General features: G+C 34.2%; 3 protein-coding genes across 6 annotated transcripts; 1 reads left to right on the forward strand and 2 right to left on the reverse strand.

Moving 5' to 3' along the window:
- Positions 1-94,234: 94,234 nt before the first annotated feature.
- Positions 94,235-240,939, forward strand: LOC128557686 (chitin synthase chs-2-like). 4 transcript variants are annotated; one of them, XM_053545634.1, is made up of 33 exons: positions 94,244-94,538; positions 124,692-125,094; positions 131,620-131,979; positions 147,807-147,954; positions 161,466-161,564; positions 161,923-162,063; positions 162,408-162,568; positions 168,084-168,236; positions 179,460-179,628; positions 182,119-182,246; positions 184,000-184,078; positions 186,926-186,961; positions 187,131-187,184; positions 187,899-187,961; positions 192,496-192,698; positions 201,701-201,868; positions 202,575-202,725; positions 204,246-204,350; positions 207,125-207,240; positions 210,028-210,139; positions 210,488-210,685; positions 211,051-211,129; positions 212,652-212,762; positions 213,343-213,371; positions 215,056-215,144; positions 227,243-227,339; positions 228,032-228,111; positions 228,534-228,660; positions 228,900-228,953; positions 230,139-230,288; positions 234,907-235,035; positions 235,459-235,609; positions 235,887-240,939. In XM_053545634.1, exons 2-33 carry the CDS (start codon positions 124,693-124,695, stop codon positions 236,008-236,010), a joined length of 4,266 nt encoding a protein of 1,421 aa, XP_053401609.1. In that variant the 5' UTR covers positions 94,244-94,538; position 124,692; the 3' UTR covers positions 236,011-240,939. The 4 variants fall into 4 exon arrangements, with proteins under 4 accessions (XP_053401611.1, XP_053401609.1, XP_053401610.1 ...); XM_053545635.1 differs by having other exon boundaries at positions 161,986-162,063; XM_053545637.1 differs by lacking the exons at positions 94,244-94,538; positions 124,692-125,094; positions 131,620-131,979; positions 147,807-147,954 and adding an exon at positions 155,927-156,538.
- Positions 103,535-104,506, reverse strand: LOC123550662 (tigger transposable element-derived protein 6-like). The gene has a single exon (XM_045339088.2). The coding sequence runs from the start codon at positions 104,504-104,506 to the stop codon at positions 103,535-103,537; it is 972 nt and encodes a 323-aa protein (XP_045195023.2).
- Positions 104,549-104,983, reverse strand: LOC128558016 (tigger transposable element-derived protein 6-like). Its single transcript, XM_053546758.1, has one exon. The coding sequence runs from the start codon at positions 104,981-104,983 to the stop codon at positions 104,549-104,551; it is 435 nt and encodes a 144-aa protein (XP_053402733.1).
- Positions 240,940-243,793: the final 2,854 nt, after the last annotated feature.

Genomic DNA, 243,793 nt, shown 5'->3' on the forward strand with positions numbered 1-243,793 from the left:
ATAATAAAGAGGACAAAAACATAAAAAAATCATAAATTTTAATATTATCACAATTGTCAGACATGCCTAGACGCTGATGGTTTTGAAGTTTCGATAAGGCCATACCATGTCATAAAAAAATTGATTGAATTTTCCTCTTTGCACTCTAAAACATCTGTTAAGGAAGTCATACTGGGTTCCTTAATTCTTCAGAGAATTTTCATACATACATGTACGTTTCAAATTCATTCTTTACTTTCTTTGCCACTTAGCGCCGAAATTCATTCGTATAATTACCATCTGCACAAATAGAGTCTTACATTTTACAGAGGTTAAACACTATTGAGAAAATTAATTTTTGGGAATTTAGCCAGAGCAACCAGAACAGCCAGAGTAGCCAGAAGGGTGAGGGTTAGGGTTAGGGTTAGGGATAGTTCTGGCTAAAGTGGCTACTCTGGCTGCTCTGGCTAAGTTCATGCACGTAGGAATTCAATATTTTTAAGATCTGCTCTGCTTTATGAAACTTAGAAAGACATTAAAACATACCTCGAATCCATTTATCAATTCATTTATATATATCTGTTTCATGTAACATTAACAGCAACATCTGAAATCTGAATTATGATCAGTGTCTTAAATTATATTGATGTTCAGTTGGTTTAGCAGTCGAACAAGCATGCCACTGTAAAATCGACATTATGTCCTATTTGTTGGAAGAAATATAAATAAATAATCTATAAACGCTCGATTTAGAGCGTAGTGATCTTCAGAATGAAAGCTTTCTTGGAAACATGCCAAATTCTAGTGATATTTCTTCTTCAAACTTGCATTCAGCTGTTGTTTGTGCCGTGTTACGGCTGTAAAAAGTCTCGCCGTACTCGGACTCAATGCTTTTTATTTTCTGGTGCATTGGCAGCATAGAATACATTCAGTTTAACTGTTAAGGAATTCTGCGTAAAGCGGTTCTAAAGGGTGTGAGGGGTGTTGCACATTTTATTACCTCTCATGAATAGTCTAAATCAAACCGAGTCTACTATCATTTTGCCCGGTTGCGCACTATGCTTCCCAGTATCTTCTTACAGATTTTATCAACTATCACAACTGTCGTGAAATTGGTCCCTTTTCGTGTTTACATACGTTTCGGTTAATTAATCGAGTACTCTTCAGCTGAATTGTTACAAACAAAAATTAGTAAACATTGAAGGCTGTGACCAGCTAAATCTTGTAAAATGTAAGTTGTTTATTGTTTAAATATGATCAGAAAATAGTAATCTTACTTCGATGTAAATGACAAGGGCCAGTTGTAAGTATATACAGGTAAAATGGTATTCGAAAGTACTGTTATAAGGCAGTCTATGTAAAAGTCAGAGGTATTTCCGTAGGCGAGTGACGTCATACGGCCATATAAATACACACTGCGCCAATCTCCAAGCAGAGTTGTCGTTCGTTCCTCACCATACACCTCTGCAACAGGCTAAATGTCAAGAATCTTGGCAAAACTGGAAATTTGCATTTTATTTAAATGGAAGTTGAATTTTAATTATCCAAATGCAAGGCTTGGCGAATAGTTGAATCCGAGTTATGTTAAATCAGACAAAAAGATGATATTTTTGAAGATAAATATGGAACTATTTTCATGCCTCTTTACACTTAATGCGCATAAATATGTAAACAAAATTGTTATTGTCCCCTAAAACTACATCAAGCTTACTTATAAAATTTTCGTTGGTGGATTTACGACCATTCAGCTTGATTGACCTCGAATTTGCAGTAAAACAAACGAAAAAATCTATCTGTTTTTCTTTCACCGGCGTTCGAGAAGCCATTTTGAATCCACGATCATGTGATCGATTTTATCACGTGATTTGGAACTACTTTCTGAGCCTACTACAGAGGTGAATGCTAATGTAACCGGTGTGCAAGAGAGTGACACTGCGCATCCAGTTTGGACAGATCGTCGACAGAATTTGGAGAGTGCAGATCGAAGATAAATTGGAGAAAAATAATAAATAAGCCATAATTATTACTGGGACTTTGGTAATAAATAATTTAGGTGAGGCACCTTCATATTTGCAGCTTAGGCTCATCCTTGCTGGGTCCTCTTGATAGCTATATTGTTTTAGTGGTCCGGGTCGCAGTATAAGCTGATGGTTTAAGGTTATAGTGCTGAACCTTGGTAGGTCTGAGACAAGGTTTAAAACATAGTTTGAGACAAGGTTTGAAACATAGGTTTAAGCGAAAATTGTTAGTTGTTTGAGACGTTTGGTTTGAAATAGTGTTAAGGTTTGGACCTAGGTGGGTTGTGGAAAGGTCAGTCCCTCATCCTTGCAGCGTATGCTCATACTTGTGGGGTTTCCAATCCATATACTCATTCTAGGTCGAGTGGTTCATGACAGAGTGTTGAAACGTACGGTTTGAAACAGCTGGTTAAAGGTCATAAATTTAGGTTGTTGGAAACCAGCTTGTGTACAATAAGGACCGCATAGTAAATTGATTATCTGCTTGATTTTTAGTTAATTTATGTTTCAAACAATCATTTACAAATCATTGGTCAAACCAATCAGAAGCAAGGCAGCTTAAGTAAAATTCATTATACAAGTTTTATACCAATCAAAAGCAGATAGCTTATGGAAAATTATATATATAAACAGTTTAATAGTTAGTTACGCTCGGTACACGTGACACAACCAAAGTCGACCAAGTATCTTCTTATAGGTTTTATCAACTATCACAACAAAAGTCGACCAAATATCTTCTTATTGATTTTATCAACTATCACAACAAATGTCGACCAAGTATCTTCTTGTAGATTATATCAACTATCACAACAAATGTCGACCAAGTATCTTCTTGTAGATTTTATCAACTATCACAACAAATGTCGACCAAGTATCTTCTTGTAGATTTTATCAACTATCACAACAAAAGTCGACCAAGTATCTTCTTATAGATTTTATCAACTATCACAACAAAAGTCGACCAAGTATCTTCTTATAGATTTTATCAACTATCACAACAAAAGTCGACCAAATATCTTTGTATAAATTTTATTACCTATCACAACAAAAGTCGACCAAATATCTTCTTAAAGATTTTATCAACTATCACAACAAAAGTCGACCAAGTATCTTCTTATAGATTGTATAACCAATCAAAACAAAAGTCGAACAAAAGTCGACCAAGTATCTTCTTATAGATTGTATCAACTATCACAACAAAAGTCGACCAAATATCTTTGTATAGATTTTATCAACTATCACAACAAATGTCGACCAAGTATCTTCTTGTAGATTTTATCAACTATCACAACAAATGTCGACCAAGTATCTTCTTGTAGATTTTATCAACTATCACAACAAGAGTCGACCAAGTATCTTCTTATAGATTTTATGAACTATCACAACAAAAGTCGACCAAAGACCTTCTTATAGATTTTATCAACTATCACAACAAAAGTCGACCAAGTATCTTCTTATAGATTTTATCAAATATCACAACAAAAGTTGACCAAATATCTTCTTATAGATTTTATCAACTATCACAACAAAAGTCGACCAAATATCTTCGTATAGATTTTATTAACAATCACAACAAAAGTCGAACAAAGATCTTCATGTAGATTTTATTAACTTCCTGTAGTTTTTATTAACTATCACAACAAAAGGCGACCAAAGATTTTCTTATAGTTTTTATCAACTATCACAACAAATGTCGACCAAGTATCTTCTTGTAGATTTTATCAACTATCACAACAAATGTCGACCAAGTATCTTCTTGTAGATTTTATCAACTATCACAACAAAAGTCGACCAAGTATCTTCTTATAGATTTTATCAACTATCACAACAAAAGTCGACCAAGTATCTTCTTATAGATTTTATCAACTATCACAACAAAAGTCGACCAAATATCTTTGTATAAATTTTATTACCTATCACAACAAAAGTCGACCAAATATCTTCTTAAAGATTTTATCAACTATCACAACAAAAGTCGACCAAGTATCTTCTTATAGATTGTATAACCAATCAAAACAAAAGTCGAACAAAAGTCGACCAAGTATCTTCTTATAGATTGTATCAACTATCACAACAAAAGTCGACCAAATATCTTTGTATAGATTTTATCAACTATCACAACAAAAGTCGACCAAGTATCTTCTTGTAGATTTTATCAACTATCACAACAAATGTCGACCAAGTATCTTCTTGTAGATTTTATCAACTATCACAACAAGAGTCGACCAAGTATCTTCTTATAGATTTTATGAACTATCACAACAAAAGTCGACCAAAGACCTTCTTATAGATTTTATCAACTATCACAACAAAAGTCGACCAAGTATCTTCTTATAGATTTTATCAAATATCACAACAAAAGTTGACCAAATATCTTCTTATAGATTTTATCAACTATCACAACAAAAGTCGACCAAATATCTTCGTATAGATTGTATTAACAATCACAACAAAAGTCGAACAAAGATCTTCATGTAGATTTTATTAACTTCCTGTAGTTTTTATTAACTATCACAACAAAAGGCGACCAAAGATTTTCTTATAGTTTTTATCAACTATCACAACAAAAGTCGACCAAATATCTTCGTATAGATTTTATTTACAATCACAACAAAAGCAACTATCACAACAAAAGTCGACCAAATATCTTGTTATAGATGTTATCAACTATCACAACAATTGTGGACCAAGTATCTTTTTATATATTTTATTAAGTATCACAACAAAAGCCGACCAAAGATCTTCTCGTAGAGTTTATTTAAATTATGCTTCAAGACAGCGTGTAGGCCACAGGGAAATTGTATTTTGCTACTTTGTTTTTTGACTTTGTTGGAAATAAGCTTGATTAAGAAAGTATTGTGTGGCTTATATATTATATAAACTTAATATTCAGATGAAAACCTGTTTTGTTTTAAACATATTTTATTTTCAAACATGTACATTTTAAATAATTAGATACATACATGAATGTTTGATTGGACTGGAAGCCAGTAGGCTTATTGAAGTCCTCTTTATTATGCGATGCAAAGCAAATACTCATCAAATGTTACTTAATGCAATACTTGGATGTAACTGCCCCAAAGCAGAAAACAATATCGTGTATTATTCTACCAGAAAATCAAAGTAGCATTGTTAGAGTAAACTATTTCCTTTGATCTTGATCATTAAAGCTAAGGATCATAATATATATTTATGTTATGCTGCTGATAATTGTAGCTGGAATATTACAATAAGCATTCAAGTTTAACCTCGTATAGATAAGTGTAAAAATTATTCATTTCAATTGTCTTGCTGCTATATACATGTATATATCGTCGTGTACAAAGCGTATGATATATAAACAGCTGAAGAGACTATCAATCCGTGAATAGTTCTTTTTCCTGTATCAGACAGGTCAAGGTTAATGGGGGAATCTTTTTGATGATGTCTGTGTCAATGTTACTTGTCTGCAATCATACCAATGTAACACGCTTTTCATGATTAACTGCATAATTTATTTAATCACACAAATCCTTAATATGCAATTACAATGTACTACATGCTCTTAAAACAAGACAGGTACTCTCACGTTTCTACTGCTACTGTAAAAGCACATATTTTCGTGGGGTCAAACTTTCGCGAATTTGAAAGTTTGAAAGTATGTTCACGAGGTTTAGTATCGCTAAATTGTCAAAATGATATCCACTTTTAATTTGAATTATACTTACGGTAAATATTTACGCAATGATTAATTTTCGCGAGATGTAGAGCCTCGCGAATGTAGCGAAAATTAAACCCTCGCAAAAATTTCTGCTTTTACAGTATGGAGACGAGACGCATTTTCATAAGCAATTGAAATAATCAACGAATGACAAATGACCCCGACCAACTCGAAGTAACTCAGCAAATAGTTTTCAGGCAATTCAACACAAGTATGATTTGTCTGTGTGATTAAATATAATCTGTATTTAGAGAGTTTTTTGGTCAATTCTCATTATTATAAGAAAAACCTTTTGCTTCTTTTTGCTTCTTAAAACATACGCTCGTCGGTAGCCAGACAAGTTTAACAAAAAGAATCCATTGTTGTAGCTGAAACTCTTCCTTAATATAAAATTCTGAAATGCTGTTGCCCTACAGCATTTATTTGAACATTTGAAAATACTTGTTAAACAATCTATGCGAATAATTATATTCTGACAAAATAGCATTTTGAAGTTTAAGTCAAGTTTTATGAATATGAATTCCGGAGACAACTTCATATACAAATATTCATATGCTAGGTTGGATAATAAGTCATGTCCAATTTACGTCCCATTAAAGAAAATTTCTACTTCAGAACTTTTGCAATTATTTTTAGTTTACACTCATTCATTTTAGCTTGAAGGTGATGAAAACTAGCTTGCAGCTTATTTGAATAACTATAAAGTTCACTCTCTGGAAAAACACTGGTGCCATATGAGATGTGATCGTGACCCCAGTGGGATCAAACCCATAACCTTGGGATTGAGAGTCTTACATGTACTGTATGTCAATGTCTTTTAACATAAACTCAATGTAAAACTAAAATCAGGTAGTATTGTAATTTTCAAATTTCGTTACTCTTTATAATTTAAAGTGCATGCCACTTCATGTTGATCTTTTTCAGCTAAGACTGCCATCAGAGAGTCTATACCTTGATGCCTTTAGCATCGGAAAGAAAACGTTAAAAACAAACGATACGTGTAAAGTACGACATTCGTATTCACATAGATATTGTTCGTGAAAGAATAATTACTAGTTACGATAAATGTATTTTCATAGAGCACTGTTCACTCCACTTCTAGTTATTATATGGTCATATCTGACTTGTTGAAATCCGCATTATTTTAGATTGGTGTGTGAATCGGGATTGGGGTTGGGGCGGGAGGATTGGGGACTGGCTGTGGATATTAGAAAACATCATCAAGACACATGAGATAAAAGAAACTGACAGAATAACAGAATAAAAAATATTTGCTTTTTGTGAGGGGGGAGGGGCGGGGGGCGCTGGAGGAGGAAGCGGGTGCTAAAGCCAAATATAATTACTAGCTGCTCAACTGTACTTGCTGAATGTTTGATAACTCCAGATCAAATATCCTTTGAGATTCGAGCGACATTTTAAAGTCCTTTACGTATATTTTAACCCAAGGGCCCAGACTCTGGTCTTACATAGTGAAATCAAACCTCAAATGTGCAACTTCGTATACTGAATAATATTTCTATGCTAGTTTCATCATTCTATATCAAATTTTTAAAGCTTTTTGAGATATATGCGAAACCCTTTATGCTTACTTATTACCAAGTCAAGCGCCATAGCTCCGATCTGGCTGAGTGCACAACTTCAGATACTATTCAACAATCCTGTATTGTTTAATTACTCTATGTCAAATACTTTTGGAGATACTTGTGACACAAATTTATAGGCCCTTCATGCATTTTTTACTAACTCAAGGGCCTTAACTGTGGTTTTGCTAAGTGAAATCCCAAACAATACCCTAGGTGCACAATTTCACTTGCTATAGAACAATCCACTGATGTGTTATGACTCTAGGTCAAAAAGACTTTCTAACTACTCTGTATACGCCATAAAGATGACTAACTGTTGTTCTAAATTCACAGATTATCTAACTATCTCATTTGTACCTACACGCTCCGTACACACGCTGTCCTTATATAAAACAGAGCAGATGCGATTCTTGGCAAATATACGGCTACCTGCTTAAGTTAATTACAAGTACAAATAACATAAATCAATAAAATACTGGCATAAACTAACCTTGTGTTTACAAATACCAACTGATCGTCAGCATCAGATACAATTTTATAACCTGTTTGATTTGGTAATATACTCGGTTGCCAAATGTTTCACCTGCAGTCTTTTTGTTTTGTTTGTTTACTGTCTGATTGGTAGGAATCAGTTCACACCCTGTACAAGCATTGCAAAATTTGAACCTTGCTACGACGCATATAGTATTCAATACAGCAAGCAACACCAAAACTTGATGAAATGTTTGAAAGTATTTACATTACTTTTATCATTCTATGTTTACATAATAAATAATCAAGGCCTTCGAGTGGTTTGTCGCCTCAGAGTTCAGATTCGCTGGAAGACAAACCACAAGAAAATCTTGATTGTTTTCATTCCTACATGGTCATTTTTTTTTGCTAAGCTTCATTTATCCAAGTACTAATAAACCGGACGTCATGCAGCAATTCGACGTCATAATTGACGCCATAATGCTCTCTAACCGGTCTGCGCGTCAACCGTTGTTTATCGCAGAATACATAGAGCTTATTTTCTTCTTTTTTAACTGGCAATCAAATCCAACCATGTTAGAATGAAAAATCAACATTTCGAAGTGCAGGTTTTTTCGTCATTAATGCAGAACGTGTAAAGCGATCGGAAAAATAATGATCTGCTTGTTGCGATATAACTTGAACAGACAGCAAAAAAATGGACATTTTCATCTTCAACATGAGGCGTTTTTGAGGATCTTTATCATCCTCCTTTCTTGTTCTTTTGAAGGTGTAACGTTTAAATAATTAACTGCGCGCACATTGTGGCTGATTTCATGTTTAACGTAAACATTTGACAAAAACATAAAACTATACTAATCCTTTGAAAAAAAGAGAGAAAAAACTAACACATTTCTAAGAAATAAATATCATCTGATTCAACTTTGTAAACATATGTATCGGATTATATAGGTATTTCCTGAAATAATTGATAGGCCAGTAATTCCGTACATTTCCCATTGCGTTTGACAAGCCTGACTAAGCGAAGTGTTTTATCAGGATTTTTTGTCGGTTATGCTGTATTAAAAATGCATCTTATTATTTTATAGATACAAATAGTCACGTTCAATGCAAAAGCAACAATGTTGTTCTACTCGTGATGCCATCAGATTATTACGGTCTCTCATCGGCTCGAACAATATCAGTCAGTCATATGAAAACTTGTCTTATGATATACATTGGGTCTTCCAAGCTCCAATATTAACAATCCAATTTTCATTGCAAAAGTTCTTTAAAAGCAACAGTAGATTCTTGTCTATATTCATCAAAATAAACGTGTTTGTTACTTACAGCATATAAAGTTTTGCATTGTTATACAATGCATGAATATTTTAATAGTTGATCTTTTGAATTGTCTGCCAGTAAATTTAGATACAGGACGCAAGGATCTTGTAAACGTCATTTCTAATAGCTTTAATTCATCAACGTCAATTTTTAAGTTGTAAATAAGACATTTGACATGGACATGTTATGTCTTAAATCTCAAAAATGAATTACGTTTGATCGTAAACATTGGAACGTTTACGTGTAGTTTTATGATTGCACAGAAACAGTAAATGATTAACTCTTAACATTAATGTTACCAAAATAACATAGGAAGACAATTGTACGTAACCAAGATAAATTGTTTAAATTCAGACTGACATTTTCTTGATTACTTAGTGTAATTAAAAAGTCATTGCTTGTAGTCTTTCCTGAAGAAAAGCAGTTGTTTTGCTGAGGTAAGAAATTGTAAGGTCTAGAACAGGGTTTTTGTTTCCTCTCCATGCTTTTTATGTTGACTTCTTAGATCCGTATGCAGCATAAATAAAGGAATTAAGACGTGTGACTTGATATATTGCCAAAACATTGTTAGGTGACAAAAATGTAATTGTACACAGAATTCTTGTTCGGCGACGCCGTCTAAATTCGTTTTCGTTACCTATGCCACGTGACTTCAGTTTGCAAATCAAACTACTTGATAACGCATTATAGAAGATTTATCAAAATGAAAGATTTATGCAACACTCTACCTGATTGGACGAGAGTGTCAATTTCTTTCACTCTGTTGATTGTGCTACGCTGAGTGAAATGTAGACAAAGCGTTTATCCTAAACGACGCTGTTCACAGTTTTAAAGCTAACTTTGGCTCAGTATATTTAGCAAGTATATTGATATATCTCAAAATGATAAGTTAGTTTAAAAAATATGATAAAAACCTGTTCAAATACCAACATATATCAAATTAAAGAAAGAGCTGAACACGGTCTGCGTATCACATGAATAAGGGTGTGATAAGAGTCTTTTATGTAGAGAAGTGCTTTTTTAAAGATTTTCCTTGTTACAATTGTCGTCTGTATATGAAAAGGTTTCTTGCTTTTGTGACTTATTCAGATTGCATATTAAAATGAGTACTTGTTTGCTTTGATATATTTGTTATAAATTATTTAAGTGATTTATTATATATGAATATTTTTCTTTAGTATTGAATGCAAATATTGAACTCAGTTGAAATTGTTTTATTATATATATGCTATATAATGACTGAATCTCATTACACTGAAATGAAGGTACGCTGCATACAGTTTATCTATGTGATATGACTACGGTCAAACTTTCCTTATGAAACAGAAATATTGAAATAATTACAATTGTATGTTTTGCTTGACCTTCACTTTTTTATAGGTGTGACGTCATTGTCCAAAGATTCATGAATAGCGAATATGCATTTGTTAAAGCGGGATCAGTTGGACTGTTTTAGAAATAAATATAATAAATAAAAAAATCCTTTAATTGATTTTTTCTCATGTATTCTGATCAAACTTGATTTGTAGCATCTTTATTAGGCCCGCAGCCAACTTTGTTCAGCTGGGACATTTAACCCCTTTTAGGGGCTGCTAGAGCTAAAACTAGAAATGCCTTTATACAGCGTCTCATGAACAGCTTGATGGATCTTTGTCATATTTGGTCTGGAGCATCATTATAAGGTCCTCTTCCAAATTTATTTATATAGGAACTTGGGCCCTATTAAGGACCACTATAGCTAAAAGTAGATATGCCTTTCTTCGCATTAACCACTAAAATGTAATGGATTTTTATCAAACTCGATGTGTAACAATATCGTAAGGTCTCCTGCTATTTTGTTACAAATGGGGATAGGGACCAATTTAGCTAAAAATATAAACACGTTTAATGACCTCTTCTCATGAACCGCTTCATGAATCTTCATCAAACTACTGCTGTAATTATTCGTCTAAGGATAAACGAAACAAAATTGCAACCCTACGAAACCTTTGCGAAAAATTAAAAGAGAACCATTTAAATTGTTAAAGTGCGGTGTTTAGTTTTGCAATTTGAAAAATGTCAGATGAAAGATGAATGTTAGACGAAAAATTTATAAACTTCTTTCCTTATTACAATTCGCCGACCATCATTTTAAAGATATTTCTTGTTAAGTAATGTTTTTTTCTAAAACATTCATTAAGTGGATGTAAGGTGTGAAGTTAAATCAGGATTTACACAGGAGTGACCCAAATACATTACTTATGAACAGGAATGAAACAACAGATGATATTACATGAGTGTCTATTGAACGAGTTGAATGAAATAATAAAATGGAAGAATGTGTACAGTTTACGTGAAACTTTAAGAACCTTTCATGAAAAGAAATTCTTGTTCTAAGTGAAAAAAAATCACGATTGTGCCAACTACTGCAAGCGATAATAAATAAATGATTAAGATATTTTTGCGAAACCATGCTTGTTTTCGTGAAAAATGAATTTTCTTGAAAAAACGTCTTTTCTGCATACGATAATCTTGAAAATATCATGAAAATCTTATAAACTTTCAAGAAAAAATAATAGACTATTCTGCATACGATAATCTTGAAAATATCATGAAAATCTTATAAACTTTCAAGAAAAAATAATAGACTATCGCGAAAAATTTAAACTTGATGCGAAAATTATTTACTTTTTAAAGTGTATGCAGAAATATGGCAACAAAACGTTTGTTTTCACGAAAATAAAAGGTTTCCGCGAAACTTTTTTTTCATGAAAACAGAAGTTGTCTTTAAAGTGTTATCTTTATGCAGTACTGGGCACTTTTTTGACATATAGTCTCGATAACCAGATAATATTTTCACGAAGACGTTCTCCTAAATCCATAAAAGTTTATTCATTTTTTCGCGAAAAGTACTGTTTATTCTCAAAAGTTCATAAAATTCCACCATATGATGAATTTTGAAAATTTCTTCTTTCTTTACCTGCAAGAGACAAAATCAATGTGATCAACGTCTTCTGTACTTAAAATAGAAAAAGTGGAAAACCACAGGTCGCCTAACAGGATACAAATGAAAATATGAACGGCAGTGGAAAGCAAAATACTGTCTACGCTCCCTGTCCCCGGTTTGAGCGGAACTCAACATTTACACATGTTAAAAGTACCAAAATATAATTTAGAGACGACCGTTGATGTATTCATACGGCGGTGCATATGGAACCGCCATTCTTGCATAAAAACTACTTTTTTCACTGGATCCGCCCATGTATTAACGGGAGAAAAATCGTGTACAAACAAGGCAATTCACTTGCTGTTAATACCCGATTTTTATTTTTGAAATGCTTTGCCAGGGACATATGTATGTATTTTTGCGCACACTGATATTTGGCATCTGCGTCTTGTTTCTTCCATAAGAACCTCTTCTTGTAGCATTATAGATATAATGTAATCCATAGTATGTTTAGCTGTATCAGTTTCCAACCCCAAACGTACTGCCCCCACCAATGTACGCACTAGCTTCTCTGAGAGTTCTATCCCTTTACAAAGCGTATGTTCAGTTATAATTGTAAATAACTGTGAATAAATAAGTATCGTGTGTAACTTGTGCTATTGCTCGTTTTTAGGTATTATATTTATGTTTTTTTTTCAAATGTGTTCGCACTCAAAATAATTCGAATGTAAATTTATTATTCTTAAAATTGTGTTCCTGTTAATCAAATTTTTTAAGTTATATGCAAAATTATGGGTAATATAACGTTTGTAATAACTAGAAATAAAAATAAGCTGTTCAAAAACCTTCAAATCACGCTTTTGGTAGTGTTGTTGATCTGTGTGCCCTGGTTATGGATATTTAAAACATGTTTACCGTTTCCAAGAACAACAGAATTGTAACTAAAATGTACCGGAATCGTAAAGTCATCACATATGAAAACAATGCATTAAGTCGTCGTGTAATGTTTTTTTATGCAAGAATAGCGGCAATACACGTTTGTTTTATGTATTAACGTCTGCAGAATCCCTTGGGATATGTTTGTGACCTCGACCTCCGCTCTCGGTCACAAACAATCCCGCGGGCTTCTGCAGACGTTAATACACAAAAACACGCGTATTATCCCTACAATGATACACAAAGTGCAATTCAATGAAAAGCCGCGTATGGTCCTCAGTAAATACACGACGTCAGCATAAACATGGTATTGCACTAGTGAAATATCAAATTTATGTAATGGCATTATTTCAGTTACACGACGCAAAACATGCGACAGATGAATATTTGGACAGCATGATATTTGTCAAATACTATTATAAAACGTTTTTCACCAACAGCAGTGATACTTGCTTCGTTGAACTGTCTAAATTTCTCATTCTGCTTTACATGTATTTCATGCAGAATGAAAGATATATGCACAGGTGATGTGTATGTCTAATGGTTCAAATTATTGTGGTAACGTAAACCAATCATACACTGAACAAAACAGTTGAACTGCCATTTGCTATTTTACTAAAAATAACAAAATGTATATATATCGTTTAAATTAAGAGTACACTATGAGCAATATTGTAATCAAAATATTTCAAAGTTTCAAGAATATCAAATTAGGCAAAGATATTATTTTATTTATTTATTTTACAACTAAAGACAATTTTTCACTAAAATACACATAAAAGTTATTTTTAGAAAACGGTAGAAAATGACTAGATAACAAACAAATATCAAATGATCTTTTTCGAAAGAGTATCTCGACGATGTAATTTTGTTTTTGTTTCATGTTTCTTCCGTTATTAGATAGTTGCAAGTTTGTAAAGTGTATTTTGTCACATTTCATAAATGAAGCAAAGTCATAAATGAGTTAATTTACACACCATTGTTTGATTTGTTGAAATTCTGAAATATTATCTACAATATATTGCTCTAAGCTTGCGCCAGATGTCAAGAACTTTCTTTGAGTAATTTTTAAGACGTTGACAAAATTACAAATAGCGTGTCAGTATATCTAGAAAACAGAGAACAACTCTCTGAAACTTTTAACTGCCAAAGCAACATACAATGAAACCTAATTTTACAGAACTTATTTATCTTTAATCAATCCTGAGATAAACTATCAGTAATTTATGATGAAAATTGCGTCATTGACTGATTGTATTGTGGCATTTGAAGGTTCATAGACTTCAAATGCTTCACGTTCATTCTACATAGTCTTGCAAAACAAAACAAAAAAAATACTTTTTGGTTTGGGGTATAGGTCGAAATAGTTTGAGTGTTAGAAGAAACAATCTTTTCTGAAACTACTCAGAACCGACTGACAGGACTTGATACTTTATCTTTTAAGCCTGATATAAAAAAATGGAAATAGTAAAATTAACTTGAAAAGTCATATCTACTTCAGTTAAAAGCATTGATAAAATTCGCAACAAGTTACAAGGTCATTTTAACTGACCTTTTTGCGTTACTGTATTACAATGCATATGTATGAAATATAGAAACTTCTCGCCATTTATCATTTCGGTGCAAATCTTATTTTATAGAAGTTAATTTACTTGATTCTTGCTTGAAACATTAACAAAACTGACATTTCCAGACAAAAGTATATAAAGACTCTTAAGTTATTCATGCTTTTCACAGTTTTAAACCAGAGAATATCTGCTTTATTTAATCTTGTGAAATAGTATTAAGGAAAATATAGAAATACACTTGTTGTTTTTTTATGGTTTAACGTCACATCGATATAATTAAAGGTCAAATGGCGATCTTCCTGTTTTTGATGGTAAAGAAGGCTTACTTATAAAGTTTCGTTGTATTGTGATATATCAATTGTTGACATATTACAAAGACAAACACGTTTGTTTACATTGCATTTTCAAGAGATATGTATGTTCAGATATTGTGTGCAGACCCGAAATATGCACATGTATATCGAAAACATATAAAGCGACACTTTGCTAATCGAAACTCGAAAAGAATAAGAAATGTATAAATTATATTATAATAATTAAAATGGCTGGACGTCTAATATTAGGCTAACGTTTACAGCCGGAAGTACCGAGTTTTAAAATAAATTCGCACAAATTTATGTGTGGAACGTAACTTTATTTATGGCGGTACATGGTGATATTAAAGGTTAGAGAGACATGTTTAATGTCTGCTCAATATCATTTTACAACTTAAATAATTTTAAAATTACCTGGCACAAACTATTGTCATAATAAAATGAAGTGTAACTTATTGCCATTAAAAGGTAATGGTCATACTGTTAGGTTGAATAATAATCGGATAGCATTTCGTTTTCTTGTCAGTTTACCGTTTCGAAAAAAATTCATATAACATTCAACAACTATACACTGCGCAGCATAAGAAAACACCATGCCGAGTCTAACGTTGAAGGTCAATGTCGTATGGTAAAACGAAATGTGTAATAGGCAATGTATCTTACCCGTTCCGAACAATTTTATCCCTTGAAATGTTTTTATACTAGGCACAGATGTTTGCAATAATGAGATTACGTGTAGTCCATGCCCGTTTAAAGCACATGTCTAGGTGTTGTGTCCCGATATAACAAATCAATTAAGAATTACGTTTAAAAGAGGTGGTATGTAGAGACATGCGCTATTTAAAAACAATATCCAGTTTATATTTGCCCTATCTCCAGAATATATTTCCCCGAAGAGCAGCTTTAACAATTTTCATTCGTACTCCGTTTTAACGACTTTAATACCCATCTGATTGTACAATTTACTTTATGATGAACAAAATAGAGACAAAAAGGACCACCGTAGCTTTAAGCACAACGACATAGTTACATGCAACTAGTTTTTGGATAGCATGTGTCATTTCACAGATAAGCCATGTTTAGCCATTGATTACAAAGTCTTCTGTTGACTTGACCTTATACGCTTTCGAAAGATGGACGTTTTTGAGAAAGTGAAAACTTGTTTATTGTAAATACGGATGTTTTGTAAAGACCGATATTTCTGTGACAGTGGAATTTTGGTTGGTCCACGTCAAGAACTGAATCTCAATGTTTTCCTATATCGGTACCGGATCACTAAAATATTCAAAATTGCAGCTAAAATTTCGAAACTGCAACCTTTTCCGAATACTGTGACTATATCAAATATAACATAATTCCAAGATTAGGTGTACACAGGAGAGAAAATAATTGCCGATAAATTGGTTCTGCTTCCTTGGCAGATATTCCTCACTGTTATTTAAAACACAATTAATAACCCAAATATAATAAATGCATTTCATGCCACAGGGTGGTAATAGGATGTGACGATCAATGAAATTTCTTTTATGTTGGATTTCATTAACCAGCATTGTGATGACTTTCGAAACATCAAATAGTAAGATGGCATACATCCAGGCAAAAGTGAAGTAATTTGCGTCTAGCTGCGCTTCTCATTTCTATGATTAAAGTGCGAATTACTATTACTATCTCTTTAAAAGAAAACATAATATTTTCTGACGTTATTCAAGGATTTTGCATTAGTTTTTAATTTCTATTCGGTAATTTCAGTCAAAATGATTGTTTAGACATTAGATTGGTTCTTTTATTTTATCGTTGTCTTATCGTACTAAGTAATTTTCATTGTATCAGGTAAATGACCAATTAGCAGCTCTGTTGATTCCCTACATGTCTGAAAGTAATTATCGTATTGGTCCCTTTAATTAAGTGTATCTTTCATACAACAGCTGTAAGATGTATCGTAATTAAGCAGAAAATTACTTGTACATGTTTCATTACCTGAGAAAACAAAGAACTAAATTACTACCAAAGAGCAAGCTTAACTACAGTTAGATTGTTTACAGATATAAGTTACCAATTTGATTAACTTTTTGCAGCATTTAATGTTACGTGGAAAGGGACAAACACATTTTTTTTTCAAAACTTAGAAAGTACCTTTATTATTAAGTAAGAGTTATTGAAAAGTAGCAACACAATAATTCAGTGTGTTTAGGACTTTATGCAATTAAGCATCGATTACTTTACCTGTGTATTACGTAAATTATCTTGAAAAGCTATACACTCGCAGCAAAAATTACGCCAAGATATTTGACATGATTAGTTTGTATCTTATGCATAAAACATTACAATTTGGAAACATTTTCGTGTCAATCATAATGTCAAAAAGCCGCATGACGTCCTTTACATTACTGCGTAACATAAATGATTTCAGCATATTTTTTATCATTATGTTTAATGAACACACTGGATGAAAAGACATAAGGCCTTCTAATGGTGTATCGTCTGATATACCGCGCCCTCATGGTCCAATTCCTACGATGCTAAAACCCACCAATGCCTTGATTATTTGATAAGTATATTAAACATATCTCTTCATACGTACAACCATTTAAATGGGCACACACATCACAATATGCATTGTAAACAACCTGATCCGTCTCATCTCGTAGCGATGTCCCTTCTTCTTCGGTAGCTCATGGTTACCTATTCGCTTTTCTGGAAACTTATTGTTTGAGAAATCCACAGTCCTGGAGTGTTATCAATTTCGGAGTTGTTGTTGCTGGCCGTTTGTTTCTTATTGTAAAAACATGTAAAGATTGAAGACGACGTAAGTCTTCTAATTTGTCATCATGCTGTTCTGCTGTTACATCAGCTTTAATAACTGTACGCTTATTAAACATACGCTCGTCCGTTTGTGTAGCATTAAATCCAAACTTTGGATTCAGTCCATTACTGTTTACGTCAGTCAACAGTCACTCCAAGTTTGAAATTTCAGCCAGAGGTAAACTATATTTAAGGTAGTTCTGCACGTTTGATAAACCGGAAGTAATGGCGTACCGTCATTTATCCGGAAAACGTAGAATAAAGCCTGGATTAGGCGTACGGAAATGAAAATCATTTTATGAATCATTGGCAACGTGTGAGTAAATTTATTACAATGGCACTTTTACCATCTTTCTAAAGTTAAGATATGATATTAAAACATTTGACAGGTTAAATAATTCAAAATAATGTCTTAAATTTAGCGTGAAATGTGCGGCTCACTTTAATCATGGTCAAATATCTAAAAAAAAAAAGCACATGGACCTTTACATTTTATTTCACCATATTATAGGCCATATGTTTATTTACAACTGTGAGAAGTTTCATTGAAATCTACGATGCAGAAAAATATCTAATCGCGAAAATGTAATGAAAGTTATGATTTTCCCATAGAATCCCATTATGAAAAATTGCGTGAGGTCCAAATTTTTCAAATCAGTCTTGCAAAAAATCAAGCACACGACCCTATCGCTGAATTTTCTAAGTATCTTCTGAAGTTTTGAAAAAGCAGGTTTAAATCAAATTCTACATTGTAGAAAAACTTTCGATCCGAACGTGCAAAACTACCTTAACTTCCATTCTAGGATCCTTCACTGCCACAAAGTCTCACCCTAGGTTGCCTAATGCCATCACTTTCTCTACTGTTCAACATTATATATGTGGTTACGGTCGCTGACTTCAAATCACTTGCCCCTCACCGATGTGGGTTCGAGCCTCACTCGTGGCGTTGAATTCTTCATGTGAGGAAGCCATCCAGCTGGCTCGTGATGAAATAATGCACGGAGAGGCACCTGGGGTCTTCCTCCACCATCAAAGCTGGAAAGTCGCCATATGACTCATAATTGTGTCGGTGTGACGTTAAACCCAACAAACACAAAATGAAATATGTTCAGCGATAATGGTGACAATATCTTTCTAAATTCCTGCATCTATATTCTCTTCAGGGCTGCTTTGCCCCTTTAACTATGTATAAATGATTATATAAATGACTGAGTGTTTAAAAAATGTACTAAATAATCAAGGAATATGTTTAACAATGGACACAAATATAAAATGTCATGAGATATCATTTATCAGACCAATCAGTCTCCATTCCAGGTTACTGCAAATGTTTTACCAATGTTCCTTACATAGCACCACTTTCTGATAACTACACAGACAAAGACACTTCTGTGTCTCATCTTCAGATCTAATATTACACACAAACCAGTGCCTATATTGGCATACGTCGATGGTCTCACAGAAACCACTGTTATCATTCTCTGCTTCGATAACATCTCTATTTATGACATCACAACGACTCTATTATCTACAATATTCGCAGTGATTCTTCCTCCTCGAGTGCCATCAGTTTGGTATCTACCCATATGTCGTACCTCCACCCAGGAGGTCGCCGATTACTGCCGAGTACTTACGTACTTACGAAACCGTTCATACAATTTTATAAGTTTGAAAGACCTCTCATCAAAACTATTAATGGTCTAGTTAACATTAATAAAAATAGATATACAAACATACTGAATTAAATGGGAATTGATGTTTCGGCTAATCATACAATGTATAGCGCTTGCAAATGGGACACTTTATACAATAAATTACAACTTAGATTATGGGGGCAGGGAACAGTAAATTTGAAAAATTCACAAATTTGGGTTGATACCAGTGCGAAGAAAAATCATTAAAAAACAGTTTTGAGAAATGTCAGGGAAGTGTAGAGCGAATGTATTGCATATACTCAGCATTTCATCATGTGACATTTTCAGCCTGCCGATTCCATTGTTTTTATGATAAAAACGAGTAAAACTCAGATCTTAAGACACTAAATTTTGAGGCAAAAATGGTCCATAATGCACACCTTCCGCGACCTATCCCATATTATTTGCAAATGACTAGTCTAAAACAGATGTATATTTTTAAAGCATGTGACCAGACGAAACTAATGGTGGAAAGAAAAGTGTATCATAACCGTTTACTTTTTTCACAAATTTGAGCTGAATTTAAATGGATGGATGACATCTGTTACCAGAGCTAGGAAACTCGATTCAAGCATTCATTTATTTTACACAACAATTACTCGGCCGCAGGAATCCTTAGTTCTATAAACATAATAAATAATTAGTTGAATATAAAGGCCTTTAAAATACGTCCACCTATTTTATAAAAAAGCACAGGCCACAATACGAAACTCGCCCCTGCCACTGAGGTAGTTTCCAGCGTTAGATGCGAATTGGCCTCGGGTCAAAATCATAAAATAAAAGTTAGTGTTAAAACTGAAGGTGCAGTTTTCATTCAAAATGATAATTCAATGCGGATTTTGTGATTTGGTGCTTTGGAATGCACATTTAAAAAACTTCTGACAAGCATTCAGCTGACCTTAACGGAATTAGTGTCCTGAAGTTGGTCAGATACGAAACTGCGAACTGTATGTGCAAATGTCAAAAACAAAAGAGGCCTTATCAGTAAGGAGTACTGAAAAAAGTAATCGATTGACAAATAGTTTTGTTATGCAGAATAGGTGCGGGAGGGGTTTGTGTGCAAGGCACTGTGCACTGTTGGACTCCTGTTTTCCCCCAACTTTTTGCCACCTGGCCAAATATGGTAATATTTTGGAAAATTGGTCCATAAATTTCGCGAACCAATATTTCACTATTACCAACGTATGGACTTCAGAGTCTTATAAATGGGTTTTTTTTTTTTTTGTTGTTTTTTTGTTTTTTTATAAATGGCAAATATTTCTAATGGATTTTATGAAAGCATACAAATACATGATAACTATATGATTTATTTCTTTCAAATCTCTTTGTTTAGTTCATTTTTGTTGAATCGAAGGAAGATGGTCTCCGGCCGGCTTGTGAAAAGTCCAAAAACTGGCATCTGCTACCTAGAATAACAGGAGTGTTAAGGTAGTAGATGTGTAATAGAGTACCTCCTTTTTGAAGAGTATTCAATTCCTACCATAAACCCACATTTACTGCAATTCTCAGGGGGGCGTAGGTTCAAGCCCTACTGGGACCAAATTTTTTTTCCCCTTATTTTCGATTTTTTCTAGTACGTTTTTACTTCTTTCAAGACTTATGATAGATTTATTGTACAAAAATGAAAAAAAAAACATTTGCTAAGCGATTTCTTGCTGTTCAAAGTGAATTTACTACTTAAACAGAAGGGGTAGAGTTACACATCTGTAAAAATATTGAGTTACATGTGGTAAAAGTTCTCTATTTTGCTTCCATTCTTTAGATTACATATTGTGGAAGAAATTTAGGTAGGATTTACATCTGTCCCAAGGTAATTTTTGAATGAAGTAAGCAAAATTCAGAACAGAAACAAGGATTCGACCTTATTTTTTCAACGTTGAAATAAGAATTCTGTATCATTAAATCCGTTTACTTGAGGAACACTATATAAAATGATATCCACATTTTTATTTTGTGTTTAATAATTGTTTAACTATAGTTTGATGATTCTTTTATTAAAATTAATGGTAAAATGAGTTCTCTGCAAACATTTTATATAGCGTCCATCACTTTGAAATTTTTCTCTACTTGAGCTAGAGGAGATACCACAAGTTATACAAAATTTAGAAAAAACGGCATGGTAAAAGTTGTTTAAAATTTGCAATGCAGTGCAAAACACGGTCATCTTTAAGAATATACCATGCAAATGCCATTTTGTAAACATTGCTATTACACCTCTACTACCTTAACTTACAGGTCTAGTTAGGCCTGTAATATATTTACGGCTTTTCATAATCCCGACATCATCTCATTCACGAAGAACCGCTGCGCGATCAATAAGCATACCTATATATATATATATATATATATATATATATATATATATATATATATATATATATATATATATATATATATATATATATACCCATTATCTTAGATTCTGACTAACCTTGAACCAATATCCATCGTTGTTCAATCTAGGAGAAACGTACACAGAATTTGTTCTTACGAGTTAAAAATTTAAAAGACAGATCAAACAAATACAGTTCGATTCATAACAGATAGTTGTGGGTGTCCCTAATTAGCAAAAGTGTTCATTACACTTTGATGAAGCATATTTCTCATCAGTTTCAATAAGAAAAGAAATTACAAAAAAAATCTTTAAACGAAACATTTAAATTACTAAGCGCAGTTATAATTTATGAAAATGATTTTATCCAAAGAAAAAATCACTGCTTGAGATATATTATATTGATAATAACACGATATCAAGGATTATTATCTACATCCTTGACGACATTTGTCAAACATTTCCCTATTTCGTAAGCTTTTCGTTTCAAGCGCGCTATGACGTTTGGCTAATGACGTGATAATTGTGATTGTGATTGTGTTTCATTTAAAATAACACACAGTTGCAGTCTTCTACGTTTTATAGGAAAATAAATCGGAGTGTGTTTGAATTGTATTGTTTCATTTTATTTCGGTTCAGATTCTGATGACTGATGCAGAACCCAGGTGCCTTTCCTGGCATGGACGGACACCTGGGTAGAATCACAAACTTCCGTAAACCAATCCGATGGCTTCCTCACACCGATAACGGTTTTAAATCTAATGGATGAGGGACAAGTGATTGGAAGCCAGAAACACTGACCTATCGGCCACGGCAACCTCTTTACATGGTTAGAACGTGGCAACCTATTTACATAAGGTACATTTAGAACCTGCTGATAGATGCAAAACATTTCGTCAGGTATTGCTTGTATTAATATGTGTTTGGTAGCGTTTTACCAGAAGGAAAGAAGAAGTGATGGTATTAAGTATAAGGTGAATTAACTTTATGAAAATGAAATTGAAAAAATACATTTTTGAATGGCGTCACGTTCAAACCAATGTGATATACTGCTTTGAGGCAGTATTAAAAGCACTGCTTTTGAACAATAAAAAGAATTATGTTTCGAACGTACTGTCTATTCGATGAAAGAAATCACCTTTAGTTTATGTCACAGTAGAGGTACATACGCTATTCATTACTAAACTCCAGGGAAAGGCAGTAATAATTTCTTTTTTTTTAATAATAAAAGCGACACATAAAATAACCTGAAAATTCTGTTAACTGCTTTCCAGAATCCAAAAACATCAGAAACCGACTGCTCGAAGACTGACTTCACTTAACAACCAGAAAACCTTGTGAAGATCATAAGCTAATCACCAGTTGCTAAAAGGTAGAAAAAAATACAGGTAGCTGACAATCAATTTGTTATTTCCTGTAATTAAAGGTTTTCTAGAATTGATAAGTAAGGTTTATTCTAGACAGGAGTGTTCGGTGATTATAACCAGATCTAGATTATTTCCAAGATTACTTCGCGATTTAACTCACATTACATTTTGTTTGTTAGGGATCGTGGGGTCGTGAGTTCGGCCCCATGCAAGATGTATGTTCTCCGTGACGATTTTATAACAAATATTGTGTCTAAAATCATTCGTCCTCCACCTCTGATTCTTGTTGGGAAGTTGACAGTTACTTGCGGAGAACAGGTTTGTACTTTGTACAGAATCCAGGAACACTGGTTATGTTTAACTGTCCGCCGTTACAAAACTGAATTTTTTTTTTTTTTGAAAAACGGAGTTTAACCCAAAACAAACAAACAAAACAAATTAAAGTGTTATACAATATGAAAATATAGAAAGTTTGTCTCAAAATATATGGAGCGAAATGATACATAAATATTATGATCCTAGTTATACACATGTATTTTTCTTTCATATGTCTAGATAATGTAATACATAAGCTATTATATGTTTTGTTGGCACTGAAGGCTTCTATTTAACATCATCTTTTTTTTCAGCATATAATTTGCTATTGATTGCGCTCTGCTGTGAGTAAAGGATAAAGCAAAATGAAACAAATACCTTGCTTTAAATGAATAATCTAATTGCAATATATTCTAAATCTAATAGTTTTGAAAGAAAAGGTAAAAAGGCAAGAGTCTACTAAGAAAAATGGCTATCCTCACCCCAATGCACAGATTACGCACATCTCAATGCAGAAATCATTCGCATTCCGATGCACAGATTACCCGCATCCCTATGCAGACATTATCTGCATCTCGAGGAACAGATATATCCGCATTCTGATCCACAGATTTCCCACATCTGATGCAGACATCACCCGAATCCCAATGCACTGGTCACCCACATCCCGATGCAGAGAACGCCCGCTTCCCGATGCACAGATTTCCCACATCCGAATCATCCGAATCGTGCCTCTGCCTATTGAAGCTGCGATTCTACAGGCTCCCTTGGGCATATTTATCTACCTGCAAAAAACTGAGAAAACACGAGTTCATTTCTTGCTTCTATTATTGATATGGTTATCACGTAACATTAACGATAAAATCTGGAAACTAAGGTAGAGCTCTATTTATTTATTGTTTTGAATTATGTTGATATTAAATTTGTTTTAACAGCCCAACGAGCATACCACTGTGAAATATACATTATGGCGAAATTTAAATACCTTCGGTACAAGTCTGATTGACCTTTAGAGTGAAAGCTTACTTGAATGCATGCCAGATTCCAGTAATTTTCCTACAGCTGATTCTTTATTTGAAAGTGGAAAAAATATAGTAAACAGGCGAGTAACGTTTTAGCACAGGAAAATTGCATTTATTATGTCTTGTTACACAATAACGTCTATATAGAACCTATGCGTAGGTTATATACAAATGTATAAGTATTTAGATGGAACTCTGCTCTAAGCTAGCAAAGAAATGCTAACGTAAAACCTCAAATTCCATAGGTCATCAGAGACTTATTGGTGAATACTACATATCCAACAATATCAATGTGTGATTATGGTATTGAATATTTCCCGATCGGGTATTTTTGTTTCCAATACCCCATAGTATAATTGTTTATTGTATTTATGTACATGTTCTATTCACATGTACACAACAAACGTACATAAATACGTCAATGTAAATATACAAAAGGGAGGTAGGGCAGATCGGGGGTCCTCTTCGATACCCCATACACAGAAGCGTCCTAATTATTTGACCCAGCGTTTTTTAATGACACCTTGTGTTATTCTCTTCCAAAACCCTGCTCCAACAAGCGTTTCAATGATTCCCACCCGCAACTTTAGCATTAGCATCGTATTATAGCAATTTTGTCCCCTTTACCGATCTACATGGCGGAGGTGCGAAGCAACGATGGCCAAAATGGAACACCGTACTTACTCGTACATACAAATTCATATTGCCTGAAGACAGATTTTCCAGAATCTGTAAATCAATTACATAATTTCTTTTTATTCGAGCAGATCTGGGGTTTTGTGACTTGTCTGCCAGTAAATGTAGATGTTAGACGTAAGAATCTTGTAAATGTCATTTCTGATCACTTACTCATTAATCAGTCATTTTATAGGTTGTAAATGAACAGTCTGAGATGAATATATTATGTCTTTAATATAGCCATTAACTCATCTGTGTAGGACTGAATTACTTTTACTGTCGTTCTTACTTGTGTAAATCACACACGGAATAAAGCCCAGAAGGGATTTTATGTTATATGTGTGCGTTAAAAGGCTGGGTTTACATATGCATTAACACCAAGAAAATAATTCTTATAATTCTAAGCAACCATTTTTCTGCTTTCTGATGACTGCTCATAACATCAAAACTGTCGGAATCAACTTTTCATACGCTCGTGAAACGGGACGTATAAGGGATGTTCAATATATGCTCATTCCTTCACATATCATTATAAATCAATAAAATTGTTACATTATCTGGATTAAGGAATTTTAGGTTGATATGTCAAAATTACATCTTCCTTCGACAAATGATTAGTAAATACTAGTCCCGTGGTAACATTATTTGACGTCATCCAGCTTTTCCTATTTTCTACTCGCTAAGAATTACTTGCCACCAACTTGCTTTTTTAAATCGGATGAATATTTACGTAATATGTTAACGTTACATCAATAGCGACAGATTATAAATATAACTCCATTTAAAAGTTTTGTAGGCATACTGTGTTGGTTATCGCCTAAAATTAGTGTTGAACGGAGATGTCCGATAATATTTCGTGCTTTTAATGAGAAATTATGGAAAGTCACAAATTCTATGCTGCAGATTGTGACAATCTGGCTCTTTTGTTATTAAATTTTAAAATCAAAATCATAATCATCGAAAAGGAAATGATCTAACGCTCACGCTTATATGTTTCTTTCAGAAACAAGAAAGTTATCGCAGTTTTTCGAATATTCTATTAGGCATTGATGCAACGCTGAAACACGAACATGTATACAAAATAATAAACAAGGTGTTCTTCAGTGTGTGGACGTCTCGGCAAAACTAGTCAAAACGGTTGAATCAATAGATAAAAGAATTGTAGAACTTGGAGTCTTTTAAAACGCGTAATTTTACAAATATATGGAAAGAAACTATAAACTACTTTACTTGTCAGCAACAACAATTCTTGCAAATCCATTTCTTTTGAATATTAATTTATTACAAATATTGACTTATCAAATAGTGACTCATCATCATTAATGACCTCTCTAGAAAGATCTTAAGCAATGATAATGATAAACAGTTTAAGTTTGTGCTCAACTATTTCGTGGAAATAACAGACGCATGCTTATAAATTTATGCAGATTTATAATTGTCTGCTAAAAATGAGCGAAATTAGTGTTCGTCAGAAAGATTTAAATACAAAATACATTTTATCTGCTGTAACCTTTCTTTATAAACATGTATACGCTCTGAACGGAAGATAAATGGTTTCATCCTTCCGAGATAAGTCTCTGGAGGGCTTCACAACAGAATCATGTAATAAAAGAAAATGTACGTCTGAAATAATAAACAAAGACCGTTTTCTTAATTTTTTCTCGTAATGATAAAAATTCCAAAACCTAACCTATCAAATCCGTCACTTGCTATTTAGCTAAAAGACCATCAATTCTTTTTTTTTTTTTTTTGCCGTTAAGTCATTGGCACCTGAAAGAAACAGTAATTTACAATATGTTACCACTTACATATACAATAAAGTAAAGACAGAAAGAAAAACATTATCATTGAAATATTAGATAAAAAGAAAGAAATCTTCTGTTTTTTCATGTTTGTCTGCTAATTTCCTAAACAGCATCCTGTACTTCCAGATGTTAATACTTACATTTGACAGATTTTAACCATTTAGTTTGTCTGAATACGTAGAACTTGTGTACGGTTGAGAATTTAGCAAACGAAAAGCACTGTTTTGTCTGAAATACTTATTTCAAACCAACTAATTTATGTAGCAGTAAGGGGAATTGCCCGACAGACGTCAGTTGTCTGTGAACATATCGATATATATATCATACTTTTTCATCTGCATATAATCTATGTACATGTAGCCTTGTGATATCACCAGATTATCCTGTTTCCTGCGAACAAATCGACAGACATTAGCTGATCAAATGATCACTAAGCAATTGACCACTATATAATACAGATAAAGTACTGAGAAATAAACAGCGCCAAATAAACAAAATAAAACAAAAATGACTTATAATTAAAGTAAAAAAGCTAATCATTTAACATACACACAATGAACTTGTAGCAAATATCAAAGATCAAAGCGTGCTACTTAGAATTGCGCATTCACCTTTGTCTAACTAGACAGAAATACAACACAGTTTTTTTAACTTTGTGATTCATAAGATTGCTTGACGTCATTCATAAAAACTAAAGACAAAACTAAAATAACTTGCCAATTTGTTTCTTAAAACAACTTTCAGCTGCAGTCAAAACACTTGTGCATATACAAGATCAATTAAGAACTGACAGCACAACGAAAGTTTTGCTTAAGCTATTAATATACATCGTCTATTTATGTGTCAAATTACAATTAGTTTAAATGTTTATCTATCTTTTAAAACATTATTTCGTATGCATGAAAATATCCAGTCACTATAAAGTTTGCAATACATTTAAAGACTTGCAAGTTTATATAGACCCCTTATCGGTGTAGGGTGCCGTCAGAACTACTAAACACTAGAAACATTATTATCATAGTCTGTACTGAAACAATATGTTTTGTTCATAGGAGAACATTTCCACAGTGTTCAAATTTCATACAATGATTTCACTTTTCTCCTCAAAACATATGTAACACGGAATTTATACCGAGACAGTAAAAATGATAAAATAGAAATTAACAGAAAAATAAAAGAAAACATAAAACAATATTATCAGAGAAGGAAAACCCATCGTATGAAAACATTTGTCTGTGAGCGAAACATAATATTCTTATCGATAGAACATTTGTTTTTATTTCGTTCTCAAATAATTTATGCGTCATTTATGAAAGAAATTACGGTATTAGCCAATAACTGCATTGTATCTGAAACTCCACCAACGTGCTAAAGACTGGACACGGGTCGAAATAGTTGGCAAGGATTAGAGGAATTGTTTTTGAAGTTACTCAGAAATGAATGTAGTCGCGCTTAAAAAATTTTTAACGAGAATAGTTTCAATTTTATTGTGGCTTAAGAACAAATTTATATCATTTATAAAACAATCGGAAGTATAGATGCGTATGTAATAAAAAAAAATATTAGATTTGCATCGAGAAATATGCACTCGTTCTTTCGCGGAATAATATTTCCGCTGCAGAACTCATTCATATTTATCGATACAAATCAATTAACCTATAATGATTATCAGCGCGACGTTAAACCCAACAAAATAAATTGCAACTGAATCACGACAGAAGTAAATAAGATCATCAGAGAGTGCAAATCATTCGGAAGAACATTCTACATGCAAACTAACTTATCATATCAAAATAATCTTGAACCACAAATTAAATCGTTAAAAAATTGTCTTAATCAATGGCAACACCAGAAACTAACCTACTTGGTAAAGTAACAGTTATTAAATATTTTCCTCTGTCAAAATTGATATACTGCATTACAGAAAACAATGCACTGGAGATAATTTACTATTGAGAAATATTTTGCTTTTCTCTATCAACTCATCACTGGAAGCCGGAAGAACCTCAATTATGCCGGTTTTTAACTGTCGTTACTTGCAACTTTGTGTAAGGACCGTCTGGAGAGGTAACCAAAGTCATGGACTGGGACTGTCTTTATTGATACCCGAAAATATGATAACACTGAGCCCAAGCACGGGTAGACATTTTACAGCCGCCACACGGCACTTAAAAACTTCTGTTGCAATAGTTTAAACACTTGTTCAGAAGATAATTTTGAAGTACAGAACGGAATATAGTTTGCAAAGTACAGACGCATTTGCAGTACTTTTCGAACACCCATCATATCTCTCGTCTTTGTGTTTGCATGTTTGTAATTGTACTATTTATGACGATGAGCTGTTAGGCTTAAGTCTTAATAAACTATATGTTCTGTACTGTTCAAATCTGTTCTATAAAAAAGAATTTACGCTAAGAATAGTGGCACGTCCCGTCAGTATTTATGTTCGACGACTATGCTGTCAAATAATTTATCAAATGTTTCTATTAATACACTCATCGTTAATCACATGTACTATTTGTTCTTTACGACCGAATCTTGTCTGTAAACGTTTTCATTGTTCGAAAGCCCTACATATCTTTTGTAAGTTTGCCAATGTTTTCGTTGTTTTATTTCTTACCTTGAACTACGCAAGTTGTCTGCACGTATTACGTTATTATGGCACAAATGATAAATGATGATAGATAGGTTAACATAAAATAAAAATAGAAACGACAATAACTCAAACATCATTAAATCATTATCAGACACGGACAACATTAAAATGTTCTAACTACGTCTAACGCGGAAACATTTTTGGCTTTACTCTGTACTTTGTTATTTTGAATAAAACTGTCTACCCATTGTGCAGCAATTATAACCCTGAAACATAAACTGATATACATTTTATTACAATCAAATGCTAACCTCAGTGTCTATATCTGAAATGTGCCGACAGACTCTTAAACTGCTAATTAAAACGTTTTACGTTATTATCTTAGAAATGAAATCTTAAAGTTAACATTTTGCTTTAACCAGAATGTCTTCTTTGAGAAACGTTTTGTAATGCTACCAAGGTGACAAATCGTGTCTCTGGTTTCTTCTTTTTCTATCTGATTCTTAATGATGATTTAATAATCATAATTCTGATGAACAAAGCAACTGGTTATCGCAAGTCGTTTTAATGTTTAATCTGAATGATTAAATATAACTACGCAACATCAGAGGCGGAGGACGAGTGATTTCAGACACAGTGTCTTTTATCAAATCGTCAAGGAGAACATACGGCCCGCCCGAGGATCGAACTCGTGACCCCGCGATCCATTGATCGGCGCTTTCCCTATTGAGCTCAGCGGGCGGGTTAAAGCATTTGAAGATATGATATGCATATGTTTTACTAAAATGTTTTATCTTTAGATATTAGATTAAAATGTAAAATTCATCATAAAAATATCTGACATTCCCTAACTGTGTATGTTACATGTAAGGTGAATTCTCTGTTTAATGTCATGAAAAAATAGTCATCTTTCAAAAAAGGCTGCCAGATTTTAGGTTTAGCACAAATTCATGCTATGGCCGGCCCGTGACTTGTTTATTAAGTGTGCACTATTTTAAACCTAACACGAGCAGTTTACAAAGATAAGTTTATTTATTTATTTTTTTTTTTTTCAAATTTGAGTATAATATAAATTTAAATTTTGTGATTGCATTAGTTAGAATGATATTGTTTTTTGTTTGATAATATTACCACTGACACTTTCCGCATTACAAATTAACTCACTGACACTTTCATTGGATAGTCAGTGTACATGATACTCGTACATAAAAAAGAGTAAACAGTACTATCATGTTTTTCCAAAGTAACTTTCTTGCAATTATTTTATCAAGGAAGGTAATTGGCAATGATGTCATCGCGGCTACCACGTTTCAAGTTATTGTTACTTGACAGAAGTTTGAAAAGTTGGAGAAATATATATTGTGAATGTGCTATACTTAAACAAAGAAGCGGTATATTGAAAAATGTAGACCTGCTGTCACTGTCAGAATTTTCAGCATTTCGACTACACGTTGAAATAAAAAATGAGCCGTGCCATGAGAAAACCAACATAGTGACTTTGCGACCAGCATAGATCCAGACCTGCCTGCGCATCCGCACAGTCTGGTCAGGATCCATGCCGTTCGCTATTGGTTTCTCTAATTGCAATAAGCTTTGAAAGCGAACAGCATGGATGCGCAGTCTGGTCTGGATCTATGCTGGTCGCAAAGCCACTATGTTGGTTTTCTCATGGCACGGCTCAAATAGCTTTTGTTTACAAACTATTTAGGCCATATCTTCGGTTATCATTAAAAAATTTTAAAATATTCATAACGTAAGTTTGAACGTAACGACGTAGAGGTCTGTTTAAATGTCTTACAGTTATAGACTGGGGAAAACATACGCGATGTTTGGAAGGCAACAGGCATCTAACAGGCAATGCCATTTTCTTGTCCAATGCCGTTGCAGAATTTTCAGATTTATTAAAAACTTTAACGTATAAGATTAAGCGGTCAGGCAAAGATTACTAATAGACAATGTCTTACTTCCCAGGTGAAATGAAAAGAGACTGACTAGTGGTTAGATACTTAATACTCTGTTTCACTTTACCTTTATGCTCTTATTTTATAAGAAAAACACCTGCTTTCGTACATTGCTAATTACCCAGAAAATTCTGTGAAGGTATTTATCTACTTTTAAATACATTAAAAGATCAAAAGATAATTACAGATAACTGACCTTTAAATAGGTTTGTAATTTCCCTTCTATGCTACAGTTATCAAGGTGATTAACTCTCGCATTTTAGCCAGAGGGGCTTTAAGATTATTACCAACTTCAGATAATTTCTGAGATTTCCTATTGTTTACAAATAAGTTGTCCAAACTATATCCATATGTATATATTTATAATGCAAAAAAAATACATACAGCACATGAAGAAATCAAATGTTAACAATTGTGCATTTATAATAGCCATTGAGGTACTACTAATTCATGGTCACATTTATAACACGTTAGTATATACTTAGTAAGCAGTATCAAGTGGTACATTGCCTTCTGCAACAATGATTTTAAGCTTCCCTCCATGCTGTTATAAATCATTTATTAACCAGATCATATCAAAATGAAAAATGTAATAACAGAATCCATGGAAGCACTGAAAACAGGAAATAAAACCAGAGTCACTCGTCCCAAAACATGCCACCCACAATTTGACCAGCGAAAGAGCAGTGCTAGTCGAATAGTTATCTACAATTAAGATTTAAAATTGCAATGAAAACGATATCAAACAGGGACGCCAGCATGAGATTGACATGTTTCATTTAAATCATGAAATAGTATCATTATATATCAGATAAAATCAATCAAAATTTAAAGTTTACAAACGACTCCACACAGAAGCAATAAGCATAAAAAAATACAACCAGCATCACTCTGGCAAAATAGACCACCCACAAATTGACCAGAGTGGGAGGAGTACTGATCATATACCTTGCAATAAGATTCTAGGTAATATTGAATAAAAATATAAGATAGGGTACCGGCGGGAAAATGACAGAAATCATTAAACATCATGAAGCGGTTTATATATATTTAATTACTGACAGATAAGCACCACTGGCTTTGCTTGGTAATTTGGACGGGAATATTTCATATAAAGATTGACATTAAATTGGTACGATTCCTCCTTGCATTGCTTTCATTATCATCAAACAATTATGGCAGTCATACTGAAGTCATTGAACAATACCATTCATATGTTAGAATTCATAATAGCAGCCGCGCAGTCTGGTCAGGGTCCATGCTGCTCGCTAACGGTTTCTCTAATTGCAATAGGCTTTGAAAGGATCCATGCTAGGTCGCAAATGCACTATGTTGGTTTTCTCATGGTGCGGCTTATATCATGTTTGTAGTAGGTTAACGACGGAATTGATGCAACGAATATTTACTGCACAAATGGTGCCTTGAAATTTTCACATGCATTCTTTCAGATATATACTAGTATCAAACAGAAGAGATGACAGAAATTGCCTTTCGACATGTGAAAGCCTTTTTTTCTATGTCAAAACTAAATTGTAAAGCATACCACAAGTCTATTTCATGAAAACAATTGATGTACCTCTTGTATAAAATGTTGGTATCATGAAAACTTAAAGAAGTCTTGAATCAATTCGAATTCTGTTGGTATACCACAACCCATCATTTGGCTAATGATACAAACACAGAACTGCAAAAACATATCTGTGAAATCGACATCATTAACTATTTTCAGAGAGATCTACAACCAGATGATACATAATTAACGTTTGGTTTTCATCTAAGTGATCTTTACAGAAAACTTTCACTTGGAACGATGTTACTTGTAGTTCCATAGTAATATACTTCCTTTTAAATCACGCCAGCTGTTTCTTACGTTTGAAAGTTTGAAATGCAGATATTACATGCAAGTAAACTGATGCATCCAAATCAATAATAAAATCTGTAAAAAAAAATCCTTTGGAAGCAAAGAATGCAACCAAGAAGAATAATAGCAGACTCGGTTATTTGAGTCTGTTCATGAGAGGTAATGAAATGCGCAACACCTCTCACGCCCCCTAGCACCGGCTTACACATATGTTGAGTGGACACCATGATCCCAAAGGACCAGAAAATATAACAACACTGAATCCAAGTACGGGGAGACTTTTTACTTGCACAATGTATTTTAAAGTTTGACTTGGCGTATAGTTATTGCTTCATGCTAATATCTAAGAAAATTCATATGATATCCATATCAAAACGGTATATGACAATATTTTTATCACATTTTAAGTAAGAACGTAACAGTTAATATACATATATAATTTTATCAATCGTTTTTAAATTTAACGTCAGGTTTTTACTGGTTTCTTTTCTGTTGAGATGTAGAATTGGCATAGGTTTGAATGTATACTAACAGTCTTAAATAGTGAACAGGTATCGTAGAACATATTTGTTTCATGCAAATAAATGAACAGTCATCGACCATTTTTTTGTTGAGTCTTGAGTGGAAATAAATGTACATCTGTTATTATAACTAAAGTCTGTCCCATCCCATCGGTTAACATCAACTTGGATGCACGGTGACAAAACTGGTGCAGCTATCGGTAAAGTAAATGGCGTTAGTTAAACTACAAAAAAGTCACCCTCGAGAATTTCAAGGATTTTTCTCTAAGTACTCGAATTTCTAAATGAATGCCACATATATTTTTCCAACGGCAGCTCACTGTTGTTAAAAATCGGCCGCCATTGGCGTTTACTCTCTAAAAAGGAGGAGAACATGGAAGTTCACGTGAATTACTTAGGGAGCAGCTCAAAATGGATTTAAAAGTGAATAATCGTCGTTTTATACTGAAAAACCTTGAAAGATCAACAGATTGAACAGTTCGTATATTCAAAAACAAATTTCAAATGCAAGAAAGACAAACTTACTCACATGCAACTTGCAAATTCCAAGTTAACTGTATGCTGTATCCCAAGGTCCGATTTACAAATTATCAATTCCCCATTTATTTTTCCACCGTCCAGTCGGAATACAACTTCATTTTTGTTTTATGTCGAACAACTAGATCTACACACTCTAGATGATATTCAGGCACCAATTGCACCATACATATGAAACAATGCGTTGATTACACCATTTTTCATACGCATGGCTCAAAAACTAACCTGTATTCTACGATTTAAAAATCCTTCCTTCCCATTGAATGTATTTCAAAGATTTATCCTCGATATATCACCCTTTCCAAAATTAATTTCCATAAAACTACTGCTTTGAAAACACACTACACTTTTCTATCGCATCCGATTTGAAAGTGACATCACAAATGACATAAAACTGAATGACGTCACAGTAGACGTGCCTTACTGTTCATCCAACCAGTGGCGTAGCTTCTATAAGGCACTGCAGGCTTGGGCCTCCAGATATCAGAGAAAACGAAAAATTAAAATGCTAAATATGCAATAAAAATGGAATGGTAAGGGGGGGGGGGGGGGGGGGGGGGGGGGTAAGGCTATAGGAGCTTATGGTAATCTAAACATCCGTATTGAACATGTAATTAGAGCTTATTAATTTTATTTCCATGATTGATAAAAACAGATACCAGTAGTTTAACAATTATCTCGCTCGTATACCACGGCCCCGCAAAATATCGCCCTGCAACTTTGTTAATGTCGGAAAATAGACATTGCTTGCAGCTTGTAGTTAACATTTTATAAGCGCTTTTAACCCTGCACTAATTTTTTTGGCACCAAATTTGAAAATGGCATCATCGGTCCGCCTTATCCTGACCAATGAGATAAGAGAGATGATTAGGGCCTAATTACGACGCATATGAACGAAAAAAAGTTGTATTTGCCCACAAAGCACGCAAAACTAAAATCTATTTCCATTGAAGGGATTTCAATCTGGAACCCTTTTTAGGCGTAAATTCACGCATTACCAAAAGTAGGTCATTTTGTGAAACATGTTTAATCAGCAAACACTACACGGTTAAATCCTTCTTTGTTTATAAGTTTATAAAAAGAAAATGTTAAAAATATTTTAGAATGATACTTAAATCACTTAAACTAGATTTTGTATAATTTGATTTGATACAAAGAGGGGCCACACTTGTAAGTCTGCATTATTGTGCAGCTTTAAAAAAAAATACGAATACAATCTCATAATTCTAACATTGAAGTTAAATTGAGAGGGCGCCGGTGCTATAGAAAATTGTGTTAGAGAGGGTTCCCGTGCCGGGTGAAGGGAGTTAAGAGAGATCCTGTGTGACAAAGAGGCAAATTTCGCCGACTGAGAGGGATCCCGTGCATTAGCGAAATCGGAAGAGTTTTTAAGAAACGTGATAAAAAACACACACATAAAGTTAATTTACAAATAAGATCGGATCAACGGCTTCACATCTGAGATACTAGATCGTGACTTAAAGCTATATTCAAGCAAAGTTATCTCCGTCTGCATTCCATCTTCGTTTGAACTTGTGACAACTGATAAAACAAATTTAACGATAAAAAAGCAAAGGTCTATGGCTACGTCTTCCCGTGGTTCAGATTTTTTTATGCACAAACTTTTGTTCAGGATGAAAAAGCCAGCTACGCTCCTGTCAACTATAAATCCGTAATGTTCAGAGCGTGAATCGCGGGTCAAATGTTATAGAGCCAGATCGATTTAGAATGTAGATCTACATCATTTAAACACCTCTAAGGGTTTTGAAAGTTTAAAAGAATTTATAATTTTATAGTTTTAATATAGTCAATTTTTTTTCTTGTGTAAATACCGCTCTAAAATCACAATTTCGAAAAAAAATTATTTTACCAAAATGTTTAAATGGAGCCGAATTTTTGTTTTTATGGTAAAAATGGTAAGCTGAACCATGCGCGCCGCGGATCCAGAGGGGGAGGGTCCGGTAGTCCGGACCTTTGGAAAATCCTAAAAAAAAGGAAATATGAGAAGAAAGAAAGAAAATGATTTTTCGAAAAGGCAACATTAGGGACCGCATTCAAAGTGTATACATGAGGCTGCTGCACGTAGAGCGCTAATTCATATTTATGTTTATTATCTCAAAGATACGAATAAATCTTCCTTTTGATTTAATAGGTGAGCTCATAAATATGTGAAAATAAGGGGTATATTGTATATACAATGGGAATGGAAAAGATGTTATTAAATGCTTCTAAAACGTCCCAGAATGCAGGAAATGAAGCGCTGAATTTCAAAATACTAGTATTCAGGGGGAGTATGCCCCGCTATTTCCTCTTTTAGCATGTTCAACAAATACTTACTGACAACTCTTTATTTGTAAACGGCTAACATCCACATAAATAACCTCAAATTATTCAATATAAACAGACACATGTTTGCCATGGTAAGAGTTCGGTCGGAACACCACTTGAGAAAAATGGCTGGATCCGCGCATGATGTCTACGCACGGTGTTCCGGTAGGGCCATCGTCACATAACGTATGTGAGCTCGAAGCAACGTAAGAACGAGACTACGATGTTTAAAAGTCGAAACCACGAAACTATGATGCTGAAAGTCGAAATCATTTCGTATTATCACCATTGTGGTTTCGCGGTTTCGACTTTTTAGCATCTTAGTTTCGACTTTTCACTATCGTAGTTTCGAATTTTCATCATCGTATTTTCGAGTTTTCACCAGCATACTTTCGACTTTTCATCAATGTATTTTGGACTTTTTATCATCGTAGGTTCGGCTTTTCATCATCAAAGTCTGAACTTATAACATCGTGTACCGCCTTCCTTTTGTTTTGGCCTTTTTTTTTTTAAATATCCCAGTTACGCAAGGGAAAATTAAGCTGGGCATGAGAAAGGGTAAGATATTCTACTTTTTCTGATTTACGGGTAACATTAATCTTAAAATCGACCCAAATTTAGGGAAGCTCTTAAAAAACATTTTGATCTACTAACGATTAATACTCAAACATCAAAAATATGTTTAAATTACTCTGTAACACTGGAAGTTAAGCATTGCCAGTTGTTCCACGTATCATCTTTTATTAATAACATTTATTTGAATTCATAAAACAACAGTGAGACTTTTTTTAGCAATACAGTGTGAACTCGGCCCGAGTTTTATTTTCTAATACATTTAAACGTCGATAATTTTGAGTTGTCCCCTAAAATAAGTATGACAGGGCGCCGCCATATTGTTTATATACAAGAAGCGACACGACGTCATTTAGCATTACGGTCTATGGAGAAAAATACAAAATTGAATATATCAACTTCAAAAAAAATTTTTTTTGAAAAATGAAAAAAGTGCCTAGAGATATGGATCTGCGCTATATAAAAACATATTTTACGGCATCATAACACATATCATAATTTTAAAAATGATGTTAACCAGATAGGTGGGACAGACTTTAGTATAATGCTACATACGTGTTTTTACATTGAGTTTTAACGTCTTCGTCACTTTCGCGCAAAACATTAAATACCCAGGATTAACTTCCAAAGTACATGAAAATTTTAGTGAGTTAACGGTTAAAAAGATTGATTAAACGAACACACCTTGCTTGATATTTTATACGTCTGTCCCTGATTACCGAAGGTGTTCCTTTCATTAATCGTATCTTTTAATACTAGCTTCAAAGGAAATGACTAATATGCAGAAACTCCTTTGAAAAGCTTTGTAAATGTTGCATTATCTGCGAAAGAAGTGTAGAGCCTATTTATAATTAACTGCATTGAATTTATAAGAAACTACAGAACAATTTGCCGCAGTTCGAAGTGCTGCTTAGAAAGAATGCTCATTTTATAAGTTTATGTAAAGTGTTCGTATGATACCAAAAAAGTTTTGAAAGCTAAAAAGGAATTGAAACATAGTATGAAATATGAACATTTTTTGAAAGATGGTAAAATCTGAGTCAATATATAATCATTTGCACACACTGTATTTGATTGGTTTAATTGGAATTTAATTCTTAAATTAACAGGTATACATACGGCCATTTAACTGATATTTTTAATCCGCTCTTATAATTTTCCATAATATATATAAAAGTTTATTAAAGAAATAAATATGCATTTTAGCAATTCAGTTATATCCAAAAGACGTACATAAAGAAAAACATTTTTACTATTAGTATAATAATTGTTACCTTTTCATCTTTGATGATTTAAATTTAGCTTTATAATGCTTACACTAAAACAAAAAAAAATATCTATGAAAAAGACACCAACCGCTCTTGCGCGAAAATGGTAGATTTAGTTTGATTATTTGAAAAGGTACTTATTCCAGGACATTTCCACATACTAAACAGTTCAGTAAAATCTATTTGATACATAAGCATCTCACTTGTATTTCCATGTTTATTCGTTAACAAGCGATGATCTTAGTTCCTTCAGAATGTTTATCCACCTGCTTACATTTACCATAAATTACTTTACGGAATTTTTTTTTCACGTAAACAGATAGGGCGTTTACAATTATTGCACTCTCATAATAAAAACCAGAAACCATCAAAATAGAATACTCGTACAAATTTTGTTTATCTTTAAGATAAACTTAGTCATAAATCGTCGGAATTGCACCATCTTTTATTGAAGTTTATTAAAATGTGCATATATTCCATTTTGGATCATAGATATATCTTGATCAGGCATGTTACGCTAATGTGAAATCCATACAACATTGTAGAAATACATCGTATCAGTAGAGGATGTAAATTATTAAAGTGCACTTACATTGACATGAAAATTTTCATAGAAATTTTGGCAAAAGTTTCTATCATGAGACTACAGAAACAGCAAATGGTCCACTGCGCTTGTGCACTCTTAGGGATGTCGGCAAAACGAAAAGATGGTACGGACATGCCTTAGTAACGGATTTCTGAGCAAAGTGTCACCGCTTTCAGGACTTTCATCTGCAGTTGACCCTGACTGGAATAGCCTTAGCCCAGTATAATGAATTTCATCTGCGAACACTTGTCGAACATGTACTAAACCTCAGAACTATTCGCTAAAAGATTTTATGTTAAGTACAGTCCTACTCAAGGTATACATAAATTGTATCTGGAATACTTAGATAACCTGCTTATACATAATCATAAAAGCAATGAGCATTTATAAATCAATTACTGTTTTGGTTAATAACCATGAATATTTTTTCTCGTCAGCCGGATAAAAAAAAAAGAACTTAATAGTTTTATAGTTTAGTGTAGATATTTAATGTGCTTCTTTTAGTTCGGGTTTGCTAGGGCTCAACCGTTTTTTTTTATATAAATAGCTGCCAACAATGTGGACATGCAACCATGTTTTCTCGTTTGGAGATAAAAGTTTCTATCATCGTATTGGTATAAACCTTTAGGAACAAACGAAAATGAATTCAATACACTACAAGACGCATCGATTCATTCTGATCAGGGTGCAGGAAACCCCGAGCCTTCCAATTTAACATTGTCAGAAATTTATTGAAAAATCATTTGTTAATAAGCCCGCCGTGTTGTTTGAAAATACATTCACCTGTGTAACGCTGTCAACTGTAATATACTTGCATATGTTTGAACAATTTAACGAATTGACGTGTTGATTTATACGTAAACAAACAATTAGACTTATATTGTTGTAATTACAAGTTACTTTTGGGGGAAAAACCTAAATAGCAATCAATCATTCATTATGTTTATTTAACGTTCCTAAATCTATTGAAGAATGTATGCTTTATTCAATCAGCTATGCACAGTTGTCCTCTCTCTTAACGTTAATTTTAACCTAATTTACCAAGTCGTAGGCTATCGTTGAAGGACTCCTAAGGTCTCAGTGTTGTTTCTATTTTTAGGGGTCACGGAATCCATAAAGTGTTAATATCCAATACCGTTCCGCTTAGGAATGTGTAGGGGGTTAGGGCATGCACTAGTCATGATCTCACATGAACATACGCACTTGAATCGGGTGTGCTGCTGTTGTGTTTGGCTGCGTTCGATGAAAATGTTTGAGTATTTAATGCATAATATTACCTGTTTGTGACTATTTTTATGAGACACATTTCTTGCTCTAAAACTCTTGTGCTCATAAAACTGACAATTAGTGCAAAATCTGAAAGTGCCCGACTGGTTCACCTGTTGCAAATCAGGAAAGGTTAAAACTAATTACAGATAATTGACATTTGAGCCGTGCCATGAGAAAACCAACATAATGGGTTTGCGACCAGCATGGATCCAGACCAGCCTGCGCATCCGCGCAGTCTGGTCAGGATCCATGCTGTTCGCTTTCAAAGTCTATTGCAAGTAGAGAAACTGTTAGCGAACAGCATGGATCCTGACCAGACTGCGCGGATGCGCAGGCTGGTCTGGATCCATGCTGGTCGCAAACCCACTATGTTCGTTTTGTCATGGCACGGCTCATTTTATTCATTTTATCACTTTTTGTTTGCATTTATGCTGTTTAAAAAATTATAGCTTAATTTATGTCTTAAGAAGGTGTACATAACTATACCCTTTGTCTGATGAAACTGCGTATCGATGTTGAACCCGTTTTGAATCAATGGAATACTTTAACTTTTTAAATGGCTATAATTTACTCCGTTTAATTGTACTATAATTCTGCATAAACTCAACGAAAAAGATAAAGCAAATATATATTAAATAGAACGACACTCCTACGAATATGCCGAAGAAGAAGGAGATCTGAAAATACTATTAAAATGAAAAAACAAAAATTTAATACATCTCCGTTTATACAATTAATATTTAGTAAAAATAATTAGATATCTATACCCGACTTACACTTAACTTAACGGTATTGTAACAGCTTAATTAAAACCAAAGTTATAAGTAAACATTTCCCCTCGTGAAAAATAAAAATATTTGATATACTAAGTAATCATTTAGTAGGCAATCTGCATCCTCATTTTATTATATATCGAATATGTTAATACCTCATTTTTACCAACACAGACTTTGTTTATACAGAACAGAGCAGTTTCCTGGTAAATATGATGTTACCTGCTCAATATAAACGAAGCTTTCACAAATGCCATCAGATTATCAGTATCAAACCTTATTTCCGAAAAACTATTGATTCATTATATAATCTGTTTAATTTTATATACGGACAGTTGCCAAACATTCAAGTGCTGCTTCGCCTCCCTCGCACAGTCTGTCTGTTTGTTTATTTACTGTTTGAACACGATTGGTATACATTGAGAGGCAATAAAGCAAACCAATATACACCCAGCTTAATCTTAATTTGGCCACTTTTGAACACGTTCGATATAAAACATTGGTGCCCAAGAATTAATCCAATATACGTCTGGCTACGCCAATTATCCCGTTTATTTACCAGAATGTTTCACGGATTGAGCGTTTATTCGATTCACCAATCAACAACATAAATTAAAAAGTTTATGCATCAGTTAATGAATATATAGCGGACACAAAGTATGTCCAGAACTTCACATAACATTTCCCCGTCTTATGAGTTGACTCTTTAAATGGACTCATAGAGAGATAAAGCGAAAAATTGAAGATAATTGTTGACGACAGAAACAGACAAATTTAAGAAGTTTTTCTGATGAAAATTCCAGACGTAACAAAGCCCAGTACAATATACTTGCAGACTAAAGAACCGGAAGGAGCTTCATTTTTTATTTCTATTTTGTTCTTGTTGTTTTGCTATGATAAATAAATAACTTTTCAATGGGAAAGCAAAAGTAAATTATGGGAAGTAAAAGTAATGATGTAATAGACTTTCAAAGAAAACGTGTCTGTTTATTTCAAACAGAGAACGTGGCAGTTTAATAAACTCTTTCATGTGAATACAGGACTTTAGATGAGTTTGAACCATTAACACCGCTTATCTCTTTCACAGCGAAAATATGTATTTCATTTAGAGGTTTGGTGTAAAGACTGAATAGAACACTAGTATATTAACGTAGCTTTTACGGGAAATGCCCGGCAATCGGGAATAACTGTGTGTATATATTACTTTGTTGGGTGTATATATGAGAGCGGTTAAACAGACGCGGCCACCATTTGTTCTTTTATATGCAAAAATTGTGTTGTTTAGTTGTCTTATTCATATTTAGAAATATGCAAACACTATATCATGGAGCTGACTTATGCATATAAAGCCATACAAAGCATTTTGTCATGCGGGTTTCTTATGGACATGTAATAATAAAGAAACACTATGTCGTCAAGTTGTCATTTGCATATATAGTCATATAAAGCACTAAACCGTGGGCTTGTTTCATGCCTATAAAGTCATATGAAAACACTATGACATGGAGTTACATATGTAGTCATATATGAAAACACTATAACGTGGGATTTTATTGTTTTATGCATATAAAGTCATATGAAAACACTATAACATGGAGTTACATATGTAGTCATATATGAAAATACTATACCGTGGGATTGTTTTATGCATATAAAGTCATATGAAAACACTATGACATGGAGTTACATATGTAGTCATACATGAAAAAAACTATAACGTGGGATTGTTTCATGCATATAAAGTCATATGGAAACACTATGACATGGAGTTACATTATGTAGTCATATATAGAAACGCTGTGCCGTGGGGTTGTTTTATGCATATAAAGTCGTATCAAAACACTTTGTCGTGGGGATGCACACATAATCATATATGTAAACACTATGTCCATGGGTTGTTTTATTCTTATAAAGTCATATGAAAACACGATGCCAGCTGCTAATTCATGTCAGTTATATACGGAAAATACATTAAATGCGAAATCGGCAAGGACTATATGAACTACTGAAATATAAAATCCGCAAAACACAGCAAAAAAAATGTTGGATACAATCAAAAGATAAATAGTACACGTTAAGTATTGCCGAATTAACTTTCCCATACATATAACAGATGGTAGACATTTTTCCTTTTTACATATAACATGAAAAGGGTACCACCAAAAAAGAACCTATATATGAAAGCTATGTTTAGATATTAAATATGTATGACTAATGTAATATAAGTACAGCTGCAAGATATTGTATAGCCCAGTTGTGAAAAACAAGCAATCAACTTGCAGTAAAACAAAACTCTCATACCTACTTGAAATGACTCATTCTGTATTGTCTGACTACGAAGAAGTAAAATCATGTTTGGCTGACGTCATAAAAGAGTAAGCACAAGAAATGAAACGACATAAACCCCTTTCAGCTTTTCAAATTCATCATTGCCGTCAAAACACGTGTGGGAATAAAAGAAGCTATTCCGAACTGATAGCTAAGTGATTATATATACATGTGGTATAGCAATAATAATAATAATAGAAATAATGGTAGTTACGAACGCTCCTGATCAAAAGGCCACCTGTCTTTAAATCCTTACTCTCTATCTGCAATTAGACTTGCAGTTGAAGATTTTTACCTGTGAATATAGACTAACTGCAATAAAGACTGCTTCATGGCTCTAAACGTGAACTTTATAGTACGTCACATTAGCAAAAATAGCTATTCTTTATTCAAGTTTTGAGTTAGTTTAAGTGTCTGTCTCTTTGTGAGATATGGCTCTGCAAGATTCAGGAAACACATGAGTTATAGCTTTTAGTATTTATATAATGCTTACTATAAAGGGCATTTCTTTGCAAATTTTAATGTCATTTTAAGGTCTATTTTTGCAATGGGTTATTGTGACAAAGCTTAGTACATCAATAGCTTTCTCAAAAACTGATGTAGTATGCGTTCTGGTCACTGGTTCAATGTCAAGGTCGCTGCTACTAAAATATTGTTTCTGCTCAATAACTTCAGTAAGGAATTTGGTTTGCGCTGAAACTAAATTTAGGAAGCAATAATTTTAGATGTATTTTTGGTTGCTTATGTCAAAGTCAAGATCATCATTACTAAAACTAGAACGATAACTTCAGTTAGGAATGAGGTAAGCAGACTAAACCTAGTAAATTGATAGCTTTCATAGAGACCTTTTTGTTTCATTTTAGGTAATTTGGGTCAAAGTCATTCTTACTATTAGAGATCTTATGGCCATAGATAGTCGAGGCAAATTTCATCAAGATCTCAATATCAATTGTGTAAACAGTAAAACTGTCACAAAACGGACGGACGGACAGACAGCACAGAAGATGTTGAAAAGAATAGCTAACTAATGAGCACTTCAAGAACAGATCAGCAAAAATAATTAATGTTTAAAGTGTTTATAGAAGAAGAAGAAGAAAAAGAAGAAGAAGAAGGAGAAGAAGAATCTTTATTATGCATGAAATCTCACAAGATTTGTCAGCATAGCATGATAAATACATGTATCCAGTTTATCTAAAAATCAAAATCATGGCAAGATGGTAAAACATTTCCGATTTAATAACCTGTAAGTACAAACATCCAAAATCACTAAGTATCAAAAAACGCAGAAACTGCTTTTTGTGGGAGAGACAAAATAACATGAAAATGTTTTGCCTTTTACAATATATAAATGAATTTAGGTCACCATAAATATATCCATGTCAATACATTGTTTGATTTTATTAGCTATAAATGCCAAGGGGGCCTCCGTGGTCGAGTGGTTAAGGTCGCTGACTTCAAATCACTTGCCCCTCATCGATGTGGGTTCGAGCCTCACTCGGGGCGTTGAATTCTTCATGTGAGGAAGCCATCCAGCTGGCTTACGGAAGGTCGGTGGTTCTACCCAGGTGCCCGCTCGTGATGAAATAATGAACGGAGGGGCACCTGGGGTCTTCCTCCACCATCAAAGCTGGAAAGTCGCCATATGACCTATCATGTGTCGGTGCGACATTAAATCCAACCAAAAAAAAAATATATATATATAAATGCCAAACGCCCAGTTTGTGTATACATTCATCAAAAGAAATATAAAATCCAAATCATTCAAACAGGTATAAAATAGGAATGTTAAAAACACCGGCATTCAGATGAAACCGAAAAGCAAACGACCAGACATTGCTTGAAATAAACAGACGTCTTTGTTAAAAGGTTTATTACTCCATTTCTCTTTCCCACGATAAATGTTTACCTCTCATAGTTTACTTTTATTATACCCAATCTAAATTTATAGAGATAAAAAATCATAAACAATCACAGATTTGCTTACACCCTTAGCAGTTATCGGATATAACAAACTAATAATTTTAGAATAAAGTGTATTTCAACTCAAAACACAGCAAGTACCGAAAATTGTTAGATACATTCACACCTAAGATTTTTTAGTTTTCAAGGTAAACTGATCAGCTGATAGATTTGTTTAGCGATTACAACAGCAATAATTAATTCGGTAAATTTCAAATAATCTAAAAAAGGTAATTTAATTTCATCCCTTTAAACTAATGTGCATTCATAAATGTCACGACAATTGCAGGAAAGTATTACATTAACATTCAGCACGACTTGTTCGAGTATGTTCTGATATCTAGCAGTACGTTCTGAATTTGATTATTTTGTTTCGCTTTTTGTGTGTTATGGTACAAGTACGCAGTATGTTTTAAGCCTTCGTGTTCTAGATTTTAGGCCTTTCAACGCTAGATTTTTAACTCTCGCGTGCCAGATTTTCTGATGATAATGACTGATATAAAAAGAAATATTATTTTGTAGAAATGGCATTTGTTTTAATCTAATCAGATCACAAAAAGCATTTGAATAACGAAGCTGGGAGAAAATGAATATTGAGTTTTCAAAATGTATTACGAATGTGCTACTTTTATGTTATAATTGCACTATTCACTCTGTGACTAAGTTGCTGTTTTAGCTTGATCAGTATATGATAAAATGCCACTGGTATGCGATAGGGAGGTGTTTATAACGTTTCATGAGTAGCATCAATTTATTGAATGTTTCTCTTTCATTTACCATTCCTAAAATAATAGTATTTTTGTCAGATCCTCTTCACATATACACCGAAACCGAAAGAAAACTGAGCCGAATTTACAAAATAGGCTGCTGCTTTAAATGAAGTACAATATAAATTCTGCATGTATATGGGCTCGGAGCACGAAGCATTATCTAGGTAAGGTGAGATTGAAAATCTTCGGGACACAATGCTCAAATTAAATACTATAACTCAATTATGAAAACAGCTATTTTGTAGCAAAATATTAGTATACAGGTGCATTAATATCTCCAAGAAAAGCTATTAGAAATATTTAAGCCCGAACTTATATAATAATACTCACAATAGAAAATACATTTATCCGACCTTTAAATTCCTACAGGTTTCGAACACGCAGGTATTTACCCTTATCATCAAATGTTATCTGACTGTGCTTGTAAATTTACCATTGTTTCTACAGACGACCTGCGTTCTGTTCCTACCTCAGGTCCTCATTTCAGATCGTTTGCGAGTAGGGTAATGATAGAATATAAAACATTACGTCAAAACAGACTTGAACTGGACATTATGCCAAGATGTTACAAGAAAAAATGTCTACGAAATTCATGATACATAAATTATGTGAGGAACTGAAATATATACAAAACATTTACTAAGGTATGTCTGCAGGATGGTAAACATTCATTTTCTTGCTATGCAAATTTTAAATAAATATTATGAAAGTATAGTTTTAGGAAAATTATATAAGAGAAGGCTGTCATTACATCTACTGATTGCATTTTTGTGATTTTTTTTTATTTTCCAACAGCCAGAATCAAATACACATTATTCTATAGGCATCAATACTTCAAAGCATATTCCTAGTGTAAAAAGGTTCAAACAACTGTTTTAAATGTGTACATGAACAGGCTGTCTCTAGTTAACCCTTAGCCTGCTAAATTTCTAAAATGGGCTGGTCCATCATTCATTTTGGGCAGTACCATTTATCATTTGAATGGGTGTTCACTGAAAATTAACAGACTAAATAGGGAAAAGTGCAGACCATGATCAGACTGCACGGTTGTGCAGGCTGATCTTGGTCTGCACTGGTCCCAAAGGCACAATCACTTGCCTCCAGCAGGCTAAAGGTTAAAATATTCAGAAAGTTTCATGTGGATCTAGTGACGAATAATCGTACCTGTAATTTCCAAAAAATGCTTTTATTAATGCAGTATAAATTGAAAACTGCTCGAGATATTAATAAAATAGTAATGTTCCTTTGAGGTTCCCAAGAATGATAGGAAATATAAATGGGGTTGTCTACTGTTTTAAGAGAAATCATGTTTAAGAATACAAATAAGATGGTAATGAGTACGCAATTTATAAGCTACACAATTTGCAAAGTGTAGAGTGTCAAACAATAAAACAACAAAAATAATTGAAAAACAATTTTTAGAACAGAAAGAAATTCAGTGTGACATAATAAGAACAATCTGACGTCCTCGAAGCAAAAAGCACGAACTTTGAGTTTCTTATATAACGTTAAACATCTTTTGATGTTCATACAAAACATCTAGGTCTGATAAGTAGCTGTACAAAACAACAAAAACTTGTCGCAATAGCAGAACATTATTACCTACGCTCAACCTTCAACGTTCAGACATTATGTAGGGAGAGGTTTTAGGAGTTGTGAAAATATTTAATAATATTTATCATTGATTTATATCTATAAATATGTACGAGTTCTGAAACGTAAATATGTCGCTACTTTAGGAACATTGAGAGAACGAGTACATACTTCTCAGTTCAAATCTAATAATCTTTTAGTTTGATAAACTTCACCAAATATCACCATTATGAGCTTTTAACGCGACGTCAGACATTAAAATGACGTCACAAATCACGCCACCACCGTTATGTACTGCAACGTCAAAATAGAAAGGTTGAGCCTCAGGGCCTGTTGTAAATAGACCGAGATTAAACTAGCTTGTAATAAGTATGTCGGTATAAAGTTAAATAATTTTCCAGTACAGAATTTAACAAAACACCAAAATATAATACATTAATCTAAGACGAAATAACCCAGGGATAAAATAATCGGTAGAATTAACCAATGCTATATATTCGATTTGTAGGTGCATAAAAATCTAATCTTTATCCTGGTATGTTGTAATGCTTTGAAATAAAATAGAATGAAACAAGACACACAACATTTGTGATCGTCAACTACATTTGGATAGCCAAGTTTATGACTTTTTGCCATTTGATCAAAAAAAAAAAAAACGCTTTAAAGTAAATATTTAGTTCTATATACCAGCTTCATGTTTACCAACTGCTTCAACTGTCATTGGTACACACACTAATTTTATATTCTTCGAGTAAGTCATAAATAAGATACTACCAGTACATGCTGGTTTAAACTCTTAGACTATTTAAAATCAAAACTATGCAAAACTAACAACATCGGGACGTATAAAAGCATTTTTTATAACTGCAAAATATATAGTGATAAAGAATATTGTTATGCAATTAAAGAAGTCTCAAACCTGCATGATATTTGATAATAAACATACTGATCTATCGGTGATGAAAGGCTGAAATGAATTTATCAATATCACATACATAAAACTGAATCCTTTGAATAACAAAGGGCAGCAATTCCATACGTCACCTAATAGCGTGCCTTTTGCTAGTAGTGGGCCTTACCTGATGGTTATGGTAGCAGATGCCGGTTTTTTCTGCTACTTCGGACTTCCGAGCAATGTACCAAAGTCGGACGGCTTCTGATTTCTTACGAGAGGCAGACCTGAAAATAAAAAGATACCTGTTTACATCTTACTTGAAGAAGAAATAAAATACATAGTAAACTTCATACAAAGCATTGATTTTTAAATCCACAAGCCACCTGAAAGATAATTTCAGCCCGCGAAAATATGTGACATTTCAGCCCAAATTAGCCATTTCTATAAGTAGCCTTAAAATGTTAGGGGAAATGATAGAGCCAAATGGCCACATGCATTCTGTACCCAGTTTCAAGTATTACTTGCAGACCTGGACAAAAATACCTGTCAACCGATTACTTTTTTCACTATTTTCAACTGTGTGAGGCTTATATGATATTTGACAGTTCACCAGACGCTCAATGCTGATAGTGGTATATACGCATTTCAAGCAGTTATATGAAAATGATGCCATCAAGCTTACATTCGCATCTGCCAGAATTTTTGCAACATACCATTCTTAAACTTGTTAATCAAAAACTCACATCAACAAATATTTCAAACATCAAAACAGCCTTCACTTCAAGGTTTTACCTTTAATGACAGATTTTGACCTGGCCAATTCGAATCTGTGGCTGGAAACTACCAACTGCTACCTATATGCTGTCTTATACAGGGACAAGTTGTTAAAATAACAAATTTTCCAGTATCGAAAAATTAAAAAAAAAAGAAACATAAATTTATAACTTATTTCTTTGTCCAAAGATAGCTCGATGAAACAGATATTGAAACCCTTATTTTCTAGAAAAAGATTTTGCATATAACATTGTTAAGTTATCATTTGTAAACTTGGAGTGTATAACTGAAGCCAGCTAGGAATCATGAGGGGTTTCGCACATTTTATTATCTGTCATGAACAGACTAAGCCCGACTGTGTCTGCTATTATTGTGCTTGATTGCTTTCAATGCACCCAAACGATCTTGTTAAGTATTGTTTAACAGTCTGTGATACTTGAAATTGTTCTCTGATTATTCAGCATATTAATAAATAGTAATTTATTTGTAATTAATCTAGTTTTCAATCTAATCAAAATAATTTATATCATAATATGAATATTAATATTAAAGGACTTCTCTATGGTTATACCACCAGTAACAATGACCAAAATAAAAATAACCTAATATAATGTTTTCTCCGTTGTGTGTCATTTTTGGTATTGAGTATCAGTAATTTACTATTAATATGCATTTGTTTTTTGCTATGCTCTGTTCATCATTTAACCAAGATAAATATTTATAAATATTTCAATATGAATATGTTGTTTGTACTAAGAACTAATTGGTTGAACGAACAGTAAGGTAGCCGTATGATTTTTTTGCTTGCTGAGAGATGCAAACGGTGCTATTGGACTTCCTCCTCGCTAATGCTCTGCAGGAGAACATCCTCAGACCGTCGTATGTTATTCTGAGTATGTTGTTCTGAGGAACTTTTATAAGTATCTATCTTCTTCTAAAAGCTTTTTTAATATCTAGACATAAGTGTGATAAGACGCTTGGAAACTCATGTGAGCTCTTAAGTATTACCAGTATATCGGTAATACCTCTTAGAGGTTTGCATTATGCTGAACACTTACATGTAAAATGCAGTTAACTAACTTATGACAAATCACATGTTAAAATTGATATCTTACTTAGTTCTGTTTAAATTATTATTGCTAAGCGTCTGTAAAATTTAAATTTAAATGTACATGCGTCCATGGCTCTGTTGTTTATCATCAAAAAGATTTGTCTACAAAACAACCACCACTACATTATATAGACGTTCACTGAACTTGAATCATGAAAAATGTAAGTTCTTTTTATTTTGTAAGTCGATCAGTTTTTGTTCGATAGTTGTGGCAAAATGTAAGAACATATTCTGTATGCACGCAATCAAACAAGGTACTTTTTACGTTTTGAACCGTTAAGTCATGAAAAGTAAAACCTGTTGATAAGGATAACCCTCGTGAGACTCAAATCATATTCTGGTGTATATTTACATGTGGTCTATATTCACACACACACCCTAAAATGCACTGAAAATGTTTAAAATGGAAAAAAACAACAGTGAATTTTGAGTCAGTGATCGTCGTTCATAGGTAGTCGGAACAGGTAAGGAATTGGCCTTTTGTACAAACCAATGTTCTCCATCGCGAATGTAAGTTGTACAGACATTGTTCCTCGTCGCGAATATAAGTTGTCCTCAACCACCATTTCATGTTGGAAAAAATGCTGGTTATCTGATCTTCGTAGCTTAAATGCTGTTGTAACGGAGAGAAGGTTCAGGTAAAGTGTTTGCTTAGCTCCCTTCAAGTGGATTGTTATTGTTTTATAGAATATTTCTGCATTTAATTCAACGTTAAACATCACTCGTCATGACATATGTTAACAAACTTTTTTCGGAACAAAACTTCCTACCGAAATTATTACGTTAGGAAATATAATTTGTTCATATATTTCCAAACATATAAGTTTGACTCTTTATCAAGTATCTCCTTCTTGTTCTGAACAATATGATGTGTTTAAGACGGAGAACTAAAATCTGTGAAGTGTAAACCTCTACAGTAATAACTGGCTTGAGGCGAGGTATTGCAACACCTTGCATTACCCTTAAAGTCAAGAACTAGCATACAGATTATATTATAAAATCTGTAATAAGATCCTTTGGAAGCATAGAAGGCAACCAAGAAAAATGATAGCAGACTCGGTTTGACTGAGTCTGTTCATGAGAGGTAATGGAAAGTGCAACACCACTCACGCCCTCTAGAACCGACTAAAGCGGAATTCTATTACAAAGATATTGAATAGACTCCATGATTCCAAAACTATATATGACATGAAAAATACGATTCGTATTGAAATGTATTGTTCAGTTTCTCGTTTTCGCAAGGCATCGGTGTAATTAAAATCACAAAATGATATGTATATCTTACAAAGTCTTTGGATGTATAACAAGACGGTTATTGTTTGTTGGCAAAAAGATACCTGTGGGAATATTATCCATTCTGGTATCACGCAGTCGTCATAAAAAGCATTAACAGCTGAACAAATGCGCAATTATGCTGCTGTAAAAGCATAAACAGCTGAACAAATGCGCAATCAAGACGCTGTGAAAAAAACAACAACAAAGATCTGAGAAACTTACGTGTAGTTGTGCACTGTGTAATGTCTAACTAGACAGAAATATAGCTAAGCGCATGATAAGTATGATTGGCTTATGTAATATCAGCAACAACCTTATGCCATAAAATAATATTCAACATTTAAAGCGTTTATTGACATCAGGTCCAATTCGGTACCTGCAGATCTAAGTTGGTGTAATGATATTTGTATTTCTTCCATACGCTAGCCGATTAAGTACAATTCCCTTCTATAATTTTGCTTATTGCAGTACGAATTCCGGATTTATTGCGTTAATCCCGAAAAGGGGAGATGCTGTAAACACTTTTTGTCGCAAACAATCCTGTAAATAACTTAATAATTTTCATTCGTGTTTGTGAAAAAAAGACATTATTGATGGAATTCAGAAGATTTTAGATAAATGCTTAAAACCACAACCGACTTTTCTATTGATATCATTTTAAATGTACCACTACATCGTGCTTAAGCATAATGTTTTGGTTTCCGCATGATGGCACTTCTTTTCCTTAATGGGAATAATAAGAACAAATATAAGTATTGTTTTAAACGGATCTTTTTCTAAACATATTACAACAGAGTAACATAGAAATGAGTTAAGATTTCAAAATGCAAAAAGTATAACAAATATTTTATCATAAGTTTTTTTTTAAGAATTTAAGAAATATGACAAAAACCGTATAAAATGTATGTCGATACGATTGAACAGACTAAACTTATCTAAAATGAAATATTAATACATAAACAAGAGCTCGTCGAACACGAAATGCCCCCCTTGATGCATTCAGTAATTGCACAAGGAACAGAAATTATTTGCTCACTGTAAACAAAAATTCTACTGTTCTGGTTCAATGTGAAATTAACCTTTGACCTTTTGACCTCAAAATCAACAGGGGTCATCTGCTGGTCATGATCAACCTCCCTATTAAATTTAGTGATCCTAGGCCCAAGCGTTCTCAATATATCGTCCGGAAAGGGTTTAACTGTTCCGGGTCAATGTGACCTTGATCTTTAGCCAACAGACCTCAAAATCTATGGGGGCCATTTACAGGTCATGACCAACCTCACTATCACGTTTCATGATCCTAGGCCAAAGCGTTCTCAAGTTATTGTCTGGAAACGGTTTAAATGTTCCGGGTCACTGTAACCCTGACCTTTGACCTAATGATCTTAAAATCAAAAGGGGTCATCTACTGGTCATGATAAACCTCTATCATCTTTCATGACCCTTGGCCCAAGCGTTCTCAAGTTATCATCCAGAAACCGTTTTACTGTTCCTGGCCAATCTGACCTTGAACTTTGACCAAATGACCTCAAAATCGATAGAGGTCATCTGCTGGTCATGATCAATCTTCCTCTTCCTATCAATTTTCCTGATCCTAGGCCCAAGCGTTCTTGAGTTATCGCCCGGAAACCGTGTTACTGTTCCTTGTCACTGTGACCTTGATCTTTGATCTACTGACCTCAAAATCAATAGGAGTCATCTGCTGATCATAACCAACCTCCCTATCAACTTTCACGATCCTGGGCCTAAGCAATCTTGAGTTATCATCCGGAAACCGCTTAACTGTTCAGGGTCACTGTAACTTTGACATTTGACCTACAGATCTCAAATTCAATAGGGGTCATCTGCAGATAATGACCAACCTTCCTATCAACTTTCATGATCCTAGGCCTAAGCGTTCTTGAGTTATCATCCGGAAACAGATTGGTCTACATACAGACCGACCGACCGACCGACATCTGCAAAACAATATACCCCTCCTTCTTCGAAGGGGGCATAATAACTATAAAAACAAACTATAAAATGTTGATACAAGCATCCTTATCCGCCTATAAACATTCAAATGTCGAAATGAATTATAACTTACCACTAAAATACAGGCATACGACGGGTGGTCTAGAATTAATGAAACCTTTCTTCTTATAATTTCATTTAGCAATTTAGTGCATTAAAATGCTTTTACGTATTATCTAATCGCTCTTTGTAGGAAACTTTGTCTGCTCATTTCTGGTCGTAATAGTGACAAGTTAACACTCAAAGTAATATAGTTTTATGTTCATGCACTGAACGAGTTTATTCAATAGTTCCGACAGACGGTACATGAGGAATTTCTGCGCAAAGAAGTTATGAAAATGAACATTTCTTATCAAGAATTTAGAAAATAAGACGTCATTATACTGTAAATGGTTACTATTTATGAAAAACCCATGCAAAACATTTACGTAAACATGATTTATATTGTACAATTATCATCGATGTCAAATTTTTTGCAATGGCAGAATTTTACGTAAACTTGTAATTAAAGATACAAGACCAGAACACTTCTAATATCACGAGGACACAATGAATGACATGTCAATAGAAAATTATCAATTTTTCATTATTTTCAAGAATAGTAAAATGAATTTAAAATACTTGGCAAAATATGATGTGCATTGAGTTCTAATGGAATTTTAATGTCAAAAAGAAAATGATATTTTTGATGAAATGGTTTGCAGTCTTAAAATAGTCATTTAAGACAAAAACAATGTGGAAATTAAAACCTCATTAATATGACATTGTCTGTAAGTAACAGGATACCATGTATAACATATGTTATCCTGGTAAGATCATTTTATTAAATAATCAACTTATCTGATCATGTTTTTATTAAAGTCCTTATCTAAACACTTTGGAGTGCGTTACCTGTTTATTAATGTATATTAATTCTGGCAAGAACACACTATTTCATGATCATTAAGGTTTTAGAGGTGTCAAGAATACTTCACGGAATCAGAACTTTTCACGAGAGTTTTTACAGGTACGAAAAATTTACATGTATATTCTATTTCTAAATTTTTTTAGAGATGCTTTGTTTTATATACTTCGTTATACTTCAAGATTTGGTGAAATTGTATTTATTATAATTTCAGTATCTGTGATAAATTCATTTATAAGAATCTGTTAAAGCTAGCTTTTAATATACTATAATTGCTTGTGAATGATAATTAATAAATATTATTTTGTTTTTATAGGTGTTAAAATATTCCACAGTAAGAATGAACAAGGCTTTGCATCTCAAGAGACCATTTCAAGATAGCACAGAAATGTGCATCATTTGTCAGCAGGCGAAATCTGACAAATTTGAAATTAAACAGCCTCAAGGCATAACATCTCGAAAACAGTGTGCTGAATCAAGATTTTTTAAGAGATTATTCTTACTATGAAGCCAATAGTAGAATTGAAACTAACAGATGAAAATGACAAAATACTTTGCCATAGGAAGTGTTATTCTAATTGTTTTCACAAAGAACTAATACAAACTCTTCAGGCCAAGCTAAATGTTAATATAGAACAAGCCTCCGCACAAACATCAAGCTGCATCCTCATCAAACTTATCATATACTCCTACAAGGAGATGGTTAAGCCAATAAATTGGGAAATGTGTATGTTCTGTCAAGACAAAAACATGAAAAACTCTTTAACATAACTACCTTCCAAGTCATTGATAGTATTGTAAAGGATGCTAAAGGATGCTAAACTTGACAACACAATGCGATTGCGACTCTCTGATGTCAACGACCTCATAGCTGCAGAGGTCAAATATCATAACAAATGTTTAAATTCTTTTAGATACAGAGTTCGCAAAACCAAGTCGGACAACTCAAATACAGATCTTGCCATGATCTTTCTTATACATGAACTTGAGTATGCTGCAACGAAATCGCAAATACTGCAACTTTCAGACATTTGGAACAGATATCGCATACTTACTGAAGAGACTTCTTCAACAATTCCTTTGTCATTTAATTCTAGAAGATCATCATTCAAAGAAGCCCTACAACGTAAACTGGGAATTTCAAACCAGTTTCAGTTTGTAACTCCACTACATAGGTCTTTGATGAAAGGAATACACTTCTTGTTCCATGTGAATATGCTGTTTCAATGCTTAGTGATGCTCATTATGATACTACTGGCAATAGTGATGAACGGCTGACAAACCGAAATATAGATCCAGTGACGATTTCTTGTGATTGGTACACGTAGCACTTAAATTAAAGGATGATTTGTTCTGTCTGGAAGGACATTCTTGACTGAGTGTGAGTAAAAATGATGCAATAAACTGTGTTCCGGTGAGTCTGTGCATGTTTCTGAATTTAATGTATGGTGGCCAAGAGCTTCTAGATGAAGAATTTGAATCTGATAGACAAACAAAAATATTAAGTGTTGCACAAGATATTGTTTATGGAGTGAGTGATGGTAAAACATGGACTCCTAAACACATTGGTCTTGCAAGTACATTGCACCATGACTAGGTCAAAACATTTAGTTAACCTATTTCATAGTGCAGGACATACATTAAGCTACAGGGAAATACTACGAGTAGAGACACATCTTAGCTGAAAACAAATCCTGGAATCAATGGATCCTGAAACTGGTCATGTTATTCCGCTGAATCTTACTGAGAATGAGATATCGACACATTAAACACTGTTGTTCAGATGTGTATGCATATATCAGAAAGACTGGGACAGTCACATACAGTTATATCTGTAGACCAGGCTGTTTACTTTAAGGTGAAGAAGGTGTAATGAGCAGGATTTTCAAAAAAAGTTGCATCCTTGATAACATATGTAAATAACAGCAAAAGTTGATCCTCACCCGACGTACAATTATTGAAAAGGTCAAATGCAGACTTTAAACGCAAATGACGTCGAAAATTCACGTTTTAGCCTAGACGGAAATAGTTGTGACGTTGCTGTTTTCGTGGCGATTAATTTAGTTTCGGGGCGTTCATTTTATTCCAGAAGTTTCTTTTTTTCCATTTTATATAATATTCCAGTTGAAACCTACACGGTGATGTAATTTTCAAATATATATTCCCACTATTCGCCGAAGGAATGCTTACTTTATGCAAAAATCATGCCAAAATCTTTCCATGAAATTGTTTTCGTGCGGAATGACTAAGTAGCGTGCAAAAACTGGTCCATAGATTTAAACAAGAAATATCTTTAAAAATGATGGTCGGCGAATTGTAATAAGGAAAGAAGTTTATGAATTTATCATCTAACATTCATCTTTCATCTAACATTTTTCAAATTGCAAAACTAAACACCGCACTTTAACAATTTAAATGGTTCTCTTTTAATATTTCGCAAAGGTTTCGTAGGGTTGCAATTTTGTTTCGTTTATCCTTAGACGGATAATTACAGCAGTAGTTTGATAAAGATTCATGAAGCGGTTCATGAGAAGAGGTCATTAAACGTGTTTATATTTTTAGCTAAATTGGTCGCTATCCCCATTTGTAACAAAATAGCAGGAGACCTTACGATATTGTTACACATCGAGTTTGATAAAAATCCATTACATTTTAGTGGTTAATGCGAAGAAAGGCATATCTACTTTTAGCTATAGTGGTCCCTAATAGGGCCCAAGTTCCTATATAAATAAATTTGGAAGAGGACCTTATAATGATGCTCCAGGCCAAGTATGACAAAGATCTACCAAGCTGTTCATGAGACGCTGTATAAAGGCATTTCTAGTTTTAGCTCTAGCAGCCCCTAAAATGGGTTAAATGTCCCAGCTGAACAAAGTTGGCTGCGGTCCTAATAAAGATGCTACAAATCAAGTTTGATTAGAATACATGAGAAAAAATCAATTAAAGGAATTTTTTATTTATTATTTTTATTTATTTCTAAAATAGGCCAACTGATCCCGCTTTAACAAATGCATATTCGCTATTCATGAATCCTTGGACAATGACGTCACACCTATAAAAAAGTGAAGGTCAAGCAAAACATACAATTGTAATTATTTCAATATTTCTGTTTCATAAGCAAAGTTTGACCGTAGTCATATCACATAGATAAACTGTATGCAGCGTACCTTCATTTCAGTGTAATGAGATTCAGTCATTATATAGCATATATATAATAAAACAGATTTCAACTGAGTTCAATATTTGCATACCATACTAAAGAAAAATATTCATATATAATAAATCAGTTAAATAATTTATAACAAATATATCAAAGCAAACAAGTACTCATTTTAATATGCAATCTGAATAAGTCACAAAAGCAAGAAACCTTTTTTATATACAGACGACAATTGTATCAAGGAAAATCATTTAAAAAGCACTTCTCTACATAAAAGATTCTTATCACACCCTTATTCATGCGATACGCAGACCGTATTCAGCTCGTTCTTTAATTTGATATATGTTGGTATTTGAACAGGTTTTTATCATATTTATTAAACTTGCTTATCATTTTGAGATATATCAATATTCTTGCTAAATATACTGAGCCAAAGTTAGCTTTAAAACTGAACAGCGTCGTTTAGGATAAACGCTTTGTCTACATTTCACTCAGCGTAGCACAATCAACAGAGTGAAAAAAATTGACACTCTCGTCCAATCAGGCAGAGTGTTGCATAAATCTTCCATTTTGATCAATTATCTATTATGCGTTATCAAGTAGTTTGATTTGCAAACTGAAGTCACGTGGCATAGATAACGAAAACGAATTTAGACGGCGTCGCCGAAAAAAAAACTAATACTATCTTATAAATTTATTTTACTGTAAAATGATCAAACAAAAATTCGGGGTCACCGACTTCGTTTTCGCAGTATTGTCATTAAATTCCCCCTACCCCCCTTTTCTCGTGCATTTTTCTGACATAAAAAATCATAAGAAAATCATTTGATAAATCAATGAAATACACTTCTACCAGATAAATGTTAGCCTACAGTGACATTGACTGCACACGGGTTTGTTAAGTGATAAGTTTGAGTCTGATTCTTTTCGAATAAAGAAGTTAGTGTAAAGAGGCGTTTTCTTTGATTTGACATAGTGACATAGTTTTTAATCTCACATTACCCTGGTTAGAATTCGTCTAAGATTTTATAAAAACAAACAGTCTGACCAAGTTTCGTGAAAATTAGAGCAAAACTGACCTCTAGAGTGTAAACAATCTTTTCTTTTGATTTGACTTAGCGATTTGACCTGGTGATCTAGTTTTTTACCCACGTGACCCAGTTAAAACTCATCTGAGATTTCATGGAGACAAACATTCTGACCAAGTTTCATGCACATCAAATGAATGAAAATTGCAGCCCCTATTGCATACAGAAGGTTTCTCTTTGATTTGACAATGTTATCTAGTTTTTGACCCCAAATGACCCATATTCTGTGTTTACTCGAATGCCTTTAAATCTATCGAAAGTATCATGAACGAAGAATATGTTTTGTGTTTCACGTTTAAAACTTACGTATTTCTAGTAAGTTATGGTATGAAATGGTGGCCTCTGAGTCCGGTTCATTTTTGTTGTCTAAATTTTTAGGTATGAGAATGGGTACTGGTCTCATTTTATGGGGGTAAATGCGGTCTTCCCCCTGGAAAATTTTGAAATATGGATAAGAAATGGTAGCCTCAGATGCATTTTGGAGTCTAAATTTTGAGAAAATATTATTCCTATGCCAAAATAGTTCAGTAGATCTACAACTTTGATTATGAGTAAAGGCCATTTCTCAACCAAAACGTGTTATGGGGGTGCACGAGTCCCCTTTGATCCAGCCCTGGAGCCGGGCCTGAAACAAAAGCAAATTTGTGATTTGTATCTGATGAGGACATCTCATGATGTCAGAGGGCATGTATGAAGGTTGCAAGCATTAGATATAATTTCTGAGAAACTTCTTACAGGAAAAACTTTAAACAAACTGTATAAATTTAAAATGGGCATAATTTGGACAAAATAAAAGCTAGAATTACGTAACTTGACCTGGGAGTTCATGTCATGAGTCATGACGCTTTAAAGACAGTCATGTGTTAAGTCTGAATTTGACCCAGATTAAACATTCAGTACAGTATTGAATCCAGTTTTTGATAAACATGTATTTTTTCTCGCTAGTTACGCTCGTATAGGTAATTTATCATTTGTTCTGGGTGAAAACTATAAAATATTTACTTTTTCATCTGCTCGCTACGCTCGCATAGGTAAGTTGTTTTTTTGTTCTGGGTGAACAAATGTAAAATTATTATACATTTTTTTCTCGCTTTCATAGGTAATTTGTCTTTTATTCTGGGTGAAAAATAATGCATTTTTTCTTGCTCGCTATGCTCGCACAATAAAATTCCGACATAGTCTGCACGAGCTTCTATAACGCTCTTTAACATTTCTATGTTAAATAGTCCTTATTAACCCCTCCTCCAAACAAGAGCTGTCGGATGACAGCGCGCTCGACTATTCAAAGAATTGATGGGAGAATGGGGTCAAAATGTTACCACAGATTTTCAGACTTGTAAAAGAAAAAAAAATAGATTAGACAATGTATGTGTGGATTCAGATATGTCTTGCACTAAATGGCAATTAGTGACCATGATGGTTATTAAGTGTTCAAAGTTTCAAAGTCATGTATCAAACAGTTTAGACAAAATATGGAATGGTATGAGAAACTTAACTTATTTCTATGTCAAAAAAGGGCTAAACTGAGTTAATGTCCTTGGCCTACTTATGAAGTCTTGCCTACATAATGTAGGCTGTGATGGTAAACAAGTAGTCAAAGTTTCAAAGCCATATGACAAACAGGTTAGGCAAAATATGAACTGGTATGAAAAATTTAACTGATTTCCAAGTCCAAAAAGGGCAAGAATTCAGCCAAAATATGTTTTCTTGCCTACAGATGGGAATCATGTTGATAAACAAGTGTTCAAAGTTTCAAAGCCACATAGTTTTAAAAAAACGTTTATTTGTACGAAACACTGAACCAATTTCAAAGTCCAAAAAGGGCTATAATTCAGCCAAAATAGTTGTCAGAGTTATATACGCTTGCCTACAGATGGAAATCATTATGATAAGCAAGTGTTCAAAGTTTAAAAGACAGATGTCAAATAGTTTTGACAAAACGTGGACTTGTACGAAAACAGAACCAATTTCCAAGTACAAGAAGGGCCATAATTCAGCCAAAATAATTAACAGAGTTATGTACTCTTGCCTACAGATAGAGACTATTATATTGAACAAGTGATAAAAGTTTCAAAGCTTTACACAAATATGAACTGGTACGAAAAACTTAACCAAGATTTTTAAGTCAAAAGGGGCATAATTCAGCCAAAATCCTTGATGGAGTTGTGTACTCTTGCCTATAACTGGACATAGTGTTGAAAGTTTCAAAGCTTTATCTCAAAAGACTTTGTCAAAATATGTGGACTGGTACGAAAAACTTAACTAAGGTGTGACGCCGACGCCGACACCCTAGGCCGTGGTGTTCAGTTTATTTTTATATACAAACAAATTGGCGTTTTCCGTCACCGAAGAACTGAACTTGATTCAGGTAACATTTCATGGATCTTGCATTAAAAATGAAAATATGACAGCTGAAAATGTTGTAAAATTGTCCGAATCTGGGTCGCCAACCAGTACGTCATGACGTCACGTTACTTTGAGGGGCTGTCGTCCCCACACCCCTGCCTTTTCCCTTAGTGCTACTGACCTAAGCGCTAAGTTATTTTAACAAAAATTTAAATACAACCCTACTAAAATAAATAGTCAAAGTCAGTGGGGACCGCTTAAATTGAAACTACCCGAAAGTCTTCTTCAAGCGGGTGGTAAATTATGATAAGAACCATTTGACCCAGAATGTTGAAACTTCACAGGAGGATTGATCATGCAGATTAAATGACCCCTATTGATTTTGGGGTCACTCTAATAAAGGTCAATGTCACAGTGGCCTGAACATGGAAAAATATTTCCGGTCAGTGACTTAAAAACCACCTGACCCAGAATGTTGAAACTTCACAGGAGGGCTGATTATGCAGAGTAGATGACCCCTATTGATTTTGGGGTCACTCTAATAAAGGTCAAGGTCACAGGGGCCTGAACATGCAAAACCATTTCCGATCAATTACTTGAGAACCACTTGACCAAGAATATTGAAATTTCATAGGATGATTGGACATGCAGAGTAGTTGATCTCTATTGATTTTGGAGTCACTCTATTAAAGGTCAAGGTGGTAGTGGACAGAACATGGAAATCCATTCCCAGTCAATAACTTAAGAACTATTTGGTCTAGAGCCTTCAAATTTCATAGGGTGATAGGACGTGCAAAGTAGATGACCTGTGTTGTTTTTAGGATAACTCCATGAAAGGTCAAGGTCACAGGGGGCTGAACATAGTAAACACTTTTCAATCAATAACTTGAGAACCACTTAACCCAGAATGTTGAAACTTAATAGGATGATTGGACGTGAAGAGTAGATGACCCAATCTGATTTTGGGGCCACTCGATCAAAGGTCAAGGTCACAGGGAAGTGAACATGAAAACCTCGTTTCCAATTCATAACTTGAGAACCACTAGGCCCAGAGTGTTTAAACTAATAGTGAGATGATTGGATATGCCATGTAGATGATCCCTATTGCAGCCAACCATCAGTGTCTCTTTGACGTTTGCTCCTGTCCCATACTGAGTTGGGGGGTGCGCTTTTCTACAAAAGCATCTTCTAGTTTATGTTGCAAATCTGTGCCGACATGTGTCTGTTGTTTCCTTAAAAATTATCACGTGTGGGTGCAGTTGGTATTTGTGTGTATAGTTGGTTATCCGGTTATCCAAAACAACACAGATGAAACGTTCAGGCTATTCTAATTGCTTTGTCTGGAAAATGATTTACAAACAATTGTTTCCCTTTCTATATTATAATAGTATATAGCATAAAAATATGAGCCTATTGATATAATTCCATGTGGATCTGACGTGCATATATTTCTATAGATTCAATGGGCTTCAAATATCTTAATCCAAATAATTGTACTCAAGAGATGAATGTCGTTATATTTTTTACTGGTCGAGTAGACAATATGAAATATCAGAATGTAAAATCGGTCTACCCGATGTCTCATTATTTAGCATACACATTGTGAGCACTTTGATCGGCCAAATCCGTATTAGATATAGGATATTTCATGAATTTCTTTCATGACTTTATAAATACTTTGAATTTTGAACGTTCATGTATTCGCAGTCCAGTTTCTTATGGATGATGTAGGAATTCATTTTCAATATTGAAACGTCTTTTATTGATTGTCCTCGCTGTCTCAGTGACTTACATTTCTGTTGCCCTCGATACCTGGCTCTAAGACTGTTGATGGCATAATTAGATTCTATAATATGACTCTAACCTCCATTCAGCACAATTTCCTCTGTTACCGCCTAAACAGTTACCCTCGTGCCGAATATTCCCATTTTTACCCGCAACCACTGAAAGAATCTTGCCTGTTAAAACGGTCATTGTAGTTACTGACTCTAAGTGTCCAACATTTATGTTATAAACAGATGACCACTATATCCAGATATTTAATCAACATTGTAGGCTTAAATATTATGTACATAAGATGTATAAAAATAAGCAAGCTCTTGATTTATGGTACGCTACAAACCTTTGTTAGAAACTCATACATTGTTATCTTAAATTCCAATAACCCACACGAAACTGTTTCTTTTTCTAAAATATATATTGTCTCCCACTTCCCTCACCTCAGACATTAATATTTTGTCAATGTTAGTTAAGACAACTAACTAACAGGAATTTTATGACAGCAGTACATTATTATCACCTTCAGTTATTATTTTACCAAATGAGCGATTTAGAAAATGCTATACTGTATTTTGCTGACTTTTATAATGTCTGTTGACCGCTTTAGACACTCACATGCAGGGTCAAGCTATATTCTAGTAAAGGGTCATTTTATAGGGAATTCCAACGATGGGACCAGAAGTTGACCGTTCTAAGCAGGATCACGCTATGTACAGGTGAACGCTAATACAGGTTAGACTGTATGCGCAGTGAAATCGTCAATCTCAATATGGTTGCTGAAACTGGGTCTACGTAAAACAAACTTGTGTTTAAGTAATGAACATCTCACAATGACACATATTTAGTTTTAAAGGAACTTCTGTCACGAGTTCTTGTGACGACGGTAAGATAATTAGAAAATCGAAAATGTTACAGATATTTCTCCCAGTTTTTTTAATAACCAAGATGGAAATAGATCAAACCCGTTATTGGATGTAAAATTTGCAGCTGAAAAGTGTGTTATGCTGTGCATTATGGTAAACTTAAATGATTTTTAGTGGCTTAATATGTGGTACTAACTATCTATGGACTGGTCCTACGGATGTGAAACACGATTAGTCGAGCATGGGTCACCGTGTTTGATGATGGAAAATTTCATTTAACTTATTTTTTTTGTTTTGTCAGGTCTTGGCGGACGTTTTGAGCGCACAGAAACAAACACTGGTCTAAGTGTATCAACGCAGGAAGTTACAAGATACATGTACATGTGTATACATTTGCAGACCGGAAAGTGTGCTGAGGTGTGAATGTCTGGCTTGAACAGTGTTCATGGACTCTGTACCAGCACTAAGCTTTTCCCAATTTTCCCGCACGAATCAGAAAAAGATTATGATTGATTTCTGACACAATGTATTTTATCAGTCATCACGGAGCTTGGCGTAAGAACATACACCTTGCCGGAGGATCGAACTAGCGATCCGTATATCGGTTCGCTTCCTACAGTGTTTAGCGGGTGGACTCTATAATAGTATCTTACTAGACAGTATGCAATGTAATAAGTAGAGAATATTACATGAGTGTCTTTTCATATTGAGTTTATTAAACTAATTAAATAAAATAATAAAATACGAGGCTCTGTCGAGCATTTTATCAATTTTATTCAACAAGTTTAATAAATTCAATGTGGAAAGTCACAAAACTTATATTCTTTTTATCACATGTTGGCTTTTCCTGTCGAAACACACAAAAAAATCTACTTTCTTTACTATAATTATATATAAACAAGTCAATTCGACCAACGTCTCCTATACTATAAACGACGTCGACGTCAAAGCTATGTTATACTATATTATTATACCTCACTTTTGTCTACAATGATAAAATCCCATTACCCATAAAAGAGATATTATGACTATCAAACACATTTTCAGACTTTTTGCCACGTGACCGAGCGAAAGTGACTGTCAGGTCATGTGACCGCGCTGATATTTTGAATGTCATATAAGGGCAAATAACTGCTTCAATGTTTTCAGCCAAATCATGAAATGATTGCCTCCCTTGTACACATATAGTAGTGACGTCACTGTTTAATGTGTAAACAGACGATTCAGACAAAAATTAAAACAGTTGAATTAAATGAATTAAAAACTTTTTTTTTTACTTTTTTATGTACTTAATTTTGTTCGGTATAATAAAATAAATATCATATGGCAGCGTGTGTGACATTGATATTGTCAACCCTCGAAACGGAATGTCACCACTCGGCTTTCGCCTCGGGTGACATTCTGCCCTCGGGTTGACAATATCAATGTCACACACGTTGCCATATGATATTTATATAGTGTATTATCATGTTTAAGTTATGGCTTTATTACACTCTCGCGGCATCAAACATGTGATAAATCAAAATAAAGACAAATGTTCAATTCAAATGACATATCATTTTTTATCCATTTTATTGACATGAATAACAAGCAGGGCATAGGATATTATCTGATGTTACAAAATAGAATAAGATGTAACATTTTTTTATAAAAAAATTCGGTAATTGCAAAAAAAAAATGATATCAGGTGAAAACGGCGCCAAGATGTTATATGTTTTTGGTTTGCGCATGATGTAATTAAATTAAAAAATATCGGTGTCTCAAAAATATTGTTCAAGTTGATATTTTTTTCTTGAAGGCTTCAACTGATTCATGAACTTTTTCGAAGTATCATTCAGTCCTCATTTCATTTCAACCTATGTCTGATAAAGTTTTAGATCTCAATTTATTTTCACAGGATGTAAAAAAAAGACATATTTGGGGGAAAATGGAGCAGGAAGACGTTGCCGTTGCATTTCAACAGTAGGTATTTCAGTAACACGGTTTTTATCTACGGGACTCGACCCGTATTGACAATCGGCAATTTCCGTTTATTAACGTTATATTGATATCCGTATGCGATTTCGACATTTTCCGAAGGTACGTAAAGTTATATTTTGCTTCCGACCATCGATGAAAGCCGAAGTAGCGTATGGAGAATACACCGAAAATTGCCGAAAGTTATTATATGTCCGCTATCTTATATCAATCAATTGGTATCGTGACCTTTTTTACAAGTACAATTAGTTCATGTCATGCAGTAACATTCAGTCTGCTTTCAAGTTCCTTTGTTGAGTTAAATGGTTCTAATGAGACATTTTCTAACCTATTACATTACACACTGAGAGTATATTGAATTAAAAACAAAACACACTGTAAGATAATTATGTTTATTGCGCATCTTTAAACTGTCCGAATTATTTTTAACTTAAAAATTGGATGAAGGCAGTAGCAGCCCTAACACCTTTTCTTTCAAAAGAAAAAAATATCGCGAAACCAAACGTTTATGTCCAACTGTTAAAAAATTGAATCGCGAAACCGAATAGATGTTTGTCCAACGTTTGTTTTTTATTTCTTTATTTAGAACGGGAAATGATACAAAGTCAGCTTCAGAATAATAGAGAGGTCAAGTGATTTTTTTATTTTACCTCGTGATATGGACATAATTATCTCGGAAAAACGTCATATTATCTCGTGGCCAAAACATATCTTGTTTTCTAGAGGTATTATCACGCAGCCACGTACGACGTATTTTACTTTCTTTCTCACGACATATTATCTCCTGGCCAAGAGATAACGCAATAAATCAACATGTAAAAAGAGCATAAGCAGACAGTTCACAATACGTGTCTGTTCTTCTGTTTGATTTAACTCGTGACCACGTGATAATATGTCGTGAGAGCATAGTTAATTATGTCTTAGTCACGAGACGACGACTCGATGAGCCTTATACATAATTGATATTGTAACGGTCGCTTACACAAAACCTGCATGTTTAAGGCTATTTTCTGACAACTGTGTCAGGCATTCGACTCTTTTTGCTCCGTGGTTAGAGCATTGGACTAATACCAGAGCGACCCAGAATCGAATCCCGCCACAGGCAGTTTTGACGTTTGGTCATAAAATGATTGCCGTTTAATTTGTTACGCCTAAACCACCGTAGGATGGGACCACGTCCAAGATACGGACTTTATCTCGTGCCGAAAATGACACTTTCTAGGCTAAAACAGATTACACGTCACCATAAAAGAGGCCTTCTTTGAAGATGGGAAGTATTACGGTCGCTTACACATAGCCTGTATGTTTGAAGACAATCTCTGACAATAGTTTAGTCGTGCTAATAACCCACTTAAGGCTCACCATTGACATTTGATATAACTACATTTTATTTGTGTATATTTCTGTTTATGCATAAGCAATGTCATCTTATAAAATACCATTTATCTCCATGTTGTGTTCCAGGCATCCAACTTCTTATTGTATGTTTAATTACATTTTAGTGTCAGGATGCAATAATGCATATTCCAAATGGTTTCTTGTATTAAAATTCTTCTTATATTTGAAAACAGGTACCGCAGTAGATGTTTAAGAAGTGCTGGTAGACGAAGCTATGATTACCTAGTAGAGCAAAAACAGTTCCACAATCCAGAATTCCTGAAACAAATGATGCATCATAGTTGGACTAGTGTAAACGGAATTAATGCAGTGGACTTTTATTTGTTGGACAATCCATATTATTCGTTTGACAATTGATTTATGAAGAAACCTGTCCAAATGTATTAGGCAGGTATAAAACAAAATAAAGGCTTCTTATGGTCAACCTTCATACTATAGTAGCCTGCTGTCAGAAAATTACCTCTTGCATTATTTAGGTAAAAAGTAAAGGTGACAGGTATCTCATTACTGTAGACTATCTAGGATAATGATTTTTCCTCGGACATTTAAACTTAAAGGCTAATTGCAGGTGGCCAGTAGATAAAACCTGTTATTCTAGCGACCAGTAGGTTTAAGGTCAAGATCGGGTGAGCGATTAGGATCGATGAATGTCCGTCGTCCGTCCGTTAACTTTAGTTTGTTTACACTCTAGCATCAACAATTTTAAAGCAATTTTAATCAAAATCAAGGGAAAATCTTGTAAAAGCTCTAGAGGTCAAATTTATGAACCTATCTTTCTGAAGCTTGGTTAGAAAGTTTATCTTGACGATCTTTATGCCAGTTTCGAAACTGGTTCAAGTGAGGTCAAAAACAAGGTCACTTGGCCAGATTAAAGGAAAATCTTGTTAACTCTCTGGAAACCACTTTTAAATTTGAAACTCATGATAATTAGTCAGATTTTTTGTCTTGATAACTTTTAGGTTAAATTTGATTCTGGGTGATGTGGGGACAAAAACTAAGTCACCTGGTCGAATCAAAGGAAAACTGATTTTCATGAAATATGTTCAGAATGTTTGTTTTGATAAAATCTAGGTCAAGTTTGAATATGGATCATCTGGGGTAAAAAATTAGTTCGCCTGGTCAAAACAAAGGAAAACTGTGCGTATGCAATAGAGGCTGCATTTTTCACTGAATATTCGTTGAACTCGATCAGAATGTTTGTCTTGATTATCTTTAGGCTAAGTTTGAAACTGGGTCATGTGGGATCAGAAACTAGGTCGTGAGACCAGATTTAAGGAAAATTTTGTTAACACTCTGGAGAACACATAATAAGTTTAAAACTCATGAGAATTAGTCAGAATGTTTGTCTTGATGACTTCCAGGTGAAATTCGAAAAGTCGGTTACCCGATTTAAAATCAATGACAAACCTATATATGCAATAGGGACAGCATTTAAAACTAGGTCTTCATGAAATTTTATCAGAATGTTCGTCTTGATGAAGTCTAGCTCAAGTATGAATATGGGTCATCTGGGACTAAAACTAAGTCACCCATTCAAATAAAATAACATTGTGTTTGCAATAGGGGCTGCATTTTTCACTTGATCCTTATGATATTGGATCAGTCTGTCTTGATGAAATCTAGGTCAAGTTTGAATATGGGTCAACTGGGTTCGAAAACGTGGTACCTGGTCAAATCAAAGGAAAACTGTGTGTATGCAATAGGGGCTGCATTTTAGCTCACCTGTCGCGTAGTGACAATGTGAGCTTATGTGATCGTCCGTCGTCCGTCCGTCCACAATTGCTTGTGAACACGATAGAGACCACATTTTGCAATCCATTTTGATCAAACTATGCACACAACTTGTATTGGCATAATATCTCGGTTCCTTTCAAAAACTAGAAGATCCCATCATGGGTTCTAGAGTTATGGCTCCTTACAGGGCCAAAATTGGCTATTTTTGGATTGTGAACACGATAAAGACCACATTTTGCAATCAATTTTGATCAAACTATGCACACAACTTGTATTGGCATAATATCTCAGTACCTTTTGAAAACTTGGCAGATTTCATCATGGGTTCTAGAGTTATGGCCCCTTACAGGGCCAAAATTTGTTATTTATAGCTTGTCAACACGATAGAGACCACATTTTGTGACCAACTTTAATCAAACTTACACACAACTTGTATTGGCATAATATCTCGGATCCTTTCGAAAACCGGCTAGATTTTATCAAGGGTTCGAGAGTTGTGGCCCCTTAAAGGGCCAAAATTTGCTATTTATGGCTTGTGAACGCGATATAGACGTTTTGAAATTGATTTTAACTAAACTTGCAAACAATTTGTATTGGCGTTATAACGTGGTTCCTTTCGAAAACTGACCAGATCCCATCATGGGTTCTTGAGTTATGGCCCTTTAAAGGGCCAAAATTTGCTATTTTGGCTTTTGCAGCCATATAGAGACTTCATTTATGGTTTGATTTGATACAAACGTGCAAAATATTTTTAACAACAATATCTCCTGGATTCCATGATGAATCTGTCAGATCCATTCATAGGTTCCTGAGTTACGGCCCCTGATTGACCCCTGAAAATGCCAAAATGTGTTGATTTTTACCTTGTGAACACGAAATAAGTGACATTTTATATTTGATTTTAACCAAACTTACACACAAGTTAAGTCACAATAAGATCTTCCTTTAAAAAACCCGGCTTGATTCCATCACGAGTTCTAGTTACTGCCCCTGAAAGTAGCAAACTTTTCTATTTTGGCCCTTTCAGTCATATAGAGGTTCAATTTATGCTCTGAGTTGATACAAACTTGCTCAGAATATTTAAACACTATTGAGGCCACATGTATCTATCTTCATGAAACTTGGTCAGAATGCTTATCTTGATGATTCAAAGGCCAAGTTTAACAGGTGAGCGATATATGGTCATCATGACCCTCTTGTTTACTGAACATTCGTGGACTTTGATCAGAATGTTTGTCTTGGTAAAATCTAGGTCGTTTAAATATGGGTAATCTGGGTTTAGAAACAACGTCACCCAGTCAAAAATAAAAGAAATACTCTGTGTGTGTGTGCACAATAGGAGCTGCATTTTTCACTGAATATTCGTGAAATTCGATCAGAATGATATTCTAGAAAAATTCTAGATCAAGTTTAAATATAGGTCATCTGTCTTTAAAAACTAGGTCACCTAGTCAAATATGACAAAAACGTTGTATAAGCAATTGGGGCTGCGTTTTCTAACTGGATATTTGTGAAATTTGAACAGATTGTTTGTCTTGATCAATCTAGGTCAAGTTTAAATATAGGTCATATGGGGTCAAAAAGTTGATCACTCTGTCAACTTATAGAAAAACCTGGTGTGTGCAAGAGGGGCTGCGTTTTTATCTGATATGCATGAAACTTGGTCAGAATGTTTGTCTCCATGAAATCTCGAATTTGTTTATCTGGGTTACGTCGGTTCAAAAACTAGGTCACCATGTCAGAAAAAGCTATTTACACTCTAGGGCCACATTTTGATTTAATCTTCATTGAACTTGGCCAGAATGTTTGTTTTCACAAAGTCTTAGAGGTTTTTGAGTCTTGGTTACGTGGGGTCAAACACTAGGTTACTAGGTCAAATCAAAGGAAAGGCTTGTTTACACTGTAGATGCCACTCTTTTGCTCCAGTCTTTACAAATCTTTGTTAGAATATCTGTCTCTATAAAATCTTGGACGAGTTGTAATTTGGGTCTTATGGGTCAACAACTAGGTCACTAGGTATACTTTTGATACACTAAAGTATACATTTATGCTCCAATGTTCATGAAACTTGGGCAGAATGTTTATTTCATGAAAAACTCGGACGAATTTGAAATGGGTGTTTACACTGTTATGGTGTGTTTCTCAGGCGAGCGACCTAAGGCCATCTTTGCCTTCTTGTGTATGATTTTTTTTCTCACTGGTATCGACGCAGATTTGTGGAATTTTCAAATTTACTGTCCCTTGTCCCCATTTTCGTAATAATGTCAATAGAATTTGATGTCCTAAAATAATGGATACTTTAAGAATGGACAGTTAGCAGGTAATGGACATGTATAGTAACAACCTTGTGCGTTGGGAGGTGTGAGTACATCAACCTATGAAACTTAAAAAAATCGAAATATAAACTGCAACGTTTTACAGAAATTATAGCTGCAATAAAAAGTCTGAAGGTGAACATTTGACTTTAGCCAAAATCGGCCCAAATGTTATCAGAAAAAATAAAATCAAAGACTAGGCCAAAAGTAGTTACAGATAATTCATAATACATCTTCAACCTGGTATGGCATTTTCGGCCTAAAACAGCTGAAATTAGGCAAGAACATAATGCACAAAAATATCCTTTTCCTTTGCTGCAGACCTAGCTTTCTCATGCAGTGTGGGCGTAAAATTGGTTAAAGATTTTGCCAGACATTTATCGAAATCCTACCCAGAAATGTGCAATTTCACCTTTCTACTACAAAGTCAAAAAGAAACAACGAAAACAGATTCCCGAAACTTTTACCACACGTTTCGGTATTACGAGAAAATTTGACCTTCATGGTCTCATTAAAACGATACGGCTTTCTTGTAGTAACAATATTATTTATTGTAATAGCGAAATATTTTCTCGTAAAACGAGATAGGAAGTCGTCATAACGAGGAAGATCTTGTAGTTACGTGATACGGGTAATGTTCTTGTAATAATGATAGAAACTCTCGTAATTACGGCATAAGAAGCTCATTTTTTCCAAATGTTGTGGTTTGGAGATTACTGTCACAATTCCATTTTCTGTTTTGGAAAACACCACATGCATTATCACTGTACATGGTTTCATGACTCTAGGTGAAATATTTTTAAGATATATGCAACAAAAACTTTTACGTGTATTTTTCACTAAGTCAACGACCATTACTCTGGCCTGGCTGAGTGACTTCACATGCGATGTGATAATCTTCTGATGTTTTATGACTCTAAGTCAAATACTTGTACATGTGACAGAAATGTGCGTACCCCTTATGTATATTTTTAACTTAATCAATGGCCATAACTCCGGTCTGACCGACAGAAATCCATACCAAAACCCCGGGTGCACAAATTTGCATGCTGAATAATAATCCTGTTATGTTTTGTATGGCCCTAGGTCTAATACGTTTTAAGATACGTGCGAAACAAACTAACATGCACTTTTATGATATAAGTTTGACTAAGTCAAGGTCACAACTGTGGTCTGGCTGAATAAAATCTCTCACAAAGCCCCAGGTGCACAATTCCATGTGCTGAATAATATTCCTGTAATGTTTCATAATCACAGGTCAAATACTTTTTGAGATACATGCAACACAAACTTTAAGGCTATTTTTATGCATGTTTTTTACTAAGTCAAGAGCTAAGTTACTAAGTCACTCTGACCTGGCTGTGTGAGATCCAAATAAAAACACAGGTGCAAAACTTCACATGCTGAATAACGGTCCTGTGAGGTTTGATGACTGTGTCAAATACCTTTTTGAGATATGCATGACGCGAATTCGGACGGACAGACGGACGGACAAGGGCAACTCTAATAACCCGCCACTCAAAAGAAGCTTTTGCAGAAAGTTCAAGTCAAGCAGAAAGATTTTCCTTCCTTACATGATAGTAAAACAGAATTTCAACAGAATACAAATTTATTTCATAAATAAAGCGATTTTTATGGTAAAACATCATTTTCTGGAAATGTCTGTTTCGTGGTTTGATTAAAAATACTGAATAATATTTGAAAAAAATACATACGTTTAAGAATGTGTCCACCTGGACCTGTCATTGTATTAAATTGCTTAATTATATAAAACTCCAAACTCAGCATGGACAAAACATGGGCAACTACTGACACACGTATCATAAGGCCAAGTTAAATTTAAGTTTTGTAAAGGCACTTCATAACATTTAAATGCATCAAAACGAAATTTTTTAAAAAACTTTTCTAAGAATGAGCACTGAATGTCAACAATGTTTGAAAAATCTTTTATTTGCAATTAACCGTTATATGCAATTTAATTTTAGCTCCGTCTGACTTGTTTATAGTTCAGTACAGAGACACAAATCAATAAATTGTCTTTGCCTTAAAGAGGACAATAACACAGAAGTTTTATAATATCACGAAAATATTGACTTTTTAGTGAGGACCATGTTTTAAGTCAGAGAAAAACTGTGTGAAAGAATGGACAATCTCGGCGCGTAGCGCCTCGATTTGTCCATTCTTTCATATAATGGACAGTTTTCGACTTTTCGACTTTACATAGAAAAGCACAGTATACAGGCCATTTGTAACCCGACACCTATATAATGCCATGTAGTTTGATTATTTGTGAATATAAATAATTTAACACATTAGACTTACTTCCACATAATTCAATCCCAACTGATAAACATTTAGGTATAAAACTTAACAAATAAAAAATGTCACAGTAAAATCCGAATTCAGAAAAAATGGCATACCGCCAAATTCTAGCAATGTGAAATGTCACTGAATCACAGAATAGTTTGTACGTCCGAGCAATTAATACTTCGGCTCTCACAACATGCATACACCTCTGCCTCATCGCCAGAAAATAGTTCCGGATGACCCATTGGGGAATATTCCTCCATTACTGCACAAGGCCAAAGACTCGGGCAACCTGTAAAAAAAGTAACTCAATATTAAAATCCACTGATAAATGTACCCTTGTATTATAATTTATTGTGAATAGATTCATTTTGTTAATATTTGCAATTAAAATATCTTTATATAGATAAACTCAATATTAAAAATCCACTGATAAATGTACATTTGTATTATAATGTATTGTGAATAGATTCATTTTGTAAATATTTGCAGTCAAAATATCTTTATATAAATAAAATCCGATTTACTTACATGTCAGAGTGCAACATGCCGACTGCGCAACCTCGCTCTTGGACATTCATCCTAACCACTGCAATTTTAATAACTTTTTTATGCCGAGTTTTTTTTTTCAGGGTGAATAGAATTCTAGAATAACTAAATGAAAATAGAATAATAATAGAATCGATATTTTTACTTACCAACATTTCCTCGTGTAAAGTGTTGAAATCGTGCACGTACCAGGATCGTCATGGTTGAAAGATTTTATAATTTCTGAACAGCTTGTACAGCCAAACAATTTTATCTATAGTTTCAAACTTATACATTGAACCATATTTGAGAAAACGGAATTGAAAAGTGTCAGGTTAAAATTGGCCGTATAAGTGTAAGGGTGTACTACCATTAAAATACTCATCTGGTTGTTCTTTAACAATCATCTGCTATTGTATGACATTTAATAATGAACGTTACTCTATATCCAAACTTAATTCATATATTTAAGTTCATTGGATTTCTTTAACTATTTCAGTAATCTGAAAAGCCAGATGTGTACAGACTTTACCGAACAGTCAACGCTAACTGAGGACGAATGTGGCAGAGTAATATTGCGGAGAGGTAATAACATTCAATTTGTCAAAAAAAAGACTTGAATGCAAGAATGAAAATAGATACAGATGATTAAAATAGTGTATACATAATCATGAAGTTGAAACAAATAACACTTATTACTTATGGAAAACCTTCAGCTTTAAAGTGTTTTAGTTGAATTTAATGAAGTTTTTACGATGTAGTAAATTTCATTTTAAACAATATTATTTGTCCTGGTCCTATTGATTCAAACTTATTAACTATTTATCTCCCATATAAAATTAATAAAAATCAATAAGTTACAAGTAATCAAGTCACGTTTTATTCTGCAATATTTTCAGTATATCTATACCTTAAAATAAGTTTTTCACGTTTTGTAAGGTAATCTAGTTTTCTACAGTTTTTGTTTTAGTTTTGTATTTTTCTTCATACGGCTTTCATCCTTCTTTCTATTTTCTTATATCAAAACATGCATTTGGCCTCGGTGAATATCATCTTGGTCAGGTCTTTAAACTTGGATATTCACCTTATCATTACACAATAACTCTTTAATATCTAAAATTCTATCGGCGCTTCTTTTATGTCACAAATTGTTTTTCCGTTAGGTGATACAAATGAAGAGACGTATTACAGCCAGGATTTAAATCAGTACTTTTGGTGGGACATTTGTGACGATAAGAACGCGGCAGGAGAATGTGAACAAGGGCACTTCATTGACCTAGCTATCAGATCGAACAGATTAGTCGGTGAGTAAAACAAATGAACGTACATAAAATGATTTAAATCTTTTCACACTGTCTAAATTTATTGCAACAACAGACATATCAAAGATGTTTTATTATAATGTCATGAGGAAATTCTGAAATGGTAAGGACTTCTAAGATTTTTATAATCATTTCACCAAATTGATACAATACGAATTATCTTGAAAAAGTAAATTGTGGCTCTGTAATATACTTAAATAGAATATTTTCTGACAATTAAATCCTTATTTACTTTAAACATTAGAAGATAAGTATTCGCTATATTTTTATGATATCACCTATCACTTTGTTTTACTCTGATAGTGCACGGTTACAACCATCACAGATAGGACTGTTCTTCTATGAAGTTCTTGTAACGCTCTCTATTCAGCAGATAGGCGAATTGTCGATATTGGTTCTGCATTACTGATTTACACTGTACCCTTTTAGCTCATATGAACACGAATTGCTCGGGGTGAACTGTTGTGATCACTCACCGTCCGTCGTACGTCGTCCGTCCGTACCTCCAACTGTCCATACTTTTTTTTTCAAATGATTTTTCTTCTAAAAACATTAGATGAAAGTTGATGAAAATTGGCTGGGATGCAACTTGGACAGTTTTCAAAAATATTTCATGCAGAACTAAGGTTGCCATTGCCACGAAATTGGAAAACTTTGAAAATCTTCCACTTAGAACACTCAGTCAGATTTTAAAATTGTCAAGAAATTTTCCTGTTTCATAATAATTTCACAGGAATGATCTTTGTTTGACCAAGATTGATCTTTTTTTCCGATTCGTAAATACACATTGCTGCAAGGGGGCATTTTGGAACAATAGTACTAAATAGGTAATCATGCGGCACTTCCGGACTAGTCGGATAATGGCGGAAAGAAAGAATCCCCAAATTCTTTCCCTGTTAAAGGGGTATTTTCATGTTTTATGTAAGCCACTTTTTGTTTTTATTTCATTGTGGACCTATACTTGACATTTTGGAAGCATTTTAATGAGATATTTTGCATTTATAGAGATGTAAACAAACCTTATTACTCATGTGTTCATACCCACATTTTAGCTGTCAGAATGGAAGATTTTCCATAGTATTGACCTGCCAGACAAGAAATCTCTCTTAGAAGATACATGAAGCCTACTTTTCTTGGTGTTTTTTGTTGTTGTCGTTTAAGAACATAAGGCTATGTGTTACAGCTCTCAGAAGAGCGTTAATTTCATATAGATCAACTGTACAGCCTGTACATTTTTCCTCTTTGTATAGTAAGACATTTAAAAATGTTCTTGTCAGAAACTACTTGTCTGATTTTCATATAATTTCACACAAGTATTTCGTGGGCGACCCAAGATTGTCCAAGTAATTCTGTTTCGTTAAAAACATGGCCGTAAAAGGGCGTGTTCACACTTCACAATATTTATTTAATGGGAATTGTAAATCTAGAGGTCACAGTTTGGGCCCAATCGCTCAGAATATTTGCCTCAATAAAGTCTAGAAAAATTCGAAACTTGATAATCTAGTTTTAAAACCTATGTCATTAGATAAAATCAAAAACACCATAGAAGACACATTTTCTGCTTGATTTTCATAAAACCTTGTTTTGTCTCTATCAGCTCTAAGTCAAGTCTGAGAAAATTTACTTAAGGGTAAAAACGAGATCAATATGTCAAATCATAGAAAAACTTTGATAACACACAGAATGCCACACATTTTACATGATCTTCACAAAAGTTTGTCAGATTGTTTGTCTCTATGAAATCTAGGTATCGAAAATACCTGCCGCCAGAAACGATGTCAAATCATACAAAAATCCTTGTAAACAATCTAGAGGCAACATTTTCTCTTCCTCTTCTTCATAATTATTTGCCAGGATATTTGTCTCCATGGCAGATGAAGTTCGAAACTTAGTTTACTTGATGACAAGCTACAGGGTCACCGGCTGAATCACTGAATAACCTTGTTAACACTCCTTGGATTCTGTGTTATTAATTTTCTGGTCCACTCAATGTTCATGGGTAATAGAGTTCCGCTTGTAATAGAGTTCCACTTAAGCCTGTGATAGGGGGCGTGAAGGGTGTTGCACTTTCCACTACCTCTCATGAAAAGATTCAATTAAACCAAGTCTGCTATTATTTTGCTTGGTTGCATTCTATGCTTCCATAGGGTCTTCTTTCAGATTTTATTCTTCATACAACTTTGCTATAATGTTTGTCTCTATGAATTTGTGCTAAGTTCGAAACTTGGTTATTAAAGATGAAACCTAGGTAACGTTTAGATCATAGATAAACCTTGTTAACATTCTAGAGACCACATTTTCTCCCTTATCTTCATAAAAATTGTTACAAAACTTGTCTCAGTGGAATCTAAGGAACATTCAGGTGAGAGATTAAGGGCCATCTTGGTCCTCTTGTTTATTTCATGATGTAGATACAGAAAATGGCCGTGTTCCTGACTTGACGTCACTACCATGGGATTTGTTTGCTGCAGATCTGAAAAATATTTATGGCAGAGATTTCAGGGATCAAGAAGTACGATATGCTGAACTCGGACAAGGTATAAACAAGTGGTAGTTTGAAACTGGTTCGTTTCATGTAAGAGTTCTGTGCTACAACCTTTCGTTGTTTTCAGTATGTAATCTGTATCGTGGCTGGTAGCATCATATTGAGTTCAACATCCGCTCTGGCCGTTGAACTCTTTTACCAGGTGAAGATATCTAGTTAAATATTAGATTCAGAATGTCTTTGGCACTGTTATGACGCCATTACAGCTAGAAAGACACCATACTATTTCAGTTGTCTTAGCTTGACTAAAATCCATCAAAATTTCATAGCCGTTAGAATTACGTAATTCAAAACAGTTAAGGAATAGAAATCGTCAATTTTGCTTATCTCAAAAGTTACACAATGTCATTTCATTTCTTTCAGAATGTACACCATAGAAAGGTTACTACCTCGTTAAGGTATGCAAGGATATGACTGCGAAGAAGACTTGTTTGGATAAAGTAGCCTGACCTCAATATTCGCGAATAACTAATCACTGTTTGTAATACTTAAACGATTTCCGAAAATGGCTTTTAAAATGAAAAGAATATATATGTCTTTGCTGGAACTACTCTCAGTCTTATTATATGGAACGGTCCCTTGTGCTTTTTGCTTTCTTAAATTTTCAATATTTTGCGATTTTTAAATGCTTCAGTTTTGAAATTGACTCGAGGTTTATATGTTATGGTATCGTTCTAACGTCACACTGTTTAACATTTGAGTAATAACAACCGCGACTTTTAATTTATAAGAACCTTTATTTTGTGAAACCGCCTAGTACTTCTACAATATATTCAACTATAATAAGTTTTAAAAGGAAAGATAATATTTATATTACATGTATATAAGGCTTTTTGGATATCACATCGACGCAAGTTATTCATCGATTTTACTAGGTACACGGTTATTTCGCACGGGCAATGCTCTTTTGAATGTAACAATTTAATTCATTGTGGAAGATAGCAAATTTAATTTTTTTGGGGTTTTCTCAAAATGATTATTTCCAAGTAATTGAAAAAATAAACGGCCAGACAAACTCAAAGGCGAAAATAAAACAACCCTTTCAATGACTATTCTCGAAAAGTAGATTAAAAAGACAAGAACAAACTCAATGCCTAGAAAATGCAGAGATTCTTTAAAATATTTGTATTGCGTCTTTGCGTATATCTATAAAATGTATAACTATTGTACTGTATTTTTCTCAATTCCAAAGTTTTAAGTATAAAAAAGTGTTTACAAATGACTTTTACTTCCCATTATTGTCCTATCAAATCATTTAAACGAAATATTTTATCATTTCTTTATTCACATGCATGCATTACATAAAAGGCAGTTCAAAAAGCATAAATAATTGCCGTAAGTGTTTATGAATTTCGAGCAAATATTGATTTTATCAAGTACCCTACCCATCTGCAGTAACATTTGAATACATTTTTGTTTTACGAATCCCCAATGAACGTTTTTATCTTGTTTCTGACTTTGAGATACACATGTTTGCTGTTGAAACCCTTTTACCTCCAATACCGGAGAATTTTTTTAGAAATATGTATGTGCAAATTTGGATAGAATTCTATGTTCTGATTTTTGACACCCCGGTACTTTTTAGCAAAGATGGTTAAATACTGAACGTAGCCTACCAGTATTTGCTAGAAATCTTAAAATATCTTTTTTCTGATAGTCAAAGAAAACATTTATGCCATATTATACGAGTAGTAGAACAATCCAGCATATGGTCAGAGTAACGGCCACAATATATACTAGAGGTTACTTCAGAATTCCAGATGAAAGATTTTAAAAATGTGCAATGATATCTTGAGGACATTTTTATGTTTCATTTCCTTACATACTACTTATCCCACACCCAAAAGTTTATGTTGGAATTAGTTCAATCCTAAACTTAAAAAGAACAGCCTAATATTTGCTGGCACTATGTTTAAACATAGCCAATTATGATCTCCTCTGTATGGTCCGTCATCGCCTGCTTTACTAAAACCAACGATGGCCCTAACGTATCACCGAACGAAATAGTTTATACATGTACGTCTACTTGTTTTAGCCATCTAGATTTTGAGCGGTTAGAGACAGTGACTCAACTGCAAATTGCTTCAGCATGAAAGTCTTCTTTGTAACTCTTATGTGATGTCATGACAAAGCTTCCTGTCTATGCTGGAGCATCTGAAAAGGTCACATCTCTGCAATTTGATCTGGTTGATGTAAACCTGAAAAAAATATTCTAATTTTTCTATGGTAGAGATTTTACCGATCAAGAAATTCAATATATGAAATTTGCTTTCGGTGATTTTAGAAAATGGTACATTAGGTTTCGCATTATTATAAGATTCTTTCACTGGTGGATGGTAGGTGCAGATGGAAATACCCGGCTCGAGGGTAACTGTTTATGGCGGTAACGAGTCTCTTGCCGAGTTACCGCTTAAACAGTTACCCGAGAGCCGGATATTCCCATCTGCACTTACCACCAGTGATTGAATCTTTTTCTTGCATGCCATATTCAACAAATAATATTAACAATAAATTCAAACAAATGATTTTCTTATAGCACTTGTTTCTTATAGTAGCGTGTTAACAAAGTGCGGGAACTTTAGGTCCGTAAACAGGAAGTACGTCATGACGTTAAAAGATGAAAACAACTTAATAATTCCGGTTTTGTTTTATCGTCTGCAGTAAAACGTTATGTTATATTGAATTTCGTAAAATGACTTTTTTTGAATCGAGAAATATGTTACAAGGAACAAAGAGAAATTATCAAGGTATTTGATTTTTATCCCGTTCTGCGTAAAACATTATAATTACTACACAATTCTTCTGTACAGATGTAGTTCGGTATACGTCGTTTACAGCACGAGAGTCATCTTGCACCCCGGGGTGTAAGATGGAGTTTTCAAGCACCGGTGATATCACCAGAAATCCCAGTCTTGTATGCAAGAAATTGTTATCGTTACACTTGTAAAGAACTACCTATATTTAGATTACATTTGTAATACTATCAATAATGTCAAGTGAGTTACTGTATATTATACATAGTCTTTGAATTGAGGCCCTATGGATATACAGTTCCTAATTTGTGCATCCAGAAACTTTCGTTCAGCAGCCTGTCCATTTTATCATTAACAAAGTCAATATGCATAAAACTAAAATCGGAAATACTATGGCCAGTGCTATTGAAATGAATAGCTACATTATATGAAAAATCTGGATCAACAAAATTGTTGATGTTAAATCTATTGCTATTCATACGGCGAGAAGCTTGCTGGCTAGTTTCACCAATATACTGTACATCACATTTTCTACATGTTATCAAATATATAACATTGTTACTAGTACAGTCTACTTTATGTTTCAGTTTGTAAGTAGTACAATGTTGTGAACTACTAAGAATGTCACTTTCACAAATTGTTAAACAATGTGTACAGTACATCTTGGTCTGTTGCATTTACCAGACCTGAAATGTGTATATTTATTAGTAGACAAATATTTTGTTTTAACTAATGTATCTTTCAGATTTCTAGGACGTCTATCTATAATATGTGATTTATACATTATATTATTGACTTTTCTAACATGGCTCGATTTGATTGCCAGTTAAGCAAAGAAGAAAGTCAAGCTATGCATATTCTTCAACAAACATGGGTTGACGCTCTTAACGGTAAGGGAGCATTATAACGTCAAGTATGACGTCAATTATGACGTCAAATTGTCGTTAAGAGTCCAGATCATTACTTGTCGTATGAATGAAACTAAGAATAGTTTTTATTAATATATTTCAATAAACATGTAAGAATGGAGACAATCAAGGTCTTTAAGTGTTTTTCTTGTCTAATTTACCATACAAATGCTTAGATATTTTTAAAATTGCTCAGACTAACTTGCTTCTGGCTAAATTCCTGTGCATCTAAGCTCTGAACCGTAATAAATTAGACGACAAACAACTCGAAGTCCTTGATTATTTGTTAATTTTACCAGAAATATGCATTAAATATATACTACGAGACAAACGTACATCTATTAGTTGTTCTACTTGAACCTTGAATTTTCGCCGTCGAAAACAGGGCACATCAAAGATCATGGTGTCATACATCTAACCCGACGAAAAAGTGATTTTGTTTAAGTAGCAGATGCCAGTTTTATGGCATTTGCTAGTCATTGAGAAACCGTATTACTTAGATTCAGCAGAAATCACATAAACACAGAGATTTGAAAGAAAAAATATACTGTAATCATGTATTTGTATGTTTTCTTAGATCCATAAACAATATCTGCCATTTATAACACTATGTTGTCCCCATAACGCTGTGAAAATATTGGTCAGTTTTCTTCAAAAATACATCATTTGCGCAAAACTTAAGTATGAATGGACTTGTCGTGATAGACTGACAGCATCTAATTATGGAGATGTTTACAACAAAAAAAGAGCACCAAGCCAAGTTTTCCATAAAATCCTATTTTCGACAAAGTTCTTCAGTTCCACAGCCAAAGAAAAAGAAGACACAGTAAGACAATATTTCACAAGAAAAAAAATGAGCAAATCATGGTGTGACGAAATTGACATGGGACTACAGATCAATGCATTTTGTTCCTTTTTGAGTGCATCACCAGATGGTGAGGTTATAGATAAATCTAGTTATGATCACTGTGGTATGTTAGAAATAAAATGTCCCTATAAATACAGAAACTACACATCAACAGACGCCGCAAACAATGGTGACTTCTGTCTTGAAAACAAAATAGATGTAGAACTTCACTGAAAAAGAAAGCACCACTTAACATCACGTCGGGTAAAACTGTCTACTCTTATATTTGAGTATGGAACGTTTTCACTTCTGGAATGAATTCAGAAAATGCATGGTTTGAAAACTCGACCTTATGAGCTGTTGAATTAAATTTATCTTATATTGTTGATTAGTCTCTGTTCCTGAAACTGGCAAATTGTTATATTTGAAAACAAGCTGTATCACAGGAACGGCATGAAGCGTTTAGTATATACTGCATTGGTCTTAAGAGAAAAACAATTATTACAAGTGCTTGTATTCAAAAATAAATCATGATATTTGTCTTTAAGTTTTAATAAACGAAATTGCTGCTCGGCTCGGTTTAATAGACCGCGTATTTTTTTTGGTGATGTTTTTTTTTTTTTTTTTTTTTTTTTGTTATTGTAAGTTTGCTATTACAATAACAAAATATTTGCTCCATCTCATCAGTTTTCTTAACACTTTGAATTAATCAGGATGCATTACTTCTCGTTTACTGTTTTTTTAATGTTTTATGACATCCTTACAATAATCATAAAATCCGAAACATAGGCTTTAAAACGCCAAAAGAAAAATTTCGGCGTAGCTGTATAAATGGATTTTGACCTACATTCTATGGAACAGGTGCGCCCTGAAAACATAAACCATTTATTAAATTACTGTTTTAAATGACATAGAATATCAGTTTAAATGAATAGAATATCAGAAGGCACATATTAAACAGTGGATATTTAGTAGTTTTGTTACCAAAAACTGAAATGAATTATTTAAATTTAAAGTCTTCAGTAATCTATCATCGTAATAGAAATCGAAAAAAATATCTTCCCCCGTTGTGTACCTCGCTTACAGATGAATCAGTGGTGGTTGATTATAACTGTGGAGTCAGTGTACCCGGATTCGGACTGTACGCGGTTTCACACACCATGCAAATTTATGTTCTTCGTGAAAATAAAGCAGAAAATTAAACAATTCTTTGATATCATTTCACGAAACTGAGTTATTCCCTCCATATTTTGACACCAGGGGTCGCTCCATACTGGAGCCTCGCTCTGGTAAATGTCGACGTAAACAGTAACAACACCAATGGCGCCAGTAGGTCAGCTGCAAAATCTTTAATTTCATGAAAAAAATGACTATGCAAACAACAACAACAATGTGCCAAAAATGATAAGTCACTATGCCATCATATGTAAGTAATTAGAATTGTGGGGTTACTAGTGATTCAAAAGCTTCTAGAGTGTTATATTTATTTCAGATATTCAGCAGCTTAAGCCACTTCTGCTTTTACATGGTTTTAGTACCTAGCTTTCACTTCAGAACTGCTTTGAAATCTCACTTTTAGGTGTTTTTTCCTTGCATATATTTCTCCTACAGGATAAAATGCCTAGACAGTACAGTGAAGACAACATAGATACAGCAGTTGCTAAAGTAAAAACTGTATGCGGGTCGAGATATTGTGCTAGTGGGTTACTTATGGGGATTCTGACCCAACATGAAATTATTTCAGGAACAACAAAAAAACGTCACTATTTTGACCTTCTATCACTGATCATTTAATTTGCTGCTAAGTTGAAATATTTACAACGAATCATGTGTCCATAGATGCATATCCAAATCTTTTCTGTCTGTACATCCTGTCTAATTCTGATTTTTCCATGCGCCAAACGCTATTACCTCTGCGCCGTTTGTCTTTTTAATGACATATCTTATTCTCTATAACTGTAGAATTGTAATACTTCATAGATTGTAATGAAACTTTGCATGAAGTACATTAGGCAGCTATAGACTTCTAAGTGAATTTTTAAAAGAACTGGTGAGTGATAGAGGCCAACCTTGCCTCTTGCATTAATTTGGTTTGAAAGCATTTGAAAATTAGTTAAATCATTTGAACTGGAAAAAATGCTTTAGATTAATCATTTGCAATTAATGGACTGGAATTCAGAATAGATGTTTACATACATGATGCAGTTTTGTAATACTATTTAATCTATTTTCAAAACTTGATTATACATGACTTTTATTTACCATGCAAAGAAACTGAACAAAAGATTAAATCATCTCTGGTATAATAATTTGAATACTTATATGTAGTAATAAAATGTTTAATATACTATTTTTGATCTTGAAACATAATGTTCTGGTTGTTTAAGTCTTGCCATAAATGTCAGCTTTACAGCCAGTATCAAGTTTAATTGTTTGTTGTCTCTCAATCTATCTGCTGCGTACTGTGTTCCAAACATTTATTTTTTACTTTTCTAAATACCATGAGTATTTAGAACAAAACTTTTTGACACTGTTTATAGCTTTACACTGATATTGATATAAGGTAAAATGGGTTTATATTCTGTCAAACAATGAAACATTACAACTTTAAAATCTATACCAATAAATTCATTTTATGTGGACCAGCTTGAAATACTGTAAGTTATAGATAGATGGATAGATTTATTTTGTATCAAATGTTGGACAGAGCATGTCAATAACAAAACGCATGTCAGCATTAATAAAAAAAAATAATAATATACTGTAAATCACCATGTCATGCACACCAATACCAAGGATAGCACAAAAAAGAGAAAACAGATTTTTATTATTTCCATTACATTCCATAATTATGGGAATGTCATGTATTATCAAATATCACATCATATGAGACCACAAATGGACTACAGATACATGTAATTTAGCTACAAATGTACTGATATGACCTTATTTGCGGATAAATAGATTAAATACTGAACAACAGTATTTGTGAAATTGCACAGCGATTTTTATACTATTAATACAAACACACATGAGACCTTAATATCAATAAAAATATCATAAAAGATAAAAGCATCCAATTGTAATAAAAATGACTTAGACTGACTGATTTATTGGAGAAAGTACTTTAGATAAACTGGCGCGTACTTAAATTCAGCAAATGCTACTTCACAATATAAGACTTTACTGACTAAAAGTAGCTTTAACTGGAATGCTAAGGTTAGAAATTACAGTATCTCAAACCTTTGTTACTAGAACAAGGACACTAAGGACTTTATATCAGGCTTATGAGTAGATCTCTCAAGGACTGTGGTAAACTGTATCCTTGTACGCTTTTAGGTTGAAGATCAGTAATTAAAATCCTTTGTTTCATATTAAAAAAAACAACAGCTTCAGGTCATCTTTACTTATCTCTATAGAACATCACTTTCCCTACACCTATTTTTTATGGAAGTTCTATCATAATTTAACGAAAAAATGAAAGGAAAATAGGGAGTTGAATAGTTCCTAGTGAAATGCCACTCAGTTGTGGTCTGCTACCCTAAACTTTATTTCGACTACACCACGGAAACACGTTTTTGACCGAATTATTGACCTTATTCCTTTACATGCAAATGACATCTCCTCAAAACTACGGACTAAAGATTAAGCAAAACGACCCATGTCCTTAAAAATAAAACTAACATCACCTTGTTCATGGTTGAAAATAACTTTCTTACCCTATAGAGAAACTTTTACCTGGAATTAACTTTACTTATAACTGACTTAGCAATAGCTTCACCAGATAAATTATAATCCAGTGTAATATCAAAGTATGTAACAAAACTGGAGGATGAGATACTTATACCCTTCCAAGTAATATTCATCCCAAAAAGTATGGATTCCTTTTCACCCAAGTGTAAAGAAAGCTTGTTATCCGCCAGTCATGATCTAATTAGTTAAAGATCCTCAGACAGCCTATTCTCAATGTCTGATAACCAGTATACCTGAATCAGCACATAAAAGAACTTTATCCTGGATAACTGCTGCCATATCGAAATATGACATGAATTAAGAATAACATGGGGCCAAGAATTGACCCTTCCTTGCGGTACCCCGCAAGTTTCTTGATAGATTCAAACTAAGTCTTTGGAACAAAAATTTAGGACTGATCATTTGAATAAAATTTATGCAAAAACTACAATTCTGTATTTAGATGCAGATTAGAGATTATATTAGAGATTTTCAACTTACTTCGACGCGGACTGAGGACAGCGGACTGCGTACTTACAGTAGGGGTTTTCTCAAAATGTTTAAAGGTTCGCAAGAAAAAAGATACCTATGCTATATATGTTTCTTTTACCTATATGTGTAGTTACTTTTGCCTTCTCAATTAGTGTATTGTGATATAAGTATCTGCTAATACAATACATACGTTTGAAAATATATGGATAGTAAACAGGCTACATTTAACACTCGTAATCGCAATTTTTAGATGTCATACTCTATTATTTTTAGTTCATGTCACATTTAAACGAGTCGGCTACATACATGTCTACATGTAGGATGCCTCTAAATTCAGCTTAATACCGGTACTCTGTCGCATTTTACTTGCCTTTAGCATGTTCTTCAAATACCCGTATGCTTTAACACTTTGTTTTGATATTGAGACATTTCTTCTGCGCGACGCTAACGACTTCGAACCCTAAGTGCAACGATAATACTTCATCTTAATATGTTCATGCATTAAAAAAGTCAACTTGAAACGTGGATTTGAAGATAACGGCGATTCCTATAAAAAACAACAGTTTGGGTTTAATTTGTGTCCGTCCATACGGTTCCTAGACTTGTATTTCCTAGCAACAACATAAGAAAAAAGCAGTACAAAATATTATTGCAAAAAAAATGATACATTTTGAATAAAACAAACGTCCGTTTAATTTTTGTTGCATAGTACATTGTATAAATACCGTGTTCTCGTAGAATTTCTGTACTGAAAAAGTCATTGTTTTTTCATTAATTTTGATAACTGTAGAATGTTACATAAAACCATGAGAAGTTTAATGAAATATCTTAAATGATTTAGTTCAACACTTTGTCAAAACATACGGGAAGTTCTCATACATGCATCTTTCATCCCTGTCGAAACGAGATCCGATATATTACCATAATTTAGCGGCAACATCCTGAATTAGTTATGTATCAGCATGTTTGAAAATTAAAAAGAAAGAATATCCACTTCATATTTACATAATCTGATATCAGATTTTGAAAAATGATCAAGACAAGCTCGATCTTGATTACTGAGATCACGCCAAGACTGAATTCCTGGGTTTCTGTTTTCAAAACATTTTGGGTCTCAGTTGAGTTTGATAATGAAACATTGTCATTGATATCAATATTGCATGTTAAAATTTAAGATTTAAATTCATGACTATTTTCAAGTGGCTATTCAGTATGGATTGTCAGTCTCAACTGGAATTTAATCTTTAAGTATCATCTAAACTAGCTGGTCATCTTTTCAATCTAAAACCCAACTGAGACCGAAAATTGTTTTGTGAAGAAAGGGCCTGAGAAGCGTCCAAGGTCAAAATTCCGATCATATTCCAAAAATGTTTTATGGCCAGTAAATGCATAGAATTGTCAACGAGATTATATTTTTGAATTAGTCAACTCCTATGACGCCATTTGAGCAATTCTGTGTGGTCATTTAATACAACAAGCTTTGAAGTCGAGGCTAGCCTTTTATCATTATTTACAAAGCTTTTTTAGTCGAACACATGCAAAAAAGGGGTATTGGTAGATACTTGTCTTCAGGGAACTTGAACAAAGTTTTAAACTTATGAAAACTCAAGGTCTATATTGGTTTAAAAATCAGCCATCACGTATATCATTGTAGGGTGACAGGGAATACTGAATGAATTCAGTATCGTATAAAACTGAATTTGTAGGGTTTGAAATGGTTAAGAATATAATAATACCACGCGTGGCATATTTTTACCGCGATGTATTACAATGTCACGCATCGTACTGTGCATATTCAAAATTGTGCGTCGTACAATAGCATTTCAGCGTCGCGCGTGCTATAATACGAGCCAATGCTCCATATACACTATATACATTTTTGATAACAAAACTGTTGTTGTGATCCCCTACCGTAAGGGTCGGTGAACCTCTTGCGGCGTAGAGGAAGAGTGTCTTTCTCCTCACCAGAAGGTCATTGGTTCAAATTCTGGTTTATAGGGTATATTGATCGTTCAATCAACAGCCGTTTTCACTGCTAGCGAATACTAGCTAGAACCTCACGAAATTGACAGTAAGCATATAAATAAGTTGCAGCACTTCAAATAAAAAAGAAGTTTGCGATACAGATCCTCTAGCTTCTTGTTCATAAATACGGTAGTCGAAAGATTTGAATATACATTAATCAAAAAGCGATATAAAAGGTAAAAGGGTGAAATTTTTTGAAAATGCCCCCACATTGTTAAGAAAATATACTGGTAATTCATATACAATAAAACGGATATTGATAAATCTTATAGCTGTCTTTTCTCAGATATTTTAAATGAAAACAATATTACGGCATTCGAACCGGATGCTAAATATGCAACTGTTCATTTATGCATAACTTCCTCATATACAGTTTGAGAAAACCCCTATAGTAAGTCCGTAGTCCGTGGTCCGCAGTACGCGTCGAAGTAAGCTGAAAATCTCTATTAGAATGCAACGAATTGTAATAAGTGACTTTTTTACTTTAAGTACTGTTGGGGGCTGTTTTAGCCGCTAACAGAGTTGTCAGAATAATTCTTAAAATTATAATATATGTATTATAAACTACACCTAAACATTTAAACGCTACAGAAAAAATTTCCATTCATGATCATCGTGGATTAATTATCACTGAAAAATGTTGCTGCAACCCATGGTGACATCACTGCCTGCATCAGGCTGACTAGTTAGGTCAGGTAAGTAAAGTTCTCCAAGCAGACAGATTAACTGACAATTTTGTTTTATTTTTATCTTTACTTTTGTACATATAATATTATAATAATACAATTATTACTTGATGCAAATCATCTTAAAAATTCCAAATTAAGGGGGTAGTATACCTTGTTAACACGGTAAATTCAAATAAGTTGAACCGTAGCTATTTATTTATTTCGTGTAAATTAATGTGTTAGCAGCTACAATTTCATGTTCGTTTATCTACAATTTCCAAATACAATTTTGATCCAGGTTTAAGGAACATGACCCTATAAATGTATTTTATATTGAGAGAATAGGATAATAATGATATTTAACACTGTGTATCACGGTTCACTGTTATCCGTCTGTCTAGCTGATAATTTTACTAGTATGCACGTATTAAGCTTAAAATGTGTATGTCGCTGGGCTCATTTTGTTAATTTGTTTTCTGTTTAACGCCGTTTTTCAACAGTTGTTCAGTTATTTAACGGCAGACAGTTAACCTAACCAGTGTTCCTGGATTCTGTACCAGTACAGACCTGTTCTTCGCAAGTAACTGCCAAGTTCCCCGCATGAATCAAAGGTGGAGGATAAATTATTTCAGACAAACTGTCTTTGATTAAATCATCACGGAGAACATAGGCTCCAACTCTCTAACCCGAGATCCGTAGATCTGCGCTCTCCTTTTTGAGCTAAGCGGGCAGGCCACGTGGCTCGTGGTAACGCACTTTTTCTCCTTTTAAAACAACCATGTATGATAACGAGTTTTTCGACGGCTCATCCTGTTAAAGACCAACATTGAATATTAGGGTAATTGTGTTAGCAGAATACCAAACACTTTAATCCCGCCCGCTTAGCTCAATGGGGAGAGCGTTGGTCTACGGATCGCGGGGTCGCGAGTTCGATATCCGGGCGAGGCGTATGTTCTCCTTGACGATTTGATAAAAAAACATTGTGTCTGAAATCATTCGTCCTCCACCTCTGATAATTCATATGGGGAAGTTGGCAGTTACTTGCGGAGAACAGGTTTGTACTGGTACAGAATCCAGGAACACTGGTTAGGTTAACTGCCCGCCGTTACATGACTGAAATACTGTTGAAAAACGGCGTTAAACCCAAAACAAACAAACAAACCAAACACATTTAATGATACCCTATTTACCTAAACGTGACAACAGATATGTTTTAAATCTCTTATATCTTGCTTTTATCGTAATTTCTTAGAAATTTATTTAATAAAATTAATTTTCTCGTTTAATGTAGCTTTAAAACATTTTATTTCTGGATTAAGTAATACGTTCGCGTTAATTGCATTTATTCAGGTTAGAATTCTTACAGTAGTAGCTCGTCTGACATTTTTATTGAAAAATAATTGTGCTTATATGGATAGTGTTGAAACACAGCTAAAGCTGTGTTCCTTAAATAGATCAGTGGCAACACCTCTGCATTTTCTATTTAGATATATAGGGTTACGGGTCTCGTTTCCATTGTAACATTAATTTAATTCAAGAAATTACACTATTTTCGACAGAAATATGAACATTTTAGAGCATAGTTTAGTATTTAAGTACCGTATTATCAATGAAAACGGAAAGATAGGTATTACATAAGTTGCCATCGTCTATTTTCTTACATTCCGCAAAACATTTCAATATAACTATAAAAAAGTCATAAAAATAATATAATGTTATTAATCAAGCAATTTCATATTGGCCTTGTTATTTGTCCAAGGGTTGTCGTATTGGCCCGAGGCCGTAGGCCGAGGGCCAATACGACTGCCCGAGGACAAATAACTAGGCCAATATGAAATCGCTTGATTAATGATAATATTATTATTCAACTTTCAACTGTTGGCGGTAACAGTATAAGAACTCTGTGAGTTACCTTATGACAGCTATGCACGTTCAGGCGAAAAATCTTGACAAGTTGTTTAGACGTATTTTAGAAATCATGATCATTTTCACCAGTAAAACAGAATGAGTTGTATGTAGGTACATGAGAATAATTTTAAGAGATATTTTTAATGCGACAAAATCAAGAGTAATTAGAACTTACCTTATTTTTTGGAATTCCTATTTATTTTCTTTAGGGAGTATCTTATCATTTGAACTGTGATTAAAACTGCTTTAAAAGTCATTTCCTTTTAGGCTGCAAGCAACGAGACACAAAAGTATACACATATGTGTTGATTAAGATAAAACAACCAACCAAGCACATATTATATAGTCCCATGCCTCGTTTAATTCTTATCCGAAATTGTTTGCAGTTCACAACTGACACTCTTGGTCGCCAATTTATTCATCCACTTTTCAGCACTTGAATCGCTATTTATCATTGCACAAATAGTCAACACTATCAAAATGTCTGTTAAAGATAAGTCTCATCCTTTTAATTAATCTGAGTTTCCATATTTTCTTATTATTTTCCTTGACAACTGTCAGAATTTCTGACAGGAAACACTTGCATTTTACACACTACCGAATAAGCGAAAGTACCGTTGTAATCTCTGAAGACGTACATCCCGCTCAGTCATACTCGGTTATTAAATGAACATGTTGGATGATTTTTTTTTGTCAAAATGTGAAAAAAAAATGTAATCTATAACTCTGATGTAAAACAAAATGGCGTCATTTAAAAATTTAACGGAAGTGGCTTCTCCGTATTGGCCCTCTCTTTTGAACCAATCAAAATGCTTGAATTCCGTATTGGCCCTGTTTTTCTCGTATTGGCCCTGTTTTTCTCATATTGGCTCAGTTACGTTTTGTATTAGCTCTGTCTGTTTCATATGATGTTTGCAATTGATCTAATACAGTGTGTAATATTGTGAAGTTGAATAATAATGATCATTATTCGGGGTGAAAGAATCATACAAATACTTCGGAAAGTAATGGCTGCTTGATAGATAGTTCAAACGAAGATATTTGAAGACATCCACCAAATGGTTGCCTGTTTTATTGTTTTCTTTCCACCGCGCCGGTATGACCTTTGACGCTGTGATGTTATTATTGTAACGTACAAATGGTGAATTGTTATATATTCTAACACGATCCGATTCATTTTCCTATTAAACAAAAAAGGCTGGAAACAGTGAATTATTAAACAACAATTCACTGTTCTGACGTCACAACTATTACGTCATAGCGTCAAGCGGCGTAGCGGCGCGTTGGAAAAGAACCCGATTGAAAACGGGCAAATATTTAATGCATGCCGACAAGGGTGTACTTTAAAGTCCTTGATAACGTGTTAGAATCGAAATAATATATTTCATTTAGTGATTTGCTCTTGAAAAAATCACTGTTTGCCGTTCAGATGCGTAGCATTATATCTGCGCCCTCGTGATATAATTCCTTCGCATCTGAACTCCAAACAGTGATTTATTCAGCGACAAATCACCAATGAGATATATTATTTCTTAAACAATATAAGTTAAGGTCGGCGAAGTTTGCGCGTGGCTCGTAGCTCGTAGGTCGTAGATCGACATATAAAATTTTGTTTACTGGGCTCGTAGCTTTCAGATCAACCATCTGGCGTGCGTTCAAAATTGACTGACCTGGGTAGTAGTTAGCAGATAAACCATATAAATTCTGTAGAAAATTGGTTGACCTAACGTCGCTTGTATATCGTAGATCAACCATCTAAGATACGTTTTAGAATTGGGTGACTCGGCCCTCGTAGTTAACCATCTAAAATGCCCTCAGAATTGAATGACACGGGTCGAAGTTCGTAAATCAGCCATATTATATTTTACATACATTTTTAAACAAATAATACAAAATCGTATGTATATCTAAATATATTTTCCTGCCAGCAGTCTTCTGCAAAGCTGGTCTGGCCGTTGCATAATTACAAGTTATCCGTACTGTATGTCAACTCCTTTTCATTGCAACATTTATTTCAGCTGCATGTAAACTTTGCAATATTACGAATCTTACCTTGTAAAAAATGTTGATCAAACTTGATAATATATTGCAACTGCAAAGTATCATATCAGGTTGCTGATAAACGCCGAAAACCCCATGTAGAAAAAAAAATGGATGAAGGTAACACAGTGAAAATGAATGAACTTCTTGGTTTATACATAATTTATTTTAGGTCGATTGCGAAGGAAGTTTTACAACTTATATTAATCACTCTCGGCACCTCATTCCTGATAGAATTCATCGCCACGAGGGTATGAGAGAAGAGGTCAGTTTCCCTTTTTAATACTGAGCGCCAAGCAAGTGAGCCACTAGTACCATTTTTCACGTCTTTGGTATGATGCGGCCGGGGATCGCACCCACGGCCTCCCGCACACGAAGCGGACGTTCTACCACTAGGCTATTGAGGGAATTTCTTGTTTATTTACCACAACAGAACCAGGCAAAATACTTCTTGTGACCAAACTAATGTAGTTGTATGTTTAATTGCATGTACCCGCTTAACTTGTCATGTAGTATTTTGAAGTAAATAACAAATTTTCTTCTTTTTTAATGTATGACTTTTTCTCAACGTGTACTTGGCAACTTCACACGTTACAATGCTTATATTGAAAACTAATTGTCAAACAATTTCTTTGAGCTTATTTATATTTCTTTTACATATTGATACGGTGTTAGCATTAATAATCAATGAATTTTAAATTCAGCTGCAAGAAAAGAAGAAAGACATTAAGACTGTAACGTTTAATATAAATGACGGTCATTCTGTTTCAAGGGCAACGTGACACAAAATGACGGACTAATTGTTGGTAGATATTCATTTTATACAAAGTTTTGGATCAACAAAGAAAGTGTTACTCGAAGGATGAAATTACAATTTACAGTCGAATTTAGTATTCAGTACTACTGTTAACAAAAGTACGAGGTATTCAAATATTAAGTTTCATCCGTGCATACTTGATGAACAAAACCTAAACATCTGGGTGATGAATAGATGTGTTTGTTGTTGCATCGTATATTCTGATTTAAAGAGTGCTAGAATGAGGATTTAACGAAATATAGCATAAAATGGTTAAAGGTATGTTGACTTTTACATTTAAAACATGTGTGATGAGAAAATCAAGAATTGCAATATATATATTGTTGATAGGAGATTGCAAGATATGCAGCACGATATGTTACACAAATTCATTGAAGTTAAGTAAAATGGTATTGAACAGTGAAATAAAATTCCCAAGATGTAATTCATCTTTCAAAAGAATGGATTTTTTGTTCCTGAAACCAATTATTTACTCATTTTCATTGTACATCGTGACCAGTCATTACTTTGAATAACCAGGTCAGTAATTAACTTATGGTCTTAGGCCGAATTGGGTAGTTTTGGTGATTTGAGATAACAAAATCCCATTTCTGTTTTTTAGAAATTATTGTCAAGGATGAAATACAGCGCTAGATGTGTTCCCAACATTGTACAAACGCCTTGTTTTTTTAGCCCACCTGAGCACAAAGTGCGCATGGTAAGGTATTGTGATCACGCTGTGTCCGTCGTGCGTCCGTGCGTCAAGTCGTCCGTCGTCAACATTTGTTTTTAAACGACATCTCCTCCAAAACCACTAAATGGATTTTTATTAAACTTGGCCATGTTCTTTGGGTGGTCCTCTACCAAAGTTATTCAAATGGTTCCGCTTAGTTGCAAAAGCTAAAAATAGAAAAAATGTCAAACGACATCTCCTCATAAACCGATGGTCTGATTTTGAAATAATTTCTCACAAATGGTCCTTATGCTACCCTCTACCAAGATTGTTCAAATTATGCCGATCCGTCAAAAAACATGGCCGTCAGAGGGCGTGGTCAATTTTCCCTATATGTATATAATGGAAACTTTAAAAATCTTCTTGTAAGAAACTGCTTGTCGGATTTTAAATAATTTCACATAAATGGTCCTTGTGTGACCTTCTACCAAGATTGTTCAAACTATTTTGATATGTCAAAAAACATGGCCGCCAGGGGTCCGTCACTTTTACCTATATGTATATAATGGAAACTTTAAAAACTCTCTTGTGTGAAACTGCTTGCTCGATTTTAAAATATTTTTACACAAATGGTCCTTGTGTGATTCTCTACCAAGATTGTTCAAATTATTTTGATTCGTCAAATAACATGGCCGCCAGAGGACGTGGTCACTTTTCCCTGTATGTATATAGTGGAAACTTTTAAAGAAATTTTTGTGTGAAACTGCTGGCCCGATTTTAAAATAATTTTGCACAAATTGTTCTTGTGTGACCCTCTACCAAAATGGTTCAAATTGTTCCGATTCGTCATGGCTGCCAGGGGGTGTGGTCTCTTTTTCTCTCTGAATCAATAATAGCTAGAGCCTTGATATTTTGCGTGTGATATTAGATTTGTAATGTGTACCATAATTGTTCAAATTATTGCCCTAGGTTCAAAAGTGTGTGTGACATGTATATGATATAGGCTAACATAGAAGAAATCTAATTCTGTACTTATACAAACACACTTGAAGCCTTGTACACAGGTGAGCGCTTTAGGGTCAATGACCCTCTTGTTAAATTTTCACGTAATGTAGAGCATTTTTCTCAACCATTTCCGAAACTTTTAGGAATGTAGCAGGTAAAAACGCAATGAAAGTCACTCTTGCAAAGTTGTATTGCCGATTATATAAAGGTACATGGTGAACAGGTATTTATTTAACGTCGCATATAACCGACAGACAACATGACCTATAAAATTATTGTGCGTGTAACCAGGTATCTAGTAACAGATACTTACCTGGGCTGATGTATTTCAGACTATTGTATTTGACACATCCCCATCTAAATTGAGAAAAAATGTCTAGTAAATCTGATTACTTATGGAGATATGTTAATCCCAAGCGATGCAGTATGGTTAGTTTCATTTAATAACTGCACATCCCCGGTATAAAAATATTAACTATTTGAGCAACAACTGAGTGTCCGTATTTGAAAACATCATCAAGAATGCGTGAATTGTTGTTAATATAGTGAGCTCATTTGACTATGTTTAACGTTTTCTAAGTCATACGAAAAATCTGCGACTAGAAGTATTCTCATAATACTAATAACCTCTTGAAAACTGCAATTTCCCTAACCGGACATCAATGCTGTTCAATAAGAAGGAGAGGTTTCCAAACAGCCTCACAGGTTCACATTGAAAAATTGTTAAGCATTTTAGCTAAAAGCAGGAAAGGCTCATCTGAAATGAAATGCACAAAAAGTGCGTTTAATCAAAGTACTTCCTTTGTCATCCATTAGATTATTTGATAAATAGGTATAAAGAGTAAAAAATGAAATATCAACTGAGCAAAAAACCTTATAATTGTTGGATTTTAATTCGTGTAAGATTTTGCAAGATTTTATACTGTCTTCGAATGTTTCATATACTTTGTAGCAATATCTTTTTACGTGGGATAAAATAGCAGTTTTACATGAAGTTTGACATGAAGTTATACGTTTAAATGAATTAGTAGTGGAACATGTAAGAGGTTAGATTATCTATGAAACGGGTTTAAAGTGATTGTATAAGCAATTAAGGAATCCAACATAACCTTGATCATCTTTGCAAACTTTGAAAATACAAACTTCTGGGGTATGATAAGTGACAAAATTGGAAGGACTCTAGGTGCATGTTTTAGTACTATAAAGTTCCTTATGTAAAGTAGGCGTTAAACGATGACGACATCATAGACCACCTAGTATGCTGGACTAAAACATACATAGTAGAAACTTCTGATGATTCCTTTCGGAGATGTCTTTAACTCAGGTTTAAATAAGGGAAGTATGTTTTTATGGATTTATCAATTTAAATAGGAGATTGAATCGACACTATAAAAGAGTTAACATTTTTAGGCTGTTTATGCATTTGAAACAGCATTCTCAAGATTGCACTATCTAAGAGATCTTTTTCTATTGATGTTGCGTTCTGACCACAGTGTCGGGGCATCATCCTGACCTGACATACTCATACAGATAACAAGGGTGTATAGATATATATAATTATGCCATTTGACTATAAAAGTGATAGATAATCAGACTATTTCTATTTTTAATCGGACATACTGCGCCATTAATCTGCTCACTTAATATCGTTATTAAGTCATTTTCTGACATTTATGGATATTTGTTTATTTTAAGCATAATAAATTCCATCTTCTTTTTCATAAAAGTGTTTTACCTGCTAGAATAAACATTACTTTCACTAAATATATCATTTTTTACAATTATAGCATAGTTTTCAAGGACGTTGTTCGCCTGTAATTATTCAGCAGTCACACATTTTCTGCCTTTCTTATTTTCTTTTTAGCCGCAATATTTATGAGGTCACAACTTTTTCCAGTCGCGTGCCCGGAAAGAGAATAGGAAATTACAGTAAAATTCCTACTTACGACCGCACCGCTAATACGACCGATTTTGCAAAGAACGGAATATTTCCTTCTTAAAACCAATGGTCGTTTGTCCGAAAATGCGACCAAACCGCTAATCCACTAACGCGACCACCAATTTCAGAACTGTTTGATTTTTGGGGGCAATGACCCCGGAGTTAACAAACCGTCTTTCAACTTTCTTGTCGAGCTTATGACCAACCTGACAACACAGAAAACAAGTTCCAAAGTATTTACCAAACATAACTTTCATATTGCATTTTGCCATTATATTTTGATCCAGACATGATTAAATAGATCTACACATTTTATATTAACAACAGTATGTGAAGAAAACTAAACTGCATTATAAATATAAATTAAAATAGCTCTTCTTATGCGTAAGAATAATAAAGACGCTTGATTTGATCACGTGATCGATTCAAAAACCGACACTTGTTTTGATCATGTGACCTATTCTGAAATCCAATAACAGTTTCAATACGCTCAAAAAAAATGTGTTCATGATTCTGCGTGAAAATAGCAACTACTATGACATTGCAACGCCACTGATAAGCCGGCAGATTATTGATTTTTTTTCATGGCCGTGCCTCGACACTGCTGTGGATGTGTATTGAGAAACTTTATTAGTCTGCGGCGGTCAGTACCGTTTATCAGTAGGCGAATCTATAAATATGCGGCAACACCCTATAGATCCCGATTCGCAATCTGTTAAAATATCTCTTCTGTGCAGGTGTTTTTTCTAAACTATTATTTCAGAAAATACAGTGCTGAAATGAAATACTTTTCGCATGTCTAAGAAAATATTTTCAAGAGATATGTTATTTATAAAAATTAATACTATATAAAAGGTAGTAATAAAAAATAAGATAGTGTTTTACTTGAAATAGAATAGGTAGAAAAATCAATACTTATTCGTCAGTTTGAATTTATGACTTATTTGGTTCGGGGGAAGATGGAGGGGTAATTAATTTGACAGTTTGATTTTTTGTAATTATTATCTAATCTAATAATCGTCAGTAGATTTTTCTCTCATTGTTCGAATTCGTAAAAATAACTATGAACAGATTACTTCTGTTTTACACCAACTATTAAGAACATTTTTAAAGCTTAAAGGCATATTTATGTACTTGGTCGGCCCGTCCTTATTCGTGATTTTATATTATGTATAATTATATAGATTTTGATCTCGAAATCAACTGTAAATCGTTAATCAAAATGTCTTGTCCACAGAAGTTGCATAAAAATGAATTGAATTTCAAATAGTTACTAAAATTTAATACACAATTGCACGGTGCATATCCATATCGGCGGACCCTTTGCGAAATATGCTTTATCGGCGGTTTCTTGCGTCGGCACCGGCGATTCTTTGCTATGCTTATAAACAGGTTGGCAGTTATAAAAAGTCAGATAAGCACACCAAATTAATTAAGCTATAATGTTTCCAAAAAGCCATTAGCCCTAGAGCTTCTCTGTGCGTAATGCAGAGAGCCTGCCTGTGCAAAAAAAAAAGAAGAAAAAAAACTGGTATGCAGGGGGACTGCCGGTGCCACGACAAAACCGAAAGTAAGTGGTTTTCATTCTCGCATACCAGAGATCTACCGTGGTTCCCTGGGTGAACGTTCGTCTCGGTATTTTGACGAACATCTGATGGATGAGATTGGTGGTTTTAGAAAAGATCCATTTACATTTCGGCCTATTTGTCTTTATTATTTGGAAGAATATTGATAAGTGAATACAAATAGTGTGCTTGATATGTATGATATCAAAGCAAAAACTGGTTAAAGACTGTGGAAAAAGTCGGGCTAGTGTTCCATGTCAGTACACCATCAACAAATTTCATCGAGTTGCGAGCAAAATCGCTGATAATTAAAAAGTAAAGGCACTACAAAACATAGAAAAGACAATCTTATGTTCCGTGCTCTATTTATTTTTGAGCAGCATTCCTATGATCATGGATGGCAGCTCGATATCTCGCATCCCATACCTACCTGGGCACTGTTTATAGCAAAAAATAGCCGGTGCCGACGCAAAGAAACCGCCGATATAGCAGATTTCGCAGAGTGCGTCGATATGGATATGTACTGTGAATTGGAGAGCGCTTCCTGAATATACGCTGATCAAACTGGTATTTATCTGCAGGAAAATTATCGTTAAACGTAAAAAGTGCGCTAAATACTGTTATAACTGCGCGTACATATACGTTACATCATTTTTCAGACCGAGTAATTTTTGCTATGGGAGGTAATCCACCATTCCGCGATGATAACTTGCCACAGGTGCCCGTTATATTTTGGCCTTATTTTGTTGGTAATCATCCCTGCAGATGTACATTTATGTTACCAGTTTAATGTATTTCATCTGTCTGAGGGTGCAAATATTTTCTGATGGTGATATTCGAAGGCAGAACCACCTGGAAAATCTTGTTCTTTTTCCACGGGTGTTTCGTATCCTAATTTACTGGAACCTAACTGTATACGCTAGTTCGGTAGGTTAATTGATATGACGAATCACCGTTTTCATAGTGTTTAATGTATTTCTTATATTATGATAATGATAGTTTGAAATACAAGTGTATATTAAATAACCTAAAATTGAAACAATGTTATTTTGGTCAACAAATATAACAAACAATATGGATAATAATATTATCATATATCATGTGTATTTTTTAAGAAAACAGTTAATGAATTTTAGCAATAGCTGGAATGGGAAAAAAATCTATAAAAATATTTTTACAGGTGTTTGTGTATTAACTAATGACGACTCCGTATTAAAATGATGCTTATTAGTAACAAAAAAACATTCCTGACTTTTTTAATTGATAAGTATTGTACACATTAGAAAATATAGTCTAGATTTTTTCAATGTCAGTTCAAGGAAATCATGTTCCTTTAAACTTTTACATATTGGAATATTTTGACTTTCTTTCCAAACTTTCATGAAGTGTTACAAAGTTTGCCTGTTTCTGTTAGACTGTCAATAACACATGATGTCAGGACATAGAGTGCAAACAGAAGTATTGAAGAGATTGAAATACATTGTCTTGCTTTATCTTTTTCATTTTATCAAACCTGGCAATGAAAGGTTTTTGTTTGTCGATGAACAACTGCTATTGGATAAGACTAGATTTTTTATCTTTACCTTTTGAACAAAATATAGAAGTGTATTGAACACAAAGTTAATAATTTTTATTGTTGTGCACTGTTAAAGTTGTGATCACTCCATTTCTTGCCACACACAAGTGCATTACATAATGCCTGTATGTTCTTCCCTGACATGAATGGGTTACATCAAGTCTTGAAACTGCAAAGCATTGCCCCCATCAGTCCTCTCAGTACTTTGATTTCACACTTAATTAATCACCGCAATTACGACCACTCAAATTTTTCTGTATGTTACCGCGAATCGCCGCGGGAATTTACACGTGCGACATCGTGTTAACACGTTAAGCGTGTACATTGTGTATTTATCCGTTAATTGCTAGTCTTTTAAACGTCATCAAAACAACGTATCAAACTGTTTGATTGTCTGAAATTGTTATTTAAAGATGTTTGGTGTTTTACATCGCTATTTTAACATAAGAAATTGTTGAAATAATTAATTTGTTTGTAATTAGACGAATGCCCGCTGATCGAATTGACTGGATTAAAACGGATTTAATTACATCTAAACGGTGTTTGTTTGTTATTATTAATGTAAATACGTTTGGGATTTCAGCGGAGAATGAAGTTTGAAAAGGTTTAATATTGTTGTAACTGTCTTTAATTGAACAAAATTCAAATCATTATCAGTTAAGTGCGTCCTTAATTAATACACAGTTTGATCCGTAATTCTTTGATTAACACAGTGATCAAGTATTTAAGGCTAATGAAATGCTTATCTTTAACAGGTCTAAACACAAAGCGGCTACCGTTCTCATCAATCAGAGATTCGTTCAACAAGGGAACCATGGTAGACCTCTGGTATTCGAGAATGACCGGCTACATACTCTATACAGAACATACAAATCATAATTTGAGAGGCTCGAATCTTAATTTCAGGAATGAATTTATGTTAATAATGGCTAACTGTATAAAACAGCTTCACAGCCTTTTACTTCAACAAGACCTGTCTGTCGCATTTAATTTAATTTAAATCCTCCGAGCCCTTATGGACATCGTGTTAACATTTTGGTAGAACCACCGATCTTCAATAAGATATGTGGAGTAACTTTCTCAATAATTCTATATCCAAAATGGAGTTTCGGTCCAACAGTGTTGACCTTTAAGCCGAAGATTTGAAACTAAAAAGTCCACGGAAAAATTACTATTACGATGGACAAGTAATACTAACAAAAGGTAAGGGTAGATTTCCCTTCAGCACAGAGCACCCCAAACCTAGACATAAAGTCATGCATCGAAAAAATAGGCCCAAATAAAAAAGAAGCTGTAACGGAAAAAATATTGCAGACTGGTTGTTTCAAAAACCGAACAAGTACATTTTACAAAATACGGAAAACAGGGGGAGGGTAAGGGGTAGAAAAAAGGGGTCAAGCGTAGGGGAAAAGTGGAGCAAGTATGAATAATCAAAACGGAAAGCCACGTTACTTAAACGCAGTAACCCTACAACGTGAACCACAGCAGCGCAGACACCCCCACCCACACACACGAACGCACACAGACAACTAACACACACAGATAAACAGACAGACAAGTAAGATTAAACAACACTGTGGAGCACCGCCCAAGACACACACACACACACGCACACACGCAAGCAGGAAGAAACAACAGTCGGCAGCCAAAATTATGGTGGACACGATAACTGACTTAAAGTAAAATGTGAGGGGGTGTAAATGCAAGGGAGCGTAGAATTGGAAGTGGCGATGGGGGTAGTGAGGAGAAAGAGGAAAGAAACGCCAACAATAAACAAGGAAACATTCGCAACACAAAATACGAGACCGACAGAAAGCAAGTTGAAAATATACACGTTTACAGTTCCACGCCGCTCAGGCCTATCTATTGCATTCTTGCATGAAGTTTTCTTGTTGTTTTTTACCTATTTTTGGCATGCACAATGAGGGAAAATGATTTCAAACAAGGAGATTCTCGTGAACGCACGCAGTAGTACATGGCGATTTGCGGGGAAATGGGCCGCCGTGAAAAGAATATTGAGAAATATAGACACTTATACCACATTGTAATTTAGGTGAGTTATCGTACAGTGGAATTCCGCTATTAAGACCACCCATGGTTCTTTGTAAAACTGCTCTTATTAGCGGTCTGGTCTGATTAGTGGACAAGGCTATACGGGGAAGGTCTGGCAGATAATAACACATTGGAATACAATCAAGACGCAATAATGGCAAACACAGTGTTCAATTTATATGTAGCTTTATTTTCTTTAATTTCTATATATACTATTTTTTTATAACCAATAATAATACATGATTTTTTCTATGAAAGTCATCCTTTTTAATATCACAATTATCATTTGTATACATGCACATGTAATAAGCATTAATGTAATGCAGTTATAAAATTAATATCCAACATTTTATATATTAATCATACAAAACATACACAAGTTTTTCACACATTTTCCATGTCAAGATCACATTTGTATCAGTCACTTTAATTTCACTTTAATTTTAACCTTTCACTCATTTTGGTTTAAAGAAAGAGTGTTGAACACAAAGCATCAACTGACAACTTTTCAAGTTCCTCTCCAGCACGACTGAACATGGCGGAAACTGAACCCAAGTCTTTATTCATACAATAAACTTTCAACTGGTCAATACACTTTAAAGCATCCTGGTGAGTTTTTAGGTCACATATTGGTTCTGGCGTGGGCGCTACTCCACTACATTCATCATCACTATCACTATCGACAGGCTCAGACTCAGTATTCTTGTGAGTTTGTAACAAGTCACTTTCCCAGTTCTCACTTAAATCCTCACCATTGGGGATGTTACTGTCCACATCAAGATATTCCTTCACGGTCATTGTATCACCTAAAGAGATCTTTTTGTTAGCTACACGCATCAGTTCCACGAGTTCTTGTATCGGCACATTATCATCCTCATCATCATCATCATCATCATCATCAACCACAACACTGTCACTCGCGAACAAGGATTCTTTGAACCCGGCCTTCCTAAAGCACTTCGTCACTGTGTCGGCCTTAACGTCCTTTATAGAAGAATTTACCCACTGCACAGCGTCCAACACGTTCAAACTCTTAGACACGGATTCAGCACTTACAACACTCTCGTCATCGATTTTCGCGAGAACTGATCTCAACAAACGTTTTCTGTAGAACTGTTTCATGTCCTGAATAATCCCTTGGTCCAGAGGCTGTAACTTCGCGGTGGTGTTAGCTGGTAGAAACAACAACTTAACATTTGATAAGTTCAAGTCAACTGGGTGAGACGGAGCATTATCCAGTAGGAGAAGCACATTACGACCTGCTCTTTTCATTTTAGAATTTAAGTCCTTGACCCACTCGGTGAACAAAGCACTAGTCATCCACGCCTTCTTGTTAAAACGCCAAGTCACTGGGAGGCTCTTAACATTAATGTTCCGAAAACACCGAGGCACTGCTGTCTTTCCTATGACGAGTGGGTTTTCGAACTGACCTTCCATGTTAACACATAACGACACCGTAAATCTTTCTTTCGAGCGCTTTCACCCCTTACATTCATCACCACTAACACTTAATGATTTATCTGATAAGGCTCTGAAGAACAATCCCGTCTCGTCCATATTGTAGATGTCGCGCGGTTTATTTCCCCTCACTAACTCTGGAATACGTTCGCACCAACTGTCAACAGTCTCTTGAGATACGCTCGCACTTTCCCCACAAACCGACATGAAACTTATGTTGTGACGTTGACGAAACCTGTTGAGCCAACCGGTGGACGCTTTAAAATCGGCCTCTGGTACATTCAATTCACGGGTGAACTGTAGAGCTTTCTCTCGTAACATAGGGCCAGAAACTGGAAATCCATTTGATCGCGCCTTTTGGAACCAATCCCACATCAGCGAGTTGACTTGATCTACAGGTGATCGGGTACATAGACGTTTTTTGTCCCCGCCGGCGTTGTTTTCATAACCCTCCATGATTTCAGTTTTTCTCTTAAGTATCGTCTGCACCTGAAAATAGACAATAGAATGCGATAAATAAATTGTTCACGGTTCATGAAAAAAATCGACCATTACAAGGCAACAATTCAAAAAGCAACAATAGTTTTGTCATTTCATTTTTCTGTAAAACAATGTTGAATTTAAATTACCTGTGTTTTACCAATGCCGAACTGTTCGGCCAACTGACGTTGACTTCGACCATTACTATGGTTAATTAGTTACCTTTTCCTTTCAAACTTAATTCTTTCCTTTTTCGTTTTTCCATGGCTATCAGATACGAAAGAAGACTGATAAAGACCTGACAATAACTGGCTCTGAAGGCAAAATTATTCAAAAGATATAACGTTCTTGAGAAAAATTATTATTACTGATACTGTTTATAATAGGGCTCTTTGTTGTTTTTCAATAAAAGCACAGTCTAAGTTTAATATAGGATATAACCAGATTATTTTGCAAAAAAAAACAGAACTGTCTAAACACCTTTGAATTTAAAATATTTTAATATGACGGCTTTAAACGACACCATTAAAATAGTGACATTTGATCTTGAATTTTTAGCGCTTGTAAGCGATTACTGGCGTATAGAATTCTTCCTTAATGTTAAATGACACAAAAGCCTATTCTTTCCTAAACACGATACAAGGTTTACATTTATAAAAACTCAAAAGTAGTACGTCATATGCAAACAATCTGCTTATATTGCACGATGGGGATTATCAATACAGGGTAGCAAAAGGAGATGCGTGTCTTGGTAGTATACATTCTGAATGGCCTTTTAACGTATGTTAGAATTTTGTAAATAAAGAAAAGCATGACCAGTTGCAATCTCAGATTTATGGTCGTACCACTTATAAAACAGTCGTATACGAGTCATAGCTTGACTATCTGGTCATATGCTTCTTTCCAAGACACATTCATTGATATATACTTTTTATACTTTTTTTAATAAGAAACCCGAAAATTTTAAGTATTTTGAATGAACCTAAAGGTGATCAGGACTGATATTATGACTATTCAAACTTTTTTAGCAAATTAAGGTATCACTTTGAAAAGAGCTTGGTGTGTTTAGTCAGTTTTAGTCGAACGTTACTGAAACATTTAAAGAGAGTATTTTGAGAGAAAAAGAGGCCCGTCTGCCGGTGCCAATGCTGGTCTGCAAATACTGGACAATATGTTAAAAGCGAGTTATGGTTCTTGGCCTTCTTACTCATCTTAACTTATGACAAAACAAATTATGAGGTTTAAAAGCTATTGTAAGTATTCAAGAAAAGTAAACTTAAACAAATATCGACAAAGAAATACTGATGTTCTTAGTTAAAAAGGCCCATAGTTCTGACAATGCAAGAAAAAGGTCAGGTTCTTGACGTACTAATCTAATGATAATAAATGAGTGTACAAAGTCTCAAAGCTGTAGCTGTTATAGAAATAAAGAAAAGTAACCTTAAAAAAAGTAATTCAAACTTGTCTAAGTACATAAAGGGCCGTAATTCAGGCAAACTGCATATCAGACCTTTTGCTCTTGGCCTACTTACTCACATAATGATGATAAACAAATCTGCAAAGTTTCAAAGCTAGTGTTTTGAGAGTATTCTAGTGAAGTGGGCCTAAACAAAAAAATTTAATCAAAGAAATTCAAATTTTCTAAGTACAAAAAGGGCCGCAATTCTTACAAAATGCATAGTAGTTAAAATGTTATATTTCTTGGGCTACATAGTCACCTAATGATGATAAACAAGCTAACAAAGTTTTAAAGTTGTAACTCTAAAATATTTGAGAAAATGTTGACCTAAAGGAAACGTCTAACCAACGCCGACGACGGCACCGAGATCAAGTTATGATAATTTCTCGTATATTTTTTAAAAATATTTTTCTGAAATTAAAGTTCTGCAAGATCTGCTAGTAAGTAAAAATAAACGTGTTGCTGTCAATACTACATCTCGACCGAACGTACCTCAATGATTAGTTATCCCTTGTTTTTTTTTTGTTTTTTTTTTTCAAATAATAGACCAAACAATGATATTTTAATATTTACTGCGGAAAATGTTCGAGATTAGCTTACATATTCTCGTATACAATTTTGAAAGTAACGAGAAAGAACATTTGCATTACCATCTGTATAATATAAAAAATATATATGTAACAGATCAGCGATGATACCGCACAATAGACCAAAACAATTACATGCATGCTTTTTATCATTACTGTTACAGTTCGACAATACATTCCGAATTCATTACTGATATATTGTGTATTTAAACTGATTTTACAAAATAAACAAGATATGTATGTATACAGATAAAGTAACAGCTAACCTCTACAAAATAATACTTAAGAAATAATAAATCTGTTCCGATATTTTATCAGTTAATAAAATATTGGCAAGAGTTTGGATGCGCAATCATTAAATCACGAGTGCATAGCACGAGTGATTTAATTAATTCGCATCCAAACGACTATTGGTTTGTCACTTTGAAAATATACGCTTACATTTTTTGCCAAATGATTTAATGTACTATTTGAGCATACAATTATACCACCCAGAAAGAAAGTTATTGAATTACAATCTTAGAACGCCGAACTTTCCATTACTTTTGTATGTCAATATATTTATTCCGAATATTCAACAATCTGCTATTGATGCAAGAAAAATATGTGATGTGAACATGTCCCTGCATTTTAACATTTTAAGACGCTTCGAGTCCAAGGTGGAGACTGGCCTTTATACATATTTCAAAAAAGGTTTACCGAACGTAACAAGTCGTGGCACCTATTATTTCTCGAGCAATCGCGTAAAGACCACTGCGCGATGATGTCATTACAAACAGACAAAGTACATGTTCATGAAATACACGTAGCCTTTTCTCGCCAAACAAAAAAACAAAAAAAAAAACATCTTAATTAGCAATCGCATGCACAAACCTAAATATTTGCAAGTAATCAGTACGTTTTGATATATAACCACTATTAACAAACCCAATTTAAATGTTAAGCTTCATAAGATATCAAATATGTCTAGATTTCATTGTTTTTTGCAATTTATATGTATATCAGTTTATCAGCTATATAGCGCTCAACACCGCCTTCACAGGGTTGTACAATGTAAGGCGGGGGATAAATTGGACTCAATAATGTACATCCACAAAAGGTCAGTTGAGTTAAAGTCATGCTTTAAAGTCAGGATAAATGTATTATTAGTAATATAATCATTACAAATACTTTATCCATTTACCACAAAACGTTCTCAATGGCTTTAGTGGGCTTTATCCAACAGAAAGAAAAGCAAAACAATTTTGGACGCGACGGGACGGCCACAATCAAAATTGATCACGCTGTCCGTAAATGTCCTATTATTGAATATGAATGGTTTCATGTGTTCGAACAGTGAAAATATCTTTTTTATTTTTCACTGGTACGGACCTAAAGGCTACTTGAATGCGAAATTGAATATGAATTATACAAAATCGTAAATCCCTTGCAAAATATACTTCAATAAAGATATAGATGTATATAAATACTAACAGGATCATAGAGATATATACGTTTCATCGAAATAAAATCTAAAAGAACTCTGGGAATGTCATAGATCTATTCTGCAGTTTTCTACATACGTGTTGGAAACGTGTAGTTTCTGGACAGGACCAGTTTCCGGACACCTGTAATATACGCTTTATTTCGTTGTTATTCATGTAATCGTTTCATCTAGATCATTTAGATGTTTGTTCTTCATGTCTGGAACAAACCACTATTTTACAAAGCTGTATAAAAATTAGGTTTTATGATGATAACTGACCTATGTTTACAATTCAACTTTCTATCTTAACGGGGCATGAAGATAGCATTGCGCATGCGCAGTAGTTCACTCTTGCAGAGGTATCAAGTGTGGAAGAAATAACCAAATTGCATATTGATTGTCTGCTGGTAACATGTGCTACTTATACTTTCATGGTAATAGTTATATAAAATGCAGGGCTGTCGATTTTTGCACTAATTTTATTCTATATCTATTGGAATTATCAAGAATTCGTGTTAGACGAAATTTGAGATTTTTATTGTCAACTTCTGTTTGCTTTCGTAGCTGCTTTTGAACGTCGGTTTATGTTTCATGTGTATTTTTGAAGAGATGAATGATAAAGAAATGTGTAAAAATAGTTTTATTACTTATTTCGATATCAAATTAACAGCAAAACACCGTCAAAATATTTGTCCAGCTACTGGTTTACCTCACGGGGAAAATAACTTCTTTTGGTGACCCTATCTGAGGCCCCATGGAACCCATATTTTACGTCACAACGCGATGCTAATTATAACATCGGCTGCGGAAGAAGCTGAAGTGTGTGCAGTGTGGGCTTCACTTATGTCAAATAATGTTTTAGGGAATAATGGAGCCGAAATATGAAATCGTGTCCGGAAAATGGGTCCCAACCAGTAGATATCATCACGTCATGAAATTATGACGTCATGGTAGGATGCACGTGATGCTGCGCGCGTAAAAATGGACATAAACCATTGAAATACATAAAATAAAAAGAAATTTATTTGTTTCAATGTAAAGATTAAAATATATATTACAGAGTGAACACTATAACTAATCTGAAAATGTAAGTGATGATGATAACGAACATTGAAACACACAAATATTCTTTATATCATTGTAAGGTAAGAGAACCAATAACCTCGCTTTCATTTTGTCAGAATAACAACTTTTTCTGACTTAGAAAATTAGATTTTGTTGTTCTAAGACCAACAAAATAAGGTCCACCTTATTTAAATTCTCCAAGAGCAAATATTTGAAACTATCGTCGTTAATTGAGTAATTAGGTTAAGAACCATAACTCTCTCTTGGACTTTGTTAGAATTATGGCACTTTTTAACTTGGGTTATTTCTTGGTATAGGGTCACTTTTCTTGAATGTTACAGCTTTCAAACTTTATGGATTTTTGTCATCAACAGGTAAGTGGAAAGTCAATAACCAGACTCTTCCCTTGCATTTATTGCCTGACGATAAGTACTTAAAGATGAGCGTTGGCACCTGTAGGCGGTGCTCTTGCTTATGCATAGAAATTCCTGGAAATCCACGTCGCCTCTTTGGTCTAATATGTGTTAAATGTGTTTAAAAACTATCTTCATGATTTCATGAATTTCTTATCTATGATTACTGGCTATAATTATTTGGAATGATGCATTTTTGATATGGGATATATGCATAGAACAAAAATATATAAAAGGTTTGCCGGGATATGAGTAACCGAGTTCAAAGAGGAAAAAGAACGCCAATCTAGTAGTTTCATTATAGATCTTGGATAGCTGTTTTATCCTTAGTAGTTAAAATGTGTTTAAACTTTGCATAATAATATTTTTCATTAGTACAGTTAAGACACATATATTTTAATTTACTGTTTGATTTTATGTTATTCAGTCTCCCTTTTTGAGGTAGTAAAATAGTAAAGCAATCAACAATGATAATTTCATTTAAGGCGGAAATAACAGACCCTTTTGTTCACAAATAGTTCAGTTAAATATAGGTATAAAACCTGCTGATACATTCCTTTTAAAGCGGGATGAAGCTCTGAATATTTATATCTTGTTAAAATTGTAAATGGCAGCTCAAGTTACAGGCTCCTAAAACCTACCCTATATCAATTCGCACGTTTTTGTTTTCTTAGGCAAATCAAACCACATTACATTTTAGTCAAAGATATTGGTTACACACACTTGTCAAGATTAGTTAACAAAATCTCAAATGTTGACTGACATAATTTACGCACGGCTGTTATAAGTTAACAATATATTTAACATTTCATGCGTATTATATCCTTTTTAAATTGTTTAAGCTGGCCCACAGGCGCGGAATATTTGTGATGGCTTTTTGTGAGTGCAATGTAGTAAATGATGATTTGGTCCTTTCAATTTGCAATTTTTTTAATTTTATTGTCTGGCCTGGCCAAAGAAAGGCATTAGATTAACAACACAAACGCGAAAAATACGTTTTATAAGAAAAAAAAGAAGCAATACAGAAATCAAAGAGAAGAAAAGGACAAGTTTTGTCGGACATCTCGTAGAAAATTCCTTCCCTTCTCAATTTGATGAATGCGCTAGAACGAAATAGTTTTCATGAGCGTGCTTTCTTAAAAAAACTCTAAAACATGTAAAGGTGCATTTCTTAGGCACATATTGATGGATTTTGTTCAGTGGATTTTGTTCGGTGTGTTGCAATAATTACCGTTTGTGTAATAATATTGGTACTAGCTGCACAAATGTTACGCGCAAATAACCAATTAGAGTTACTTATCGTCATCCTAGGTGTATATCATAAGCACTTAATTCTTGACTTCTTATTCAAATTTTCATCTGCATTTTTCAATCAGTAAATCTCTATTTAGTGAAGTAGATTTAATTAACAAATGATACCCTTGAAGTTTTATATTATCAAGCATATCCGATATATTTAATTTGAAATAGAGTTATATTGAACAGATTATTCTTATATGGCTAGATAAGAATGACAGTTTAAAGTAGGCCAAGCAGTGATAAACAACGGTTAACGCTGGGAGAGCAATATGGCGTCAAGTATGACGTCAAATTGCCGCATAACATCTGGTCCATTACTACTAACATTAATCAAGTCCAGCATGAGTTTTATCAAAGCATTTCAATTAGCGTGAAAGGATGGAAACAATCAAGGCTTTTTGTGTTTAATGTCAAATAAACCACAGTTGATCGTTCAAATGCAAGATTTTCAACTTCTGCGTATTTTCGTGGGCAAATTTTGTTGTCTCCACGTCAGAAGTCATGACTGTATGTCACCAAATTGATAATATGACAATTAGATATTTCTATATCCAATAATTTCTATATCAGCTGATAAGATATTCTATAAACTAAGTAAATGTACACAATGTCAGTGTAAAATTAAAGTTAATGTCATCTCAGAAGAATTGCATTTTGTGACTCATTCCTTCTTCATAAGCCTTTAACAAGTCATTTCAATAAGAATATGGTATCCTCTGTTCAGTTCTTTCCTATAGGCAATAACTTAGATATAGTCCACCTCAAACTTGTCTCCAAATTGTGTCTCCATACATGCATACATATGAGAATATAAATTATACGAGTTGCAAGGTGATTAGAATGCGATTATGGCCCTTGCATCTATTCATCCTTTTAGTTTCTTTACATTTTATCGTCACTTTTGTCGAGCCCACTGGCGGTGAGCTCGACATAGTTGTCACAATGGCGGCTCAGTGCATTTGCTTGCGTACGTCCGTGCATGCGTCCGTCTGAGTTTGTCCGGGCTGTATTCATAGTTCATAGTTCAAGGGATTCTTAAATAACTTGGCACATATATTTGCCTTAATGGCACGGTGTGTTGCGTGCAAGAACCAGATTGGTAGCTTAAAGGTCAAGGTCATACTTTGAGATAAAAGGTCAACATTCGGTGCTGTTTTGCTTGTCCGGGCGGTAACTCAGCCTTGGATTGAGATATTCTTAAATACTTTTGCCCAAATACTTGCCAAAGATGATGTGTCATGTGCAACAACCAAATTGGTTACTTAAAGGTCAAATGTCAAAACTTGGTGCAGTTTTCCTTGTACGGGCTGTAACTCGGTCATGGATTGAGGGTTTCTTAAATAATTTGACATAATTGTTTGCCTTAACGAGACAGTCTGACAGGCGTAAGTAGTTGAAAGTTCAAGGTCAAACTAAGGAATCAAAGGTCAAACGTTGAGCAGTTTCCCTTGTCTGGGCTGTAACTTAGCCATGGATGGAGATGTTCTTAAATACCTTGGCAGAAACGTTTGCCGCAATCAGTTTTGTCACCGTCAAATAGTGTCATATAATTTAGGCCTTTCGACATCTTGTCCGTGGGTATGTAGGTTTATTTAGTTGATGTTTGGAGTGCAAGTATGCAATGAGGATATATAGATCAATACTAGTATTAGATTAAGCTTCGTTGAGACATTGGGGTAGCAATGACAGGAAAATAAGATGACATTGTCCTCATGCTATTATCCTTCTTTTGATATGATTGCTTGTTGCTCTGGTCTGTCAAAAAGACAGTTATTGGCAGGACTTTCAATCAACATTATATGAAACTTACAACACAACAAAAGAAACATAGAACGCAACACAAGGAAACATTTAATTTAATGTTTGACAGAGAGTTTTAAGAGAAGGTCCTCAGGGACTGATCGAGAATTGAGATTTACGGAAACATGAATGCACTTTCACACAAGTGATAGATTTTAAAACTTTCACTGGAGGCTAACAAGGCAAAAAAGTGTTTTCTCCGAAGTGAAGAGAAAATGTCATGCGATTGCTCAAATTTTGTTAACTCTTCATAAATCCCTAAGGAGAGGTTTCCAGGAAGTTGGGAAAAAGGATTATATACTTTTCAATTTTTTCAACTTTTTTACATAAGCCATTAATATTTTTAAGTAAACGCGGCAAATAGCAAATGGCGTCACGGTGTAATCGTATCCTCGGTAAATTATTACATGCGCTCTAATACATATGATAACACGAAATTTTAACTTCTAAATTTTCTGTCACTGTATACTGATATGGACTATTCTCGAGTGGACCATAGATGCCCGTTCGATGAATTACTACCTTCATAACTATAAAAAATGTCGAAGGTTTCAAAATCATTTGGTTGCAATATATTATTGTACATAAGTCAAATTGTAAATTTAAGTTTTATAGAATGTTTATTGTCTTAGTTTTCGTATTTTTGTTAATAGTCTTCAAGAGACAGCTTTAATTTCTCGAAAAGTCTCTGTTATTTATATCTAAAATGATGTCCCTGATACGAAATTATATTTTAAGTGTAAACCTTAAAATCAAGATTTGGCCGACTTTACCGAGAAATCTCAATTGTGCCCTAAACATGCAAAAGATAACCAAGTTTCTCTTAAAATGATGCTTCTCATTAAAATTTGATAACAAAATATCAGTTTTACCTGGGTTGAAACAATTTTTATTCAAAGTGCGAACTCTTTAGTATAGATTAGAATCTACGCTACGAGTTTCAATGTAAAAATACAATATCAATAACATATCTTATCCGTACTTCTGCTTTGAGGCTTTACCTGATTTCAAATTCATTTCAAATTGTTTATCATTAGCGTGAAATTTCAGCTAAAAGTTTTCAGTAGATTATACTTATTTAAACGTTGATATTTTGTCCACATTTGTAGTCAGTAATAATTTGCATTGCTTCAAGCTTTTCTTAACAAAGTTTTTTTTACAAAATAAGTTAATATTTACATTTTAACATGCAAATTTATTTGAAAGACAAATGTTTAGCTCACCTCAGCACGAAGTGCTAAGGTGAGCTATTGTGACCGGTCATTGTCCGGCGTCCGTTGTCGTGCGACGTGCGGCGTGCGTCAGCATTTGCCTTGTGAACATTCTAGAGGCCACTGTTGTGACCCAATCTCTATGAAACTTGGTCAGAAGTTTTATCTTGATGATCTCTAGGCCAAATCAAAGGAAAAGCTCGTGAACACTCTATAGACCACAGTTGTGACTTAATCTTCATAAAACTAAGAAATAATGTTTCTCTTGATAATCTCTAGGTCAAGTCTGAATCTGAGTTACATGGAGTAAAAAACCAGGTCACCCAGTCAAATCAATGGAAAAGCTTGTGAACACTCTAGAAGCCACAGTTGTAACTAATCTCTTTGAAACTTGGCCAGAATGTTTGTCTTGATGATCTCTATGTCAAGTTTGAAACTGGGTTATGTGGGATTAAACAGTAGGTCACTAGGCCAGATCAAAAGAAAAGCTTGAGAACACTCTAGAGGTCACAGTTGTGACTCAATGTTTACGAAGCTTAGTCAGAATATTTGTCTTGATTATCTCTAGATCAAGATTGAAACTGGGTAATGTGTGGTCAAAACTAGGTCACTAGGCCTGATAAAAAATGCTTATTGACACTCTAGAGGCCATGTTTATGACCATATCTTCATGAAACTTGTTGACAAATAATTGATAACGACAGAATGATTTTGAAACTGTTGACAGTACAATGGTATTACTTCGTCAAAAGTGCCTCCATGATCAACTCGGATATAGTTTTTATCAGTAAATTGTATCATTTTCCCTCAAGGAAATAAAGTCTACGTCAGTATTTAAAACTGTTAACGATATAACCAAATATGTGTTGAAATGTAGATTATTTGTTTGTTATTCCTATAGTGTAGGCTATAAGGCTGAAAATATGGCCGAATTGTGCACTTTTTAGAAGATTTTTGATCTTTATCTAATACAATACTACTATCTATAACGGAACACTTTAGATGTAGAACCCACCTCTACCAAGCCTTTTATGGTAAAGGTTATGCCCCTTGAAATCATTTATAAAAGGTATTAGTATACAACACCCACCATATTCATTTTATGAAATACAAATTCCCAACATTTTATGCGAAATAAATGTCGGAGAAAATTATTAATCAGTCTTGGGGCTAAACATTGAAATAGATATGCATATATGAGAGTTACGGCCCTTGAATTTGTAAAATTATGGAAAAATTGGACAACACTTATAATGGTACATTTAAAGTTTAATATTTGAATAGTTTTGTTAGGCTATCTTTCAGAAAACGATATTGTAAGTAGTAAATGACATGTTAATTAGTTGTGAATCCCTATTTTTTATTCCCCCGTTCTAAGAGGGAGGAGTATAAATTTTATTCAGAAGTCGGTCTTTTAATATGTTGAACAATCGGTTTCCGGATAATAACTCAGAACGCTTAAATCTAGGATCATGAAATTTGATAGGGAAGTTGATCATAACCAGCAAATTTATTTTTATTGATTTTGAGGTCAGTAGGTCAAAGGTCAAGGTCACAGTGACCGGGAATAATTAAACAGTTTCTTGATGATAATTTGGAAACGCTTGGTCCTAGAATCACGAAACTTAAAAGAAAAGTCGATCATGACTAGCGGATGACTTTTGTTGATTTTGAGGTCAGTAGGTCAAAGGGCAAGGTCACATTGACGAAGAACAGGTCTACAGTTTCCAGATGATAACTCAAGAATGCTTGTGCATTGGATTATGAAAGTCGATAAGAAGGTTGGTCATGACCAGCAAATGATCTCTATCGATTTTTAGGTCACTTTGTCAATGGTTAAAGTCACAGTGACCCGGAACATTGAAACAGTTTCTGGACAATAACTTGGAAACGCTTAGACCTAGAATCACGAAACTTACTAGAAAGGTTGATCATGGCCAGCAGATGACCACTACTGATACTAAGGTCAGTAGGTCAAAGGTCAAGGTCAAATTGACGAAGAACAGGTATACCGTTTCCAGATGATATCTCAAGGATGTTTTGGCATAGGATTTTAAAAGTTGATAAGGAGACTGGCACGACCAGCAGATGATCTCTGTCGATGTTGAGATCAGTAGGTCAAGAACACAGGGATCCAGAACAGTTAAACAGTTTCTGGACGATGACTTGAGAACCCTTAGGCCTAGAATCACGAAAATTTATCGGGTGGTTGATCATGACCAATAGATAACTCCTATCCATTTTGGACAAAGGTCAATTTCACAGCGATCCGGAACAGTTGAAGCGTTTCCGAATGATACTTTACCCTTGTCGCAGATTTGTTTTTATATTGTTATGAAAGAGACTTTATGTTGAGCCTTTCTCCAGATACGCAGGCAGATATTATAACTGCATTTAATAATACATCACGCTATCTGGATGATATTCTTAATATGGATAATCCGTTTTTGTTGTTTTTTTTTTGGTCAGTTGGTGGGTACTATTTATCCTAGGGAGCTTCAGTTAATTAAAACTAACAATTCGGATACTGAAGCTTCGTTTTTAGATTTACATCTTTCTATTTATGACAATATTATACATACCAAACTTTATGACAAGAGGGATGATTTTAACTTGAGTATTGTAAATTTTCCCAATTTTGGATGGGGATGTACCTCAGGCTACATTTTATGGGGTATATATTTCTCAATTAATTCGGTTTGCCAGAGCGTGTGTAGTCATGTCAGGCATTTCAATGAACGTAATCTATATATTAAAAGTAAACTTCTTCAGCAAGGCTACCGTTATTACAAATTGCGTAAATATTTTGCTAAATTTTACTACCGTAATTCTGATTTAGTTTTAAAATTCAATAGTAATTTAAAGACACTTCTGCGAGAAGGTATTTCTAAACCTGTTTTTTATGGGGATGTGGTTTACAAACTTCGTAAGATCTTGGGTCATGGTAATTTTCCAAATGTATTTGGTAAAATTATAAAACGTTTTATTAAAAGAGGTTACGACCCAACTGTTTTGAGACATACCGCATGTTTAGTGTTCAACCCATTTACAGTTGGACACTACGCTTCCCTCTTTGATTGTGTCTGACGGAAGAGGGGGAGGACTCTATGATAAGCAGTTTTTAAATCCTACCAGAACTGAACTGTTTTGATATCTGTCTTCTGGCCTGTTTCGTCGGGCCCTTAAGGGTGTTTCTCTTGTTGCTCTGCCTTCTAAAAAGGCATTGAGTACATACGTTTTTGGTTCTAAAGGTTTGCTTTTTATATTTTTATACACGAGCATTTTTGTGTTTTACATGCCATGCCTTTTTGTTTTCATTACGTGTGTTAGAGATTCACCTGGAGGGGATTACTTTTATTTACACTGTCCCCCGTGTCTTTGGAACATGGTGGGGGTAAGGGTAAGGTTGGGTGCGCACCATAAACCGGTTAAGCTCCCCAGTGGTGTTTTTGCCACTGATCGTTCCAAGGCGGTGCCCGACTGTGTTCCTTTGTTTGTTCGTTTTGTCCTCTTGTGTAGGCTTTGTGTGTGCGCGCGTTTATGTGTGTGTGTTCCTTTGTTTGTTCGTTTTGTCCTCGTGTATTGGCTTTGTGTGTGTGCACGTGTATGTGTATGTGTGTGTGTTTGTGGTGTGCACGTCTGCGTGCTGTAGGTTATGTTTTGGGGAGGCTGCGATTTTGGTACGTGACATTCCCTGTTTGATATTTGTCTTTGTTTTTTAGAAAGCTTAGGATTAGAATCATGAAATTAACGAAACTTGATAGGGTGGTTGATCATGACCAGCAGATGACCCCTGTTGATTTTGAGATCAGTAGATCAAAGGTAAAACATTGACCCAGAACAGTTAAAATATTTTGTCAGATAACAAGAGAATGCTTTGGTCTAAAATCAGATTTGATCTAGAGGTCATTTATGACTGGTAAATGACTCTTTATTTTGATTTGATGTCAGAACGTCACATGTTCAGTGCAAAATGACCCAATAGGTTCTGTTCTTTGTGCAGTTACTGAATGCATCAAGGGGTGGAGGGGGGCATTTCGTGTTCTACGAGCTTTTTTCAAGTTTTCAATCTGTGTGTCTGTCCGTCTCTATACACTGTCTTTGGCTGTCAATGTCCGACACATATCAGATTCTTGCCTTAAGCACCGTTATTTCAGTTTTCTTTCCTTCAGAAATATCCAACAATTTGTTCTCAGGGTAAAGAACAAGTTTAAACCTTCAGATCAAGGTCAGATGTCATAAACAAACAAAAAACCTTTTAGTATCCGCAACGCAAAGTATAAAATGTTTTGTTATAAATAAACATGTCAAAACCTTGTCTTCATACATGCATATATTGAGCTTACTATGAAAACGATTGTCATTGGAAATCTACAAAACGAGTCGTCAGGTGATAAGAGGGGGCGGGGGGGGGGGGGGGGGGGGGGCGGCGAGTTGGCCCTTGTATTTATTCACATTTCCATGTTCTTTATACCGACACTTACCGGTGACCGTGGCATAGTGGTTAAGGCGTCCTCTTCGAGATCAGGAGGTCGAAGGGAGATGTTTGTCATTAGACTCGTTCCAAAAAGGCCGGTTCGTGAGCCACGAGCATGTTAGATGAACGGTTATCGACTTCTATCCGCCCGGCCCTTCGCAAAGTGCTAGGAGTTGGGAGGCAATCGGTACGCACAATAAATGTGTCTCATAAATCAAATTGGCTAGCCCTTTTAAAAGGGGTGACACGATAATAAGCAAGACCTTTACCCTTACCTTTTATTATTCCTTCTCTTGAGAATATTATAGTCCAACAAGTCACACTTGACTGAGCTACTGATACCGAAAGCTGTTGTCATTACAAGCTGGCAAATAAAACTCCGTGACCTCAGAAATAACCTTAGACGTTAGACTATTCTTTCCTAATTGAGGCGACTCTTTGACTGAACGCGTTCCGTGGATTACATATTACTAAACCCGAAGATGTTATTTCCTCCATTCTTAAGGAACATAACATACATTCAGTCGACCAGATAGACATATATCAGCAAATTTAAATGAAAACAATTAAATATTATCGTTACCTTGAAATGCATAGTTAATATATGAAAACAAACCCCATTGCGACCCTCTAATTATGCGCAACAAATTTACGCATCGAATCGTAAATGATTAACCGAGTCAATGTCTTATTGCCGTATTTACTCTACTGAAAGTGGTAACAGATTTAATTTGTTGTTGGATTTAACAACTTAAAGTTAAATAACTAGCGTAAATACTTACTTGAAATTTTTTGGCAGTATAAAACAGACATTGCAACCAAAATTTTACAAGATGATCATTTTATATTTATAGATATGCCCTAGAAGGAACTTAAAGAATTTGCTATGCTTTAATTTGTAAAATAGACATGAATAAAAATCAGTGCCATGACCAGCCCTGAAAAAACACGGAGGCCAAATTCTTTCGGATAAAGGGTTGTAACATAGTTACATATTTGTATTATAATGTGTGTATGAATTATTGTTTTGTAATTGATTTTATTTACTTTTAATGTCCATTCAATGTGTAAGTATTACATGTATATTGCATTTCAATTTTGTCTTAAAGATAAACATTTAACCGGCAATTTACCGGGACACGAATTCTTTTTGCAATGTTGTAAACAACAGATGTTATATGTGTGCTACATCACGTTCCTTATTAACAGTATCCTTGTATTTTTCATGCTTTATTACGTGCGTTTAAATTCATAATTCGTAACTTTAGTAATATGTTAATTCAGACGTGGCATATATGATGTCTATCTAATCAATATTCCAGCTAGTGCGTGATGTGTAATATCTGCCATGCCACCAAAGTAGATAAAAATTATAACTTAAATGCCAATCAAAGATGTTTTACTGTAAGTCCTTTGGACGAGATCTAATTGTGAGACCCCAAGATACAATTTGTGTACTATAAAAATTTGTGTTCTAAGATTCGTTATCCTTTTGTTTTTATATGAGTAAACATGAAGTAAGAATATAAGTTGTAGTAAATCTTGTAATTGAACTTGTTGTTAGCAAATATACAATTACGGGTCTGACTACGCTATAGTGTTTCATATATGGGCTTAGGTACAAACTACGATTTTACATCAGTTAATTTAAACATTTTTCCTTCTTCAACCATAGAAATCACGTGGAGTAGTAGCATGGTTACAGGGGCCCATCCTGAGATTTTGTTTGAAATTCTGCAAGACAAAATGGTGTATATTTAGTTATTTCAGATAAAAAAATCTCGACAAAACATTTTAGTAATGTACACACAACTCGTCTGCAATACTGGAGCTAAGATGAGGTCTTGAAAAGTTTTGAAACTATACAATACAACTGTGTTAGTTTCAAGCGATTTCAGACAAAAATCTGAGCAAAATGTTACACTACTTGCTTACATAATTGGAGTTCACGTAGAGGGCTGTGTTCGGGGTCAAAGCTGTGCATTTTAAACAACCTTCGAAAAACAATATGAGGAAATAAGGTTAAAATGTTTGCACTAGTCGCCTGCATAATTGGTATACAAGTAAAGATGGGATTTCAAGGGTCCTCCTCAAGAGAATATTGATATTATAAAAGACAAAATGGTGCATTTTAAGACATCGCTGATAAAGAATTTGAGTTGAAAATGTTGAAGGTTGAAATGTAAATTTCCCGGCTGCATAACTAGAGTAGAAAATAGAGATGGGGTCCAGGGTCCTCCCCGCGAAATTTTAAATTGATAGAAGATTGATAGAAGATAAATGGGACATTTAACCATCCCTGACAAAAAACCTTAGCAAATCAGGTTAAAGTGTACGCATACGACTACTCGTCTGTGTAATTTGAGTAAAAGTAGAAGTGGGGTTCGGGACCCTTTTAGAGAAATGTGGAAAATTCAACTGTACTGGTTTCTCAAGGAAAGACGGCTTTGTGTGTATCGTAGCTATACACCGAACAAGTTTAAAGAACCAGATTTTCTATTCGCAAAGAACTAAGCTAAGTTAACCGGACAAGCTTGTATCTAAGAGGGATTTCTCTCTCTCTCTTTTTATTATTATTATTATTATTATTATCATTATTATTATTATATACCATATTTATATAGCACTCTTTTCATATAAAAATACGTTCAAAAGAGCTGTACATAAACAACATCTATATAATGTTCAATACAAATGGTAATTGAACTATTATAGAAAACAATTTAAAACTAGAAAATGCTTTTGTAAAAAAGCGCATGTCTCCCCCAATGCAAAGTCCTATAGGCAAGAAGTCAATAGGGGTCAGGAGCGAAAGTCGAAGAGACACTGATGGTTGGCTGCAATAGGGATCATCTACTTGGCATGTCCAGTCATCCCGCTAAATTTCAACACTCTTGGCCTAGTGGTTCTCAAGTCACTGGTCAGGCTCCTGTGACCTTGACCTTTGATCAAGTGACCTCAAAATAAATAGGGGTCATCTACTCTGCATGTCCAATTATCCTATTAAGTTTCAACATTATAGGTCAAGTGGTTCTCAAGTTATTTCCAAAAAATGATTTTACATGAACAGGCCACTGTGACCTTGACCTTTAATAGACTGACCCCAAAATCAATAGGGGTCATCTACTCTGCATGTTCGATCATCCTATGAAGTTTCAACATTCTGGGTCAAGTGGTTCTCAAGTTATTGATCGGAACTGGTTATCAATGTTCAGGCCCCTGTGACCTTGACCTTTAACGGAGTGACCCCAAAAACAATAGGGGTCATTTACTCTGCATGAACAATCATCCTATCAAGTTTCAACATTCTGGGTCGAGAGGTTCTCAAGTTATTGATTGGAAATGGTTTTCCATGTTCAGAACTCCGTGGCCTTGACCTTTAACACTGGTAAGTACATTTTTCATCTAGGTTTTGGTCACAATTTCAAATAGAATACTGCTTGTGTGTAGTAGCTATCGATTTTGAAAAAATATGACCTCCTAAAATATTTTTATCTGTCCGGATTTTCAGGTAAAAGTTGACATTTATTTTTCAAGACATATACTTCAAAAGAGAGCTTATTAATAATCAGTTTCAATAGGCGTTTTATTCATCAACTTGTGTAATTCTTCAGTAAATACTCGCAAAATGGTAGTAAAGAAAAAGCACCAAAATATCGATACTTTGGCTATAGAATGAACCTTAAGTGATCGAAATGTCTCACTGTAACAAAAATGGCCGAATTTTGAACAGAAATTACATGTGTTAAAGGAATTTTAGACTACTAAGTGGGTTTTTGCATTACATTTCACAAAATAAATGTGACAGTGTTGCGGCACAAGGTCTATTCTTTAGCAACATTTATTTTGTAGCTGAAAAACTGTAAAGACAAAAACGTTTCATTGAAGGTTTTAAGATCGGGTGCAATGTTTACAAATAATTGTCTTGATTCTTACATGACTTTGCCACTTTCCATTGCAAAGATGACACTTTTAGGTATGCTATATAAAAGGCTTTCGTGTAGATATGCCAATTTACCAAACATGATGGCTCTTCTTCATCTGCGGTTTTCTTTTAAGGTAATCCCTTTTTGGCATATTGAAAACACATTAAGCACATTTAGTTTGTCAAAGCGGTTAGATTTTTTTTTTGTGTTCTTCTTCCATTTCCAATGATGAGTATTGATCATTTACCATTCCATTTCTTATTAACTACTAGTACACGCCAATCTGTAGTGCCCGCAAAGTAACGTTTGAAACTTGTTTTTCATTTCGTTTTGTAAAACGAAATGTTATTTCGTAAAAACGAAATGATATTTCGTAAAAACGAAAGATTATTTCCTAGATCGAAACTTATTTCGTAATAACGTAAGAATGAAATGTATTTTCGTAGAAACATTTAATATTTCGTAAAAACGAAATGTCATTTCGTAAAAACGAAATAATATTTCGTAAAAACGAAAGATTATTTCGTAAATCGAAACTTATTTCGTAATAACGACATGTAACGAACTCTTATTTCGATTTTTACGAAATAACAGTTCGTAAAAATCGAATTTCGTTTTTACGAAATAACATTTCGTTTTTACAAAATATATTTCGTATCTACGAAATACATTTCGTTTTAACGAAATCAGATTTCGTTTTTACGAAATACATTCTTTTTTACGCAATAACATTTCGTTTATACGAAATAACGTCTCGTTTTTAGTAAAAACGAAACATCATTTCGTAACAACGAAATTAAAAAAGATTCACATGTCATTTTGCGGGCACCGTACCAATCCTATTTTTATGCCCCCGAAGGGAGGCATATTAGTTTTCAACTGTCTGTCCGTCCGTTCGTTAGGTCGTTCGTTCGTTAGTTCGTTCGTTCGTTACAACGTTAATTAAAAAAATAAAAGTCAGAGCAAAGTAAAATTAAATTTTTACTTGTTAACTGTTTCAAAATTTAGGGACATCTATTCTTTTATCATGAGAAATTTAAATAGTGACAAAAATATAGGATTTTATTAACGTCATATTGTTTACAGAGTTAATATTTTTGTTAACATTTAGCCCTACACACAGTACACAATTGTGATATGCTGCTGGTCATGAATATTAAAAACATGTCTAATTAGTGATAATTAAAGGAATTACTTCAGGTAAGGAAAATATTGAAGGGCACATAAAATAGATCGTACACATTATACTAAACACCTAAGATTCATTCATTCTCCAGGCATATTCAATTCAAAATCAAAAATAAGTATCCGGTAAAACAGATAATAAATACACATAACTTGCCACTAAGGGTCAGAAATTAAAAATTGCTCCAAGGTAGAGATGCTGCGTGGTAGATCTAGTCAATTGTGTTACGTTCGTATTAATTTTTTGGTATTATTGTAAGATTAAGGTGTCACAGAGTGTTGGACTTTTCATAAATGACTCCATCTGTATAAGATAGATTTGAAAGCAATAAAAAATAAATGTTTTAACTAGGACTCATTCATATATATTCGTTTCCGATATAAAATTTGCCATTTTGAATAATTATGAAGGAATGGACAAACGTATAGATGAGCTGATAATGTAAGGTCACACAATCACCAAGAGCAGTATGTGAGCTCTTAAATAAAGATGAATGCACATTTAACAAAATGTCATTGCCATTTAATTATAAAACTAAATGTTAAATATCAATGTTGATAAAATAGAAGACCTAGCCATTACAGTTATGACACCTCAAAAACATAAATGGTCGATATTCTTTGCTGGATTGACAGGAATTAAAGAAATCGGCAGACATTGTGAACAGTGTAAGTAGAGTCATCAGTTTTTGTAAAGTTCTGATGTCCTGAAACAAAATACACATTGAATGGCTTATCGGTCATTTGTCAAAATTACACAGACGCAACAATAACAAAAGTAATAATTATCTTTTCAGAATGGCAGAGAATGACATTGAAATTCTTGGTATGACAAATGAACGTAACAATGATACCTTGGAACACGACGAAACAGATTCAAAGAATAAGGAAAATGAGACCGGGATTCAAGATGATGAATCATATGACGAAGAGAATGAATCAAATGGATGTCTGCTTAAATGGGTTTTCATTTTCTTATCCGGTGTCATCCTGTTGGGATTGCTAGTATGGGGAAAATTGTCGTTCTTGTCGTTGGCTGAGGCTATGCACGACGATGACGACTTCGGATTACAATCAAGATGCAGGATTTTTGTGATGTTGCAGATAATACTTTGTCTTCCGCAAGCATTGAACCTTATCCGTGGCGTTTGGTACGGATGTATTAGAACACATGTGCATGTACCAAAGAAAACTATAGGGGTATGGATTTTCATTACAATAAGCAAACTCGATCATTCTCTTGCTTTATTAAAGTTGTGTATGTGTGTGTTTGTGGCCAGGGTAGGGGCGCAAAGGGCCTTTAACTTCTTTTTTAGCTCGCCTTTTTTGTCACAAGAACTATTTTGATACCCTTGATATCATTTTTGTACCATTCCTGACATAGCCTCAAATACACACATATGTTTTACTTTTTAAAGTTTCTTGCATTGCCTCACAGTATCATTTTACTTGTTTTGGTTTCAGCTTCATAAGGGTATTGAATGAGTCCCTTTATCTATTCTACTTTGATATACTTCCTTTATTTTCAAAATGCTTTGTTTTTAGTATTGTTTTCATTCAACTAATCTACATCCGAAAAACATTCCACACTAAGATAAACTCCGTTCTGAATGCGGTCTTGTTTAACTTTTCACCTTTTGCGGCGAGCTTCGTTGTCTGCTGACGACTTTTGTTAATAAACGGTAATGAAGTTGAGATATATCAAATAATTACAAAACACATATTCATTATAGCTATTTCTCACATTTAGTGTAAGAAGTCTTTTTGGTTCTTTTTTCATTCGTTTCATTACAGAAGAGCTCCTTTTTCCGTCTGCTTATATGACTTGGTTATTAATATTAAAACATTCTCTTTATCAACAAATAATGACTAACCTTACCCTAAGTATGTAAAATGGGATACGTATATTTCTTGAATATGATAGGTCCCATAGCAGCAAAGCGATGCACGCGGTATAAGTGTAAATTTCATTTATATATCACATGTCAAATAAAAAAGTATTACATGAACGAGGAGTTACTTTCTAGCAATTTAAGGCTAAAGTGGCTGCTTCTCTAAATTAAGAATGTGCTTTCATTTGCTAGCAATAAATGGCTGCTTCTCTAGATTTAGAATGTTCTTTCATTTGCTAGCAATTAATGGCTGCTTCTCTAAATTAAGAGTGTGCTTTCATTTGCTAGCAATAAATGGCTGCTTCTCTAGATTTAAAATGTGCTTTCATTTGCTAGCAATTAATAGCTGCTTCTCTAGATTTTGAATGCTTTCATTTGCTAGCAAATAATGGCTGTTTCTCTAGATTAAGAATGTGCTTTCATTTGCTAGCAATTAATGGCTGCTTCTCCAGATTAAGAACATGTTTCATTTGCTAGCAGTTAATGGCTGCTTCTCTAGATTTAGAATGTGCTTTCATTTGCTAGAAATTAATGGCTGCTTCTCAATATTAAGAATCTGTTTCATTTGCTAGCAATTAATGGCTGCTTCTCTAGATTTAGAATGTGCTTTCATTTGCGAGAAATTAATGAGTGCTTCTCTAGATTTAGAATGTGTTTTCATTTGCTAGCAATTAATGGGTGCTTCTCTAGATTTAGAATGTGTTTTCATTTGCTAGCAATTAATGGGTGCTTCTCTAGATTTAGAATGTGTTTTCATTTGCTAGCAGTTAATGGGTGTTTCTCTAGATTTAGAATGTGTTTTCATTTACTAGCAGTTAATGGGTTCTTCTCTAGACTTGGAATGTGCTTTCATTTGCTAGCAGTTAATGGGTGCTTCTCTGGACTTGGAATGTGTTTTCATTTGCTAGCAGTTAATGGGTGCTACTCTGGACTTGGAATGTGTTTTCATTTGCTAGCAATTAATGGGTGCTTCTCTAGACTTGGAATGTGTTTTCATTTGCTAGCAGTAAATGGTGCTTCTCAAGACTTTGAATGTGTTTTCATTTGCTAACAATTAATGGGTGCTTCTCTAGACTTGGAATGTGTTTTCATTTGCTAGCAGTTAATGGTACTTCTCAAGACTTGGAATGTGTTTTCATTTGCTAGCAATTAATGGGTGCTTCTCTAGACTTGGAATGTGTTTTCATTTGCTAGCTATTAATGGGTGCTTCTCTAGATTTAGAATGTGTTTTCATTTGCGAGCAATTAATGGGAGCTTCTCTAGATTTAGAATGTGTTTTCATTTGCTAGCAATTAATGGATGCTTCCCTAGATTTAGAATATGCTTTCATTTGCTAGCAGTTAATTGGTGCTTCTCTAGATTTAGAATGTGCTTTTATTTCCTAGCAATTAATGGGTGCTTCTCTAGATTTAGAATGTGCTTTCATTTGCTAGCAGTTAATGGGTGCTTCTCTAGATTTAGAATGTGTTTTCATTTGCTAGCAGTTAATAGGTACTTCTCTAGATTTAGAATGTGTTTTCATTTGCTAGCAATTAATGGGTGTTTCTCTAGATTAAGAATGTGCTTTCATTTGCTAGCAATTAATGGGTGCTTCTCTAGATTTAGAATATGTTTTCATTTGCTAGCAATTAATGGCTGCATCTCTTATCAAGAAAGTGTTTTCATTTGCTAGCAGTTAATGGTTCCTTTTTAGATTTAGAATGTGCTTTCATTTGCTAGCAATTAATGGCTGCTTCTTTAATAAAAAAATGCTTTCAATTGCTAGCAGTTAATTGTTGCTTCTCTATGTTTAGAATGTGCTTTCATTTGCCAGCAATTAATGGCTGCTTCTCTAATCAAGAAAATTCTTTCATTTGCTAGCAGTTAATGGTTGCTTCTCTAGATTTAGAATATCTTTTCATTTGCTAGCAATTAATGCCTGCTTCTCTAATCAAGAAAGTGCTTTCATTTGCTAGCAGTTAATTGGTGCTTCTCTAGATTTAGAATGTGCTTTCATTTGCTAGCAATTATTGGCTGCTTCTCTAATCAAGAAAGTGTTTTCATTTGTTAGCAATTAACGGCTGCTTCTCTAATCAAGAAAGTGCTTTCATTTGCTAGCAGTTAATGGGTGCTTCTCTAGAATTAGAATGTGCTTTCATTTGCTAGCAATTAATGGCAGCTTCTCTAATCAAGAAAGTGCTTTCATTTGCTAGCAGTTAATGGGTTCTTCTCTAGATTTAGAATGTGTTTTCATTCGCTAGCAATTAATGACTGCTTCTCTAGATTGAGAATGTGCTTTCATTTGCTAGCAATTAATGGCTGCTTCTCTAATTAAGAATGTGCTTTCATTTGCTAGCAGTTAATGGGTGCTTCTCTAGATTTAGAATGTGTTTTCATTTGCTAGCAATACATGGCTGCTTCTCTAATCAAGAAAGTGCTTTCATTTGCTAGCAATTAATGGCTGCTTCTCTAATCAAGAAAGTGCTTTCATTTTGTAGCAGTTAGTGGTTGCTTCTCTAGATTTAGAATGTGTTTCCATTTGCTAGCAATTGAAAATAAAGTGTTTAAATAAGGACTACTCAGTAGTTTGGAGAAGTAGACACGTTGTCTGCAGAATATGTAGACAAATCCATTACAGTATCAGACAAAAATAGAAATGTAAGAAAAATGTGAGGAAATTTAGTTGTACTTTTATCATGCTCATAACGTATCTATTTTGATTCATGTATGTTTTGTATTTAGTACATTGTATTTGTTTTTGCAATCACAAAAATAACAAATAATATATATTGGCAATACAGGAAGATAACAGCTTTTGGTCATGATGTGCTTTACAAAGCTCTATATGAACGTCTGGACCAGATATCTATCAAATCAGTATGGTGTCACAATACCACAGTTATTGATATTTCCGGTCTATTCCACGGATAACCAAACGATTTAAGGGTGTTATGAAGGCATGGAGCCGGGTATTAGTAATGTAATTAGCGGGTCAATTCCAGAGTCAATATCATCAGTATTTCAGTCCATTACCATGATCAGAGACATATTTCAGCATTCCTTATCTGTTCTAAACCTCGTTTCCTACAACTTCCCCATATCATTCAAAATGAAAACAGATGGCATTTGTTGCAGTATCTATAGTCAGAATTAAATGAGAACATACATATTGTCCGAACATGTAAGAACTCCTAGTTGGTACAACTTTTCTTTCACAATACTGTTTTGTTTATATCCTACCGTAGCCCATCGCATAATAATTAAAGCACGATGGTATGATACTAGGATGACAGAATGGTACGATAATAGGATGGAAGGATATGAGATGGTAGGATAGTAAGAGAGTGATATTAGTATGGTGGGTTAGCGATGACAGGGATTCATTCTGTCGCTATCCTATCATCAGACTATCCTAATAATATCCTATTATCCTACCATCTTACTAACCTACCATCCTGTCATCCTTTTATCTTTCCATCCTACCATAGCATTTTAGTCCATTTCTCCCGCCATGTAATGTTAAGAGGACATTACCATGTTCGTATGCCTACAAGAATCAACGCTAATCAAAAAAGTGCACACTTAGAACACAGTAAGAAAATGGTCGCCCCAGTTCATATATGCACTAAATATCATAACAATTGGAGAAAAGTATGAAAGGTGATAGTAGGATGGTAGAAGGATACTAAGATACAATATTTTCAGGAGTGGCATAGCCACGAGTGAAAATATAAGATATGGTGATCATTAGTTTATTATATAATTATATTGTGTGACCTTACATGTAAAACAAACAAAGTTTTATTTTTATGTCATGTTTTTGATAAATTTATAGTTTCTTACAAGTGAAAAAGGTTTTATGCAGCATAAAACGCTTGAAAGCTTGATTATATATAATAATTGGAAATACGGTTTCAAACTTTATTTATTCCATTTACTACTTTTTTCACGGTCAAATGTTATTATATCACACAAAACATTGTTTTATAAAGCGGAAGTACTTCAGAACAAGTTATTATCGGCATACAATGCTTTATTTATATTTTCAATGCACCCTATTAAATATAAGGTCATCAGTAAGATATACACCAAAAATTTAAAAATGAGTTGGTAAAGTTAAGTTTTTACTACTGTTGCACATAGGATTCAGCTAGCTTAGAAAAGAAGAAACTGTAATTTAAGCATATCAAATGTTTTGATAAAAGCATCTTTAAGCATATATGAACAAAAAGGTGATACAGTTTATGAAAGATATCCACGCATCTTGGTATAATTTTCAGCTAGAACTGTCACAGGAGTGACTCATACCCCCACCTTACGGTCTTGTCACAGAAGAATGGCAACCATAAGAAATCGTAAAAATACTAAGTCTTTGGAGTACTTTATCCTGGGCTTCCACATATAAGTAATACTAGTATAATACTAGTATAGTAATACTAGTAAATATAAAAAATATCTAATATTAGAGAAACACTAAAAATGAATACAAAAAAAGTGTCTTACCGACCCATCTTACCACAGAAAAATGTATTTACTTTTTACATAGGACTTATAATAAAAAAGTTAGAAAAATACCTAAAATGTTAAAAATCTAAAAATAGGATTTCTAAAAATAGACTAATTCCTGGAATTTAAGGGGAAGAAACTCAGTACCAAAGTTAAAAAAGGTTACTTCCATTTGGCTCTAAGCCAATCAGAATGAGATATAGTGAAAATACTTCAAAATTAACCTTAAATTCTAGGTAAAAGGGGACACAATTCAAGAAAAATTGGTGTCAGAGTTATGCACCTTGTGTCACATGATGTGGGCGATGAGGTGGAACATCTATTTTAAGTCTGAATCAAATCCATTCAGTAGTAACTGAGATATAGTGAAAATACATCAAAATTAACCTTAAATTCTAAGTAAAAAGGGGCATAATTCATGAAAAATTGGCGTCAGAGTTATGCACCTTATGTCACATGATGTGGGTGATGAGGTGGAACATCTATTTTAAGTTTGAATCAAATCCATTTTGTAATAACTGAGATTTAGTGAAAATACATCAAAATCAACCTTAAATTTAAAGTAAAAGGGGACATAATTCATAAAGAAAATTATGTCAGAGTTAAGCACCTTATGTCACATGATCTGGGTGATGAGATGGTTTAAGTATATTTTAAGTTTGAATCAAATCCATTTGGTAATAACTGAGATATAGTGAAAATACAACAAAGTTAACCTTAAATTCTAAGTAAAAGGGGTCATAATTCATGAAAACTTGGTGTCAGAGTTATGCACCTTGTGTCACATGATGTGGGCACATGATGTGGGTGATGAGGTGGAACATTTATTTTAAGTTTGAATCAAATCCATTCAGTAGTAACTGAGATATAGTGAAAATACATAAAAATCAACCTTAAATTCTAAGCAAAAGGGGACATAATTCATGAAAACTTGGTGTCATAGTTATGCACCTTGTGTCACATGATGTAGGTGATAAGATGGAACATGTATTTTAAGTTTGAATCAAATCCATTTGGTAATAACTGAGATAATAGATTTCGGGACGCGACGCGACCCGACGGGACGGGGAGGGACGCGACAAAACTGACTCCTATATACCCCCCTCAAACATGTTTGGTGGGGGTATAATGAAGCGTCAAAATGATGATATTAAACATGACACTATGTAGTAAAATTTTGAAACCGACCTATGCGACAAATTTTGGAAAATCACTTATATATACATTTGCACAGAAAGAGAGAGAGGGAGAGAGGGAGAGAACATTTCACGGAATATTTTACAAGTATCTTTTGTTAAATTAAAGACCTGTTATTACATTAATTGTTCTGCATAATTTCTGTTTCAGGTAGTTATACTAGTTATAATCCTCAGTGGCATAGAGGCGGCTGGGACGTGTGCCTACACCTTTTTAATCCCTGGCTTAACCAAGACACACCATATTGTCTTACTAATGAGTTGTATATTCACACTGCCAGCATGTTCAAATATTATCATCTTTTTAAAAAGGACAAGAAATTGTTGTAGTAAGGACTTGCTTTTGTCAATTAGTTTGATAGTTGCCGAATTGGCTGCGATAGCATTGACATTTGTATGGTTAGACTATGCGGATTTGAAGAAGACAGTTATAACATTTCTTGCAATATCATTCTTATCGCTGTCGTGGATGCCCTGGCTAAGGAGATGGTTACTAGACCAGTTTATAAAGGTGAGAAGAAAGTATATCGTAACATTTTCGATCTAAGTACCCTTGATAGCTAGCATTCTTTATTATATATAAAACTTATAAGCGTTCAGTGCTGATTAAAGCCAAAAGACTTTTATGTTTGTAGGAAGGATCATGTTTAATGTTTAAGCTTTAGGGCTCGCAAAAAGCAAGAGAACGATCTTAGCTTAATAAACATACTATTATCCGATCTATATTTTTTGTCATGTCAGAAACGGTAAAATATTTTCTTATTATCTAAGTGATATCTTTATAAACAACTAATGACTAACCTTACCCTAAGTATGGAAAATGGGATACGTATGTAACCTGAATATGGTAGGTATTTACGCAGTATACATGTAAAGGTTATTTATGTAAGTATGACAAGAACGATGAGTTACTTTACTTCCTAGCAATTTAAGGCTTAAATGGTTGCTGCTTGAGATCTAGAATGTGCATTCATTTGTTAGCAATTGGAAATTAAGTCAAAATTTCCCTCTCTTTGACATAGTTATTCTGGCTGGAGCAAAATGTCACTTGTAACACTGTATAGCATTTTGTTGAAGGTAGAAAATAAAGTGAGCACTGTTTTAATGAATATACGCATGAAATAGGTTCCAATAATATCATCACAAAAGTAACATTAGGACTGCTGTTCCTTTCCGTTTAATTAAATTCGGTATTTGAAATCAGTCGCGGTTTTCTTTTCTATGGAAGTTATCGAAGTATGGTATATCTCGAGGAGCTAGCTAATGACCAGAGACGTTTAGAATCCGTCATAATTCGAAAATAATCTTGCGTTATTTAAGCATTCGGAAAAATAATAAAACAAAATACAAAGCGATTTATCATTATTATTCAAAATTAGTTATATAGTAAACATCACAACATACGATAATATTGTAAGGGGTAACAAGTAACGCAAACTTGTATCTTTAATACAAATTTGACGATTGATTTCCACTTCAAGATTGGACAGGTGTGCCGGAGCAACTGTCCAAACGCAGTTGACCGACAGAAGAACCAGCGAGCCTAGTAGAACAGGGAGTGCCAATCGAAGCAACTGTCCATAAAAGCGAGCGAACCTCCAATAGTATGACAGGGAATGCCGAATCAACGTTCCGAACCTGCAAAAGGAAAAATAAGCAAATGGCAAAACCTGTTGCGAATAAGGCAAACTATTATTGTAATCCACGGGCAAACTCGCAACTTGACTTGAAACCAGTCAAGTCAAAAACTTGGCAAGTGCAACAATAAACTACGCAAAGTAGGCAAATATGGCAAGCAACAGTAAACTAAGCAAGCTAGAATTGCCAGATCACTTGATCACTTGGGCAAAACAGAAACGCAAACAGAATTGCAGGCTTACAGATAAAGATATATCTAACCACGATTTAAATTACGCTGTGTATAATTACTATAAATACACCAGTCGTAAATGCCCCTAACTCGACTGGAATGAGTCCAGGGCCTCAACATCAATACAGGAAAAATACGACATGCAGATATAATACAGGACTAAATAATGAAATAATTTTGTGTATAAGCAGTTAAGTTTTATGGCTCGCGTGTTCAACTCTCTACCGACCGAATTTTTCCGCCACAATAAATTTATATAAATTTATCCCCCAACAGTTCTTAAGGACGCTCGCTACAGTTTCGTTTTTTTTCTCAATAATAGATTTTGATGAAATGTTTTGTATTAAAAGATCATGTGGTGATGCATTGAAAAATGAAATAAAAATACTAGGTCACCAGCTTTGTTTCAATTTAATTTGCCCCTAGATATGGTGCTATTTTAAACATTTTTCAAAATTTCTGTAATCCTAAAATATCTGTCAGTAAAGTACAATAATCAGCATAAATTTGATTATCTAAGCATTTTTATAACGGAAAACAATATATCTATTTGAAACATGCTCAGAGAAATCAAAAGAACATGATTTTGTAAAGAAAGGAATACTTGTTCAGCAGATCCAAGGGATTTTTGCATATTTGTGTCAGTTTTAAGTTGGTACTTCTGCTATTTTATCGAGTTTCACATAATAGAATTTAATCAAACTCTGCACATACCTTTGGTTATGTCTACCTAATCTAAAACAAAAAGAAAATTGATAGGTCACCATATTAGATTTCGCTTAAATCAAATTACAACGAGGTGGGGTGTGGCAGGCATTTATACAACGCAGGTTGGTACGAAATACTATTTCAGTGTTTGAGCAAATGACTTAGAAATATATATATAAAATTATCAAACGGCAGATTTCTTAATAAGTGGATTTTAAGGTGTTTCTGAAGCATTTTGATGGCATAGAACGATGAAAGTTTCTGCTCCTTTTTTTAACAAAACCTATAGTTTACGAATGTACGGTACGGGTACGGTACGGGATTAGAAACAGCTGTGGCTCAATGCAGAGTTTGATCGCTGGTATATATAACAGACTCCAGTATATGTCAGATTGAAGCAATTTGAACTAAAAGTACTTTAAATGTATATATTTTGTAACCATGGTGATACTTACCCTAACCTTTAGTCTGTATATACAATAATTTGCTAATTTTGCCGTACGCGACATTAGATAATCACTTCCGGGCATGCGCAGAAGTCCAACCACCAAGTCTGCAGTGAGCTACATCGATCCAAATTTGCACGGTGTTGGGGTAAATATCGACCCGTACGGAAAAACTGTAGCGAGTGCCTTTAAAAGTCATAATTGCAAACTAAAGTTTCAATAGAAAAAAACTAACGATTTTATCATAATATTGTTATATATGAAAATAAACGTCTAAGGTTGTCGAATGTCATGATGCATTTATATTTTAAAAATATGAAAAGTAATTAAAAGAGAGTCGTCATTATTCGTATCGATCGGTCAAAATTTCAATGTCCCATGTTACATTTGCATACGTCTGTGTTTCCGCCTAAGGCAGTTCTGCACGCTTGGATCTAACTTTTTTCTACAATGTAGAATTTGATTTGGTTGAGGTATTATGGGTAATGGACATGGCGGTCATGTATTTGATTCACTCCAACTGAAAATTCTAAAAATTGGACTTATATAGTTTATTTTGGACTCTTGGAACAGTGTTTTGTATTTCAAAATGTTTTCTGGACAGTACGATGGTAAATATGCCAATCTGACTTAAGAACTTCTAAACGAAGATCTGAGGACGACCTATTCACATACGTCTTCTGTATATTTTGGATTTCCAGTATTTTTATTTTCACAAATCTATTTTTATTTGAACCAGTCAGACGACTTGTTCGAATGTCAAATAGTAAGAAAAACTTGCAGTCAGTCCAGGGCTCGAACCCGGGACCCCTCGCTCACAGAGCAAGTGTCCTACCGACCTGAGCTAGCCGGCTATCTGACATCGTTGGACATAAGAACTGTAGATATCAAAAACCAAGGCTTTTTTAAGCTTGCAGAATGTTGTAAGATAGCTTTTGATTGGCCAGCGGAAGGGTCGTCAGAACGAGGCTATCAATAGGTCGTGTTCAGATCCTAAGCGTAGCGTAATAGGAGATGTATTTAAGTCAGATTGGTAAATATGCTCCACTGAGCGATGAATTTGGGGCACAACATTCGAGAAAGAGAGCTCGTCCTCATCTAGCGCCACGTCATCACCGGACTTACCCCACCCACATGGAGAACAGTTGTGTTTTGCACCGTCAAAAGAACAATTTATAAATATGTCAATGGATGAGAAAATGACTAGTTTATTTGATATGATTGTGCATCTTGGACCAATTACTCAAAAATTTGATTTGATAAATAGAAATCTGTATTATTCGTCAGCTGTTCAGGATGTAAACGAGACTAGGATACGTCTGCTTGAATACAAGGGTATTGACAATGAGGCCCGTATGCTGAAAAACAATTTGCTGTTCACTGGTCACCCCGAAATGATTGGAGACGATTGCATGTCGATTGTGAGTAATTTATTGAAAAATCGCCTCAAGCTGGATACCAGTGATATACATATAACCAAGGCCTATCGTGTAGGTAAAAAACAGACTGGTCGTTTCCGTGCAGGGGTCAAGCCCTACCACCGGGCAATCTTAGTATCGTTCAGCGACCCATTTGTTACCGATGCTATCATTGAAAAAGTATTCCTCTTGAAGAACACGACGTTTGGTATCTCACAGGATTATCCCAGAGAAATTCGGGAGGCCAGGCAGGAACTTTGGTCGGACTTTAAAAGTGTCAGGGACAAGTACGGCAAAGGAAACGTTAAGCTAAAATTCCCAGCGGCATTGGTAGTAAATGGTAAAACGGTGAGGGACCTCTTTCCTAATTGGTTAAAAGTATTGCGTGGTTCTCGCAAGCCCGATGTCAAGGCACGCATCCATGAGAAATTTAAGCGATCTGTAGAGGTTGCATCGCTTGCGAGCTCATTTTCTCACGAACCTGACATCCCTGAGGAGGATTTAAACGACAGCGAACCGGAGCCTAGTAAGGAGACGGCTTCGAATCCTAAAACAGGTCTGTCGTCACCAAACTCAGCCAATTCACGGCAAAATGCTGAAGCACTTTGCGAGGACATCCCACCTTCGCAAGTAGGTTACCTGTTGAATGTACACCCTCCTCTTAACCAACTTGAAACGTCTGCTCTCAATCAGGACGAGCCGGCGCCGATGGATAGTTGTAAATAGGGAGGTATTGTGTACTTATGTGACGAATGCCTAAACTTACCAAGTTGTTCTTCGTATACTGTTTGTAAACATATAAATTTAAAAGTAATTGCCAGAATAAACAAAAATGTCGAAAACAGTCGAGTGGATTTAGAAAGTGGCGAGAATCTGAACCTAAATGTGGATTTAAAAGATGGTGACAATTCAAATATTGTTCAAAACTTCAATATGGATTTAAAAAGTAGTGCCAATTTGAATACTGTTAAAAACGTTAATGTGGATTTAAAAACTAGTGATTATTTGAATACTGTTCAAAACGCTAATGTGGATATAAGAAATAGTGAAAATTTGAATAAAGTTGAAAATTTTAATGTGGATTTAAAAGTTGGTGGCAATTTGAATACTTCCCAAAACTGTGTTAAGGATTTAAAAGACAGTGACAATTTGAATATTGCTCGAACCCAAACTAGTCTAAGAATTGGTAGTTTAAATGTCTGTGGGCTAAAATCTAGGGTTAAATATCCCGAATTTGTAACATTAGTCAAACAGTACTCAAGTTTGTGTTTATCTGAGACTAAGGTCGATGAACATGATATGTTTAATATCCCTAATTATACATTTTTGTCAAAACCAAGGTCAAAAAAGTTTAAACGTAAATCAGGCGGTATTTGTTTTTTCATACATGACTCGTTAATTCATAAAGTTCAAGTTCTAGAACCGAACTGTGAATACATTTTTTGGATAAAAGTTGGTAATTATATTCGGAACAGTGATTTTGAAATCGGTTCTATGTACGTTCCTCCAGAGCAGTCTAGATATTTTACGGAGGACGAATTCTTTGAACTTGAATATGACATATCAGTAAAGCGTAGCCAATATGACTATTTGTTGGTCACGGGCGACGCGAACGCTCATACGTCTAATTTACCAGATTTTGCCGAGTTCGATGACTTTTTGTCTGATTTTCTTGACGTTGATGAGGAAACGCTCAGTTCTTTTTAACGAAATCAGTAGTCTTCAAAATATTATTAATATTCCCCGCTATCGTACGCCGAAGTGTAATAATGTGAATAAAAAAAAGTCGAAAATTACTGGATATATGTAAAAATAACAATATATTTATCGTGAATGGGAGAGTTGGAAATGACATTCAGGGATAGCTCAGTAATTGATTACTCTCTTTGTTCATTAAATGTATTGCCTTTGATATCTAATTTTGTAGTTATAGAAGTAGACCCACTTTTTTCTGATGGTCACTCTCTTTTATCAATGACAGTAACATGCACTCAGTGCTTACCAAAGCCCGTCGAGCAAAATGAACCTATTCAGTTCTAGCCGTACAATAAACCCCCAAAATGGCGCGAACCTAATAAAGAAACCTTTATAAATAATTTGAACATGCAAATGGTAAATAACATTGATACAATGCTTAGAAATCCACCAGATTCTGATTTGAAGTCATATATTAATGATGTAACTAAAAAAAATTCTGAAGTCTTCTCTGAATCGGCTAATATGAGTTTCCAGGTTCGCAAAGACGTCCCCCATTGAAGCCCAGCACCACAAACGGAAAGTTACCCTGGTATGGGCCTCAATGCAAGAAAGCCCGTAACAGGTATAATACTGCTCGTTCATTGATTTTTCTTCAGCTTTCGACTCCTTATGGCGTGTGGGTCTCTGGAGAAAATTGTTCGAAATCGGCGTCACTGGTAAATTTTTTAATGTCATTCAAAGTATGTACTCTGATATCAAATCTTGTGTAACAGTGAATGGACAAACATCAGCTTTTTTCCAAGCTTCAAAGGGGTACGTCAAAGGGAAAATTTGTCTCCTGTACTTTTTATGCCTCTGAAGGGAGGCATGTTAGTTTTCAACTGTCCGTCCGTTCGTTCGTTAGTTAGTTAGTTAGTTCGTTAGTCACAACGTTAACTTTTTGCATGAAGGCACTTTACTCGCGAACCACTGCATCCAGAACCTTCAAACTTCACATGCTGATAGTACTTATTAAGTATACCACTTCTACTGACCTTGGGGTCACCATGTCAAAGATCAAGGTCATAGGGGCCAACGTTATCTTTTTGCATGAAGGCCTTTTACTTGCGACCCACTGCACCCAGGACCTTCAAACTTCACATGCTGATAGTACTTATTGAGTACATTATCCTTACTGACTTTGTGGTCACCAGGTCAAAGGTCAAGGTCACAGGGGCCAACGTTTACTTTTTGCATGAAGGCACTTTACTCGAGAACCACTGCACCCAGGACCTTCAAACTTCACTTGTTGATAGTACTTATTGAGTACACCTATCCTACTGACTTTGGGGTCACCAGATTAAAGGTCAAGGTCACAAGGGCCAACGTTAACATTTTGCATGAAGGCACTTTACTCGCGAAATATAGCACCAGGACCTTCAAACTTCACATGCTGATAGAACTTATTGAGTACACCTATCCTACTGACTTTGGGGTCACTAGGGCAAAGGTCAATGTCACAAGGGCCAACGTTAACTTTTTGCATGAAGGCACTTAACTCGCAAACCACTTCACCCAGGACCTTCAAACTTTACATGCTGATAGTACTTTATAAGTACACCTACCCTGCTGACTTTGGGGTCACCAGGTCAAAGGTCAAGGTCACAGGGGCCAATGTTAACTTTTTGCATGAAGGCACTTTACATGCGAACCACTTCACCCAGGACCTTCAAACTTCACACGTTGATAGTACTTATTGAGTACACCACCCCTACTGACTTTGGGGTCACCATGTCAAAGGTCAATGTGATTCGGGGGCATTTGTCACCATTAGTGACAGCTCTTGTTTCCATTTATTTAAACGATTTGGAATCTTTTCTCTTAAGACCTAACAATGGTATCTTCATTGATATACACGAAAACGACGCCGTCCGTTTTCTTAAAATTCTTATTTTGCTGTATGCAGACGATACAGTCATTTTGGGCGGGGAAGAAGTTTCTTTCCAATGGTCTTGATAATTTTTACCTGTACTGCCAAACTTGGAAACTTAATATAAATTTTCAAAGACAAAGATAATAGTTTTCGGTACAAATAAACCTAGCAGATATTTTTTTAGCATAAATGGTCAAACTATAGAGGTAGTTAAGGAATACAAATATTTAGGGGTAGTTTTTTCTGCTTCTGGGAGAGTTTTTTGTCTTACAAAAAACATATTGTCACACAGGCAAATAAGGCTATGCACCTGTTATACATGAGAATAAACAACCTTGACCTCCCCATTGATCTCCAAATAAAGCTTTTAGATCATACTGCCCTACCAATTCTTACATACGGAAGTGAAATTTGGGGCTATGAGAACATAGACTAAATTGAGCAAATACACGTTAATTTTTAACGTAAAATTACAAAAACGAGAAGAAGTACTCCCCGGTGTATGTTATATGCCGAGCTAGGTCGTTACCCCGTAGATATCATTATTAAGTCCCGAATGGTTAAATTCAGGAATGAGTTAATCTTGTCTAATGAAACAAAGATATAAAATATGTGTTATAGATATATGATACAGTCTGGCCATGTTTTTGAGGTAGAATGCGCCCCAATTTTTTTTACCAAATTTCGTCCTGAAATTTATACTGTATAAAATTCAAGATATATGCGTTTGAGCTCCGGTTTTACTTTGTCGCCATATTGTTCGTGTTTTTTTTTTTTTGCTATTGTGTCACAAACATGGCCCCTGACGTCACTTTTCGTGCAACGCCCAGTTCCGGATGCTTTCGGTATTTTTCCTTTCCCGCGCTCTGAATGTCATATCAATGAAAAATACAAAATAATTGTCACTTTGCATTCAGAAAATGCTACATAATGGTATAAAATTCAGCGAATTAAGATTTACGCCTAGGATGTCAGAGACGATTTTGTGACGTCAGAACGGTAAAACTCACATCAAGTTTTGCTACAAATTTTGCCCTAAAATCCAGTTTATAAAAAATCGACTCGATAAAAAACCGTAAAATTTTGGTATGTTGTTTTGCAGTGTATATACTGTAGACACATAAATACTTAGGCATCACCGGCTTTATTTTTTCAATATCTGACGATTTTTTACCCCTACCCCATTAAGACATGACACGTTTAATCGTCATTTTTTAACAAAATAATCTAAAAAATATGCGAAGCTGCATGTATTAACGGTAAATTCGGAATGAATTTATGAAATGAATTCGTTGACATGGAAGTATTGAGAGACATATAATGAGATTTGCTAAGAAAGTGTTAAAGAAAAAAGACGATTTTTTAAACATGTAATAACATTCAAATGATTACGGACCTGAAATATCTTAACGAGATATTTGATAAAGGGTTTAAATTATGTAAATGACATTTCGCATCTAAGGATATTATCGAAAAAGACTTTTGATCATTGGTTAATCAACATGAATTATGTGTGTTGATTCCTTGAAATGACTTATAATTATTTAGATTTAAGTGTTCAGATTGTGAACACGAAACTACAGTTTCTACATCTATATCCCGGGCATCCGGAGAAACAGAAACGGCTTTTTCTTTTTCCGTACTTCTTAAATTTGAAAGCTGCAACTGGTGAGGATTTTATGAAATATTTTCTAGCATTCGTTATCAAGAGCTTGTAACTGCACTTGATCAGAAGTTTCCCACCAAGAAATAAATTATTTGCATCGGACCAGCATTTGTGCCTGATTTTAAGAAAAAGACACCGTCTAAAGAATAAATTCTCTGCGTCTGACCAGCTGCAATACTTTATAGTCATTTGAAGATCTTTTTTAAGAGTAAAATCTGTTCGCTGGACTAGCTACTCTGCGTCTTACTATGACCTCACTGTCTTTGTCTCTTTGTCTCTCTCGTGCGGAAGGTCAGGGCTTTGATCGATAGTCGTTTACCAAGGATATAAAAATGATACCAGTTGCTCAGCATTATGTGTATAGGACAGACTCTTCTCTCAACTCGTAATCTCGTGGAGATTGTTGTCTAAATTGGCAGAATTTGTTTCAAGATTTACTATAAATTAAGCCGTGTAAAAAATAGTAATTTTATATCAGATATAGGATCTGGTATACTGTTTTCGTGCTGATAATACATGTGAAATGGAGCAAAAGTCCGACATGCGTCGATGAATATTTCTGGTAAAATCAGGCAAACCGTCATATCGTAAAATTACATAAGAACGAAAATTCTAAATGTTTAAAACATGTTTAAGCACCTATTTTCACGAAATTAAATCATCAACTGACCGCATACTAGCTTTTTTACAAAGCAAAGTTAGCATTTTGCCTTAGACTGAGAAGATTAGTAACATCTATTCTTCAAGCTTTGTATCTGCATATTGAAACCATCAATAGGAATAACAAATGGATGATAAAAGTGGATATATTGTCCATAAGTATTAACCTGACCCTCAGTAGAGAAATAACTACTGCATAAGTATTCTTTACAGGATTTAAAAATATCGCACGTGCAAGTAGCTGCGGGGACAAAACGATTAGCCATCAATCTCGGAGTTGTGGGTTGTAGTCCTCAGTCTAACATCTTTTTTTCAAATTTTTATCTCCAAAATTTACAGGACGGAAAATTAATACACTTATCTATTTCTTTTTTATGGTTCATTTATTGAAAGAAATATACTTGTATTCAATGTATTTTGTAGTAAGTGTCGAGTAAAGTATCTAAGATAAAAAGACAAATTACTCCCGAAAATAGAAACTACAAGAAAAATCAATTAGAATTCGTGAAAATTGTCGCAAAAGATATTGTAAGAATAAAAGCAAATATGGTGACTCTTCATTATATTGAATTTAGAAAATGGTCTGCGGTAATTTCGTACCCGTGGTAACCTGCATGGAAGTCAGACGGTTAACTATAAAGGTTATTTGTGTAATTTTAGATCTTTTCGGGATACAATATTGCGTAAAGGAACAAAAACGTCCGAAAATATTAGCGAAGATTGATGACTGTCAGGTCAAATACTTACGGACAATTGTACAAGATATACATTTTGTCAAAGGTGTTTCCTTTCACTAGTACATGGCATCTGAAGTTGAGATCGAATATATCGTGAAACTTTCTTATAATAGATACATCTCGTTTTTAAACACGAACGTGAGTTGTGTAAGTTGAAACACATTCTGTTTTACTCTAACGTCATATAGCCACAAACCATGTGGGGGTGAGGGTAAAGTTATGTTATATTGCAAAAAAATTAAAGTCGGTGACCCCTAACTATTTATGTGTCTACTAGATGTACACACATTGCGAAACAACATACCAAAATTATACGGTTTTTTTATCGAGCCGGTTTTTTATAAACTGAATTTTAAGGCAAAAGTAACAAATTGCGTTAACTCACGTTCTTTTTAAATCCATTATCCATAGTAAATGTGTATCACATTTTCATGAATTAAATCATTCTGAAATAGTATTTTAGCCAATCAAATCGCGCGACTGTAATTCATTCATATAAGTAGATCGTCTAATTCAAAGATGTACTTCTGTAGTCACTCTGTATTGAACTTAAGAAAACATTGTAAATGGTATAACTCTCTTCTCTTTTGTTAAAGGATTAATTTTCTACAACAATACCCATGATACCCATATGACATGTTCAGCGATAAAGTGAAAATGTTTTTATCACGTACTATTTAGATATTCCACAACCGATTGTTCATATCCATAATATATATTGTTTTTCGATTATACTTATTTGCTCACATGTTATTGCAGAATACTTGTATTTTGTAATCTGTGTCTTAAAAATAAAGAAAATGTTCTGTTCTGTTCTGATTAAACTCTGATTTTACAGAACTTCAGAATATACTTAGCAAATAAAAAAGAAAGGGTCGTGTGCTTGGTGTTTTTTTTCCTTCTCTTCTTCTTCTTCTTCTTCTTCTTCTTCTTCTTTTCTTGCTAGACTGATTTGAAAAATTTGAACCTCATGCAATTTTTAATAATGGGAGTCTATTGGAAAACCACAACTATCATAACCGCCTCGGTAGCCTAGTGGTAGAGCGAGTTTCGAGTGCGGGAGGTCGTGGGTTCGATCCCCGGCCGCGTCATACCAAAGACTTAAAAAGTGGTACTAGTAGCTTCCTCGCTTGGCGTTCAGCATTAAGAGGATAGTGCTAGGACTGGTCAGCCCGGTGTCAGTATAATGTGACTGGGTGGGGTATTATGCCACGTATCTACGGCGTGATATTCCAGTGAGGCAGCACTATAAAGTTGGGCATTGTGCTCACTGCTACAAGTAGACAAAATGACTGAAAAATTGTTAAAAAAGACGTTAAGGTTTAGGAGTATATCACCAAAACACAGAAATATTTTATAAACGAATAACATCGTTACCAATATTTTACTTAACCATTGCATGTTCTGCCGTACTGTCTCGTACTGAAAATATTCTGAAAAAGTTGTCCCTCTTTGAAAATGAATGCCATTTGTAAAGAAATAAAAATAAACAATTGCTGAAAATTGTGTTCCACTTAATTATGTGAAATTTCAACACTCGCATGCTATTGCAAATGAATCAAAACTAACATGTGTAACAGTTCTTTGAAAATGGTGAGTTTTTGAAGGCGTTTGACTGCCCGGAAGTGGGTCCCATTTAGACAGTCCTTTTTTCGGAATTCAATGTTTATATTAGTATACTGACACTTGTTTTGTTGTTTTTGTAATGATAGCGTGTATATTACTTATATTACTCTACAAAACAAGTGTCAGTATACTGATATAAGCATTGAATTCCGAAAAAAGAACTGTTTAAACAGGCCCCACTTCCAGACAGTCAAGCGCTTTTAAAAACTCACCATTTTCAAGGAACTGTTACACATGTTTGTTTTGATGCATTTGTAATAGCGTGCGAGTGTTGAAATTTCACATAACTAGGTGGAACACAGTTTTCAACGATTGTTTATTTTTATTTCTTTACAAATGGTATTCATTTTCAAAGGGGGACAACTTTTTCAGAATATTTTCAGTACGGGACAGTACGGCAGAACATGTAATGGTCAGGTAAAATATTGGTAACGATGTTGTTCGTTAATAAAATATTTCTGTGTTTTGGTGATATACTCCTAAACCTTAAACCCGAACAAATTCAAAACTTTCATAACGTTTTCGCGAGAAGAAATTTTTCTATAATGTAGATGTTGGTGAAACTTCTCACAGTTGTAAATAAACATACGGCCTATAACATGGCGAATAACATGTATAGGTCCGTGCGCTTATTTTTAGCTCATCTGATCTTTTGGAAAAAAATGATGAGTTATTGTCATCACTTGATCGGCGTCGGCGTCGGCGTCAGTGTCGGCGTCGGCGCATGGTTAAGTTTTATGTTTAGGTCAGCTTTTCTCCTAAACTATCAAAGCTATTGCTTTGAAACTTGGAACACTTGTTAACCATCATAAGCTGACCGTGTACAACAAGAAACATAACTCCATCCAGCTTTTTGCAAGATTTATGGCCCAATTTGTACTTAGAAAATATCAGATTTCTTGGTTAAGTTTTATGTTTAGGTCAACTTTTTCTCTTAAACTATCAAAGCTATTGCTTTGAAACTTGCAACACTTGTTCACCATCATAAGCTGACCCTGTACATCAAGAAACCTAACTCCATCCTGCTTTTTTTTTCAAGAATTACTGCCCCTTTTGGACTTAGAAAATCAGTTTTCTTGGTTAAGTTTTATGTTTAGGTCAGCTTTTCTTCTAAACTATCAAAGCTATTGCTTTAAAACTTGCAACCTTGTTCACCATCATAAGCTGACCCTATACAGCAAGAAACATAACTCAGTCCTGCTTTTTGCAAGATTTATGGCCCCTTTTGGACTTAGAAAATATCAGATTTCTTGGTTAAGTTTTATGTTTAGGTCAACTTTTTCTCTTAAACTATCAAAGCTATTGCTTTGAAACTTGTAACACTTGTTCACCATCATAAGCTGACCCTGTACAGCAAGAAACATAACTCAATCCTGCTTTTTTAAAAAAGAGATAACAAGAGCTGTCTCCATAGGATGACACATGCCCCCGATGGCACTTTGAATGAATAGTTATGGCCGATGTTAGAGTTTAGGACCTTTGACCTGCGGACCTGGGTCTTGCACGCGACACGTCGTCTTACTGTGGTACACATTCATACCCAATAATTTTAAAATCCATGCCTGAATGACAAAATATGGACCGGACACGCCCATCAATGCACTATCATGAAAAATGACCTTTAACGTCTAAGTGTGACCTTGACCTTTGAGCTACGGACCTGGGTCTTGCGCGCGACACGTCGTCTTACTGTGGTAGACATTCATGCCAAGTTATTTGAAAATCCATCCATCGATGACAAAGATATGGACCGGACACGAATGCACTATCATGAAAATGACCTTTAACGTCTAAGTGTGACCTTGACCTTTGAGCTACGGACCTGGGTCTTGCGCGCGACACGTCGTCTTACTGTGGTAGACATTCATGCCAAGTTATTTGAAAATTCATCCATCGATGACAAAGATATGGACCGGACACGAATGCACTATCATGAAAATGACCTTTAACGTCTAAGTGTGACCTTGACCTTTGAGCTACGGACCTGGGTCTTGCGCGCGACACGTCGTCTTACTGTGGTTCACATTCATGCCAAGTTATTTGAAAATCCATCCATGGATGACAAAGATATGGACCGGACACGAATGCACTATCATTAAAAATGACCTTTAACGTCTAAGTGACCTTTGAGCTACGGACCAGGGTCTTGCGCGCGACACATCGTCTTACTGTGGTACACATTCACGCCAAGGTATTTGAAAATCCATCCATCGATGACAAAGATATGGACCGGACACGAAAATTGCGGACAGACTGACAGACCGACACACTGACAGACTGACAGACCGACAGACTGATTGACGGTTCAAAAACTATATGCCTCCCTTCGGGGGCATAAAAATAAAAGAAAAAAATAGTTGTAAAAATACAATAGAGGAAATATTGGATAAAAATGTACATGTACTAAGTGTTTGTGAAAAAAAAAATAAAGACACTACTCGGTTTCGATCTTATGACCCCGTAGTTTCAAGCTTTTGACAGCGACCACTGAGCTACTGTGACTTTCGTACTTCCGTATATACCCTTTAAATATAAACCATTTTAATTGCAGGTTACTTTCCGTACACTGAACGGAATGTACCGAAAATCAACCGAAGATTAAAATATTCTGTGCATCGACCATGTAATAAATATGCATTTTGACAGGTCAATATAATAGTACAATAAACATGGACAAGGATCAATGCTCAAAAATAATGATAAAATACAATACATATCGCATATCCGTAGCCCTGACCAACCTATAAACCGGGCACGTCTATTTTCTAAGTACAACAACATTTCTGACCCATTTAAACGTATACACCTATCTTATTTATAAATACACGCCTCGTTTAATATGCCATATATTCTTTAACCGTTCTAAGTATGTTTGACCATGCCGTTTCACTCACACAAGGTTTTAAATTGCTGCCATTTTTTAATTATTAAATAATTTTCTATTCTGTTTGTTGTATTTTCTTGCCTACCTAGCATAGGCATTTAGACCGACTTTAGACCGACTGCGCCTTGTAGCCTTAGCCCCATAGCAGCACGAGTCCTCCTCCGTACACCGCGACCACGTGGTATAATAAACTTCTTTTTTTTGGCAGCGACTAAAAATTTAATTTTCAGCAGAGCAGTTTTATCTCCGGTGTTGAATCGAGAAAGAGAAATTGACACGGATTTTTCCTGCTTAAATACAGTTAGTTGAACCGATATCCGGCTTAATGATAAGATGCAGACCAGAAACCATGCATAATGGACGATAATACCCGAAGGTCATCGATTGCTTAGTGATTGTGACGTAACTGACTAGGAACGGTGTATACAGCTTTTCCTTGCAAAATAAAGTAAATTATTTGTAGGAGAAAATAATTTCTATTATTTGGCTATTTAGCGTTTGTACATACTTTCCCTTTTTCTTTTAGATCTAAATTTCAAAAAGGAATTCATTACTTTGTTTCAGAGTAAATGTTAAGAAAAAATCTTTTTTAATACAGTTGATACATTTAGTATAAATTACATTATCTCCCTTTATACAATCATTTACTTACACTTTAAAAACATTAACATTGATACATTTTTATTGTAATACATCATTTTGTTCTTTTACAGACAGTTCCTACAAAGTTGACAAGTGCTTCAATTTGGAAGTTTACGGCAATCATGTCGCTGTCTAACCTTGTATCTACAATTGTGGCATCATTTGGAATATTTTTCGGTTTTAATTTGAATCCGTACATGTCAAACCAGACAACAACAGGTAACATTTTAATAAAAATAAACCTCGAAACTTAGGAAGCTATTGTCGAAATATCAGCTTCATATTATATCCGTTTTGCAACAAGCATATTTGAACAAGGTACATCTAAACAAGAAACTTCTTGACAGACTTACAATTATTATATTAAACTAGTGAAATTGTTTTCTTGACTCTTTTTAAATTCCAGTGACGCGATACTATAATAATGACATTTACTGTTTAATGTAAAAGATTTTTCGTTTACGTGAATCCCGGATTTATCATCCAAAACACCGATATGGGTTTTGCATCATGATCAAATTAAATAGGGAAGGGTAGATTTCCTGGAATCATACGACACAGCAAACACTATCAGAGTCAAACATTGCAAAAATAACCAGCTACAAAAAGAACCTGAAGATACAGGGTTGTTTCAATATCTATCGAAATATACATTTCAAATATATGAAAGATATATAAATGAGGATGGGGATAAAAGAACTAGTTTAAATTCTCAATAAGCTATATTACGAGCATCTTGTTGTTTAATCCATATCTATATTTTAAGTGTAAAATGAAATGAATTAAATCAGGAGTTTACTAAACTTTTGCAAAACAATATTGCTTCTTTATTAAATATATCCTGCAAGTTTGAAACAAATCGTTTTTTGACGATCCGTTGGCAACAAATGAAGATATTTTGAAAAGTTATAAAGTTTATATTACCACCTGTAGAGTTTTTGAGGTTAACGGGTAAGGTAAATGGTATTGTCTATCGAAGTGATGCATACGGCTGTCCAAGCCACAATAACGAGATCGTTATGAAATATCAAATTTATAAATTATCTCTTTATTGCTTTATGTTTGTCAAAAAGGATAAAGACGTCATTTTTCGTAAGAATAAAAACTTTGTCCTGGTTTATATAATACAATACAATATACAATAATTTTATTTAGCTTTAAACAATGTTTCTAGCTACAAAGTCGAAGAGAACACAAAGAGAACATGGAATTTCCAAGACAAAGTATATCTTACATATATTCATTGATAATCATATTCAGTTATTTCGAAGAAATACCTGATAAGTGACATCTATAAAAATGAGGTTTAGCTTAATATAAAAAAAGGGCAAACTAACAGAAAGTGATACTCGTTTTCAATTTGGTTCATGTTACAAAATCTACAGAGCCTCGCCTCCCTATCTATATTTTCATATCTACCAGTTTCTATGAACAGATTATGCGAAGACGTTCTAAATCTGGCAAAAGCTATTCTGTATTTTGGTTCCGAGATCACTTTTAAATACTTTTCTAATTCGAAATCATACTTAAAAATTGCATAGGACTGAAGACGTCTTGAATTATTTATATCACTATACCACGTTTGCATGTAAGTATCATAAATTCTTTTTTAATAACGTCAAATGGTATATCAATGAGACTGATAATCCTAAACATAACTAAATCCATGGTCATCATGAATGCGTTTTATTTGGTACGCCCAATTATTTCCATTGTATGGCCTATTATTTTCAGCATCTTGCTTTAACATTTTAAATGTATGTTTAACAAGAGAGTCATCATTTTGTGATAGCATTTTTAACCAATATTTGAGCATGTTGACTTTTCGAATAACTGATAGTTAGACTCGACCCGTCTTGCCATAAAGTGCAGTTATGTTTGTTGACCTCTTTACACCCAGAATGTACCGAATAAATTTTGTGTGCAGTTTTTCAATATCTGGAGCGTTATGATAACCCCAGATTTCTGAGCAAAAATTAAGAATAGAGCTAACTAATGTGTCGAAAAGTTTGGATTTCTGCATTATAGAGATTCAGCATTTCTAAATAAACGAAACAAATTAAACAAGGCAAAAGATGCGTGTTGAGATATAACTTTCTGACTTCTAAACCAATTACCATTTTTAAATAATGTCATTCCTAAGTATTTAAAGCTCTCCACAACTTCAATTTGTGTACCATTAATATAGAAATCGAAATTCGTGTGCCTTCCTTTTTCAAATATCATAGCTTTCGTTTTCTTAGTATTTATTTTCAAACCCCATACGTTACAGTATCGTACAACATCATTTAACATTGATAGCAAAAAGGACTTGATCATCTGCATAAAGAATAAGAAATAGTTTCATTTCGCCTATTGTAAAAATATTATCTAGGTCTGAATTAATATTCTGTATTAGGTCGTTCACGAACAGCATAAAAGTAACGGCGAACTCGGATCCCCCTGTTTCAAGCCGATATCACAATTGAAAAATTCTGAACATCTGCCTTTATAACGTACGCAAGATTTGACAGTACTGTACATGGACTTAATTGCGCGGACTAATTTAGAGCTAACGTTTTTATCAAAACACTGTTGGTAATCGATGAAAATGCAAAAAAGTTTATGCACCGAATTAAGCACTTTTGAGATTACCGAGTGTAATATGAAAATGCAGTCACTAATTGATTTCCCCTTTTGAAATCCGAACTGATTATCAGAAATTTTATCGTATTTTTTTTACCATAAAGTTAGTCTATTTAGGAGTAATTGTGAATATACCTTTGACATTGTATTAATTAGTGTAATCCCTCTATAATTTTTTGCTTCATGGATATTACCCTTTTTGAAGACTGGTGCAATCATTCCCTCTCCCCATGATAATGGGTAGTCTCCCGTATCAAATAATCTGTTATACAGTTTAAGCAAAAAAGGGGAGATAATATCAAATGACGCTTTTAACATATAGTCATAATCACTTTTAAGATACAGTACTCAAAGAGAAAACTAAAACAAACCGAAAATATGCGAAAGTCAATCTTGATAAAGCCCGCCCGCTTAGCTCAGTAGGTAGAGCGTCGGTCTACGGATCGCGGGGTCGTGAGTTCGATCCTCGGGCGGAGCGTATGTTCTCCGTGACTATTTGATAAACGACATTGTGTCTGAAATCATTAGTCCTCCACCTCTGATTCATGTGGGGAAGTTGGCAGTTACTTGCGGAGAACAGGTTTGTACTGGTACAGAATCCAGGAACACTGGTTAGGTTAACTGCCCGCCGTTACATGACTGAAATACTGTTGAAAAACGGCGTTAAACCCAAAACAAACAAACAAACAATCTTGATAAATTCCAAATATCACCGCCCCTCTTTATTTCTATAGTTTGTAATTGATTGATTGGGTTTTATTTCCTCTAGTGATGTATTTCCGACTAGCTATTACTTCTTGAATAAGTCCAGGAGGAATATTTCTGTATTGTTCTTTGAATGGCGTATTGTCACTAAGGTATATTTCATGTTCAAGCAAATCTGTAGTTCCTAAATCAGTAGGTCCTTTAGAAAATATGTGCTCCCATTTAGTGAATACTTTGTTAACTTCATTCTTTTGATCTTCTGTTAGGTTTATGTTGTTTATTTTGAATGTTGTTTCTGGCGTTTGTTCTGTTGGTTCATTGTCGTCTACGTTCTGCTTGTTAAATGTCGCGTTTTTGTGTATCTGTCCTTCTTCCAATATTGGTGCTTGTCTTAACACTTTTACTTCTTGTAGTTGACATAAGTTTGATTTTGGTGGTAAAGAAATCGCTTTTGCTGAAAGATTGAAAATTCTCACAGGAACTCTCGCCGAATTACCAGCCTTGTTAAGTGTAACAACCCTTGGACAGACATTAACTCGACTTGAACAATGCTGATCTTCACATGGTTCTGTAACTGCACTTTCAACTGAAGCAGATTTTCTAACAAAACCAGTTACTGTCCTTGTTTCAAAAGGTTTAAGGTTGATTCTCTGCGTTGACTTTACAATACCAACTGAATCACTTGTAAGACTTTGGAAAGCTAGATTCCATTCCTCCGGTATGTTTTCATCTGACGATTCTGAATGACACAAACGAATAAAGTTGGTTTGGCAATACCAAAATAGGTAAGTCGAAAAACTTTTGTTTTAGGAATGGCACTGAAATTCTAGCTTCGATGTAACCAAGGTATGGAACCTTTTGACCATTAGCAGCACTGATGTGTAAATCAAAATCATTCAAGGAATGTAAAGGTGGTTTCGGTTGTAGGTTATTGTAAAAATCTATGTTCACTGTTGTAACCATTGAACCAGTATCAATAATACATTTAGTTTTCTTGCCTTCTATTATAACGTCACCGGTATTGTTGCTTCCTACAATTCTGTTATAAAGGTTTTTAGGGCTTTCATTAAATACTTTGTCTCTCATCTGCCCCTTGACAGAGACATCTACCGGTTTAAATTCTTGATGAAGTTTGCTTTGTTCATCGTATCCGGTTTCTGTTGTTGTTGTTGCTTTAATGGTTGTTTGTTGTCTTGTTTTGGTGTACTGTTTCTGTCATTCTCCTCTTTTCTCATTTCTGTTCTATTCTCTGTCGTATCATTGTCTCTATCTTCTCTCTTCATATACCAATCTCTGTCTGTATCACGTTCTTCTCTGTCTTTAAATCTAGTATCTATTCGGTCACTGAATCTTCTTTCTCTGTCGAACCCATATCGTTCTTCTCTTCGATGATTTCCATCTGTGAAGTCTCTTCTTCCATACCGTTCACTTGTGTCTCTAAATCTATCACTTTTGTCGCTAACTTTCCTTTCTCTGTCATAAAACCTCCTTCCGTATCTATCAGTTCCTTCTCTGTTTTTATCATATCTGTCAAATCTATTTGAGTAGTCTTTTTCATGTCCTCGATTTCTATACTCATAATCCTTATATCTGTCTGTGTAATTTCTTCTATTCCGTCGATCATACCTGTCATATCTATCTCGTTCTCGACCTCTATCATCATATCTACTCATCCTAGGTTGTCTATCTAAATATCTATCTTCTTCTCTTTCAGGTCTATCAGTGCCTTCTTTATCTTTTTCTTGAAGCCTAAGAAGTTGTTCTTCTAAACTTTTCATTCGTTCCAAAATCATCTTCATTACTGTAGATTGGTCATCTTCTTCTAAATGCTGATTAACTGTGACTTTATCTGTGGATTCTATTTTTGTTTCTCTTGCTGTTGACATTTCATTTTCCTCTATTCTGACTTTCCTTCTTAACTCTTCAAATGACTTTGCGGTTTCAAAGCACAATCTTGTCGCATTTTTCAAGTCATCGCTGTATAAATGCCTCCAGAATCTCACTTTCAACATTTCATCTTTCTGGTCTTCTTTAACATGACCCTTTACTATCGCTCTTTGTAAAATTCCTTCTAATCTTAATGCCCATTCTGAAATGGTTTCACTTCGTTTCTGTCGTGACATATAAAACTCTGACAAGACTGATTCTCCTGATCTGACGTTGCCAAAAATACTATCTAGCTTATCTATGATTTCTCTTGCTGTAGCATCTGAACTCATTGTCAATAGTATTTTCCGTGTTTGTCCACAAAGTGAATTTCTAACTGCCTGTCTCAATATATGTTCTTCATATAACCCTGACTTAAGAATAATCTCTACTTCGATTTTCTATCCTCGAAGGTTGTTTCTGTTAAGGATTGAATGTTAGGTTTGTGTAATTTTCCTTTCCAACTTTCTGATTTATAACTTTTAGCTGATTTTCTTTCGCTTAATTCGTCATCACTATTTCTTTTTTCATCACTTTCTTCATTTGTTTATAAAGCCGTTTCTTTCGCTTTAATTCCCCTCTTTAACTTTCTTTCTTCTTCCTTTAGTTTTCTTATTTGTTCTTCTTTCACTTGTGTTATTTCTCTTTGTCTTTTAATTTCTTTCTTACGTTGATTTCTTTTTTCTATTTCCTCAGCTTGTCTCTTTTTCAGTAATCTATTCTTTTCTATAACATCATTCACTTTCTTTTCTCTTATTTTTAACTGTTTAATTTTCTCTATTAGTTTACGTTCTTCGTCCCTACGTTCATTGTCATTTTCACATTTATCACTTTTGATATTTCTTTTCTTCCTCTTTTCTTCAGATCCATTTCTATTTGGTCTATTTCTCGTAGTATCATTGCTAATCCTTTCCTCACTCTGTATTTGTTTTATGTCTGTTTCCAACTGAATGTTTTCATTTTCATACTTTCGCCATTTTTCATCTAACCATTTCATTTCTTCCTCTAATTGTTTATCGTCATCAGCATTGTCTTCTATTTCCGTACTGCTATCTTCAGTATTTCTAATATAATCTGCATCGCCTGTTTGATCAACAGTTTTATAGTCATCGTCTGACTCTTCAGTATCAGCACTATCATCGTAATTATATACCTCTTTCATCCTCCCACTTTGTAAACTTTCTGTATTTCTATAAACACTATGTCTTTCTGGAATTATTTCTATGTCTTCAATACTATCACTATCTGATTTTTCACTTTCGTTATATAAGTCTTCGTTATGCACATATTCTCTGTGACTTTCTATTTTATTTTCGGTGTATCTTTCACTATACTTCTCTTCATCTTTATATGCACCTGTTTTATCCGTTTTATTATCACTTTCATTACTTTTCCCATTTATATCTTCATCACTAACGTTTTCTTTATGTACCATTGCATGTACAACGTGCTCATTATACTTTTCACCCGTATCACTATAGTCATCATCATACACCATACTTTCATTTAATGATACATCTTTCATTTCTTTTTCTAACTTTTCTCTTTCCTTTCTATTCTTATCCATATCTAACATTAACTGACGTTTCTCCTTATATTTACGCCTTTTCTCTAACAACTTTTGTCTCTGCTTTTGTAATTCTATCATTTTACTTTCTCTTTCATCCATTAAACGTTTATGTTCGTCTTCCTTTTTCTGACGTCTTTAATCTTTCTCCATTTGTACTCTATCTTCTTCCTTTCGCCTTTCTCTGTCGATCCTTCTTAATTCTCTTTCAGGCAATTTCAATGCCATTATTGAGTATGTGTAATGTTTTCACTGTCTCTTACTTCACTTTCAATTTCAAAGTCTCTTCACATTTGCTCGATATTTCGTGGCCGTTCTTTCCTACTTTATTTCAATTAAATAATAATCAAATTCTCAATGTGTATATCCTATCAATTCCTCCACTCCGGTCAATATAAAACAATGTTTATGTCTTTTAATTAATCCGTGTGCGGTGCGTGTCTCTTTTTTTTTACGCCGTACGTTTACAACTTTGCAGAATTTATATATATTTTCAGTATTTATGTATATTTTCAGTCTTTTATTAACACTGAAATTTTCACTACTTTCGTTTTATTTCTATATACTGATGTTCCTTCTTGTGTTCCGTAGTTTCTGTACAAGTATTTTCTTGTTTCATTCAATATACTAATTCAAATTTTCAATAATTTCAGTCTTTCCCTGTATTGTTTTCATATTTCAATTCACATATACTACTTCTATGCATATGAACTATTTCTTACAATATGTATTCACTATATACATGTACGTGTTTTCAATGTGTTCAAGATTTCATTTAATTCACTTTCATGATTTTTTTTCTGTGTTGTGAAATATTGTATGTGTATGTGATGTCTGTAAAGTATTACGGAAAATGTATGTGTTTCGCGCGACCCGTTAAAACGACACGATATCAAGTAAATTTTGCAATAGTTATATTGCAACTATTTACTTTGATCACAAAAAACACGCGAAAAAAATCTTAATTTACCTTGCAAGGATTTATTTTTCACTGATAGAAAAACTTTTTCTTTCCGATTTGGAAAAAAAATTTACTCCGTCCGAGACTCAATCCGTGATCTTTGAGATCTGATTGGGGTTCGGACCCCCACCCACCCCCACTCTCCTCCGCCCTTGGTTAAGTTTAGCCAATAGTTTTTAGCATTTTACCAGCTTAGCTTAGATGACGATCATAAAACGCATTTTATAACATTTCAGCGTGTTTTAAAAAAATGTATTTTTACCATCAATGCTCTCAATACTACAAGATATGAAAGCTAGGACGAACAATGGGAACACTTGCTTGCGCTGGACCCCCTCTTTGTTTAGCGCATGTCATAAACCGGGTACCAAAATTAATACGCTTACGACTATGTCAAACCAGATAATCACTACTTAATGTCGCCGATAGTCCAATTTTGTGTACGACGATAAACGGGCAGAAAATATGGAAAGCACGAAACTGCATATCTTGGTAAGTACTTTATAATGTGTTAAAAATCTTAATCGTTCTCCTATTCATAAAATATATATTGCTTCATATTTGTGCAATTAAGCTGTACTTTTTCGTTGCACAGGCCTTGAGGTTTATGTATACATGGAGATGCCTGTCCTGTCGTACCGTTTAACCCTTTTCAGAGACTTAACATAATTGACAACTTTTAAAAATACGTTTTTACTTACTCTGGAGTGCTCCGATAGAAATACCTGTCAAAGGTGCAAACAAACCAGTTTTTCCGCTATGTAAACACACCTCGTGTAACACTTGATGAACCGATAATCCGCTATAATGTAGTCGTAACGGTATTAATTTTGGTACCCGGTAACGATATGCGCTGTACAAAGCAGGGATCAATTCGCAAGGAAGTGTTCCATAAAATTTAGATGAATTGATTTATAGTATTTATTGATTTCTCGTCAGAATACAAATGATATTTGTCAGGACCGGTGTCATTTGACAGAATGGTAACACACACTTCGAATGATACCACTTATTCATTGGTAGGGGTTTATTTAAAAGTTTAATTAGCTATTGTTTCCACAGTGTCTGTGCGATGTTTCATATCTTGTAGTATTGAGAGCATTGATGGTAAAAAATACACTTTTTTAAAACACGCTGAAATGTTACAAAATGCGTTTTATGATCGTCATCTAAGCTCAATACATGGTAAAATGCTAAAAACTATTGGCTTAACTTAACCAAGGGCGGAGGAGAGTGGGGGTGGGTGGGGGTCCGAACCCCAAGTGTCTGTGACAGGGACGACTGACTAGAACAGTATATCTTATCGGGTCATTACTAATCCGAGAAGTATCGGAAATTAAAGCGGGGTATTTCAACAATATCAATGGTGTTAGCTCCAGAAACTAAGTCCTGTTTTCAATGAAAAAAAATCAATATGGCCTGGCAATAATGTAAGAATTCACTTCAACGTAGATTCACAGAAAGAAAATAGTAGGGGGATTTGCATGCAATTAGTATGCAAAATATTCAGCTTCTTTATGAAAAGTATGGCTTACTAAAAAATCAGAAATCAACTGATACAAAAATAATTTACCGCACAACAAAAATAATACATATAAAGAAAATTCAACTCACATATTCATCGTCACACAATCCAAAATTATTCCAAATAATAATAATTAAACACTGCGTTATCAAAACACCACAAAAGTACAACACTTCCTTTCTCTGAAACACAGAATGTCACTGTTCCTAAATCCCAGAATTCCTCCTAATACTCCAGTCTTTTCCATCGTGGTAGGCCTAAGATCCTGAATGTAGATTCCTGCCGGTATCCGTATAAAAGTTTCCATTTATTTGTTAGTCCAACAGTCTCAAAATGCTCTTGTACAATTTAATGGAATATGAAATTCCATATAGTCATCTCAGTTACGTGCACTATTATGTACAGTCTGCTGAAAATGTTGGGCGCCATTATCACCGCCCCTCTTTATTTCTGTAGTTTGTAATTGATTGATTGGGTTTTATTTCCTCTAGTGATGTATTTCCGACTAGCTATTTAGATGTTATATGGTGTGGGTTCCTTTAAGGACGATGACAAAATTTTGTTTGCAGACTTTAATATGTGTCATCATAATCATGTATCAAGATAAGTATCATCATATTGGCATCATAAGGACATCATAGTTACATCATCCTAAAAATAAAGTTATGACAATTTATAATAATGATTTAACAATTACATTGTATATCAAATATTCAACGCGAATGACAGATGACAGCTGTCAAAATTGTAAACAAGTAATTTACCGAAGGTAAAATCAATGATGTTTGACATCCAATAGATTACACAGGTAATTAAATAAATCGTTTACATAGTTTATCAAATTTCATACATACATAGAGAACAATATAAGATAAGGCATATTTACCTGGAAAATGTATAATTTCCAGTCCAAAAATATATATATATGCACAAGTATAAATGAGGTACCTATGTAAACAAAGCCATTTTGAAATTTTGACCAAGAAGTAACCAGTGCTGTGATTGGGTGTTATAGATCACGTGCAGATACTTATTTATAAAGTATGGAAGGCCGGGAATGTCAAATGTTACTATTATAGGAAAATCAAAAACAAACGAAGTATTTTCATGATTGTACTATATCATTTATTTGTGCTCTACGACACAAACATGTTTAACACCTGTACGAAATTTTACAACTGTAAAATACCTGTATTTCTGTTCAAAATTGCAGTCATGATTATTTCAAATTAACACCTGGAGATTTTATGTAACAACATTGATTTTACAGCTGTAGATTTCAATTTACAGCTGTAAAACGACTGTAAAACAGGTCGAATTATGCAAATGAGATACAGCTGTAAAAAATTACAGTTATAAAAATGAAAAAGTTATAGCTGTAAATATGCCTAAAAGTTACAGCCGTAGAAATAAAATTTATTTTAAGGGACGAAAGCAGATGTACACAAAGTTTTAGGATGAATTGTAATTCTCTAGAAAAGGTATTAATTACTATACAAATGGCAAAATAAATGATCTAGTAAGTAAAGAACAATATGAAATATGTTTCTAGTAATTACTATAGCAATTGCAAAATTAAAGAGTAGGATATAAAGTAGAAGCTATGCATTATTTCTTGTTTATAAAACTCGCTATGTCATGAAAACATATGACAGTCTTGTAATTATTTCCTTTATATTTATCGGTTTCAAATAAAGAGTAAGTTGTTAATGCATGTGCTTACACAGGTCCTTTTACAACTGGGTTAGATAATGAAACCATTACACTTACTCCAGAATGGCCAAAATTCCAGTATTTTTGATGATGTGGTGTCTGTGTGAATTTCAGTTATATCCCGCCAAAATGCATTAAAGATGGCTGACAGTACTCATATTTTCCTCCAAAAACAATGTTACAGCTGTAATTTTGAGACATTACTATTTTACAGCTGTAAATTTCAACAAAATTGTTTACAGCTGTATTTTTGAGACCTGCAATTGTTTTACACCTGTAAATTTCAATTGTATTTCTGGTAAGTCTCCACTTACAGGTCTTTTACAGCTGTAATTTCAAAATACAGGTCCTTTACAGACGTTTTACAGCTGTAAAACAGGTCCTATTTTCGTACAGGAATATTATTCAACTTCCGTTACATTGTACATCATAATCAGCGTTTAGGACAGATGTATATGGCGTACCATGTGTATTGACCTGTTGAGCCTTTTGTAAAAATCTGTCCATGCAGATACAATTTATAAACGTGCTTTTGTTGAAATACTACCACGAGCCTTCTTGTACATGACTTACATCAAAATTGCTGTATACGTCAGACAACTTCCAGGAAGAAAACAATATCCGATATTTAGAGCTGGGACTTTTTACATTATTTGTTTTTGATAACTGTCCGGTTTGAAAAATTCGGCGTTTTTATGTAATTCGAATATACAAGAGACAATCATGGGAATTTTAAAACAGTTTTGTTTATTGTGGGGGCGGGGGGGGGGGCGGGGAGTAGAGAAAATAATTGATGCTTTAACTACTCATCCGCGTCTTTTTCATCCACACATGACAGCGCCGTACAAAGTATGTAAACAATATTTAGATATTTGTGCATAAGATTTAGTTCGCTCTGCCAAACAGACTGTATAGAACAATGAAAATGATGAAATTTCACATTTCCGTCAATGATCATGGAATACAACTGGCAAATAATGAAAAGGTCATGTTATGAAATGTTTTTCATTTGTAAATTTTCTTTTTTTTTACCAGGCGGCAAAATGTCCGTGTGTTTAACATTAGGTATTTGTCTATGGTGGGCGAAGCTGGATTCATGTCACAATTTTGACAAAATATCACGTGAAAGCATTGCTGTTACACGTTTTGTAATAAACATTACAATATACAGTCGCTGGTGTTCTGAATTTACATTCGTAACATGTTTTACGTTTGCGTATTTCATTCCAAGCTTTTGTTCTTCATGTTATCAGGATAAATTGTTTTAACCCATGGTATCCGGCGTTACAGTAACTAACCGTACTGAAGTACTAAATTTAAACACAGCTCTTAAAATAGAATTATTCTATTGAATACATTTACCATGTCGTATTAATAGATACTTGACGGATGTGTCATTCTAATGTGAAATATACACATAATTTCATTTAATACATAAAATTGATCAGTTAAAGTTATATTTTAGTAAATCATTTGCTCACTGAGGCAGTAGCCAGTATCTAAAAATCAGATTTTGTACCATGTATTTATTGATAATTGAAACTTGTCTTGCCTGGGCTGTGAAATAAGCACCAACTGATTAGTTGACGCGAATGGTGCGGACTTTCAAAGAACCATAACAGGGACTACTACAATTATTGAAATATGTCTATTTAAAACGAATAAAGTATTTCTCTGTAATAATATAAATATATTAAAGGTAATTAATGTTCAGATTATCTTTGCTTTTTCAAAATTTTGCTCAAGATGATGAAATATACTATATTAAGATTATGTGTTTCGTTCGATTTTAAACATTCGTCTTTTCACGAGAAGTACGTAAACGACTTAGTGCATTAAATTCTAAATGATATTTTTGCAATGTTAGATAGCACCTTTTCCACCAGTCTGACTTACGTACATCTCCAATTAACACCACTCTTTGGATCTGGAGACGTGCTATTGATAGACTCGTTCTGACGACCCTTCCGCTAGCCAATCAGAGCCTTGCTTTCAACATTTTGAAAGTGAAAGAAGAAGTTTTAAAAAATCTATATTTAGCCTGGGGTTTTCATATTTATATTTATAATTCTTATGACCGCACCTTGTGTTTTGAGAGGTATCATAAGTCACGGTACGGACTTGGGCACGTAAGGGGAGAATATGTGTGAGGCAGCCAGTTAGCTCACTGACAGTCGGTACAGCACTCGCCCTGTAAGCGAGGGGTCCCGGGTTCGAGCCCCGGACTGACTGCACATTTTTCTCACCCTGTGACATTCGACGCTGTTATGATAGCTCAGCCAAATGCTTGTTGAAACGAGTCGTCATATCAAAATAGATTTCCAAAAATAAAAATAGCAATATCAAAAATCCAAATTTAGAGAAAAATGAATGTGAATAGTCATCCTGAGAGCTTCGTTTAGAAAATCAAGTATGCTCAGTACATCTAGAAACGCAACGTTTTTTACCCTCGATTTTTTATACTTTCCTTGTACATATGTATTTGAATTTTGTTTGGTATTGTAAAATCGTGTAGAAACCTCACCATCATCGAAAATCAAAACCAAAAAAAAAATCATGTTAGTGCAGTTTTTTTGTCATTTATCAGGTTAAAAGATATTGACTGTAGATCAAGTGTTGCGTTTCTAGTTGTACTCAGTATATTTTAGTCAGATTGCTTTTCCACATACAGCATAATTTGTTAATATTCCGTTATGTTTTATACCTAGTTCTTTGGAAGGACTATGTGAGCGGTTGGAAGGAATGGCAACAAGCCTCTCAACACGAAATTTTACTTTTCGTTACACATATTTTCAGCGGAATCTTAGGTAAATACAATTTTCCTAATTGATTATCGACAATGCTTATGGACAACGTAAATATTCAAAACAATTTCACGCAATAAAGTCTTGAGAGAATTCAATTTATCTGCTATGTATACCCATGAATTTACACCAGTTTGATGTTCAATCTTTCTAACATATAAAATGTATTTGTATTTAAAGTTCTAGAAACTGCTACGCTAACTTTATGTCAGTTTAGAAGTCGGAAAATACCGTTCATGACATTGCTGTTACCCGAAAGCTCAACAACTTGAAATTTAAATACATATATCTTTAAATAGATAAATGTCAATAGTTGCAAGCAGCTATAATCTTTTGAAATGTGTTCTGTTCTTTATTTTAGGTTATATGGTTGCCTACATAACATGTAAAGCGCGTCTACATAGATCTGCGTTTCTACTTCCAGTGACGTTTTCTACCCCTATTATATTCGCCATTTTGGTCTTTCCAGAATCATGCAAATGGGTGCTGTCTCGGAATAGAAGTATGTCGTTCACACCTACTTATTCAAATTTCACAAGCACACTTCTTCAGTTGCTTAAAGTTGTCAAATCTGTTTTTCTTTTCTGTTTTATCTATTTATTTATAAATCTCGGTACGTTGATATACACGGATTAATGTTACCAACTTACCTGTTATAGAAGAATTATATAAAAGAACTATTCTATTTCGATAAATGTCTTCATTTCAGTCGATAAGTATGTTATCAATTTACATCTGTTATGGTAATTTTCAAACAATATCAGAATAAATTTGAAATGTAATGGTCCCAAAGGAACGTTTTATGAACCTATTTAGCATTTTTAACCTTCAATTACCTTTCATCAGTGGCGAACCACTTTGAAGACTGTACAATTGGGGAAAGCAACCAAGGTTGGGACATTGTTCGCGAGATAATTGCTATAGTTTGTTTGATATTAGCACAAACATTCTCATCGGGATGGAAGTTTTGCTCGACGGAATATCTTCAGCACCTTTCAGAAGAACAGGTGAATTCTACACTTTTTATTTTACATAAAACTTTTCTTTTCTTAAGGACGCTCGCTACAGTTTCGTAATTTTTTTCTCAATAATAGATTTTGATGAAATGTTTTGTATTAAAAGATCATGTTATGATGTATTGAAAAATGCAATGAAAAACTAGGTCACCAGCTTTGTTTTAATTTAATTTGCCCCTAGATATGGTGATATTTTTAACATTTTTCAAAATTTCCATAATCCTAAAATATATTTCAGTAAAGTACAATAATCAGCATAAATTTGGTATCTAAGCATTTTTATAACGGAAGACAATATATATATTTGAAACATGCTCAGAGAAATCAAAAGAAAATGATTTTGTAAAGAAAGGAATACTTGTTCAGCAGACGCAAGGGCTATTTTTGCATATTTTTGTCAATTGTAAGTTGGTACTTCTGCTATTTTATCGAGTTTCACATAATAGAATTTAATCAAACTCTGCACAAACCTTTGGTAATGTCTTCGTAATCTGAAAAATTGATAGGTCACCATATTAGATTTCGCTTAAATCAAATTACAACGAGGTGGGATGTGGCGGGCATTTATACAACGCAGGTTGTACGAAATACTCTTTCAGTGTTTGAGCAAATGACTTAGAGATATATCAAATTATCAAACGGCAGATTTCTTAATAAGCGGATTTTAAGGTGTTTCTGAAGCATTTTGATGTCATAGAACGGTGAAAGTTTCCGCCTTTCTCCGAACAAAACATATAGTTTACGAATACGAATGATTGTACGGTATGGGTACGGTACGGGATTAGAAACAGCTGTGACTCAATGCAGAGTTGGAGCGCCGGTATAAATTACAGACTCCAGTATATGTCGGATTGAAGCAATTTGAACTAAATGTACTTTAAATATATATATTTTGTAACCATGGTGATACTTACCGTAACATTTAGTCAGTATATTATACATATTTTACATGAAATGCATGCGAACATACAATAATTTGCGCATTTTTGCCGTACGCGACATTAGATAATCACTTCCGGGCATGCGCAGAAAACCGCTCCAACTCTGTAGTAGAAATACAACCAAATTGGCACGGTGTTGGGGTAATTATCGACCCGTCCGGAAAAACTGTAGCGAGTGCCTTTAAAATATCTTTGAAATTGTCGGAACGAATCGTCCTCAAAGATATTAAATTTGGATTTGACTGCTGCGCCAAGTAGGACCTGTTGCAAATAATATTTGCACTGACGCAAATTATGCCCCGAGTGTTTTAACAAAACAAAAAGAAATTTCAAGTAATTGATAAATATTGTATACTATATGCTAAGTTTTAGCTTCCTTTGTCGCAATGTTAACAAAACAAAATGATACTTACATAATTTGCCTTTTAAGGTCTTCTTATGATGACGAAGACTTATAGGGAGTATGAAAGCGTTAGGTCTAGTAGATTGTGATAGACTTACTGACATGCTAACTTTAGTTAAACTACATTAAGTTAAGAAGGATGGTAATTTGGACAAAATACAAACTAACGGGGCTATCTACCTTGTATTGTGAGATCTTCTAATTATGCTAAATAAGTGTGCGCAGTTTGAAAACATTGAGCTCAGTAGTTTCTGAGGAATCTGCTTACATGCAAAACTTTAACCGAACGTGAATGCCTTGAATTTATAAAAAAAAAAACTATAACTCTTATAGTATCAAAACACAGGACCTAACCAAGAAATTCAAATGTTCTAACGAAGAAATGGTCATAATTGTGACAAAATGTTTGCGAGTAACAGTTTTTGGCATAGGTACTCAATTAATAAAGTCTGCACAAAGCAATACATATTAGTATTCAAGAAAAGTTGACCTCTTTACAAAATACCAACTTTCGATGAACAAGAAGGGTCATTTTTCTGACAAAATGAATATAAGAGTTGTGGTTTTTGACTTTGTCTACTTACCATGTGATTATAAGCAAGTGCACAAAGGGGAAGCATATATAGTCGCCGCTTCTTCCGTCCGTCCATCAGTCCCGCAATTCTTGTCCAGAGTATTTATCAGCAACCACTGGTTGGAATTTAGCAGAACTTCATAGGAAGCTTCACTATTAATAGGAGGTGCGCATATTGTCTTCAAGTTCTAGTCAGATTATGATTTTTCACCGAGATGTTGCCCTTTGATTATTCAACATTAGAAGACTATACACAGTAATTCTAAACAACCAATAGTTGGAATTTTAGCTACACTTCATAGGAAGCTTTACTATTAGCAGGAAATGGGCATATTAACTTCGTGTTCTGGTCGGATGATTTTTCACCGAATTATTGGCCTTTGATTATTCAACATTAATATACTATAGTACAATTCTTGTTTGGAATATTTCTCAGCAACCATTCTTTGGAATTTATCAAAACTTCATAGAAAGCTTCTTCACTATCAAGAAGAGATGGGCATATATTGTCTTCGTATTCCGGTGGGATGATTTTTCACAGTTTAATTGCACTTTGATTTTTCAACATTAGTATACAACAGTACTATTTATTGCCTTGAGTATTTCTCAGTAACCATTGGCGCTGGAATTTATCGAAACGTTATAGGAAGCTTCACGTCCAAAAGGAAATGCATATATTGTCTTCACGGATGATTTTTAAGGTATTGCCCTTTTTGCATTCAACATAGTATACTATAGTACCATTTCTTGTATTCCTCATCAGTCAATAGCTAGAATACATCAAAACTTCAAAGGAAGCTTTACTCTCAAAAGGAAATGCGCATATTTTCTTCATGTTCCGATCGCATAATTTTTCACTGACTCATTGCCCTTGATTATTCAACAAATGTATACTTTTGTACCATTTCTTGTCCGGAGTATTCCTCAGTAACCACTGGATAGAATTCATCGAAACATCATAGGAAGCTTTACTCCCAAACGAGGATGTGCACGTTGTCTTCATGTTCCGGTCGGACGACTTTTCATTGAGTTATTCTCCTTTGATTATTCAACATTAGTATACAATTGTACCATTTCGTGTCCGGAGTGATTCTCAGCAACCACTGGCTGGAATTTATCGAAACTTCACAGGAAGCTTCCCACCCAATGGGAGATGCGCATATTATCTTCATGTTCCGTTCACTGATTGCCCTTCGATTATTCAACATTAGTATGCAGAAAGCGCTAACATAGTCAGGAGTATTTCTCAGCAAACTCTGGCTTGGATTCTGCGAAAATTCAAAGGATGTTTCACATTCAAAAAGAGGGCATATATTATTTTTATGTTCCGGTAGAATTATTTTTCATTTTAACACGACCAGCTATTAACCTACATACGTGTAGAGCAAAATCTGTCTCGGTTTATTCTGCAATAAACCGACCTTAAACTATGCTGCGCGCGCACCGTATTTTGGTTAAATGCTGCGGCCTATCACGCAGTTGTAAATTACTTTTGATGAAAATACTCCTCTTATTTTCGTCTAACGTTATTTGAAGTAGGTCGTGTTTGAATCGAAATAATAAGTATCTAAGGCCTGAGTGATATGTTCATACGCATAAGAACTCCAATCTTGGGTTATTCTACGATAAACCTAATTTTGATACTTATTTTTCTAAAAGGTGGTCAATCACATTTAAACAACATTTAATGACATTTTTTACTTTTTGTATATTCTGGTAGAGAATTATTTAAGGAACAAAAATACCGATTACATAGAGTTAGATTCCAATTTGAAATGTATATTTTATTATTTTTATAAAATTTTGTAATTACTCCCCTTTAATATGAAAGTATATAAAAAGCTGGGTATTTCTTTTTATTTCGATACAATATCTAGTTTTACATTTGCATTTGATAGACATATCAACTATTGAACAATCTGAACCAAAATGCAAGTTTTAAAGCTGTGTGTAGCTTCTGAATTCATTTATTTCCAATCTGTCTTGGTTACGCAACCAAGATAGACAAAGGGAGGTAATAATAATTTTTCAAACTTGCGTTTCTAATGAATTCCATCTAAATACATAATTTTTAATGCAAATATATTACAATATGTCTAATATTTATACATTTCCTTAGGCAAAGTATGTTTATCAAATTTATACTTATGATAAAATAACTCTATCTTGGTTGGGCAACCAGGATAGGAAAATGAAATTTTAAAAATACCTCCAGTGAAAATCTAATTTGTATTAAGTGTTAAGTGAACATAAATGAGTGTAAATGATCAGATGCTAAAGTTTCGAACAAATCCGTTACATGGCCAAAATCTGATTATCCACCTTTAAATGAGATATTGCCCTTTGATTATTCCACATTAGTAAATTATATGTGCCCAGTCAGTGAATTCGACTTTTGTTCTTTTAATATGCAAAAATCATATTTCAGGGAGCATCCATCGGTTTTACTGGTATTTTCTTGTTCGGCAACTGATAATGGCTAACAGTCTTTGCAAATAAGATCGAAATGGACACCTACACAGGTGCAAAGATGCAAATCTATCTTCATCACTGCAGGTTTAGAGCATAGGCACATATTTAGCTGTTGTGCATGCTCGGTTTATTTCATCAATCCTTACTGTAATTTTCAATTCTAACTCATGGGCACCACCATGCTTGATAGTCTATATTACTTAAAGTAAATACTAACTAACTTTAATACAGACTAGGAAGGCGTTGCACCAAGTAAGCTGTCCACTGAGGTCAGGTTTGATTTGAAGTTATATCTACATATATATGGGAAAAAAAAGTTTGCGGATCAGTTCTCATTTTCGTATGATTTTGTGTGAAAAATGCCTAAGATTGTTTACCCTTATTTCAGATGCATTGTAATATAATAATGCTTTTATTATGTTTGCCTTCTAAACGGATTCTATATTCGTTTACATTATTTACATTTTACTCACTTTCTCAAAATGTCAATTGTTTATGATTGCTGCAATAGAATATCAAAAACGATTCGTAGCAATTTTTTACTGTAAAAGAGTACCAAGGATTTAAATACCGGAAAGTAATAGAAGTGAGGTTCTATAAACGCAGAACACAGGGATATATTCCCCTTAATTGTCCATGGTCAAAAAAAAATGGAGAAATAAGTGATTTTTTTTCAAAATGCTGTCACAATTCGATAATGTTAATCCAAGCAGGCATAAATATATAAGTCAAAGTGTTCAGCACCTTGGCACCGTTAAGAAATAATTGTGAATAATTTGTTTGTTGCACATGAGCTTTATAGCTCATGAGGCGTGTTAATGGCTGATTTCTCGCGACGTCAAATGTACCTTTTGTATCGAAGACAAAATTTATTGTACGGATGTTGTTATTGACCTGCTGTTCCTGTGAACGTTTGTTGATATTTAGGAAAACCGACGAAGATACTTGTATCCCAAATTTCATCTAGATCCTCAGAGAGAGAATATATGTTTTTAAGAATACCTCGCATTGCACTGTCATACTGGCCAAGTATGCTTTTGGTATTTTGATTTAATTGAATGTAGTGAAAATAACGATTGAACCAATTATCGATAAAATGCAATTGTCACATTTCAGATCTTTAGAATACCTGCATATAATTCAGTTTTCCTTGACCAGTGGTTATTGTTAAACGGACAGAACAAAGAAGATGATAGCAAAGACCACATGGATCCAAAGACGACTGCTAAAAGATCAAAGATTTATATTTGTACAACAATGTACAGGGAGGTATAGAAACCTTGATACATAATTATATAACTCTTATATAAATCAAGAACAAATTTAATCTCTGTTAGGTCAATTCAAATTTTACCTATAATGGTAAGGAACAGGCAAAACTATAAAAAGTACAATGATTCTAAACCTAACAAGAACATAAAAGTAAGAAAACCATGGTAAATCAATGGGAAATTTGTTTCTTTTAATCGAATCGAAAGAAATATGAGAAATAACTTTAATATTCATATTAATTGTTAATCAATTGTTAATTGCAATTATAAGCGTTGTAAAACTTAAATATTTTCTGTTTTAGTTCTTAAACCAAGCACGTGAAAAGTGACCAGTCTGATTGCTTCATATAACCTTAAATACGATTGAAATCAAGAGACCGTTGTTACATAAATACACTTCATATTGTATGTCGATGCAACCTGAGTCATTTTCAGTTTCAGCTGAAGAAGTTACAAGTTTTAAAATAGAAATAAGTATAGAATGTCCTTTCACACTTCAAAGTCACTCAGAGTATTGTTTACAATAAATAGCGTCACAATTTAAGAGACTCTGTCTGGTTTACCCTAGTCTGCTAATAAACTGAGTAAAAACTACTTTGTGACAAACTTCTGAAAGTGTACTAGTATCCGGATATTAACTTTAGATATACATGTAGTTGTTTTACAGAATACTATAGCACTTTAATTTTCACGAAGTGCTCTTGAAAAACATTCATTTTTGTATAGCTAAATCGACACTTAAATAAGTATTTTACATTTCCTAATTTCTGCAACCAATCAAAACTTGAGTTTTGATGAATATTAGTTTACAATGTTTGCTGAGACGAGCATTGGAAGCGGCTAAAGGCCAATTTTGAATTGCTCGGCAAAAACATATTCCAACATCGAAAACTGAAAAACGCCTCTTTTTCACCTTTCTTTCTGTCACTGTGTATAAATATTCATTGTTTACGTCTTTAAGATGCACTCCTTTGTAACATTCTTTTGGAATGTATCATTACTTCATTATTGCTATTTTATTGTATGTGTCTGTTTTAATAATTAAATAGGATCATTTTCCGAAGTGATGCAAAGATGATTTATACCGATGCATTATCCCTAATGTGAAATACGTCTGTCTGTCTGTCTGTCTGTCTGTTTGAATCTCTTCTTTAGGACTATTTTGGAATTTCAACAACACTTTGTACAAAGATTCAGTACAATGGCTTTCTTTGCATATCATCGCCATGTTTTGTGGAATAATTGTCCTTAAATTCCTTTTTGATAGACATTTTCTGTACTTCTATACTACCAATATAAAACGCTATATTTCATTTTGTTTACACTAGCACAATTATCTCTTCATAAAGCCGTTTAACATTTGTACAGGATGCGCATATCTGTAAGATTTTGCTTAATTTTTAAGATGGGATAGAGCAAAGTAATAAGTAAAATTTGATTTATTAAAACGTCAATGCTTGAGCATCTTGATCATTAGGTAATATGTCCTTAAAAATGTCATATTTACTGTTTACACTCGAGCACCTTCGTACCTGAAGAAATCCTTATCCTACACATACATATACCAAATTTAGTATGTGAATGTATACTGCTGCAAACAAGTCCACCTTCTTGAAAAGAAGGTGGTCTACGAATGTGCACATCGCAAACTATTTACCAATATGTTTGTAAGACCCTACAGTTTTCAGAACTAATTGATGTCAGATTACACGTGGTTGGCAAATACGTCAAATGCAAGATGGCCGCCAATACTACCAAATCCTAGCATACACACTGAAATCACTAAATTTTTAGCTCATCTGTTATGTAGTGACAGGGTGAGCTTTTGTGATCACTGTTCGTCCGTTGTCCGTCCCTCGTCCGTCCGTCCACAATTTCCTTGTGAATATGATAGAGACAACATTTTGTATTTGATTTTTATTAAACTTGCACATAACTTGTATGGGAATAATATCTCATTTCCTATCGAAAACTGGTCAGATCCCATAATGGGTTGCAGAGTTATAGCCCCTTAAAGGGCCAACATTTGCTTTTTATGGCTTCTGAACACGATAAAGACAACATTTTGCAATCGACTAAAATCAAACTTGCATATAATTTGTATTTGCATATTATCTCGGTTCCTTTCGAAAACTCGCCAGATCCCATCACGAGTTCAAGAGTTATGGCCCCTTAAAGGGCCAAAATATGCTTTTTATTTGGCTTTTGCAGCCATTTAGAGGCTTCATTTACGGTTTGATTTGATACAAACTTGCAATAAATCTTGGATTCCATGATGAATTTGTCAGATCCAATCATAGGTTCTGATTGACCCCTGAAAGAACCAAAATTTGGTAATTTTTCCCTTGTGAACACGATAAAAGTGACATTTATATCTTATTTTAACCACATTTACAAACAACTTAAGTCACAATAAAATCTCAGTTCCTTTCGCAAACTGGCTAGATTCCATCATGGGTTCTAGAGTAACTGCCCCTGAAAGCGGCACAATTTTCTATTTTGGCCATTTCAGCTGTAACGATGTTTCATTTATTTTTTGATTTGATACAAACTTGCACTGAATAATTATCATGATGATTCTCAAGGCCTGGATCGAAACTGGGTCATGTCAGGTCAAAAACTAGGTTGTCAGGTCAAATCAAAAGGAAAATCTTGTTAAGAAAATAGAGGCCACATTAATCTCAATGAAGTTTGGTAAGAATGTTTATCTTGATGATATTTAGGCCAAGTTTGAAACTGTATCATATGGGTCAAAAGCTAGATCATCCAGGCAAAGGAAAAGCTTGTTAACACCCCTGTTTATTTGATTGCATGAAAATTGGTCAGTCTGTCATAAGGTCAAATCAAAGGAAAAGCTTGTTAACATTCTTAAGGCCACATTTATGACCCTATCTTCATAAAACTTGGTCAGAATGTTAATCTTGATATTTCCTAGACCAAGTTTGAAACTAGGTCATATGGGTCAAAAACTAGGTCACCCAGTAAAATAAAAGGAAAAGCTTTTTAACACTCCTGTTCATTTGATTGCATGAAAATTGGTCAGAATGTTTTTCGGCATGAAATATCGTGGGTCATATGGGTTCAAAATCCAGGACACTAGGTCAAATCAAAGAATGAGCTTGTTTACACCTTAGGGGCACATTTTATCTTCATAAAATTTTGTCAGAATGTTTGTTATCATGAAGTCTTTGGAGATTCCAGATCTAAGTCATGTGGGGTCAAAAACTAGGTCACTAGGTCAAATATATGAAAAGCTTGAATACACTGTAGTGGCCACTTTTTTCTCAAATCTTCCCGAAACTTTGTCAGAATGTTAATCTTGATGATTCCTAGGCCATGTTTGAAACTGGGTCATATTGGTCAAAAACTAGGTCACCCAGTCAAATCAAAGGAAAAGCTTGTTAACAGTCCTGTTCATATGATTGCAGGAAAATTGGTCAGAATGTTTTTCTGCATGAAATATCGCATGAATTTTAAATGGGGTCAAAAATAGGACACCAGGTAAAATCAAAGTTAGCTGGTTTACACCCTAGGGAAGTCTTGGGAGATTGCATATCTCTGTGTGTGTGCGTGTGCGTGTGCATGTGCGTGTGCGTGTGCGCGTGCATGTGCGTGTGGATTATACAGAGCATTTGTGCAAAAGTAATGTTAAACGTTAAAAAATGTGGACTTGGGGCGTTCTTTTTAAGACCATCTCCTTTCTATTAAGATATTTTTCAGGTTCGTTTTTCGACAGATTATTGGTATTCCTATAATATTGCTATGAATGACTTTATTTTAATCTTATCGGCAGATACGAAGGCAGATGTCATTAATGCCTTTAACAACACGCACACTGGAAAATGTTTTTAATCATAAACAATCCGTACTTTGCTCCTATGGAGCGGTTGTGTAGTTGTTAAGGTCAAGGCCGCTCAACCCGGGGTCGTATGTATAGCCAAACTGGGATCTAGACCACGCCTTCTCATATGACACCACTGCGAATTTTTCCAGAAAGTTGACTCGACTGGTTCAAATAAGCTTGAAAATTTATTCACAATCAACCTGAAATAAATAAGTATACTATATAATCTAAACTTATATATCCTGGAGAGCCGTAGTTAAAACGGCTGTCATTTCTTCTTTTTTAGATTTACATCTCTCCCTTAAAAATGGTATTATACATTCGAAAATATATCGTAAGAGAGTTTACTTTAATTATGATATTGTCAACGTCTTTATCCCGTGTCATACTGTATCTTATGGGCTTTACATTTAACATTTGATAAGATTTGCCAGAGACTGTTTTCATTTGAAGACTTTAATGTACATGATGTCTATTTATCCCCCCGCCAAAGGCGAAGGGAATATTAGAAATGCTCTCCGTCCGTGCATCCGTCCGTCCGTCCGTGCGTCCGCAACGATCTTTGTCCGGAGCATAACTCCAAAAGTACTGGAGGGATTTTCTTCAAACTTCATACACTGATAGAACACATTGGGAGGAAGTGCAGTGTGCAAGAACAATAACTCTACCTTGCCTATTTTTTGAGTTATTCCCCTTTATCTTATTTTCTTAAAAAAAATTGTCCGGAGCATAACTCCAAAAGTACTGGAGGGATTTTTTTCAAACTTCATACACTGATAGAACACATTGGGAGGAAGTGCAGTGTGCAAGAACAATAACTCTGCCTTGCCAATTTTTTTAGTTATTCCCCGTTATCTTATTTTCTTAAAAAATTTTGTCCGGAGCATAACTCCAAAAGTACTGGAGGGATTTTCTTCAAACTTCATACACTGATAGAACGCATTGGGAGGAAGTGCAGTGTTCAAGAACAATAACTCTGCCTTGCCTTTTTTTTGAGTTATTCCCCTTTATCATATTTTCTTAAAAAAATTTGTCCGGAGCATATCTTTTCATGCATGGAGGGATTTTGATATATCTTGGCACAAATGTTAACCACCACGAGGCGGAGTGTCAAGCGCAAGAACCAGGTCCCTAGGTCTAAGGTCAAGGTCACACTTAGAGGTCAAAGGATACAAAAATGAAAACCTTGTCCGGAGCATTTCTTCTTCATGCTTAGAGGGATTTTGATATAACTTGGCACAAATGTTCACCACCACGAGACAGAGTGTCATGCGCAAGATCCAGGTCCCTAGGTCTAAGGTCAAGGTCACACTTCGAGGCCAAAGGTCAGATACAAGAATGACTTTGTCCGAAGCATTTCTTCTTCATGCATGGAGGGATTTTGATGTAACTTGGCACAATTATACACCATCATGAGACGAAGTGTCATGCGCAGTTCCCTTCTTTAGAATTACTTCCCTTTGTTTTACTTTAAATAGCTTTTATTGTAACTTTTTCATTACTAGTCGTAGGGAAAAATCGAGACCACTTTTCTGTAGTACAACATGCATGCTACATCCAATTTTGAGGTGTATTTTGACCAATCTCTAACCTGGTAATAATTTTTGTGTGGACTTACAATTTTTTTTTTTTTTTTTTTTTTTTTTAAGATTAACTTCCCTTAGTTGTTACTATAAATAACTTATATTGTAACATTTTTATAATTGACCATAGGGCAAAAAACAAGACTACTTTTCTGCGTTAGATGTTACTTTCCAATTTTAGGTGTATTTTAAGATATCTCTACCTGGTAAGGAGGTTTCTTGTGGACTTAGAAAAACAAAAGATTTACAATGATTGCTAAACAAACACAACATTAAAATTCCATTTGCAAATACAGCTGCAAGAGTAAAGAAATTTGCTGTGACGGGCATATATTGTGACATTCTGGCACTCTTGTTCCCTGTTAGCTTTCCATTCCTTCTTTTTACAGTAGCCATATAGAAAAACAGCATAGCTATACTGTTCATGAAAATTAATAAAATTTAGCAGTAAACCACCTCACTACTGACTTTTTCTTTCTTCCACATCTTTAAAACACCTGATGCGGGCCACATCTAAACGGTTCTTCAAAGCTTTCCCCAAAATTAATACTTTCAGACACTAACTTGCCAGGAACTTTAGCCTTCAATTATAATATACCTGGCGGGGGGATTGGCCATGTCTAACATGGCTCTTGTTTTACTTGGAAGCTTCCTCAGCTACCCTTATCAAAATCTTCGTAAATTGCTTGCTAATTTTAATCACCTTAATTCAGAATAAGAGATTTAATTCAAATAGTAACCTAAAAACTCTTCTGCGACAATGTATTTCACAACCTGATATTTATGGAGATGTGATTTATATTCTTCGTAAAATGATCGAGCGTAGCCATTTTCAACAATTATATATTGGCATTTTCAAGCGTTTATGCAAGAGGCTATGACCGGTTCTATTCAAACACGAAGTGCAAGTTTAGTTTTCATTCCCGCATATCGGCGAGAAACTTTAAAACCGTAGTCTGTAGACGATCTCCATATATGTTTTATGCCTGTTTGTTACTTCTTTCTTATTATTGTGTGCGATACTTTTTACATGTTTTCAGACACTGTGTACTTTTTAGGCCACCAGTCACGAAGTGACAAGGTGAGCTATTGTGGCCGCTTAATGTCCGTCGTCCGTCAGGCAGAATTACACTAAACTTCACAGGAATGATCCTTGGGTGCCCCCCTTTCAAGACTTATATAGGGAAAACTTTGGAAATCTTCATGTTCAAAACCATAGGGCCTAGGGCTTTGATATCTGGTGTGTAACATCATTTAGTGGTCCTCTACAAAAATTGTTCAAATTATCCCCCCTAGGATCAAATGTGGCCCCGCCCCGGGGGTCACATGGTTTATATAGTCTTATATAGGGCAAACTTTGAAAATCTTCTTGTACAAAACCACATGGCCTAGGGCTTTGATATTTGGTATGTAGCATCATCTAGTGGTCCTCTACCAAGATTGTTAAATTTTCCCCTCTAGGGTCAAATATGACCCCGCCCCGGGGTCCCAAGTTTTACATAGACTTATATAGGAAAATAGTTTAAACATATTCTTGTCTGAAACCACAACACTTAGACCTTTGATAATTGGTTAGTAGCATTGTCTTATGGTCACCAACCAAAATTGTTCAAATGTACCCCTTGGGTGAAAAGAGGCCATGCCCTGGGGGTCCCGATTTTTATATAGACTTATATAGCAAAACGCTTTAAAAATCTTCTTGTCTGAAATCATACGACCTAGGCTTTTGGTATTTGCTATGATGCATTGTCTAGCAGTCCTCTACCAAAATTATTCAAATTATGCCCCTTGGATAAAAAGAGGCCCCATCCTGGGGTCACTTAGTTACTATGTGAGTTATATAGGAAAAATACTTAAAAATCATCTGTTCCTATTTCCAAGACTGTTTAATTATAATTACCTGATGACCCCAAGTAATATGATGTCACTTGACTGTGACCTTGACCTACTGACATTCTTTCTTCTTTCTTTTTTTAAGATACAGCCTTGAAATTTTGATGGCATACACAGTTTTTCACACAAATCATAAAACTGAATTTCATTGACCATGAATGTGACCTACTGACTTTCTTAGTATTTTATCATCAGTTTGACATTTTAAACATGTAGCTCATATTACTCAGGTGAGCGATACAGTGTCATCATGATCCTCTTGTTTACAGCTTCACATACATACCAATGTTTTTTATGAATATGGATATAACTGTCGGTCTTTTGTCCTTGGTTTTTTATACTACTGCAACTGTCATAAATGATGCGTATTTGCATATTAACCTAATTTCACAAATTGACTTCATTGAATAAATTGTTCATCAAATAAATTACAGTCAGCCCGATGTGAGGTGTGTAAAGAATGTATATAATAAATATATCTTGTACACTATAAAACCGGACAGCTTATAGATGGCTGATTTTTATTTAAACCGGTGCTAGGGGATGTGAGAAATGTTCCATATTTCATTGCCTCTATTTAACAGACCCAATCAAAGCAAGTCTGCTATTTTGCTTGGTTCTGTTCTATGCTACCAATGATCTTCGTACAGATTTTACTGACTTGTCAGCAGATTTTATGTGCTGATTATCTTACATTTAAGAGTCTCATTCTATTTCATTATACTCAAGTTCTCCAGACCTGTTATAACCGTATTCAGCCATTGTTTTCAGCTGTTGTCGATTGCATTTCTTAAGTAATCATACATTTTTGATTGCTTGTATTTGTTAATTTGAATCAAAATGTAAAAAAAAAAGGTCATACTAATCATATTCCTAACGTTTAATATTTTTCACATTTTCTCTTTTTATTTAAGTTATTTATTTTATGGACGTAATTACAATGTAGATCACGCTTAATAACCACTGTATGTTTGCTATAATACCTGAAAATTAATCAACTGAAGCTTCTGCAACAATTTTCGCTTAAGAATAATTGTTGCCATAATTCTAAATTTTACTTGAACTATTTTTGTTCAGTAGTAATTTGAAAATGAATTATCGTATTTTACATAGTTATGTTACCATAAGTAGTGATTAAGTTTTGTTTAAACTTATATATAATTCACCTGTTATTCAATAGTTCATTTATCACTTTATTCCACCCGCCTTTATATATGTTCAGTCTAACAGAACAAGATATTATATGATATTTACCTCAATATGCCTTCTTATAGACTATCTTGTTCAGTGTAAGGAATGACAGGAAATACAACCAAATGAACAAAGTGTATTGAACGCGTTTTAAAGAAATTAACGTTTGACACATATTTGTGTCCAATAAAAAAGGCGTATCATTTTTTATAAAAAAATATATATGGTTGTATATTATTATGTATAATTCAGTCTTTATAATCATGTAAAATGAATTTACAAAAATGAAATAATTCTATTTTTATATCTATATCTGGGATGTCATACATGTTGTATTTCACTAATTCGGAGGCCGTGTTGGCTGCGATCTTGAATTGGGGGCTTTGGAAACTGGCTAGAAACTGGAATCAGACTCTAACGAATATTTTGATATTGAATAGTCGATGTGCACATTCACTGGCCACCTACTACCCGTTTTAAACTGGCCATGATTACTGCATGAGTATTATATGTTATACTAAAATTGTGTCGTTTTGAATTTAAGTTTAGAGCAGTTATCAATGTGAAGTCAAAGTACTGGTGCAGTCAGACTGTTGATTGACGAATTTTATGTTTTTGAATTAGATTTTAACCATAGATGATATATATGTAATGTAATTCTCAATCTGACTAAAGTACATCTCCTATTACGCTACGCATAGGATCTGACAACGAGCTATTGATGGCCTCGTTCTGACAACCCTTCCGCTAGCCAATCAAAAGCTACCTTACAGCTTTCTGTAAGCTTTATAAAGACTTGGGTTTTGATATCAACAATTTTTATGTCGAAAGATTTCAGATAGCCGGTTAGCTCAGTCGGTAGAGCACTTGCTCTGTAAACGAGAGGTCCCAGGTTCGAGCCCTGGATTAACCACACATTTTTCTTACACTTTGACATTCGAACAAGTTTTCTGACTGGTTCAAACAAAAATAGATTTGCGAAAATAAAAATAGCAATATTGGAAATCCAAAATATACAGAAGACGAATGTGAATGGGTCGTTCTCAGATCTTCGTTTAGAAGATCAAGTACTTTAGTCAGATTGGTGTAATTCTTGTATTACTAAACATACATATAGCAAATATAGTATGTGAATATAGGTATGTATTATACTTCATTTGAGTCCTTGCGAACTCGAATAAAGCTAAAACAGTTTTTCTCAGGTGAGCAATACAGGTTCACAGTGACCTTTTCTTGCAATTATGTAGATAAGGAATATAGAACTCAGTTTATTTTGAAAGATTACTATTGTGTCCCTTTATTTTCCTGAAATGAACTTGTGTGACAAACATTGCACTGTTGTATTTCTCCTAACACTTTTCTTTGTGTTATGCTAGGATGTTGCGTATCCATTCATCTAGTCTGTTAAAATGTTTTTATTTGTTTGTTTTAATAAGCAGTACCACATTTGTAAGATCAACGACTTTCTAATAGTCCGCCTTGTTTACTTCAGCAGCTGTTTACGGTGAGCTTGGTCGATACCCGTTGTATGTATCTCGTTATGTTAGAATTATTAAATATTGGTGTAAAGTTAGAAATTCCAAAAACATTGTTTTAGCAACTTTGTATAAAGAAGGTGTAAATGATTGTAACAGAGGAAATAAAAACTGGGTATCAAACGTTAAAAAGTTGTTAAATGACTATGGTTTCTCAGATATTTTTAATGAAGATTGCGTTGTGGACCCGAAATTGTTTCCTAATGTTTTTAAATGTAGAGTTGTAGATACTTTCAAGCAAGAATGGGCTGGTACATTGGATCGAAGTACAGTACTAAGTAACTATAATCATTGTAAATCTGTTCTTTGCTATGAGAACTATCTTGATATATTACCACGAAATTATAGAGTTTATTTTTGTCGATTGAGAGTCTCTGCGCACCCCCTTAGAATACAAACTGGAAGATATGCAAGTAATAACATTCAACACGAACAGAGATATTGTCAATGTTGTAACCTTTTAGATTTAGAGGATGAATATCATTTCGTATGTGTATGTCCATGTTTTCAAGATATACGTAAAAATACTTGAAAAAATATTATTATGTTAAACCGTCTATGTATAAATTTATCGAATTACTTAAGAGTCAAAATAGAACGGTCTTGATAAATATATCCAAATATATCAAAGAAGCTATTTCATTAAGAAACGCAATTTTTAATTCCCAATAGAGTATACATAGATAATTGTTCAGCCTCAGTAACAGTTCAATGTGTGTGTTCTTTGTGTTTTGTTGTATATATTCATTTGCCCTGTACATATTCACGTGATTATGATTACTATTTATATTGTATGTAGACAAGACGATGTACTTTTGTATAAGTCTGGAATAAAACATTCTGTTCTGTTCTGTTCTGTTGTTTTGGAATTTTATATATCAAAATTACTTTAACATTGACGCGAAATGAAAACATTAAAATAATTTTAGAATATCAAACTGTATCAAAAACCTAAAATTTTCGTAACGATTTTGCCGAATGCGTTATGTTTTTGTATCAATTGTGCATGTAGGTCCAGCTATATATCTGAATTCAACGCCCTTTCTATTTTCGTTCTACAGTAAATGTATCTTAGAATGTCCGTTTACTTTGGTTTTCTATGTCCTTATTCTTTATGACAAATCAAAGTGATTTTTGCAGATTACGAAGTTATCGACCCTATGCTGTATTTGCAGGCAGACCATGAAATGGAACAATTCATTAGATCAGTTCTGAAGATTAAAAAAGCCCATCGTTTGTCAAATAGAAACATTGAAGTTCATATATTTTTCGACGACGCTGTTAGAGGCAATTCATTAAATGATTTTGCTGTTCAACTTGTCACGCAAGTAGAAAATATCCTGAGTAAGTACTATGTCATTTTTTTATATTTTTTTAAACCATAAAAATGAAAGTATTGTCAGGGTCTGGAGAATTAGATGTAATAGTGCCTAAATCTTTTTTTTAAAGCATATAAAAGAAAACATACATGTAACATTCAGTCGTAATCATGACCCCTTTTCCACTCAATACATGTATTTATTAATTTTATGTTCTTGTTGTTTTTTTTTTTCTCGAGTTTTTATTCAGGTCCTTAAAAAGTATTTACTGGTTTCCCAGTAGTTTCCGGACCCAAGTAGTTTTCCGGACCTTTTACATTCCGTGCTGTATAGACTTTGCGCCGTCGTAAAGCATCTGGGTAACAATATCATATCATCTAGACGTTTGTTACCTTTACATAGCAGCAAAAACCTAGCATTACCGAACTTATTTATTATTTGAATATCCCGGTTGTTTTAACTTACTTTGATGTAATGTTAGCACAAGAGATTGTCAACTGCAGGGGAATTCCAGTTACAGTGCGCATGCGCAGAAATTGAGGCCTCTTGAAGGTAAACATCAGTCAATTGATGCTCCCATTTACAGACGATACAGTAAAAACATTCCGATAGTAATAAAATAAAACAATGGAAGTCAGAAAAAATCGACCTATTCACTATACTACGACATTAAATCATCGACTGAAAATAAGAACCAAAATAGACAGGGATTTACATTCGATATCGTCAATCAATCAAATGTTTAGCAGCAGTGTCCATGCCGAGTGGTTAGGGCGTTAGACTAGCAATTTTGAGACCGGTCTTGTTTTGTTTTTTTATAAAAAATGTTGTTAATTATATTAAAAGTTCTTAATTTCTTTTTTGTAATATTACCAGTCCGCTAAATACGTCCCGTCATTTTAGCGTGACGTTGCAAACGTCATTCAAACGTAATTACACGTAACTGAAATGAGTGTATTATTAATCTAGTATTTGTTAAATTCTTGAAATATACTTTTCAAATCATCATCACGCCTTAGTATTATATTTTAATTTTTGATATATATAACGGAATCGGAAATGTTTGCTTTAACAGTAAGGTTACAACTGTTACAATGGAAGGTCCGGAAAACTACTCGGACTAACTGAGATATTAATGGAATTAATTGCCCCGTTTGAGGCCTCATCTACATTTGTGTTATAAACACAACTGTAATACGAATTCTGCATGGTGGTAACGAAGAACCTAGCTTTTTTCTGTGAAATTGTTATGTTTCTACTATGTTTTGTTTGAAAGTTACTGGCAAAAAATAGCGATTTCGGTCCGGAAACTACTGGGAAACCGGTAGTGGTGCAAGTATAATTTTGTGTCAATATCATTCTAAGCAACATAACATTTGAAACAAGAACTTCATGTGAGTGAAGTATAAACTGCGTGTTTATAAGAAAAAAAGTGTTTATGCAAATGGAAATATTTTTTGTTTAAAGCAATGTTCAAACTGGGCAATGTTAAAAAGATTTTTATTGGTATTACTTGCATTTGTGTGACTTAAGTACCCAATTTAATATAAATCTATATAGTTAGATTCCCGGTCGGGAAGTCGAGTATCCAAAGTGGGAAATTTTGAAATTAAGTAATTTCAATGGTAGATAAAGTTGTAATTAGAATATTAAAAAAATTAACGGTAGAAAATTTAGATATATTCTGCAAGTTTACAATGGTGAACTTCATTTAATGATGCTTTGCATGTTCTTATACACCGGGTCTTTTGAAAGAAACAAGTAAAAAGGATTAATTTACTTTACCAACGGAAGCAAGTTTCTATATTTAGCATCAAGTTTTCCGTTTAGTAGAGTGGTTGACTTCCCGTTCAAGAAGTAAGGAAACACCTAGTGTTTAACTTCCAGAACGGGAAGTTCTCCTACTGTCTAAGTAGTAGTTTTGCGCAAAAACCGAGTAGTTGACTTCCTGTTTAGGAAGTAGGGAAACACCTAATGGTTGACTTCCCGAACAGAAAGTTCCCCTACTGTCTAAGTAGTAGTTTTGCGCAATGATAGTTGTTGTTTTTTTTATTTATCCATTATGAAAACACTGTAACGTTTCACTTATGATGATGAAACAGAACAGGAACAATTACGTTGCTCTGTATTCGTAACGTCATGATGTATGTCATGTTTACGGACGTGAAGATTCTGAGCATTGCTTAATACGCTACTGTTAGTAAAGGGAAGAACTATAAGGAAGACATTTGTTTGATTTTATTTTTACTATTATTTGTTGAATCTTTCATTGACTGCATATGCAGGAAGGAATATTCCACTCACTTGTAACTGCTTTCGCAGTAACTAGGCAGAGCCTTGTTACCTCGACTACACAATTACCCGAGAGCCTGATATTTCCATCTGCACATCCAGAGAAAGAATATTATAATATTCTTTAATAAGCATATAGGTGTTACTGAGATAATACTTATTATCATATATTGTATATTGAATGTATCCGATTTAATAAACAACCTTTCTGTTGTAAAATCAGATTGTACAGACAAAAGTCCATTTAAGCAGCTGAGTACACCTTATGGGATTTGTCTAGGCTGGGAGTTCAATACGAATGGATCAAATGTTAGTTTACCTTTCAAAATACACTTGAAGGATGCTTTAAAGGTGAGAAGCAAAATGTAAAAGTGATATTATTCTATATTTTATTTTTTAAACAAGTATATGCTGGCTTGAAATACCAGAATGAAAGAATAAATGTATACATTAATATGTGGGTATTTTATCCTTGAATTAGTACGTATATTAATTCTTAGTTGTGGAAGTCCGTTTTTCCATTTTAAAAGAAGTCATTTGTATGCCCTTGATGTAAAGAACAAGCGGCCGATAAATATTTATATTAACATTCATTCGCGTACATGGCTTATTCACAGTTTTTTTTCCGGTTTACTTTGCATAACGCATTATAAACAACATTACCGTGTAAATGTGACTTTCTGTTTTTCAAATTGATTTTGTGGTGCTGATCTATTTCCGTTTAATATTGAGGTTGAAACCGCGAAGCCGTTGAAATCTATAATTAACCGTATTCTGGATACTGCAAAGAGTTTTCATTGAAGCAGATTAATCCGCCGTTCTATTTCCGCACTACTTTTATTGGTTATTTACGAGTATACCGACCGTTTATCTCTACATAATTACTATATTAAAGTTTCTGGTCTGGTTTAACAATCATTTCAATGCAAATGATAAAAGAAAATATATCAAATTATACATCTTTGAAAAGCTCCGATCACAAGCTTTCTACTGATGTATCACTTTCAAATGGAAAGAGAAACTATGACGCACTGGCTGTTTACAAGCAGTATTTTCTATAGGTAACGACTGTTAAAGGCACTGACCTCCATATTTTGGCCACAGAAATGATATTTCTTTCAAATTGAAGTGTTGTTATATTATGAACATTAGAATATGAGCTTTTGTTTCTAAACTATTTTAAAAATGCCAAACCAAGAAAAAAGACCGCGTCGGGAATCAAACCGGACCGCCGTGGCAATAAAGAAGTTTTCTGGCTGTCGATACAAATAGAGCTGTAATGGAGGCTTAAGTGTTTAGCGCGTCTTAAATATAGATATCTATAATCGAGACAATTTACTCCGAGTAAATCATTACAAACGCTTTTCAATTTTCATCGTGAAAAGTAGTAAAAACAACTAATTCTCATGTGTTTCCATAACATATTGTCTGCCAGTATTTATGTTTCAAAGCATTCCTAACAAATACAGCATTTATTTCCAAATATCTAAAACTGTTTTGTTGTTGTTGTTGTTGTTGTTGTCGAACGATCTGTAGGCCAATGCCTTTAACTGTTAAATCTGAATTACGAAATAATATATTCCAAACAGTGACTTGTCATTGAATAAAATCATTACTTGGAGTTTAGACGCGAAGGAAGTATATCACGAGGGCGCAGCCCGGTGATATAATGATACGCATCTAAACGACAAACAGTGATTTTATTTATGAGCAAATCACTGTTTGAGATACATTATTTCGATTCTAACACGTTATCAAGGATTATGATGTGCGTCCTTGACGATATCCATCAAGTTTGTGCCTGATTTGTGTTGATTTCTTTACCAGCGCACCGCTATGCCGTCTAACGCTCTGACGTAATAATTATGACAATGTTGAATTTATCAAAATTCGTTGAATACATTTAATATGAAAAGACACACAAATATCCTTTATGTGTTGATAAATATCATTTCTTATAAAGGAGACCTCTGTACTGCACTCTTCAACGGTTGCTTCCTTTTGTATGCATTCAGTATGTGGAATTATGGTTTGCATATTATGAAAACAATAGTCTGAATGTCTATTTGTCACATCATATGTCGAACTTGGATTTTGTTCTTAGGTAAAAGCGAAAAAACGATGGAGTCAAGTAATGTATATGGCTTATGTTTTGAAGTACCTGTTAAAAAAGAAACGTGAAGGTATGTGTTTTTCTCTGTATTTTAATTTCAATTAAATTATTTTTGCACCTAAAAATTAATGGACGGGGTATTTTTATCGCCTTCTTTTCCGTCCGTATATCCAACATCTTGAATCTTCGTCCGGATACTTCCGCCTTCAGTTTTCAAGGGATTTTCCCACAACGAACAGATTAGTGCAACTATTGGCGATGTTGTTCATATTTTCATTGCTATAAAGATACGATGCTCACTATAGAGGTAATAGCCCTTCGGAATTTCAAGATGCTTGTTAAATGCACAAAAATAATCAAAGACTATCAAAGATAGAATACTGTATCTTTTGCATTGTATCGAATTACTGTCTATAAGTGTATCGAATTTGAATGAAGGGAATTGGGTACAGGAGATATAGTGTAATGTGTTTTTCGTTGAACAATGTCATTTTCTTTATGTTTTCAAATCTTAATCGTTTGTGTACAGAATTTTATTATGAGCTCGTATATAGTTATTCGTCATAATTTAATGTAGTATACGTTTATCGTTACTGTTCAACAACTAGTTTTTATAAAGCTGTTCACGTTTTGGAAAAGAATTTTGCCATTGTCAATACCTTAAGCATATATCTTTTGTCTCGGCACCCTTGTTAGAAGAAGAGGAAAGTTTTAGAGGACGACCAACAGAAAGATAATACACGCTATTTTTTTAGTAAAATATCCATAGTTTTCCACTACTGTATGCACATACCATTAAACACGGTTTAAAACCTTGTAAAATATCCATTAAAATAGGAAAACCCGTTAATTAACCCCATTAATTCTTGCATCACTTGATTTAACAGGTTTCACAATATTAATAGGTTACATGTTAAAATACCATTTAAACACCGATTTTTGACCATGAATCATGCCGTTAAAAATTTAGTTTTGTAGCCAAAAAAGTTAATGGCTTTGATGAAATAGTGAAATTCTGTATATTTTGAATTTAACAGGATTATTCATGGCCCTTAAATTTAATTCAATGCCCATTAAATGTTCAGGTTCTGTACGATTTTATTTAAGAGTAAACGTAAAGGCCTTTAACAGCAGTGTGATGCCCATTAAAGTCCTACATTCTGTAAAATGTGATTCGTATATTTTCAGAAGCACATGTTTTCTTTTGGCTTGCACTCGTCCCATTGAATGCTTATAATTCAAGTCCCATATTGTTCTAAAATGGACTTTAATCACAATAAATACATACTACGCACATATCGTCTGTAATATATCATGATATTATAGTTAGTTGCAGTATAGTTATTTCCCCTTGATACAGCTACGTCATTTTTTTCAAATGTTTGCCAAATTGCGTTCCTACAAAAAATCGGATTTATTTCAATGAAAGTCGGATGAAAACATATTTATTTAATTGATAACATCAATCTACATTATTCTGGTAAGGGTAGTTAGTATTCATGCATGCCACTTTTTTTTTCCTGCCAAATAATCAGCGTTTTTATAAGAAAGTGGATGGGGTAAGGAATTTACATTATATTAAAATGTGTTCATACCAGTTTAGATTTTCAAATTTTCCAATGCTTGAGTAGAAACAAAGGTTTATAGAGAAGTGAACAGTACACATGATTGTGGAGATTTACAGTCTGATTTAAATTCATTGTGGGCATGGGCAGATCAATAGCTTCTTCCTTTTAATGAATCAAAGAGTGTAGTACGCTTGATTGTGGGGAGCTACTTGTGATGCAATCCCTCAAATATTTGCTCTTAGCTGTTTAAGTGCATGGACCTGAGCACAAAGTACTGAAGGAGAGTTAAATTTTGATCACCCCTTGTGCGCTGACATTTTCATCAACAGTTGCTTTTTGAATACACCTGATGCCTAATGTCTGTACCAATAAAAACTTGGTCAGAATGTTTGCCAATATAAAAATGTTGAATAGTTAAAACTACCAACATGGTCACTTGATCTATTTAACCGGTACCTGTAAACCCTTCTCAGTACAAAACAATACGATACAATATCCATTTATTTTCTCATTTCATATGAACATATGACAGAATGAGGATACAGTATGACAAATGTTTGTACGAGGCTGTTGCATGTGTCTATATTACAAAAATAATGAGAGAAAAAAGAAGAATCAAATACTCTTATAGCATTTTACAAAACAGTATATATGTAAAAGTACTATTACGTGTGTAGTAATATGTAGTTTAAATAAATACGGCAAATACCAATATGAAGTTGATTATCTTAAGATGTCCAATTCTGATGGCAATTTTTCATTGCCTTTAATTTAATATACCGTTAAAGTATTACAAACTCATTAAAATTGAATCTGACATATTTAATGAGACCATTAATCAATTTCTAATAATTAACAGCCATTAACAGGGTATTGAAGAAAATAATGGCCCTATTAGTATTTACTAATTAATGTGGAATTAGGGGGTACTTTTTAATGGCACATTAATTTCATGCCAGTTTTAATGGGGCCAATTAACTTATTTTAATGGTTTATTTTAAGCAGCTTTTCATGACCATCAAAGTCATTTTAACAAGGTATATTTTACCAGGGTTTTAATGTACTTATTTTATGGTTTTTTAATATGGCATTAAAACTATGGTAATGAAAATCCCAATAAATAGTAAGAAGATGAAAACGTTTGAAAAAATAAGACCAATTTCATGACCCTTTTAATGGCATGTGCATCCAGTAGTGTTCGCTTTGTCGTTGATGTAAAATGATTTAATTTCGGATTTTTAACAAACAAATTATTAGTTTCAATTGCTTTTTTGTCTTTTGTTGTTTATGTTGTTGTTGTTGTTTATTTTATCTATAAGGTTTTGCAATTACACTGTTTATTCATTTAGATCCAGAACAGCCTTCTACAAGCCGAGGGTCTTCTGGTAATTATTATTACAGTTTTCAAGTGTCTTGAAAGTGAAAATTGACATTTCCTAATATCTGAAAAGAAAATTTATTAATGTGTTTTTTATTATTATTATTTTTTAAGAATATTTATGAATGCTTTTTTTTATCTTTAAATTTTTGCAGTTACACTGTTTAATCATTTAGATCCAGAACAGCCTTCCACAAGCCGAGGGTCTATTCAGACAACAAGCTCTTCTGGTAATTATGATCACAATATTCAAGTTTCTTGATGAAAAGTGACATTTCGTAATATCTAAAAAGAAAATTTATTAATGTTAATTAAGTAGATACATATAACAAAAAAAGTCTTAAATATAATTAGTCTTTCAACCACCGAATCGGTGGAAAAATATTTTACTTAGATGCTGATACATACTTTACAACGCCATTAAAATTCGAAGTACTTCATTTAAAGAATTGATTTTGTATACCTTGAGAAATATTTAAAAGTTCCTGAAAAATTAACTGGACCACAGGACAAGATTTGTTTAGTGGGTAACAAACCAAGATGAATTGTGAGGTATTTGGTTAAAATTATATATTTATGCTGTCTGTAAGTGTGCAAATGCATATATAGTCATCAATAAATAGAACATGTATTCTGGGTGTATCAAGAGAAAAATATTATTTCTACGACTTTTTTTAATATTTTATAATTTCATTTTGCCGACGAGTACCTACTCATCAAAAAGTGTCCTTATATTATGACAAGTGTCAAATACTTGTAGTGCGACATTCGATTAAACCCTTAGCTTCAAAACCAAGTTATTGGGCGTTACGTAAGCGTGCGATTTTATGAATAACAGTGCTTTCATTGTAAACTAGTCATCTTTTATTTAGGAGTTTAATTACAGAGCATAGAAATTGATGAACTATTTTACCAGTCTGTTCAGTATTTAGTTTATATTTCAGAAACTAGAAGTCTGATGCCAGAACAACCGACGATTGATTGTGGTGCAACTGACCGACGCCCTGGTAATCCCTTTATGCCCAAATTAAGAAGGGCTCTCTCATAGTTTGGAACGAAACCTTAGTTTTAATGCGGTTATTAATTGAAAGTCTTAGACATCGGCTAGAGATGTTATGAATGCTTTGCAACATGTTTAGTTCCAAAAAAAGAGACATAGAGAACTGAATACATGTGAATAACTAGTAATCGTAAATATGCCTTATGATAAATGTTTAACTTCATTCATACATACAAAGCCTCTGAAAATTTCAAAAGTCAGTAGCTAAATAATATATATATATTATATCAGGATTGTGCCATTTAGAGGACATCCATCACATTGGTCAGTATTAACAGATACTTTCTTAACTGTCACTTTAGATCTTAAGTAGATCAGCATGTCATTACGAGAACAGTTGTCAATATTATACAGTTATTGACTTATGTTGAGGTCAATGTGTGTTTTTACGGACCTGTAAAATGCGTCGAGGTAGGTCAATATCATTTTTGCAGACCCGTAAAAACACATATTGACCGAAACATAAGTCTATAATTGTTATATTATGTGCCCTTCTCAAATGCATTCATTTGACTGGCCCATATTTCCTACATATAAGAAAAAGCGATATTACAAGAGTCATTATCAGGTCGATATCGCTTTTGCGGACACGCGCGTGAACTTTTTTCGACCAGTCAAATGAGCGCGTTTGAGAATGGGAGATACGAGGGATATTCGAAATGAATTGCTTATTTCTATCTTGAGACTTCAAATTTCAAGTTAGCCCAAAAGGGCTCATTTCATGCCCTCGAAGTACGTACCGTGGCTAGAAATGCAAAGTTTCAGCCGATGTATCCACTTCTTGAAGGCGTCACGGTACGCTGATTTGGGCATGGTAATAAGGTACTGATGAATGGCAGATCCAAGTGCGTGTCGGGACTGGTATTTCCGCCCAGCAAGGAATGATTTCAATTTCGGAAACAAAAAGAAATCACATGGGGCAAGGTCTGAGGAATACGTGGGGTGAGGCAAAACAGTAACTTTTTCCTTCTTCAAAAACGCGGTAACTATCGCGGAGGTATGAGCGGGGGCATTGTCATGTAGAAGACGGACATGTTTTTAACCAGTGACAGGGCGTCGTTTCTGATAATACTTTTTCAGTTTCTTCAGTACTACGTCTTTGTAGTACTTTCCGGTGATGCTTTTGCCCTTTTTCACCGGCACTTTTATTGCGACTCCTTCACCAGAGAAGAAGATTGCATACAAAACCTTCTTTGCACTCAAAGAACGTTTTGCAATTATTGGGCGTTTGCTGTGTTAAGTGGCCCAGATTTTATTGCTAACCTTTCTGACGGGCTCAATATAATGGACCCAGGTTTCATCACCTGTGACGACATTGGCAAACTGCTTTTTGTCATATTTTGGAAACATTTGAAGCAGCTTTTTGGCCACTTTAACCTGTTGCCTCTTTTGCTCATCAGTCAACAGATGTGGCACCCATCTAGCAGAAATCTTTCTGACTTTCAAATACTTCTTCAAAATAAGGTGAACCGTTGATAGTGATATGCCTACCTTTCGTGCAATATCACGAACTGTAAATCTGGCATCTCCTTCAATGATTTCCTTTATTTTGGAAACGATTTCTTTACGAGATGCAGATTTTGATTCTGATTTCGGTGCATTTTTGATGGACTCTACACCAGACTCAGATTTCACCGCCGAACTGTGTCATAAGACACACAAGAAGGTCCATAAGCAGTAGAAAGTTCAGTCATCAGCTGCTTCAAAGAACAACCAAGTTTTGAGTGAGCTTTGATGTAAGCCCGTATTTCATCTTTCTTGTCGACGCTTCTACCAACCATTTTTACTACAGTGGTCAATAATTGCGTGTATTCAAATGGCAAATTTTATGTCTTACACTTAGTCTAACATGTACATTTATACACCGTTGTGTAGGTATTGAATAACCCTATACAGGTAAGTATTGGTTTTTATCGTGCCCCACGTGGATATCGAGCTAGAGGACAATAAGCAATTCGTATCGAACACTCCTCGTAATGTTAACAGATATTTTCTTAACTGCCACTTTAAATCTTAAGTAGATCAGCAAGTAATAACGACAGGACGTAGTCAATATCAACAGATATTTCTTAACTGTCACTGTAGACCTTCAGTAGATCAGCAAGTAATTATGATAGGACAGTAGTCGATATTAACAAATATTTTCTTAACTGCCACTTTAGGTCTTCAGTAGATCAGCAAGTTATTATGATAGGACAGTAGTCAATATCAACAGATATTTTCTTAACTGTCACTTTAGATCTTCAGTAGATCAGCAAGTAATTATGATAGGACAGTAGTCGATATTACCAAATATTTTCTTAACTGCCACTTTAGGTCTTCAGTAGATCAGCAAGTTATAACGATAGGACAGTAGTCGATATTAACAGATATTTTCTTAACTGTCACTGTAGATCTTCAGTAGATCAGCAAGTAATAACGACAGTACAATAGTCGATATCAACAGATATTTTCTTAACTGTCTAACAGATATTTTTCTTAACTGTCATTTTAGATCTTCAATAAATCAGCAAGTAATAACGACAGGACAGTAGTCGATATCAACAGATATTTTCTTAACTGTCATTTTAGATCTTCAATAGATCAGCAAATAATAACGACAGGACAGTAGTCGATATCAACAGATATTTTCTTAACTGTCATTTTAGATCTTCAATAGACCAGCAAGTAATAACAACGGGACAGTAGTCGGTATCAACAGATATTTTCTTAACTGTCATTTTAGATCTTCAATAGACCAGCAAGTAATAACGACAGGACAGTAGTCGATATCAACAGATATTTTCTTAACTGTCATTTTAGATCTTCAATAGATCAGCAAGTAATAACAACGGGACAGTAGTCGGTATCAACAGATATTTTCTTAACTGTCACTTTAGATCTTCAATAGATCAGCAAGTTATAACGACAGGACAATAGTCGATATCAACAGATATTTTCTTAACTGTCATTTTAGATCTTCAATAGATCAGCAAGTAATAACGACAGGACAGTAGTCGATATCAACAGAAATTTTCTTAACTGTCACTTTAGATCTTAAGTAGGTCAGCAAGTAATTACGATAGGGCAGTAGCCAGTATCAACAAATATTTTCTTAACTGTCACTTTAGATCTTCAGAAGATCAGTAAGTCATAACGATAGGACAGTAGTCGATATTTACAAATATTTTCTCAACTGTCACTTTAGATCTTAAGTAGATCAACAAGTAATTACGATAGGACAGTAGTCAGTATCAACAGATATTTTCTTAACTGTCACTTTAGATCTTTAATAGATCAGCAAGTTGTTACGATAGGATTAAAGCCTCTGTGGAGTTTAGCCAGTATTCATGCTTACATTGAAACAAAAACCTGTCGAGCTTTCAGTATCTGCTTTCTAATTAGATTTAATTATACATACATGTAATTCACGATCACAGTGATGCAGTGATTTTTTATTCCTCCCCAAATCTTGTCCGAGGGAGGGAAGCGGGGCACTTCAATAAACTAAAGTTATGGCCCTTGACCTAATCAAAATCAAGCATAAAAGACTTATAAGTTTGTGTCTTATATTACTCAAGATGCATTTGACCTGTCGTCATGAAACTAGGGGAATGTTATTTAGCGTTTATGGTTGTGCACCTAGACTTGTTTGGATTTTTAAAAAAAAGTTCAACCTGGAGTCATGAAACATTCTCGGATTGTTTTTCTGATTATGAAATTGTGCATATGGGAATCGTTAAAGATATCATTCAGCAAGAGCAGAGCTATGACCATAAACTATGTCAAAATATACGTTGAAGGTATAAAAGTGTGTTGTATGTGTCTTAAAAAGTTTTCGATCTAGAGCCATTCTTTATGTTTCTTGTAGAATCCTTACCGTTCAGTTTCTTGCTATTTTCCATGCCGCCCTTTCTAAAATTGAAAATATTTGACTCAGTCTTACATTGTCATCAGGGTATAAATGATCATGCTGGTTATCAATGTTTTCACTTTTGTGTCATGAAGTCCATTCAATACCTTTGCAACAGAGTTCCGTTTAAGTCGGTGCTAGGGGGGCATGGGCGGTGTCGGTGCGACGTTAAACCTAACAAAACAAACAATCCGTGCAGGACCCAGTTGTTCAAAACTATAACGGTCCATTAACTTTAACGTTTATATTTCAAAATAATCTTATTATGAAAGACTTAGAAAAACAATTATATGAGTTAAGGATTATGAACACCAAAATGTCTTTACAGTAAAATCAAATATCGTACTAGAGTTTCCCACAAAAACTTATTCTTTTGAAAAAAAAATTAACTGTCTGTTAGTTTTATGGTCGGTTTAAGTTTCGAACAACTGGGCCCAGATCGTACAAATTCAATGATTTCAAATATTAAAAAAAGGCATTCGGTTATTTAGGCAACACGTTATTATTATCAGATGTTTTTCTTAGCAAATAGCATATCTGTTATTTCCTTTATTTTTTTATATCATTTTCGTTTTATTTTTTGTCGTAGTTGTTGACCCTGAAACGGAATCTTACCTATTGGTAACAGACGCAGATGTAACATTTACTCCTGATTCTGTCGAATATTTACTAGATCTTGTAATGCGAGATGCAAATCTAGGTGCTGCGTGTGCCCGTATACATCCTCAAGGAAGTGGGCCGCTTTACTGGTACCAAATTTTCGAATATGCAATCGGGCATTGGTTACAAAAGGTAAATTTTGTTATAGATGAATTAAATTGCTCTTTGAACATGACAGTATCTTATCAGTCAAAATTCAAAATGAATTACAAGGTATTACAGCATAATATACAACTTTAAGTCGTTTATTTGATGATGAAATATTGTTTCTTAAACTACCGTATCTAATCTAATATTTTTGCTTATCAGAAATTTTGCATATTTTAGTTGCTTGCAGAAGCACCAGACGGGCCTTGCGAGCACTATAATCTTACATTTTTGTGCAAAAAATCAGTTACTTTTTTAATTAATCTAAATACGAATTATCCTTAAATTCTTCCTATATAAACACAATGTAATGAAATGTATTTATTGTAACTGTGTCATTTATGAATTTTCTAAAAATATAGGTAAGTCAATCGACGTATTCTGAGGAACATTTAAGATGAGCGCCACGAAGGCCCTGTATCGCTTACCTGCCTATTGACCTAAAGATCAACAAGATTAAGATTCTGACCAAGTTTCATTAAGATACGGTCATAAATGTGGCCTCTAGACTATTGACAAGTTTTTCTCTCAGTTTAACCTAGTTTTTACCCCGTATGACCCAGATTCAAATGTGACCTAAAGATCATCGAGATTAACATTCTGACCAAGTTTCATGAAGAAGATACAGTCATAAAATGTGCTTCTAGATTGTTAACAAGCTTTACGAGGGTCATTCATTTAATTTTGCAACTGTACCTATAAAACCGATTAACTGCACGATTTTCGCGTGCAACTTGAGATATGTGATGGTCCATTTCATTCTCTTTCAAACAATACCATATTCATGAAAATGTGTCCTGTAGTCTTGATTTAATAGCCATTGAAAGAAGATACATTCATATACACTGTGTATAATTATACCAAGTGAAATTAAAGCGCAAATGCGCGTTTACATTAGAACCCGTGTTACACTAGGATTTTCAGCCCGGACGATATTTAATGAACTTTGTGATGCCTATGGAAAATACTTTTGTTTCATATACTACTGTTACACGATGGGTGAAAAGATTTAAAAGTGGAATTAATGCACCTGAAGACAAGCCCTTTCCAGGTCGTCCAAACATTGCTGTGAACCTAAAACCATCAAGCTAGTGAGGGAGTTACTTGAAAAACTCCTCAGTTGGCCAAGAGGTTAGGCATATGTGTTGGATCGGTTTTCAAGATATTAAAGAATGAGTTACATCTTCGACGTATATCTGCCAAATGGGTACCTAATTTGTTGAACGATGTTCAAAAGAGGACACGTGTTCAAATTGTTCTGAAACTATTGAAAAAAATATCAGGATTTTACTGAACGGGCCTTTTCCAATTTATTTACTAGTGATGAGACTTGGGTTTACCTTTTTGAACCCACTAGAAAGTGTAGCAACAAGATATGGGCCAGGAAAAACACTAGAAGACCTTCAGATGCTAAACGGACACTAAGTGTTAAAAAGATCATGTACGCCATATTTCTTAATTGCCGCGGAGAAACCGTCCAAATCGCGATACCATGAGGCAGATTTGTTACTGGAAAACTGTATAGAGACCATGTGTTGAAAAAAAAACTTGAAAAAAATGTGTAAAACAGCGTCGCCCTGTCCTCAGATTAAGAAGGCTCTTTTTTACATGATAAAGCACCCGCACATACGTCATCACTTGTAACCTCGTTTCTGCAGGAAAAGTGTGTTTCAGTGCTGCCACACCCACCGTATTCACCAGATTTGACACCTTGTGATTTCTGGTTATTCCCAGGACTAAAAAGCATTTAGAAGGTCGTCGTTTTCGGACTCGAACTGCTATAGGATCCGCCATATTCCAGTATGACTGTATCTGAACAGTGTGCCCAAATGTGATTATGCTGACGCTTTCCGGAAGTGGATTAAAAGGCTGAAATTGTGTATAATCATAAATGACCCTCATACATTTGATTTGATTTGACCTGGTAACCTAGTTTTTGACCCCACCTAAGTCAGATTAGAATTTAACTATAAGATGATCAAGATTAACGTTCTGACCATGTTGCATAAAGATATGGTCATAAATGTGGTCTTTAGAGTGTTCACTATCTTTTCCTTTGTTTTGACCTTGTGACTTAGTTTTTGATCCCACATAACTCAGATTCCAACTTTGCCTAAAAATCATCAAGATTAATATTCTGACCAAGTTTCATGAAAATACAGTTATAAATTTGACCAGTAGATTGTTATCAAGCTTTACCTTTGATTTGGGGTGGTGACTTAGTTTTTGACCTCACATGACCCAGATTCGAAGCTGATCTAGAAATTATATAGACAAACATCCTGGTCAATTCCTATCAAATTCAAACTTTAAATTAGGTCTCTAGTATGTTAACAATTCTTACATTTGACTTGACCTGGTAATCTAGTTTTTGACCCCGTATAATCCAGATTAGAACTTGACCTTAAGATCATTAAGATTAACATTTTGACCAAGTTTCATTAAGATATGGTCATAAATGAGGTATCTAAATTGTTAAATAGCTTTTTCTTTGATTTGACCTGGTGACCTAGTTTTTTTATCCCAAATGACCCAGGTTCCAATTAGACCTTTAGATGATTAAGATTAGTATTTTTATTTAGTTTCATGAAGATACATTTCGCGACGGTTGTAACTGACATTTTTTACAAAAATCACTTTTTTACACTTTTCAACCTATTTTACATGTCTACATAATCCTGTAAAATATTAAGTTTGAACTCTGAAGATTTATGTGTTATTTTATTTTATTTTTTTTTAATTTTTTTTTTATTTTTTTTTTTTTTTTTTTTTTTTTTGCCAAAAGGTTAAATCTGCAAGTGCCGTTTTGTTTTTGTGCAAAACGGTTGTAACTGCCAGTTACAACCGTTTTGCACAAAAAATGTATTATAAACAAACAAGTAAAAAGGGAACTAAATTATGTTGATGACATCACCAGTGACATCATTTGTGTGATGGATTTTGGAGGGGGTCCAATTAATGCAATATGTCATATTAATAATGGAAATATTATAATGAATTCTAGCCAGGTTCATTGCACCTTGTTAGTTACGTTCCTATTTAGTTGTTAACAGATGCAGAACGAAAGTTAATATAATATGACATTGGAAACACAACTGCACATAGCTTTCTACTATAAAGATATCTCCTACTCAATATATTTATATTCAAAATGTGGTAGCATCACAGTAAATACAAGGGCGTATCAAGGGGGATGCGATCACACCACCCTTTTTTTCGGCAAAGTTTGCCTTTTCACTTTGAATGTCCGTTCTTTGTTGTTGTTTTTTTCGCCATGCTACGCCCTTCAACTTGCATTTATTTACAATAAAACAGTTAGATAATATAAACTACAAAAGTACAAGGGGGTGCATATAGAGTTAAGTCAGTATGGGATGTCACTGAAGGAGTCCATTTGAATAATATACAAGTACTGTCTGAAGCAATCACAATTAAAGTTCCGATATTTTTACTAACATTTCAAATTGTACCAAATGGTTATTCGATTAAAAATGTTGTAAGGTGCAGTGGCAGCCGTGGAGAAGCTGTGGTTCTCATACATAAATCTGCATTTACCCTTCCTGTCATAGCATCTTAGTACTTGTGACAAGGATTTTAAGCAATTTGAATTCATGCATTGTATTTTGAGTATCAATAGATTTTCTGCACTAGTGACAGTGATATATAGACCACCACAAACAAAACAAAATGGTTTACAAACTAGCTGTTTCTAACAGAATGGCCTGCCTTCCTAGGCAGATATGCTACAGTTGATAAAGATATTGTCATTGTGGGATACTTGAATTTCCATCTTGATATTCTATCAGATAGAAATGCTGTCAGTGTACTTCAAACATGTGGTATGCATCAACATGTGAATGGACCTACCCATGCCCGCGGCCATACATTAGATGTTATTATAACCAGGGATAGCAGCAGAATACTATCAGGTGTTGAGGTCATCGTTCCCGGTCTTTGTGTCAATACTGGTAATATGTCACAAGACCATAATGCAATTCATTTCAATGCCTGTTGTATAAATTGAACCAGCACTGGTCGGAAGACAATTTCTTTTAATGAAATTATGCTCTTTATTGAAGTATGTTCTTTCAAACAAGACATCTCAGCCTCCCTTGTACTAAATACATTTCCAGAAGGCACATACCTTGCTATTTGTGGTTTACAGACAAAATTCATGGGGCTAAACATTAAAAACGCAAGCTTGAGCGGAGATGTAATAAATGTAACATTAACAATGGACCATCACTTATAGGGACCAATGTACTACCGTAAATACATTCCTAATTTAGGCCCAAACTTCTCTGATAAGGTAGTCATGTGGCACTGACCACAAAAGTTTGGCCAAGATAACCAAAAGCCAGGAGACAGTCAAGATGCTTCCCGTGCCTCCAACGCATCCTCAAAGGAACTTGCACAGAACTTTAGTGACTTTTTATTGATAAATTGAAAACATTAGAAATGACATTATTTCACATAGCCAGACTGATTGTGATTTAGCAGACTTTATTAGTTCAGAGCATCAGGAAGTAGAAAATTGATTTAACTCCTGCAGTTGTTACAACAGACGAGGTAAAACAACTCGTACAAGCAAATCCCGTGAACTCGACCCTTTGCCATCATGGCTCAAAATCTTTTTAAACAAAAGTCTTAATGAGCTATTGCCGTTAATAACAAACATCATAAATACATCAGTGGAATTAGGTTATATACCAAAGAACTTAAGGACGCTCGCTACAGTTTCGTAATTTTTTTCTCAATAATAGATTTTGATGAAATGTTTTGTATTAAAAGATCATGTTATGATGCATTGAAAAATGAAATAAAAATACTAGGTCACCAGCTTTGTTTCAATTTAATTTGCCCCTAGATATGGTGCTATTTTAAACATTTTTCAAAATTTCTGTAATCCTAAAATATAGGCTATTTTTGCCTATTTTTGTCAATTTTAAGTTCTTCTGCTATTTTATTGAGTTTCACATAATAGAATTTAATCAAACTCTGCACATGCCTTTGATTATGTCTACCTAATCTAAAACAAAAAGAAAATTGATAGGTCACCATATTAGATTTCGCTTAAATCAAATTACAACAAGGTGGGGTGTGGCGGGCATTTATACAACGCAGGTTGGTACGAAATACTCATTCAGTGTTTGAGCAAATGACTTAGAAATATATAAATATAAAATTATCAAACGGCAGATTTCTTAATAAGCGGATTTTAAGGTGTTTCTGAAGCATTTTGATGGCATAGAACGATGAAAGTTTCCGCCCATTTTTTTTAACAAAACCTATAGTTTACGAATGTACAGTACGGGTACGGTACGGGATTAGAAACAGCTGTGACTCAATGCAGAGTTTGAGCGCTGGTATAAATAACAGACTCCAGTATATGTATGATTGAAGCAATTTGAACTAAAAGTACATTATATGTATATATTTTGTAACCATGATGATACTTACCCTAACCTTTAGTCAATATATTATACATTTTGTACATTAAATGCATGCGAACATACAATAATTTGCGAATTTTTGCCGTACGCGACATTAGATAATCACTTCCGGACATGCACAGACGACCGCACCAAGTCTGCAGTGAGCTACATCGAAACCAAATTGGCACGGTGTTGGGGTAAATATCGACCCGTCCGGAAAAACTGTAGCGAGTGCCTTTAAGAGTGTGAGGATAAGACCTCTGCTTAAGAAACCAAGTCTTGAATCATTTTCAAAACCTAAATCCTGTGTCTAAGCTCCCTTTCATTTAAAAAATCTTAGAAAAGGTAGTAGATGAGCATCTTCAGTGGCACTTGAGTGGAAATAAGCTACATGAGGGACTGCAGTCTGTGTACATATAGTTTTATCCACCTGAGTCGGCTGATAAAAGTACAAAATGGTATCTTCCCATCTCTTGACCAAAAGTCTAAAGTCTTGTGCTACTTGAGATGTCTCCAACTTTTGACACGATTGACCATCACACACTGTTACACAGACTCGAATATCAATATGGAGTCACAGATAAAGCACATGCATGGATATCATCATATCTAAGTGACCACATTCAAACTTTGTGCGTTGCTTGTGAGTTGTTGACGCCTTTGATAATGAAGTACAGTGTCCCCTAAAGATCAGTACTTTTTCAGATAAACTCCAAATCGCATAAAATAACTTCTTGATTTAACAATTTTTCTGGGGAAGGCCCCCATACCCCCACACTTTTCACACATCCTACTCACACCCACTTCCAGAAATTTCTGGTGACGCCTATGAACTACAGCCAGGATTTGTTTAAAGGCTGCCAACTTTTGAAATGTTATATTGCAAATGAAGCTTTTCAACAGAAAAATATCCCTGCAGTCTTAAAAATGATCTACTTGCATTTTATTGTATAAAAACAAACCATTGCATTCATACATTAGTAACATTTAATTTAACACAGTTGATTCAATATCAAAGTGCATTGACTTCTTAATGCCATTATTGGACCCTTCCATCTTTATGTATTTAAAAAGTTCATTTGACATATAAGTTATTTCTATCTTTGTAAAATGCAGTTTTTTCTATACAAACAGTGTAGGACCTAATTACACACCGCATTCTTTGGCATCTGATCAGGTTGAACACTGTTTGCAGATGCTCTTTTTGATTGATGATAGGCAAAAATGGGTTCTGGATAAATATACATTTAATCAGCTATATTAACCATAATTATGTTAACATTACTTATATTAATTATAGTTGTAAATGTTTATTTCTGTTGCAAAGGTTGTTTTACAGCATAAAATGCTAAAGTTATAGTACCGGTAATTATGGTGTGTTTCATATTCATATTATTTAGTTAACAAAAGCAGCACTAACTGGTAGTTAAGTAAGTAAATTTGAAATAAAAAAAAACATCGATAAGTCAGAATTAAAAAATTCACATAAATTATTGAAAATAAAATCATTTTCATTTCAGATACAACCATTTTGCATTTAAATATTTCCCCAAAATCTCTGCATTTTAAGAGCAAAACACTTGTAACTGACAGATACAACCGTTTTGCACTTAAACATTTTACCCAAATCTCTGCATTGCACTTAAACATTTTCCCCATATCTCTGCATTTTAAGTGCAAAACGGTTGTAACTGGCACTTTAACAAATATCTCTTTTTTAAATGCAAGAACAGAGCTAGTGCTGAAAATATTTAAAAATGAAACATATGTTTCCATGCAATACACTTAGTTTGAATGATGAAAATTAAAAAAAAATTATTAAGTTTTATTGTTTTCCTGTAAAATATTCAAAATTGCAGTTACAACCGTTTTGCGCTAAGCCCTCGATTTGTAAACTTGGCCTCTAGAGTGTTAACAAGCTTTTCCTTTGATTTGACCTGGTAACCTAGTTTTCTTTATTTCACCTTATCTAAATTTTAAAGCTGAACATTCTGAGTTTCAGTTAGATACGGTCGTAAATGTGGTCTCTAGAGTGTTAACAATTTTTTCCTTTGATTTGACATGGTAACCTAGTTCCTTACCCCAAATGACCCAGATTCCAACTAGACCTTAAAATCATTAAGGTTAGCATTCTTACTTAGTTTCAAGAAGATACATAACCTTGGCCTCTAGAGTGTTAACAAGCTTTTCCTTTGATTTAACCTGGTAACCTAGTGTATTATCCCACCTCATCTAAATTTTAACTTTACCTAAAGATCCTAAAGATTACAATTTTATTTAAGTTTCATTTAGATACGGTCATAAATGTGGGCTCTAGTATATTAACAATCTTTTCCTTTAATTTGACCTAGTGACCTAGCTTTTGACTACAGGTGACCCAATATCAAACTCGTCCAAGATTTTATTGAGGGTAACATACTGGCTACGTTTCATTTAGATTGGACCAAAATTGTGACATCTAAAGGGCTAAGAGTCAAATTGTTGACGACGGACGTCGGACGAAGTTCTGAGATGATATAAAGTGCTATGTTGAAAATTTTGATTTCAATTGTAGCTTATCAATATATATATTAGTCAGAAACATATCAGAACCAAACCTAATCTACTTTATTAGATATTTGATGTTACTGGCCCCTAACCCATTGCACGTCACACATCAATTTTACAAATGACAGCCAAAACTAAGGTGAATTTGTTTTCGCAACAAGTTTGGTTAAAAGTACATCATTAGCTATATTTTTATCATTTTACATTACCTTTGGCATACATTTTGTTAGAATGAAATATTCGAAGTTACATTTTTCAAAATGGCGGATATCCTGAAAAATAAGTGGTCGTACATCCTTTAAGTATTGCACTTATCTAAAATTACGAAATTTAACATTAAGGTATCAAACAGGATTCAGTAGAAAACTTCAAGCTTAGGTTTTAGTAACAACACTAAAATTACTTGTACAATAATTTTCATTGTGTCTGCATTTAACTCTTTGTATGGTCTTTCAAAATACTTAAAATCATACAAATTTAATTTCCAAAGCAGAATAACAAGTTGAATAAGATGTGAGGGGTCGAGAAGGAAAAATGTGATATTCGGGAAACTTCTATAAAACGTGAGAAATGGTTTTCTGAAAATATTAACAACGATAAAAATATGTGGGCTGTCTCTGTGTTTGATTGGATATGTAGTTTGGAACTGAATATATGCGATAAAAGATTAAAATCGATATTACCCCTTTTCATCTTACGTATGTGAAAAAGGCGAATGAATTATCTACAAGTAAACAGTCAGTGTATCAATATAAGAGAGCAAGTAAGAAGGCAAGTGCTATATTTCGAAGATTCGTGAAAAGTTCTTCGCATTCTCTAGTCAAGCGCAAACAATTGTAAAACATTTAATTTTAACATGGCAGAGAGGACTGAATTTAATTTAGCTGACATATCAAGATACTTAAAGATGAATCGCTTCTTTAATCAAGTAGAAATTGGTTGCATTAAGAAAATATGAAGAGTTTAAGAGAAGTCATGCGGTATATATATTTAATTCAACTGTAGGCAGCAGAACAGATCCTCGGAACAGTGCTATGTGCACCAGGCTGTTTTAGCATATACAGATGCAAGGCTGTTGGAGACGTTCTTGCTAAATACGACACCAACGTAGAAGATGCCTTTGACTTTTTAATAAAGGATATGGGTGAGGACAGGTGGTTTTGCACACTCATGGTATGTACAAATAAATACTTGTATACGCTCCTAGTAGAACTATATATTGGTAATTATTAATTTACATGTCATAAAGATATAATACCACATTAACTGGCGACATACGATGATAAATATTTTGCTGCGACTCGGGTTACATTTATTTCTCTTGGCACAAATAAACTGACTGTTTTTTGACTGATCAACTTGCCCAAGAGCGATACATTTTCTGATATTGGTTCAACATCGGACTCCCACGATTTATCCGTTCTATTACTTAAGTGAGACGGAAGCAAGCAATCGTGGGTATCCGACGATGATATTGGTTATATATGGAGCCAAATCAAATGCCATTTTAAATTTAAAGAAGCTTGCCATTTGGAAATGTGTCAGCCTAATCATTTAGACTGAGAAATTTGCCGCTGAATCGAAAACAAAGTGTTGTTAAAAGAAATGTGAAAGTGAGAAAGTTTCGAAACGGTCCAACCTTTTACTGTTATTTGTTCTGGTCACCGTGTCTGCTTGATTTGTTAAAGAATGATCTGCTTGTCAGCAGTTGCCAATTTAAACAGGTTTAAGCCAGAGTCAGGATGTTATCCTTTTCTACAGTCACGTTGTAAATTGACAGTGCATCGTATCAAACTTTCTGCTTACAAACATCTGACTTTTTTTAATATTACTGTGTAAACATATATTTTGATATGTTCCAACGCACCGTGTATTTCAGATACAGGAAGGCTGGTTCATAGAATACTGCGCGGCTTCCAAAGTACAAACGCATTGTCCACAGCAATTTGCAGAGTTCTTAAAGCAAAGGAGGCGGTGGTTAGCATCAACTGTGGCTAATGTATGGCTCTTGATCAAAGACTGGGACAAAGGTGTATATTTTCAAGTATTAGACCAAATATCAAACTGTGGTCGATCCATTTTAAAATACACTTTACACTGCCTTGGCCCCTGCTCGTCCTTGCATATAATTATGTAAATGCCTTTCCATAAAATATCCAGTCGTCTAAAGTGCGTCCATTTGCAGATGACACTGCAATATACATCTCACTTACCTCTGTCACAATATCAAATATCCTTTAAAGTCACATAAAAACATTAGAAAAGTGGGAGTTAGGCTAGGATATGGAATTTAATCCCTCCAAGATCCAAGTTATCGACGTCACAAGAAGGAAGCATTATATTCCCTTACAATACTACCTGCACAATGCATTACTAAAACATGTCACCTCAGCAAAATACCTAGACGTTAATATTTCAAACGATCTCTAGTTGGACGCCCACATAAATAGGTCAACCCAATTGCAAATCAAACCTTACGTTGCTTTTGCAGGAATATAAAGGTCAACTCAAGAAGTTCATGGCAAATAGAAGGAATAGAAGGGTCCAAAGACGGTCAGCGCGTCGGTCTATGTCCGACTATGGTAGCATTTCCAGTGTTACTGGCTGCACAGCCTAAATTAGCGCAGGCTACATCTTCGGCTCATTGACTTTCGACTTTCTCTTATGTATAAAATCTGAAATTAGCTGGTTGCTATTCACAATTCAGATTACCTTATCCACCAAATAAGGCAATCACGCCACTATCATCCACTGTGCTATCTTAAAGGTTAATGTATTCAACCACTAACTATTATAAATACTTGCTTTTCACATGGACTAGATAAAGGAGCATTTATCAGGTTTTTGATATCTCATGTCATGGGTATACAATTATCACGAGGATGTTTCATTACGGAATCGCTGAAGGAAACGGAAGATGAGGCACCCATAGCTTTTTCTGATCAGATTTAGATTTCTGCACTTAAATCAGAACTGCAAAACAATATTTTATTCTTATGTTTTTTTCCTCTTTAATGTTATAACGTTGCTGTTTTATAGAGCTTTATCAGTTCAAATTACCACATACTTGTAAGGCGGGTGGCCACAAGTTAGTGGCGAATTAATTCTTAACAGTTGTTTAGTGGTAGACAGATGCCTTGTTGGTGGGTTAATTTTTATAAAAACGATTATCAATCGGAAGGTAGAGTAAATTAAACATTATGATACTATTAATTTTTTTATAAATTTCAATGCATTAGTCACGACTATAAAGGATAAAGGCATAGATCTTGAATTTCTACGACTATTAATAATTTTGAATTTAAATGATAGTAATTCTCAATTGAATATCGCCTTAATTAAAACAGTTTTCATGAAAGTCTGTCGAAACACCGCAGCTTATTGCTTAATGTACAGCAAAATATAAATTTAGTATTATCTTGGCTGATCACATACTATTGTTATTTAATTCTAGTATTGAACCACAGTGTAAACTTGATTCTGTTGTCTGTTTGCAAAATCACCATTCTGTAAATCTGTACCTAATACATTTCATACCATTGCATTACAGTGACAAAGAAAAATCACCGTGTGTCCTTTATGTTCCGGTTTTACCAGTTCGCGTTACTTTTAGCGAACCTGATTGGTCCAAGTTCTACAATATTACTGGTTGCAGGTAACGATATATAGTTGAGTATATGAGCTACAAGTTGTCTTAATTACATTTATTAAGCAGACTTCTTTTCTTGTTCTCATCTTGCATGAGAGGTGTTGCACATTTCATTACCTCTTATGAACAGACTCAATCATGGTAGTCTGCTACTATTCTTTTAGGTTGCATTCTATGCTTCCCAAGGATCTTTTTACAGATTTTATAAACTATCACAACAGCAATCTTTAATTGTCGTATGGCGGCTGTTAAAAGTCTTCCCATACATGTATTTGAATTCAGTGTTGTTATATTTTCTAATCCTTGGGGATCATGGAGTCCATTCAATGGATGTGTAAAAGAGTTAGATAGGTAGATTTATTTCGGTAAAAGTGTACATAAAACAAAGCATTATCGATAAGATGCATTTGCTAAATCAAATAACAAACACACAATGACATACAAATTGAGCCTTGTAGTGCACACCAATACCAGTGATAACACAACAAAGGGGAAGTAACTTTCCCCTTAAGTTCCGATTAATCCGTTGCTACGGGACTCGAGGGGTGCTGCACATTTCATTACCTCTCATGGACAGGCTAAATCAAACCGGGTCTGCTTAAATTCTTGTTGGTTGCATTCTAATCTTCCAAAGGATCTTTTTCACAGTAACTGTTTTCATTTCATACGAGAACATTTTATGAAATAACTGTTAATCTATCTTTTGTAGAACGTAATGAAAGTAGCATTCATCCTTAAATCGAGCACAAAACAGTCAAAACATCTGTATTTACCATAAAACTTTAACAGATTTTATATGATAACTATGAAAATTTACATTCACCTATACAGGTGAACCTGTAAAATGTTTACCATATACTGTAAAATCATTTAATTTCGTGGGCATGAAATTTCGTGGTTTTGGTCTAAACGGAAATATCGTGGGGATATGAATTCGTGGATTTCAGCTTTACAACATAAAATGAATTGGAATTTCACTTGTTCGTTGGGATTAAATTTTGTGGATTGACTCAACCACGAAATCCATGAAATTTAGTCCCCCACGAATATTAATGATTTCACAGTACTTCACTTCTTTTCTTCCTACAAAACCTTTATTCTAGATAATAGTTTATTTTTATTTTCCTGGGTTAAATCAGCCTGTAACAGTTAATGAAATAATGAATGTTGTAAAAAGCCATGTATAGTAACATTTTTATAAATAAATACTTCAAAAGAAAGTATAGATGTAATTTCTTCACATTTATGAACTGCCTAAATACTGTTTGAACTCGGTATATTTCCTCGAAAAGTCGAATGCAGGTGTCAATATATTTATATATAAATATTATGATGGGGTATTGTCAGAAGTATTTTAAACTATTAGTTGTATATCTTGATTTATAACGTTTATATTGAATAAATGAATGGGTTTTATTTCAAAATTACAACGTTATTTCTGGCGCAGAGTTTGGGTTCCGTAAAGGGCGACCAACTATAGATTAGATGCAATATTTGTTCTTTAATCTGGTGTACAGAAATATTTAAACGAAGCTAAAAACATTATTGTATGTTGCTTATGAAGATAGTAATACATGTTTTTACAAGAAATTGCAAATACCGACATTTGAATAGGTACTGCAGCTGATTATTGATTTATTTTTGGCCGACTGACTGCCAACGTTATCGCATTAGCTGTTTTGACCGATATAGCGTATTTTGAACGTGCATGACATGTGCATCAATATGCACGTGATTATAAACACTTTTGGCATTACTGACAAATGTCCTGCCAGACAAACACATATCATGGAAATTAACACAAGTCCAACGCGCCCCAGCTGTTGGAATTTTGCAACAAAATTACAATTTGGTCAGTTCAATGAATTGTACTTTGGTTATATTTCGCCAAAAGAGCTCAGATAATAGATAGTCACCGACTGAAGATTCTTGTAAACGGTAATTAGGTTAAAAATTGAAGTAACATTCAAAGTAACAGCTACAAACAAATTATATCAGAATTCTCCTGAAGATGCAAAACATTTACCCACGTGTAGTAAATTTGTCCCGGCTAGGCACATTCTGACAGCTAGATCGCGTTGCTCTGGTGTCTTTTCACCATGACATGTGATTTTCTAGTAGGCCTTTCGTCAATAACGCTAAGAATGTAAATGAGTTCCAAACAAGTTGTGGTATGTTTCTTACTTTACTGGTACCGTCCCCAAACGCGAAATTTACCCGATTTTCTATCGCAAAAATATATGATTTGCCATTCTGCTTATTTCGCAAGACCGTCGCAGCTCATCTGCGTACGCCGGTTAGACCAGGACAGTGCCGAGAGCCAAATGAACGCCGCTTTTACACGTAAAACGAATTTCCCCTCCGAAGTGTCGCATGAAAATCACTACCGTCATCCTGATAGCACCATGGTAGGCTACGTAACTTGTGTATCTATGCGTTTTCGTAAACTTGTTACAGATCATAAAATTGTCAAGCACGGTGCGATTTCGAAACAAATATCTGTCAATACAAAATATAGCGTCCTGGCCATAACACCTGGCCATAACAAAAATTGTTTTAATTCAGTTGCATGTCTTTTTATCTGTCTCGTTGTGTTGTTATATAACAGATTACTTCTGGAAGTTAACTTTAAATACATGTTAGACGTCGGTTTCCTGTAAAAAGATGAATGAAATTTGTAAAAGTGTAGTGTCAGATACTTAAATTGTCCGATTATATGCATGAGTTTACAAAACAAATTCATTTTACAAAGCTTCTCTGTCTTTTATTTTGGTTAAAAGGAGGCCTACGGTACGGTTTGGACTGGAGCACAGTACCAACAATTATTGTTCAGGTTATTGTGTCGTTTGGTTTTGGCACTGTATGCTTATTATCTTCACAGAAAACGCAGGTAAAGGTAAGGGCAGTTTGATTATAAAGGTAAGGGCGGTTTGATCATATGAACTTACTCTTCAATGTTGTGATCTTTTGTTTCTTTTAGTGCATCATATAAATTATTTCATCAGTATACCTGTATACACAATCTACTGACATGTCTGTCCTTTACCAAAATGTATTCTTACATTCTGAAATAATCATATATTCAATGGGCAGTTCAAAATGGGCTTTTGATAAATTCGCGGCAAACTTATATTACGGTTTATTATATACCTTTATCAATTCTGTCAAAATTACTGCTTATATTTCACAAGTAAATAATAACAGTAAAAAAAAACGTATTGTGCCTTTTGTACTGTATGTTGCCTGTCTACTTTCTATAATATTTATGACCTGATAGAGCGCACAAAACAAAACTTCACTTATTTCTATATCAACATCGACAAACATTGATTTCGTTAAATAAAAAAAGGGAATAGCTTGCGCGTATTGGTAGCCTAGTGGTAGAGCGTCCGCTTCGAGTGCGGAAGGTCGCGGGTTCGATCCCCGGCCGCGTCATACCAAAGCCGTGAAAAAATAGTACTAGTAGCTTCCTCGCTTGGCGCTCAGCATAAAGAGGATAGTGCTAGGACTGGTCAGCCCGGTGTCAGTATAATGTGAGTGGGTGGGGTATCATGCCATGTGTCTACGGCGTGATATTCCAGTGAGGCAGCACTATAAAGTTGGGCATTTTGCTCACTGCTACAAGTAGACGCCGCCGTTTATATGACTGAAAACTTGTTGAAAAGACGTTAAACCCGAATACACACACGCTTGCGCGCATCATGAGATCGGATCTAGCAAAATCAACTCGAGCCGAATATAGCAATCCAAATGGTACTACTATTATGATAACAGTAATTTATCACATTTATTCCAGGTGGTTTATGCTCACTTTAAAACAAAATAATAAAATGAGCTCAATGTTCGGCAATGCTTCATTTTAACAAACTGTTTGCTCATTATGCTACATTCTTCATTTTGTAACTGAAATGATGTCTTTTTATATAATTTGAAGCTAGCTAGTCTTATTGTTCTTGAATAGTTGTTTGATCTTTATTTCTTAACTCGGTTTGCAAGGTTGTGCCAGTTTGTCATACCTTTTAATTCAATGTACTGTGTTTGACATACCACTCACAAAATCATTTTTAAAAGATCTTTTTGTAATGCATCAGCTTTTGTGGCATGTGCTTTGATTAGTTTGTGAACATTTATTATTCCATTGTAGAATAATTTGTTCCGTGCATTTAGCAGTTGGTAATGTTATTGGGAGAGCGTGTTGGGGGAGTGGTGAAATGGTGAGAGAGAGAGAGAGAGAGAGAGCCCATGATAATGACATTTCGATAAAAATTGAATCACGGGCTACATAAAGATTTTTAACCACTTTTTTACTTTTAAAAGTTGGAAGCAAATCTTTGATCGGCTGGCAAAAACGTCGCTTTAACGTTACCCTCTATCGGCAGTCCTCAGATCCTATATCATTAATAAGATATAACTTTAATCATATTTGAGGGAGGAATGCTGGTTTGAGTTTGATGTCTGCAATTCGATGTTGGTTTTAGGAGGAGCTTTGGGCTGGTGTGGGGTGGTGTGGTGTGGTGTGATGCCTGAAACCAATGGGTCTGGGGCTGGCTGAGAGGCTTGTTTATGAATATTGGTAGTATAGGCGTGATTAAATGCCTCAGCTTTAGTGGGGACTAGGAGCTTTTTCTAATAAGAGACTGGTTTTGTGGGCGAAGTTGATTTCTTAGAAGCTGGATGACTTGCTTGGATGATGCAGGGTGGGGGTGGTTGGAAGGAGGCTGGCTAGTTGATGTTTCTGGGAGGGTTATAGGGGAGGGATTTTGAGCTATACTTGTGGAAGTTGGGAGTTTGTAGATTCTGGTTTAGTTCGTATATTGAGAGCTAAGTGATTTAGGAGACACGGGTATTTATGGATATACTTTAGCGCTTGGTTCGGGAGAGGGCTTGTTGCAGGTTGTTTTGAGCTCGTGTTGGAGACTGAAGGTTGGTGGTTTTGCTGTGGTTTTGCTATAGGGTTTTAGGCTGATCTTGTTTCCGGAGGGGCTGATTTTTTGGCTGGAGGCTATTGAGGTTTTGGATTGGTTTGGGGCTAGATTGGCAAGATTAGCTATGGGGCTGCATGGTTAACGTGCAGTAGCATCTGAGACGTTCTGTGCATAGCATCCTTAGAGTAAAAAACAACACTTTAAGTTATGCTCGGTTGGTTGTGTTTCCAAATGCCTAAATGAAAGGCATGTAAGTTCTGCTCACTTGTTTTCTATGGCCAACATTAAGCTTCAACTAGTTCGAAGAAGAAAATATGCAAGTTGTGAAATGAAGCACATAGCATAATGTAATCATTTTTTTTGCTTAAGAGAAGCATTGCTCTGGATTTTCCGTGAAAAATGCTATGCTCTCTGATTTGTTAGCTTAAGTCAGCGTTAGATGGGGCTCGTCCGGAATAGGCCTTTTTTATGTTCCGAAAATGGCGTACACATCGTCTTAATTGATGTCTTCTTTGATTAGGGGAAGTGTTACGGTCGCTGACGCATAACCTTTACATTTAAAGCCAGTCTCTGATAATTGCGTCAAGGAGGCGACTGTTTGGTTCGGTGATTACTTGGACTTGCACCCGATCAACCCGGGTTCGAATCCCGCCACTGGCATGTGAGATCTTCTGTCATAAAAACCTATGCTCTTTGATTTGATAAAGACAAAAGTAGTAAGATAAGACTTTGTATAATTCTATGACATTACCTTGCAGGTGGCACGGATTTTGATATTTTTGTATGCCGTCGTGATGACACCTACCATAGTAGGCATGGCAGCGCAAATCACAATGGACTTCATTAACTCGCCTGAGGCTGAAACAAACTGTACGAACCTTTTCTTACTTTTTATGTTTACGCACGCTGTATTCAGTGTATATTTACACGGTATTTCATGTAACAGTTTTAGTTACTCTCTGAACTTAATGATAAATCCTACTTCGTTTCTTTTTCAACATTACTTTAATATGTATGTCCTGTAAAATTTTGAACGCCTTTATTTGGTTTTACATAGTAAGTATTTGCATGTAAGTAAAACATGAGACCAAAGTATAAATTTCATTTGTTTCATGTAAGTATTTGTAATTGTTTATTCTACGGTAGAAATGTTAACTAGAAATGCCAGTTTTTAGACTGCTCAAGGTCGTTAATTAATATATACTACCTTAATTTTAGTAATCAGCCAAGACATCCGAATTTCGACGTCAACGTTATTTTTAAGTTTCGTTTTGGGTACAGTGCTGCTTACTGGAATAATGCACACCAACGAGTTCCTTTGCCTTTTCCATGGTATTTTGTATATGCTTTGTCTCCCCGCTGGTTTTTTGATATTGCCCATTTACAGCCTTTGCAATATCACGGATAAATCTTGGGGTAGGTTTTGAAAAAAAGCACACACTTTGTTTTTTTACTCCTTCAGTGAGTTTCTATAGTTTCTGGTTCAAAAAATGCAAACTGGGAAATTATGTGATTCAAACTGAAATAAAATATAAATCTTAGATTAATGTTTTCGAACTGACAAGTTATTACAAGTTATAAATTATCTTAGGACAATAACAAAAATACAAATACGTTGCTTACCTTAGTTGCGTTGGAACCACTTATAAATTACAGATAAATTTAAACGTTCTGCCTTATTTTATTATCAAGCATGATTACAAATATGGTCATGGCCTTGTCATGCTTATATTACACTGCCTTGTAGTGAGTCAATGTTGAAACATATCGTTTTCTTTCAGGCACTAGGGAACTTGAGACGCATACAGATACAACGGTTTCGTTGTTGGATAGTATAAAAAATGTGCTCAGTACTTGCAGGTATGGGCTATTTGCCAAGAAACTTTACGTCATGAATTTAAACTGTAAAAGATGCATTGCAGTACAAGGTAGGATAATTAATGAATATGTTTGGTTGTTTTTGTTCAGTTTTGGCTTAACGCTTGTTTTCAAGCACAAACCAGTTGTCCAGAAGTAACTGCCAACTTTCCTACATAAATCAGAGGAAACGAACGAATGATTTTGTGGGCAGGTTTAATGAATATGTAGAAAATTAAAGTAAAACGTATCATTTGATGGAAATTGTTGTATTCTCAAATGAAAGTTTTAACCTAGACATTTATACCGAAATGTGTCATTACAAAACTATGTACAATTTTTTTGTATGTTTCTTTTATTAGTCAGGATTCTACAGAGCTGATATACTTATCAAACCAAAATGTGAATTAATACGTTTTCAATGAAATTTTATCGCATAGGTTTGAACTGCAAGGGTTAAATGATATTATCGAAAAAACTACTATGAGAATATTTGAAAGCCTTACCATGACTTCATTTTGGACATTATAACAAGTTTATACAAATTCTGGAGGTTCTAGATGAAGACATTTAACATTATCTGTTATTTTGAACACCGTCCTTACAATAATGTACATTCAATAAGAAAGAACAAACATAAAAGCAAATTTTTCCCTTTTCTTGATTTTTTTTAAAAGAGTTTGCTGTTTATTTTGAAATAAAGTTGAAATATCAGCCATTTCATCTTTTAGTCTTCTACGTATTTATTCTACGATTATGTTAGTTTTGAGGCATCGGTTAATGTAAAATATAAATATTTCTCTTTTTTAAAATCAAGAATACTATAGTGGCGTTGACACAAGGACGGACAATCAGTGTTTACGTTTGTTGTCATGCTTTGAAGAACACTTGTAAAGACAAAATGTGATCAATCTTTTATAACAGACTGACTTTTATTTTCAATTGGGTGTGACGTCACACTGACCCATCTAAGGATCATATGGCTGTTATGATAGAATAAGGCCACAAGTGCCTCTTCATTGTCTCTGGTCCGGGCAAGCACATGGCTGGAACCAGCAACTAAGTGACTTCTTAAGATGAAATAATTATGAATAATTACTATTGTCATCATTATTATTAGCGTAAACGCTACGATAAACGTCAGTCATGGAATATTCTTTTACTTTTCAATTGTTTCTTCATATCATGTATCTATATGGTATAATTAACTGTAGTACTTAAATTATCTTGAATATTCTGTATTGTTTTGGGTTTTTTTATAACAACTTAGTGTGTAGTCCAAAGTCACTCACAACTGACAGTCAACAAATAAGTTTCAGTGCGATAATGTTTTTTGGTGAAACCAAATGTTCTGTAAACATATTTTCTAAACATCAAATAAGTATTGAGTCAATTAAGATAAGTCGTATATGTAAATACCATATCTAAATATTAGGATTCTGGATTGAATTGTTGTAGATTATCCAACAGAGCTTGATAGGCTTCTCAATAGCATGTTTGAAATGAATCTCTGTTCCAATTTTAGCTGCTATCCGTGCAAAAATGGAAAAACAGTAAAAGACGAAGAAAACGACTTGGAATTGTCGCCCACTGTAGGAAATTTAAACGAAGATGAAAGCACGTTTAGAAAGGAAATGTAACTTTTTTGTTAACTTTTTTAATGTTGAATTAGACATAATTATGGACTACGAACGGATTTCAGTCTTCTATTATCATTGTAACTTGAACTAACCTCACAGTCGACTCGAGTTCAAAAAAAGTATTTGACTTGCTATACAGTATATGAGTAGGTAGTTTGATACTCAAGCGCTTTAGCTCTTTGAACTAGAAGATCTAGTTTTTTTGATGATTGTGTAAATTGCTTAGACCTCACCACGAATTAGAATGTTTAAAAACTTTGGCCTGGTTTTAGTAACAAGGCTGTTATCATACTTCATATTTTAGAAGAAGAAGTTTTGAAATGAATCTTGTTAAATAATGTAATTTAAGTTTTACAATACTATATATACTTACACTTGTAATTATTAAGCTTCTGTTAATTAACTATACTTTTGTGTAGGTCTTGTTGAAATGTGGAGATATTACAAAACATTTGTGGACTAGTTAAATTTATTATGCTCACATTATAGGAGAAAATGTTATGAGAGTAGTAACTTGTTTACTATTAAAACTGTGTTGATATCTATATAAGAAAGTGTGCTAATATATATTTTCAGCCATAGCGTTCAAAGACAGTCTAGTGGAGGTAGGTTTCGTATTAAAAATATAAAAAATACAGTAACATATCAGAAGTAACTTGCTTTATATTTGTTTAGAAAGTCATGTTTTTAACATAAATTCAAAAGTTTTGCACGCGCCTCCATTAACCTATGTTATATGCACGACAGCACAACCGCTCTTTTAATTTTCTTAAATGTCGTGCATTCGATGTAAAGGCTGATCCATTCGATCTAAAGGCTGATCTGAAAAGACAGGGCAAATCATTTTTAATGCAACTATCCAGTAACGGTCAGATCAGATTTAACATTTGTTACAGTAAAAGTGTAGAACCTTTATATATGTACAGGTCTATTTACAACGGTATGACTCATAATTTTTCGCCAACACATATGTCGGTTCATTGTTAAGATAAAATTGAAAAATGTGTCTAAAGTCTTTTCCTATATCATTTTTTTCTATTCATTATACTCTTTAAATGGTACTTAAAAGTCATATTGATAATTGATATAAAATTGATTGTATTATATATGACATAACGTTGATTGTATTACATATGACATAAAGTTGATTGTATTACATTTGACATAAAGATGATTGTATTACATATGACATAATGATGATTGTATTACATATGACATAAAGATGACATAAAGTTGGTTGTATTACATATGACATAAAGTTGATTGTATTACATATGACATAAAGATGATATAAAGATGATTGTATTACATATGACATAAAGTTGATTGTTTTACATATGTCATAAAGATGATTGTATTACATGTGATATAAAGATGACATAAAGTTGATTGTATTACATATGACATAAAGTTGATTGTATTACATATGACATAAAGATGACATAAAGATGATTGTATTACATATGACATAAAGTTGATTGTATTACATATGACATAAAGTTGATTGTATTATATATGACATAAAGTTGATTGTATTACATATGACATAAAGATGATTGTATTACATATGACATAAAGATGATTGTATTACATATGACATAAAGATGATTGTATTACATATGGCATAAAGTTGATTGTATTACATATGACATAAAGTTGATTGTTTTACATATGACATAAAGATTATTGTATTACATATGACATAAAAATGACATAAAGATGATTGTATTACATATGACATAAAAATTATTGTATTACATATGACATAAAGATGATTGTATTACATATGACATAAAGATGACTGTATTACATATGACATAAAGATGATTGTATTATATATGACATAAAGATGACTGTATTACATATGACATAAAGGTGATTGTATTACATATGACATAAAGTTGATTGTATTACTTATGACATAAAGTTGATTGTATTACATATGACATAAAGATGATTGTATTACATATGACATAAAGATGACATAAAGATGATTGTATTACATATGACATAAAGATGATTGTATTACATATGACATTAATTTGAAGCCGGGGAGCAATACAAACGGAATTTATATAAATTTGGAATACGGAATAGCTTTAAGTCGCAGTTTAATTTTATTATTTTTGTGTTTCTGCAAGAGCTAAATGACGTTTCTACTTCTAAACAACCATATGTAAGCATTTTGTGCATGCATTAAAGTAAAACGTCTAGCTGAAGACTGAAATGATTTTATTAATTTATAATATTCGGAAAGCTTTTTTGATTGTAATTTATTTTTGTCTTTAGAGATTAATGGCGATATTGATTCTGATGCTGAAGATGAAACGGGGCAAGAAATTAAAGACTGGATGCAATGTGACGTGCAGACCGACATGGTACGAACTTTAATTATTATTATTTGTGCATTTTAACTGCAACACATTTAAGTTACTCATCACGTATGCTATACATCGTCTTCTAGATTTGTATCAATGCTGTAAATATGTACCGAACTGCTCTAGACAATCAAACTTGGCTGCCATTTTCATGACGTCATATTTCGGCCTAGTCGCGGAACTCGGACTGGTAATTTTTCACTAATGTTAGAGCCTTTCTCGGTGGGGAATAATTTTATTTACATTATGTTGTGTAGCTTACTGTAAATAGGGTATGTGCGAAGTAGGCATGCTCTAACAGCGTTTAAACCCCCAGTTTCCTTTATAAAGGTTACTGACAGTTCGAAGGTGGTGCCCCTATTTTCAACTTCTTTTCTGCCTGACGTCTACAGTCGAAACTCGGTATCTCTATAAGTCTGCCATTGACCTTGGAGTTAGGGGTCTGGGACTTCCCCATGACACGTCGTCTCATTAAGAAAAACATTTATGCTAAGTAATTTCTAAACCTCTTGATGAATGGCTAAATTACGAACCGGACACGAAACAGACCCTATTAACGTTTGACTTCTAAGTGTTACCTTAACCTTGCAGCTTGGGTTCTGAGTATTACACATGAAACGTCGTCTCATTAAGGTTAATATTTATGCCAAACTATTTTAAAATTCCTTCATGGATGGCAGAGTTACAGCCCGGACAAGAATTTACACAGTTACGGTCAACAGACGGACGGACAAGGCGATTTTAATATGCCCACCTTCGTGGCATAAAAACAAAGAACATACTGTAGTGTAAATAAAATGTTATTTGCTGAAACATCGTTTAAAGATGTAAGGATGTTATTGATAACTAAAACCTAAAATTATCAACTGCTTTTGTAAAATGGTTGAAATAGATATATTCTTAATAACTTAATAATTACATAATATATTAACGAGACCTGAAAAGTAGATCCCTCGGAAGCACCGAGGACATGGCTAATAGTGAATATTGCAGACCCGATTTGATTGAGACCGCATCAGCTGTAATTATAAGCTTACCAAAACCATACCAAAACACGTGTAGAAAGTTGGCAGTTAGCAGTTGCAGCAGTTACAACAGTTAACTGCTAGAACTGCTGGCAGTTGTAGCAGCTAACTGCTAGAACGGCCAGCAGTTACAGCAGTTAACTGCTAGACCTGCCAGCAGTTACAGCAGTTAAACCTTGCGAATGTATGAAATGTCAATAATTACAAAGCTGAAAAATATCAAAGCTTTTAGTGAGAATGTAACATCTATATACACTTTGAAGTAGCATAAACTACGGATCGCCGGAAGTTTGCAGTTGAGTAGTACTTGCAATTTTGCTGCTTTTTTGTTTTAATAGCAGTAACAACATTCTTCATTATATTACTGTTGCAACAACAAATATTAAATCAACAGAATCCATGTTACTACTGTATTCCCAATTTTTTAGGGCGAACTATATATACTAATAGCTACGTTTATTTTGGAAATAATATCTAGCATAAACATACATTGTATTTTAACATAAAAAATATATAAACAATACGCAGAGTATATATAGTGCCTACACCTGCGTAAGAATTCACGGGTATTGTCCGAGTGAATTATCCACGCAGCGTGTAACTGACTAGAATTGTTTGGATAATTAAAACATGGTTCTGCTGTTTATTATTTCGATCGATTGTGATATGTTTTTTTATGTAAAAACGTAGATGGAAGCATGGGGAAGCACTAGTTCCACGATTCATTTAAGGCACCAAATATTGTAGGTGAACACGTTACCGTGCACCGTGTAGTTGTGCTAACAACGCTGAAAAAACGCAGGAGTGCGTAGAGTGAGTTATATTCTGCGGCGTGCTTAGTAATCCATACACTGTGCGTAAATGAGCTTTTAAGTGTAACAAGCCTTTCATATGAAATAGTAGATTAAATGTAGATCTACATAATTATAGCAGCTCTTTTTATTCGTACCTGTCAAATGTAATTTTCATATTAGAATTAAACTATCATGTTTTGCTTCACCAACGGATTGTCAGTATGCCAGAGACCTTAGTACAAAATGTGCACATATGTAGTGCTCTGTTACTATACAGCATTAAAAAGCTTTTTTTTTTTAAAAAAAAAAAAAGAAACATGTTGGTTCATGTTGAAAAAAATGTTGCAGTTTTAATTTGTTCCGACATCAACCATTTCTGTCAATTCAGCATACAACACCAACATCATGTCTCTGGTACTGAATTAATAGAATTATCGTGTCTAATACATACAGATTAAGACTTCTAGACATCAATATGTTTGATTTGTAGTTACATTAATGTAACTGTTATGATATTACATTGTTATAGTACGTAACTTATATCTTGTCAGAACAATGTTGTCTTTTTTCTCCTAGTATCGTGTGCGCTGAACTAATGTGTCAAGGTTCCAATTTCACTGGTTGCAGTTCCAATGTGGTTTTGTCTTTAGCCTGGCATTAAAAGATAGTCACGAATAGAGATCACAATGTCATGGAGAAAATTTTGGCAAGTGATTAATTAAAAAACTTGAAAGGGGGTCAAAGTCAACGTGTTTGCCTTTCGATCCTGGGGTTGTAGGTTCAAGCTCTTCTGGGGTCGCGACAACACCTTAATGTTACTTTTTATCCAGGCAGAGGACTGAAAAAGTGTGAATCTTCATCACAACTATTGTGAATTAAATAGATAAATCGGGAGACCAAGAGAAAATCATTTTTACTACAAAATCTAACGCAAATTATACTTTGGTGGTGAAAAGCGCATCTGTCATCATTCCATTTACCTAGACTCATTTTATTTTAAATAATTATTTTCTGTGTGTGTGTTTGTGTGTGGGGACGGGGGAGGGGGAGGGGGGGGGGGTAATATATGAGCCTACTAGGCTAATGCTATTTAGTGAGAGATACGCAACGAGATACCGCTATAGCTTTATATACTAAAAACCTGTCCTCGGAAGTGAAAACATGGTGTCTTCAGTCAAAACTAGACGCGACTATCCCTAAAACATTAGAAATAAGCAAATCAAAACGGGACACAGGAGCAGGATTCGAAGAAAAACATTTGATTGAATTAGTGAATAAATAGGGATCATCAACCTGACATATCCGATCATCCAATTAAGTTTCAAAGTTCTAGGTCAAGTGGATTTTATGTTATGGATTGAAAATAGTTTCCAATGTTCTGGCCCCTTAGACCTTGAACTTTGACGTAGAGACCCAAAAACACCAGTTTCTTCTACGGTTACGGCCAGGCAATCAACTGCTGGAGGCGAAATGGCGTTTCCGAGCGTTCCCGGCCAAACACCAAAGTCCACCCTTGCTCGGAAATCAGACCTTAACCAGGATGGCCACCACCCGGGCGTGTCGGGCGTCCACCCTCTCTACAACGACCACCCGGTGGCACCCCAGTTTCTTCTACTGTTGCGGGACTGGACCCCGACACCGAAACTCGCCATTTTACGTTCTGCCCATACTTTGACGCACGCTCACGAAAAAACTAGACCTTAACCAGGATAACCGCTATGCCGGGTCCGCATGCACGGACCCCCCACCCCCCCCTCTACAACGCCCACCCGGTGGCACCCTAGTTTCTTCTACGGTTACGGCCAGGCAATCAACTGCTGGATGCGAAATGGCATTTTCGAGCGTTCCCGGCCAAACACCAAAGTCCACCTTTGCTCGGAAACCAGACCTTAACCACGATGGCCACCACCCGAGCGTGTCGGGCGTCCACCCTCTCTACAACGACCACCCGGTGGCACCCCAGTTTCTTCTACTGTTGCGGGACTAGACCCCGACACCGAAACTCGCCATTTTACGTTCTGCCCAGACTTTGACGCACGCTCACGAAAAAACCAGACCTTAACCGGGATGGCCGCTATGCCGGGTCCGCATGCACGGACCACCTCTACAACGCCCACCCGGTGGCACCCCAGTTTCTTCTACGGTTACGGCCAGGCAATCAACTGCTGGAGGCGAAGTGGCGTTTTCGAGCGTTCCCGGCCAAACACCAAAGTCCACCCTTGCTCGGACATTATGAATTTAATGTTCATGAACATTCATGAACAGTTCATGAACTTTTTCATTTATTGTAAAAGGAAGACCTAAGTTTTATGTTTAATGAATGACAGTTCAGAAACTGCTAATTGGGTTCAAGAACTGGTACTGAACTAGAAAAAGGTTTTGAATTTTAGTACTTTAATGAATCATAGATGACTTTTTCTTAAGAACACATCAAGAATGTTTTAACAATATTCTTAAACTGCTCATAAAATGTTTATCATTTTTTTCAAGAATTTTTCTTGAATTCTATAGGTATATTGACATTCATGAAAAAATCTTGATATATTCTTAAACAAGTTCAAGAATATTTCAAGGATTTCATGAATCTGTCAATAATGCTTGATATCTTCATGAAGTAGATCAAATGACACTTCATGCATAAAACTTCATGAAGTCAGATTAAGAAGTGATCCAGAACAGTTCATGAATAATTCATAATGGTGATGAAAAATTCATGATTTCATGAATTCCATTTCGCCGGGGTTATGCGTCTATATGTGTCTTGGGCGGTGCCCTACAATGTTTTTATTATCTTAAATATGCCTTTAGTCACAAAACCGTACGATGTCCGAACGGTTTTAAAAAATCGTACGAGTCTACCAATTTTAAAATCATTACGGTCTCTGTATATTCGTAGCGTCTGGTCACAAGTCATATGGAGTTCCCAAGGACACCCTCGTACGGTTCTCGTTGGCTCGTACGTTACTTTTACGGTGTCCCTGCGAAAAGAATGAATAAGAATTTCGACGTCTAAAATATCTATTTGTAGCTACTCAGCTGATCGTAACGCCCTGTGTGCCTTTTATGGACATCGCACTTTCTCTGCACGGTGCCCTTAATATAGTTCGGACATCGTACGTTGACCGTGCGAGGCCCTTACGAGAATCAACAAGGCTTGCAGTTGGCCAAATCCGTGCGATGCCCGTACGAGCTCTTCCTGGACCCGTGCAGTTGCCGTACGGGTCTCTTGCAAGTTGCTCCCGACTTGGAAAATCTCAGCGAGCTCATAAAGAACTCGGGAGCTCGGTGAAACATTGTCACCGAATTCCCGAGTCCTCTACGAGCTCAAAAAGTCCGTACAACGCTCGTGCGAGTCAACGATGTCCGTACGGACGCCGTTAGAGTTCGCAAAAAAAATCGACTGAAAATCTACTCGTACAGAGCTCGTAGTGTTCTTGTGACCTCGGTTTTACTTGTCTGTTTATATATGTAAGGTAGAGTAACTGTGATTAAAGAACGTAGCATTCGACCTTGTTCCACTTTCCCCTCCCCCTCCCTTTTTCTGTATTTCGCATAAAATTAAAATGCACTTGTTGGACTTTTGAAGCAACCCATCTGTAATACTTTTCCGATACAGATTCTTTTTGTTGTGGGCCTACTTCACTAGTGCGCGGCTCTGAGGCTTGGTTTGTGGTGCTCTGTGCAACCGAGAAATCTACCCTTTATCTTTTGTAGAATGAATTATTATATTTGTTACATGGAGAGACTTGACGCTGTTTCTGTTCTTCTGTGTCTGCTGTTATGTTTGGTTGCGTTCTATGCTTGAACCTTTTTCACAAATTTTATTAACTGTCTCATTAGCAGTCTTTACGTGCCGTGTGATGACTGTAGACATTCTCTCTGAACTTTGACCATGTCTTATTATATGTTATCAAAGACAGCATTCCATTTTACTACTGATGCAAATAAAAACGGAAATAAATTTAATCCAAAAAAACTGTAACATTATTCTTAGTGAAATGCCTGAGATTGTAATCGCAGACACTAAAAGGACATAAAGTAAATATTTGCCACATTTCAAACCAATCTACTAGTACTTTTGGTCTGGAAAAGGAAAACAGTAGAATCGTCTAAAGGAGGGAAAAGGATTAGAACCATCAATTATAGTCAACACTGTTTCAAAATAGGTGCGTGTACGGGCCATCGATTACTTAACTATTTTAGCTCTCCGGGGCACAAAGTGCAAGGATGAGCTTTTAGCATCCTTGGATGACTGTTGTGTTCCATTTATTGTACATCTAAGTCCTTCCTCATCATTTAGTTTGATGGTATCATATGAGAACCAAGGTTCCTAATTAGACATTTTTGGGTCGGGGCTTTGCTCCGACTCAATGGAATAATAGACGGTAAATGAAAACCACTACACTTTTTAGTGCAAAACGGCAAATAACAAAAATTAGTGCAGCTATAACAAAGCACACGAATATCATCGGGACTATTTACGGCTATTTTTATATTAACGGCTATTTTTAGAATGCAGTCGCCAGTGACGTCATCAATATATGTCATGTATATCGCTTGATTAAGTTGATACACACAACAAACGCGATTGCTTCTGAGAAACTATTCCAAATAAAAACTTGACTACTGTGCCTATTTGAGCTGAAACTCTGGCTTGAATGTGGATTACCTAATCGTGGAGATAAACCGGAAGTTATAGTAGAAAAAGTTCGTAAAGTATAACGTTCGCCGTTTAGCAACACTTGTCGTGACTTGATTACACCTGAATCCGTAACTTATAATTGCAGATTCGACTGCTGGCTTTCATTTTTTAAACCTAGTTTATTTTGTTTCATGTACATCTTAAAGAGTTTTAAGACAGGAAAGTGCACAGACTGGAAATTATACACTGTTTTTCGAAGAGCCTACTGACTATACTTTATTTGAATGGGACTTAAATTTCATTTTCATTTTTTTTATTTTTTTGAATGGCTGCATAATGTCTCTAAAGTAGCTACGAAAATCTTCCTTTTTCTTGTAGATTAACAAGTCATATTGAATTTAAAATTAATCAAATATATGTAGCAGAAGAAAAGTTTGCACATGTGTTTTGTGTCAAAAGCTAGAGCATGAATTTAACACCCTATAAATCTTTATCACTACATTTTATGATCAAACGAACAATCGATTTGTCATTCATTCACATATGTATAAGTGCTATTATCGGGTGTCCTAAGTAGCTCAGTTGGTAGAGCGTTGCCATTAAGTCGTAAGTCCGAGGTTCGGGTCTAGTTTGCACAATTTTTCTTTAGACTGTTACATTTGGATGTTCTACTGAGATGTTCACCCTTAGGGCACATGCGGATCAAAGCAGTTTGACAGGGGTGTGCATCTGGATTCGGTTAATAGTCTGCGTCAGACATAAGCAAAGAGAGCCAATTTTCTTGCAATAAGTGGAAAGGTGTGTAGCGGTTCTCGTACTGGTCGCCATTGTAGCTTAATTGGAAGAGCGTAGGCATGGTAAGCCGATGGTTCGAGTCCCGGTCTAGCCTGCACATTTTTTTCTGAGACCGTTTCATGATGGTAAACATGACTTTCATCTGTTATCAAAACTGACTAAAAAGTGGTGGTTGTATGTGTCCGTATATCATGTATAATTTGTTTTTATACTGCAAACCACGTACTTAGTTTGCAAAATATGTTTAAATCAACCACGTACTTTGTTTGTAAAATATGTTTTCATCTTATGAAAATAGAATGTATGTGCAGCCAGCATGTAAACTTACTTGTGAATTAGTTTCATTACATGCAGGCTAGGGATCTGGTAATGACAAATGGACCACTGGGGCCTCCATGGCCGAGTGGTTAAGGTCGCTGACTTCAATTCACTTGCCGCTCATCGATGTGGGTTCGAGCCTCACTCGGGGCGTTGAATTCTTCATGTGAGGAATCCATCCAGCTGGCTTACAGAAGGTCGGTGGTTCTGCCCAGGTGCCCGCTCGTGATGAAATAATGCACGGAGGGGCACCTGGGGTCTTCCTCCACCATCAAAGCTGGAACGTCGCCATATGACCTATAATTGTGAGCTGTAACTAAATACAGAGTTGGTGCGCCTGTGATATATTACAGACTCCGGTATATACCGGATTAACTAAATTTGAACGAATATATCTTAAATGTATATATTATGTAACCATGGTGATACTAACCTTAACCTTTAGTCAGTATATTATGCATACTAAACAGTATTGAGTAATTTTGCGTGCGCTCCAATTGATAATAATTCCGCGCATGCGCAGAAACGGCTGCAACAACTCTGCAATGAGAAACATGCATAATTGTAATGCATAACCGCACCCCCCCCCCCCCCCCCCCCCCCTCCAAAAAATAAAAAATAAATAAACAAACGGACCCCTGGCGGTGCGGTAATCAAATTATGTACTTGTAGTTGTACTGCTATGTACCATGTTAACAATGTATATGATATTTGCTGAGGAAAAGCTATGATTTATTGTCATAAACATAGTTTTTGTTAAATATTTTATGTAAACAGCTCTCACTTGGTGACATTAGTAACTGTTATCTATTCTGTTAGTAGAATGAATTAAGCTATGCAACAATTCCAAGTCTAAAATATTAAAAGTAAAAGTTTAACTTTATTATTCTAATCGCAATAACAAACGCGAAATAAATGTTGTTACCGCTTTTGTTACCTGTACATATACATTTATTTGAAACCAAAATTGAACTATTTGACCGAACATGTTATTGATGAAAAAAATGGAGCTCAGTATCTCAGTTAAAATGTACATACTTATACAAGATTCCAGAAACATAAGTTTCAAATATTGTGACTGATTTCCTATAAGATAAACAGTGTAACTTAATCAACTACTTGTCAAGTTTATCATTTCAGGTGTCTGGAGTGTATACCAGTAATAATGTTGGAAGTTTTAAGACAGACATTGTTATTTCTGTTGACAAGGGAAATGGGAAAGAGCAGAAAGTAAGAGACATTTAACAGACTGCGAGAAAGGAGTTAAACGACCATTCCATTTCTTCCAATAACAGCCTGGATGATACAAGCGCTTTTGTTATTGATTGATACATGGAAATATTATTGAATCTGCAAATGTGACTGTTTCTGTTAAGCTCTGGCAGATTCAGCGAAAATGATGAGAACCTAAACAAGGATTTCCATAAACGTTTTTTTTTTAAATACGAAAAAAATGTACTGCATGTATGAATTTAATGTACTATATAAAATAACTGCATTTAACAGCATTTTGTTTGTTTTTATTGGCCAAGATAAAATGTTAATTATTTTAGATATATAAAACAAGTACTAATACAGATGCTAAGACTTAGAAAAAAAGATGTAGCGGTAATTAATTTTCTGGAAGCCACCATATTGGAACGAAGCTTTATCTAAGTGTTGTTTTGTCATACAACCGGGCATAATTTGCAGTGCGGCGCTGTCGCATGTTTGGCAAAAATCTTTTAAAAGATGAATTTCATTTACAAGCAGGTTCTTTGTTTTCTTCACAGAAGTGCTTATTTATTTAGCAAAGTTGGTCTAGCACTTTCTATTTTCTTATGGTTGCACGAGAGATCCGTAACAGCACTTTAGTAAAGGATATTATAAAGAGTATTACATATTAAGTGTCTTTTCACATTGAATTTTTAAACAAGTTGAATAATATAAAGAAATGCGAGGCTCTGCAAGCATTAATTACGATACATGTTAGCGTTTCCTATTGAAACAACAAAAAATCTACTTTCTTTTACTATAGAAACAAGTCAACTTGACCAGTCCTCATATATATTTTAAACAATATCGACATCAAAACTTTAATACTCTAGTGTATTATTATTTTATTCATTGGCTTTATTACACTTCTACGAATCAAACATGTGATCAATTAACATCTCTGAATCTGAAATGTTTTATCTGTTATCAAAGGAATCCTGGAAAAAAAATAAAAGAAAATAAATAAAAATGGAAACAAAATTATTGCTAGTTAAATTATCATATTTTTCGTATGAGTACGAATTTATTTGGGTGCAAATGTAAACTATTCAAAAGCATGTACTCTGATGACTTATATTGCTGTTGCATGAAATATAATACAGGTAAAGAGTGGTTGAATTCAAGTTTTTGAACTCTGAAATGTTTTTGGGAAGTTCATGAAGTTGAATATTGGGGGAAATATTTGCATGAACCCTTTGAAATTTATTATTTATGCTGCTGTAACATGTTAGGGGAGTTAGATGCAAGCTGTCACTATGGTAATATTCCACATTGTTGTCCTGTTTACCCTTACCCTGCTCAATTTAAATAATCAATATTTCCATCTTTGAATCTGGAAATACTATCATTAATCGTAAAAATGCATACAAAAAGATACTAACTGAATGGCAAACAGTACAGATCATGATCAGACTGTTAGATTACATACTGATTATGATAAGACTGCACAGTTATGCATGCTGATTGTGATCTACACTGATTGCAATGACAGAATCAAGCATGATATTCAGCATCAAATGGTTTCTGATACATATTTTATTTTCACATATAAATTTGAGAAGCTTACACTTTATCTTTACCTCTCTTAATATTTAATACCTAATATTTTTTACACAGATTCAAGCTATTGTGCAATATCTTCATCTACCATTGGAGTCATTAAACACTCCAGTGACAGCTCCAGTTTCCTCAGATGTGTCCAGTTTCTCTATCCTGCATCGACATAGTCGGGTCGCTGTCTCTAGTGACAGCTCTTGTTAGCTTTCGTAATGTTCAATCCAAGTTAATAGTCTTAATCTGGGACTGGGTTTTTCCAAATCAGTATAGGTACACATATCGCAAATTTGTTTAAATTAATTATGTGAGTTTAACCTTTAATATACACAAATTCTTTGAATTGACAATCCTAACTGATACTATTTACTAAAGACAGATATGTTAAAGTCATTATATGTAATAAGATTCATACAATAATGTTGAATTTATTGTTCGTTTGTGTGTTTAATATTTTGACATATTTCAAAGCTACAAAGTACAATCTGATTATAAACTGGTTTGTTTTTTATTTGTACCTACAGCGCGTGCATGACTCTTGGAAATGCTAGACATAACCCGATTTCTGGCGTAAATCTTAGGGTTCGCACAGGTCTTGGAAAGTGCTTGAAAACGAGCAGCATGTTGAAAAGTGCTTGAAATGTCGACCGAATGATAGAAAAGTAAATTTACTGATTCCTGTTGTGATTTACTCACAATTGATTTCAAAATGGCAAGTGCCGTTTCAAACTGAGTTGGCTAAAGGATTAAAGATGGTGCAGAAAGGAAAAAGACGTCCACAAAGCGCATTGCTGCGTTTGCAATAAAAAATGAAAAAGTGCCATGGGCGAAAGTTATGAATAATATTTATGGTTTAAATAGTTTGATAAATGTGTTTCAAAGTAACAACACCAAAGAAAAACTGTAACAGTCTCAAATATTGGAGTGCGGTACAGGTCCTTGGAAATCCCAGTTTGTCCTTGGAAAGTCCTTGATTTCAGTTCCCAGATTTCTGTATGAACCCTGGAGATTATTCTGCTATGTTATAAAATACAGCTGAATTGCCCCGACCCATCAGTACTCTCAGTGCTTGATTCTGAATATAATGGTCTTGATAACATTTGAGCTACATATAAGTTTGAAACTCAGTAATTACTACGAAACAACTACGTAAGCCTGAATTTGAGAAAAGCCTTGCGTATACAATACAATTTTCCAAATGCCGAAACTTAAGATAATTCACCATAGTTGATTTTGCATACTGGTCATTTTCAGTCAATATGTAGGTCACTACGTACAACAAAAAAGTCCTGCTCATGTTTTTTCTCTAACATTCGTGAAACCCCATCAGACTGTCTGTTCGCCTAGGATCTATAACAAAGACACTACAGTACTACGTACAGTGCTTTGTTTAGTTTCGTTTTGCTGCAGCAACTTCTTTACTTGTTTCTTAATGGACGCTGGCCAGTATTTCTTCCATATGTCTCCTCATGCGTCCTAATTTAAAACAAATAACTTGAACCAATGTATGTAACATTTGTGTACCTGAGTGTAACAATTTCATAAGACAGCAGGTTGCATGGTAATTTTCAATATATTTTCGTATTTTCTTTTTAACATCGTAAAACAATGGGTATTGAAAATTGTCGAACGACTAGGCTCAAGATAATTATCATAAAGATTTATATCAAAATATTTCCTAACTGTCAAGATTTTATCAGTCTCAGATCATTTCAGAGTGATGTTTATGAAAAGTTTGTAAGAAATGGATATGACAAGATGAAGTTCATTAGTGGCATGACAAAACGAGACATTAAAGACATTGGAATTACGTGTAAGATGAGAATGTTCTTTTATTACTAGTAGAAGAATACCGTTTCTGATTGATTTAATCAGAAATATAATAAAAAGTTCTTTGTCAACGTCTGTAAATTTTTATGATTTTGAGTTCACTAACAGCATTTTTATATCTTTTATATTAGAAATCTGTATCAACCCCTTTTCATTTAGATAAATAAAGGGAACAGAAAATTAATAAAGTTTTGTAAACATTTACGATATATTTCATAAAGACTCCCTGGGAAAGAGTTTAATTAAAAGCAGCACGTTTGATTCTGAAAAAAAAGTCCTATTTAACTGTCAATAAATAACAAAAATTTTCCTTGCTGATCTGTTAAATATCCCTGAATATAACTCTAAATTGCCCATCGTATGACAATTCTGGTTAAATTTTAACTGAAAACAATCGATATGATGTTTAAAATACAAATTCCGACAAATCTGTCTCTGTTACTTTTTATTGTTTGTAACAAAATGTTCAATAATTTGAAAATATTCGAAACCTTATTTTATGATGCAATTCAATATCCTAAAAACGTTTTCACTCTTTCATTTTATTGTTATGTTTGGCATTAGAAAGGTGCGTTCGAGGCAATGTCAAACTTAATCCAGATAAACATTTACAGTAGACATATCAGATGCAATTTTAATAACAAAAAAAATCATGTTTCTAATCGTTAATTTCAGCGACTATCATGATACGTCTTTTGGAAAAGATAATTAAGGAATTGCCTGATGCCTCCAGCACAATTTCCCCAGAAATACCGGTAGGTTTTTCGACATCCACATTATGTAATACATGTAATCGCTTAGTTTGGATGATATGCGCATAAGGACAACCGTCAGTTCACATACTTTTTTACTCTTTGTGTTTTATTAGTAGGTGATACTTTTCTGGAATACATAAATGTTGAAAACAATTTTGCTAAAATCCGTCTTTGAACGTGATTACTCGTCTTCCTAAGACCCGTCAAAACTAATATAGGGATGACAATATTTATTGAAAAGTGTGTGTGTGTGTCTATCATTTCTAATTTTCTACTAATCAAAAACTTGAAAAAAAGGATCGAAAACCTCAGTTTATTAATAATAATAATTTAATATAATCTGTTATGCTGCGAAATCATTACGAACGTACCTATCGTGAAATTTGTTTCTGTTCATTCTCAAGAATATAATAATATTTCAGGAAAACACTACATCTTGGTTACGAACAATTGGTTTGACTAGATACAAGGACAATTTCGACAGGATAGGAAGGAACGTCGAAGTTCTGCAGAACCTGCGGCCAGAGGAGTTAAATGTCACTAAGAAAGGTAAAAATGACACGTTTATAAGGTGATTTTACGTAACATAAATTCATTTTTACATTTAACAATTTGAAAAAGAAATATATTTGCATGCAAAAGACGTAAAAATATATGAATGGTTTAAGATAGAATTTTAATGATTATACAATTTAAGTCATCATTGTTGAAAAAGTTATTGCTTGAACTGGCTTAAATGTTATGTACATATACAAACACATACATTAAACTTGATTTTTGTTTCCCAGGACATGTAAAATGGTTGATGAAAGCAATGAAAAAGATACGGTATCCAAACGATCGTAAGTATTAATTTTAACAAAGATTTTTTTCCATTCTAAAATGATTAATGATAGGGAAATAAATACAAAAATGAATCAATGATTCCTTCAGATAATAATGCAAATGATGTACAATCCTTTCTATACATCGTTTTGACGATAAACGTCAAAAATTTAAAATATTTTTCTGCCAGAATGATTTTCGTTACACAACTGGCAAATTATTTAAGAAATAATAAGTTCCCAAACGTGCCGAGTTTTGAGTTTTTATGCGCTAGAATATATCAAGAAGGCCGTAGGCCTGAGTGATATATTGTTTCGCATAAGAACGAAAAACTCTGGTTATTCTACGATAAATCACACTTGGGAACTTATTATTTCGGTTCTAGCACGACATACCAGCATCAACAGTGTTAGAAAAAATGGTAACAAGTTACTTATGACTGTGCTTATGGATTGGATAAGGTCATTGCACGCGAGTGGTTTATTGCAGAATAACCCGAGATAGATTTTGCTCTACATATATGTACGTTATTTGCTGGTCGTGTTAGAATATAAAGTTTTTCCGTTTCCTTGGCATTTTTATGATATCGTAATGGCATAAACTAAGAGGGACTGTTTATATTTTAAGACTGACATCACGTGATCAGTTTAGGCTAAACAGAAGTCAATGCTGAATTACAGATTGGAACTTGTTTTTCGTGTAACTGAACATTTGATTTGCAAAACCATCTTGTAAAGGAAACAGACTTTCACAATGAAAAATGATTTCAAGTTATTCCATTGGATAACTCGCCTTGTTTGTAACACCACCTTAAAGACAGGAGGTCGTAAAAATGATACTAATACCTGCCTTGACTAACGCTCAGCATTACATTGAGTTTTAGAATTGGTCAGTCTGGTGTCTGTATAATGTGACTGGCTTCTCTACGGCGTGATATTTCATAAGTAACAGTATAAATATGGCATTATGCTAAATGCTACAAGTGAACACCATCGTTTAAATGACACACTCTCTCTTGCACTCACACTGTTTGTGCAGTAAAGTGCTCATCTTCTAGGAAACATCCAATACGTGAACATTTATCTGATGTATCTTCTTTTTTCAGTTAAGAATGTTCAAGGAGATAATTACATTATTAACTATATAATATTTAAATCCTGAATATACGATGATGAAAAAGAAGTATTTTTGTTGATATACAGACGAGAAAGCTCAACTAAAAACAAAGAAAATTCTGAGAGAAAAGGCTTTTGAAAAAGAACACGAAGAAGATGAGTTTTGGAAGACTACAATAGAATCGATGAATCTTAGACCAAACACATTCGATCATCATTCAAAGAAAATGCTTGCAGGTGCTTTTTCTATGTTTGACGGTTTTGAAAACAATCTTACCAATACATTTGATAATGCAGTCGTTCATAAAAAAACTGTCAGTTGCAATAAGAATAGCAACGTTCAAAGAACATGGCCGCCTCAGATCTCAACACTAATGCAGTATGAGGGCGCACATAGTTTTGCAATAAATTCAGTCATTTATGATATCACTTAAGTATATAAACTTAAGAATGGATATTAACTTAACATACCTTTGAAGTATTGATTTAATCAACCTTCAATTGAGCAAGTTATCCGTTGTTGAATTACACTAATAGTTGCACTGTTAGTAGGTGACAGGAAACGGGATATACGCTGTCTAACAAATCCATACCAGGCTCGAGCGATATGAATTTTTGAGACAGCGGATATTTCGTGTCTTGTTACCACCAAGCTATGTAATGATTACGATTTGTCGACAACCGCTTACTACCAAATTTTCTGAATTTGACATTTTTAATAAACAAAACCCGTATCTTGCCGACTACTCTTTCCATTATTGCTAAAGAAACCGTAATTAGAAAACGAAAGGAAAGTAGTCATAAATTGATACAGGCTAAATGCTATCAAACTGATAGGTAATGGTATAATCGACACATTTTGTGAATTAACAAAGTTACTTACAGCGCATACTGGAATCCTGCAATCATGATTGTTTTGGGTTTTTTTACAACATGTTTGTTCATAGTTGATAAACACCTGCCATAAAACGCACAATGACATGTATTATGACTGAATAACAAACACAAAAGCTCATTTACATCAAGTTATGAACTGGTTTTATTCAGAAACACAAAAACTTTTAATATGTTCAATCTTTTTATGTCGAAAATCATCAGAGTTCACGATGTCAGAAATGTCTTGAAACCGGTTTTCATTCCGTTTCCCGTTAATTCCTTTATCTTTTACTTACTGATGCTTCAACAAACTGCTGAGTAACAAATATGTTGATTCTTTTTCTATACGATGATTTAACTTAAAACACGAGTCAACTTAACCGACCACCGACCATGACCTAAAATACAGTTATTGCTTTTGTATTTCCACCTTTAATAACTGTTTTCATGAACCTAAAGTAAGTAAGAGTAAGTAAGAGTATACATACGATAAGAAAATACTAAATTTACTTTCGAAAACGATATCTATAGCTAGAACTAAACTGATTTGATAAGATGACGCCAGCGATACGGTAGCCATTTTGTTTTATCAAAAAACATATCGGAAAATTACATGCAGGATATAGAATATATCTGGTGTGAACGTGACATTTATTGACCAATAGAAATGCATTGACTTTGTAGAAGGCGAATTAAACACTCATTTATAGTGCCATTTTTTTCAATCCCAGCGGCCCCGTTATATATAGTCCGTGCAAAGAGAGTAAAGCCATCAGCAAATAATCCAAAAAGAAAGTAATTACAGCTGTCAATATTGTATAACAATTAACGCCAAAGTTAAAATTTGAATTGAAAACAGCTTAATAATGGCAAAGCGTCCGTCAACAAAAATCAAATTGTACCAACATTTTTCTCCTGACATATGTCACAAAAACTACTTCTGATTTCCTCTTTTTACTGTAATGCTCAGTGAAAGGCTGTGCTACTACAAGTGGTATTTGAACACTCAGTGGCAATAACATTATGATGGAGTTTTAACCGGTTTTTCCGTGCACCTAACCTTACTCTTGTTTGGCAGTTTCAGGATAGCATGAAAAAATTTCCCCCTCCAAATGAATTCCTGACAAGCGTAACGGTAACGGAAGGCATGAAGTATACTACAAGGGTTGTTCAAATATGAATGCAACTACGCCAATTTTCAGAAATGCTTTACAAACAATGCCAAAAATTATCTCAATCCTTTAAAATACTCATGTGATATACAAAGTTCCAGTCTTTTAATCCAATTTTAATAGGCGTTTTTTATAATCTTTTTGAAGTATACTGTTCAGACACTGGAAGAGAGCCGAACCGAGATTTTTGCGCGTTTCTTCCAGCAAGGATGTTTTAGCCTTTGAATCAAGAAAAAGTCACATATGGCAAGATCTGGCGAATAAGGAGGATGAGGAAGCTCGAAAACATTTTCCTGTTTCAGATATTCGCGTACAATGGCCGCTATGTGTGACGAAGCATTGTTATGTAACACCCTGACACCACGGAGACCAGTTGCTGGTCGACGGTTTGCGAAATATTTCTTTACTTTATGAAGGATCTTACCTTACCCTTATGTGTGGCACTTGAATAGCATGATCTGGATTTGTAAAGAAAATTACATTGCCGATTTGACGCTCATGGTGCGTTTTGCTATGAAAAATATGTAGCCTCCTTTGGTTGCCCATATTTTGTTCTGTATATTTCGCTTGGGCTCATAGAAGTGAACCCACGTCTCATCGCTAGTGTTGATATTTGCAAAAGATCGATTTTTGTATTTAGGAAACTATTTCAACAATTGTTTGGTGATTATTACCCGAGCAAATTTTGCTGTTTTTTACTTGTAAATATTTAAATCACGTCTGAGAATTGTATGAGCAGCTCCTACTGAGATACCAACGCATTTAGCTATATGTATAGTTGTAAATCTTGCATTGATAGTAATCAAATCCTTTACATTTTCAAATATTTTTGGTGATGTTGCAGTTTTCGGACGGCATGCATGAGGCGTATCTTTTACTAAATCTATGCCACTTTTAAATTTCTTACACCACCGGGTGACAGATAAAAACGTAAGTTCATTATTCCAATGAACACGACATATTTTATTAAATATGTCTTTCGCCTGTATACCAAGAATACAGCGGTTCTTGATATAGGACCGTATTTGGTCAGTGAACGGAGACCTTTCCCAACCAATTTAGCTTTAGTGTACATGAGTAGATAAGGTTAATCGAGCTATTGCTAAAGCTAGACTGAAGGGATTAAAACATGTACTGTATCCATGGAGAGCTTACACAACTCTCTATGCGATGCATGTACCTTTTTTGTTCAAATCGAGGTAAAAAGCGAAATATTGGCCTAGTTGCATTCATAGTTGAACACCCCTCGTACAAATCTTTTTGCGTAACAACACAGACGTTAAGAAAACATATGCATGCACTCAATACTTAAGGGCCCGACAAAGAGGACAAGTATAAGAAGGCCAGTTCCATATATACCTTGATATACTTCAATTTCAAACACCTTCTGGAAGTAAATCTCATAATACAAACCAGTTTAAAGGATTCCAGAGATTTTTTATTATAGATCTATGTTCACAATAATATTTCTTTATGTTATTTCTGACGCTTTTTTACATTTCAGCCAAATGAAATCAGGTTAAATTTTAAGATATAGCAGCTAGTTTAGGGTACATTTCTGGTTTTCTGTGAGATTTAATAAATTCTTGCTTATTTTAACCGCCAATTATTTCGTACTTATCATTCTTATACAAAATATGTAATTGAACACTGAAATAAGCACAAAGCTATTGTTCATTGCAAAGCCCATCTTTTGAGGCAGTTAACTATGTATAATCTTCATATGTAGCAAAGCATATCTGACCGTAGGATAGTCTGTGTACCGGTGTATGATGTTACAAAGAACACTCTACTTGAATACTAAGGACTGTTTAACAAACCCACATATTTTAAAAGTCACTTATAGTATATTGAAAATAGAAAAAAACTATTACATTATATTCCTCATTTCTTTTCTTTATATATTTAAATGGGAAAAAAGGTGCAATGTAATATAGGGTTAGACATAAATGTTCTAAGGTACTGCGTAGGAAAATCGAATAGCTCATTACATAAAATTGGCCCAATGCTTTCACTTCGACGGAGACAAATACGTTATTTATAATCCTTACTCCTGATGTTGTTTCAAGGCAAACTTGTTACATTAATCTCACCACGTAAATTCAAATGACTTGTTAAAACTTTGGCAACATCTTGCCTCTAAAAGTTCAGATTATACCTTACTCACTGAGATTCTTCAAGCAAGAAAAGACGGTGTTGAATTGAACAAATATCGCTTAAGACTGAACATAAGTTACTTAATATTAGTTTATCGGATACAATGTAAAATGCTAGCTGTCTTTCCCACCTCGAGTCATTGTGAAAATATTTACGCCAAATATTTCTCAAGACAAATATTAAATTGCATCGAGGTTGTAAATGTCTTTTATACTAAGCTATCCAATGCACAGTGAACCAAAAGTGATGTTCTAAGTAACTGTCTATCTTTATAATAATAAAATATGTATCTTGAGTCTCTTATGCGCGTGGTAACTTATGCGCATTCAAAAACATCCCATCAAATGGTGAGGATATCATACAATTTAATTTGATAGTATAGCTATTTTACTATATAAAAAGTCCTTTAGAGACTTGCCGTGTCTTGTTTACATTGTATATTGACAAATTTCCCTTAACACGTCTGTAGTTTCTACTGCAGATATATTCGAATCTACTTCATAAAATGTTTGGGCCAAACTCATCTTGTTTGATTACACATCAAAATTACAAAAGCTTAATGCTTTATTATACTTTTTACCTATATGAAAGAAGTAACATGAAACGTTAAGACATTGTAAACAGCACTTGATAGTATCTTTTCATTTCAGACAACTTGGTTGAATTACGACATGGATGGATATTGGTTTTTACTGTATCAAACTTGCTGTGGTTAATAATGATAACCACTCTGGCTTACAAAGGGGAGTTGCTGAACGTTTTCGGTACAAATGTTATTGGTAAGTCAAACAAAATGCATCGCACTTATACTTACTTAGCAATAAGTTCCCTGCGAGGCATTACATTCCTTAAGGACATCAAATCGTATATTGTATATGATAACATTCGAAGTAGAAGATATGCCTTCATGTTATAACGGAAAAATGCGATACATTTAACTCAGCTTTATAATTTTTCGTGTCAGCTTTTTATTGAAGCCTTTGTGAAGAATGTTTGTGCATTTTATATATACCCATAATTCTTTAACAGGTTCAACAAGAAAGTCTTTAGGTGAAAACTGTTTAGATAAAGCTAGTAAAATTTGCAATACAATAGATGAAAGATTATTAAATGATTCCTTTGAATGTCTTGTTTGCAATAAAATGACTACATGATTAGTCCTTGTTGTTTTGGCAGTTAATAATAACATTACTTTATTACAGGACTCGTGGTACTCATCATTTTGGTATTTTTGCTATTTGTCCAATTCATAGCAATGCTGATACATCGATGTTCAACTCTTATTCACCATGTTGGTAGAGCATCATATAAATGTAACGGGAAAAAACATCTCGCGTTTGCTTTTAATGAGAGGTAAAACCACTGTTTCTTCTTCTTTCTCTCAGTTTATTATTTCTATCTGTCCCATGGAAATATTTCTGAATCAGACTGGATATAATCCCTCAAATAATTATTCATTAAAACAAGCATTAATCAAAAGGTAAAAAGAGTTTAAGTGATTTCCATGGACTTCTAAAAAAGCCGTATTTAAATTCTAATGTTAATTAGGTTTATATCACTTCAAATACTAATATATCATTTTAGAGTTTTTTATCCATCTTGTTTTGTAAATATTAAAAACACTTTTTAGGGATATGAGCGAAACACAACCAAAGTCACCTGTCAGAACTGGCGAAGTATCACAGGGAATCGATAACAATGCTCGTTCACAACTAATAGAAAACAACAGTTCAGATGATGTCAATTTAGCTTAAAGATATTGAAAATAATCTATGCATTATGGAAAAAGTTATAAAATCATGATTCAGTCTTATGTACTCTGCAGTTTATTTGCATAAATATATGTTTGTGAGTGTTCACCTATGTTTAATTTTCACATGTGTATGTTTGTGCACTTAGGTATATATATAAAGTTTTTAAGTATGAATCAAATTATGTAGGTTCAGCTTCGCAATATCGCATTCACACGATCCATGGCCAAGTGGCCAAGTGTTTAAGTTTGTTGACTTCAAATCACTTATATATATATCGAGGGCTGAGCGCGAAACTATTGTATCTTTTTCTTTATTCATATACAGTACAGTTACAATATTTTCGCACTCAGCCCACGATATGTATATAATCGTGTGTTTTTAAATCAATAGGTCAAATGGAACGAAATGGTTATCATTTTCTAACATGGTCTGTCGATAATAATAAAACTGAAAACAATTATTCAGATATATATTACAAACATTTTTGTTGTTTCTTAAACAGAATCAATTAACACATCTCATCGTTTCCATTACAAAAAGATTAAGCAACTAAGGAAGATCTAAGTGAAATAACTCTGAAATGACTAACAAACTGAAGCTAACATAAGAAATGTGGTCAAAATAAAAGACAATCTAAATAGGCCTGATCTGGCAGAAAAAAAATACTTGACTTACATATGTTTTAATTCTTTTTCATTGATAAAGAATATCCCGACTTCCCCATGCTCTACAACGGTTATTTCATAGGTCATGGCCAGGCCCTGCTAGAACATTTAGTAGTACATCAAAACTAAAAACGCATGAATTTCATTCAGGAAATTTTATGACTTTAAAAATTGTTGATACAAAATTTTAAGTTTACGAAAATCAAACAATTAGAAATTACTGAAAAAGTACAAACTGGTATGTGATTCTAATATTTTAAGGTACAGGACCAATAGTTATATTTTGCCATTTCCATGTGATTTTATATTTAGCGTTAAGTAGTTTGGCATTCTTAAATATATGGCTGTAAACTTTGCTCGAAACGCTCATTGCTTTCTGTAGAAAAAAAAAAACTGTCAAAATAAAAAATTTGCTGATTTTCATTACGGGCACACTGCTTTAAAAAATTGTTCATGTCTAATTTATTGTAACACAATGCACAAATAATGTAAGCGTATACTAAAGAAGTGACACAAAAAAACGTAACGTAACGTACTATGTATTACGTTATTTCCGTTGTTTATTATTATCAGTATTCCCTGAAGAAAGCATGTAGCTGGAACGTTGGAACTATAGTATATTTTGAAATTAACCAAGTGTTTGGTCTTTATCTACATCATTAAAGAACTTACACTGTATTCTAACTTAAACTGTTTACAAAATTTGAAGAAAAATATTCTGTTGGGGCCTCTAATTTAGCATTATATCAAGACAATCTGTTATTACAATTCTCACCTGAATGCACATAAATTATCACATGAATGCACCCCTGCAAGTGCTAGTCCATTTGTTTTCAATCTTGAATGGCGAACATAAAGCTTATTTCGACGTTTTGTTTTGTTTTTGTTTCTTTTGTTGTTTTTTTTTTTTTTTTGGTGTGGACGACAAGTATTTTTTCTCTCGTCATTTTGAAGGTTCTTGTTTCTCTGTGGTTTATCTGTCTGAAAATTGATGAACGCTACATCAGACATATAGATGAAAACATAAACAGACAACTGACCAGTACTATTAACCATGGATCAGATTTTAGTTATTTTGTACTAACAGCTGAAATGCACAATATATCAGTAAAATGGAGTTAAAACGAATGAAATGCAACTATACTGATTTAAAGAGTTAACACACAGAACGGTATCCACTTGATTACGATGCTAAGCGACCCACGCGAAACAGCGTTGCGTTAGGTTTTCGGCCGATTTTTCTTAAACAAACCCGGATAATTCAATATAAATAGACATGTTTTGTTTTAAGAGGTAGCGTTTTAGATAAGAAGTGTTTCAATACTTACTTGTTCCCGATAAGCACTACATATGATGCGACATGTCGAAAACTGGCAAAAATGTCCTTCCCCCGAAGGACTGTACTGAAGTTTTTTGAATAAACGGCACAAATCTCAGCTAAACGGACACATGTGCTAAGAAACTGAGACATTTGCGCTCCAGGTGCACCCGTTTTTTTTATTCAATTTATTATATAACGGGTAGAAATTCTTTTAAATCAAACTACAGGACCGGAAGTTTATATAATTAGCCATATTTCACCATCTGCTCTGCGTAAAATTCACCGTTCAAACAACGTTAGAACCACTTGATCTGATGGAGCTATGGCCAATGGTTGGGTGCATTCATGAGTGGAAAAACATGTATGGTCAAATGATGTACACATTTGTTTATATTATAAAATCGTTAACAACTTTTTTCATGCTATTTTTGTATGGTTGGTAAGCGTATAATAAAGAAGATATGTTTTTATTTACTCAGAATTTTTCATGAGTTAAAGACTATTTAAGTCCTTTGATTTGCATTTACTAAATATAAAAGGATGTTTTGTATATGTTCTTTCAAAGTGTTGAAAGCAGATTTAACTTGCACAACTTACGCTATACTCTTTTGCATTTATTTACCTATGGACACTATTGATACAGACTATTATTGTTGAAAACTCAAAATCAGTGAAAAACTGTCAGTTGAGGAGTTGTCCAATTTGTTTCAGATATTTCAGATTGGTATTTTTTTAATGTTAAGTATTTCTGTTCTTACAAGGAGAGGAGGAAAAACAGAAACAATTTAGTAAATTGGTGCACTTAAAAAGACCCTGTTAAGTTGAATGTAAGTTTTAGGTACCATCTCTACATTACAAAGTGATGCATACAGTGAAAGGTCAACAGTGTAAAGAAAATTAGATTTCTTTTTAACAAACTTGCTTGGCATTTGCTTTGCCATTTTGTAATTACCCCAGACTTTAAGTATGCATTTATTCAGATTGAAGGTACTTTCGTGAGCCTACTGTAATAATTATTTATGAAATCAGGTTTTTGGTATTTATTATATCCGGAAGATACTTATTAAAAATCTGAAATATATGATAGATGGTTGTTACGACATGGACGAGTTGTGCAGCTGGAAATATGTTAACAAGAAAGATAAACCTTGAAATTAGTGATCATGTATGTAAAATTTTATGTCATATATAACATATATACTTAATATACAAAACATTTTTAACTGTTCAGATTACGTTAACTTCATAAACTAACACGTTCATCACAAAAACAGGCTAACCCTCCCCTTAGTAATCATATTTTAGTACTTATTGCAGATAGTTCTGAAAGTGTACGATCGACACATATTTCACCATGTGAACTCCAGATGGAATTTTCTTGGGAAACTGTTGCGTAAGCACACGTGAAGATGTAAATCTGGTGTCCACGAGTGCAAGAAATTTTGTTCTTAAATGTAATTAATATACTCGTTTTTTCATTTTTACCAAACTTTACCCTTTCGTGGTTCCAAACCACTGAAAAAAAATATTTGGTAGTTTTGTTTAATATCATTTATCGAATATTAATATATTCTTCACTGTGAAATTACCAGATCTGTTTCTTTGTAGCATTTCAAGTCACTGAAAAAAATCATGTTATAATTTTTGTTTTCTGTAAATGACCGCATATGCTTAGAATGCCGTCATAGATAGTACTTTGTGAAAAGAAACGTTGTAACCGCATGTAAATTATTCAATGTATTAAAGCACAAATAAAGCATATATGATATATTTTGCTTTCTTGCTTAAAGTTGTCTTTGCATACTTTCACACTACCAACCTGAGAATGTTACCCAGTACAGTCAGATGATATTGCACATTCTCCGACATCAATTGCAAGTTTTAATACTGCTAACTAAAAGGATGTAAATATCATAACACACAAGACAAAAGACACTGAATGAGACGAAACAAATATCAGAAATATCAGATTTATTGTTGTTGTTGGTTATTTTATTTTATTTTTCTTCTTTTTGGATTTCATGTCTTTTTAACATGTATGTTAATAGTAATATCTGTTTATTATTGTTATTCAGTGTTTTGTTATTCATATTGTAAATTTTGTTATTTTTATCACATATTTTGTCATTGTTATTGTGAATTGGTATATTTCGACGAGCTAATGAAAAAAATCTGAATGATAAAAATAGCCCATGCAACAAGAATAACGAGATATACAATAACACTCAAGACTGAATACGAATAAAAAGTTCTACAATATGATTTCAGAAACATTGAATAACAGTTATAAACATAGAACAAGAATAATGAAACATTGAATGTGAATATCAAGCATACAATACGAAAAGCGAGATCTACAACATTGATCACCAGATATAAAATATGAATGACACGTTTTGCAATAGGAAAAGCGTACCATTGAATAGCAGTTACAAACATAAAATGAACAAAGAAACATTGATAAAACTACAATTCAGAATTTAATTTAACCCTGCAGTCTACAGGAAAGCCACACTTTTAATGATATTTTCGGGAATAGATATTTCTCTATGAGGTAGAATTTACTGCAACTTTTCACAGTCGTAAACAGACATATGGTATATTATATGGTGAAGTAAAATATGTTTCCTTAGATACTTGCGCATTATTTAAGAAGTCCGCACATTTAAAGCTGATTGTAAAACATGATTTGGAATTATTAAAAAATCTTTTTTTTTTCATATTTTCCGCAAATTTACTCAAATGTTGCCGTTAAGTCATAAAATAATTTCCATTCCAGAGTCCAGGATTTATTAGAACGTTAACCGGATAAATGCATAACGCTATTACGTGTGGAACTACCTTAAGACTTTAATAATTGTATGTTATCTGTCTGGAACGTTATTTCTGATTTCTGATTTTCATTTGTTACATCAGTTATATAAAATATAATTCTAAATAATTTGAAGCATTTGTTGTCTTGGCTCCTCGTAGAATATACTTAAGGATCTTACATGCCTGCCTGTGTAAGACGGGGTTGGAAAAACAACTGTCTTACACAAACAGACATGTTAGATCATTTTTCTTGCCTACTACGTTCAAAAAAGATCGTGGAGACAAATAGATTTGGGTATCTCCTGACATTATTTATTTAGTTTATGACGTCATAATAGTGTCAGTACTATGTGACGTCACCTAAGTGCACGCTATTTTAGACAAGGTTTTTCCCTAGGGAAAGCCAGGAATATCTATCCCTGGCGCGTGCTCGGACAAATGTATACTTTCCCGCTAGGTAGGCAAGAATATAAGAGAAACTTCAATATCATGAAGCTGGATGATAAGAAGAAATGAGATAATTTCATTAACCATTTACTGCTGAAAGATACTAAGAATTTTTTTATGATGCTAAATAGCTTGAAATTGCGTTGGAGGTTTAAAGGAACATAATATTATAAATTTGTTGAACAGTAAATTTCTTATCGAAGGCCTATTCTGGATTAGATTACGTTAACATTTGGTTATAAGCTGCATTATCAATGAACTAAGTTTTAACAATTTTAATAGCTATACTGCTTATAAAAAGATATATGAAAAGGGCTATTGGTCAAATTGTAATGATAATCAACAAGTGGTTATATTTTTCTTGTCTTTTTAACGATGTTTAACGTCATTCTATTATTTTGGAAATTTGATGCCACAAATATTAGACGACACCTTTACAGAGGACAAAGGGCATACAACCAAGACAAAAACACATGACGTCCGAAATATATATATATACAAAAATGTTAATAAATTAAAGTATGTATGAGATGTAACAAGGCATTAAATAAAAAATGTCAGCAATAGTCTACTTAGATTTTTCACTTTCTTATTGACATGCGGACCTCCGCTGACTTCAAATCCCCTCACCGATGTAGTTTCGGAATCTCGCTAAGTGTGTAGATTTCTTTATGTAAGCTGCCTGCATTTGGTCAGTGATTCTACTCAAGTGCCCGCCAAGCCTGCACATATGGGGGACCTCCTTGGCCGAGTGGTTAAGGTCGCTGACTTCAAATTACTTGCCCGTCATCGGTGTGGGTTTGAGTTCACTTGGGGCGTTGAATTCTACATGTGAGGATGCAATCAAGCTGGCTTATAGAAGGTCGGGGGTTTTATCCAAGTGCCCGCCTATGATGAAATAATGGGGGTCTTCCTCTACCACCAAAGCTGGAAAGTCAACATTAATTTTGACATATAATTGTGTCGGTGCGATGTTAAACCCAAATATGATCTGCCATCAAAAGCTGAAAATGTGACCTAAATTGTATTGTTTATTGTCTATTGTATTTATGACTCTAAACCCAACAAAAACTACTTTTATCCACTTACTTTTTGATAAAGTAATAATTAATGTTTTGTTTTATTAATTTCTTACTTGAATTACTTCAAGAATCTTTTATCAGTTCATTCTATAATTTCTTTATTTACATTATTACTTATTGTTTTAGTCTTGCATGTAATTATGTATTCAAAACCATGTTAGGGCGATAATGCAATATTACGATGTGACAATGCGAAGATACAATACGATGACGCAATAGTTCGATGCAAAAACGCAATACAAAAATGCGAAGCCACCCTATTACAAACGGTTGATAGGTGTTAAGAAAAATACACAAAAATGATCCTATATAACTTAAAGGTGAATATGGAAGAATGCCACTACAGAATATGAGGTATGACAATAAAATAAAATTTTGGATAAAGTTGCTGGCATCCGAAGAGAACAGATACATTAAAGAGGTGTATTAGATGTTGAAACAGGAAAAACTGGTTTTCATCGTTAAAAGCGTTAAAAACTTTATAGTGCACTCTTGGTTTTCATGAAGTATGGTTATTTCAGACCGTTGGAGACTACGCTATTTTTGTATAATGAAAAAGAATAAAAGATCAGTTTTTACGAAAAGAGCTACAATTTAATTTTTTTTCTTCATGCTTTACTCGACTTATCTATGTTGAATATTGTTACAGTACAGCAGGTCTTGTTAAGTACATGTAATAACAAACACTCATATGAGCCGTGCTATGAGAAAACCAACATAATGGGTTTGCGACCAGCATGGATCCAGACCAGCCTGCGCATCCGCGCAGCCTGGTCAGGATCCATGCTGTTCGCTTTTAAAGCCTACTTCAATCATAGAAACCGCTAGCGAACAGCATGGATCCTGGCCAGACTGCGCAGATGCGCAGGCTGGTCTGGATCCATGCTGGTCACAAACCCACTATTATGATTTTCTCATGGCATGGCTCATATCCTTTCCGCAGCCTTAACGTACTAAAACGTATTAGCGTCTGATGGCCCTTTCACGCTTCCGTAGAAAGAACATTTATTACACGAAACTTATTTTGAAAATATTTCTGAAATGTCTAGGTTTGCAGCTCTCAAATACGGTTATATCTTACATCTGAGGCATATACTGACACTCTCAGACAACATCAAAAATGACAATTTGAGCGATTTGATGAAGTTCCGAAATTATCAATGTACCCTTGGTCCGTTACGGACCCCTGTGGGATTTGTGTTTATCCAGAGCTTAAATACTTTTTCATAGATTAAAAGCTGACATGCTGTACTAAAGCCCAGGTAATTTCAATTCGTGATAAAGTGCTGAAAATTGGCTCCCCAATAGCAAAAAAAAAAAAAAAAAAAGAAGTCCACGCGCATACATTTAGACGGGGTGACCCCTGCGCGTGACCCCTGACTATCTACGAATCAAAACGCGGCTTTCGTTTTCAAGTTTAGCATTTCTACTTTCATTTTATTTACTTCCGGAAA

Source organism: Mercenaria mercenaria, chromosome 6, assembly GCF_021730395.1.
Source record: "Mercenaria mercenaria strain notata chromosome 6, MADL_Memer_1, whole genome shotgun sequence".
Lineage (NCBI taxonomy): Eukaryota > Metazoa > Mollusca > Bivalvia > Venerida > Veneridae > Mercenaria > Mercenaria mercenaria.

Excerpts from the sequence above, each read along its gene's own strand:
- LOC123550662 (XM_045339088.2), bottom strand. The coding sequence starts at position 104,506 with ATGGAAGGTCAGTTCGAAAACCCACTCGTCATAGGAAAGACAGCAGTG.
- LOC128558016 (XM_053546758.1), bottom strand. The coding sequence starts at position 104,983 with ATGGAGGGTTATGAAAACAACGCCGGCGGGGACAAAAAACGTCTATGT.
- LOC128557686 (XM_053545634.1), top strand. The coding sequence starts at position 124,693 with ATGGCAGAGAATGACATTGAAATTCTTGGTATGACAAATGAACGTAAC. Across the intron at positions 162,064-162,407 it reads GGTGCTGTCTCGGAATAGAA|TGGCGAACCACTTTGAAGAC; the intron begins GTATGTCGTTCA and ends ACCTTTCATCAG. Across the intron at positions 201,869-202,574 it reads GGTGGTTTTGCACACTCATG|ATACAGGAAGGCTGGTTCAT; the intron begins GTATGTACAAAT and ends CGTGTATTTCAG.